General features: G+C 36.0%; 2 protein-coding genes, 1 long non-coding RNA gene, 1 other non-coding gene and 1 pseudogene across 14 annotated transcripts in view; 4 read left to right on the top strand and 1 right to left on the bottom strand.

The window, feature by feature from the left end:
• Positions 1 to 11,449: 11,449 nt before the first annotated feature.
• LOC125122151 (uncharacterized) lies at positions 11,450 to 21,817 on the bottom strand. The gene is made up of 3 exons (XR_007133708.1): positions 21,442 to 21,817; positions 19,597 to 19,661; positions 11,450 to 11,478 (listed from the first exon to the last, which is right to left on the bottom strand). It is a non-coding gene; the product is annotated as an uncharacterized LOC125122151 (long non-coding RNA).
• Positions 21,818 to 42,833: 21,016 nt separating this feature from the next.
• On the top strand, positions 42,834 to 44,343 carry LOC125121924 (nischarin-like; annotated as a pseudogene).
• A 47,129-nt stretch (positions 44,344 to 91,472) lies between these two features.
• Positions 91,473 to 216,705, top strand: KYNU (kynureninase). Of its 5 annotated transcripts, none has more exons than XM_047772010.1 (15): positions 91,473 to 91,612; positions 96,821 to 96,997; positions 122,846 to 122,966; positions 129,326 to 129,408; positions 140,665 to 140,691; positions 141,932 to 141,993; positions 144,109 to 144,180; positions 145,343 to 145,417; positions 147,572 to 147,718; positions 176,678 to 176,776; positions 177,803 to 177,876; positions 206,483 to 206,535; positions 208,996 to 209,081; positions 214,230 to 214,460; positions 215,719 to 216,705. In XM_047772010.1, the coding sequence occupies exons 2-15, from the start codon at positions 96,829 to 96,831 to the stop codon at positions 215,842 to 215,844; spliced, it is 1,425 nt and encodes a 474-aa protein (XP_047627966.1). In that variant the 5' UTR covers positions 91,473 to 91,612; positions 96,821 to 96,828; the 3' UTR covers positions 215,845 to 216,705. The 5 variants fall into 5 exon arrangements, with proteins under 5 accessions (XP_047627966.1, XP_047627965.1, XP_047627968.1 ...); XM_047772009.1 differs by having other exon boundaries at positions 96,818 to 96,997; XM_047772013.1 differs by lacking the exon at positions 91,473 to 91,612 and adding an exon at positions 105,426 to 105,469 and having other exon boundaries at positions 96,908 to 96,997.
• Positions 216,706 to 225,145: 8,440 nt separating this feature from the next.
• LOC125123846 (U6 spliceosomal RNA) lies at positions 225,146 to 225,252 on the top strand. Its single transcript, XR_007134215.1, has one exon. It is a non-coding gene; the product is annotated as a U6 spliceosomal RNA (small nuclear RNA).
• A 33,139-nt stretch (positions 225,253 to 258,391) lies between these two features.
• Positions 258,392 to 288,358, top strand: part of ARHGAP15 (Rho GTPase activating protein 15) — a 619,215-nt gene continuing 589,248 nt past the window's right edge. For 5 of the 7 annotated variants that reach the window (XM_047772000.1, XM_047772001.1, XM_047771999.1 and 2 more), the window contains exons 1-2: positions 258,393 to 258,526; positions 286,147 to 286,325. In XM_047772000.1, coding sequence (XP_047627956.1) covers positions 286,161 to 286,325 — 165 coding nt within the window. In that variant the 5' untranslated portion in view covers positions 258,393 to 258,526; positions 286,147 to 286,160. Of the gene's footprint in view, positions 258,527 to 286,146; positions 286,326 to 288,358 lie in introns of all 7 variants that reach the window. The other 2 variants (XM_047772005.1, XM_047772004.1) reach the window with 1 other exon arrangement.

Below are 288,358 nucleotides of genomic sequence, written 5' to 3'. Positions count from 1 at the left end.
CACAAAGCTATAGATGGCAACTGACTGCAAATATTTTTACTAAGGTCAATTAATTCAGGTATTTTCTTAATGAAATAATTATATAATTATATGAAATAATTATATAATAATTATATTATATGTGTATATATAATAATATGCATATGTATACCTTTTTACAAAGGTATCTATGCTGATGACAAAACAAAAAGTTAGATATAACTTTAATATATAAGTAAAGAAGGGGATCTAGTGTTGTCCTTGCAAAGGCACAGGTTCAATCCCCAGTACAGTGGTTAACGATCCATCATTGTTACAGCTGTGGTATATAGGTCACAGCTGCCTGTCAAATTCAGTCCCTGGCCTGGGAACTTCCATATGCCACAAGTGCAGCAGAAAAAGAAAAAAAAAAAAAGAATGATTACATAAAAAAAGGAAATAGCAATATTTAAAGAATTTGTATGTTTTTCATATAATTAGTGATCCCTCTAATTTTTATATTTTCTAGTTTTATAATGTATTACAGTATTTATATAAATTATGATTATATTCTTTAAAATTTAAAAATATATAAAAATATATACCTTGTTAAACCACCTTTTATGCTTAAAACATATCTCACATCTCATTTGACTTTCACAATAATGATTTTAAAATGTCATAATTATTCTAGTTTGCTGACAGAAGACTGAGGCCTAAATTGAAGTTACTTGCCAATATCTCACAGATAATGTAAAATTTAGTTCTAATAATCATGTTTTCTTTTTCAGAATATTCTTTGTATTACAACATGCTGACAGGATATGAACAATTACATCTCATAGGTAATAAATATATTTTACCATATATATGAACTTTAAAATTTATATTTATAAAGCAGTAGTTTTAAATATGCAGGCCTAAAATGATAATAGCTATTTTTAAAATTCCATATTGACAAATTTAACTTGTGGCAAATACATTTCTTATCAAAAGAAAGATTTTCAAATTGCTAAACATTGAATGGGACACCACCATTGAGATTTCCAATAACTGGTTGCCGTGAGGGACACTGAATTTCCTTGTAATACAAGCACAGCCTACGGGTGCTATATTTAAAACTACATTGGCAGTTCTATTAAAATCTAATCTTTTCAAGGGTTTATGCCAAAGCCATAAAAATTCTACCTGACAGAAGGGCAGAATTGCAAGTCTTTGTGGAGATTGTTTTCTTCCCTTTCATATAAAACCACTCTACCTGTTTGTTTTCTTCATGGCTTCTAAACACTTTAGCAGAACACAAACCTTGGATAACTATTAGGCAGTTAAAGTTTATCAGCACTCCACGAATTTGAGGGACTGTTAGCTGACCATTCTGTCTGAAGACTTGCCTAGTCCAAATTCGGTTCTTATAAACCTAAAAGAAGCTTTTGGTTAATACTAATGGATTAAAAAACAAGAACATTTTGAGTCACTGTGCCAACAGTATATACTGAACATAAAGAAATGAAATGTTGGGTTTTCCATGTTGTTCAGAAAGCTGGAAAGATTACACAAGCCTGTCAGCTATCACTCAAAGATGTATGAATTTTAAAACTTCTTTGTAATTATTTCTCTATTATTCAATTAAATATACTTTTTTTGAAACCTAGAATTTTTTGCTTGTAATCATTTTATTACTGCAGGAGATAAAGAGAATTACTAGAGACAGTTCTGTCCTCAAAGGGCTAACAATTTCATTGCAGAGATAAAATAAACTTATGAAAAAGTGTGATTCAAATACATAATTGTAATCATTGTGAAACATTTGCTAAGAATATAAATGAAAAATCTTGGGCCATTGAATACAATTTAACTATTGCCTCACTTCTTAAGGACTTTATGACTGAAAACAACATGATGCAATTGTGTTCATAAGGTACATTAGGAAACTCGTAGTTATTGATCAAACTGAGTCTCAGTTTTTTTAACCGTAAGGCAAGAATTGGATATAATCAGTGTTTTTCATGCTTAAAAGGGATTATTCCCCCCCCCCATTAGTGGGCATTAAATCAATTAAATGGGTCACAACCAGCATTCTTTTATAAAATAGTATAGAATAGATAATTTATAAAATTTCAAAGTGCATCACATAGTGCAAGTGTTGATTCATTAAACTTTTTTTTAAGGTGCATGTGTATATTTGCATATGTTATCCATCATAACATATATTTCCTTTTGTGGATCAAAATATGTAAAACTTAGATTGACTAGTTTCATTCCATCTCTTAAGGTCTGTAGTCTTGTAAAACGTCTCAGATTTCATCATGCTGTTTCAACACTGTTTCACATTAAACATTAATCTACACTGGCTTTCAACATTCATGAGTTTAAACAAAAAAATTCTCTGCTATAATCCCTGTTCTTCCAACATTTTTGTAGAGAATATGAAGGTTGGTAGTATCTCACATGTGTCATGACCTTTCTAGTATAATTTTTCTAATTTGCAGTTATTTTCTAGGCATTGAGGCATATCTGTCCTCAGACACATTGCCAGTCCTTGAAATATTTGCTAATGCTGTATTTCAGGCAGAGTACTGTGCTGACCTTGAATAACAGGGATCATTCCTAGGATCTTATAGCTCAACTCATAAACTGAATTCTCTGAACTTTGTGTTTTGTTTTGTTTTTTAACCTTGTTCAAATGGCTGAGAGGGCAAAAGATGTTATCATTTTCATATTTTGCCACTTCTCTTGCCTTAAGAATCCCTTCCTCTTCCTCCAGCCAAAAGATAAAAGTCTTTTGTATAGTTCATTTGTCTATTTTCTTCTGGCATTCCAAACGCTACACTTTCTGGCTCTGCTGTATAGTTTAGGAGTTTTGGAGTCAACACATATATCCCAGGTCTCTTTTGATAGCTGGCTTTTTGATGAGTACTTATCATTTGTAGGTCAAACAGGCAGTCAAAAAGAAGGAGGAAGAAAGAAGCTTCTAGCTTCTGGTTCCTACAGTTTGGTAGCTGTTGAAAATTGCTAGAGATGCAGAGAAGGGATATGAGGTTGGACTTAAGCAATCTGGCATAGGAGGTCAACTTTTCAGATTCAATCTTGGTTGAACTAACATTTTTTGTTGGATAAAACAGCAACTACATACAGATGGCCGAGAAACACATGAAAAGATGTTTAGCGTCACTTATTATTAGAGAAATGCAAATCAAAACCATGATGAGATACCACCTTACACCAGCCAGAATGGCCATCATCCAAAAGTCTACAAACAATAAGTGCTAGAGAGGGTGTGGAGAAAAAGGAACCCTAGTACACTGTTGGTGGGATTGTAAATTGGTGCAGCCACTGTGGAAAGCAGTATGGAGATGCCTCAGAAAACTAAACATAGAACTACCATTTGATCTAGCGATCCCACTCTTGGGCATCTACCCAGAGAAAACCATGACTTGCAAAGACACATGTACTCCAATGTTCATTGCAGCACTCTTTTCAATAGCCAAGACATGGAAATAACCTAAATGTCCATCGACAGAGGAGTGGGTCCAGAAGATGTGTTACATATACACAATGGAATATTACTCAGCCATCAAAAAGAATGAAATACCAGCATTTTTAGCAACATGGATGGACCTAGAAACTATTACGCTAAGTGAAGTCAGCCATACAATGAGACACCAACATCCAATGCTTTCACTGACATGCGGAATCTGAAAAAAGGACAGATTGAACTTCTTTGCAGAACAGATACTGACTCACAGACATTGAAAAACTTATGGTCTCCAGAGGAGACAGTTTGGGGGGTGGGGGGATGTGCTTGGGCTATGGGATGGAAATCCTATGAAATCAGATTGTTATGATCATTATACAACTACAGATGTGATAAATTCATTTGAGTAATAAAAAAAAAGAAAAAAAAAAACAAAAAACAGCAACTAAAACAGTTTCCAACAACTAAGCATCAGCATAAGCTCATGGACTCCTCCAGCACAAGGACTTTTACAGCTTTTGATATTTATATATCACATCTTTTTCTTTTTTACTTCTCTATACAACACTACCTTTTTCCCTTCTACTCTTTATATCCCTTCGCCACTTCCATAACCTATCTCCAGAATAAATTTCCTTTCTATTACTAAAGTTGATTTGTATTCCTAGTAAAACGCTAACTAAAAACCCCATATATGTTAAAATCCTTCATTGCAACTGGGGATAGGAGACACATGTCATCGAAAAACACTTCTCAGAAGAATCTCAGTTCCAGCTCTGGTTTAGTCTATGACTAATCAAGGGGGTCATTTTGCCTTGGGTTTTTTTAGTCATTTTAGTAACTTTTTTCTAAACCAAAAGTACTTGAAGTAGATTCCATGTTCCTGGATCAGATTGGAATATTTTTCAACAAAAATTTATTTACCTGTGACCTCCTCATAGGGAGTATATTTCTTCACTCCATAAAAGTTTGGTATGGCCATATCATTTCTTTTGACCCATGGGATGTGACATGAGTAACAGCATTAAAGAAATAGGTCTATGCCTATGGAACATCCACATATTGCCGCCAGCCCCTTGCAGAACTCCTGACGGATACTAGAAGAAAATCATCCCCCACTTGGCTTCTGCCCCTCTAGCCTAGCAACTCAGCACACACATTTATGGAGCAGAACCTTGCCAACACGCATGTGGACCGGCAGCATGAAATGGAGTCATCTTTGCCAAACTACAGTCCCATGAGCATGAGATTAAAAGCTATCTGTTGCCACTGAGATTTTGCAACTGGTTGATATGTGTACAAAGCTACTAATGCCATAGATTTCTACCGTGTTTTTTCTAACTTATTGAGGTAATTGTGACATAGATAATCCCTGCAGTTAATACCTGTGAAACTCTGGCCTGATCATTCTGATCTGTTGTTACCTGCTGCGTAACATCTGGTGCACTCTCTTAGAACCCTGAGAAAATTGAAAATGCGACTAACATTTCAGGAATTGTGTAACACTGAAACCAACTAACTACAGGCTTAGCCAACATTTTTAAGAAGTAATATTTCTCAAAAAAAAAAAAGAAGGTACTGTGTATCCTACTTAAACTAAAAGTGTATTATCCTTTATCCATCCATTCATTCATTCATCACTGTTTCAGTTATAGGGAATATAGTAACAAACCAAACTAAGTTCCCTGTTCTCATTCAAAATATAAACACACAAATCTATATACTGCCCCTGGCTGTTTTAGGCAGGGTAATCAGCAAAGACTTTTGGTCTTCTGCCAGAGTTGAGGTAAATATGAGCAGAGCTTATGTCTCTGTTATTATACATATGTGATATATGATTCTGTTTATAAGGTCAGTCCAAAAATATATAAATTCTTTAGTTTCATTCAGCCATAACTTTGTTAAATGAGTTTCTATGCCTTGCAGTTCCTAATTTTGTTAAATGATTTTTAAAAAGTAGGCATATATTATAAAGTTACAAAGGGCATCTTTTAGAACCCAACAATAAAAACTGCAACCAGACAAGCAAGTATTTGGAACAAGAAATTAGAAAACTATCCAAAAAGCTGATTTATTCATTTCTCTTTCTTCTGAAGCTATACTGTCTTTTTGTGTTTTTGTTCTTTGCTTGATGAATATACGATTTATTCCTTTCTGTACAAAATAACTTTTCCAATTTCACATGATTCAACCTGGCCACTTCAGCCCCAAATTCATAGATTTTACACAAAGATAACTGGTAACATTAGCCAATTCCAAATTTTTAGTAATGAGAATCTTATTATCCTTGCCCAAGCTCAGTATTTATCAACATCAGTGATTGCCAGTGGGGTTCCTGGACTGGTAACAGCAGCATCGCCTGAGAATCTATTAAAGATGAAAATTATCAGACCTAGCCCCAGATTTACCAAATTAGAAGAACCTCTGAGGTGACAATTAGAAATCTGTGTCTTTACAAATAAGCTTTTCAGGTTATTTTAATGCATACTAAATACTGATCACCACTCTTCCATGCTGCATCTATAGCACTGGTGAAATTATCTCTAGGTAGATTGTTTAGTTCACAAAATAAAACTTTGTCATTTTTATGACCCACCAGGTGAAGTGGGGAATGAGTAGTAAAGACAAATTTCTTTAAAAGAGAAAATATGGAGTACAGAAGAAATGATTAATTCCCTTCATACATTTCCTAGAATCCTTCTCACATATTGTTCCCTTCTGGACATTGATTATTCATAGGTTTCTCTCCACCTTAGAATTATGCTGGATTTTTCTGGACACACTTATGGCATGTAGAAGTTCCTGGGCCAGAGATCAAATCTGTGCTGCATAATAGCTGTGGCAATGCTAGATCCTTAACCCACTGCACCACAATGGAACTTCCATGCTATTTTTATTAATAGAAATCCCTTCCATTAAATATAACAGTTTTTTTCTGGGTATTTAAGTAAGTTGAAATACAAGAAATGTGTGCTCTTATCTTTTTTTCATATGGATAAGTTCCAAAGACATTGAAAATAATTTTATTTATATGGCTCCTCACAAAAAGAGGAGTATTTGAATTTGTACTGTATTGAGTTTGGGATTTTAAACTAGCATAAAGGTTGTTTTTAGGGCAGTCTGATGGCTGAATAATTCCATGGGAATCCCAACACAATAGAGTTCATAAATATTGGATAAAGCTATTCGACATTCATAAAGTCTTTTCTCTGACATCCTTACATGCTACGTTAGTATTAAATTCATAAAGGTAGCAATGAGATTTAAAAGTATTACCTTTCAGAATTCAGAATATTTTCCAGTAAAAGTAAGAATAGATGTCTTGGTATTTGAGTATACCACAGTAGAAGGAGAGGAGAAAATTCTGGCGACTTAATAACAACCATTTACTTTGATGAAGTAGAAATTAAGGAAAATCCTCACCACCATAATGCTGTCACAGGCACTGAACAAAGAAAACTACAAGGCATACCTTTTGTCTTTCAAGAGATTACTACCTGAGAACACTTATTTTGCTTTAAAGAAACTAACTTGAGTGACCCGAGGGAGAGCAAAAGTCATAAATACAGTTCCTAGGCAGTTAATATGCAGATAAAACAGAAATGGGAGAGACAGGACTAATTTTATATTGATGGAAAAGTAAACCTTCCAAGGGTAGGAAGAATCAATCTTTTGTGTTAAATACTCATAAGGCACAAAATAACTTATTTGATTTGAGTTCAAAATCTGTTCACTGTAGTTCAGTACCTTTGCTTCTGTTTTCTAACTATCAAATGCTAAAAGAAACAACAGGAAGTAAGACAAAAGTATATTTGTTGTTAGAATAATAGAGTAAATAAAACAGTATCAAGACTAGTTTCCTGGAAAAGCCAACACAGAAAGAATGTTCTCATGGCAGAGACAGGGAGAAAAATCAAACAGGATGTGAACATTATTTTACATCAAGGTGCATAAAGAAAACAGTGAAAATTAAAAGGTGGTTGAAAAACTGAAAACTGAAATGGAAAAAAAAGTGAAGACAGTGAGGTTTTTTTCCTTAAATACTGTGTAATATTTAAAACATACAAAAAGTCACTTGCATTTAAAAATAATACCTGAATTCATCAATAGTATAACTAGAACATTTCATACCTGTGCGCTCTTATTTGATATTATCACTACCTTGATTTTTTTGCCACCATTTTTTTCATTAAAAAATGGATTTTACCATATATGAATATGTCAAAAGAAAAGATTGATAAATGATAGCAAATGTATGTTTTGATTTTAAAAGTAGGAAAAACACTCTTAAAGGATATACTGTTTAGGTATGTAACTTATTACCTATATGCATAATTCGTAAAACATGACAATAAACGTAAAATGAAAGTCACAACGAATATGAATAAGCAGTATATAAAAGAGGAAGGTCGGAGTTCCTGTCATGGCTCAGTGGTAAACGAATCCGACTAGGAACCATGAGGTTGAGGGTTCAATCCCTGGACTCGCTCAGTGCATTAAGGATCTGGCGTTGCCGTGAGCTGTGGCATAGGCCTGCAGCTACAGCTCCAATTAGAACCCTAGCCTGGGAGCCTCCATATGCTGTGAGCGTGGCCCTAGAAAAATACAAAAAGACAAAAAAAAAAAGGAAACTCAAATGACCTATTATATACATATACGAAAATTGACTAATGAGCAGTAATCATAGGAATTTAAATTTATAGAAATCATGTTACTTTATCATTCATTAAATCAGAAAAAAATGAAAAAAGCAATAATATTATGGCAGCAACATATTGACAAATTGTGAGGAAATGAAATTTCTTTCATTCTTGATAAGTTTATAAAGTAGTAGAGGAAATTTGATGAGGAATTTGGCAATATACATTAACCCTTAAAATGTACATATACTGTGATTCAGCAATTTTAATATTAAATATCTAAGAAAAAGCAAATTCACATAAGCATAATGGAGACATTTTAAGGTGTTCAATAAAGACTTGCTTGCCAAAATTAAAAACTGAAAAACCACAGTTGAAAAATTTTTTAAAAAAGTTAAAGCTAACTTTTTTAAACCTTTTATTATTATTTTTCCTACTGTACAGCAATGGTGACCCAGTTACACATACACGTATATATTCTTTTTTCTCACATTACATGTTCCATCATAAGTGACTAGACAAGAGTTTCCAGTGCTACACAGCAGGATCTCATTGCTAATCCATCCCAAAGGCAAGAGTCTGCATCTATTATCCCCAAGTCCCCAGTCCATCCCACTCCCTCCCCCACCCCTTGGCAACCACAAGTCTATTCTCCAAGTCCATGATTTTCTTTTCTGTGGAAAGGCTCATTTGTGCTGTCTATCAGATTCTAGATATAAGTGATATCATATGGTATTTGTCTTTCTGACTTACTTCACTCAGTGTGAGAGTCTCTAGTTCGATCCATGTTGCTGCAAAAGGCATTATTTTGTTCCTTTTTATGGATAAATAGTATTCCACTGTGTATATATACCACATCTTCCTAATCCAGTCATCTGTCAGTGGACATTTGGGTTGATTCCATGTCTTGGCTATTTGCAATGAACATGCGGGTGCATGCGTCTTTTTTAAGGAAAGTTTTGTCTGGATATATGCCCAAGAGTGGGATTGCTGGGTCATATGGTAGTTCTATGTATGGTTTTCTAAGGTACCTCCATACTGTTCTCCACAGTGGTTGTAGCAGCTTACATACCCACCAAATAGTTTGATGGAATAATATATAGCATCTATAAAGGATCAACTTCAGCTATGTGAGTTAGCATAGACAGACTGAACATATATTTAACAGATAAAAATAAAAACAAAAGCCTACACTAAAATGTTTATATATTTCCCATCCATGTATTTGGATATATAAATAATATTTTTACTTTCTACTAAAAGGATACAAGAAGCCAAATTCTTGCAAGGATGAGGAGAAAAGAGCATGGTGATCCACATGGACTTAGCTTAAAATATAGCATTCTTATTATGTTTTTAAAACCACTGCAATAATACATTATTTGTGTAATTAATTTTTTAAAATAAAGATAATATTAAATAAGATCAAGGAGGAACTTTCAGGGACATGGAAGCTTGACTCACACACTCGGATTCTAAATGTAAACTATTTTATATCCTCATGAAAATAGATGCACCAGACAAGTATAAGATGGAACAGGCAAATAATTGCTCTTCCTTTGAGTATGTGTTCACCTAGCATCTTATATTTGATATTTATCTAAGGAAAGGATATGCTAAGCTTTAAAAAAATAAATTCATTTGTTCAGCAACTACTGTATGTTTATCATGCAATAGTCACTATTCAACCTAATGGGACCATAATAGTGAAGAAAACCAGCTATATTTATTGTCCTGTGGAGCTTACAACAGTAACATATAAAGATATTACATGAGAATAAACGATGTGGAAAAAGTTAAATAAAATGGGGACACAAAATTTGAAGAAGTAATTGGGAATGAGAGTTGGGCACAAGCGTCATCAGGTTGTTGTAGGCTATCCTCAAGATTTTGAATCTTACTCTGAGTTAGAAAAGAAGTATTTGGTGGGTTTTAAGCAAATGAAATTTTATTAGGATTATTGGAGGGATTCTGGTGGGAATACACTAAAAAAGAGCAAGGTGGAAATAATGAGACTTTTTAATAAGTTACTACAATAATCTACACAAGAGAAGGTGGTGGTTTGGACAAATGTGATAATAAGAGGATGACACGAAATATTCAAATGTGTTTTTAGTGTAGAGTCCACATGATTTTCTGTAGGATGACTGTGAGGATTTAGAGAAACAAGGAAGTCAAAGATGAGACCAAGACTTTTATTTTACATTATAAAGATCCAGTGACAATTAACTGAAATGGATAAGACCGAAGTAGGAGAAGATTTGTGTAGAAGATTGGATTTGAACATTTTAAAATTGAGTCAGATATTTCTTAATATATAACTGGTCTAATTCACACTGTAAACTAATAACAGCAATTCTGGTTAAGATATCATTGCTTTTAGGTGTTATTTAAAAAAGAACATAGTACCACACTCAATACACAGGAGTGATCATGAATTTAAACTACAAAGAAAAAGAAATGACAGTTTTTTGGTGAGGTTTTTGTGTTTGGGGTTTTACCCATTGGCAGTCAGCTAGTCAGTCTGCCATGTGACATTTTATAGGGACATCTAAACTTCAACATATACCTGCTTTCAAATTTCAGACTATGGTGGAAATAATATGTAACTGAAATCTGATGAACCTAATCTACCATTAACTGAGAAGAGGAAGGGGGCCAAGGGCATGGGCTGCCTTTCCCAACGGTATTTATTCACTAAGATGTACTGAGCAAAAAAGGAACAATTGGCAAAAGAAGAACTATGGATTTGGCTATGGTTGACTGCTTTTCACATACATCTTCTGGAGGATTGAAACATAATGAAGCAGTCTTACCAAATTCAGTTGACTTCAGCTGAATTTCCATATATCCTAGAACACTTCATCTTCTTTACTGCTTCAAAAGCTCTAGCAAAGAAAATGCTATGGCTATAAAGGTAGGTTCTCAGACATCTGAATCCACTGAACCTCTGATCACATCAATTTCTTTTCACTTCTGCATCAGCCTGGTTATTCCAGATGCCATCATGATCAGAAAGCCCAGATAGGAAAAGCAATGAAATTCCTCTTCAAGCCTTGCTAATGAGTGGTCCCACAATGAGCCAGCTGTCCATTTCTCTCTCCACTGCCTAAGAAGCCACTCAAGATGTGAGCAGTCATCTGGGATTTCCAGCCGTCCAGAGTGAATGCATCCTCCTTGTGAACTCAGCAAATCCAGTCATGTACACACACGAGTGTTTCCCAAGAACCTCGAGACTTTGGGTATTACTCTCACACCTTCCATTGTTCCTTCTGAATTCCTGGGGTCCAATATAGGCTCAAGAATGTTCATTTGGAGTCCGTGGTGGCTCCTGGGTTAAAGATCTGGTGTTGTCGCTGCTGTGGTGCCAAGGGTTCTTCCCCCTGCCCCTGGAATTTCCACATGCTGTGAGCATGACCAAAAATAAATAAATAAATAAAAAGAAAAAAAAAAGAAAAAGAAAATGCTAAACAAAGCTTCTTTTGCCAAGGAAGTTCATCCCAGACTGAAAATCAGTTAGCTATAATAGTTGCTACTGAAGATTTTGTTTTCTAAAACTTTCACAGATTGAAAAAAAAAAAGAAGAAGAAGATAGGGAAGAAGTAAATAAGCACAGTAAATTTTTCTCTAGAAAATGCAAATTTCACTAGTAATTTTATACCTTGGACAAATTTTATACCAGGGACAAATTAGTAATTTATTTTATTTTAGAAAAAGAGCTTCACGAAAGATCTTTGTTAATTTAACTTGTGGAACTACAAAAACAATATACTTACTATATGATTGTTTCAAAAATCACAAGACACTGATTTTATTTTTGCATTTTAACTTTGCATTTAATCTTTGCGATGGATGTATACTGAAATCAATAATGTTACCAAACAGCAGTCAGCCAGTTAGTGACTATGTCACAAGTGTCACTGCCTGTACATAAGCAACCATCAAAATACCACATCAAAACACAGGAAGGATGCCAATGGTTTGTAGGAAGGCCCAGGAATAATTTTGGAGCATTCTTTTAAACTCTTAGAGATCATCAGTAAAGACACTGAGTCATAGAATGTTTAGCAAAACTCCTGACATGGTATTTAAAAGTAAGCTAGATCTTCATAATTACAAAGTTATCTTAAGGGCACATTACTAAAAGATTTTAATTCTCTTATGTAAGGTTTGAAGAAATGCTGTGTCATCTTCAAGTTATTAATGACTGGATTTAAAAATTTCTAGAAAACTTATAGCCTGTATAAAGTTTTCAGGAACAACTCAAGCAATTTACTTCAATTACACTCTGTTTAAATGCATGTATGAGATTTATAAAAGATAAAAACCTATAGTTAATTAAGCCTAGGAAAGGTCTTTCAATATAAAAGTATACAATCTGAATCTAGGTGACAATAAACACTGAATTACAGTTTAATTGGCAGCATCTTTTTTACAGGTAACAGCATATCTTAGCACCAACAGTAACTTAGAGGCAATGAAATATATATATAGCATGCGGTTTAAAGTAATGGCTTTTTATCAGACGATCAAGTTATCTTTAGAAATTGTTATATCTGTAAAACTATCACTTTGCAGATGACAGGATACTATACCGAGAAAATCCTAAAGATGCTACCAGAAAACCGTTAGAGCTCATCAATGAATTTGGCAAGGTGGCAGGATACAAAATTAATACACAAAATAAACTGCATTTCTATATACTAACAAAGAAAGATGGGAAAGAGAACTTAGGGAAACATTCCCATTTACCATTGCATTAAAAAGAGTAAAATACCTAAGAATAAACCTACCTAAAGGGACCAAAGGCCTATATTCAAAACTATAAGACACTTATGATAGACATCAAAGATGAAACAGATGGAAAGATATATCATGCTTTCGGACTGGAAGAGGTAATATTGTCAAAATGACTATATTACCCAAGGCAATCTACTGATTTAATGCAATCCCTGTCAAATTAACAATGACATTCTTCAAAGATTGTTGGAGACCATAGAACAGATGAACTCTGCAGAAAGCAAATATCTATGGATTATGGACACAGAGTTCTAAAGTACAGAGTCTCCTTCAAATACAAGATAAAGGACTTATGCATTAACCATGTTATTCTATAAACAGCTGCAATATATCCTAAGGATACCCCCTTTGATATCACTAAGAAGATAACCTCATTATTATCTATGCCTGTTCCTGCAAACTAATCTTGTCACCTTCCTTAATCCAACTAATAATAATCTCATCACCTTCCTTAATAAAAGTCATGTGGGCTAAAGCCTGGGGGTGCCTTTGTTCTAAGGAACAGAGTGCCTCCTGGTCCCCCACTTTCTAAATGTAAGAGTCTTCTGTGTTTTGTTATACCATAACATCCCTCTTCCAGGATTCCCTGTTTCCCTGCAACATTGGATGTGGCAAAAGACCAAGAATAAAATATTTCAAAATTTGTATGGAAACACAAAAGACCCCGATTAGCCAGGGAAATATTGAAAAAGAAAAACAAAACTGGAAGAATTAGGCTTCTTGACTTCAGACTATACCACAAAGCTACAGTAATCAAAATAGTATTGTACTGGCACACATACACACAATAACAGAAATATAGATCAGTGTAACAGGATAGAAAACCCAGAAATAAAACCAAGCACCTATGGCCAACTAATACACAACAAAGGAGGCATGAACCTACAGTGGAGGAAAGACAGACAGCCTCTTCAATAAGTGGCACTGGGAAACTGGACAGCTACATGTAAAAGAATGAAATTAGAACATTCTCTAACACCATACATGAAAACAAACTCAAAATGCATTAAAGACCTAAACATAAGGCCAGATACTATAAAACTCCTAGAGGAAAAAATAGGCAGAACGTTCTTTGACATAAATTAGAGCAATATGTTATCTGAACACCTCCTAGAATAATCACAATAAAAACAAAAATAAAACAATGGGGAGTTTCCGTTGTGGCTAAGTAGTAACAAACCTGACTAGTATCCATGAAGATGAGGGTTTGATGGCTGGCCTTGCTCAGTAAGTTAAGGCTCTGGCATTGCCATGGGCTGTGGTAAATGTCATAGATATGGCAGCTACACCTCCAATTCAATGCTTAGCCTGAGAACTTCCATATGCCACAGGTACAGTCCTAAAAAGACAAAAGTAAATAAGTAAATAAATAGTAGTTTCAAATGATGCAACTGACAAGGGCTTAATCTCTAAAATATACAAACTACTTGTATAAGCCAGCAGCAAAAACCAAACAACACAATGAAAAATGGGTAGAAGACCTAAACAGACATTTCTCTAAAGAAGATATACATGTTGCCATCAGGGACATGAAAAAATGATCAACATCACTAATTATTCGAGAAATGCAAATCAAAACTACAATGAGGTACCACCTTACACCATTCATAATAGCCATCATTAACAAGTCAACAAACAAGTGGTGGAGAGGGTGTGGAGAAAAGGGTACCCTCCTTCACTATTGGTGGGAATGTAAATTGGTACAACTATTTGGAAACTGTATGGAGGTACCTCAGAAAACCAAATATAGAACTACCATCTGACCTAGCAACCCCACTCCTGGGCATGTATCCTGACAATACTTTCACTGAAAAAGATACATGTGCCCCTATATTCACTGCAGCACTATTCACAATAGCTTAGACATGGAAACAACCTAAATGTCCATCAGCAGATTAATGGATTAAGAAAATGTGGTATATATACACAATGGACTATTACTCAGCCATAAAACAGAACAAAATAATGCCATTTGCAGCAACATGGATGGAACTAGAGACTCTCATACTAAGTGAAGTAAGTCAGAAAGAAAAAGACAAATACCATATGATATCACTTATATCTGGAATCTAATAAACAGTACAAATGAACCTTTTTACAGAAAAGAAACAAACTCATGGACTTAGAGAACAGACTTGTGATTGCAAGGGAGAGGGGGAGGGAGTGGGATGGATTGGGAGTTTGGGGTTAATAGATGCAAACTATTGCATTTGAAGTGGATAAGCAATGAGATCTGCTGTATAGCACAGGAAACTATACCTAGTCACTTGTGATGGAACATGGTGGAAGATAATGCATGAAAAAGAATGTGTATATGTATGTGTGACTGGGTCACTTTGCTCTACAGCAGAAACTGACAGAACACTGTAAATCAATTATAATTTAAAAAAATAAAAAATCTTACCAAAAAAATGAATAAATAAACCAATGTGGAAACCATAAAAAAAGGCAACCCAAAGAATGGGAAAAATCTTGGCAAAGGATGCAACCAACAGGGGCTTAATCTCTAAAATATACAAACAATTTATACAACTCTACAGTAACAAAAAAAAATGAACAACCCAACCAAAAAATGGGCAGAACACCTAAACAGATATTTCTACAAAGACATATATATATGCAATAAGCACATGAAAAGCTGCTCAACATCACTAATTATAGAAATGCAAATCAAAACTACAACAAGGTATTACCTCACATCAGTCAGAATGTCCAACATGAATAAGTCTATAAATAACAAATGCTGGAGGGGATACAGAGAAAAGGGAACTCTCCTACACTGTTGGTGGGACTGTAATTTGGTATACCACTATGGAAAACAGTATGGAATTTCCTCAGAAAACTAAAACTAGAACTACCATATGATGCAGCAATCCTACTCCTGGGAAAATATCCAGACAAAACTATAATTTAAAAGGATACATGCACTCCTATGTTTTTTGCAACCCCATTCACAATGTCCAAGACATGGAAACAACCTATATGTCCCTTAACAGATGAATGGGTTAAGATATGGTACATGTATACAATGGAATACTACTCGGCCATAAAAAAGAAGGGATTAATGCCATTTGTAGGAACATGGATGCAAGTAGAGATTCTCACACTAGGTAAGTCAGAAAGAGAAAGACAAACACCATATGATATCAGTTATATCCGGAACCTAAAATATGGCACAAAATGGAAACAGACTCATAGACATAGAGAACAGACTTGTGGATGCGAAGGGGTCAAGGGAGGGAGTAGAATAGACTGGGAGTTTGGGGTGAGCAGAATCAAACTCTTACATTTAGAAAGGATAGGCAAGGAGGTCTTGCTGTCTAGCCCAGGGAACTATATGCAATACCTTGGGACAGAACATGATGGAAGATAATATAAGAAAAAAACACAGATATATGTATGCCTGGGTCACTTTTCTGTACAGCAGAAATTGGCACAAAACTGTAAATCAACTATACTTCAATTTTAAGACATCATTTGGCAATGAAAATTTTAAAAAATTAAAAAGTATAATATTGCTGGAAATAACTAGAGAAGATTAAAATAAAACAAACAAAAACAAAAAAACAATCCATTCCTGGACTGGAATATGTAATATCACTAATGATCAATGCTACATGAGCTGACCAATTGGCTAACAGTAATCTCTTTCAAAAATGAAATTTAAATATACATACTTCACAAGTATGGAATGGATAAGTGACAATATACTGTATAGCACAGGAAAATCTATTCAATATTCTGCAGTGACATATGGAGATATATACATACACACACACACACACACACATTTAACTGATTCACTTTGCTGTACAACTGAAAGAAACACAACCTTGAAAGTCAACTATACTGCAATAAAATTTTAAAAAGAAATTGTTATAACCCAGGAAAAACATTGCATAGTAATCAAGAGGTCTAATTTTGACATTAACTTGGTGGGAGACATTAGGTAACAATGAAGTTTTGCTTTATTTTACTGGATATTAATGCAAAAATGGAAATGAATGTTAGGAAATAAATTATCTGGCAGAAGTAATTGTGCAAATTCCCTCAGTGTTCCAAACATTTTCATGGCTCCTTATATACAAAATGATAATCCACATGGCACATGTTATAGCAGGGCTTTTACCAAAGATATGGCAGTGCATTTGAAAACAGCAACTTTAGAATTAAGTATTACATAAATGCTCAAATATAGCATCAACTCTTAAGTCAGTGGGTGAAGCCATCTCTTCAGGGACCAGAGATAATATGATCCTTCTGGAAAAATCTACAAAGACAAATATATTTGATAGAAAAACAAAACACTATTTGAGTAAAAACTCTGAGTCCTGCCAATTCCTTGTCTATCACATAAGAAGTGCATCCTAGACATTCTCTGTCACCTGCTTCTGCCTTATTGTGATCACAGCACATATTACATTAATGTTTTATATTATTTCTTTATTATGGTACTTTTCACTCTCAAGAGAAAAATGAGAGCAAAAGACTGGTTAGGTTTCTTTACTGCTATAATCTTTTCTTATATGGAGTGTCTGATATATAGGACATTTTCAATTAAAAAAAGTTGTGTGTAGTGATTTAATAAATTAGGTGTTTGGAAATATCTTTAAGCAAAAAATACCAAGCACTATATCAATACAATATATTGTTGGCAAAGAGACAAAGAACAGCATGAACCGTAACCTGTATTTTCAAAGGCACATATTTAAAGAGCATATTTACTTACTTGGGGACAAGTCCACTTGCCTGAGATGTACAGGAGATATGTTTTCAATCAAAAAGATAAGGCAAGAGTTAAAAAAAAAAAATCAAACTTGATCTTTTTTCTATTTTCTGCCTTTTCTTGTTTTCCATCGCTTTCTGACATGGCTTAAGAGAAATTTTAGTGTCATATATTATTCTATGACATGGAACAATTTAGTGATGGCTTTAAGAAGAATCTTGAGAGTAATTTTTATATCATACTTACTGAAATTTAAATTACTCTGTTTTCTTTTAAATTGCTATGGTTATATATTTCTCTTATAAACTCTCAAAAAGAGCTTTTTTTTTTTACTCTCTGTAGTTCTGCTTCTTGCTTAAATTTTGAATACAATTTAGTTATCAGTGAAATTACTAATCTATTTTCTAAACAATTTAATTTGAACAGGCTATTTAACTTTTTTCTTTATATTTAAATGTATGTATATACATATAAATAGTTATCAATAATGTTATATGTCCTTGTGTTTACAGTACATGTTTGATCCTAAACAATTTTGCAAAAAATAGTTAATGAATAAACAATGCTCAAATCTGGACATTTATAGAAAATTAATCTTTGCAGTTTTTTTGTTTGTTTATTTTTGTTTTGTTTGCAATAAATACCAAGTAATGATGTTTCACTTCTAGATATATATCTAATCACAGTTACAGAATTGGTTAAAGTTTTAAAATGTCAGACAACCATTTTTCTTGTTTTCTCTCCTGATTATACAAGCTAATGCATAGGGAACATTAGGCAGGTCTGTCAGTTAATCTTTAAAATTTTCAAAATTTAACTTCAAGGTCTCAGATTACTTCCACTGAGGTAAACATTAATACACTAAGCATATTCCATAATGATTTAACAAAAATTGAATGCTTTCTCTTCTCTCATCAAAAGTCTAAAACTATTCAGTCCATAAAAATAGTACTGCAGCAACTAACATTTTTATATCCTAAGTACTTGCCACTAAGCACTAACACAACTATGCATAACTAAAGCACTCAGTACTCTACATATATTACTTCATTTAATCTGAAAGCAACCCTATGAAGTAGGCAATACAATCTAGGTAAAGCAATATGGAGAGGTATACTGAAAAAACCCCTACTGCATGCTTCTCCTTTACTTTACTTTCTTTTTATTGAGATGTAATTGACATATAAGCCTTTAACACAGAATATTTTATTACTAACACTTCTTGTCACCAAATGTATGTGTGCTGGGGGGAGGTGGGATTTCCCACACCAGAGCAATTCATGGTTTCAGCTGGGGGTCCTAAAATTTAATTCAGTTCCGACACTTTCTACCTGGAAATGGCATCGGATACTGCAAGAGCTCATTCCCATCACACCTTAGATACTAACTGAAAGCAAGAGGTCACAAGTTTACCCACAACTTTCATCCAACTTGGCTACAAATTGGAGTTTTTGATGGTCTTCTCCTTGGGTTATATTAATTTGCTAGAACAGCTCACACTGGTCAGAGAAACATTTATTTACATTTACCAGTTTAGTAAATGACAGATGATACAAATGAACAGTCAGATTAAATAACACATAATCTGGGAGGGTCCCAAACCCAGGAGTTTTTGGCCTTGTGAAGTTGGCCTATATCACCCTGTATATAGATGTATTCATCAACCTGGAAGCTCCCAGAATCCCCTCCTCTTGGAATTTTATAGAGTCTTCTTCATTTAGGTGTAATCAACTATTAACTATATTTCTAGCCCCATTCCCTTCTTTGGAGGTTGGGGACAGTGCTAAAAATCCCAAGTTTCCAATCATGGTTTGTCTTTCTGGTGACTAGCTCCCATCCAAGAGCCATCCAGGAGCCCACCAAGAGTCACCTCAATAGAACAAAATGTGTTCCTAGTGCTATTACTTAAGAAATTACAAAGGTTTTAAGATCTCTGTTTAAACAAATGGGAGCACAAACCCATATTCTATTAACTCACAAGAGGTAAAGAGTCTTACCTCAGATTAAAGGGCTTTAAACACAGGTCTTTCCAACTCTAGATTCCAAATCTTGACCATAGCGGCTATAAAGAAATACCATGAAATAATTAATTCTTATAAAGCACAAATTTGCCAATTACATAAAAAATTTTATTACAATGAAATGTGGCTGGTTAAAACTATTGCAATAGTTATTCCTATTAGTCCTATGTCTCAAACCACTTTCCTTGAGAGGACTTAATTTGATGTTATATTTGAGAAAATACCAAGGTATATTAGCTACTAAAATATGCAGATCTTTAAGTTGAATAAGGAGATCTCCAACATCTTCACTTGTTATTCTAAAAAACCTCACATTTTATCTTTAAACATCAGAATTTGGCTCGAAAATTTTAACATAAATGATTCCTTTGGCCCATATTTTTAAAAATTATTATTTATTTACCTTATAATTTGTCACACTATCAAAACATATTTCAACATATGTTCATTCAAAGTAAACTGCAGAACATATTCTGTCCTGTGGATCATAACATTTTTCCATGTAATAAACATTTACTGGATATTTTTAATTTAAAAAGTAGTAATAACATAAATATAAAAAAATAATTATTCAGAAAAACTGGAGATAAGGTATAAATGCCTATGAAATACCTATGTTAGCTCTGCAATTATCTTGAAATGAATTTGACATGTATAGTAAACTGAATAACCCTCCTCAAAGATGTCCTTGTCTTAATCTCTGGATATATGTACCTTATATGATAAAAGGAACTTTGCAGATGTGATTAAGTTTAAGATCTTCAGATGGAGAGATTACACTGAATTATCTGAGTATGCCTGCCTAAAGGAGGGAGGCAGGAGGATCAAAGTCAGGAAAAGGAGATGTGAAAATGGTTAACAGGGGCTGGAGTAAAGCACTCTGAAGACAAAGAAAGGAGCCATGAGCAGAAATGCAGGGAGCTTCTACTAGAGGAGATTGAAGGGAAACATTCTCTAAAGTCTGCTGAACAAACAGTCCTGCCAACACCTCGATTTTAGACCTCTAGAAATATAAGAGAAGGAATTCATGTTCTTTTACACTACTAATTAATAATAATTTCTTAAAGCAGCATTTGGGAACTAATAAATTGTGGTTGTTAAACAGAACTTCTTACACTTCTACCCTGGCCAAGATTTACCAAACTGACATTAAAAAAAAAAAAAAAAAAAAAAAAAAAAAAAACTACAAAACCCAGAAAAACATCCTCTTGAAAAATAGTTTTCAAAACAACAGATATCAAGGAATGAAGGTTAGCTTAGCTGAAGGATGAAGGTGAGTCATTCCTGACAGACAAGAAACAATTTAAACCAGTCCTAAAATTTTTCTAATTTAACGCTTTGAGAGAATTTTCAGGCCACAACACAGTGAGGCAGAAAGGAGGCATCAAGTGGAGAACTCACTGAGGTGAGGTGACAATACAGAATTTGTAGAGAACACGGCAGCGATATTCCTGAAAAGGAAAAAGCAGGGGCACAGACCTAGAGTTCTAGAGACCTGCTAGTGAGAAAACTACCTGAGGCTGAAGAAATGCCAACCTAAGAATTAAGAGTGAACAGGAGTTGGAACACATTCATGGCTGGAATGGTGTCTGACTCCGCCTGCGTAAACTCTTAATTCCCCTGACAGACTACTCAGAAAATGTTTATCTCAGTAGTGGAGTGTAATTTTCCATAAACGGAGCACTCTCTGAGGCACACCCAACAAATTAAAAAAAAAGGAAAATAAAAACATAAAACACCTGAAAGGATGAAACTTTTCCCCAGGTAACTTATCTGAATCCCCAAAGCTTAATATTTACATAAATGCAAAAATATACACACGAGGGGGCATGTGGCAGGGTAGGTGGCTGGCCGCAAGATGATGAAGTTTCCGTTCCACATTCCATAGGGGCCAAGCCAGAGCGGCTGCGAAGCTCAAGGAGGTTCTCTTCACGTTCCACAAGATGGAGGCGCTCGACTCCCGTGACCTGCCCAGTGCGCGGTTCTCAGACCCTAGCTTTGAATCATGGCCATCTGAATCATTTTCGAGCCAGACAAATCTATGGCGCGTCTGGTGTGGAGTTCACGTGTTGGCACTCAGACACGGCCGCTATCACCCGCCACTATCACCCAGACGCACTTTCCGTTCAGTTAGTACTGCCCCCTGGCCCGGGTAGGGCCCAAGGCAGCCTCCATCTCTGGGGAAGTCGCTCACCAAAATGGCTGCACCCCCAGGGGAAGCCGTCCAACCAGAAGGAAGCCCTCAGCCGCGCGCCGCCTCGCCACGCCCCACAGAGCCCGCTTCAGCTTTGTTGAAAGCAGCAGTGGCCCGCCCTGTTTCTCCCACACCACAGTGATCCTTCCCAGTGGCTGCTGGTGATGTACCGAAAAGCAGCCTCCATACACACCCATTAAGTCTCAGAGACAGAGTCTGTGATGAAGCAGAAAGAACAGCTTTATTGCTTTGTCAGGCAGAGGAGGCCACAGCAGCTAATGCCTCAAAACTCTGTCCTCCTTGAGAGGGGGCAGTTAGGGGTTTTATAAGTTTAGCTCTGAAGACAGGGTTATTGATTAAGGTGTCTATATTATTCTCCCTCCATAGATCATTCCAGTCATCAAGTCCAGAGTCAGTCAGTCTGATGACAGTTTCTGATTATTTTCAGGGTTATCATTCCTTCATCTTTCTCTGGAAATAAGATTGCTTACAGGGAAGGGGTGTTAGAAAGTGTTTCAATTACAAAAGAAAACACAAGGTGCAATATAACTCTAAAAAGTAAATACTGGTAAAATAAAGCAATTAAGCAAGGAAGAAATCATTTGTGAAAAGCCAGTTAGAGTAACTTTGTGGGCCAAGGCAGGGCATATCACCATGGAGACTGTTTTAACTAGTTTTTAGCTATATCAGTATTTTCTAATCATTAAGTCCTGAGTCAGCCTTTTGAGACTGAGGGGAGGCCTGGGAGGCTAAAGGCCTTTTACTTCAAACCACAAAGACTTAGGGGATCGTAGATGGTTTCACAGACATGGCAGCCCTGGGCACGAGGAGGAAACATCTTCCTGAATGTCCTCTCGAGGGGCGGATCCTGTGCCCAGAAAAAGTTCTGTGAAGGTGAGAGGCTGTCCGGATTCGTGGCACCTCTCTGCCTACCATGCTTCTGCCTGTTCACCCTCCCCCACACCCCCACTCTTGCTCCCTCTGGGAGAAAAAAGATAGATATATGTGTGTGAGTATATATATTTTTCATGTATGTATGTGTATATATTATAAATATAGGTATGTGTATATATATCCATCTCTCTCCCTCTCTCTCTCAATCTATTCTGATTAAAAATATATTTCACAGAGTTCTCATCACGGCACAGCAGAAACAAATCCGACTAGGAACCATGAGGTTGCGGGTTCGATCCCTGGCCTCGCTCAGTGGGTTAAGGATCCAGCATTGCCCTGAGCTGTGGTGTAGGTTGCAGACGCGGCTCGGATCCTGTGTTGCTGTGGCTCTGGCGTAGGCCGGTGGCTACAGCTCCAATTAGACCCCTAGCCTGGGAACCTCTATATGCCGTGGCCCTAAAAAGACAAAAGACAAATATATTTCATGAAAAAAGGTGAAATAAAGGTATTTTGAGACATTTAAATCTAACAGATCTGTACTAGGAGTAACAGTTAAAAAAAAAAATCCTTAAGCAGAAGACAAATACTGCCAGTGGAACACCAAATCTACACAAAGATGGGGGAGAGAACCATATGCCATGGGTGCAGCCCTTAAAAAAAAAAAGACAAAAAAAATTACATCAAGAATAAATATATATATAAATATATACTTTATATATATGTATATATAAATGTGTATGTGTATATATTTTAAAATCTCAAACTCAATAATAAAAAAATAAGGATAATATAAATGTGCAAACCTGACAGTTCCCCTAAGAACATACAACTGTCCAATAAACAGATTAAAGGTATTTGGCATTATTACTTAACATGTAAATGCAAGTAAAAACCACAACACTAGAATCACTATAATTTTTCAAAAACGACAATACAGAGTGTTAACAAGCATGTGGAGCCATTGCAACTTCCATATACCGCTGGTAAAAGAGCAACTGGTACCACCACCTGGAAAACTACTTGGTAGTTCAGTATAAGGTTAAAATATACTTATCTCACAATCCAGAAAATTCACTCCAAAATACTTTTCCCAAGAGAAATAAAAAATTGTGCTCTGAAAAATACTTGTACAAGCATGTTTATCACACTTTTATTTACTAAAAATTAGAAACAAAATGTGAATGAGTAAAAAAATCTGTTTATAAAACAGAATAAAGCATAAACAAAAGTACAACTGGAATTGCCTGGTGGCCTAGCTGTTAAGAATCCAACATTGTCACTGCTGTGGCTTAGGTCACTTCTGTGGCATAGGTTCAATCGCTGGCCCAGAAACTTCAACATGCCACAGGCACAGCAAAAGAATAAACAAAAATAAAAATACAATCAAGGCACTTGGTAGCATGGATTAATTCCCCAGAAATCATTTCAGGTAAATGAAGCCAGGCACATACAGCTATAGAACAGGAAAAACTGGTAATAGAAACTAAATCAATGATTGCTTTGCAAGGGGAGAAACTGAATGTAAGAAACTGAATGTAAAGGTGCATGAGGTGATAGAAATGTTTTTCACTGTAGTGTGGTCACATAGAAACATATATTTGTCAAAACTCATTATAATGAAAACTTCTATGCATTTTATTCAAATTATACCCTGCGATAATTAAGTTTATGTGTCAGCTTGGAAGGTGTTTATGGATGAGATTAACATTTAAATTGGTGGTTTGAGTAAAGCAGGTTGCCTTCTATAATATGGGTAGACCTTATTCAATCAGGTGAAGGCCTGAATAGAATAAAAGACTGACCTCCCTGAGCAATAGCAATTTCTCTAGCCCACTGTTGTCAGACTTTCCCAGCACCATTGGCTCTCCTGGGTCTCCAGGTTGCCAGCCTATGCAAAATTTTGGACTTGCCAGCCTCCATAATTGCATAAGCCAATTCCTTATAATAAGTCTCTCTTTCTCTCCCTTTATTACATATGTAAACATATAAGAAAACATACATTTTCGTTTTTCGCTAGAAAACACTGATTAATACATACCTCAAATACAGAAAATAATAGAGTAAATTCTCATTCCAAGCCAAGACTGAGTGCACACTTAGGAGCTAGCCAAAAATACTGTTTATGTATTTATTTTTTATGAATCTTGCATAATCCCACTACTGGGAAAATCAAATTTGAACTTTCATTCCATAAACTTCCTTCTTCCTTCTTCCTGAGTCATTATCCTCTGGGTAATCTATTATTCAGCATTTATTCCATCCAAGGCAGGTCTTTATGGCTACGCTCCTACAACAGTATTTTTTGCTACCCTCTCATCTCTGCTTGAAACAATCTTCTCTCTTTTATTAGCTTATTTCTTCTGATCCCCATGATTGACTTCAATGCAACCTTCTGAAAGAGGCCTTCTTTGACCACATTATATAATTTCATACTCCCTTATTATTCACTATTTCTGTAAACTCTTTTTCACTTCTCTCTTTCCATGTGTATCACAATGTAATAAATTACAGAGCAAAATCATACTAAAAGAAATGGAGAAATTTAAGGAGAAATAAGTAGGATTTAGATAAGCAGAAAAAAGAATATAATGACAACATCTGCAAAGTCACTTGCATGCAGAGACTAGTGATAATATTTAAGTATGAGGAAGGGAAATGACAAAAAGGAAGTGAGTATGTATTTTTTATGAAATTCAAATCACTTTTTGCATATTATTGCAAGTTTTGATTGACTTCTGAAATGAAAAACTAACAAACATGAAATTATTTTATTTTTATCAATATTCAGATTAATTTGCTTTGTGTGTCCTCATCTCTTTGTATTCAAATAAAGAAAATTAACATCAGCGGTGTTTTTGGTTCTCAGCTCTCTCATACAACTAATGGGGATTTTGTTCTCTACTATAAACCATCTTCGAACTATTTTACGTATTCATTTTTCAGGAAGATTAGTAAGTATTTATTACATATGTTGTAATGTTATTGACTTTTAAATTTTTTGCCATATGAAAGTTTTAATTTTTGCAGTTAAATCTACATCTTTTCCTTTATGATTCTTCTTAATGTCTACACTTAGAAAGTACTTCCTACCCTAAGATGCATTTAATTTTTAAGTCATCACAAAATTTTATTGTTAACATGCATTAAATCCATTAGAATTTATTTTGATTTACATGGTAAATAGAGAATCTAAGTTATCATTTCCTAAATGTCAGACAATCATCATTATATATTATACAATATTTTCCCCATGATTTTAAGAAGTCAACAATAAAATACTTACTTCATATATATATATGAATATATGAATATGTATGAATTCAGTACATACACAGGCACCTCTAGATCTAGGCATTTTGCTCTGCTTAATTTATACATCCATTAACTTTTTTTTTTTAAATGGCCCTACCTGTGGCATATGGAAGTTCCTGGGGCTAGGGGTTAAACTGGAGCTACAGGCCCACACTATAGCCACAGCAACACCAGACAGGAGCCACATTTGTGACCTACCCCACAGCTTGTGTCATTGTTGGATCCTTAACCCACTGAACGAGGCCAGGGATCAAACCCACATCCTCATGGACACTATGTTGGGTTCTTAACCTACTGAGCCACAACAGGAATTTCTGCATTAATTTTTATAATATTCTTATGATTATTTGTTAAATAAATATAATTAAATTACATATTACATTAGCCATTAAATTTTTAATATTTATTTAGGAACCAAATTAAATCATTAAATATCTCAACTTTACATATATATTTAGTATATTCTAAGACAAAGCACCATTCTTTACCCTTGTCTTCAAAAGTTCTTGAATATTTTACTTCATTTATTCTTAAAAATAGTACAATATTAAATGATTCTCTCAAACCACATTAGAAAAATGTCACATTGAATAGAAAAAAAAACCCAAAAACCAGTCATATGGAGACTGGTATAAATATATTGAGAGAAACTTTTTCTACAAAACTGGGATAAAACTAGATTTCAAAGATTTGCTCAACCTTATTATGATTCATCCAGTACCTTACTGAGTACACAGAAACATTTCAGTAAATATTTATTGATTGATTTAAAAACATATTTGAAGTCATTTCAACTGTGAGCTATTTGTCCAAGCTGTACAAATAAAATTACACAGGTAAAAAAATTCCCCTTTATAATTTTATGAGACATGAGTTTCAGCCAGCTTGAATTAACAAGTAATACAGGTTTATTGGCTACTTGTGGAAGTCTCAATTGTTATCATGTTATATACAAAGGGGTAAAAGATGAAATGAGTCTCTTGTTGGAAAGAGTTTGCAATAAAATGGAAACACATGTAATGTGCATTTAACCATTAGAAGAAAATTAAAAATTCTTAAGGGAAGGAAGGAAAGGAAGTTTGTAAGGTCTGGAATCTCATAGTTTACCCTACAGAAGGCTAAAGAAGGATGGATGGCCTTTCCTCTTAGATGCAAAACAATAGGCAAGGGAAAAAAAACATCAGCATAGCAAAGATTCTCCCTTTTAGTACTCAGAAATCCTGATTTGAGAGCTTTGATGAACTATTCCTATGAAACAAGTAGACTTTGGATTTCCTGCTGTGATGCAACACAGTCAGCTGTGCTTCTACAGTGCCAGGACACAGGTTCAATCCCTGGACCAGCACAGTGGTTTAAAGGATCTGATGTTACTTCACGAATCCTATGCCAATTATTTTAGATGGAATTCTTGAAAGTATATTTGACTAGAAAAAAGTAAAACATGATTATCTCTTACTATTTACACATAGTATGCATTTATTTTCCTTTCTTTTTTATTTTTATTTACTTTCTTTTAAAAAAATCCTTTTTCCAGCTAAGAGACTAGAGTTCTTGTCAGAGAATACCAATATAAGTATTCAGTTCTTGAATCTAGTGGCCTAGCCATTAAGGATCTGGCATTGCCACTGCTGTGAGTATGAGTGTGGTTCAGTCCTTGGCCCAGGGGATCCCACGTGCCCATTGGCATGGCCAAAAACAACAACAAAAATGTATTCAGTTCTGTATTCTCCGGTTTTCAGTACTACCCAGACTTTTAGGTTATTTATTTTCTACATATTTATTTTCCTTAACTACATATTAATATAAGCACAGCACATACTAAAAAAAAAAAAAGGAAATAAGGGAAACAAGGATTAAATATATTTAAACCCACTGTGCATTGTGCCTGTAAACATGATATTAGAAATCGTCATGAAAATACAAAGATCATGCAGTCATTATGGAAAACAGTATGGAGGTTCATCAAAAAACTAAAAATAGAGTTACTATGTGATCCAGCAATCCCACTTCTGAGCATACACCAAGACAATACTATAATTCAAAAAGATACAAGCACCCTTATGTCCACAGAAGCACTATTTATAATAACTAAGACATGGAAACAACCCAAATGCTCATGGACAGAGGAATGGATAAAGAAGAGGTGATATATATGTATTCAGTGGAATACTACTCAGTCATAAAAAAAATGAAATAATGCCACTTGCAGCAATATGGATACAGCTAGACATTATCATACTAAATGAAGTCAAAAAGAGAAAGAAAAATTCCATGTGATACCACTTATATGTGAAATCTAAGATATGACACAAATCAACATGCCTACAAAACAAAAACAATCTCACAGATATAAAGAACAGACTTATGGTTGTCAAGAAGAGGAGGGGTGGGAGAGAGAAGGGTTGGGAGTTTGGGATTAGCAAAGGCAAACTATTATATATAGCATGGAAAAACAACAAGGTCCTTCAGTACAGCACAGGGAAATATATTCAATATTTTGTGATGAACCATAGTGGAAAATAATATGAAAAAATATGTATGTATAACTGAATCACTTTGCTGTAAACAGAAATTAATACAACATAAATCGACTGCACTTAAATATATTTTTTTTAATATACAAAGATCAGGCCCTTAACAGGTTTGACTTTTGGTGCTCTGGGCCAAGACACATATGAGAAAAAAGCAGAGCGGTTAACAAGCTAACAAAATTTTTTTACTGAGGCTACAACCTAAATAATCACAAAATACTTGCTGATATTTTTCTTAGTGTGTGTATATCATATGTCCTTAAAAATGTCTTTAATATTTTATGTTTATTTGGAGAACTAAATCCCAAACAAAAAGCTTTACAACAGATATGTCAACTTAAGCATGACATTTCATATTTTATCCTGTAATGTTTATGAAGTCTCTGCTCCATTAAATCTTCACCCCAATAACCTCAGAAGGCCTCTGTATTTTTAGTGCCTGTAGATTGATATTTATATTGTTCAGCAATAAATACTTTTATTTGAAGCAACTTATGAAGGGGTTAAACTAGTTCATAATATGTGGAAAATAAGCACATATTTCCCTCTGATAAAATGCCAAGAATATTAAAATAAATAGGTGGATTTATGGATGTATGCCAAAATATCACTAAAGCTTAGTTGATTCTGCTTACAAAGCCACCTTAATAATTGGTGGAGATCACTGCCAGATCCATTCAGCAACAGCGACTGCTGTCAATAGGAAAGATAATCAGAATAAACCCCAATTATATTGTGTCCTAGCTCAGTTGTTTAGGCTAGATAGCCATGGTTCTGGTACTGAACTTGCTGTCACAGACTCCTTCATTAATTCTCTTTTTCTACAAACATTTTATAGAAAATAGGTTTATATAGCCCAGTTTTGACACCAGAGTTTTAATATAAATAAAATGGTCTCTCCTTCCCTTTCTCCTAGATCCAGGTCAAGATGAAGGTCATAGGGAAGCTCAAGTGCCCTCAGTAATGTCATCCCAGTTGTGACTTATAGTAATGGATAAAAATGGAGTATCCAAGGCATCTAGCCCCCAACTCTCTCTTCTTATCAGGGTGAATTGGTCAGCAAGTTTCATGCTCTCCAGGAAGGCCCTGTGAACTAATAGGCATTTATGTTCCTGCAAATCCTTTCACAAGTTATAGTCTTAAGCTAACAGTTGTTTTCTAAGCAGTTCACAAAGAATCTCCCAGGAGAATGGGAGATGCAGTGTCCAATAAGTAAGGCAAAGTCCTTTGGACCTCCCAACCCTTTGGAAAACTCATGTTCTAACTCTGGTAGATAGTTCACAACTCTTAGATTTTAGAAGATTTTTTTCCCCATGGTTTTCTGTTCTAGTCTAACCTTGCCTATAAGCTATTTCAAAGGAATCCTCAATAAAAAGGACTACTATAACAAGTGTGGTGATCTTCACTGGTTAATGAGAATCAACTTAGATGTCTATCAGTTACTGTCAACATTGTAATGACTCTGAACCACAGAGTGGCAGCCCCTTGTTTAATGTTTTTTCCTTCTCCATTCAATGTTGGTCATGCTAAGAATAGTACTACTGGAGTTTCCATTGTGGCTCAGCAGTATCGAAACCAACTAGCATCCATGAGGACCTGGGTTCAATCCCTGTCCTAGCTCAGTGGGTTAGGAATCCAGCAGTGCTGTACCTGTGGTGTAGACCACAGCCATGTAGGTGTGGTGTAGGATTCAATCCCTAACATGGGAACTTTCATATAACTTCCATATGCTGCAGGTATGGCCCTAAAATGAAAAAAAAAAAAAAAAAGAGCAGTATTACTCCACAGTATAAGATACTAATAAATAGATATCTCAGGTAAATAAAGATACAGGGCCAGAAAGGGGAACTCTCATGCCCTATGATGGTAGGAGAGGCCAAGAGGTAGAAAAACTCCTCTTCTTTCCTGGCAAGGACTCAGTCAATAAAAGCCATAGACTCTTTCTTTATTATAGCCTTCACAACTTGCTTTTTCCTCTTTATAAAAGTGTTCTCCTTTCCTTGTGGGTTGGGAACTTGCATGTGGCCCATCACTTTTATAGACTCCAAATTGCAATCATCTGCTGATTCCAAATTAACCTATCTCTTCTGGAGAAATATCAGGCAGTCTATTTATTTCAAATTGATGATAGTACTGGGAGAATTAAGTGAATTGATACACTGTAGCATCTAGAAAAAAATGAGCATTCAATAAACAAATATTTTTATATTTTTGCTTCTTGCTATGGTGGTTGTCCCTGTAATTATCAGTACTGAACGTCAGCCTGCATGGCTGCCTCACCCTCCCACTCCCTCTCCAGCCCTAGATCCTTTGGACCATTGCAGCTATGAGCTATGAGCCTGAAGGCAGAGTAAGGGTATGGTGATGGAGAAGGCAGAGCCCTCCACTTTAACATTTTGACAGGAGAGGTTACAATAAGTCCTCCCCTAAACCTCCCTGGCAGGATTGTGAGTAAATTTCAACTTTTAAAAAGGTTTAACTGAAAGTTTACCGCTTAACAAAAAGATATACAATCAGCTGTTATTTACAACCAGCAATCCATGTAGTTCATTTCAGAGTCCACTGGCCCAGGATGTTCCTCATGGATTTCCTCATAGTCTAGCACTCCTTAGAAGACAACTTGCTTATAAGCAGCAAGGTCAGATTAGCTCTTATTATCAAAAATTCAGTGGAGCATCTGATTCTACATTTAATAATCATCAGGCCCAGAGAGAAAAATTCTCCTATCATCCCAAACAAAGGCTTGTCTCTCAATTTCTCATTTCTTGTCCCAGAGTCTGACTTTTCCTCTCAATCAGTTTCAACAGAGACTCTCAACTCTATAAAATAACAATGCAGTTTAATGTCATTTAATCCATTCTAAACCTCCTAAAGAAAAGGAGGATTTCTACCATCTGTTTCCTCCTACCTTATCATCCAGGCAAATAGAGCAGCAAAATGAACAGGGACAGAAACTCTCCCTTGAACAAATATACACAATTTTATATTGCAAAACTGAATATTTAGCTTTTTCTAAATCACTTGCATTTGGGTAAATGGGCACTTCAATTCTTCTTATAGAACTAAGCAGTTGGGTACATTATGTAACATCATGAACATATACAGATGCAGCCATCAATTTACTTCAAAAGTCACTTTAACTCCTTGTGATATGTTTGGCATTGGTAAATAAAAACAATTAAAAAATTTAAATGTGAGCCTGTGTTCTGAAACTAGAAATCTAGTGTTAAGAGAAATAATAAGCTAAAAACCAAAATATTATTATAGCTTTCTATAAGTTTTATGAAAGGATCAGGGAGCTGTGCAAAACAACAGCAGATGGCATTAGCAATGATTTGGCATCCTTTCAGTCACTGGGTGGTTTGTTCAGCAACAGTATGTTTTCTGGGTATGATCTTGTTTTTGAGATCATCATTGTCCATAGCAAGCCTAAAAAGTACAGAAGCTGGGTTAAACATTGAAATTACTAGTTAAAAAAAAAAAAAGGTTTTCACCATAGTGAAACTAAAAGTGGCAGCTATAAAAATAATTATGTAAAGAAAATGGAAAATTTGGCATGTGTGGAGGATGAATCTTTTGAAAACAGTATCACTTTTGAGGAACAATTAACAAAGCATACTTCATGTGAACAATACTGTACTTACAGGTAAGTCAATAACCAGAAGCGTGGTCCATGGTTTTCCCTCATCCTCAACTACTATTTTTCCAGAGTTTTAACCAATATCCAGAACTTTTATATATGTTTCTAATTTACCCAGTTTATTGCTCATTTATTCCCATAAACTGTTAAGTTCCACAATATCAGGGTATTCTCCTCTAATGAATCTCAATCACCATGAATAGTACCTTATGCATAGCAGGGCTCAATAAATATTTGTTAAATCAAGAACTATGTAAGTAAATGAGTGCACAAATGAACTATAAAAAAAATCTAATAACTTCAAAATGAATAATATTGGATGAATTCTAAAAATAACTTGCTTTTTTTTGGGGGGGTGCACACCTGTGGCATGTGGAAGTTCCTGGGCCAGGGGTTGAATTAGGACTGCAGCTTCCAGCCTTTCCCACAGCCATGGCAATGCCAGATCTGAGCTGTATCTTCAGGCAACACCAAATCCTTAACCCAGTGAGAGGTCAGGGATCGAATCAGCATCCTCAAAGAGACACCGTGGGGTCCTTAACTCACTGAGCCACAAGGAGAACTCTGTGTTTTTGTTTTTTTTAAAGCATTCTGACTTAGTCCCATTTAATTGTTCTTATTTTCCTTTCGCTGATAGAAGCCTGGTACATTTTCTACATATAAGTAATTTTCATTACTTATATACTGTATTACAATATAAGAAAATAATGTGAAAAAACACTGGGGAAATTATATAAGCAAGTATAACAATTTTTAAAATATTCTAATATGATGGTTAACATATTCATTCATCAGTTCAACAGATGTATACTGAGTATTAACTATGAATTGGGAGTATACCTTGGAAAAAGGAAGACAATATTACTGGCATCATGGAAAAACATGTAAACAAGTAAATAAACTGAGTTATTTCAGAGAGTGCTAAAAGCAATCAAAACTTAAAATGGGGAAGAGATGAGGATCTTGCTTTTGGTCAAGGTTCAGGGAGAATCTCCATCAGAGGTGACTTTAGAATTGAGACCAGAATGGAGAGGCTGCACTTGGTATGGGAAGATTGGAGAGCAGAGTTTCAAGGCAGAGAGAATAAGTAGGAGAGACTAGGGATGGGCAATGTGAGCACAGCTGCAGAAAGTAATGAAGGACCTTATGACTGGTGGCCACTTAGAAAAGAAGAACATGATGTGCACTGAAGTCAGAAAACTCTCAGGGACTAAATCATGTTGGGGCTAGTTGATCATGGAGAGTGTTTGGCCTTTGTTTCTTGTTCAGTTGTACTTTGCTGGAAGGTTTCATCCTGCAAGTAACACGATTTTATTTATTTTATACTTTAAAAAATATCCCTAGCTATGTGTAGAAAAAGGCCAGCACTGGTGGGGAAAAATATCTTTTTCATGTGTAATTTTCACTTTCCTATGAACTTTCTCAGTGAGAAAAGATAGTATGTTGAATTACTATCATAGCTCTATACATCTTGCTTTTCATGCTTTAAAAGGCACAGTTTTACAATTTTATTCATGTGCACCAGAAATATAAAAATTTTTAATTGAACATTAATTTTTGTCTGTAAGGCATCCAATACTTTAGAACTAACCTAAGTTCCTCAGAATGTGGGGGAAAAATAATGAAGATTACTCCAGTCCAAGGATATTAGTTTTAAGAGAAGTATTCCTAAATCTTGGTTTACTTCAGTCTTTTTCAGTGAAATTGCACATCAACTTTGGCGAATTACAATGGGTAAAATCATCAATATTTTACTTCTTACTCCTCCTAAAAAACTAAAACATGATGGGGTAAAATAAATTTAAAATCTAAACTGCAATGTTGTATTAAATTCAGTTTTGTCAGTTAGTAGATATTTTTTATCCTACAACAACAGATGCGACTAAAAAAATTGATCTTGTTGACATTGCTACCCTTGTATGGAAAGAAATCTATATTAACAATATAATTTACCGTAGCACATTCTGGCAAGGAAATTGTTACCATTCATAAAGTCAGGCTGAATTTGTTCTCCATTGTAGTGTCACAGCGTACTTCTGATGGAAAACATTTTTATCTGCAACTGGCTAAGTCATTTATCTTAGTGAGACATCATAGGCAGTAGATGGCATCAGCAAGTAGATATAGGAAAACTGCCATCATTAATTATACTGAGGGCTGGAATTGGGGTCACTGAGCTTTCAGTGACAGACTCACAAAGAAGGTAATACAACGTGTGATTCAAACACAATTAAGTGTAATATATTGTTAATGTATTTTTAGTCACCTCTTTAAGTGCAGGATTAACTCTAAGTCTTCATGCTGGTGACTAGCGTCCAACCAAATTAGGGGAGTTTGATTTGGATTTAATATTGTCCCTGCATTTGAGCTTCAGGACAAGTTTCATGACAATTAGCCATGTGTTATGGGTAACTTTAGCCAGGATCTATATACAAAAAAATAAAGTGGAAGGCTGAAACAATACTAATAGCTTTTCTCCCATGTTTTGATTGTCTGGATGATTAAAATTTCAAGAGAAATTTTCAGAGAAACAAGTTTTGATTTTTTGAAAAATTTTCTGTAACGTTTATTTGTAATGAACCTGACTAGTATTCATGAGGAGCAGGTTCAATCCCTGACCTTGCTCAGTAGGTTAAGGATCCAGCGTTGCCGTGAGCTGTAGTGTATGTAGGTCGCAGATGTGGTTTGGATTCTGCATTGCTATAGCTGTGGTGTAGGCTGGCAGCTGCAGCTCCAATTCAACCCATGGCCTGGGAACTTCCATAAGCTCTGGGTGCAGCCCTAAAAAGACACACACACTCAAAAATACAGTTATGTAATAGCATCGTCATTTTGACAAATGGGACATACTTCCAGAACAGAAAATGGAATAAATAAGATTGTAGGAAAAATTTGCAGGGTGTTTTGTCCTTGGCATAAGATATTCAAATCTATCTGACTGTAATAACTACTAATCAATATTAATTTAGTTATTTTTGTATTTATCTATTGTCCTTTATATTTTCTGTTGTAAAATTTGCAGTTTTTAAATACATTTCTACATATGTTCTTCCATATTTATTGTAGTTTGCTTCTCTCTAGCCTCTGGTTAGAAATAGCCTTCTTTCTATTTGATGACTTCTATAGTATTTTGCTTTTCTATCTTTTCCACTTATACTCATTCATCTCTAAGATTTTGAGTGTATTAGCACTGAAGTTTAATTTTGGCCTAATTATCTATTTTTTTCTTCTCTAAAATTACTTCAGGAGTTCCTGCTCTGGCACAGTGGATAAATGATCTGGCACTGTCTAAGTGGCAGTGCAAGTTCAAACCCCAGCCCTGCACAGTGGTTTAAGGATTCAGCTGTGGTGTAGGTCGCAGGTGTGGCTTGGATTTAATCCCTGGCCCAGGAAACTACCATACACTGTGGGTATGGCTTAAAAAAAAAAAAATTACTCCGGTGTATCTACTAAAGTTTGTCAGAACTTTTACACACTGATTTGTCTCTTTTCACCTTTCTTAAGTTAAAAAAAATCCTTATACAGTAATAGTTATCACTCATTCAGAGAATTCCTTGATTATACATATCGATGATCAAAAATGCACATACCTGTTACAAATTATGTTTTTTAACTGGATTAAATTTAAAATATTTTACAATACTTAAGTTTGCTTTTGATAGAAATTCTAAGTTAACATTCAAAAAGATAAAAGTGATAAATCACTCAGAGATGTGTATGGTTCTTAGAAACACTATTTACCTGTCACCTATCAATATTCACATTTATGTTATTATAAGTGTGTGTTTGCTTGTATGATTTTGTGTATTTTAAGTCATGAGTGGATTTGGGGGAATTTGTTGGTTTGGGAAAGCCACAATTCACCAAAGACTGAGAAAAATAGTGAAAAGCGTATGTATTTTTTTCCTACTCTTTCCCTCATTTTGCTATTGGCTTATAAATATAGCCTAGTATTGGGGTGGTGGCATCCCAGCGCCCTGTCTCAAAGTGGTCTTCACACTGTTAAAAACGAAACAGCACACTTCCTTTGGCTCAAAGAAAACTACAGGTAAAAATTACTCACATTTTGAAGGCAAGCTCTTTGCAGATACAACCCTTTCCATCCAGCCTGAAGTTCCTCATCTTCTATATCCATTAAAAGATGGATGAAATATGAAGAAAGAAATACTCCCTGATCATGTTATTATGTGTATACTACTTCAAGGACATGATCATCTAGTGATCCTTCCATGGGAATATTCTTAATGAATATTATCTCATGTAATCCTCACAGTAGTCCTATGAGGAAGGGAGACATGATACATTATTACAGATGAGGAAGCTGATACTCACAGAGGTTGACTTTTGCCAAAGGCTACAAACTAGAAAGGGGCAGTTTCTCACTAAGAATTCTGTGTGTTCTGACTTTAAATTCCACATTCTCTCTTCCACATGATGCAGCTCCTAAAGCTAGTAGCACAACTAGCAACACCCAAAAGAACAATGAACTACTGGCTTCTGTTGTTCTGCTCTGTAAAATTTTTTGGCCAGATTATACAGCATCAGTTGTTGCTTTAAAAAAAGAAAAAAAGTTACATTGTGAATCAGTCTTGTACCCATTAGAGTAAGGGGTTTTATATATATATGTATACACACACACACATATATAACAACTTACATATATATACACACACACACACATATATATGTAAATTTCTAAAGTTTCCATACCTTATTCAGTGGCCTACCCCAAAAGCTTCAAATTCCACAAATCTTAATGCATTAATTCATTTTAGGCATTTCCGTCTCATATTTCAAGTTGCAAATATCTCTGGAACAAGTGGGGCACTGAAATTGGTGTCACCTAAGTTTCCTACATAATTGGAAAGGCAAGCAGTATAGAAGTACTGGGGAAATGGAAGTGGGAGAAAGAGGGGAATGAAGGAAGATACCTATAAAGAGCCTTTTCCATTTCACTATTTCTTTATATTTTACTTTGCCCATAAATCAAGAGATTATTGTATTGGTTAGAAACATAAATAGCACCATAACTGTGTTTAAAAAGGCACTGATAATGGTTCCATAAAGATTTTAAAGGAAAATAGTGGTGTTCTGGGAGCTGTTTTTAACATTTCAGGCTAGCATCATGTTCAACCACTTCTCCCCATAGTGATTTTTTAGTGCCTATGAAGTAGCAGGATTCTGACAGGGGCAGTGCCCAACTGACTCAGAATAACAAATATCATATTTTTGGCTCATATGCATGGCCTCTGCTTTGATGATGCCATCTGCAGAGAAATAAATCATCATAAAGTTGACTGAGTGTGTCCTATGTACATCTGCTTGACTGTGTTTGATGTAATTGACTGACAACAATAAAAAGAAATTAGAGAAAAGAAGCATCAGTATTGTCAAGTGAGTGGCACCTTACCCTCAGCTTCCAAAGGATGGTTAGGATACAGACAGGCTGAGAGAAAAGAAGAAGCCATCCAAAAAGAGTAGGGACAGAAAGAATGCAGCCACACAGCATCTGTGTCTGTGGAATTTGGAGGAGGTTGCGTGTTGTAGAAGGAAAAAAGGACTTTTGCAAAGTTAAAAGATTAGTCCGACTGAAATAGTTCACATGTTGCTAACTAATAAGAGATCATTTTAAAACTGTAGAATTCAGTGAAGTTATTGAATACCATAATTCAGATTTATTTTTCGATTGCATCTGACATCTCAGCACAGTAGGACTTATTGCACATCAAGAAAGATTTAATTATGTTTAAGTGAGCATTCTTTATAGGCTGTGGCTTTCATGCTTGTTCCTTTTCTGAATATTATAATAGATATTTAGTATTGCATAACAGAAAGTCAGACCAGGACACTCTACAGCAAAATTTTGAGGTGTTTCTGGAAGGATTATATAAGAGAAAGGAAGAATATGTTGAAAATAGGTGAACACATATCTGTTATGAGTCAAGTACATGTTACTCTAATACTTACACGCAATGACCTATAACATCCACACGTTTTAACATTTAATTGCCCATGTTAAAAAAAAGAGTGGAAACAATGAGCCAGAGTTTGTCTGATGGTCTGTTTGGATTTATTGCCTGTGTATCTCTCTCCTGCTTAAAGACTCATTACTTACCAGATATGTTGAGTTCTTAACATTCTCTTGTTAATTCCTTCAATCACTTTTGAAACTTTCATTCTGCCTTTCTAACTTGAGTGCCCTGGATGTGTGGTCTTGTCCTTTGGATAGCATTGTTCTGAAAAGAGAGAGAGAGGAATTTTTAAAACTTCTCCTGTAGGATTTTGTGAATAGCATCAATCTAAAAAGAAAAAAGCCTATATGCCTCTTATACATGTTGAATTCCTACCTTTGAATCATTCCAATCTTAGAAACTTGTATACTTTAAACTCTGTCTTATAAATGTTCAGGGCATAGTACTTAGTCACTGAAGGGTGGCAGACTGTATCACCCCCAAATATGCCACTTTAGCATAAAAGTTATTTTGAGCTGAAATCAATTGAGAAGAATTAGATACAAAAAAGTTATCTGCCCTCCCACTATTTCTCTAAAAGTAGGACATAAAGTAACAAAGGTGTCTCTCCTCCCCTCTCTAATAGGAAGGACAAAATTTAATCACTAGCGGTAGTTGGTATCTCTTAATCCCATACCCCTAATTTGCCCCTCCCCCCCCTTAATAGAGAAGCAACAAGGATATGTTGTACAACATGGGGAAGTATAGACATTATCTTGCAATAACTTTTAATGGAGCATTATCTGTAAAAATACTAAATCACTACGTTCTACACCTCAAACTAACATAATATTGTAACTATATTCAATTAAAAAAAACTCTACTTCAATTAAAAAAAGTTAATAAAGAAAACTTTAGACTCTAACAGCCTGGAGACAGCATCAGAGGAATCTACACAATGTTTACTAATTAGACTTTTTCTACCTTTAGTTTTTCGTATGTTTACCCTTCCACAATTTCTATAATTTCCTGACCTTACACATTCAGGTGCTCTCCACTTATCTATAAATACATTATTTCTTTGTTAAAATGCTGTATAAGTACAAATTTTAACCAAATCTTTGAGTTACCTTCAGGTACTCCCATGTGTCGCATATACGATGTACCCGTTAAACTTCTTTTCCCATTGTTTCCTTGTTAACTTGTTTTTGGCCAGTCTAAATTACAGGGCCCCAGCTAGAGAACCTAAGATGGGAAGAAGAAGAGACTTTCACTTATTTCCAAAATTCCATGAGTTTCTGTGCAAATATTGGTGGCTATATAATTTTATTCTATGCCTAGACATAATACTCAGTATGAGAACCTTCAGTGCCAGCCATACAATGCTGGACAAATTCTCTGTGCACCCAGCCTTACCATATGGTGTGGCTCTAAAGATGGATAGGAGCAATGAACCTAGTGAGCTCCGGTGCAGTGAGTAGAATGGGAATGACAGATAGCATGACAAATAGAAGAAACAACCAATTAATCAGTCAGCATTGATATATGGTGTTCCTACTAGTCCATGCCTGGCATCAAAAGAGATAACACAGGCCTTGCCTTAGAAGATCCAACTTGGAGACCCAATATTTATTTCAACATTTCCACAAATTATTTATTCCAATATTCTAAAATTCTAATAGTTATTAAATAATGAAAATTATAAGAGCCAATGGTTAAATAAAATAATTAAATATTAATGTTATATGGAATCATTTGGACTGAAATATTTAGGGAATGGTTTTTTATTTTGGTAGGACTTTGTAGTAAGATTTAAGATGAGGGAATTTCGGAAACAAATATGTAAGGTACTGTAAGAAGTGGGAATCAATCAAGCAGAGAAAGTGAAGAAAGACTAAAAGTGGCATAGTCTGAAAATAGTGAGATTTCACTTAAGAAGATTTCATCAAGACAGAGCCAGAAGTAACAGACAACCAGCTCTTAAGCAGTTGGAAATGTTGTGATTCACTCAGCACAGGCAAAGGGATCAAAGAATAAAAGGTTTTGAAAAATTTTTGAAATATTAAAACAGCTTTAAAATCATGTTTCTTACTGATGGTCTGTTGACAGTATGAACATAAGAGATGTCCAAATAATACCAGAGAATTACTGTCTGGGCAGAATGAAATATGCTACTTTAAAAGTCAAACTGTGTTGTTTTGTTTTGTTTTTTCCCCCCTGAATATGTTCTGACATTGGAGATTTAAAATAATTAATTTCCCTCGCTGGTAGAGAACTATACACTGAATACTGAATTTAAGATCTATCATTTGTTGAGCTACATTATAATAGTTTAATTTTTAAAATAATAACACTGAAGTAGTTTTCAAACAGGAGCTAGAAAATAGACTGTAACACAGATTAGAAGAAAGTGCAGTACATTTCTTCAGGGAAGAAAGCAGGTGCCTTTGATGTTTATGTATTTTAAATGTAAATTTTTTTCTTTTAAGAGAAAGTATTATATTGAATACTGATGCAAAGGGATTATATGTTTCTGTTTTATTTTTCTGAGTTGTAAAACTCATTTTCTTCCTCTAATGAGAGTTGCATGAAATATTTCACAATGTTTGTAACAAATCTGGCCTTTAAGGAAGCAGAATTATACAAACTATAGCCGGGATTTTTCTATTTCCCTACACAATTTCTTTTTTTTTTGTAACCTTTTATGTAGGCTTAATATGATTTTATCTACAGAAGCATTTAGCTATGTTTTAAATAGTAAGGAAAACACCAAGAATTGAAATTGAACAAAGAATTCAAAGTGAGTTACCAGAATAAAGAGTCTGTAAATAATGAATTTTAGAAGTAAGATCAAATTCTCACTGTATAGAGTGCATATTGAAACAATTTCATGTAGTGACTTAGTAATCAAGACCTCTCAGTAACACTGTCTATGATTACCATTATTTAAGAGTAGTATGGATATTACATGTAAAAAACTCTGGAGAGGCCTCTTTTGAAATTGATGGCCAATATAACTATAACTCAGAGGCCTTTACACAAACTCTGAAATAAAGAATAAGCCCAATGGTATAAGAACAAGTTGCTTTCAATCACAGTTTGAAGTTAAAGCATTTTAGGGCCAGAGTAAATATCTATAATTACAAGAATGTGCTGAAGAATGGTATGTGGTTTTTTTCTGGAACTATTTCCGAAGTAGATAAACGAGGCATGATGTTGGTACATTTTCACTGGTTATATTTTCAATAGATCCTTTGTAATGAACACAGGGTGGCTTGGGAGAAGAAAAACTGATAGATCTGGAAATGTACATCTAGAACGACCTCTCTATGCAGTGATGAACAAAGGAAGTAGTTGAATTCATCAGTGTAATACATCCATGGAAAATGGACAAATCATGTATTGTTACTGTTAGAGAAAGAGCTGAAATTCCACAAACATCAAGTAAAAATGTAATAACACAAAAGAAATTCTGGGGAAATGATGCCTGAATGGATATTCTGGCCATCCAACCCTCAATTCCAATCATGTAACTCTTACATGAAGAACTACTAAATAGATTATCAAATTCTCAGGCTTTGTTGGGTACTTAGGAATGAGGAAATAACTAAGCATACCGGAAATAACTAAGCGTACCCCTAGCTAAACTTCAAGTTCAGGATAGCTCTATTACTGTTCAAAGCTGGTTTGAAGTGTAGAGGCAGTGGGCTCCTAACCCCTGCACTGTATCAAATATACCTCCCCACAATAAAAACATAGGCTTTTACATTTTTTGAACTAAACTTTGTTCTGATAAGCTGATTACATGAGTGAGCCACACAGAACGCAACTTTCTCACAGATGATCAGTCCTGAAATACAGAAAACTCAGAAGCAGCTGGGGCAAAACAGTAACTCAAGCTGAAGTTTCTCTATATGAAAGCTTAATGCCAGAGAAACAGACCTCCTTCCCTCAAACTCCATCCCAAACTGGGATCTGGAAAGAAAGAGAAGCTATACACAGAAAGTTTATCTTCTCTTGGCCAGAAAGATGCCTGGAGGCAGAGTGTAGATAGCCATGGGTTGAGAATTAAACTCAGGTTCTTGGAGAAAGCTTGATCTGCAGAAATCCATAGACTGCTGGGAAGAAGGGTGACATCTGGACAGGTGTGTAGTGCTTGGAGTATTCTAGCCTTGGAAGAAATGCTGGAGCATCATACCACTGGACATACTTTGTCTAGGTTTCAGAGAACAGCACATTTTTTAATGAAGGTAACTATCAAGTATGAAGTGTTATCGGTGGAGATTTGGCAGAGGGACACATTGCAGGTAGTGTATCACCACTGCTCAGCTGCAGCTATTGCAGCCCCTCCCACTTGTAATCCTCAAAACAGCTCAATAGCTTGATTTGACTCATGAAGGCACATGAACCCGAGTATATACATATACTTAAGGAAATTTAGCACATAGCACAGAATAGTCAGGAAAACAATTCAAACAGTAGTTTCTTCTAGTGAATTTGAATTTAAACCTAACTATGAAATTGAATCAAGGAGAAACTGGTGACACCTGTTAACAGAAATTAAAAGTTTTCTGAAACCATTCTGTTTCTGTTAACAACTGAAATTAGTGCAATTAGATCATAAGAAGGCTTTTAGGTATGAAAACATAATTTTTGAATTGAAAAAAATATTAGACGTACTGAAAAAGTAGATGGTGACTGCTAAAAATACCCTGCGCCCTGCGCAGGGCAGTGGCAGCAACCCAGCCCGGAACATGGCAGCACAGCTTCAGGCAGAACAGGAGGCCCATTCGGCCAAGGAGGTGCGCGTCATGGGCTTTAAGCTTGTGAAGATGTAAACGGTTTACATCACCAAGGTCACTGATGGCAGTCATAAGTGGTCAGTCAAGCACTGCTACAGTGATTTCCATGACCTACATGAAAAGCTTGTTGCAGAGAAGATTGATAAAAGTCTGCTTCTGCCCAAAAAGGTAATTGGGAAAAACTTGAGGATCTTGGTGGAAAAGAAGAAGGATCTGGAGGTCTACCTCCAGACACACCTTCCCTGACATGGCCCCCTGAGTGCTGGCCTACTTTTTGCATTTTCACTTCTATGAGATTAATGGCATCACTGCAGCACTGGCTGAGGAGCTCTTTGAAAAAGCAGAACTGCTCCTGGGGACCGGTGAGGTCTTTGCCATCCCCCTGCAGCTCTATGAGGACACTGAGAAGCTGCAGCAGGAAAAGCCCACGTGCACCAGTGAGGATGCCAAGACTGACCTGGGGAACATCCTGGACTTCACCTGTCACCTTAAATACCTTAAAGTTTCTGGCACAGAGGACCTTTTGGGACCACCAAAATTCAGGAGGAGCACCTGCCTTTTGATCTGTCAATATTCAAGTCTCTTCATCAATTGAAGATAAGTCACTGTGATGCCAAGCACATCCAGGGGCTAGTCTTATCAGAACTCACCTTAGCCACAATGAGCATCCATGTCTCGGCAACCTCCATCAAGGAAGTCCTTGTTCCTGAAGCCTCAGAATATGATGAGTGGGAGCCAGCAGAGGAAGTCCTAGAGGGCCCTGTGACTGCCATCATCCCCACATGGAAGATGCTGACCACTCTGGACTTGAGTCACAACAGCATCTCTGAGATCAATGAATTTTTGACACATATTCCAAAGATTGAGTTCCTGGATCTGAGTCACAATGGCGTGTTGGTCATGGATAATCTGCAGCACCTGTATAACTTTGTGCACCTGGACCTGTCCTACAACAAGCTCTGCGTGGCCTGCACAAGCTCTACACTCTGGTCAACTTGGATCTCAGCAACAACAGAATTAAACAGATGGAGGAGTTCAGGAGCATTGGCAGCCTCCTGTGTCTGGAGCACATGGCTCTGCTGAACAATCCTCTAAGCACCATCCCTGACACCACACCAAGGTGCTGGTTCAGTTTGGAGAGTGGCTTCTGAGGTCTCTCTGGACAATACAGTGACCACAGAGAAGGAGTTGGATACATTGGAAGTGCTAAAAGCGATTCAGAAAGCCAAGGAGTTCAAGTACAAACTAAGCAACACTGAAAAGAAGGTCAATGAGGATTCCAAGCTCTCTGCTGCCCCCTGCATCAGACCCAGTGGCTCTACTCCCCACCGTAGCTCCCACCTCTTCCTCCCTGCCCCAGCCCATTCTCTCCAATCAAAGCAGCTGCAGACACGAGTGATTGAGGCGGGTCCCATGAATATCACTGACTGTCCCCCATGGAAAAGGGGAGGGTGTGCTATCCTGAGTGGAGCCGAGGCTCGGACGCACAGGAAAGAACGCCACCCACCTGGGCTCCTGGAGACAGAGAACTTGGTGTGAGGTCTTGGGGAAACAGTTTGACCCTATGTTTCAAGAGCCAGAGAAACATTCCCTCCCCTGGACCTGATAACCCCGCTGGTGGAGATTTTATCTTAGCAGAAGATAAGGGGAAGTGGGAAGTGAAAAGTTCACTGCAGCACTACTTATGCTACCAAAACAAGGGATGTGACAAACATCAGAGCATGTGATTAAGAGGTGGTCTGAAGTACGCTACAGCCAACACATCCAAGAGAGGAAGGCTGGTTGAGAAGGGAGGAGCACGGGGTTAAGGCAGAGAGGCTGCCTCAGGGCAGCACCCCAAGGTTCTAACTGTGAGGCAGGAGTGAGACTTCCTGAGAACAGACGATGACATTAGTGCTGGAGTAGTCATCCGATTGCTTTCGTAACACTCTTGACCTAGAAATCTAGGTTTTATTTTTTTACGTTAAAGGGAAGGAGGTTGTGTCACTTTGAAGACACTTCCCTGACCCTATCTCCTGCTGCAGGATCAGAGCCCTCCAGGGGCCCAGCAGCCCCACACTGCAGACTTGGGGGCCTGCAAGGGAACCGCATGACACAGCTCTGGGGACAGCGAGGCACAGCTGGTCCCAGAGGCCAGGAACCCGCCGATTCTCAGTCAGCGTTTGTTTGTGGAGGGGTGAGTGAGTGTGTGCGTGGACCAGCCATCTGCAGGCGCCACACGAGGCATCTGCCCCCAAGGCTGCAGCTGCACAAGCCAGACCCAGGCCTCAGCCCCCCCTTCCTCACTGTCCCTGCTCCTGGGGACATGCCACAGAGTGGCTCACTATAGTCTTCCCCTTTCCTGCTCCTGGACATTTAGACATTGTCTCCAGATTTAATAAAGCTGCAGTGGACGTCAAAATAAATAAATAAATAAGTATCCTGAAATTTTGAAATGTAGAAATGCGAAGAGACTGACGAAGAACTTGTAAGACATATCCAGGAAATATAGGAATTAAAGAAAAAGGAAACAAGAGTGGTTGGGGAGAGAAATAACTCAAGAAATGATGAAGAAGAATTTCCCCATGCCATGTACACATGCACGCATGTGGACATGAACACACACACATAGAAATGTTTTGGCCAAATTGCTAAATTCTAAAAGTAGAAAAAAAAAAAATCTAACAAGGTTCCGTATAAAAGGAATAAGGTTTTCTTGGGGTTTGTTTGTTTGTTTGTTTGTTTTTTACAAAAGAAAATCAATTAGACAGCTCAGTATCATTCTCCTACCAGAAAAAGAAGCATATTTGTTGATATGCAATTATTCAAAACCATATTATTCTATACTCATAACAGGAGATACTTCAGACTATACATAAAACCAAAAAACAAATGGAAGAGAATCATTATCATTATGGAAGATGATGGGCAAGAGAGTTCCATCAAGCAAGAAAAATGAGTTTTGTTATTCTTGTCTTGCACTATATGTGCATGTTTTATACCAAGGGCATATTGCTCTCATTTCACTGGCATTTGTATTGTCATTATCATGGTTTTACTCAACTACTTCAGAGTAAGAATGGGTTTCTGGATTAATTTCTATTATTAGCCATAATTGCCAGAATAATGAGAAATGATACTTACAAAGTGCAAGAAGAATGCACATATCCTAAGGTTCCTGTTTTTAGAGGGAAACTTCAACTTGGGTGGATTTGTGATTATCTCTCTTTGGAAACAGGGTACCTGTGGTTTAGTTGCATGTGGAATTGGATCTATGGGCACAGGAATAGAATTATGTATTTAGAAGGAAAGATTGGGAATACTGGAAGTGAAATTGTAGAATATAGTAGGTGTATTATTTTGTCATCTTACATTAGGGAGCAATAAAGTCCTATTATATATTAATTCTCTACTTAATTGTGTTGAACCTGGAGTTACTGTATCTATGGATTTTTGTGTGTGTTTCTACCTTTTTACTACTAAGATTTTAACTGATACTTCTTTTATATTCATATCTTCTCGTTTCAATTTTCATGAGTTTTACTTATTAAATAATTGAAAAATACATATTCCTACTATAATTTTACACAGAGTACATTTATTACAAGTATTTAATCATTATGTCTTTCTTAGTGCTATACTAAATACAGTATACAGACTTAGTTTGAGAATTTCATGTGATTATTTATACTTTCTGTCTCCTCCACTTGAATTACCTTATCAAATCATGTCCGCCCGCTCACCCTTCTCTTTTTTTCTAAAGCAGCAGTCATAGTTTAGTAGCCCAACTTGTAATGGGCACTTTTGTTTTCTACAGGAGTCCAACTTGTAGCCTTTCTTGTTCTCATCTAGATCCAAAGCCCTGCAGGGATAACTTCAGCCCAACTCACTTCTTTTATTTTGTTGTTGTTGTTGTTTTTCTATTTATTGACAGAAATATTTGTATTTTTATTTACTTTTGATTCCAGTTTGGACTCTTTTATTTTTCTCTTTTATTATAGTATCTATTAGTGTGGATTTGGGGGTTTCTATTGCAGGGGTATTTCCTTTTTCTTTCTCTCTCACATACACAATTTTATTTCCTTTGGTGATTCCTAATCCAAGTTCATTACCCCTATAAACACCTATTCTTTTATTCATAATTGGCATCCTTTCCAAATCACCATCCATAACTTATTCACATCCAAGTAGATTTTCAATAATATATAGTTTGTGTCTATGTGTTGTATTCTCATAAACTGCATTATGCAATACAGCTCATTGTGTAATACAACTCAAGAAAATGTCATAATTTTGGTTTTTACTGAACATTTCACTTTTGATATCTATCTTTGTTGATATAGATAAATCTTGCACTTCTACTGTTACATAGGATTCCATCTTATGCATATCACACATTTTGTCTATAATTTCCGTTCCTTGACAGCATTTCTAAATCCTTGCTACACAAAGCATGCTAAGCTATCATACATTTTTTTTTTTGTAAATGTTTCTACAGAAGCTAGAGCTGATTTCCAGCTGAACAGGAAGAGCTGTACTTTTATCTCAGAATATGCCTGAATGTCTGATCTTTAACCTGCCAAGACAAGGCCTATTTCAATAAATTGCAAAAATAAGGTCTCTATAATGGCTTTATTAGACCTAAGTGCATAGGACATCCCTCTTTTCCTTATTCCCCCAACTCTAGGTATTATCTGAATTTTTAATTTCTGTCACTATGATTGATATACAAAAGTAGCTTAGCATTCCTTTAACATGCACTTCTCTGATTCCTAAAATATTTGTGCATCTCTTCAAAATGTATTAGCTATTCAGATATTCCCTTTGTGAATGTCATGTTTTAATCCTTTGCCTCTTTTTTCAATTTTTTTTTCATTTTTTTCTGAGAACTTCCTTAAATATTCTTGATATTAATTTTTTCCTAACTTGTCACTTCTCGGTTAGCAGGATTTATTACATCTTACTTCAGTTTCCTCCTCTGTAAAGTGAAATAGTATTTATCACTCTTTTTTTTCCCTCAAAATGATTAAACAAGATAATACAGATGAAACACTAGTACAATACTCGACACATAGTTAGGATTAAATACCTGCTAGTTATTTCTCAAGCCTTTTTCAAACTGAACTCATACTTTTTAGGGACCTATATACACATATAAAATTAAATTTAATTTCAATCTAAATTGAAATTGAATAATTTGTCCCATCCTATATTTAATTTCTCACCAAAGTTTCAAAGACACAAGAAGCTGAGAATGAAGACTATGTTAGATAGATGGAGGAGGATGTGGCTAGGAAATCAGGAGCCATTACTCTGTTCTTGAACTCACATTAGCATGGCACTCCTGCCTGTGTGGGAAGCAGACCTTGCCCCTATAGCTGACCTACTTTGTGCAGCAAGCAACTGACCTGCTGATGATGAAGGAACTCACATCTTTTCATTTGAGCACAAATGTATCCACTGAATCCATATATTTATATTTTCAAAACTGTATCATTTTCATCACTATTACTCTTACCCTAGTGCATGATCTGTCACCCAAGAGGTCAAACCATTTTGACGAAGGTATCATGAAATACAAAGTCAAAGCTGTATCTTATTTCTTTACTGAAGAACAAATCTGGAAAGGAAAGAAAAATATACACTGTAATGTCATGATAGAAAATTGAATCATTCATAAATTTATGAGGCAAAATATGTTTTCTAAAATCTATATTGTAGATATTGGCAAATAGAGTTAGATATGAGAAACAATGGGGCAAATGGAATGTTCTTAAAAAGAGCATGGAGTTTTCTCTTAGTAGAAAATTAGTTACTAAGTTTAGTCACTAAACAAATTCTATGAACTTTGAAAACATTTCAGAACTTCTCAGGAAACAATCATTAAAGTAAATTGTTAGTGTTTGATATATTCCTAGTCCAGTGCCCTTTTGTGGTTCCTTTGATCAATAATTCTGTTCTTGGCCAGGTTCTTTACTAGCAAGACGTCTGGGCAGCATTTTATATTCACTTATCTATATCAGTTTTGTCTAAGATGCTCAGCCTAGGTCGGTAAAAACATTCCACCCCTTTTAAAATTAGTTCCCGGAGTACCCTGCTAAGAAGATAAAAAACTGCATCTAGGCATGGAAGAAAGAAGTAGACTCAGGTGGGTGTAGACACTTGTCTAGAATATTCTGACTTTCCAAAGCAGAATCATCATTACCTCTTCCCAGTTTCATGCTCCTGGAGATTTAATAGATCAAATGTAAATATGAAATAACTACTATTCCTGGAAGATTTTAGACCACTATGGGCTTTAATTACATTAATCAATAAATTTGGATTACCAGGTAAAAACCATGTATTTTAAGGACCGTGTATAAATTAGGGCTATCTAAACTCAGCTAACTCTCCTATGTAATTCAATGAGCAAATATATGTGTGCTTTTATGCTGTTTGGATTATTAAGAGGGTATTACACACTATTCAGTAAACTATGGCAACAGGCCCAAGTTTCACAAACACAGTGTTCCTGCTATTGTGTAACTATACTGTAATTAAGATGTAGAGCACACAGAGTAATAATAATAAAAATTGTAGGCATAGATCATAAGTCATGAGAGGGAATCTTTTAATAAGCAAAGACTTTGGGTGAACTCCTAGGCTGTGTCAGAGTTGCAAAATATAAGCTATTCATAAAATTTCTTTAGCTGAAAGTGTAAACAATGGAAATGATTGATTCTAACTCTGGATATGTGAGTATATATTCCCCCAGCTATCCTTATGATTGATCATAATAAAGGCAATTTCATTTTTGAAAGAGTTGGTAGGGAGGTTATGATAATGAAGAAAGAAGATCTGATAAGGATTATTTTTCTTTGTAGTGCCTCTATAGTTAGTTTAATACCTGGTGGGTATTTTTATTAAAGTGATGGCTTCTCAAAGAATATGGAGAAGAGGCAATATGGAGGAAGAGTAAGAGGACTTGCTCACCCTCTCCCACAAACACATCAAAAAAACACATCTACATGTAAAATGATTTGCACAGAACATCAACTGAATGCTGGCAGAACTTAAACCTCCAAAAAGGGCAAGAAACTCTTGACAAAACTGCATAGACCAATAGAAGAAAAGAGAGAGAGAGAAGAGGAATCAGGAGGGGTCCAACACTCCTGTGAGAGAACTGTGAAGGAGAAAGGGAACCCACACCCTGGGAAGCTGCCTAACCAATGGAATGATCAGCCGAGTTGGAGGGAACTTCAAGAAGCTGAGAAAAGCTCAGCAGTAGGTCTGAGATCCAAAAAGCAGAGTGAGAGATTCAGAGACCATCTGAACCACTGGCACAGACACCACAAACAGATGCTTGGTGGGGGCTGGGTGCTGAGACTTAGGCTACAGAGGTCAGTCCCCAGGAGTGGGCTGGGGTTGGTGGTGTGGAGACAGCCTAAGGTACTAGGGAGCAGTGCACTGCTAGTGGGGGGGGAGGGGGTAATGGTACACTAAGGGCTGTGTAGTGGAAAGCCATGGTAGAGAGAACCCGGGAGAAGATCCGGACCCACAGGAGAAGCAAGGCACCATGTTGGGAAGGGGAGAGAATGAGGGGCAGGCCACCATAGAAAACACCTTGGGCCCCAGTGTGCATGCTTGCCAACTGGATCTCAGAGAGCTGAATGCTCCTCCCTGACTGCACCCCGCCCACGTGGATCCAGCCCCTCTGGCACCCTCGGGCGCTCCCAGTGCCCACGCCCCACCCTCATGGAACTGTCCCCACCAGATCACCCTGGACTATGCCAAACTACACTTTGGCTTCCCCAAATTCACAGAAAAAGAAAAACACAAGCACAATGAGAAGCTCAGAAACCTTTCCCAGTCAAAGCAATCAACAATGAAACAGACCTCTGCACTCTGATAGACTTTGAGTTAAAAAGGGAGATAGTGAATATACTGAAGGAATTAAGAGAGAATATGAACAGTAATTCAGATTCCCTCAGAAAGGAGCTAGAAAACATAAGGAGGAGCCAAGATAAACTGGAAAATTCATTTGCAGAGATACAAAGTGAGCTAAAGGGCAATAAAGACCTGAATGAATAATGCAGAAGAACTAATTAGTGACATGAAAGATAGAATAATGGAAATCACCCCAACAGGAGAGCAGACACAAAACCAAATGAAAAAACATGAAAGCAATAGGAGAGACCTATGGGATAATATGAAGTAGGGCAATCTACACATAATAGGAATCCCAGAAGGAGAAGAAAAAGAAAAGGGGATTGAAAATATATTTGAAGAAATTATGGCTGAAAACTTTCCAAATCTAAAGAACACTGATATCAAGATACAGGAAGCACAGAGGGCCCCAAACAAGCTGAACCCAAACAGGCCCACACCAAGACATATTATAATAAAAATGGTAAAAGTTAAAGATAAAGAGAGGATTCTAAAGGCAGCAAGAGAAAGGCAAAGTGTTAATTATAAGGGAACCCCCATAAGGCTATCAGCTGATTTCTCCACAGAAACACTACAGGCCAGAAGGGGGTGGCAAGATATATTTAAAGTGCTAAAAAAAATATATGCAACCTAGAATACTCTATCCAGAAAGAATATCGTTTAAAATAGAAGGGGAAATAAAAAATTTCTCCAACAAACAAAAGCTGAAAGAGTACAGCACTACAAAACCCATTCTAAAAGAAATATTGAAAAGGCTTCTTTAAATTAAAAAAAAAAAATGAGGAGCTAGGATGGAGGAAACCACAACTGGAAAGCAGTCACTCAAATAAGCCAGCATACAGATTGAAACATGAAGCTGTTAATTTAAAAAAAAAAAAAGGAAGACATCAAAATCATACAATGTGGGTAAGGGAAATAAGAAAAAATAGATTCCTTTTTTCATTTAATGATGTGTTTGAGCCTATATGATTATCAGGCTAAAGTAAGCAGATATAGGAAGGGGTTAACATACTTAAAAAAACAGGGCAACTACAAATCAAAACTGAACATTACATTCACAAAAAAAAAAGTACTCAAGTATTAAATAAAGGGAGACCATCCAACCAAAAAAAGAAAAGAAGAAGGGAGAAACATAGAGTCGACTGGAAAACAAGGCTTACAATGGCAATGAATAAATATCTATCAATATCACCTTAAATGTCAATGGACTGAACACTCCAATCAAAAGACACAGAGTGGCAGATTGGATAAAAAAGCAAAGACCTTGTATCTGTTGTCTACAAGAAACTCACCTTAGGGCAAAGGGTACATATATAGATTGAAAGTGAGGGCATGGGAAAAGATATTTCATGCCAATGGACAAGACAGGAAAGCAGGAGTTGCAATACTCGTATCAGACAAAATAGACTTTAAAACGGAGGCCATAAAGACAGACAAAGAAGGACACTATTCAATGGTTAAAGGATCCATTCAAGAAGAGAATATTATAATCATCATCTATGCCCCTAATATAGGAGCACCTAGATACCTCCAACAAATACTAACAGACATAAAAGGAGAAATTGATGGGAATACAATCATAGTAGGATACTTTAACACCACCTTTAAATCAATGGACAGATCCTCTACACAGAAAATCAATAAAGCAACAGAGATCCTAAAGGAAACAATACAAAAGTTAGACCTAATCGACATTTTCAGGACATTACATCCAAAAAAATCAGAATACACATTTTTCTCAAGTGCACATGGACCATTCTCAAGAATTGATCACATATTGGGGCACAAAGCTAACCTCAACAAATTTAAGAGTATTGAAATTTTTTCCAGTATCTTCTCTGACCGCAATGGCATGAAACTAGAAATCAGCCACAGGGAAAGAAATGAGAAAAAAACCTACTACATGTAGACTAAACAACACACTACTAAAAAAATCAATGGGTCAATGAGGAAATCAAGAAGGAAATTAAAAAATACCTGAAGACAAATGATAATGAAGACACAACCACTCCAAATCTATGGGACACCACAAAAGCAGTGCTCAGAGGGAAGTTCATAGCAATACAGGCCTTCCTCAGAAAGGAAGAAAAATCTCAAATCAACAACAACCCAACACCTAAATGAATTAGAAAAAGAAGGACAAACAAAACCTAAAGTCAGCAGAAGGAAATCATGAAGATCTAAGAGGAAATTAATAAAATAGAGATTGAAAAAACAATAGAAAAATCACTAAAACCAAGCGCTGGTTCTTTGAAAAGGTAAACAAAATTGACAAACCTCTGGCTAGACTCACCAACAAGAGGAAACGAAAAACCCAAAAAACAAAATTAGAAATGAGAAAGGAGAAATCACAATGGATACTACAGAAGTACAAAAAACCATATGAGAATACTATGAACAACTGTATGCCAACAAATTTGACAATCTGGAAGAAATGGATAACTTTCTAGAGACTTACACCCTGCCAAAACTGAATAAAAAAGAAATAGATCAGCTGAACACACCGATCACTAGAAATGAAATTGAAGAGGTCATAAAAACACTCCCTACTAATAAAAGTCCAGGACCAGATGGCTTCACAGGAGAATTCTACCAAACAGTCAAAGAGGAACTTATACCCATTCTCCTTAAACTTTTTCAAAAGATTGAAGAAGAAGGAACACTCCCAAAGACATTCTATGATGCCACCATCACCCTAATTCCAAAACCAGACAAAGATACCACCAAAAAAGAAAACTATAGGCCAAAAGCTTTGGTGAATACAGACACAAAAATTCTCAACAAAATTTACCTAACCGAATCCAACAACGTATCAAAAAGATCATACACCATAATCAGGTGGGATTCATCCCAGGTTCACAAGGATGGTTCAACATATGCAAATCAATCAACATCATATACCACATTCACAAAAGAAAAGTCAAAAACTACATGATCATCTCAATAGATGCAGAAAAAGCATTTGACAAAGTCCAACATTCATTCACGATCAAAACTCTTACCAAAGTGGGTATAGAGGGAACATTCCTTAACATAATTAAAGCCATTCATGACAAATCCACAGCAAATATAATACTCAATGGAGAAAAACTGAAACCCTTCCCACTAAAATCTGGAACAAGACAGGGATGCCCACTCTCACGGTGTTATTCAACAGAGTATTGGAAGTCCTAGCCATAGCAATCAGACAAACAATAAAAATAAAAGGCATCCAAATAGGAAGAGAAGAGGTAAAACTGTCACTCTATGCAGATGACATGATACTATATCTAGAAAACCCTAAGGACTCAACCCCCAAACGACTCAAACTGATCAACAAATTCAGCAAAGTAGCAGGATATAAGATTAACATTCAGAAACCAGTCGCATTTCTGTATACTAACAATGAAATAGTAGAAAAGGAATACAAAAATACAATACCTTTTAAAATTGCACCCCAAAAAATCAAATATCTGGGAATACACCTGACCAAGAAGGTAAAGGACTTATATATGTTGAGAACTGTAAAACATTCATCAAGGAAATTAAAGAAGATGTAAAGAAATGGAAAGATAGTCCATTCTCCTGGGTTGGAAAAATTAATATTGTAAAAATGGCCATACTACCCAAAGCAATCTACAGATTCAATGCAATCCCTATCCAATTACCCATGACATTTTCCACAGAACTAGAACAAACAATCCAAAATTTTATATGGAACCACAAAAGACCCAGAATTGCCAAAGCAATTCTGAGGAACAAAAACTGCTGAGACCAGCTCTGCAGGTGAGGGCTTAAGAATAGGTGCTGTGGAACTTAAGAAAAAAGTTAACATAAAACAAGACACAGAAACATTAATCTTAATTAAAGGTGGAAACTGGGGGACTCAAGGTCTCAGGGACCAAGAGCTGCACCTCAAGAAACCACACTGCTTTTATTGTGCTCTTTAGGATTATGTCAAGTGAGGAGGGGGTTGCAGGTGCAGGATATAGTTCTTTTTATTATTTAAAAAGTTATTTTATTATTTTAAAAGTCATATAGCTGGTAGATGGTTAAGCTTTTATTCTGACCTTTAGGCATTTAACAATCACTAGAGTTTGAGGAAGGTTGGCGTTAGCTCTCTATGCATAGCATCTAGAGAATCACCACTGTGCTTCTGCAAACCTAGTCTATCTGCAGCAACCCAGCAATCCAGTATGCCTAGGTTTGCACCTTGGTTCTCCTTGCTGATGTATATTCTGCTACTGATTGCTCATAAACCTCTTGGGGCCATGAGGTTCCTCATTCTCTTATTTTAACAGGACACACCATGCTGTGCAAATGGTGTGCCAATCTGCACAGGTCTGGCATGCCTAGACCAACACACTATGTCCACATTCAGCTGACCATATGAATAACTTATGCCTTTAGGTCTTTGTTCTTAAGCTTAAGTCATTTACCAGCACCGTGACTGTTTTTCAAGCAGGAATATGGGGTAAAGTAAAGCAGGACAAGATGGAAGTTTTCCACATAGAAAATAGAAGCAAAGAGGCTAAGAAAATATTGTAGAAACATGTCTTTTGACAAAAACCAAGCAGAAGGCAGAACTCTCCCAGACTTCAGGCAATATTACAAAGCCAGTCATCAAGACAGTGTGGTACTGGTACCAAAACAGACAGACAGGCTAACGGAACAGAATAGAGAACCCAGAAATAAACCCTGACACCTATGGTCAATTAATCTTTGACAAAGGAGGCAAGAACATAAAATGGGGAAAAGACAGTCTTTTCAGCAAGTATTGCTGGGAAACCTGGACAGATGCATGCAAATCAATGAAACAAGAACACACCCTCACACCATGCACAAAAATAAATTGTCATGAGACATGTCAATCTACAGATGACTGGATTAGGAAGATGTGGTATATATACACAATGCAATACTACTCAGCCTTAAAAAAGAATGAAATAATGCCATTTGCAGCAACATGGATGGAACCAGAGACTTTCATACTAAGTGAAGTAAGTCAGAAAGAGAAAGACAAATACCACATGATATCACTCATATCTGGAATCTAATATATGGCACCAATGAACCTTTCCACAGGAAAGAAAATCATGGACTTGGAGAATAGATTCGTGGTTGCCAGGGGGGAAAGGGGCGGGAGTGTGGTGGATTGGGAGCTTGGGGTTAATAGATGCAAACTATTGGATTTGGAATGGATAAGCAAGGAGATCCTGCTGTGTAGCACGGGGAACTATGTCTAGTCACTTATGATGGAACATGATAATGTGTGCAAATAGAATGTGTACATGTATGTGTCACTGGGTCACCATGCTTTACAGTAGCAAAAAAATTTGTATTGGGGAAATAATTAAAAAATATTAAATTTTATTAAAAAAAGAATATGTTTGTTTTATTGGTGGGTTTTTCCTTTATTTTAATTAAAATTTCACACCTCTACCATGTTTTACTTATAAATTTTTATGACAATAATATATAGACTAAAATCGTTTTTACAGAGAACACTGACCAAAAACATGGTATTATTTCACCTTTTCTATTTGAAGACCAAAAGTAGATACTTATAAAACCTTAAAATTAATATTTTAAAGATAAACATAGCTTTCACCTTTGTCAATTTGATTTGTACCTACTTATCTTTACACTTGTATTCATTTCTGATAATCCTGTGTCTACACGGTAAACTGATTCCCAGACTTACGGTTCAGATTTTGTTTTGTCTTTAGTTTCTTTTTCTAAAATTACTCAATGAATTTTATTACATTTATGGTTGTACAATAATCATCACAACCCAATTTTATAGCATTACCATCCTAAACGCCCAGCACATCTCCCCACCCCCCAACCTGTCTCATATGGAAAACCTAAGTTTTTCAGTCTATGAGTATCTGTCTGCAAAGAAGTTCATTGTGTCCTTTTTTTTAGGTTTCACATGGAAGTGACAGCATATCATGTTGGTGTCTCATTGTCTGACTGATTTTACTTAGCATGATAATTCCTAGGTCCATCCATGTTGCTGCAAATGCTGTTATTTCTTTTCTTTTAATGGCTGAGTAATATTCCATTGTGTATATTTACCACATCTTTTTTATCCACTCTTCTGTTGATGGACACTTAGGTTGTTTCCATGTCTTGGCTATTGTATAGAGTGCAGCAAAGAACATTGGAGTACATGTGTCTCTTCGAGTCATGGTTTTCTCTGGATAGATGCCCAGGAGTGGGTTTGCTGGATCAAATGATAATTATATTTTTAGTTTTCTGTGAACTCTCCACACTGTTTTCCACAGTGGTTGCACCAATTTACATTCCCACCAACAGTGTAATAGGGTTCCCTTTTCTCCACACCCTCTCCAGCATTTATTATTTGTAGCCTTTTTGATGATGGCAATTCTGGCCTATGTAATTTGGTACCTCATAGTGGTTTTAATGTTTTAAGTTCATATTCCATTTCCATAATGCTTTTTTTTGTGGATATAAACATTTATTAATAGTGAGTGAGCAAAGCGCTTTCTTGCTATCACACACACACAAAGATATCAAGGAGTCATGGATGATTCATGCTTTCAAAATACAAATTTTGGCTGCCACTAAAGATAGGCGTGAACACACAAAATAAAGCAGCCACTTGACCAATATTTACCTTCTTGGCCTATCGATTCATTTGGAAATTCTGCTTCATTGGGTGTTATTAAAGGATGGAGAAAATAGAAAAAACAAAACCCAAAAAACCTGCTCACAGCTCTTTCCAAACTCTCTGTTCCTGGGTTCTCCTCCGAGCACTTCCCTGACTTTGTAGCTCTTCTCCTTGATGGTGAATTATAGAAAGCAGGCAGCTATGGCAGCTCCAGGCTGACCCTTAAAAATCGTACATTTACTGTTTTCTTTTTTTTTTTTTTATTTTCCCACTGTACAGCAAGGGGGTCAGGTTATCCTTACATGCATACATTACAATTACATTTTTCCCCCAGCCTTTCTTCTGTTCCATAATGCTTTTTCCTTTTGCTCTTGATTATAATTAATGATATTTTAATATATTTAATTTTATCAATTTAACTGGTCAATAATAGATCACAGTGAATAAAAACAATGCAAAGCCAATCTAATTAATAAAATGATTTAATAATTTGAATTTAGGAAACATTTGATTACCCAATACGTAAAAAGAAGAAAGAAAACTTCGTGGTCAAGTAACATATACTCTAGAAAGGAAGGTGGTTGGGCATACAGATAAATTAAGAACTCAACCTATGTTAAGAGCTATTAACAGCAATACAGAAAGTGCTACAGGTACAAAAATGAAGGCATGCATTTTTATTAGTAACAGAGGGAAAAACTGTAAAAGACTGTAGAATGAGACTAGAAAAGAAGAGACAAAAGGAGAATGCAGAAAAAAGATTAAACTGAGATTTGCACTACAAAAGAACTGATAGGAACAAGGGTTTTCAATGTAGAGGCTGTCAGCAGAGAAGACAGTTTGGATTTGCCAATTAGGAAATCATTATAGCTTTTCCAGAGAAGTGATTCAGTAATACAGTAGAAGTGGAAGTAAGATTTAAGGGGAGCTCACAGTTAAGGAGGTAATTTAGAGGCATTTCTACTCTGTTCTCCTCTTTGAAGTCAGGAGAAAACTGAAAAACTTTTTAGAAAACAGAAGAAAAGCCTTTATTTAATAAAATGGATAATGGCTCTAATTCCACACCAAAAATTATGAAGAATAATTGCTGGATACAATGAAGCCTCAGAGCTTACATGTGTGGGTGCAGAGAGTGCACTCATCTCTCACTTGAGCCCTGTAGATCTCTCAAGGCAGGTGGCATGGTCCTTTGGGAAACCCTAAAGACTACCTTATTGAGAAGAGTAATTCTGAAAAATTGGACAGGCTGGAGGGCAGTCTCTAAACTCCATTCCACTCTGAATATTTAAAAGAGACATACACCACAGCTCATGACAATGCCGGATCTTTAACCCCCTGAGCAAGGCCAGGGATTGACCCGCATCCCCATGGATACTAGTTGTATTCCTTTCCACTGTGCCACAAGGGAACTTCCATATTATCTTTTTTGAATTTTTTTTTTTTGTTTTCTTTGAATAAATACTCAGAAATGGGATAGCTGGATCATACAGTAGTTTTATTCTTAAAATTTTTGAGGAACTTCCATACTGTTTTCCACAGTGACTGTACCAATTTACATGTCCATCAACTGTGCACAGGGTTCTCTTTTTTCCACATCCTCAAAATACCTGCTATTTCTCATCTTTTTTGATAATGGCCATTCTAATGTGCATGAGGTTACATATTCTTGTCTTAGTCTCTTAATCTCATTTAACCTGAAATGCTTATTCCATCTTTCCTTTGGGTTTTTTGTTTTTGTTTTTGTTTTTTGTCTTTTTGCCTTTTCTAGGGCCACTCCTGTGGCATATGGAGGTTCCCAGGCTAGGGGTCTAATCAGAGCTATAGCCGCCAGCCTACGCCGGAGCCACAGCAACACAGGATCCGAGCTGCATCTGTGACCTACACCACAGCTCACGGCAACACCAGATCCTTAACCCACTGAGCAAGGCCAGGGATCGAACCTGCAACCTCACGGTTCCTAGTCAGATTTGTTAACCACTGCGCCACGATGGGAACTCCGATCTTTCCTTGGTTTTGATGATTTTGAAAATTTGAGGAACACAGGGAATTTGTTGTAAAGAATGTCTTTCAAGGAGTTCCTGTTGTGGCTCAGGAAAATGAACCCGACTAGTATCCATGAGGACATGTGTTCTATTCCCCAGCCCAGGTCAATGGGTTAAGGATCTGGTGTTGCTGTGAGCTGCGGTATAGGTTGCAGACACAACTCAGATCCATCATTGCTGTAGCTGTGGTGCAGGCTGGCAGCTACAGCTCTGATTCAACCCCTAGCCTGGGAACTTTCATATCCCATGGGTATGACCCTAAAAGACAAGAAAAAAAAGTCTTTCAATTTGTTTCTAATGTTTCCTAGGGATTAGATTCGGGTTTTACATTTTAGAACCGATGACCTTGTCCCACACCATTTTGTCACCAACAACCCACAAGGTGTACACCTCCTAAGGGCAGGGACATTGTCTGATTTGTTCACCATTTTCAGTGCCTAGTAGAATACCTGACACATGCTAGGCAATCAGGCTGGCTCAAAGAAACAGATGTCTGTACTGATATAGTGGTTTCATGGGAGTTCAAGTTCAAGAACAGTTTCTGGCTGGGCTTCATGAAGGTGAAACTGCCACGAGAGGAAAGGAACTGAGGCAGCATCAGGGAGCAGTCCCTTTCCCCCTCAGCTAATCCATGCTTCTCTGTGCATTTGCTAATTACTTTTCTTTTTTTTTAAATTATTTTTCTATTAAAGTAAAATTGATTTACAAGGTTGTGCCACTTTCTGCTGTACAGCAAAGTGACCCAGTCATACATATTTATACATTCTCTTTCTTATATTATCTTCCATCATGGTCTATCCCAAAAGATTTGATATAGTTCCCTGTGCTATACAGTAGGACCTCATTGCTTATCCATTCTAAATGTAATAGTTTGCATCTACTAACCCCAAACTCCTTTCTCCTCATAGCTACCTCCTGCCATGTATTTGCACATGGCTCTAAATACTTCTCCAGGTTTGCCTCATAATTCCAGTTGGTTGTTTACCACAGCTTAATGCCCTGTCATCTCTGACTCTCAGTTCCTAAGAGTCTGCTTAGCTGAGCTCATCTGTTGGAATGAGGCCCTGCACGTCATAGGTAACCAGCCAGCCTGCAATGGGATGTTCTCTTGGGTGACCACACTTGATCTAGTCAGCTGTGGCTGGGGTGGGTGGAAAAGGGTGCTTGGTTTGTGGGGGTGGGGGCAGGGTTAGAAATAATTATTTCTCTTAGAGGGGTGTGAGCCAATGAGCAGACAGGTCATGACTGGTATGACTGTCAGGGCCTCAGCAATGAAAAATGGCACTGATTGAAGAGAATTTCATAAAGGGATTATTTCAAAGGCTGGGGCTGGGGCTGGGTATAGGGAAACCATAGCACAGTAACACAGTACCTGGAGCTGGAAAGCCCTGGAAGGAAGGTAGCAGCAGTTACCAAATCTCAGAGACGGAGAGTACTTCCCAGGCTGTTACTCTCTCTAGGTAGAGGAAGGGATCTACTTACAGTGACTCCTTCCCTCCTCTGCTCTCCTGCCAAGCTCCCCTTAGCCAAACCCCACTGGAAGCTGTAGAGCCAAAAAACCATTTGGTTCAGCCCATGAAATCAGCATGTCCAGGCAGGGAAAATGGCGGAGAGGTGGAATGCAGAATGATGGGCAAACAGCTTTCTGGAACAAAGAGGAACGGAAAAGGCAACAATGCTAAGGCAAAGGATTTTTACAACATTACTCAGAAGCTGGACTTAAACCAGAATTCAAGCATCTTACTTGACCTTTTGAAAAGTTTAAGAGGACTATTTTGTGGAAAATAGGTCTCTGAAATATGTCTCTGTTAATAACTTATCCTCAGTTGGATTGTTGGAGATCTAACTGGAGTGTCCTTAGATGTATACAGTCTAATATTAAGCAGATTTTCAAAAGCCATTCAAATGGAGTGTTCTACACATATGGAGTTGCTGCTGTTATGGTCATACTTTAGATTTAAGGCAAAAAAAAATTCTTTCATAAAAAAATGTGTGTGTGCAGAGTTCCCATGGATTAAGAACCAAACTGCAGTGGCTCAGATCCCTGCTGAGGTACAGGTTCAATCCCCAACCTGGTTCAGTAGGTTAAAGGATCTGGAGTTGCTGCAGCTCCAGCGTGGATGGCAGCTGTGGCTCGGATATACTCCCTGGCCTGGGAACTTCCATATGCTATGGGTGCAGCCATAAAAAAAAAGAAAAAAGTTGTGTGTGTGCATATGTACGTATGTGTGTGCTTGAATGCATATATGTGAAAAATATATACAAATTTGTATATATATATATATATGGATTTGTGTATATGTATACAGAGATATATGTGAATTAGCCATGGATATCTTAATAAGAATTAATTTAACATTCCTAGTAAATGAAAAGGTGCCAAGAAACCTGAACATAGACTAGGCAAGCAGGGCACTGGTGGACAGAGGTAATGGGATTTTTCTGAGGCATCACACATGGTGAAAGACCCAGTTGAGGAAGATAATGTCAGCTTGGTGCTCCTTTAGAATTCTGTGGCAACCCAGCATGCCTAGGTTTGCACCTTGGTTCTCCTTGCTGATGCATATTCTAACGACTGCTCATAAACCACTTGGGCCATGAGGTTCCTCTTTCTCTTATTCTTAAGAGGACATATCATGCTGTTCAAACCTAGACCAACACATTATGTCCTCATTCAGCTGACCATATTGAATAACTTATGCCTTTAGGTCTTTGTTCTTAAGCTTAAGTCATTTACCAGCACTGAGACTATTTTTCAAGCAGGAATATGGGGTAAAGTAAGGCAGGACAAGGTGGAGTTTTCAGCATAGAAAATAGAAGCAAAGAAGCTAGGAAAATATTGTAGAAACATGTCTCGTGACAGAGTTCTACTCAGAAAGGATAAATGCAATGGCATTTGGAAGTGAATTTGGACCTCTATGCCTCTCCTTTCTCAGAGGATGGCTGATGAAGGAAGCTGGAGGTATGGTACCAGAATGACTGCCTCTGAGATGCCCATCTCTGCCTTCCTTTAGTTCCCATGGCCACTGCTTTATTTCATTGGGACTGGACCATCCCAATGCTCCCAAATGGTCCCCCTCCCTCTGTCTCTCCTGGATATCCCACATCATGCTGCTGGAGTAATTTTTTTTTCACTTAAGGTTTTATTGAAGTAAAGTTGATTTACAATGTGATAATTTCTGCTGTACAAGTTAACTGTACAGCAGAATGATAAATTTAGTTACGCATGTACACACACCCATTCTCTTTTAGATTTTTTTCCCCCATGTAGATTAGCACAGAATACTGCATAGAGTTCTCCGTGCTATACAGCAAGTCCCCACTGGCCAATAATTCCATATACCACAGTGTGCATATGCCAATTCCAAACCATCCATCCCTCTTCTGCCCCCACCTGTCCCCTTTGGTAACCATAAGTTTGCTTCCTAAGTCTGAGTCTGTTTCTGTTCTGCAAATAAGTTCATTTGTATCCTTTTATTAGATTCCACATATAATGATATCATATGATGTTTTTCTCTCACTGTCTAACTTCATGTAGTATCATTTCTAGGTCCATCCATGTTGCTGCAAATGGCATTATTTCATTCTTTTTATGGCTGAGTAATACTCCATTGTATATATGTACCACATCTTCATTCCTTTATTGGTGGACATTTAGGTTGTTTCCATGTCTTAGCTATTGTAAATAGTTGCTGGTGTCATCCTGAAGACATCACTCCTTGGACTAAATTTCTTCAATTCTTCCTCTTTCACAGAAGAATGTATACCCTCCTCAGCACCACCTGGAAGGTCCTCAATATCTGGCCTCACCCAGCCTTTTCAGCATAGGTTCCCACTACACCTTCCGAAAACCAATCAGCTCGTGCAGAAAAGAGTCAATAGCATCCAGATTCCAGGTCTTCTCAACTTGACCTATGGATGCTGTGCAATCCCAATAAAAGTCCCAGTGAAGTTGTTTTGTGGATGTTAACAAACCAATCCTAAAGTTTATACAGAGAAGCCAAAGACCCCAAACAGCCCACACCACATTGAAGGAGAGGCACAGAGTTGAAGGACTGGTATTACATGACTTCAAGCTGTTCCAGAAACCCAATCAGACTGCTTTTGGCTCCCAAGGCTCATCCTGTGCTTTCTTGCTGCCCTTGACTTGGCTTGTGTCTAGTGAGCTGAATGGTGACCCCTCTACCTCAAAAAGAAAAAAAAAAAGATAAATCCACTTCCTAATCCCAGAATCTGTGAATTTCACCGATTTTAATGAAGGCTTTTCAGTTGCAACTAATTCATGATTTTGAGATAAGATCATCCTGTATTTCTAGTGGGCCTTGAACCCAATAATGAATGCCCTTATAAAAGTAAAGCCAAGGGATATTTGACAAATAGAAGGGGAGAAAACAGAGACTGAAGTTCAGGGATGCTGACAGCCCATGGAAGCTGGAGAAGACAAAAAGTAGGTTCTCCCTTCAAGCATCCAGAAGGAATATGGCTTGGCTGACTGATTTCAGACCTCTGGCCTCCACAAGAGTGAGAGAAAAATTTCTGTTGTTTTAAGCCACCCAGGTTTTGGTAATTTGTCACTGCAGTCACAAGAAACAAATACATTGAATCCCATTTATTGGCTGAAACCCTACTTACCCTCAACAGCCCAGCTCACACGCTCGCATGTGCCCTCCTCCAGGCAGCCTTGGCTGATCTTTTTTTTTTTTTTTTTGCTTTTTAGGGCTGCACATGCGGCATATGCAAGTCCCCAGTCCCCAGGCTAAGGTTGAATCAGAGCTGTAGCTGACAGCCTACAGCATAGCCGCAGCAATGTGGGATATGAGCCGTGTCTGTGACCTACACCACAGATCACAGCAATGCTGGATCCCTGAGCCAGGGATCGAACCCACATCCTCATGGATACTAGTTGGATACGTTTCTGCTGTACCACAATGGGAACTCCATTCACTTATCTCTTAAGCTAAGTGTTATCTCTTCTTTATTTTCCTGCTATAATCTGTGCCTCTCATAATGTTGAAACCATTGGTCTTGACATCAAGATGGCTGAGTTAAATATTTTACCTCTGCCTTTTGCCAACAAATGAATAGAAATAACTTAACCTCTCTGAGTCTGTTTCTGTGTCTATAAAATGGGTATGGTAGTAATATTTTTACACATATCAAAACTATAATATATATAATATACTTGGCATAGAGTGAACATTTAATACTGGTGATTATTATTATTAGTTATTATTTTCACCACAGTCCTTTGTAGATCCTTGTATGATTTATATTTATTTGATTAACCTGTCTCCTCTCCTATGGACCACACTCTTCTTGGTGGCAAGGATCAAGTCTTGCTCAACACTGTCCTCTCCCTCACTCCCAAATGACTGTCAGGAGGACTTGTAGGTGGTTAGTCTTCAATAAGTTATTGAATAAATTTTATGTTGCAAAAACTGTTGCATCTCTTGGGCTTGTTTTGTCAACTGTAAAACAGATCAAACTGTACTGAAGTCATCTTTCATTCCCAACAACATCAGCCCCTGAGCCCATGTTCCAACATCAAGTCTTCTCTGTTGGACATAGTACAGCATGACTGTGTGTGTGTGTGTGTGTGTGTGTGTGTGTGTGTGTGTGTGTGTTGGGGGTGGTACAAACTTGAGACCAGACAGCCCGGATAGGTTAGAATCTCCAAAAGTGGACTGTGGCTCTTGGTTGCTTCTGTTCTGCCCTTTCTGTTCTGACTTTGGAGATGGTATTCTATTTCAGGAAGCAACTCTTTTTTTTCCCTAAATTTCAAAATTTGTTCTTTCTCTGAACATCATTAAGGGCACATGCTCTAGATTTAAACTGCCTGAATTCAAATCCCACATCTTTCTTTTTCTCTGTGTGGCCCCGGGAAAATGTCTTAGCTGCTCTCTGCACCCATTTCCTCATCAGTGAAATGGGATGCCCAGAGTTGCTGGGTGGATAAGTTATTACAAGTACTAAAGTCTTGGCACAGGGTGAACATTCAATGAATGTTAGCTATCCCTGTCACCACCATTACTGCTGCCACCACCATCATTGCCATCATTATTGTCATCAACCCAAATTATCCATGATTACTAAGAACTGAGAAGGTTAACGCAGTTTTTGTTCATGACACTGCCATATCTTATTGTGAAGAGGTAGCTTCTCCTTGTTTCATCCTTAACTGACCATTTCTGAGCAACTCCCAGCCTATATTGTTAGGACTTTTCTCTGTAATTGGAGACAAAGCATTAATAGGGGTAGGAAGATAAGAGAGACTCTTCTTATTAAGAATTTGCTATTCATTAGATGTCCTAACAATATTAGAAGAGAACTTGATATGTTTTTCTGCATCTGGGATGAGCTGTAGAAAGAACTGAAAAGCCATTTGGCATCAGAAAGCTACACACAGAGCTACCATATGACCCAGAAATCCCACTCCTGGGCATATATCCCAACAAAATTCCCACTGAAAATGGTAGATTCACCCCTATGTTCATTGCAGGACTATTCACAATAGCTGAGACATGGAAACAACCTAAAGGTCCATCAACAGATGATTGGATTAAGATGTGGTGTATATACACATTGCAATACTACTCAGCCATAAAAAACAAGATAATGCCATTTGCAGCAACATGGATGGAACTAGAGACTCTCATACTAAGTAAAGTAAGTCAGAAAGAGAAAGACAAATACCATATGATATCACTTATATCTGGAATCTAATACAAGGCATGAATAAACCTTTCCACAGAAAAGAAACTCATGGACTTGGAGAACAGACTTGTGGTTGCCAAGGAAGGGAGGGAGTGGGATGGACTGGCAATTTGGGATTAATAGATGCAAACTATTGGATTTAGAAAGGGTAAGAAATGAGATCCTGCTGTATAACATTGGGAACTATATCTGGTCACTTGTGATGGAACATGATGAAGGATAATGTGAGAAAAAGAAAATATATATATATGTGTGACTGGGTCACTTTGCTGTATAGCAGATAATTTACAGAGCACTGTAAACCAACTATAATACAAAAAATAAAAATCATTTAAATTAAAAAAAGAAAAAAAGAGAGAAAAGAGACATAAGAGTGGAGGACAAAGCACACAGACCAGCCATCACCATAAGAAATTACAATCTGTATGGTAGTGGGAGGAAAGAGGAGAAGTAGTTCACTTTACACACAATGATAAGGGTTAGCTAAGTCATCTTACAACACAAAAAAACCTGTGTCACCTGTACCTAAACCCTAAGCAATGCTGATTTATTGTCTCAACAAAAAAAAAAGAATTGGACCGTACTGGATAGATTAATCCCTTCACACCTGGTGGTTACCTCAGTCATGCTTATGAGTTACAGAAAACTTTAACTCTCTCAGAACATAACCAATCAAGTAAAATATCACAAGAAGCATTATAAAAGAGACAATAAACTGTGATTGGAAAATAAAGAAAATTCTCAAGGTTAGATAAAAATTTAAGTTCATTTTTGGAAGACAATCAAGAAAGAAAAGAACATTTCCACCAGAAGGAAGTAACTACATATTGGAAAAGAGAAGTGGGTGGAGAGTTTGGGGCAGTCAAATTCTCATAAAGAGTACAGCATAGGAGTTCCTGTCATGGTGCAGTGGTTAATGAGTCTGACTAGGAACCATGAGGTTGCGGGTTTGATCCCTGGCCTTGCTCAGTGGGTTAAGGATCCAGCATTGCCACGAGCTGTGGTGTGGGTCGCAGACGCGGCTTGGATCCCGCATTGCTATGGCTTAGGCTAGCGGCAACAGCTCCAATTAGACCCCTAGCCTGGGAACCTCCATATACCATGGGAGTGGCCCTAGAAAAGGCAAAAAGAAAAAAAATAGAGTATAGCATAGCTGGATTGTAACATAAGAAGGGTCCAAAATGAGGCTCCAGAGGTAGGCACAGGCCAAAGCATAAAGTGCTTTGTGTGTCATGACAATAACTTCATCCTTTCTGGATGCAATTTTAACAGGCCTTTAAGTAGACATGATTTGAAAGATTAATCTGTAGGTGACATACAGTTTAGATTAGAGGGGAGATACAGAGACTGGGAAACAAGAGCTTTTTCAAAGGAAGTCAAAAGAGAGTTACAAAGTGATGACATGTTAGGCACTAGTGAAAGTGAGAGAAGATGGATTTGTATGGGAGCAATTATCACCTCATTTTTTAATTTATCCATTACCATTTAACCAGGGTGGGGAATTTACACTATAAATTAAAATGAAAAAGATCACATGTAGGTTGAAAAATAAATAAATATATTGATGCCACAGAAAGATTACAGTAAATACAAAAAGACAGAACTCCGTGATATGAACAAAAAGTTTCACAAGGATGCTAAGGGTAGTATAAAAGGTTAATTTTAACCTCCTTAGCAGCCAAAGCAAAGAGTAGCACAATTCTTCATGATTTTTCAAAAAAATATCTGAATGATATTTCTCCTATAATTTTGCAAAGCAAAATCATGCTTTGAGATAAAATATATATAAAGTGAAGTTCATGGTTCTTCGCCTTTTAATCCACTCAAGTCATAATGAAGCAGAAAAACAAAGTGGACTTCTATGAGATCCAAATTCCTTAAGAGCCAAAAGCAATGAGGTTCAAGTGTGCAGACTGATGTAAAGTCTAAAGATCCTGAAAAGTCATCCAGATGTCAATGATTTCACCATGTTCCTTTAAGTGCTAGTGACATCTGAGGATATTCATCCACAGAATGCCTTCCCTTGCTCCAAGGATAAGTGCTCCAAGGATATGTGTGGTGGGGGAAAATACAGTTTTCATCACCTCTTTCCTGCATTCCTACATGAACAACTTTATTTCATTTAAAGACAATCTCAGTCCACCAGAGATGGTATTTTACACCACCTAATTATAATGTGCTGAGCACCAAAACTATTCTTTTGTTTCCTCCAAATATATCATGGACACAAGAATTTTGGCTAGAAATTTAAGTAGAAAAAGGACAGTAACATGAACAATCACTAAGGTTCTTTGTCTCTCTCTTCTTTTATCTCTTTGTCCAACACAAACTTCCTGCTTGGGTCATCAATACTAAATTGTTTTCTATATGCCATAGAAAGATAACTTATAAAATTAAAAGCAATTAAATCTGTTGATAATGAATATTTGAAATAACTGAGAAAGAAAAAATTATGAAATAAAGCCAGTGAGATAAAATGAAAGAACAGAATACAGGAAAATAAGAAGTTGAATAAAAATAAATAATAATAAATAATAAAATAAATAATAAATGGCATAACAAGAAATAATGAAGTTATAACTGTGTAAAGAAACTAATTTAAGATAACAAATATTAAACTAAAAAAAAGCTGAAAATGTAAAAGTGAGTTATGAAATAACCAAGGAAAAATTTTTAAAAGTAAAAAGGAGTTAAATTAATAAAGAATAAATATTAGAGTAATAAATATTAAGAAGAAAACATAAGGGTCCGATTGGACCAAAGTGAAAAGTCAAGGTAAGAAATTTGATTGGAAAAATTAATATTAAAAACTAAGTTGAAAAGGAAGGAGTTTATGGGAATTCTCTGTATTTTCTGCCAATTTTTGATGTGCATCTAAAACTGCTCTGAAAAGTAAAGCCTATATAAGAAAATAAAAAAGAATAAATAAATGGAAAAAGAAGAAAAAAACAATTAAAAGCCATATAAGGAAGAACAAAATATGCTAAAATAATGCAGTAGAAAATACCTATGATTTATTTTAAACATAATTAATATATTATAAATAAATGATTCCAGTGAAAACAGTTAAGCAACATGATTCTTTATCACCGCTTTAAAAAAAAAATAAAGACAGCCTTTTGTAGCTTATACTCCTACCCTTATCAAGTTTGGAACTGAGATTATTAGGAACACTTCAGGAAATGAACAGGAAATCTCATTTTTCCCCCCATGGTCTGGAATTGTTTGAATAATGTGGCAGTCTCCTGTTCTTTTAAGCTGAGCTATAATTCAACAACAGTTGTACAAAACTCTTCAAACTTCATATTGCATTCTGTATATCAACATTTTTTTCTTTTCTTTTTTTTTTTTCTTTTTAGGGTCACACCTACAGCATATGGAGGTTCCCAGGCTAGGGGTCTAATCGGAGCTAGACAGCTCATGGCAATGCCGGATCCTTAATCCATTGAGCAAGGCCAGGGATAGAACCTGCAACCCCCATAGTTCCTAGTTGGATTCGTTTCCACTGACCCACAATATGAACTCCTGCATTCTGTATATCAACACTTTAAACACATTTCCCATCTCCTTTAAAGGAATTGTTCTTTTAAAGTATTCCTCTAATTCAGTCAATTTTAAAAATGTGAATTTTGTTAAAAATAATCTTTTTTTTCCAGATTATAAAAATATTTATATAGCACTGGATACTATTCTCATATATAAATGCAAGTTAAATTTCAGGTTTATAAATGTTCTTTTCCACTTCTTACTAGCCCTTAATCTTCTCTAATATAATATACATTCCATATCTAAAGAAGAGCCCTTTAGAAACATTTCCCATTGTCTCTTAGGAACTTAGTCTAATATTCTTTGGATCCTAGCTAATAAAATCTCTCCAATCTTCAGTGTGAGATTTCGGAAATTGTTATATTTTTATGGATGTGTACTCTAGGGTGTGGTAAGTAAATGAGCAAGAACTAGCAAAAATTGTGTCTAGATAATGGACACCTGCACAAAGAGGACTTTTACAGTGTTGACTAGGGATGCTAGACACCATTTGGCCAGAGCTTCATAGGAAGAAAAGTCAAATGCCAGAGAAAGATCTTGAAGAGTCACCTCCAAACATCCACACTTCGCTGTCTCTCTTGGTAATCATTTTTGATATTTAAAAAATTCTTTTAAGGAGAAGTGAATTACTAAGGTAAAAGGAGAGCATTTGTATTTTATTTGTACTGTGAAAAAAAATTCTAGTGTATAAAAGCTTTGCCTTTAAACAGAAATTTTTGCAGGAGTGTCAGTATGATGGCAGAAGACACTCTGTTTCTCCCCTTTTAGTCTGAAACCATTGGAACATCCATTAGCTCAACAAAGGTTTCTCTGCTCAACACACCAAGATGCTGGATAATTTCACACATATATACACATAAAGGTGGGTGGACTGGAATACATCAAGGAAGTGGAACTGGAACAACAGCAAAGATGGTGCCTGTGATCCCAGACCTTTAGTCATAGCACCTGAGCCTGTACTTCTAGAGCACTCAGCATCAGGGGAAGCTGCACACACAGCTCTGACCTCCTGGCTGCTATCATACCCACAGGGAACTGTGAAACAGCAGCAATAGGGGCAGTGACCCTGTATCTCCAGAGGTACACACAACTCTGGACTCCACCCTCCCACCTCAGCAGTGGAGCCTGTGAGCCTGACAACACCAACACAGTAAAAGCACTCACAAGCCCAGCTCCTTCCCACTCTTCCATTCTGCCTACAGAGGCAGAACGTCCAGCTCAGCACATCCTGGATATGGCAGAAAAACCCACCATCCCAATCAATGTCTCAGGTGGTGATGCCATCAACAATGGCAATAACAAGGTACCAGCAACCCCAGAGGCACAGGAAGAAACAATGAAAGCACTGGGCGACACTTCTGGCAGAGGTGGTAAAGAGTGGAAAGTGCCCATTCTCAAACATAACCAGAGGCAGCTAAGGTAAAAGAAACCAAAAATATGTGCCACAGGGCCATCGAGAGGAAAACAAAAGAAAAGCCTCTAATTTCAAATGTGTTGAATCCTTAGAATTTGAGGAAAAAAATAGCTTTACCTAAAGAAGAAATATGTTACTACTTCCAATGTGCATGAAGAGGAACAAGTAATCAAGAACCATGAAGAAACATAGTTAATGCTGTATCACAAAAAGAAAATGACAATTCTCCAGAAAACAAGCATAAAGTCACAAACTCTAACTGATAGAAAATTAAAAATAGTTGTCGTTAAGAAACTTAGAAAACCAGTTCAAAGCCAGTTCAGGAATAAAATTAATGGGCAGACAGAATACTTTACCAAAGAGACTGAGACTCTAAGAAGGAATCAAACAGAAATTCTGGAGCTGAAGAACTGAATAAATGAGATGGGGCATTGGAAATAGAGAAGACCATATGGAAAATAATTAGAAAGTGTAAAGACAGAAAGCTAGAAATGATTTTGGTAGAAGAGGAGTGAGAAATAAAATTTTTTAAAATGAATAAACTCTGTGAGAACTACCTGACTTCATTAGAAAAGGCAATATAAGGATAATGGGTATTCCAGAAGAAGATAGGGAGAGGGGAGTAAAAAGCTTATTTAAAGAAATAATAGAGAGTTCCTTTTGTAGCTTAGCAGTAACAAACCTGACTAGTATCCATGAGGACACTGGTTCAATCCCTGGCCTCATTCAGTGGGTTAAGGATCTGGTGTTGCCATGAGCTATGGCCTAGGTCACAGATGCCACTCAGATCCCATGTTGCTGTGGCTGAGATATAGGCTGGCAGCTACAGCTCTGTTTCAACCCCTGGCCTAGGAATTTCCATATACTGTGGCTGTGACCCTAAAAAGACAAAAAAAAAAAAAAAAGAAAAAAAAGAAAAAAAAAGGAAAAGAAATCAGAGCTAAGAAATTTCCAAATATAGGGAAGGAACTGGATATACAAGTCCATGAAGCTAAGAGAATACCTAACTACCTCAACGCAAAAAGAGCTTTTCTAAGACCCATTTTATATATATATACTTGTCTTTTTAGGGCCACACCTGCAGCATATGGAGGTTCCCAGGCTAGGAGTAAAATTGGAACTGCAGCTGCCAGCCTATACCACAACCACAGGAACGCCAGATCCAAGTCATGTCTTTGAACCATACCACAGCTCAGGGTAATGCCAGATCCTTTACCCACTGAGCAAGGCTAGGGCTCGGACCTGCATCCTCATGTATGCTAGTCATATTGGTTTCCGCTGTGCCACAACAGGAACTCCAAGACACATTATATTAAAACTAGCAAAAGTCAATGACAATGATTTTTGAAGGCAGCCAGGGGAAAAAAAGGATAGTAAAGTACAAAGGAAGCCCCTTTAAGCTATCAATAGATTTCTCATCAGAAACTCTCTAAGTCAGGAGAGAGTAGAATAACATACTCTATACTGAAAGGTTAATACTGTCAGTCAATAATACTCTATCTAGCAAAATTATCCTTCAGATATGAAGAAGAAATAAGACTTTCCCAGTCCAGCAAAAGATGAAGAAGTTCATCAACAGTAGATTGCCTTACAGGAAATATTGAAAGGAGCTCTTCTCAAAAAAAAAAAAAAAAAAGGCAAAATGTACAAAATTTTGAGCAAGGTACTAAATAGACAGAATCAGAAAACTGAAACTATATCAGAATAGGTTTTTAAATGGTTTATTACAGTATAAAGGTTAAAAAAAAAAGCCTTAAAAATTTAAGCCACTTCAATTTGGTGATACACTCACAAAATAAAAAGGGAAAATGTGGGGCAAATGAGAAAGATGTTAACAAAAAAAAGAACCATTTCATCTATGGGACACTTTATTCAAACCTCATGAGAACCACAAAACAAATCTAGAGCAGAGACACAAAACACAGAGAAAAATATCATAGAGAAATAAGAAACCCAAAATGGTTGACAGCAACATAAGAAAAAATGAACAATGGATAAATAGAACAAACAGAAATCAAGAAAAAAAATGACAATACCAAGTCCTCATTTATTAATAATCATCTAAATACAAATGAAGTAAATTCACCAATCAAAAGACCCAGAGTGGATAGATTGAAAAGAACAAGAACCAGGAGTTCCCTGGTGGCCTAGCATGTAAGACTTCAATGTTGTCACTGCTGCAGCTCAGGGTTGATCCCTGGCATGCCACAGGTAGCCAAAATAAATAAATAAATAAATAAATAAATAAATAAATAAATAAATAAATAAAAAGTTAATTTTAAAAAACAAGACCCAATTACATGCTGCCTCCAGGATACTCACCTCAGTCCTAAAGAGAAACAAAAGCTCAAAGTGAAGGGATGGACCAGAGTTCTGGTCATGGCTCAGTAGAAATGAATATGACTAGCATCCATGACACAGGTTCAATCCCTGGCCTTGCTCAATGGGTTAAGGATCCAGCATTGCCATGAGCTGTGGTGTGAGTCACAGCCATAGCTCAGATCTGGCATTGCTGTGGGTATGGTGTAGGCCAGCAGCTACAGTTTTGATTCGACCTCTAGCCTGAGAACCTCCATATGCTGTGGGTGTGGCCCTAAAAAGACAAAAAAAAAAGTGAAGGGATGGAGGATGATACTCCAAGTAAATGGCAGCCAAATAAAGTGGGCGCAGCCATATGTATACAGGACAAAGTAGACTTTAGGCCAAAAAAGCTAATGAGAGACAGAGATGAGGATTATATTGTAATAATAAAGGAGAAAATTCATCGAGACATAATAGTTATTAAAATGTTTTTCTTTTTTGGCCACATCCACAGCATGAGGAAATTCTCAGGCCAGGGATTGAACCTGAGCTGCAGCTATGACCTATGCCACAGCTGCAGCAACACTGGATCCTTAGCCTCCTGTGCCTGGCCAGGGATTAAACTGGTACTACTTAAGATACAAGCTGGATCATTAACCCACTGTGCCACAGCCAGAACTCTAATCATTATTAATATATATGTACCTAAAATAGGAGCTCCAATATATACATAAAACAATCATTAACAAAGCTAAAGGGAGAAATTAACAGTAATAGGAACTTCTCAAGTATAGACTGAATTTAGGATGAAAAACTAGGTTCAAGAATTTAAGAAGATTGAAATCATATCAACCATTTTTTCCTATCACAAATGACACTAGAAATTAACAAGAAGAAATCTGTAAAAATCACAAATTTGTGGAGACTGAACAACATGTTACTGAAAAACTACTGGGTCAATAAATAAGTCAAAAGAGCAATCAAAAGGTACCTAAGGATAAATGAAAATCAAAATATATCAAAATCTATGGAATGCAGCAAAAGTGGTTCTAAGAGGGAAGTGTATAGTAATGCAGTTCTAATTCAAGAGACAAGAAAATTCTTAAAATAAACAATTCTTAAATAAACAATCTAATGTTACACCTAAAGGAACTAGAAAAAGAAGAACAAAGCCAAAATCAGTAGAAGGTAGGAAATAATAAAGACTATATTGGATATAAATGAAATAAAAACTAAAAAGACAGTAGAAGAGATTAGTGAAACTAAGGGCCGGTTTTTTGAAAAAGATAGGTAAAATTGACAAACCTTGAGCTAAACTCAAGGAGAAAAGAAGAAAGATGATGATGATAAATAAAATCAGAAATGAAAGAAGAGAACAATAGATATCACAAAATACAAAAGACTGTTAATATTGCCAACAAACTGGACAACGTAGAAGAAATGGAAAAATTATTAGAATCATACAATCTTCCAAAACTGAATCACGAAAAAATAGAAAATATGAATAGACCAATCATTTGTAAGTGGATTAAAACAGTATTCAACCACCCCCTCCCCCCAAAAAAACCCAAAACTCCAAGGCCAGATGGCTTCACAGGTGAATTCTACAAATATTTCAAAAAATATTTAATACATATACTTTATAAATTCTTCCAAAAAGTTGATGAAAAGGGAATGCTTCCTAACTCATTTTCTGAGGCCATCATTATCCTTATATTAAAACCAGTCAAGGAGAACACAAAAAGAGAAAATTACAGCCCAATATCTCTGATGAACATAGATAGAAATACCTTCAACAAAATATTAGTAAACTTAACCATATATTCAAAGGATCATACACCATGATAATGTGGCATTTATTCTAGGATGTATAGATGGTTCAACATCCATAAATTTATCATCAAAATTCAAAACATTAACCAAATGGGAGTCCCTGCTTTGTGATAGGTGGTGTCTCTGTAGCACCAGGACACAAGCTGAAACCCCAGCTTGACACAGTTGGTTAAAGGATCTGGCACTGCTGCAGCTGCAGCATAGGCCACAACTGTGGCTTGAATCTGATCCCTGGCCCAGGATCTCCATATGTTGTGGGCAGGCAAAAAAAAGAAAAAAAACTATTAACAGAATGAAGGATAAAAAATATATGTTCATCTCAACAGATGTGGAAAAACTATCTGACAAGAAAAAACTCTCAATAAAATGGGTATAGAAGAAGTGTAACACATTATAATAGTAGCCATATATGACAAACTCACAGCTATCATACTCAATGGTAAAAAATACTGAAAGCTACTCCTCTAATATTAGGAACAAGACAATGATGCCCACTCTCATCACTCTTATTCAACATAATACCAGAAGTTCTAGACAGAGAAACTTGGCAAGGAAAAGAAATAAAATGCATTCAAATTGGAAAGGAAGAAATAAAACTATCACTATTTGTGGATGACATGATTACATAAATAGAAAACCTTAAAGATTCCACCTAAACCAACTACAAAAATAAAAAACCAATGCAGTAAAGTTGCAAAGCACAAATCAATATTGAAAAATCTGTTCTGTTTCTGCAAAATAACAATGAGCCACCACAAAGAGCAATTAAGAAAACAATCTCAGAGTTCCCGCTGTAGTGCAGTGGATTAAGAATCTGAATGCAGTGGCTCAGGTTGCTGTAGAGACACAGGTTCAACTCCTGGCCTGGCACAGGGTGCATGGCCTGGCCTGGCACAGTGCAGCATTGCTGCAGCTGTGGTATAGTTTTCAGCTATGGCTCAGATTCAATCCCTAGCCCAGGATCTTTCATATGCCATGGATGTGACCCTAAAAATAATAAAAATATAATTATAGCTTCACTTATGTAAGCTAACAGAGGCTCTATAAACATGTTATTATGTAATTCTAATGCTTCCTACAAATTAATGATATGCTAGGAATAGCTAAAAGTAATTTTAAATCATTTTATTGGGGTTTTAGTGACATATTAAAAGCTGTACATATTTAATATATACAACTTAATGAGTTTAGGGATAAGCATACACCCATAATTATACAAAAAATATCTCATTTACAATCACAACAAAAAGAATAATATACCCAGGAATAAATATAACCAAATAGGTAAAATATCTATTTACTGAAGACTACATGACATTGTTAAAAGAAATTGAACACATGAATAAATGGACATATATTTCATGCTCATGGTTTGGAAGAATTAACATTGTTAAAAAATGTCCATATTACATAAAGCAATCTATAGATTCAATACAATCCTTATCAAAATCTCAAGGATATTTTTTTTTCACAGAAATAGGACAAAAAGTCCTAAAATTAATATGAAACCACAAAAGACCCCAAAGAGACAAAGAAATCTGGAGAAAAAAGAACAAAGCTGGAGGTGTCACACCCCTGATTTGAAACAGTATTATAAAGCTATTGTAATCAAAACAGCATGATACCGGCACAAAAACAGTCACACAGATCAATGGACCAATAGAATTGAGAGCCCAAAAATAAATACACACATACAAAAAAGCAAAGAATATACAAATGCAGAAGGGATAGTCTCTTCAATAAATGATGTAAGGAAAATTGGACGGCCATGTTTGAAAGAATGAAACTAGACCTCTGTCTCACACCATACATAAAAGTCAAAATGGACTGAAACTTCAATGTAAGACTCAACACCATAGAACTCCTAAAAGAAAACATAGGAAGTATATAATCTTTGGTGGCACTCTCAGTAATATCTTTCTGGACCTGTCTCTTCAGGCAAGGGAAACAAAAGCAAAAATAAACAAGTGGGATTACATCAAACTAAAAAACTTCCACATCAATAGCAACCATGAACAAAATGAAAAGACAACCTACTGAATGGAACATTTATAAATCATTTATCTGATAAGGGCTAATATCCAAATAATATGAAACACTCATTCAACTCAACAACAACAAACAACAACCCAGTCAAAAACATGGAGAGGACCTGAAGAGACATTTTTCCAAAGAAGACATACAAATGACCAATAGACACATGAAAAGATGTTCAAAAGCACTAATTATTAGGAAAAAGCATATCAAAACCACAGCATCACCTTATGCCCATTAGAATGACTATTAACTAAAATGCAAGAAATAAGAAGTATTGGAGAGAATGTGCAGGAAAGGGAACCCTTGCGCCCTTCTGGTGGGAGTATAAATTGATGCAGCCACTATGGAAGACAATATGGATATTCCTAAAAAAAGAAGAACAGAACTATTATATAATTCAACTAATCCATGTCTAGGCATTTATCTGAAGAAAGAGAAAACATCAATTCAAAAAGATATATGCATGCCTATGTTCATCAGAGTATTATTTACGACAGCCAAGATATGGAAACAACCTAAGTACCCATTATACATGAATAGATAAATATGTGGCACATATGCACAAAGGAATACAACTCAGCCATAAAAAAAATTGCCATTTTCAACAACTTGGATGGACCTAGAAGGTGTTATACTAAGTGAAATAAGTGAGATGGAGAAAGACAAATAACATGATTTCACTCATATGTGGAATATGAGAAACAACAAACTAAAAATCAAAACGAAGAAAGTAAACCAAACATAAACAAACATATAGATAAAGAGAGCAGAAAAGTAGTTACCAGAGGGGAAGGAGTGTGAATGAAGGACAAAATGAGTAAAAGAGGGTCAACTGTGTGGTAACATATGGTAACTAAAGTTTTGGTGGCAAGCATACTGCAGTTTATACAGAGGCTGAAATATAATGTTGTACACATGAAACATGTTACAAACCAATGTTATCACAATAAAATTAGAAAAAAGAAAGGAGAAAAAGAAAAAGAAGAAAGAAAGAAAAAGAAAGAAAAGAAAGAAAGAAAGAAAGAAAGAAAGAAAGAAGAAGAAGGAAGGAAGGAAGAAGGAGGAAGGAGTAAGGAAGGAGGAAGGAAAGAAAGAGAAAGAAAGAAAGAAAGAAAGAAAGAGAAAGAAAGAAAGAAAGAAAGAAAGAAAGAAAGAAAGAAGAAGAAAAAAGAAAGGGGAAGGAAAGAAAGAAAAAGTAATTTTTGCATTGTCTGTTCCCATTGCATTTTTCACAATGGCAATGCTACTGTCCTGGAGTTAATGATGTCAATTTACTCATTACTCTGTTTTCTGTTTTACAGAAACCTCGAGGAGCCTCTCCTTATCAAGAGGATGATGATAGTGTTAGGCTTCAAGTCCCCTTCAAAGAGATTAAACTCAAAGCCTTTGGCCAAGACAAGAATTACCAAACCCTTATCATCATCCACTTGTCTCATTGAAATGCTCCTTTCTCTACCTTGAGAAACAGGGCCTAGCAGGCATAATATCAAGGAGGGAATCTCTGGGGAAATTTCCCTATAACCTTTCCCCCATGCCAATAAGGTATCCTGCAGGAAACCAATCAGAAGATCAAATATGCCAATTCAGAGACCAATCAGCATTCAGCTCTTATCAACACTCAGCAGTGGGCTGGGATGGGAAGAATCAGGTCCCCGCTTAGGTCCACAGCATGGGGATATAAGATAAAGTCAATTAATTGTTAAAGCAGGGGCCAGTCCTTGGCACCAGAATGTTAGGGCTTTGCATTATCCCTCAATCCCCACCTGCAGCACAACAAAGAATTGAGGCAGCAGGCTTCAGAGATGAAGGCAAGATCTCTAGGCAGAAGCGCTGTGTTGGGATCGAGATGGCAGCCAGTGGGAACTAAAGGGAACCCCATAAAGCAACAACGTCATAGGTAGAGATTTACAGCTTTTGTTGGGGTGCTTTAAGGGAGCATCACCCAATCTGTTTTCACACTGCTGCTGAGGGTAGGCTTGGAGCCAAATCAAATTCCTTGGAGTCAGATCAAATTCCCCAAAATGGAAGTGTGCAGCAGATTTATTTAAAGCAAAAGGTACGCTCTCAGGAAGAGGGGACCACCTGGGAGTAGGGACAGGCCTGCTTAAACAATTGACATTTTCCTATAGCCCCATGTTGTGGACCTGAATGGGGACCTGATTTTTCCGATCCTAGCCCACTGTTTCAGCATAAGGGCTGAATGTTGATTGGTCTCTGAATGAGGGCATATGGTCTCCTGCAGGGTACCTTACTTGCATGGGGGAAAGGTTATAGGGAAATTTCTGCAGAGAGTCCCTTGATGTTATTATGTCTGCTAGGTCAGGTTGCCCAAGGTGGGGGTAGGGGCATTACAATGAAACAGGTGGGGAGATGATAAGGGTCTGGTAATTCTTGTCTTGGCCAGAGGCTTTAGGTTTAATGAAGGGGACCTGAAGCCTAACATTAGCAGTAACAATCACTTTGAGAAAATCTTTGTTATTAAATAAACAGTAAAAGCAATACTACTACAAAATACTTTATTTGAAAGCAAATTCTTGCTCTACAGCGGGAGTTTTAAAATCTGTAATGGTCATTTACTAATTCATCATAGTTTCCTCTATTCAGGTGTGGTAACTCATTGAAATAGGGTCAGTAATATTAAAAGCATTTGCCTATTTCAAAATTATTTTAAAAACTCTTTGAAGCTCAGCTTAGATTCTTTTATCTACTTATTCTTTGAATACAGAGGAAAAAATATTTTTTTTAATTCTAGTTCTTCATGCAAACAATCAGACATTTGGGCAAATCAATACACAAACATATGTAATAGAAAATATTCAAGTTTTCCTAGAGTACAACATAGAAATTGTCTTATATGCCTCTGTGAATTTAACAGTGAGGGAGAAATTTTGTTATAGAAATAAATTGGGGGTTACAGGAACTTTAGTTTATAAATTAACTTCAGCAATTGGCAAAATATTATTTGCTTATAATAAGCCCTTGTTTCTTCGTTTTTCTCAAAAACACCTGAAAATACTACATGTAAAGGATGGGAAAGTCGCTGCCTATTACTGGGGAATTTTTCTAAGAACCAGAATATATACTTCATAGGAAAGAGCCAACAGATGATCTATTTAGCCTATAGATTTATTGTTATGTTAATTTGCTTTGCTTTCCCTGTTAGATGTGAGGGAGAGGGAGAAGAGTGAAGAAAGTGGAGGAGAAGGAAAGAAGGTAAGAGAAAGGGAGTGCACAGGGGGGAAGAATATGAAAGAAAAAAAGAAGAAAAGTAGATGCTGCAAGAGAGAGAAAAGGCAGGGGAGGATGATTAGGGAAAGAAGAGGGAGAGGAGAGGAGGGAATGGGGAAAAGGGGGAGGAGGGGAGAGAAGGGAAGACTAGGGTAGAAGACAGGGAGGGGGAGGAGAAGAGGGAGAAAAGAAAAGAGGCAGAGAAGAACAGAGGGGAGAATTGTGTATGTGTTCTCAGTTCTTTATATTTTTCTCTACCCATATAGAGATGATTCTGCATTTCTTGGCTTTCAATAGAAATTTCTTGACAAGAACCTCCTAACAGCTTTTGCAAAAGCTTATGTTGTATTAGTTAACCCCAAGGGGAAGGGGAAAGTGTGAAGGGTATGGGGCTGAGAAGGAAGAGGTAAAAGGGAAGAGAGCAAAGGAAGCTAGGAAGCTGGCTCCAGAGTATTCTTCTGGGAGTAAAACATCTGGGATATGTCCAATACTCCCTTGGAAGAAGAAGGAAGGAAAATCCCATTAATGACTCAGATTAAATTTCCCTCCACAGAAGTGAGTACCTAAAATGTTTTTATTTAATTAGAAAAAAGATTCATGTGACAGTTTCTATATAAGATAGGGGAGGGAAAATTACTTTCCCTCTACCTTATGAGTTCTTAGCTGGAATCCCTGTATGAAAGACAGATGAACAAGAGAAAACAAACAGAAGTTTATTAACATGAGTACCTCATGTATACATAGAAAATGCCCAGGGGAAAACAAATTAACTCCCATAGATGGCTTAGAATTTAGGCTAAATTTCACCTTAATAGGGAAAGGGAAGGGGGCATTGTATGCCATTCCTGGAAGGTAAAATACTTTTAGGTAAGATGAGTGGGCCCTTAGAAGTAAAGGTGAGAGATATGATACTTTGTGACAAGCTTTGTCTGTGTGCAGTACAGACTTCTAGTCTCTTCTGTGATAAGAATCTATCTTTGCTGGTTAGTGAAACTCCTGAGGAGGGGATTTATAACAACTGAGTTCCTTTTGGATCTGTCTTTTGGCAGGTAAGGGAAGTTCAGAGACAGACTCTCCCTGCATTTTCTGTTTTTCCAGTGCCAACAACTCAAAATAATAAACATAACCACAGTGACGTGTTTTGTGGTGACATATCCTAAACTCCTACAGTCATATTTCTGGGTGGCTTATTCTGCTACCTTTCACCACTCAAGTTGGAAACTGCTGTGTTTTTGTTTGTTTTGTTTTGTTTTTATCAGTTCTTCCACACTGACCCCCAAAGTTTCTCTTTTACTTCTACAGAACACTTTTAATAGTCAGAACTGAATTGGCCACCAACCAGTATTTTTGTCTTCAGTCTCATACTTGCTTTTACTTATTGAACATTCAGCATTAGAGCTTCATAGCTGGATCTGTATGCTTCGATTTTTACATAAACAATTTGCTACTCTAAATTTAGTTTGGTTAATAATACAGCAAGCACTTCCTGAATTCTACTTAATGCCAGGCACAGGCCCAGCCTGAAAAATAAAGTTCACAGTTTAAGAATTAGTTATTGAGAGAACAGAAGTTCCCTTCTATCCCCAGTCATCAATTGTGTTGAAGGGAATGGAGTCTCTCCTTTGGAAAAAAAAATCTGTTTCAACAGGTATTTTCTTAGCTTCATTCATGGGCAGAGCTCTGGAGAAGATAAAATCAAATTTTCTGCAACTGAGAGATATTCTAGGGGAGATGGCATACATGGAAATACAACAGACATCTCTGAATTGGTACAATTTACCTGGCAACATGTTTCTTCTTTCTGTTTCCAAAAAAGAAGAAATGGAAACTCACTCTGTATTTTCTTTTCCCTTCACAGCTGGCCCTGCAGTGGATCTTGCTTTCACCACTCCTCTCATACTTACTATCTCAAAATTCCTTTAAATTATTAGAGGCTTATATTAATGCTATAAAAATTTAATAATGGATAACTATTACATTCTCGGGTACAAGAAATATGCTTCTTTTTAACAAATGAATGAAAGCAACAAATTAAAATGAAAGATTTATTAAATATAAGAGATAAGATTATAGCTAAGACCTCCAATCAAGTGGCAATGTTACAGAACAGTTTTTAAGACAATATTTTCATGGAATGGTCTTTAACAATATCAACAGATTTTAGAAAAAAGCAGTGTGGAAGCAGTACTTTGATATGTCATCTATATCTTGACTGCTATATTTGTCTGTATCTGACTTGAAGAACTATAATTCTACTAAGAAAAATGACACAGAGTTCATCCTCAGTCTCACTTCTAAGATATTAGAAATTGGCAAACTGTTTAACAATTCTTATAGCACAAGGGATAAGAAAAACAGGAAAAAAACAAATTGAGACACTCTAATTGGATTCAAAGATGTACACTTCTAATTTACTAAAATTGGGGAGGAGGCAAGATGGCGGAAGAGTAGGGGGACACACTCAACCTCTCCCACAAACACACACAAAAAAAAACACATCTACAGGATAAACAACTCACACAGAACAGCAACCAATCGCTGGCAGAAGAACCTAAGCTCCAATAACAGCAAGAATTACATGACATTACTAGGTAAAACATGGGAAAAGAGGAGAGTGAGAGAAAGGGAATCCGAGCTGGACGGACACTCCTGAAAGGGAACTGTGGAGGAGAAAGAGATCGTGAACCCTGGAAAGTCACCTAGATCAAGGGAAAATCAACTGAACCGGAGGAATCTCCAGATGCAGAGAGGAGTGTAGCAGTAAGTTGGAGTTCTGAAAAGCAGAGCGAGAACCAAACAGATCATTTGAACTATGGGCACAGTCACCAAAAATTGAGACGCCTGGGGGCGGGGGGGCCTGGGCATTGAGACCTCGGCTCCGGAGGTTAGTCCCCGGGAAAGGGCTGGGGGGCACGGAGTGGAGTGGAGACTGCTTGGGAGGTCTAGAAACCATGTCTGTCAAGTTTGATGGGGCAGAGACTGCCTGGGAGACTAGAAAGCAGAGCATCGCAAGGGGGAGGGAGCAATTACACTAAGGGCAGAGAAGTGGAAAGCCACATCAGAGGGAACCTGGGAGAAGAGCCGGGTCTGTGCCCGTGCTGGGGAGGGGAGAGAAGAAGGGCTGGGCCCCCATAGAATACTCCCCATGCCACAGCGAGCTTACCGGCCCACTAGCTATCAGAAAGCTGTGCTTCCCAGTGCATTCCCCCCCTCCCCTGGCACCCCTTACGCACACACCAGACCTGGGGCTGCCTGCCTTCCAGGAGGGCTGGCCTCAACAATTGCCGGAAGCTACCCACCACAGGGGCTGTCCCCTGCCTGGGCCTGCTTGCCCTTCCCAGGGGCTACACCCCTGCAGAGCATCACCAAACACACCGCCAGTCCCTGGGAAAGGCCTGCAGCCCAGAAAGCTAGAACAAGCTTGGCCAGGCCGTTGAAAAGATCTGCCTAATTCTTGGACAGTCCTTCTGAGTCGGGCTGCTCTGGGAAGAGACTCTTGGGTTCACAGCGGCCCAGCTAGCCACTCCAGCCCTCGGGGGGTGCCGCACCCCCGGGGAACAGCTGCTGAGCACCCCCAGCCCCCCTGCAAGAGCCCCTGTAGCCCAGAAAAAAGCTAGAACAAGCTCGGCCAGGCCATGTAAAGATCTGCCTACATTCTCAGACAGTCCTTCTGAGTCAGGCTGCCCTGGGGAAGAGCCTCTTGGGTTTGCAGTGACCCAGGTAGCTGCTCCAGCCCTTAGGGGGTGTGCATTCCCGTGGAACTGCTGCCCCAGCACTGCCAGCCCCCTGAAAGAGCCCCACAGCCCAAAAACACCAGAGGAAGCTCTGCCTGGCTGAGTGAAATCTGCTCCCATCGTGGTGTGGATCTCCCAGTCCTGTCTGCCACTCAGGAAGTCCTCCTTTGCTTCAGAGAGACCCTGTTAGCCCTGCCAACACTCCAGAAAAGCCACACTGCCTCAAAAAAAAAAGACTGACCAACAATGCCAGCCCTCAGGAAACATTCCACGGCAGTGACAAGGCAAACACTGCCCAGCCACGGAGAGTACAACTCCACCAGGAAAAAGAAAACAACAAGCAAGATGAAGAAGCTGAGAAACCACCCCCAGTTAAACCAACAGGAGAACTCACCTAAAGCAGTCAACAATGAAACAGATCTCTGCAGTCTGACAGACCTGGAGGTCAAAAGAGAAATAGTGAAAATACTGACGGAATTAAGAGAAGATATAACAGTAATGCAGACACCCTCAGAAAGGAACTAGAAAATATAAGGAGGAGCCAGGAAAAACTAGAACATTCATTTGCAGAGATACCAACAGAACTAAGGGCAGTAAAACCAGCCAAGAAAAACTAGAAAATTCATCTGCAGAGATACAAACAGGACTAAGGGCAGTAAAAACCAGAATGATAATGCAGAAGAACAAATTGGTGATATGGAAGATAGATAAATGGAAATCACCCAATCAGGTCAGCAGACAGAAAAAAACAAATCAAAAAACATGAAAGCATATAAAGAGACCTATGGGATAATATAAAGCAGGGCCAACCTACGCATAATAGGAATTCCAGAAGGAAGTAGAAAAAAGATAAGGGGATGGAAAATATATTTGAAGAAATTATCGCTGGAAACTTCCCAATCTAAGGTATACTGAGTTCAGGAAATAGGAAGCACAGAAGGCCCCCAAACAAGTTGAACCCAAATACACCCACACCAAGACACATTATAATAAAAATGGAAAAAGTTAGTGATAAAGAGAGGATCCTAAAGGCAGCAAGAGAAAAGCAGAATGTTACCTACAAGGGAACCCCCATAAGATTATCAGCTGATTTCTCTACTGAAACTCTACAGGCCAGGAGGGAATGGCAAGAGATATTTAAAGTGCTAAAAGGAAAAAATATGCAACCTAGAATACTCTGTCCAGCAAGAATATCATTTAAAATAGAAGGAGAAATAAAAATGTTTTCCAACAAACAAACGCTAAAAGAATACAGCAATACAAAACCCAGGCTAAAAGAAATACTGAAAGGGCTTCTCTAAACCAAAAAGAAAGGAAGAAAAGAAAGGGAGGAAAGAGGAAAAAAAAAAAAAAAGAGGAGGAACTAGATTGAGGAAACCACAATCAGAGAGCAGTCACTCAAATAAGCCAGCATACAGATTTTAATCATGAACATGTCTCAAACAACATAAATTAAAAAGAAAAAAAAAAGAGTCATCAAAATCATAAAATGTGGGCAAGGGATGTTAGGAAATAAATAGACCCTTTTTGTTTGTTTGTTTGTTTCTCTTCTTAATTTTAATACAGTAATGAAGTGTTTGAACCTACAGGACCATCAGGCTAAAACACACAATTATAGGAAGGGGTTAGCATACTTAAAAAACAGGGCAACCACAAGCCAAAACCAAAATATTGCATTCACAAAAAAATGAAAATAAAAAACACAAACCACTCAAACAGATAATAACCGGAGACCATCCAACCAAAAAGAGAAAGGAAGAATGGAGAACCACAGAATCAACTGGAACACGAGGTTCAAAATGGCAATAATAGTCATCTATCAATTATCACTTTAAATGTCACTGGACTGAATGCTCCAATCAAAAGACACAGAGTGGCTGAGTGGATAAAAAGGCAAAAAACCTTCAATATGCTGCCTACAAGAAACTCACCTTAGGACAAAGGATACATATAGATTGAAAGCAAAGGGGTGGGAAAGAATATTTCATGCCAATAGACGTGACAGGAAAGCAGGAGTTGCAATACTCATATCAGACAAAATGGACTTTAAAACAAAAGACATAAAAAAAGACAAAGAAGGACACTACTTAATGATTAAGGGATCCATCCAAGGAGAGGCTCTTACTATCGTCAACACATATGCCCCAAATACGGGAGCACTCCGATACATACAACAAATATTAACAGACATAAAGGGAGAAATTGATGGGAATACAATCATAGTAGGAGACTTTAAATACCCACTCGCACCAATAGACAGATCCTCTAGACAGAAAACCAGTAAAACAATAGAGATCTTGAAGGAAACAATAGAAAAGTTAGACTTAATCGATATCTTCAGGACACTACATCCAAAAAAATCAGAATACACATTCTTCTCAAATGCACATCGAACATTCTCAAGAATCGACCACATATTGGAACACAAAGCTAACCTCAACAAATTTAGGAGCATAGAAATGATCTCAAGTATCTTCTCTGACCACAATGCATGAAAGTAGAAATCAACCATGGGAAATGAAATGAGAAAAAACCTACTACATGGAGATTAAACAACATGCTACTAAAAAACCAATGGGTCAATGAGGCAATCAAGAAGGAAATTAAAAACTACCTTGAAACAAATGATAATGAAGACACAACCGCTCAAAATCTATGGGATGCTGCAAAAGCAGTGCTCAGAGGGAAATTTATTGCAATACAGGCCTTTCTCAAAAAAGAAGAAAGATCCCAAATTGACAACTTAACCCTCCACCTAAATGAATTAGAAAAAAGAAGAACAAAAAAGACCTAAAGTCAGCAGAAGGAAGGAAATTATAAAGATCAAAGAAGAAATCAATAAAATAGAGATTCAAAAAACAATAGAGAAAATTAATAAAACTAAGAGCTGGTTCTTGAAAAGGTAAACCAAATTGACAAACCCCCTGGCCAGCCTCACTAAAAAGAGGAGAGAAAGAACTCAAATAACCAAAATTATAAATGAAAAAGGAGAAATCACAATGGATACTGCAGAAATACAAAAAAACCATAAGAGAATACTATGAACAACTGTATGCCAACAAATTTGACAATCTGGAAGAAATGGATAACTTTCTAGAGACTTACACCCTGCCAAAACTGAATCAAGAAGAAACAGACCAAACTGAACAGACTGATCACTAGAATGGAAATTGAAGAGGTCATAAAAACACTCCCTACTAATAAAAGTCCAGGACCAGATGGCTTCACAGGAAAATTCTACCAAACAGTCAAAGAGGAACTGGTGCCCATCCTCCTTAAACTCTTTCAAAAGATTGAAGAAGAAGGAACACTCCCAAAGACATTCTATGATGCCACCATCACCCTAATTCCAAAACCAGACAAAGATACCACCAAAAAAGAAAACTATCGGCCAATACCTTTGATGAATATGGATGCAAAAATTCTCAACAAAATCTTGCCAACCAAATCCAGCGACATATCAAAACATCATACACCATGACCAGGTAGGGTTCATCCCAGGTTCACAAGGATGGTTCAACATACGCAAATCAATCAGCATCATACACCACATTCACAAAAGAAAAGTCAAAAATCATATGATCATCTCAATAGTCACAGAAAAAACATTTGACAAAGTCCAACATCCATTCATGATCAAGACCCTCGCCAAAGTGGGTATAGAGGGAACATTCCTGAACATAATCAAAGCCATTTATGACAAACCCACAGCAAATATAATACTCACTGGGGAAAAACGGAAAGCCTTCTCACTCAAATCTGGAACAAGACAGGGATGCCCACTCTCACCACTGCTCTTCAACATGGTTTTGGAAGTCCTAGCCACAGCAATTAGACAATCAAAAGAAATAAAAGGCATCCATGTAGGAAGAGAGGAGATAAAACCGTCTCTGTATGCAGATGACCTGATACTAGACATAGAAAACACTAAGGACGCAACCCCAAAACTACTTGAACTGATTAATAAATTCAGCAAAGTAGCAGGATATGAGATTAACATTCAGAAGTCAGTTGCATTTCTGTATACCAGCAATGAAACAGTAGAAAAGGAATACAATAATACAATACCTTTTAAAATTGCACCTCACAAAATCAAATACCTCGGAATACACCTGACCAAGGAGGTAAAGGACTGATATGCTGAGAACTATAAAACTTTAATCAAAGAAATCAAGAAGATGTAAAGAAATGGAAAGATATTCCATGTTCATGGGTTGGAAAAATCAATACTGTAAAAATGGCCATACTACCCAAAGCAATCTACAGATTCAGTGCAGTCCCTATCAAACGACCCATGACATTTTTCACAGAACTAGAACAAACAATCCAAAAATTTATACGGAACCACAAAAGACCCAGAATCGCCAAAGCAATCCTGAGAAACAAAAACCAAGCAGGAGGCATAACTCTCCCAGACTTCAAAAAATATTACAAAGCCACAGTCATCAAAACAGTATGGTACTGGTATCAAAACAGACAGACAGACCGACCAATGGAACAGAATAGAGAACCCGGAAATAAACCCTGACACCTATGGTCAATTAATCTTTGACAAGGGAGGCAAGAACATCAAATGGGAAAAAGACAGTCTATTCAGCAAGCACTGCTGGGAAACCTGGACAGCTGCATGCAAATCAATGAAACAAGAACACACCCTCACACCATGCACAAAAATAAACTCAAAATGGCTGAAAGACTTAAATATAAGACAGGACACCATCAAACTCCTAGACGAGAACATAGGCAAAACACGCTCTGACATCCACATCATGAAATATTTCCTCAGGTCAGTCTCCCAAAGCATTAGAAATAAGAGCAAAAATAAACCCATGGGACCTAATCAAACTGAAAAGCTTTTGCACAGCAAAGGAAACCCAAAAGAAACCAAAAAGACAACTTTCAGAATCGGAGAAAATAGTTTCCAATGATGCAACTGACAAGGGCTTAATCTCTAGAATATATAAGCTACATATACAACTCAACAGCAAAAAAGCCAATCAATCAATGGAAAAATGGGCAAAAGACCTGAATAGACATTTCTCCAAGGAAGCTATACAGATGGCCAGCAAACACATGAAAAAATGCTCAACATCGCTGATCATAAGAGAAATGCAAATCAAAACAACCATGAGATACCACCTCACACCAGTCAGAATGGCCCTCATTAATAAGTCCACAAATAACAAGTGCTGGCGGGGGTGTGGAGAAAAGGGAACCCTCCTGCACTGTTGGTGGGAATGTAAACTGGTACAGCCACTATGGAGAACAGTTTGGAGATACCTTAGAAATCTATCCATAGACCTTCCATATGACCCCGCAATCCCACTCTTGGGCATCTATCCGGACAAAACTCTACTTAAAAGAGACACATGCACCTGCATGTTCATTGCAGCACTATTCACAATAGCCAGGACATGGAAACAACCCAAATGTCCATCGACAGATGATTGGATTAGGAAGGTGTGGTGTATATATACACAATGGAATACTACTCAGCCATAAAAAAGAATGACATGATGCCATTTGCAGCAACATGGATGGAACTAGAGACTCTCATACTGAGTGAAATGAGCCAGAAAGACAAAGACAGATACCATATGATATCACTTATAACTGGAATCTAATATCCAGCACAAATGAACATCTCCTCAGAAAAGAAAATCATGGACTTGGAAAATAGACTTGTGGCTGCCTGATGGGAGAGGGAGGGAGTGGGAGGGATTGGGAGCTTGGGTTTATCAGACACAACTTAGAATAGATTTACAAGGAGATCCTGCTGAGTAGCATTGAGAACTATGTCTAGATTCTCATATTGCAACAGAACAAAAGGTGGGGGAAAAATGTATACATGTAAGGATAACTTGATCCCCTTGCTGTACAGTGGGGAAAAAAATAGAAAAAAAATAAACTAATTTAATAAAATTATGACCATCTACTTATTATATAGTATTATCATAATGATAGGATTGATGAGATGAAATATATTTTCTTTTCACTGTTCATTTTATTTGTGTGAAAGTAATTTCATTTATTTTATCCCAAACTCTTGGACACTGTGTGGTAGTACCTTTGGTCTGGTTAATTTAAGAGAAAATAAAAGAAAAAAAAGATATGTTTCTTATTAACTTATGTGTCTTGGTGCACTGGCTTTCTACATGCTTTCTTTTATATCTCACTAACCATGAAGGAAATGTACTTTTATGTCTCCATTTGATGGAGGGAATACTGAGCCTCGGTACAGGTTAGGAAACTTGTCCAGAGTTACATGACAGAGAATGGGAAAGATGATTGAATCAAATTATGCTATACCTGGTGTATTGTGGAGGCTTAACAAGGTGAAGATGTACAAGTGATTCAATTATTCAGGCCCAGTCTCTATGTTTGACTTTACTTCTGAAACTCTTTGCTCTTAGTTTTTAATACCTAACAGGATATTCACCAAAAGACCTAAGCTCCTGAATAAGCATAAAGGGCTAAGGACGATCGAACAAGAGATATCCCACAGGCTTACAGGAACAGTTTCCATTCATGAAGTTTCCTAGATTAGTTTCCAGTTGATCTTCAAACTTTCTTTCTTGATTGATTTGATAACTGTCTAGATTTATGATCTAGGAGTTTTTAAAATGCACATATGGGGCAATAAAATATATTCTAGAATTGAGGGCCAACATTAAACTTTTGACTAAAATGTTAATTCACTAAACCTCAAACTCTGGCTTTTTATATTGAAACTCACAATATATTTGGCAGTGGGGTACTGCCTCAACATCCAAGTTTTCCTTGTCTCCCAGAGTTGGGGAATAACTTTTTCTAGTTCTTGATGTATTCCAGAACCCATAACAAGGAAGAGGTGCAAATTTTGGGGGTTTAGTTCCTGGATAAACTCATTGGTTCAGTTTACATTAAAATGAGGATAATCTACTTACTATAGAATTATTATAGGATATAGCTCAAATTCCCAGAGATCTTAGTTGGCGGACAAAGAAGTGTTTGCCTAAGTCTAAAGTGCAAAGCTCCTAGGGGACAATTCCCTAAACAGAGCCTCTAGTGTTTGAAATAGCAGGAGCAGCATTTTATTTAGCTGTCTATCAGTGACAGGAGACTTGTAAACCAAATACATAGAGTGAGAGGAACTAAAGTTAGGTCACAAATTCCCCAAAGGGTGGAGTCTGAGCAAAAGTGCTTTCAATTTCTCAGTCAGAAGTCTGACTATAAATTTATAAGGAACTTTGAGAAGTTTTATTTTCATTGAAGAAGAGACACGGGAGCTGTGGACCCCACTGGAATCCTAGCTGGTAAGTCCTTAGAGACTGATACACACTGTGTACACAAATATATATTCAGTGACTTTTCCAAAAAGGAGAGTCTCTCTACTAAAATCTTTGTTATAATGCTTTAGAGGTTCTTTTTGCCAGTTTCTTATACTTTTTTCTTCCTCCAAATTATTTTCATAAAAATGGTGCAATCCCCACTTTCCAAAGTGTGGTTTAAATTAGGAGACTTTTACCAATATAGTTAAAAAAAAAGAAAGAAAGAAAGAATTACTATCAATAGTACCCATCAATTCATCTATAAAAGATGGTTATAATTGAGTAAAGATAATCTTAGTACTTATTAAATGGTAAGATTTAAAATCAAAATTCAGACAATTAAATAAGCTTTAGGTCCTGTGTTTTCTGGTAACTCCAGTTGTCTTACGGTTCTATTAGTCATATGAAATATTTATTTAGAGAAGTGAAAAATGTCTGCTTCTTGAGCAAGATTTCTTCCCCTTTCACTTTGTGAAATGTTTGCCTAAGAATGGAGAGTTGATACACTTTTTTCAATATAACTAAGAGTTTCTTTTTTTCTTTCTTGCTTTTATTTTGAGGAGGAAGTGGTGTTTTTTAAGTAGTAATATTGGTGAAAATGCATTGTATTTTTCATGTAAAACTCAGCATGTAACATATAATCTTAGATATCAAATATGCAGTTGTGACAGTGATGTCACATTTATCAAAAAATGATATCCTTAAAGAGCATTGCTCTGTGCATATATGTTAAACAATATTTTATTTCTCAATGAAAAGCTACACATTTTCTTTCTAATTTGCTTTACCAGGTTCTAAACTTTGAACTCATGTGAATAAGTTGGTCATTTCAGGCATGAAACCTGAAGCTGTGTAAACATTAACCACTGGATACTCACAGTACTATTTAACTATTTAACCTTAGACCTGTGGGTGATTAGAAGTTCCTGAATTCCATGATCCCATAAAAAAGTTTTTACGATTATAAAAGTTTCTGCTTTAGTTTTAGCTGTGTAAATAAAACTGAAAATGCAATTTACAAAATTTCAAAAGCTATACTGAGGATAAAATGGCAAGTTTAATCACAAGGTATTACTATGAAAACATGAGATTATCTTTGATCTCTTTATAAAGGAATATACTTAATTTTATTTGATCCTAACCATAATCTTCTAAAGTAGAATTTAAATTAGTTTTATATAACATTGCAACACAGAAATGTTAGGCGACGTGACTAAGATCATATGTGTATATGCCCACTTTCTTAATAAAATTAACACTAAATAAGTGAAATATAAAATGTGCAGTTCTTTAAACTTGGGTTGAATTTCTTTATTTCTGTATAAGAGCATGTCCATTTACCTGCAAATGGTAAACCCAATCAGGCAAAAAATTATGATTTGAAGTACAAATTTTCTTAATGGTGGGGTAAGTGTAGAATTAAGTAGGAATTGTTATAAATCTTGCTTTATAAAAATTAATAAATTGCTTTCTTGGAGTGAGGGCACTGTGTTGGGCACTCAGGATTATCTATACTTCTGTTGAAAGCAGTGCATGATGGCAGGGTGAGACCAAGTACGTTCTTCTAGAAAGACTGTTTCGCCAGCAGGTATCTTGTCAGTGCAGGTGAGGTTTTGACACCTGGGCTATAACAGGCCCATCAGTAGGACCAGCTACCTTTTGCCTGTCTGAGACTTGGAAGGATTGATTTAAAAGAGTAGATGGATTTATAGCCTGTGGTGCTTTGCAGACAGTACAGGGCTTAAAAAAGAAATAAAGGGAGAGAAAGAGCCAAAGAAATATTGGAGAAAAAAAATCAGGGGAACAAGATGAAAGAAAATTCAAGTCTCAGGTCAGGAATGCACATTCTACCCAAATGCCCTGTCAGACAAGCACAGCTGACTTAGCTTCTCAGGCAAAGTGCATTCCCAAATTGAGTTCTATTATCTTTCCCTTTAACTTTTGTTTCTACTCTGATTACAGACTTTGCTCTTGAAACAGGAGAAATTGACTCTGAACTCTTAGAATTGTTGCAAGGATTAAATAAGAAACAAATATAAAGAGGCTTAATAGTTAGTATGAATATCTTTCTTTCTTTTTTTTTTTTTCTGCTTTTTGGGGCTGCATTTACGGCAATGTAAGTTCCCAGGCTAGTGGTAGAATCACAGCTGCAACTGCTGGCCTACACCACAGTTACTGCAATGCCAGATCTGAGCCGAGTCTGATACCTACACCACAGCTCACAGCAATGCCCAGATCCTTGACCCACTGAGCGAGGCCAGGGATCAAACCCAAGTCCTCGCAGATACTAGTCAGGTTTGTTTCCAATGTGCCATAATGAGAACTTCTGAATATCTTTTTTTTTTAATAAAGGAAATGGAATTTTACTGGGAATGTGACAGTAGCAAATTAATCTGTTTACTTAGGTAACCTATTTAGAATTTAGAGTCAACCCCAATGAAAATGCTGAAAATGCTGATTTTCCAAAGGAAGCCTCAAATGTAAGTCATGCTCTCTTGATTGAAGTCCACTGAAAATATACCTTTATTTCTCCTTTGGTTGGAATGAGGAGGGTATTCCTTTACTAACAGTCATTAATCTCGTCAAATAACTCACCAAGATATTTTGTGTATCTCATTCAAAATTGCCATTTTGAGGAAGCACTCTATCTAAAAGACACTGCCCAGGGATGAGGTGGCTACAAAGACAAATTAAACAAAATTCAAGACCTCAGGTAGAATACAGTTCAGTAGGATGGACCAGCAAGTCAATCAAGCTACTACACATAGTGGGTTTATAGCAAGAACACACTTGACAGGCAGAAAAACAGCTCATGAGCTTTTTGGAACAGCCTCCCTAGTGGCCTCCCAAGTCCTGCACATAGTTTGTTGCATGGAAGGATTCAGTGACTTTCCTGACTGGCTTGTCTAGCACTTTTTCAGAAGCCATAGCTAGTTCATCTCTTGCAATCCTGTAACTAAGTGATTCTTACTCGCTGTTGGAATCACTTCATGTTTTAACAGTCAGTGGTTCCATTTGACTCTGAAAAATGAATCACTCATGACAATACACCTTCTAGACCCTACCATTTTACTGCTTCTTTCTACAATTCTTTTAAATTTTTGCTTCTAACAAATGAATAGCTATATTTCACAGCTCAGATTCCTGAAAAAAATTGGATTATATGCTCAGCTAAACACCATAATGACTGTTGGGCTAGAGTTAGAGCTTGTATAGCAAGTCACTGACAGACCATTGACAAAACGGTGTGCTGTCTTTGGTGAATCAAGAGTCCAGCAAAGTGGCTGAAACCACACTGGAGTTTCTCAATAAATATCTGTTCAAAGAGTAAATAAATAGAGGACAGTATATATGGAGTCAAAAAAGCATTAAATATGTGAAGAAAGCTAGTCTGATAATATTTCCTAACACCCAGCAGTCTCTGTCCCCAGGGCATTTTCCAGCAGGCTTCTAGATGTGTGTGTTAAATTAGATGTCCAGGAGGTTCCCACTGTGGCACAGCAGAAACAAATTCAACTAGTATCCATGAGGGTGCAGGTTCAATTCCTGGCATGCACCCTGTAGGTCAGGGATCTGGCGTTGCCCTGAGCCGTGGTGTAGGTAGCAGATGCAGCTTAAATCCTGAGTTGCTGTGGTTGAGGTGTAGGCCGGCAGCTGTAGCTCTCTTTAGACCCCTAGTCTGGTAACTTCCATATGCTGCTGGTGTGGCCCTAAAAAGCCAAACATAATAAAATAAAATAAAATAAAATAAAATAAAATAAAATAAAATAAAATAAAATAAAATAAAATAATAAATAAAATAATAAAATAAAATAAATTAGATGTCTACTTCTCAGGCCAAAGTTTTAATATAAGCAGGTGAGTTTCCTTCACTTTAAGGCTAAGCATGATTGGTATGCCTATGAGCATCATTGGCTGTCCTGGGACAGGTGAATCTGAGCACACAAGCTCATTAAGAGTTATTACTGTCCTCTTACACTCATCCCTACTGGTCTTAGGAGTCCAGACCTACTGATTTTCAAAATTTGATGTTTCAGGCTCTTGTATCATAAATACCTTAAGAGTTGAGGTATCTGATGTGTAGTTTGGACCCTTTGGTCCTCTGGGAGAAGCTTCAGATTTTGATTGCCTCCTGATTGTGGGTTGCCACACAGGCAAGAGGTGGGTGTGAAGGTCCCAGCCTCTCCTCCTCACTTCAATGTGGTTTCCTTATTTTTCTAATGTGTAGTTAATGCTCAGTGAGCCTTTTGGTTTTTTCCTGAGGAAACTGTTCCACCTGTAGCTGTAGACTCAGTATGTCTGTGGTGTGGGTGAGTTTACAGTCTTCCTGCTCTTCCATCTTGAACAGGAAACCTTGCTCAATTTCAAAAAACTGAAACTTTGGGAAATTAATACAAATAAATGTAAATCTCCATTATTGTCCCCTTCAGAAATTTAAATTTTCTTTCCAAAAAGATGGGAAGTGTTAAATGATGATTAAGTGAAACAGAATGCAGTTTCAAGAAACACCACAGGGTCCTTCTTTGTTCAAAGATGTTATATATGATTGTGAAAGAGCAGTTTCTTATTATCAGCAATAGGATCTCTTTGGTCTTCATATGGCAAAAATAACTAACATTATTTAAGGTATTTAAGTACTTCTTCATCAATACTGTTTTTATTCACAGTAAAGAATTTGTTAAGATTCTATTGTATAAATGTCCATATTTTTAAAACTATTATACAAGAATCACTGGGGATGGGTAGTGGAGGTGGGCTAGGGAGAAGGATAAGGCAGGTGGGGCACTTTTATTCTACACTTTGACAAAACCATCTTTACTGTTACCCCCAGAAAGACACCTAAAGTAAAATGTGATGACATTACATATGTTTAAAAATCACTAATTTGGACCATTTCCCAAAAATAAAAATGGAAAAAGCCAACATTTATTGAGAGCTTATTTTGTTTTGAGCACCACCACCTAACTCAGTCTTTTCAACATCCCTAAGCTACTATTAATTTCATTATGATATACATGAGAAAAACTCAGGCATGGGGTTTAATGCTGATTGTTAATTATATTACTTGTGAGACTGGTAAGATGAACATCTTAGTTAGAACAAAGTGTTTAACCTAAAAGGCTAATTTTCTACAGGAAAAGAATGATGGTGGCTAGATTATTTTTAATTTTTTAAAATTTATTTTTAAAGGAGAACTAGTAATGGAATCTTCACCTCTTGAGTTACCAGCTGACACACTGCAACGCATTGCATCTGAACTTAGATGTCACCCAACAGATGAGAGGGTCGCCCTCCGCCTCGATGAGGAAGATAAGATGAAGCACTTCAGAGAGTGTTTTTATATTCCCAAAAAGCAGGATCTTCCTCCAAGTAAGAATAGTGGAAGGATTTTTACTTAATCAATTTATTAACTTTTATTTGCTACTGTGTATGTTTATCATAAATCTTTGAGAATCATTGTTCTGTTACATAATAGAGTCACTGCAATTGTATCTGAAAAACAGCAGGTTCCTGGTGGTGCTAAATCAACCTGTCACCCTACCTTAGTCTCAGATTCTTTGTTTCCTCCTCTCTCCTGAACAAAATACATAGAGAGTTCTTATACTGTCATCTAGTTCTCTGAACAATAGAGTGCCTGATTGAAAATTATAGGCGGATACATTTACTTGTTCTGTAAGCACTTAGAGCTCAAAACAATTCCTTTTCAATACAGTATTGGGATATCTATTATTTTATGGCACCTAGTTTATGATAGCATGTTTGTCTAAGAGGAAATATTATTTTGGAACTTGGGTATATTAGCAGGGGTGTCATATAAATAGCCATCTTTGTGTGCTGTGGCATATATAAGACTTTCCAGAAAATAAACTAAAATCAATGCCTAAGAAATGCATATCACTAGACTGACTCTGTTCTTGTTTTTGGGAGGGATATGAGGGATGGTCTGTTTAAGAAAAAGAACACAGGTAGCACAGGTATTAAACAAAATGTTTCGTATCTGGCTTTGCTCCATTTTACACTGATCAAAAGGCTACTCAGTTGAATGGAATTGCTCCATACAAATGAGTTTCACATACTTTATAACTCAGTCTAATTTCCTTTTTCCTTGAGGTTAAGTAAGGCAGGTACAATTTTAGATACTCATAGTCCAAGCTAATATGATTTTAAGACATGATTTATGAGACAGGGTGACATAACTGTCTTATTTGGCTCATTTTTATTATGTAACATACAATGGCACCCTGTAGAATTATAGAAGGATAAAATAAGAGGAAGCTCTATATCCAATTTAAAGTTGCTTAATATCAATTGAGGAAGACATTGATGAGACCAGATAAAATTCAGTTGTAAAGGAAGTGCTCTGAGATCACAGAAAAAAACTATGTCTTTCTAGAATCTAGAATTAAAGGACGATTTGGTTCAAAACTTAGTGCCAGGACAGAGATTTAATACCTGGCTGGAACAGTGGGTTACAGGATCTGGTGTTGCTGCAGGGCAACCCAAAACAAACAAACAAACAAACAAAAAACAACTCAGGTAGAGAGAGTAAAGTACATCTAATCACTTTATTATACTTAAGAGTTGACTCTAGCATTCTGATTATAGGTATCACATTTGTTAATTATATATCTAATAGGAAATAACTTAAAAATTATAATCTAGGTTAAATTGTTGCTAATTCTTAAAGAAATATAAAGGGAAAGAAGATGAATTGATTCAATAAAAGTTTTGAATGATAAAAACAATGTACTTCATTAACCCCAAGAGTTTTTCTAAATTAGTTATTGTCAAAGTGTGTGGTCTCTTAACCAGCACATGTAGATCACCAGGGAATTTACCAAAACTAGCAAGTTCTTGGTCACCACCCCAGAATTACTAAATCAGAGACTCTGATTCAAGATGGCACTTAGGGTGGTATCATATAGAACTGAATCTGTTAATTCTTATTCTCATTATTCTCAGTCTAGGAGTTCCTTACTCTCTAAAGGTTCATCCTTTCAACAGATAAATATTAAGCACTTACTCTGCTCGAGACACTGTTCTCAGAACAGTTTATCAGTGAACTAAAGAGCAACAAACCTGAACTGTCGTGCTAGTGTGAAGAGACAGATAATCAAAATTACAAACAATGTAATGTATACCTTGTGGGGTAGTGCTCTAAGTGTCCTGAGGTCTGGGAGGGTGGGAAGAGTGTTATTTTACTCAGGAAGGAAACACTGATAAGATAACATTTGTGATAAGAATAAAGTGAGCAAGTGAGCATCAAGGATATAGAGGTGAAGATAAGCCTGGTGGCTATTCAAGTTCACACTGCCAACCATTTTAGTAAAGCTAAATTTAAGCTATTCAGGAGTTCCCGTTGAGGCTCAGTGGTTAACAAACCCGACTAGTAGAGTTTTGTCCGGATATATGCCCAATATCCCTGGCTTTGCTCAGTGGGTTAAGGATCTGGCGTTGCCGCGTACTGTGGTGTAGGTCACAGACATAGCTCGGATCTCAAGTTGCTGTGGCTCTGGCATAGGCCGGCAGCTGTAGCTCTGATTCAGCTCCTAGCCTGGGAACCGCCATATGCCATGGGTGCAGCCTTAAAAAGACAAGTGACAGGAGTTCCCTTCGTGGCGCAGTGGTTAACGAATCCGACTAGGAATCATGAGGTTGCGGGTTTGGTCCCTGCCCTTGCTCAGTGGGTTAACGATCCGGCGTTGCCCTGAGCTGTGGTGTAGGTTGCAGACGCGGCTCGGATCCCGCGTTGCTGTGGCTCTGGCGTAGGCTGGTGGCTACAGCTCCGATTCAACCCCTAACCTGGGAACCTCCATATGCTGCGGGAGCGGCCCAAGAAATAGCAGCAGCAACAACAACAACAACAATAACAACAACAACAACAACAAAAAAGACAAAAAAAAGACAAATAAAAAAAAAAAATAATAATAAGGTATCCAAAAAAGTTCGACTATTATTCTGACTTTGTGATATTTAACATTGGTTTTTAAGATTGACATAGAAAATTGCCACTCTTGAGTTTGTATCCGGGATTCCTTATAACATAATGAAGACTTTTCAGTTCAACTATCGTTAGTCTCAGAAGACAGCGACAAATATGAGGTATCAAACAAAATATGGGAAAGTGTGCTTTTCAACATAAACTAGAATTCTTCATTCAACAATAGCTAGTGCTAGGTTAAATAAAGGCATAAACTAGAAAAGCTATATTTATGACTAGGTGATTTTTGACTCAAATATCTAACATCCACAAGAAAAACAAGGGAGCATTTCTTAACTAAAAGCTTAATTTTATAGACACTTTGAACTTCTCATGGCAGTTGCATTACACAATTTTTTAAAATTTATTTTTTTCCCACTGTACAGCAAGGGGATCAAGTTATCCTTACATGTATACATTTTTTCCCCCACCTTTTGTTCTGTTGCAATATGAGAATCTAGACATAGTTCTCAATGCTACTCAGCAGGATCTCCTTGTAAATCTATTCTAAGTTGTGTCTGATAAACCCAAGCTCCCAATCCCTCCCACTCCCTCCCTCTCCCATCAGGCAGCCACAAGTCTATTTTCCAAGTCCATGATTTTCTTTTCTGAGGAGATGTTCATTTGTGCTGGATATTAGATTCCAGTTATAAGTGATATCATATGGTATCTGTCTTTGTCTTTCTGGCTCATTTCACTCAGTATGAGAGTCTCTAGTTCCATCCATGTTGCTGCAAATGGCATCATGTCATTCTTTTTTATGGCTGAGTAGTATTCCATTGTGTATATATACACCACACCTTCCTAATCCAATCATCTGTCGATGGACATTTGGGTTGTTTCCATGTCCTGGCTATTGTGAATAGTGCTGCAATGAACATGCAGGTGCATGTGTCTCTTTTAAGTAGAGTTTTGTCCGGATAGATGCCCAAGAGTGGGATTGCGGGGTCATATGGAAGGTCTATGGATAGATTTCTAAGGTATCTCCAAACTGTTCTCCATAGTGGCTGTACCAGTTTACATTCCCACCAACAGTGCAGGAGGGTTCCCTTTTCTCCACACCCCCGCCAGCACTTGTTATTTGTGGACTTATTAATGAGGGCCATTCTGACTGGTGTGAGGTGGTATCTCATGGTTGTTTTGATTTGCATTTCTCTTATGATCAGCGATGTTGAGCATTTTTTCATGTGTTTGCTGGCCATCTGTATAGCTTCCTTGGAGAAATGTCTATTCAGGTCTTTTGCCCATTTTTCCATTGATTGATTGGCTTTTTTGCTGTTGAGTTGTATATGTAGCTTATATATTCTAGAGATTAAGCCCTTGTCGGTTGCATCATTGGAAACTATTTTCTCCGATTCTGAAAGTTGTCTTTTTGGTTTCTTTTGGGTTTCCTTTGCTGTGCAAAAGCTTTTCAGTTTGATTAGGTCCCGTTTATTTTTGCTCTTATTTCTAATGCTTTGGGAGACTGACCTGAGGAAATATTTCATGATGTGGATGTCAGAGCGTGTTTTGCCTATGTTCTCGTCTAGGAGTTTGATGGTGTCCTGTCTTATATTTAAGTCTTTCAGCCATTTTGAGTTTATTTTTGTGCATGGTGTGAGGGTGTGTTCTTGTTTCATTGATTTGCATGCAGCTGTCCAGGTTTCCCAGCAGTGCTTGCTGAATAGACTGTCTTTTTCCCATTTGATGTTCTTGCCTCCCTTGTCAAAGATTAATTGACCATAGGTGTCAGGGTTTATTTCCGGGTTCTCTATTCTGTTCCATTGGTCGGTCTGTCTGTCTGTTTTGATACCAGTACCATACTGTTTTGATGACTGTGGCTTTGTAATATTTTTTGAAGTCTGGGAGAGTTATGCCTCCTGCTTGGTTTTTGTTTCTCAGGATTGCTTTGGCGATTCTGGGTCTTTGTGGTTCCGTATAAATTTTTGGATTGTTGTTCTAGTTCTGTGAAAAATGTCATGGGTCGTTTGATAGGGACTGCACTGAATCTGTAGATTGCTTTGGGTAGTATGGCCATTTTTACAGTATTGATTTTTCCAACCCATGAACATGGAATATCTTTCCATTTCTTTACATCTTCTTTGATTTCTTTGATTAAAGTTTTATAGTTCTCAGCATATCAGTCCTTTACCTCCTTGGTCAGGTGTATTCCGAGGTATTTGATTTTGTGAGGTGCAATTTTAAAAGGTATTGTATTATTGTATTCCTTTTCTACTGTTTCATTGCTGGTATACAGAAATGCAACTGACTTCTGAATGTTAATCTCATATCCTGCTACTTTGCTGAATTTATTAATCAGTTCAAGTAGTTTTGGGGTTGCGTCCTTAGTGTTTTCTATGTCTAGTATCAGGTCATCTGCATACAGAGACGGTTTTATCTCCTCTCTTCCTACATGGATGCCTTTTATTTCTTTTGATTGTCTAATTGCTGTGGCTAGGACTTCCAAAACTATGTTGAAGAGCAGTGGTGAGAGTGGGCATCCCTGTCTTGTTCCAGATTTGAGTGAGAAGGCTTTCCGTTTTTCCCCAGTGAGTATTATATTTGCTGTGGGTTTGTCATAAATGGCTTTGATTATGTTCAGGAATGTTCCCTCTATACCCACTTTGGCGAGGGTCTTGATCATGAATGGATGTTGGACTTTGTCAAATGTTTTTTCTGTGACTATTGAGATGATCATATGATTTTTGACTTTTCTTTTGTGAATGTGGTGTATGATGCTGATTGATTTGCGTATGTTGAACCATCCTTGTGAACCTGGGATGAACCCTACCTGGTCATGGTGTATGATGTTTTTGATATGTTGCTGGATTTGGTTGGCAAGATTTTGTTGAGAATTTTTGCATCCATATTCATCAAAGGTATTGGCCGATAGTTTTCTTTTTTGGTGGTATCTTTGTCTGGTTTTGGAATTAGGGTGATGGTGGCATCATAGAATGTCTTTGGGAGTGTTCCTTCTTCTTCAATCTTTTGAAAGAGTTTAAGGAGGATGGGCACCAGTTCCTCTTTGACTGTTTGGTAGAATTTTCCTGTGAAGCCATCTGGTCCTGGACTTTTATTAGTAGGGAGTGTTTTTATGACCTCTTCAATTTCATTTCTAGTGATCAGTCTGTTCAGTTGGTCTGTTTCTTCTTGATTCAGTTTTGGCAGGGTGTAAGTCTCTAGAAAGTTATCCATTTCTTCCAGATTGTCAAATTTGTTGGCATACAGTTGTTCATAGTATTCTCTTATGGTTTTTTTGTATTTCTGCAGTATCCATTGTGATTTCTCCTTTTTCATTTATAATTTTGGTTATTTGAGTTCTTTCTCTCCTCTTTTTAGTGAGGCTGGCCAGGGGTTTGTCAATTTGGTTTACCTTTTCAAAGAACCAGCTCTTAGTTTTATTAATTTTCTCTATTGTTTTTTGAATCTCTATTTTATTGATTTCTTCTTTGATCTTTATAATTTCCTTCCTTCTGCTGACTTTAGGTCTTTTTTGTTCTTCTTTTTTCTAATTCATTTAGGTGGAGGGTTAAGTTGTCAATTTGGGATCTTTCTTCTTTTTTGAGAAAGGCCTGTATTGCAATAAATTTCCCTCTGAGCACTGCTTTTGCAGCATCCCATAGATTTTGAGCGGTTGTGTCTTCATTATCATTTGTTTCAAGGTAGTTTTTAATTTCCTTCTTGATTGCCTCATTGACCCATTGGTTTTTTAGTAGCATGTTGTTTAATCTCCATGTAGTAGGTTTTTTCTCATTTCATTTCCCATGGTTGATTTCTACTTTCATGGCATTGTGGTCAGAGAAGATACTTGAGATCATTTCTATGCTCCTAAATTTGTTGAGGTTAGCTTTGTGTTCCAATATGTGGTCGATTCTTGAGAATGTTCGATGTGCATTTGAGAAGAATGTGTATTCTGATTTTTTTGGATGTAGTGTCCTGAAGATATCGATTAAGTCTAACTTTTCTATTGTTTCCTTCAAGATCTCTATTGTTTTACTGGTTTTCTGTCTAGAGGATCTGTCTATTGGTGCGAGTGGGGTATTAAAGTCTCCTACTATGATTGTATTCCCATCAATTTCTCCCTTTATGTCTGTTAATATTTGTTGTATGTATCGGAGTGCTCCCGTATTTGGGGCATATGTGTTGACGATAGTAAGAGCCTCTCCTTGGATGGATCCCTTAATCATTAAGTAGTGTCCTTCTTTGTCTTTTTTTATGTCTTTTGTTTTAAAGTCCATTTTGTCTGATATGAGTATTGCAACTCCTGCTTTCCTGTCACGTCTATTGGCATGAAATATTCTTTCCCACCCCTTTGCTTTCAATCTATATGTATCCTTTGTCCTAAGGTGAGTTTCTTGTAGGCAGCATATTGAAGGTTTTTGCCTTTTTATCCACTCAGCCACTCTGTGTCTTTTGATTGGAGCATTCAGTCCATTGACATTTAAAGTGATAATTGATAGATGACTATTTATTGCCATTTTGAACCTCGTGTTCCAGTTGATTCTGTGGTTCTCCATTCTTCCTTTCTCTTTTTGGTTGGATGGTCTCCGGTTATTATCTGTTTGAGTGGTTTGTGTTTTTTATTTTCATTTTTTTTGTGAATGCAATATTTGGTTTTGGCTTGTGGTTGCCCTGTTTTTTAAGTATGCTAACCCCTTCCTATAATTGTGTGTTTTAGCCTGATGGTCCTGTAGGTTCAAACACTTCATTACTGTATTAAAATTAAGAAGAGAAACAAACAAACAAACAAAAAGGGTCTATTTATTTCCTAACATCCCTTGCCCACATTTTATGATTTTGATGACTCTTTTTTTTTTCTTTTTAAATTTATGTTGTTTGAGACATGTTCATGATTAAATCTGTATGCTGGCTTATTTGAGTGACTGCTCTCTGATTGTGGTTTCCTCAATCTTAGTTCCTCCTCTTTTTTTTTTTTTCCTCTTTCCTCCCTTTCTTTTCTTCCTTTCTTTTTGGTTTAGAGAAGCCCTTTCAGTATTTCTTTTAGCCTGGGTTTTGTATTGCTGTATTCTTTTAGCGTTTGTTTGTTGGAAAACATTTTTATTTCTCCTTCTATTTTAAATGATATTCTTGCTGGACAGAGTATTCTAGGTTGCATATTTTTTCCTTTTAGCACTTTAAATATCTCTTGCCATTCCCTCCTGGCCTGTAGAGTTTCAGTAGAGAAATCAGCTGATAATCTTATGGGGGTTCCCTTGTAGGTAACATTCTGCTTTTCTCTTGCTGCCTTTAGGATCCTCTCTTTATCACTAACTTTTTCCATTTTTATTATAATGTGTCTTGGTGTGGGTGTATTTGGGTTCAACTTGTTTGGGGCCTTCTGTGCTTCCTATTTCCTGAACTCAGTATACCTTAGATTTGGGAAGTTTCCAGCGATAATTTCTTCAAATATATTTTCCATCCCCTTATCTTTTTCTACTCCTTCTGGAATTCCTATTATGCGTAGGTTGGCCTGCTTTATATTATCCCATAGGTCTCTTATATTGCTTTCATGTTTTTTGATTTGTTTTTTTCTGTCTGCTGACCTGATTGGGTGATTTCCATTATTCTATCTTCCATATCACCAATTTGTTCTTCTGCATTATTCATTCTGGTTTTTACTGCCCTTAGTCCTGTTTGTATCTCTGCAGATGAATTTTCTAGTTTTTCTTGGCTGGTTTTTACTGCCCTTAGTTCTGTTGGTATCTCTGCAAATGAATGTTCTAGTTTTTCCTGGCTCCTCCTTATATTTTCTAGTTCCTTTCTGAGGGTGTCTGCATTACTGTTCATATCTTCTCTTAATTCCGTCAGTATTTTCACTATTTCTCTTTTGACCTCCAGGTCTGTCAGACTGCAGAGATCTGTTTCATTGTTGACTGCTTTAGGTGAGTTCTCCTGTTGGTTTAACTGGGGGTGGTTTCTCAGCTTCTTCATCTTGCTTGTTGTTTTCTTTTTCCTGGTGGAGTTGTACTCTCCGTGGCTGGGCAGTGTTTGCCTTGTCACTGCCGTGGAATGTTTCCTGAGGGCTGGCATTGTTGGTCAGTCTTTTTTTTTGAGGCAGTGTGGCTTTTCTGGAGTGTTGGCAGGGCTAACAGGGTCTCTCTGAAGCAAAGGAGGACTTCCTGAGGGCAGACAGGACTGGGAGATCCACACCACGATGGGAGCAGATTTCACTCAGCCAGGCAGAGCTTCCTCTGGTGTTTTTGGGCTGTGGGGCTCTTTCAGGGGGCTGGCAGTGCTGGGCAGCAGTTCCACGGGAGTGCACACCCCCTAAGGGCTGGAGCAGCTACCTGGGTCACTGCAAACCCAAGAGGCTCTTCCCCAGGGCAGCCTGACTCAGAAGGACTGTCTGAGAATGTAGGCAGATCTTTACATGGCCTGGCCGAGCTTGTTCTAGCTTTTTCTGGGCTACAGGGGCTCTTGCAGGGGGCTGGGGGTGCTCAGCAGCTGTTCCCCGGGGGTGCGGCACCCCCCGAGGGCTGGAGTGGCTAGCTGGGCCGCTGTGAACCCAAGAGTCTCTTCCCCAGAGCAGCCCGACTCAGAAGGACTGTCCAAGAATTAGGCAGATCTTTTCACGGCCTGGCCAAGCTTGTTCTAGCTTTTCTGGGCTGCAGGCCTTTTCCCAGGGACTGGCGGTGTTTGGTGCTGCTCTGCAGGGGTGTAGCCCCTGGGAAGGGCAAGCAGGCCCAGGCAGGGACAGCCCCTGTGGTGGTAGCTTCCGGCAATTGTTGAGGCCAGCCCTCCTGGAAGGCAGGCAGCCCCAGGTCTGGTGTGTGCGTAAGGGGTGCCAGGGGAGGGGGGGAATGCACTGGGAAGCACAGCTTTCTGATAGCTAGTGGGCCGGTAAGCTCGCTGTGGCATGGGGAGTATTCTATGGGGGCCCAGCCCTTCTTCTCTCCCCTCCCCAGCACGGGCGCAGACCCGGCTCTTCTCCCAGGTTCCCTCTGATGTGGCTTTCCACTTCTCTGCCCTTAGTGTATTGCTCCCTCCCCCTTGCGATGCTCTGCTTTCTAGTCTCCCAGGCAGTCTCTGCCCCATCAAACTTGACAGACTGGTTTCTAGACCTCCCAAGCAGTCTCCACTCCACTCCGTGCCCCCCAGCCCTTTCCCGGGGACTAACCTCCGGAGCCGAGGTCTCAATGCCCAGGCCCCCCCGCCCCCAGGCGTCTCAATTTTTGGTGACTGTGCCCATAGTTCAAATGATCTGTTTGGTTCTCGCTCTGCTTTTCAGAACTCCAACTTACTGCTACACTCCTCTCTGCATCTGGAGATTCCTCCGGTTCAGTTGATTTTCCCTTGATCTAGGTGACTTTCCAGGGTTCACGATCTCTTTCTCCTCCACAGTTCCCTTTCAGGAGTGTCCGTCCAGCTCGGATTCCCTTTCTCTCACTCTCCTCTTTTCCCATGTTTTACCTAGTAATGTCATGTAATTCTTGCTGTTATTGGAGCTTAGGTTCTTCTGCCAGCGATTGGTTGCTGTTCTGTGTGAGTTGTTTATCCTGTAGATGTGTTTTTTGTGTGTGTGTTTGTGGGAGAGGTTGAGTGTGTCCCCCTACTCCTCCGCCATCTTGCCTCCTTCTCCAAAATTTTTTTTTAATGGCCATGGTGCCAGGGTTCCCAGGCTCTGGGTGGAATCAGAGGCCTGTAGCTGCCAACCATAGCCACAGCCACCCCTGATTGAAGCCATATATGTGACCTATAGTGCAGGTTGTGGCAACATCTGGTCCTTAACATGCAGAGAGGGGTCAGAGATCAAATCTGCATCCTCTTGGACACTATGTTGGAGTCTTAATCCACTCAGCCACAATGGGAACTCTCTTTTGTAGACTTATTTGTAAACTTCTCTTTTCTTTTGTATTAGAATATCTGCTCCCTGAGATTAAAGACTGCATGATTTTTTTCTTATTTAGCCTGCGTGCTACTTAGAGAATACGCAAATGTTTGTTAAAAAACAAAGCTGGCTTGATTAGTGAAGGCAGGTTTAGTTTATTAGTCATTAAGCAAGTTAAAGCTTAATGGCTATGACTGGTGACAACCCTCTGTGTCACTTGGAAGCTGAATGCAAAGTTATCAATTCTATTAGTACAGAGGAGGAATAGTATGAAATTTAGGGCACAGCTAGCAATTGAGTTTAATTTGAAAATATAACGTTGAGAGTCATCAGCACAGTTGAAGCTCTTGGTGTGACTGATATTATGGAGGTATCATATTTAGCTTTAGTAGACATTAGTAAAAGTAAAATTTAAAGCACTGACAAAGGAAGAAGTCTAGGAAGAGAACTACTGAAGAACAAGGAAAATGTGGTGTTCTAAAGCACTTAAAATAACATTACTAAATCTCTTTAACTTTACTGATTGAAATGACAAGGAGAGCAGTTTTTTTTTTTTTTTTAAGGAAGGTAGAGGCTTGATTTTACTTTACATTAAGAAAAAGAAGTTATGATACAGACAGAAAGGGAGAGAGATGAATGTGATTTAAAGCCAGCTAGCAGCTATTTTGGATCCATTGTCTGCCCCCACCTTTTTCACCTCATGAAACCCAAGACTTTAAGGTAGTGTAAATTGCTAAAGGCATTCATGAAGAAATCTCAAATCATCATCCAACCATTCCATCCTCCTGACAATGTCTTATCACAATCCCATAACCTGAGGACAAAGATCCGAGAATAGAAAAGATTTCCAAAAAGAGAGTTTAGACTCTGAACTTTGCCTCTGGTGATGTATGATCTTACCTGGTTCTGGGAACTCTTTTCCTTAGGGAGTTTTACCCTCAAGTGTGTATAAAATTCCTCTTAAAATACACAAAAGACAGAGGGAGCTTCCACTTACCATTTCAGATGTGATAAAGGACTATAAGACCTACAATTAGACAAGGGTATATAAGGAGTATAGGCAAGTGGACCGTAGTGACCATAGGGTTTTTCTCAATCTTCTTCCTATAAATATATTCAAAGTCCAAGGAGCTTGTTGGGATCATAGCATTGAATCTCTATAAAGAAAAAGGACAGCAATATTCTCTTAGGACAATGCCAGGGACTTTAATCTTTTAAGGCACACAACAACACAAAGAAGCCTCCACTCATTACTTTCTGAATAATAGTGAATGGAAAAATATAGACCTCTTCTTTAATAAAATGAACAACTCAAATAAATCTGAATTGCATAATGTAAGCGTACCTAAATAACGAGATTTTAGACCAATAAACAGAACATTCCCAGCACCTAAGAAAACTGTCTTGTACTGGAAAGATGATACCTGATACCAGAATCTGGGTTCTGGTTCACGGTCAAAGAATGAACTCCATGAACACAGAGGTAGCAAGCAAGCAAACAAGCAAGTCTTTATTGAAGAAAAGCAAATAGCTCCCAGGGCTGCTGGGAAGGGTGAGACGAACCCCCTTTCTCTATTGTCCTATAGGGGTTTTTATTCCTTAAAAGATCGGGAGGTTTACCAATGTGGGTTGCAGAAAGATGTGGTTTTCTCCCATTGGCCTTGTTCAATTACCTATATCAGTCCTTGTCAAATAGTGTCTTAGGGGTGGGAATGTCCCGTAAGTCTCCTAAGTCTCATAGTTTCTTTGCCCTTGTCTTCCCATAAAGTAAGTCATAGGGTATTAGGGATTAATGTCCATCTGGGTATAGGTGAGCTCCCGTAGTAAACAAGGCCTATGGGGATGTTACGCCCTGGAGCCCTTAAACCACAAATTTTAATCAATGGCCATATCAAAGAATGCATCGAAGCCCATGTTCCTATACTGACTACCTGAGTTAATATTTTGCCTCAGTACCTTTTCACGTGCAATACCTTGAGATTAATCTCTATTTCTTCTTATTTATTTATTCATTTGTTTATTATGGCCACATTGTAGTTGGATTCTTAACCCACTGCACCAAAGCAGGAACTCAAATCACTATTTCTATAGTCAGTATTTGAATAGTGACTTTTCAAGTTTTGTCAGAAATCTACTCCAAACTCTTATTTTTCCAGGATTCAACATACAGATCTGGGATAATTTATATGATAGCCATAACTTAAACATACTTTCTACCCTTCTATATACATTTTTTTCTTTTTAACTAACGCCATAGTTTACTAATTTAAGCCAGACACAGATAAACTTCTTTAATTCTCCTATTCTTACTTAAGCTTCTCTTTAACAAAGTGCTGCTGGACCATTCCATCCTAAGATCTGCTTTCATCCATCTGCCTAAGAACCTGTCCCCTGCTCAAGAGGGAATGTGGAATATTTTTTTTTAATTATCACAACACAAAATAAATTACTTGTTCATCAGGAGAGTTTATTATTAATATTGCTATCATTTAAATGTATATTCAGTAAACTTTTTTTTTTTGACGTACAATCTGAGTGTTAACTCTCACATAGAATCATACAAGCATATCTCCTATCAGTATAGAGAATGCTTTCTTAACCCCTCAAAAAAACTCCTTCATTTTAGCCCTCCATAATCCTTTCTCTACACCACTAAACTCTGAAGACTGCTGATGTATTTTCCATCCATATAGTTTTGCCTTTTCTAGAATGTCATATAAAAGGAATCATACACTGTATGCAATCTTTCAAGAATAGTATTCCTCCCCGATGATGTCTCTGAATCCATCAAAGTTGTATCAAAATGTGTTCCCTTCTCTTGTTGTGTACTATTCTATTTTAGGGATGTGGCACCACTGTTTATTCACTCATCTATTAAAGAACATTTGAGTTGTTTCTAGTTTTGGTGATTATGAATAGCTGCTATACATCTTCATGCATAGGGTCTTGCATGAAAGTAAATTGTTTATCAAAATTATTGCCTGTGTGTGAAAGGAGAGATAATAAATATTTTCCTCTTGGCAGGCCACACACATTCATTTTCTCTTCTTTTTTTTTCCTTATTTAATTTTAAAATGTAAAAACTATTTACAGTTTGCAGGCCATAGGAAAACAGGCCATGGAGAGGAATTGGCACAGAAACAATAGTTTGTCAATTCCTGTTTTAGCATACTATAAGTTGAGTGTGGGGTCATACTTTGAGTGTATTTTTAACTTTTTATTGAAATGCCAAACTGTTTTCCAGAGAGGCTGTATCATTTTGAATTGTACATTCCTTCCAGCACTATATGGGAGTAACTTTTGTCACTCATTTTTACCAGCAGTTGGTATTGTCAGATTTTTGTTGTTTCATTTAGTTTTTAGCCATTCTAATGTATGCAGTAATATCTTGCTTGGGTATTCATATGACTAATAAACCTAAGATTTATCTTTTCATGTGTTCATAAATGCTCTTTAAAATACATCTGCTCAAATCTTTTGAATTTATTTATTTATTTACTTTTTGCTTTTTAGGCTGCACCTGCAGCATAAGAAAATTCCCAAGCTAGGGATTCAGTCTAGGCCACAGCTACTTGCCCATGCCACAGGCACAGCAATGTGGGATCCAAGCCGTGTCTGTGACCTACACCACAGCTCATGGCAACGCTAGATTCTTAACCCACTGAGCGAGGCCAGGGATCAAATCTGCATACTCAAGGATACTGGTCGGTTTCGTTTCCACCAAGCCAAAACAGGAACTCCTTGACCATTTTTTTAAACCGAGCTTTTCTTATTGCTGAATTTTAACAATTCTTTATATATTCAATAAGTCACTTGTTGGAAAAATGATATGAAAACATTTTTTCCATGTATGTAGCCTATATTTTAATTCTCCTTATAGTATCTTTCACAGAGCAAAGGTTTTTAATTCTGAGGATATTTAACATGCTAATTTTTTTTATTTTATGACTTAATGTTTTTAGTACAACATAAAAGAACTCCTTGCCTAAATGTAGATCCCAAAGGTTTGAAAGTCAGACTTCTTTGACCCATGTTTTATTTAGAAATGTGGTGTTAAATTTCCAAGTGTTTGGACATTAAAAATTTTTCTTTTTATTACCGATCTTTAGTTTAATGTTATTATGGCCACAGAACTTTCATTTTCTATTTTGCTGCACCCACAGTATGCAGAATTTCCTGGGCCAGGGATTGAACCCACACCATAGTAGTGACCTGAGCCACTGCAGTGACAACACTAGATCCTTAACCCACTGAGTCACAATAGAACTCCTGTTTAGGTTTGTTTTTGAGCTAGAATAATAGTCTGTCTTGGTGCATTCTCCATGTACATTTAAAAGAATGTTTATTCAACTATTGTTTCCTGGAGTATTATATAAATGTCAATTCAATTTATTTTTTGACAGTGTTTTCCAGTTCTATAGTTTCACTGCTGGAATCTCTATGCTTTCTATTACTGATTATAATACAATCAGGAACACTTTCATTTCACATTCACCAATCTACAAAAGCACTGTATATCTCTGAGGAGGGTCTTTGCTTTTATTTTCCTTTCCTTTCTTTTTTTTTTTCTTTTATTTTTCTTCTTCAATTTGAGAACAGAATTCCTTGTTATTTGAGGTTTTTTTTGGGTTTTTTTGGTTTTTTTTTTTGGTCTTTTTAGGGCTGCACCTGCCTCATATGGAGGTTCCCAGGTTAAGGGTCCAATCGGAGCTACAGCTGCTGGCCTACACCACAGCCATAGCAACACCAGATCTGAGGTGTGTCTGCGACCTACACCACAGCTCATGGCAATGCTGGATCCTTAACCCACTGAGTGAGGCCAGGGATTGAACCCACAACCTCATGGTCCTTAGATTCATTTCCAGTGCACCTCAAGGGGAATTCCTGTTTTTTCGTTGTTTGTTCTTAAAAACTTAGCTCAGATTTCTAAAATGAATAAGTGCAGTATGCTGAAACTTTAGCCTAGAATTCCTCATTTGTAGAGTGCTGTAATAATGCCCTTAAACCTACCTAAAATTGTCATGAAAGCCCAGCAGTCATACCAACCAATCTCAGGACACTGCTTTACCAAAGCAGCTCTTGAGCAATCATGCTTTCCCTTATCTTATAGACCAAGGCTTCAGTTCAGCCTTGCTTCTTTACATCAACTTGTACATTAGACTTCTGAAGTATAACAGGCAGGAAGTAGAACCCTCACTCAAGAAAAAAAAAATCAATTAAAATTAACTGTATTTAAAAACAATAAACATTTACTTTAAAAAACAGAGCAGAGCAATGTTATTAGCAAACATATTATATTCTAACAAATAAATATCTAGCTAATAGTGTACTGACAATAAACATTAAACATATGGACTAAATTTTTAAAAATTTGCAGTGATGAAATATTTAGACTTAACATCTGAGTTCCTTTTTATAACAATTTTATTTTAGAAAATATTCATTATGTAGGCAAGTCATTTAAAAAAAACTTTGGAACTTACCTTTATTTTTCAGTCAAATCACATGATTACTTCCAGGTTTCCTCTTTAATTTGTAATAAAAGGAAAAAAAAACAACCTAGAGTTATTTTATGATGCCTGTATTAATCTTGCTTTAGAATTATTTCACATGTGTTTTATTTCTGTCTTAAAATATTTTAAACAGACTAATTAAATCATATATTATAATAACTGCAGCTATATTAAGTTGAAAGTAATCTACCTTCTGTGACCATGAGTAATTCAATTAAATGTGAGGAATCTCAGCTTTTGTTTTGCTTTGTTTTGCTTTTAATAAGATAATTATTCCAGACTTTTTGAAATATGACTATATAAGGAATTAGTTGGATATATTTTAATATAATGTCTATATCTACATCTCACACTAAAACAATTAACTTTGAGTCTCTTAGTCAAGCTCTGGCATGGTATTTTTTTAAGATCTGATATGACAGGCTAGCACATAAATTCAAGTGAAATATATAAAGATCATAAGGATATATTATACATATAATTTTTAAAAATTAACATTTCATGAATAAATTATCATAACTACTTTAAAAAGTATTATACTACATATTTATGATTTTAGAATAAATGTTTATCTCTTTCTTTCAAAAACAGAATATCTTGCATTTAACAATATTATTTGTAATTAGGATCATGTTTGGCTGACCTTGATAATATTAATTAGATGCTACAAACACACTGAGTGCTTTTTTTGTGGGAGCATTATAGTAGAAAATTTATATATCAAAGACATAAAATTCTACTCAAAGACTTTAAAATAGTTGCAAGTTAAAATCTATAATATTTTCATTAGCATGCCAATAATTAATATATTAAATAGGTACATTTCCTTTTAGTTAAATGAACACAGTGAAATGTAGCAGAATTTAAATCACTTCCAAAGCACCTGACCTGAGAAGGCTGCTTATTGGGTTATTTCAACTTCAACAGAAGGAGTCTAGAAATATACTACAAGAGGTGGAGATGGGGAAAAGGTTTGAATCTGAAGTAATAGTGAAATTTTAATTCATATTTAAGAAGCAAAAATCAACTGGATCTTGGGTTATATTTGTAATATATAGATAAACTAAAAGAATAAGCCAATAAGGTCTAGAGTGATGCACATTAATGATGCACTGAAATTACTAAGAAGCAAACAGGTGAATTTCCAGATTCAGAAACCCCATGTCACAACCTTTGGTGAGAGAAGAGACTTTCAAACAAATGAGGTGAAGTCTGCAGAAAGCTGAAACTCTTCAGCACTTAGACCTTTAAGGAGGATGTTATGTTAATTGTGTCATCTAAAAATGTACTGTTGAAGTCTTAACCCCCAGTAACAAAGAATGTGACTTTATTTGGATGGCATATGCAGGTGTAATAAAGTTAAAATCAGCTCATTAAATGTCACAAAAATACAAAGTATCATAAGAGACACTATAAGCAACTAAATGCTAATAAAATGGACAATCTCAAAGAAATAGATAAATTCTTAGAAAGGTACAATCTTCCAAGACTAAACCAGAAAGAAATGGAAAAGATGAATGGACAAATCACAGGTACTGAAATTGAAACTGTGATTAAGAAACTTCTAACAAACAAAAGTCCAGGACCAGATGGCTTCAGAGTCTTATTCCATCAAAAATTTAGAGGAGTTAGCACCTATCCTTCTAAAACTATTCCAAAAAATTGCAAAGAAGTAACAATCCTAAACTCATTAACACCCTGATGTCAAAACCATACGAAGATACCACAATAAGAAATATATATATATATATATATAAAACAGGCCAATATCACTGATGAACATAGATGCAAAAATCCTCAACAAAATACTAGCAAACTGAATTCAACAATATATTAAAAGGATCATACACCATGATCAAGTGGGATTTACCTCAGGGATGCAAGGATTTTTCGATATCCACAAAGCAATCAGTGTGATACACCACATTAACAAACTGAAGAATAAAAACTATATGATCTTCTCAATAGACACAGAAGAAGCTTTTGACAAAATCCAACACCTACTTCTGATAAAAACCCTTCAGAAAGTGAGCACAGAGGGAACATATCTCAATCTAATAAAGTCCATATGTGACAAACCCACAGCTAACATCTCAATGGTAAAAAGCTGAAAAAATTCCCACTAAGATCAGGACAAGACAAGGATGTATGCTCTTGCCACTTCTAGCCAACATAATTTTGGAAGTCCTAGCCATGGAAATCAGAGAAGAAAGATAAATAAAAGAAATCCAAATGGAAAGGAAGAAGTAAAACTATCACTGTTTGCAGATGACGTGATACTATACATAGAAAATCGTAAAGACACTACCAGAAACCTGTTAGAGCTCATCAATAAATTTGGTAAAGTTGCAGGATATAAATTTAATACACAGAAATCGACTGCATTTCTATATATTAACAATGAAAATCAAAGAGAGAAATTAGGGCAACAATGCCATTTACCATCACATCAAAAAGAATAAAATATCTAAAAAGAATAAACCTACCTAAGGAGACAAAAGAGCTGTACTCTGAAAACTATTAGACACAGATGAAAGAAATCAAAGATGATACAAACATATATACCATGTTTCTGGATTGTAAAAATCAATACTGTCACAATAACTATACTACCCAAGGTGATCTACAGTTTCAACACAATCCCTAACAAATTACTAATGGCATTTTCCACAGAACTAGATAAAAACATTTTTAAATATGTTATGGAAACACAAAAGACCCTGAATAGCCAAAACCTTCCTGAGAAAGAAAAGTGGAGCTAGGAGAATCAGGTTTCCAGACTTAAGACTATGCTACAAAGCTATACTGATTCGAATGGTATGGTACTGGTACAGAAACAGAAATATAGATCAATGGAATGGAATAGAAAGCCCAGAAATAAACCCAGGCATCTATGGTCAATTAATCTATGAGAAATGAGGCAAGAATATACAATGGAGAAAAGAGAGTCTCTTCAATAAGTGGTGCTGGGAAAACTGGACAGCTACATGCAAAAGAATGAAATGAAAACATTTGCTAATACCATACACAAAAACAATCTCGAAATAGATTAGGGACCTAAATTATAAGACTCTTAGAGGAACACATAGGCTGACCACTCTCTGACATAAATTGCAGCAATATCGTCTAATTCCACCTCCTAGGGTGGAATGACAATAAAAACAAAAGTAAACACATGGGACCTAATTAAAGTTTTTGCACTTTAAGTTTAATTTTGAAAAGAAAACTATAAACAAAACAAAAAGACAATGCACATGATGGGAGAAAATATTTGGAAACTAAGCAACTGACAAGGGATTAATCTTCAAAAGATACGAACATCTCCTACAGTTCAATATCAAAAAAACCAAACAACTCAATCAAAAACTGGGCAGAAGATCTAAATAAACATTTCTCAAAGAATACACATGGATGGCAAGAAAACACATGAAAAGGTTCTCAACCTCACTAATTATCACAGAAATGCAAATCAAAACTACTATAAGGTACCACTTTACATCAGCAAGAATGGCCATCATCCAAAAGTCTACAAATAATAAATGTCTGGACAGGGTGTGGAGAAAAGGGAACCCTTTTACATTGTTGGTGGGAATTTACATTGGTGCAACCACTACAAAAACAGTATAGATGTTCCTCAAAAAACTAAAAATGATCCAGCAAGCTCACTCCCGGGCATCTATCCAGAGAAAACCATAATTCAAAAAGATGCATGCACCCCAATGTTCACCGCAGCACTATTTACAATATCCAAGACATGGAAGCAACCTAAATTTCTATCAACAGAGGAGTGGGTAAAGCAGATGTGGTAGATACATACAATGGGATATTACTCAGCCATAAAAAATAATGAAACAATGCCATTTGAAGAACATGGGTGGACCTAGAAACTTTCACACTAAAGAAAGTTAGACATGGAAGACAAAAATTATATATCACCTGCATTTGGAATCTTAAATTTAAAAAATATATATATATGAAATTATTTGCAGAAGAGAAACAGACTTTGAAAAACTTATAGTTACCAAAGGAGACAGGTGAAGGTGTGGGTGGGAGGGATGGACTAGGGGTCTGGGATTGGCATATGCACACTGAGGTACATGGAATGATTAACCAATGGGGACCTGCTGCATAGCACAGAGAACTCTACCCAGTATTCTATGATAATCTATGAGGGAAAAGAATCTTGAGAGAGAATGGATATATGTATATGTACGACTGGGTCACTTTGTTATACAGCAGAAATTGTCACAACCTTGCAAATTAATTATACTTCAATAAAACTTAAAAAAATGAGCTCATTAAGATGGGCCCCAGGCCAAAATGACTTCTAAAAGGGGGAAACCTGGAGATCAACAAGAAGACATGCAAGGGGACTATTGAGAAATTAAACTTTATGCCCAATTATTAGCTCCTACTTGAAAGAAAAGTAATATGAATATATTATTTCTAAAATACATATTTTAGCAGAATGCCAAATTTTTAGTATGCTAAAAAATTATAAGCTAAATTTTCAATATGCTAAAAAAATTATAAAACTAAAGAACAAGAATGGCTGATTTATGGTAATTCTGACTTGACTCTGGAAGAAAGAATAAATGTAATGAATGTTTTCAGAAAGGGAACTCTCTCCAGGCCACAAACATGGAGTAATTAAACAAGGTGGCCAATAGAACCCACAAGATATGGAGCTATGTAACAGCCAGGTAACTATACTGAAAGAATAGGAACTGAGTTGTTACCTAGAGCCCATAAATTCTCATGGATTTATTCCGGAAAACTAGACTTGGACTCAAGTTATATAAGGAAGCAGCAGATAATTATCGTCAATGGTCAATGCAACAATCAAGAACAACTGATATGACAATTTATAACTTAAGGATGGGAAACAACAAGTCATAATTGACTCTGAGGTCCAGAAAATAACAGACATCTTAACCAAGGGGCTTCTTGGCACAAATGAACAACAACTACAGACACTGAAGGAACATGTTAAGAATTCTGTAACTGAAGAATTTTCTTTTCACTTTCTCTATACAGAAATGCAACAGATTTCTGTATATTCATTTTGTGTGCTGCTACATTTCTGGATTCATTTATAAATTCTAATAGTTTTCAGGAGGACACTTTAGGATTTTCTACATAAAGTATCATATCATCTTCAAATACTGACAGTTTATCTTTTTCCTTCCAACTTGGTTGCCTTTTATTTTTCGTGTCAAACTGATGTGCCTAAGACTTCCAAAACTATGTTAAATAAAAGTGGTAAAAATGGACCTCCTTTCCTTGTTCCTGAATTAAGAGGAAAAGCTTTCAGCTTTCACCACTGGTTATGAGGTTGGCTGTGGGTTTGTCATAAATGATCTTTATTATGTTGAGATATGCTCCCTCTATACCCAATTAGATGGAAGTTTTTTTTTTTTTTTATCATGAATGGATGTTAAGTTGTGTCAAAGGATTTTGTTGCATCTGTTGAGATGATCATGTGATATTTATTTTTTCTATTGTTAATGTGGTGCATCACATTGATTTGTGAATGCTGAATCATATTTGTGACTTTGGAACTTGATCATGGTGTATGATCTTTTCAATACATTGCTGCATTCAGTTTGTTGATACTGTGTTCAGGATTTTTGCATCTATAATCATCAAAAATTTTGGCCTGTATTTTTTTCTTGTAGTGTACTTGTTTAATTGTGGGTAATTTGGCCTGATAAAAGTAATCTGGAGTGTTCCATCCTCTTCAATTTTTGAGATAGTTTGAGAAGGATAGGTATTAATTCTTCGTGTTTGGTAGGATTACTCTGTGAAGCCATCCAGTTTTGGATTTTTACTGCTGGGAGTTCTTGTTTTGTTTTGGTTTTGTTTTAATTATGTACTAAATTTTACTGCTAATGATCAGTCTATTCAAGTTATCTATTTCTTCTTGATTCAGTCATGGGAGGTTGTATGTTTGTAGAAATTAGTCCATTTCTTCTAAGTTGTTAAATTTGTTGGCATGTAACTGTTCATAGTCTTGTGATTTTTTTTTTTTTGTATCTCTGTGGTATTGGTTGTTATATCTCCTCTTTAATTTCTTATTTTGATTATTTGGGTTATCTCTCTTTTCTTCCTGGTGAGCCTGAATAAAGGTTAATTGATTTTGTTCATCTTTTCAAAGAACAAGCTCTTGATTTCACTAATCTTTTCTATTATTTTGTAATCTGTATTTTATTCTTTTCTTTTCTGACCTTTATTACTTCCTTTCCTTTGCTGACTTTTGGCTTTGTTTGTTCTTTTCATATATTTTAGGTGATAGTTTATTTGAGAATTTTCTTATTTCTTGAGGAAGGCCTGTATTGCCTGAACTTCCTTCTTAGAAGTGCTCTTTCTGCAGCCCATAGACGTTTTCATGTATAATTTTTTCAAATACATTTTTGATCCACCTTTACCTCTCTTCTTCTAGAATCCTTATAATATGAATATTGGAATGTTTAATGTTATCCAAGATATCTCTTAAATTGCTTTCATTTTAAAAAAATTTACTTTCCTTCCTGCTGATACAACATGGTGATTTTCATTATTCATTTTTCCTGATCATGTTATGCATTCTGTTGTATCATTAGGGGGGTTATTCATCCCTTCTAGTGTTTTTTTGTCTCTACGAATTAATGTGAAATAGCTACTTATTGTGGTCTTGAAGGAATGTTCTTATGTGGGAATGTCTCTGTGCAGACTGTGTTTGCCCAGTGCTTTTGGTGGGAGGGCTGGATGTGATATGGATACTAATCGCATCTTCCCTCAGGGTATACTGCCAGCTATCTAATGATATGAGGTCCTTATGACTTTATTAGACAAAGATCTGAAAGTTCTTCCTACACATGCCATTTCTCAATTTTTTTTAGCTTTAACACATTTAATATGTCAAAGTGCCATATTTTGGAGTAGCATTTCCTAACATCTATGACTAACAAAAGCATCAAATTATAGTAACAAATTTTCTTATCATTCCTCTGGCACAAAAGAAGCCTAGGTACCCATAGCTTAAAATCCTGCTTGTCTTTCATGGTGTAAAAATTAGTCAGGATTGACCTGGAAAGTAGTAGTTATTTCTTCATTCTCATGGGTAATTACCAAAAGCACTTTATTAATGTTCTATCCTACTTTTTACGTAGTGCCAACTGAATGCTCCCATGGTGTGATCTGATGTGCTTTGAGACTTTAAAAAACAACAACAAAACTCAACAAAATAAAAGGAAAATAGTTAAAAGAGATAGGGAACCTCACTTTGAGCTGGCATGAAATGAGATGATTTAGTTTACAATTCTATTTTTATCCAAAATTGAACGCACTTTAAAAATGACCTTCTATGGAGTTCCCGTCGTGGTGCAGTGGTTAACGAATCCGACTAGGAACCATGAGGTTGCGGGTTCGGTCCCTGCCCTTGCTCAGTGGGTTAACGATCCGGCGTTGCCCTGAGCTGTGGTGTAGGTTGCAGACGCGGCTCGGATCCCGCGTTGCTGTGGCTCTGGCATAGGCCGGTGGCTATGGCTCCGATTCGACCCCTAGCCTGGGAACCTCCATATGCCGCGGGAGCAGCCCAAGAAATAGCAAAAAGACAAAAAAAAAATTAAAAAATAAATAAATAAAATAAATAAATAAATAAATAAATAAATAAAATGACCTTCTAAATAAAAGTAATCCAATACTTATTTGTCTGTAAAAGCATCAATGATGAAGGAATAGGACAAGACAATGGGAACAAGAGATCTTGGGTCATTGATGGGGTTGATAAATACAGAACATGTTTAGTATTTAAACTACTTATTTGAATGCTTAGGTAAAATTTGAGCCATGATACACCAACTAAAACCTCTTAATTCTAAATAAAACCCTTAAATATTTGTTCTTTATATCAACAAAGAACTCTTAATTAATCCCATTTAAATGTTTGAACAATATTTATACCTCTTTTATTGGGTCAGGCTTAAGAGATGCCAATGGAAAAAATACACGGTATGTATAAAAGCGATCAGCTTGAGGTAGATGGTATGTGTGCCTTTAGAAAGTCTGTAAAGGTTTAATTAAGTATTCCAAATAAAGACAAGTATACTACCAAATGATTACAATAAAATTTCAACAAGAAGCCTAATCTGTTTTGCTATAGAATTAAGAAAAATTTTAGAATAACACAATTATAAACTTGTGCATTTCTAGAAAATACTTTAAGCTTATGGATTGGTTTATGCCAGAGTCCAGCTCCAGCAGCAAGGGAGTGCACACCCTGTCAGGGATGGACGGTGTTGGCAGATGCACACGGAGACAGCCTCTTTGTCCCTTCTCTCAGGGTGCTGGACTGCTCAAATTTTATTGGCATAGGTGATTATTTATACAGTTTAGTTGTAGATTACATCACAGTTTCCAGATTTTACGGTACAATAGATATACATTATGTTCTAAAATTTTTTTTAACAAACCAAAATTAATAGGCACAAAACATCATGTTGTAAATGGATACAAAACATTATGAGGAAAAAACATCATGTGAAAATAAGGAGATTCAGCACAAAGCATCTTGTGGCTACTACCTATTATTATGTTAAGTTAATCATTAATAGCCAGAAAGGTCTAGACATAAGAATCTGACATTAACAAAGTTCATTTTTAGATTAAAACCTAGGGTAAAAACTTCAAAGTATTATGGCCAGGGGACAGAATAAGAAATTATTTTTATTTCTAAATCAACCATTTTATTAAAACTTAAAAGCTTCCCAGGAAATTAAAAAGAAGATTTATTATTATTATGTTTTTTACCATGAATAATGTATACCTAAACTATTTTTGACCTATTGTGTACTCTAAAATACCTAACTCTAAGACCTATTGTTACTTATAACAAACTAATGAATATAATTTTTTATTTTAACTAAATTAGATTTGAATGGGGGGAATTCTACCAGGGTGAAACTCTTATTGTTCTATTATTGTTCCAATTTATTGAGTCACAAATCAATATAGGAAAATAAAAATACAAACAAATAACAGGAAAGACTGAATTATCCAAGAAATAGTTTCCATTCTTGCACTGCTAAGCAGCCCCTTCATTTTGTTTTTGTTAGGTCAGCAGGTGAGCCTTATTGTCTTCTAGGGCCTTTCCTTGGAATTGTGCTGTACAGGCAGGCATTTCCTTGTTCAGGAACCTGCCCTCGGAATTGCACTGTTCAGACAGGTCTTTATCCCGATCAGGAGCTAGCCCTCGGAATTGTACCATTCAGGCAAACTCCCTTCCTCAGCTCCTTGTATCTTTTCAGCTCCCTGCAGGTTTACTAACAAAATTGCATTTTTTGCAAACGGGAAAGAATTATAAAACAAATCATTAAAGTACTATTTGAATAAGAAGTAAATTTAGAGAATAATCTTTGCTTATATATGTATTTATAATATATGTGTGTATATAGAGAGAATAAAATGTATAAATTTAATATATCTACTTCAGATATGTAAATAATCATTTAGATCTTTTTTTTACTTGCCTTGTCTACTACACCAGTTAATGCAGGGATTAGTACTTGACTAAATTCTGGTGACCTTCTGCTGTGACTAGATAGGCTGATGTAATTCCTATAAAAATTCTGGTTTTAACTCATTCCTATTGCCTTTGGCTTATTCTGACTGGGAATAGTTGCTAATCTAGACTTCCCCTTAGAGAACAATAAACATGAGAGATCTAAACCAAAAAGCATCTATATGTTTAAATTATATTTCAAAATATAATGTAGAAGATCATTTTCCAGAGAACTTGATGTTATCTTTGGGATATCTGTATGATATTATCCTTCTTGGAGTTAACTACATTAATTGTTTGTAGTGGATTAACAATGTTGCATGCAAGAATGTTAATTAATTGAATAAGTATTTTTTTACATTTTCTTCTATTCCAGTTGATTTATCTTTAGTGGATAAGGATGAAGATGCCATCTATTTCTTGGGAAATTCTCTTGGCCTTCAACCAAAAATGGTTAAAACATATCTGGAAGAAGAACTAGATAAGTGGGCCAAAATGTAAGTATTATTTCAAAAGCTATCTTTTAACATCTCATTCAAGAATTTTAAGAGTTTCCATCAAAATGCAGCAGAAATGAATCTGACTAGTATCCATGAGGATGTGGGTTCGATCCCTGGCCTCGCTTAGTGGGTTAAGTATCTGGCATTGCTGTGAGCTTTGGTGTAGGTCACAGACGTGGCTTAGATCCTGCTGTTGCTATGGCTGTGGCATAGGCCAGCAGCTGTAGCTCTGATTAGACCCCTAGACTGGGAGCTTCCATATGCCACGGGTGAGGACATAAAAAGCCAAAAAAAATTTTTTTTAAAATAAATCTAGGTTGTTTACTATTTGGAGAGATATATAATAGAATTTAGAATTTCAGGTCAGAGAGGAACTCAAAGGATCATGTTATTCAATACTGTCCTTTTATTGATGAAATAACTGAGGATCAATAAATAAGGTCATATGGCAAGCTAGCGGCAGAATCATTGATCGTTTAAAATATTTAAAAATTTAAGTTCTTTCCCTGAATTGACACATCTATATCATATGCCACTGTTTTATTTTTTAAATTACTGACGAGGGAATTAATATTTAGGATTAAATTTAGTGTTTTCATGATTAGTTCTTGGCCAAACTCTACCATGATAATTTTTATAAATAAAAAAAATAAAAATTGTTGGGTGGATGAGTACAATAGAAGGTACTTCCATCCCCAAACTGAAGATAATTATTGAGAAAATTCTCCATTTGGGCTTAGCAAGCACGTTCACTACAATCATGCAGGAATCTTAAATCAGGATTCATTTTTTCCTCCATCTTTTCTATTCTGCTTTTACTCTTCTGCTTATTAAATCCTTCACATTTTCTGACTACCTGAATGCCTGACCTCTTTAATATTAACTTTCTCAACCACTGATTACCCTTCTCTGAATGTCCACTGCATTAATAATCACTGATCTACAACAGTCGGTTTAGAGGTTTTGGCTTTCAGTAGTTTTATATCTGTAGCTATACTATTATAAATCCTTTAAGGAAAACAACCTAATCTTATGTACTTCTTATTCTTCCCCAGTATTTACTGATAAAGCTGAAACTAGAAATATATTTATATATCCACACAAGTATATAGATATATAGATAGTTTTTGGCCATGCCTGTAGCATGTGGAAATTCCTGGGCCAGGGATTGAACTCATGGCGCAGCAGCAACCCGAGCCACTGCAGGGACAACACCAGATCCTCAACCCACTGTGCCTCAAGAGAATTCATGGAAATATTTTAAACTATTTAAAATTTTGTATCATTTATAAGATTTACAATATTAAAATATATAAATATTTAAAAATATTTTTGATTCCTAGACTCTGAAAAATAGATATTAGAGGTACACTAAACCTAAAGGTTATTAGATAACATTGTAAAGTTCTTAATTTTACTGGTGAAGAATATAAGTTCACACTTCACTGCAAGAATAAAGATTTATATAAATTATTAGATCTGTTATAACCATCTGCATAACATTTATGTATGAATTGAAAAATATCACCACATTTGGAAGCATTTTTCACTAGCAGGTTTTAATATTTAAAAAATGAGCATCAGAGTTACAAACCCAACTGGTATCCATCAGGATGCATGTTCGATCTCTGGCCTCACTCAGTGGGTTAAAAATCTGGTGGCATAGGTTGCAGGCATGGCTCAGATCTGGTGTTGCCATAGCGGTGGCATAGGTATGAGTTGCAGTTCTAGCCTGGGAACTTCCATATGCCACAGATACAGCTATAAAAGGCAACAACAACAACAAAATGAACATCAAAGTTAATAAAAGCAGTTACTATTCATTTTTGTCCTTAATGTAAAAGAAAGCAGAGAATTTGATTGAATTTGAATTCTGGAGAGTGTTCTTGCCTCTTGGATACTCATTCAGCAAAACTGTGCATCTCTACCCTTTAGGCATTTTAGAAAGGATGCTGCTCTGATATCCTATTCATATTCTTATGAATATCCCACTTTATTAAAGGACTGGTTAATTATTTTCAAGACTTGTATTCCAGTTATATTCCAGTAAAGTGCCTCTCTTTTAAAACACTCTTCTATTGTTGTTACCTTTCAATTTTATATTTTACCTTGTGACAACAGAACATTACATAACCTTAACCCCTTCTACCTATTTTTCATCAGACAGACAATTCATAAAGGAGATGTCTTTTTTTTTTCTTTAGGGCCACACCCATCCTAAAAAGGAGGTTGCCAGGCTGGGGGTTGAGTCAGAGCTGTAGCTGCGGGCCTACACCACAGCCTCAGCAACATGGGATCCAAGCCACATCTGTGACCTACACCACAGCTCATGGCAATGCCAGATGCTTAACCCACTGAGAGAGACCAGGGATCAAACCTGCGTCCTCATGGATGCTAGTCAGATTTGATTCCATTGAGCCATGATGGAAACTCCAAAGATGCATTTTAATGCTTCTAAAAACTTAGGCATTTTAGATATATTTATTTAAAGAGAAAAATAGCCCACTGAATTACACATCAGCAACAAACTGCCTAGTTTGCAGACAATAACTTAGCTTACACAGCAATATGTGTACAGAAAAGGCACTTGTGAAGCACATGGCTCCATGTGTGTTCCTGCAGGCCCCACAACCTAGTTCAATTTAAGTGTTTCTTTCTTTAAAAAAAAAAAAAAAGGTATTGTAGAAGAGGAAGGACTTTCCCTCTACTCTACTAGGTCCATTTTCTGGGTCTATGAAATAAACTAATAATAGGCAGATTAATAGGATAAAATGCATTAAAATTTGTTATTTTTTAAATATTATAAGCATGAAGGCATCACAGGGGGCGAAAAGTGAATATCCAAAAAAGTAATGAGATTTGAGAGCTTATATGTCATCTCGATAGGAGATAGGAGGGGCAATATGGGCCACTTTGGGGCAAGTAAATGATTTTTAGGAAAGATGAATGGGCCTTTAGAAGAACAGATGGGAGATGTGATGGTTACAAAGTGTGTCTGGATGTGGTACTGACTTCCAGTATCCTCTCCTGTGACCAGTCAATTTTCTTTGGTTGATGAAACTCCTAAAGAGGGAATTTGTGACAACTGAGTTCTTTTTGGAGGATCTGTCTTCAGGCAGATAAGGGGAGTTCAGAGATATCCTCCCCATGCATTTTCTATTTTGCAAGTGCCTTCAGTTTATAATAACCCTTATGCCAAAGAGGCCAATTTTATTATTGCTTATTCTACTACCCTTCAGTGTGAATAAGAAAGAACATGGTATGACATGTTATAGAAATTTTTCTGACATCTCTGTTGGCTAATCATCAATTGGGTCACAGAAAAAAAAGAAAGTTGTGATGTCTTTAAGGAAGACTGTGAAGTCTTATTTATTCACTTATTTAGGGGAGATTTTAAAAGCAGGGCCACTTTTCATTTTGTAGGATGGTTAAAGCAGAGTCCTATTTCAAAGAGGATCCACATTTCTATTAACTTTCTAATTGGATTTTATATCCTGAAATCTAATTTCATGAGTAAATACAGCTCTGCAGACATCTCAGAGGACAGCCCACTCATGGCAATCATTGATGCCATGGTAGTGAGTTAACTCTTTATTCTCTTTTCTTTTACAGCATTTGTAAAAGAAGAGTGCAACTACAGTGCAACTATTTTAAGCAGTTTTGAATGAGAACCTAATCTCTTTTTCTCTCTTGTCTTTTTAGGGCCACACTGGAGGCATATGGAAATTCCTAGGCCTAGGGGTTGAATTAGACCCGTAGTTACCAGCCTATGCCACAGCCACAGCAGTGCCAGATCCGAGCCATGTATATGACCTACACAGCAGCTCATGGCAACGCTGGATCCTTTAACCCACTGAGCGAGGCCAGGGATCAAACTCACGTTCTCATGGATACTAGTCAGGTTCTTTACTGCTGAGCCACAACAGGAACTGGAACATAATCTTTTTCTAAACTCAAATACGTATGTTTATAATTGCACTGTGATCCACATCAACTCTTTCTAATGACAGGCCCCTTTACTTTGAGTTTATTTGGGTAACACTTTCTAAACACAATTTACTACCCCAGGCTAGTAGACTGAAAAAATGAAGACGGCGACTCTGTGTATGATATTTTAAAGGGAGGGAGATGCCAAGAGCACTGCAGGAAGAAACATATCCTTAAAGATTATTATCATGGTGTCTACCAGAGTGAGAAGTAGGTGGCATAATATTCTGAGATATAAATGCTCAGAGGCAGAACATAGAATTTTACTACCTAAATGTACTAAGATGTATCGTGCTATCAGTAAGGCCATGGAGCTGTATGTGATTAAAATAAAAAAGGATCCAAGTATCTGCCTTTAACTATTATTTAATGATAATGATTTTTATCTTCAGCATTTATATTGGAAGTCAAGAAAGAGGCAAGCTGCAGGCTATCTAACAATAATATGAATAACATGAACTAACAATTCCCCTCCCTCCTTAGTCTGTTTTTTCTCAGTCTTTTTCCTACATCTCGGTTTATATGGCAATTGAAATATTAGTTTAAAAGTCATGTTTTACACTACATGTTGATGAAGTAAGTTTTAACATTAGATTTGCATTGGCAAAGAAGAATCAGAAAGTGAGTACAAATATTTTTTACATACTATTCATTTTTCGCAGTGATCCTTTAAGGTCCATATTGTAATCCATTTACTGTTATGAAAGTGGAAAATCAGACCCTATAAGCTTCTAATAAATGTAGCCTCATAACCAGTTGTGACCTAGAACGGGTTCATCCCAGGTGATCTAAGCCTGTTGCTAAATATTCAGGATTTTTGTTGATACCATGAAATTGGTCACAGGGGTAGTCACACCAAAAAAATGACAAAGGCTGAAAAACAGGGCTTCTCTCTTCCAGTTCCCTCACTGCTCTGTAGGGGAGAAAAAATAATTTTCCCTCTATCCTTCTGAGTTTTTAGCTGAGACCTCCATAATAAAAGATGGATTATTGCAGAAGTTTATTAACATGAATGCCTCATGTATACATAGGAAATATCCAGAGAAAAACAAGTAACTCCCAGAGGTGGCTGAGAATTCAAGCGTAAATCCCAATTTAATAGGGAAAGAGGAGGGGAATTGGAGGCCTCTTATGGGATAGTGAAAGATTTCTATGAAAGATGCTTGAGTCTTTGAGGAATAGATAGGAGATATAGTTTGTGACAAAGTTTGTCTGGGAGTGGGACTGACTTCTAGTCTCTTCTGTGCTCAGAGTCTTCTGTTTCATCCCTGGTTGATGAAATGCCTGAAGAGGGCGTTTATGACCATTGAGTTCCTTTTGAAAGATCAGTCTTTAGGTAGAGAGGGAAGTTCAGAGAAAGCCACTCCTGCATTTTCTGTTTTTCAAGTTCTTTCAGCTCAAGATGGTCAATATATCACAATGATATATTTTAAGGTTTCATGTTCTGCTACCCTTCACCTCTGAGAGAGGTTCTACCATCTCACCACTGCCAGCTCACTGAATTTCAGAGTGTGTGTTTAAATACAATTCACACTACACACAGAGCACTATACATAGAGCATGCTCTTTCCTTTCTTCCAAGTTTATACAATCTTTGGATTCCAAAAGAATTAAGAACAATCTGATTCAGCGCTTTCTAAGATATAAGTTTGTAACAGCACACAAAGTCACTTCTTTCTTGATCCTTTGTTTTAATGTCTTCTACATTTTTTCAAACGTATTTGCCTCTCTCATTGATACTTGGGGTTTGAAGTTTTCTTATGTATTTTGTGTTTTTCTATTATGCCTACTATGGTCCTTACTAGAATAAAAAAAAAATGAGTTAGAATATGATAGATGAAATTGCTATAAAATATGTCAATATATAGCATTGGCTTTGATTACTGCCAAGTTTCACTATCTACACAAATGTCACCATGAGTTTAGTCACATTTTATACACTTCTATTTAATTTACAGGTTGTAATTATATTTTATTTTATTTTTGCTTTTTAGGGCCACTACTGTGGTGGCAGTTCCCAGGCTAGGGGTCGATTGAGAGCTGCAGCCACCAGCCTATGCCACAGCCACAGCAATGTGGGATCTGAGCTGTGTCTGTGACCTCATCACAGCTCATGGCAACGCTGTATCCTTAACCCACTGAGTGAGGCCAGGGATCAAATCTGTATCCTCATGGATACTAGTCGGGTTTGTAACCTGCTAAGCCACAACAGGAACTCCTCTAATTACATTTCAAATTTAATTAATAATCATTTTACTCTCTACCCTCAAATAATAGTGATATATTTTACACACAAACACACACATAGATATACACCACCACATAGATACACGTAAACTGATATTGTTTACATCCCTTTTCAATTTCAGGGGGGCTTACGGTCATGAAGTAGGGAAACGTCCTTGGATTATAGGAGATGAAGTTATTTTAGGACTTATGACTGACATTGTAGGTAAGTACAAAATGATTTTTTTCCAAAAGAATCATAAAAATATAATCATTTAGTTATACACATAGGTTATAAGGTAAAATTTTTTGAACATCACCCTTATTTTCTATTTTAATCCACAATACCAAAGAATAAGCATACCTTTAATTTAGACTTGATTGCTAATGTTGTTATTTTCTCATACATTCTAAGATTACTATTTTCTTACCAATGAAAAATATATGCTTTTATAGTTAAAGAAATATCATAAAATTCAACTTAAATGAATTTTCTGATTTCATTATATGGTAAAATAAACATTAACCTACATATGCTAAAGGTCTAAAATACCAATCATATTTTGTTTCATTTCAATTTAATCCGTGATAGCATTTTAGAAGTAAGCTGAGTTTTGTTGAAAACAATATAGGTGATGCTTTTAATTGGTCTATAATGTATTCTTTAAGGTGAATTCTATCTACTCTTAGTAGTATTCAAGTTAGTTTTAGATGGTAAAGGTATTAATGTTTTGAAAAAATTTATTTATTTAATAAGATTGATTATTCAGCATTGCCTAAAACCTCATATGAAATATAGGGTATTAAACAATACACACACACACACACACACACACACACACACAGACACACACGTGTGTGTGTGTGTGCATATATATATATATATATATATATATATATATATATACATATATACATATAACCAGAGAAGAATATGCTGCTGAGTCCCATAGTATATTACCTACATAGAGACACTTCTTTAAGATCAGGAAATGTAACAATTTTTCCTCAAATGTTCAAATAAACACAGAGAATTAGGCAAAGTGAGGTAAAAGCAGTATATTTCAAATAGTGAACCTCATAAAACTGGGAAGAACTAAGTGAAGTGTTAATAAGTATAACATTATCTCAATAAAAATTCAAGATAATGATTATAAAGATGCTCAATGAATCCAGGAGAATTGATGAAAATAGTGAGAAGTTAAGCAAAGAGTTATAAACCTTAAAGAAGAACCAAAGCTGAAGGATACACTAATTGAAATAAAAATACACAAGAAGCAATCAGCAGTAGATTAGATGACACAGAGGAATGCATCAGTGAAGTGGCAGACAGAGTAGTAGAAACCACTCAAGCTAAACAGGAAAAAAAAATTAAAATTGAGGGCACTTTAAGAAACCTCTGTGATAACATCAAGGATACTAACATTCATATTATAAGGGTCCCAGAAAAGAGAGAAAGGGGCAGAGAAGTTATTTGAAATGATAATAGCTTAAAAATTTCCTAACCTGGGAAAGGAAGCAGACCTCCAAGTCCAGGAATCACAGAGAATTCCAAATAAGAACAACCCAAAAAGGTCCACACCAAGGCAAACTATAATTAAAATTGAGAATAAATAAAGAGAAAGAGAAAAAATCGTAAAAGCAGCAAGGGAAAAAAAGCAAGCAATTACATGCAAAGGAACTCCCATGAAACAATCAACTGACTTTTCAGCAAAAATGTTGTAGGTCAGAAGGGAGTGGCATCATAAATTTCAAGTGATGAAAAGAAAAAAAAAAAAACCTACAATCAAGAATACTCTATTTGACAAATCTATCATTCAGATTTGAAGGAGAAAGAGTTTTAGAAATAAGCAAAATCTAAAAGAGTTCAGCAGCAGTAAACCTGCTTTACAAAAAAGGTTTAGGGACTTCTCTAAGTGGGTGGGAAAGAAGAGGCCAATACTAGAAACATAAACATTATGAAAGGAAAAAAATATTTTATGCTCCTATACACAGTCATTTGTTCTGTAACAATTCAGATTTTTGTTGTTATATTTGATTTACAATGTCGTGCCAATTTCTGCTGTATAGCAAAGCAACTCAGTCACAATCCACATTTTAAATAGTGCTTCCTGACAACATACCAGCTGACTCTTCTTTAATATGGGCAATAAGTATAGCAATTCACATTAAAGGTGGTGATATTATCAGACCACACTAGAAGGGTAAGCAGAGATCAGCTGGGGGTAGGGCGGATGTTGTCTACAGTAGATAATTTATAAGAGAATGAAAAAGGAGAGACTGGGAGAAAGAACACCTTTGCATTTGCAGAAGTCATTACTCTTTCTAAGTAGTGATCCTGTTGACTTTGCTGGTAACCACATGTGGGTAGAGGGGGAAGAAAGCATTTCTTATGTTAGATGTTTACTTGGGGAGTTGCCTTCAAGGAGAAGGAATTTTACAGCAGACACAGTGACTAAATCACCCACACCAATCAGGTGAAGCTTCCTCATCTTCAGCTACAATTCACACCCTCTGTACTGGTTGTAAGAAGGAAAGGAAACCTAGAGCTTTTACACTGTGTTTAGCAAGAAGAGATTCAGATGTAAAATTGTCAAAATAATCTAGGTTAAGTTAGCTGGCAAATGTACTACAAATCTCCATGAATTAAGGATCCAGCATTACCATGAGCTGTGGTGTAGGTTTCAGATGCGGCTCAGATCCCAGGTTGTTGTGGCTGTGGCATAGGCTGGCAGTTGCAGCTCCAATTCGACCCCTGGCCTAGGAACTTCCATATGTCACACATGCAGCCCTAAAAGGCAATAAATAAATAAATAAATAAATAAAATACTCCCCCAAAAGTATATCCTCAGTACATAACTTTGCATTTTACTCCTGCCTAAAGTGGCTGGATTTCCAGAAAGCCTCAACATGATAGAGAACCAAGATTAGCTCTAGGTGGCCCAGTATAGGCCACTGGACCACTCATTAAATTTTAGGTATTCAGTCAAATTAACCTTTAGAATTCTCTGTTGGATCAAAGTATCACTGGTAAAGGCAGAGAGGACATAGTCCAGTCCATAATATATACCCTGGTGAAAACAAGAGTTAAATAAATGTTTATTCACTTCTTCTCTAACTTAGCTCCCAGTATCCATGCAGAAGACTAGAAAAGTCTTCCCTGCAATATCTGGATAACCTAAAGGTTCTGACATTGGTTTTCACAGTACAGTGGCCCAACAGGGTCACTTTAAAACAAATCCAACCACATGCATAGTAGAGAACACACTCACGTTTAATACAGCTTGAACTACCAGAGTTTTAAGGAAAATATGATTTTAGTTTGTGAACCACATGAATGTATAACCTATTCAAAAATTAAAAAACAAACAAACAAAACCTCCATAGAAGAGTTGCAAGCAAAAGCAAGCTCTGTTTGCTATTAGTTATTATTGGGTAATCATTACACTATGCATTTTTTAAACACTATACACATTTATATCTGTTTATGCAGTTATATTATAGGATCAAAACATTGGCTTCTAGTTTAAGATAACAGAATAAGTAAAAAATGATAATGCTCCTTTCTTTTGCAAACACAGAGAAATTATAGAAAATATTTAGGAGTTCCCATTGTGGCTCAGCAGAAACGAATCTGACTAGCATCCAGAGGATGCAGGTTTGATCCCCGGCCTCGCTCAGGGGGTTAAGGATCCAGCATTGCTGTGAGCTGTGGTGTAGGTCACAGACATGACTCAGATCCCATGTTGCTCTGGCTGTGGTGTAGGCTAGCTGCTACAGCTCCTATTTGACCTGGGAATCTCCATATGCTGCGGGTGCAGCCCTAAAAAGAAAAAAAAAATTTAGATTAACAAACATGTAGATAGCAGCACTAAAATAATTAAATAGAAGTCTTTACTGACCAGAAATATAGTCATGACTGAGGAAAGAAGAAGCTGGAAGCAAATAATTGGGGGCAGTGCATGAAGCTAGGATGAGTGTGTAGGGCCTAAGTCCGGGAATCTCACAGGAAGTCCCAGGGAGAATCTATACAGCTCTGGATGCCTAGGGTTCAGACCCAAGACCAGAATTTTGTCAGCAATGGCAAGTAAAGGTGAGAATATAGCATCTCCTGCCAAAACAGTCAGGATCTTGTAACCACACAGGACTTGATCAGATTGCCAGCCTTATCCAAAAGAATATATATTCTCACGGCGGGAATTCATTCAAACGTCTAACATGAATTCTTTTTTTTAAACTGAAAAAAAAATCCTGAATTAATTTGATCTGAGCATATATGTTTTCCTTAGATGTAGTGTTTTTTTTTTCTTGCTAGATTTGCTTTCAGAACATAAACTGCATTCCAATCCTGTTATTTTGTGGTTAATATTTATTATCCTCTAAAGAGGAGTTAGGAGGTTTATATACAAGCTAGGGAAGTGATAAGGCAATATCAGTTAGTGAGATTTATTTATGAAGCCCATAAAACCTAAAAAAGATTTCCTTTGACCATTTAAAAGTTTATAGCTCTACTGCAACTTATTAAATGTGCATGTGTTTTTCTGCCCAGAAAATACAGATATATCACAGTGATCACTGATATTTCAGACCAGCCTACCTCTCATTGTTGTTATTAAGGAAAATTTAAAAAAAACCTAAATATTCAGATTGAACTTATTAAAAATGTTTTAAAGAATATTTACCAGCTCTAGCTTTAGGGCTTTTTGTGTGTGTTTTTTGAAATAACATACAAAGTTATGGGACAAACTTTATTGTGTTCTGGTTTTTTTTGTCCCTGAATGTTACATTAATTGAATTACAATCATTCATTAAATACTATGGAATATAAAAAAATTATCCTTTGAAATAGGAAAAGTCACTTTTGTATACATGAAACTCAGTAACTACGTCTATCTGTATAGTCACAAACCTTACTATGAAAAATGCATTATCATATTTTATTTGGAATATTGTTAGCGAATCACTGAACTAAATGAATTATTTTAATTATTATTTTATTAAATTTCTATTTTGTTCTCTATAGTACATGTTATATCAGGAGAAATATTCGTAACCTTTTTTTTGTTTACCAAATGAATATGAATTGATAGTGTGCAAAACCGTATTAAGAGAAAAATTTTAAAAGCTCTTTATAAAATTTCACTCAAATTTTTTTACCTTTATACTTGTATATATTAGTCAAAGAAATTTCTTTTAATTTAGGTTGAAAAATGAATTAATTCATCCTATTCACTTCAGTAGGAACTGATTCTTTTAGGAGGTATTTGTACGTGTGTTCGTGTTTATCTTGTTTGCTTTGAATCCCATGCAGGTTCCCCTTTTGCCTGGGTTTGCTTAGGTTCTCAGAAAATCTGGTAGAGTTTAAATAAGTAAAAACATTGAATAGTTTCTGATTTGTTTCTTATCTGCATATATTGTTCTCTGTTGCAATTTTTAAAAATTATTCTTTCTCACTTTGTAATACAAGAAACCTCAAGTCCGCTTTGGAAGTGGGTATTGTATAAATCACAAAATAGATTTTAAAATTATGTGGTAACCTCAAAAAAGCAGCAGAAATATATGACAAACCCACAGCGAACATCATTCTCAATGGTGAAAAGCTGAAAAAATTCCCACTGAGATCAGGAACAAGACAAGGATATCCGCTCTCACCATTACTCTTCAACATAGTTCTGGAAGTCCTAACCACAGCAATCAGAGAAGCAAAAGAAATAAAAGGAATCCAAATTGGAAAAGAAGAAGTAAAACTATCCCTATTTGCCGATGACATGATACTACACCTAGAGAATCATAAAGACTCTACCAGAAAACTGTTAGAGCTCATCCACGAATTTGGCAAAGTTGCAGGATACAAATCAATACACAGAAATCCACAGCATTTCTATACACTAACAATGAAAGGGCAGAAAAGGAAATTAGGGAAGCAATCCCATTTACCATCGCATCCAAAAGCATAAAATACCTAGGAGTAAACCTACCTAAAGAGACAAAAGACCGGTACTCTGACAACTGCAAGCCGCTGATGAAAGAAATCAAAGAGGACACAAATAGATGGAAAGATACACCATGCTCATGGGTTGGAAGAGTTAATGTTATCAACATGACTATACTACCTAAGGCAATCTACAGATTCAATGCAATCCCTATCAAACTACCAAGACCATTTTTCACAGAACTCAAACAAAATAGTTTAAAGTTTGTTTGGAAGCACAAAAGACCCAGACTAGCCAAAGACATCCTGAAAAAGAAAAATGGAGCTGGAGGAATCAGGCTCCAGGACTTCAGACTACACTACAAACCAACAGTCATCAAAAGCATATGGTACTGGCACAAAGACAGACATATAGATCAGTGGAACAGGATAGAAAGCCCAGAATTCAACCCACACACCTACAGCCAACTCATCTATGACAAAGGAGGCAAGAATATACAATGGAGAAAGGACAGCTTGTTCAGTAAGTGGTGCTGGGAAAACTGGACAGCCACATGGAAAAGAATGAAATTAGAACACTCCCTAACACCATACACAAGAATCAACTCCAAATGGATCAAAGACCTAGGTATAAGACCAGACACTATCAAACTCTTAGAGGAAAACATAGGCCAAACACTCTCTGACATAAACGACAGCAACATCTTCTCAGATCCACCTATCAGAGTATTGGCAATAAAAAGAAAAATAAACAAATGGGACCTAATTAAACTTCAAAGTTTCTGCACAGCAAAGGAAACCCTGAACAACACAAAAAAGCAACCCACAGAATGGGAGAAAATCTTTGCAAGTGAATCGACGGACAAGGGATTCACCTCCAAAATTTATAAACACCTTCTGCAGCTCCATACCAAAAAAACAAACAACCCCATCCAAAAAATGGGCAGAAGATCTAAACAGACAATTCTGCAAAGAAGACATACAGATGGCCAAGGAACACATGAAAGGATGTCCAACATCACTCATTATTAGAGAGATGCAAATCGAAACCACTAGGAGGGACCACCTTACACCAGCCGGAATGGCTATCATCCAAAAGGCTATAAACAATAAGTGCTGGAGAGGGTATGGAGAAAAAGGAACCCTAGTACACTGTTGGTGGGATTGTAAATTGGTGCAGCCACTGTGGAAAGCAGTATGGAGATGCCTCAGAAAACTAAACATAGAACTTCCATTTGATCCAGCAATCCCACTCCTGGGCATCTACCCAGAGAAAACCATGACTCGCAAAGACACATGTACTCCAATGTTCATTGCAGCGCTCTTTTCAATAGCCAAGACATGGAAACAATCTAAATGTCCATTGACAGAGGAGTGGATCCAGACGATGTGGTACATATACACAATGGAATATTACTCAGCCATTAAAAAGAATGAAATACCAGCATTTGTAGCAACATGGATGGACCTAGAAACTATCATGCTAAGTGAAGTCAGCCATACAATGAGACACCAACATCCAATGCTTTCACTGACATGTGGAATCTGAAAAAAGGACAGATGGAACTCCTTTGCAGAACAGATGCTGACTCACAGACATTGAAAAACTTATGGTCTCCGGAGGAGACGGTTTGGGGGGTGGGGAGATATGCTTGGGTTATGGGATGGAAATCCTGTGAAACTGGATTGTTATGATCATTATACAACTACAGGTGTGATAAATTCATTCGAGCAATTAAAAAAAAGAAAACTGAAAAAGAATTTCAAAAAAGCAGCAGAAGTCAAACTGATTTTTGCTACTTATGGGCTATCTAAATATTATGAGCAAACAGACAAAGCGTATATTTGGCACTATGATTGAATCTTCTAGGTTCTTAAAACAACAGCTTTTATTTTTCCATAAAGTTTCTCAAAAAGCAGTTAATGAGAGAATAATAAAAATTATTATGTACACAAATTGATTAGTGGATAGCCTGAGGAAGAGACAATGAGCAGCCATATTCGTTCATAGACATATATAAGAATTTCCATTTCAGATTAGAAGAAAAACTATTTTTTTGTGCTTTTTAGGGCTGCACCTGTGGCATATGGAGTTTCCCAGGTTAGGGGTCAAAAGAGCCGCAGCTGCCAGTTTGCACCACAACCACAGCAATGCGGGACCTGAGCTACATCTGTGACCTACACCACAGCTCAAGGCAATGTCGGATCCTTAACCCACTGAGCGAGACAAGAGATTGAACCTGCATCCTCATGGATACCAGCAGGGTTCATTACTGCTGAGCCACGATAGGAACTCTTAGAAGAAAAACTACTAATAAAACATTTTATATAGAGTGAACTGTTCTGAAAAACATGGGATAACTTTCCTGTATAAGTAAAGTCATATTATCAAGATGCTATAAATAGAATTACTTATGAATATAATTAGTATTATTATTAAGCCTATTTTTCCCTTGGTATATAAACCTAACAAAGGGCTCCATAGATTCATTCCAGCTTATAAAAATGTTGTAATGTGAACATAAATTTGCTTTATGAAACTTGTGGCTGACCCTCACAGAAGCAATAATCCCTGAAAGCTCTCTCCAATAGACATGAATCCTCAACAGCCATGCTAGCCACCTCTGGAGGCCACAGGAATTTGCTAGCTAAAAAACAGAGTGGAAAGTTCTCAGACTTAGCCTAACTACAAACCTTACAACAAAATCCACAATAACATCTGCATCTGCTTAATAAAATATAAAGAACATGGTATGGCAGCTAGAGATCCATCTTGAATCTTATCAAACATTAAGCATCCTGTCACCCTTACTTTGCAAAATATTTGAAATTAAATTAGGATTGGAATGATGCAGAGGGATATTGTTAATGAATATGGGCCTCCTATATTTAACTTATTGGGAGTTGATAATGGAGACAAAACTTTCAAATGTAATCCTGAACAAAGATTTTAACTGTTTTTTTTCCCCCAAGGTGAGGGTAAGATTTTGTCCCTTACTTCCTATCGGTGAGACTTTAAGCAAGTTAGTTCATTGCTTTGCATGTCAGTTTCCTCGCTGATAAAATGCGGAAATTCAAAGTAGATATCTTATTGAGTTACTGTGAAGACTGAGATAATACAAGTCACATTAGAAGTGCTGGCACATAATAAGGGCTCAAGAAATGTTAGCATGCCAGGCACTGAGAATAAAAAGACAGTGCTTGCATGTAACTAAATTTCATCTTCTGATAAAGCAAAAAAAAAAAATGTGGTCAATAAATAAACAAGCTGGAAAGTACTCTTCAAATGAGAATTCTGGCTCTCACCCATCTTAGATGAAGTAATTGAAATTTTTACATTTACTGAAGTGATTTATATATGATCTTCTACAGTAAAGATTCTTTCAAATCCTGATAATTTTTAAGGAAGTTTTTAAAAAACTTTTGGCCCCCAATAAATTTGTCCTTAATACTTGTAGCTCTTTTTTAAATTAAAAAAAATTAAATTGAGGCATATAGTCAGAGGAATGGATAGAAGATGTGTTCGATACACACACACACACACACACACACAAATGGAATATTACTCAGCCATAAAAAGAATAAAATTCTGCCATTTGCAACAATGTGGATGGACCTAGAGAATATTATGCCTAGTAAAATAAACAAGACAGAGAAAGACAAATACTGTATGATATCTCTCATATGTAGAAGCTGAAAAATAATACAAGTGACAGTATATGCAAGACTCACAGATGTAGAAAACAACTAGCAGTGTCCAAAAGCGAGAGGAAAAGGGGTAGGACCAAATAAGAGGAGATACAAACTATTACGTACAAAAATAGATAGGCAGCAAGGATTTATTGTATAGCACAAAAATTACAGCTAATACTTATAGTTCTTGCTATTTCAACACTAATTCACAAAAAGCTCTTAAGAAAAAAAGGAACAAAAGAAAGCAACTTGATAGAATTTCAATTTGCTTTAAGAAAGATTTTCTTATGGAATTCTGATGATATTGAAATATCTTAGAACAAATTTGGTTTCAAAAATACAATTTAAACCAAAAGAGATAGGTCAACTAGGTAAATTTTGAAATAAGCTAAAAAAATCAGCCTGACTTGTGGCCCTTTGATGTTAGGAACACTTGATACTTCAGTGCCTGTAGGTCATATTTGGAATAAACATTTCTCTTTCTTTCTTTCTTTTTCTTTCTTTCTTTCCTTCCTTCCTTCCTTCCTTCCTTCCTTCCTTCCTTCCTTCCTTCCTTCCTTCCTTCCTTCCTTCCTTCTTTCTTTCTTTCTTTCTTTCTTTCTTTCTTTCTTTCTTTCTTTTTTTTCTTCTTATTAGAGCCACACTTGCAGCACATGGAAGTTCTCAGGCTAAGGGCAGAATCAGAGCCAGAGCCACAGCAATGCGGGATCCAAGCCACGTCTGTGACCTACACTGCAGATCACATTGGATCCCCCACCCACTAGGTGAGGCCAGGGATGGAATCTGCATCCTCAGGGATACTAGTTGGATTTGTTTCCTCTGCACCACAGCAGGAACTCCAAAATGAACATCTCTGCTAATGTTCTGTAGTTTAATATTTACACCATTCTCAGATATATATGGGTCTGCTGCTCACATGTTAAAACACTGACCCTTCCTTCCCTTGACAAAGTTCATTAGCAGGTGAGGAGGACATTTTGTGAAAAGCTTGGTTGAATGTGAAGTATGCCAGTGTGGGATAACTTTTGTGCTTGTGGGCAGACAAATTATTCATATCAGTGAGGGATTATTTACAAAGAATTGATCCAAGTGTTAGCATGCCTTTGAAAGCCAGGGGAGGAAATCACAGGGCCACATGTATGTCTAGATTAATTCAGCCTAACAATTCTGATTCATCACATTCCATGAAAGACCAATTTTAGGTGGTCCAAAATGAACACTGTATTCTTTGAAGAACTAACATTTTTGAGGAAATGATAATCATTTTAATTAGAAGGTTTAATTGTAATTGTTGAGAAAAAAATGTAATGTCTACCCTGGTATAGAAAGTCTCCCTCCCTTCCTACCTCTTCCATTTCTTTGTTTACATTTTGTGACAAATTTGAAAATTCTTTTCTTGTTTTCTTCTCATTACACTCTTTCAAATATTTCTCTTCCTACTATTTCTGTTCTTTCTTTATACAGTCGTCCCTCAGTATCCCCAGCAGACTGGCTCCAGGAGCCCCCACAGGTACCAAAATAGAAGGATGCTCAGGTCCCACATGTAACATGAGTCATGCCCTGAATATGATTTGCCCTCCATATCCACGGGTTTAACATCCACAGATAAGCAGGGCCAAATGCATTATTTTTTCTTCTTTTTATCCTTCTATCCCTGCCAGAATATTTTTTATTGTAATAAATAGTTTTCACAAAAGATGCTTATAAATAGCTAACAGAGAGTTAAGGATAGTATCAGATTGATATCTTGGATTTTTTTTAGAAATTAATGGTAAAAACTCATACCATAATTCAAAGAAACAAATAAAGCTGGCAGCATTTCTTTTACCATATTTAAAAATCATTTTCTTATTATAGGGCAAGACATATGTCACTATATACAAGGTAAGTTATCCACAATGTTTAAGTGCTAGGAATGCAGAATGAGCCTGCTCTTGTTGCCCTTTGACTTCAGACTCTCTTCACTGTACAAAGACCAGGGATACGTCTTTTAACACCCACAACTTGATTAACAACCTTACATGTCAAATGGGGAAATCCATCATTCAAATGCAACAAAAACTTTTTCTTGACTATAGGTAGGCACAGGCCTTTCCTTAAATGGCTATGTTGAAATGCAAATTCCTAAGAATGCACTTATTTCCAGTGGCCTCCCCTCAAATGAACTGAACTTAAAATCTATCTACAAGTTAGATATTCCACTTACTATGTATTCTTTCAAACTGGGAGTCTATCAGGAGTATCTCACTGTATACAGAATGCAGGACTTGCATGAGGCAGTCTTACAAACGTTAAAGCTCATAGCCCACTTTCCTCAGTTGATGGTAGAGGCATTGTTCCTAGTACACAGTTCTAATTGCTTTTAAGAGACATCATAAGAACTAAAAATAGGGAAAGTATTATCTTTGTTATTATGTTCTGAGTTCTTAAGTATTCAGTGTATGATTTGTCTCTGGGTCTGTTTCTAGTGCCAAAACCCTTTTTAATAGGAGTTAGATCAGATTACGATTGTGTAGTAGATAACCTAATTTTGCATGTTTTCTCCATCAAACAATACATATCTATGTCAGTTATATCAGTGTATATGGATAAATCCAAAAGCTATTTAGCTCTTTGCATTTCTCTCCTACCTCTTTTGTCTTATAAACTATTACATATCTCACTATAATAACAGTGAGTTATGTTTGGCAACACAGCCTTCTTTTATTAAAGGTGTGTTTTAATTTGACATTAGAAATAACCAGCTTTAAAAATGTGATCGGTCTTGATTTCTTTTAGATTCCTTTTGGAGATACTCTTATGACAAAAATGTGCTCTGTGAGAATTTGGCAAACTAGCTGATAATAGGATAAATCTTTGTTTACAGGAGAAAGAAAATGCATCATTATTATATTGTTATTATTTAGTATATCAAAAAGTAAATATAAATTTTAGCTGGTTATGTGCATGTGAGTCAAGATATTATTTGATAAAATGAGTCAGATGGAAAAATTTCCATGTCTTTGTTATGACACATCAAATACCCCCTTATCTCTAAAAACATTAAGGATAAATGATACTTTGTTTTTCCAACTATCCATAGAACTAAAAGAAAAATCTAAATTATGATATCTTTATTTTGCAGGAGCCAATAAAAAAGAAATAGCCCTAATGAATGGTCTGACTCTGAATTTACATCTTCTACTGGTAAGTTTTCTTTCCCACCAATGTTTAATATACACTCATTTACAGAATCTGACATTTTTCCATCTTTAATTCATGAGCATCTGGATGTTTGCTTATTTAAAAATAAGTTGTAAGGTTATTTTCATTTCTGCCAGGAAATGCTGGACGATGATAGAATGGCTTCTTTATAATCATGTGAGAATTGACTCTTACAAAAAGCTTTAGAATAATGAATAGCTCTTTATCTCAGAACATAAGGAATAAAAGCCACAATGGATGAAAAGCAAAGAATGCCACAAAACAATGAATCACACAAAACAGCGATGTACAAATGGTAGCAAACTGTGAGCTTTTCAGGAAAATAGTTTTCCAATGTACCGGACTCTAATAGGGTCGGACTATGGATTTGTGTTTTTATGATTAATTCTGGGAGAGTAGGTTAAAAAAGTATCAGAAAGTAAAACTAAATTGGAGAAAAAGGATATAGTACCTTATATGAGTCACTTGTTTAAAGTGTTTCTTATATCGTATTTAATTGTGTATATATATATATATATATACACACAAATATAAAATAAATATATTCTTGATTTGGAATATGGTGCCTATAGTAATTGCCTGATGCTATGAAAATCTTGTATTTCATTTTTAAGTGAGTTTTTGAAAACATGCCTACATGACAAAATGCAAAATTAAGACATCGATATTTTATTTTGATAAAATATAGACATAATTAGGAGTTCTTGTCGTGGCACAGTGGATAACGAATCCGACTAGGAACCATGAGTTTGCGGGTTCGGTCCCTGCCCTTGCTCAGTGGGTTGACGATCCGGCATTGCCGTGAGCTGTGGCGTAGGTTGCAGACGCGGCTCGGATCCTGTGTTGCTGTGGCTCTGGCGTAGGCCGGAGGCTACAGCTCTGATTAGACCCCTAGCCTTGGAACTCTATATGCCGTGAGAGCGGCCCAATAAATGGCAAAAGACAAAAAAAAATAGACATAATTACTAAATATGCTTGAAGGAACATGTTTGTGGAGTATGTTAAGTATGATGGTAAACAGCATAGTTTTTTTTTTTGTCTTTTTGCCTTTTCTTGGGCCGCTCCAGCGGCATATGGAGGTTCCCAGGCTAGGGGTCTAATCTGAGCCGTAGCCACTGGCCTACGCCAGAGCCACAGCAACGCAAGATCCGAGCCGCGTCTGCAACCTACACTACAGCTCAGGGCAACGCCGGATCGTTAACCCACTGAGCAAGGGCAGGGACCGAACCCGCAACCTCATGGTTCCTAGTCGGATTCGTTAACCACTGCGCCACGACGGGAACTCCAACAGCATAGTTTTTAGTGCACACAGCTCTGGATTTGGCTGCCAGCTAGGTTACTTAATGCATGTTTGACTTTGGACAAGGGCTTTGACACTTCTAAATCCTTTTCTCTTTTGTAAAAATGAGGATGATAATACCTACCTCACAGGTATGCACATGTATGAAATGTAGTAACATGCGAAAATTGCTTTGGCACTCCGGCCAGTGGTCAACATCTAATGAACAGTAGCAATCATCCTCATTGTTATCGTGTCAGTATTTCTTTTCCAGGAACTGTGTGGAGAAGTGAAAAAGCCCCACTGAACACATGAGCCTTCTCCCTGGTGCCTCTAGAAATGCCAAATGTTTCCTTAGGGCAAACATACTTTAGTTGAAACTAAAATTAAATTTCACAAAATCATAAAACAGTGGAAATATTATGTACTAGAAACCAAATCAGCAGGCAAGACAAATCAGTATAAGACATACAGAGAATATATTTCCAGTCTTATAATAGAGAAATTCATTAAACACATTAGGAAGTTAATTTTTCAATTAAACTTTAAATAAAGCTTGAGAATTTGTTTTTATCTGATTCACATTTTCTCCCCAATTTGCTTTTCTATTGATAAATGTAATGAGCAAACATTTCTTCCTTTTTAGAATTCATTAGAAGTGAGGCTAATTGGAAAAGGTACCCTTGACAAACATTTACATGTGTAATTAATTAATGCTTTAAAATGTTTAAGATTATAAAATTGAAAGCATGGTATAAAATGAACAAATGTTTAAATTGTGCATTAATGCTTTTCTCAATAAATTCATTTCATTGCAGTTATCATTTTTTAAGCCTACAACCAAACGGTATAAAATTCTCCTAGAAGCCAAAGCCTTCCCGTCAGATCATGTAAGACTTCTTCAAATTATATTTATATTCTTTCTACCCATCCTAAAGGAGCCTATTGTTTGCCTGACTTGAATGTTTATTCACTAGTCTTTTCCAAGTAACCTTACGATAAAGAGATCTGTCAAGTGCTTTTGATTTATGCATTTTTAATAGATTGTAGCTTTATTTCTTTTGTTCAAGTAAAACGTGTTAAGGGAGAAAAGAATTTAATAGAAACATTGATTTATTAGTATTTTTAAAGACTCTGAGCAAACCACTGGTCTAAATCAAGTGCAGTTATAAATGTTTTGTTAATTCTTATTGCTGTTTTACTTTATTAAATTAAATCCATACATACCCACGTACTTACTTAACCCTTTGGTTACACAGTAGGAATGTAAACATGTATTTGTCCATTTGTTTTCATAGCACACTAGCCTAATTATTGGTGCTTTATAATTAAAAAATATTTATTACAGAATAAAAGTATTTCTTGCAGTTCAAGAAAAAAAATGCTACTTTTCATAATCTCAGTTTGATGAGAAATATGATTATTCCAGACACAGACACAGATAAAAGTATATTGCAGTTTTAGCATTATATTTCAGTTTTGGTGTTGGAGAAACTTGACTTCTGTCTTTATGTTATCACTGTTAAGTATTTTAGCCCACATTTTATAATTTTGTGGCACTTAATCATTCCAAATTAATTAACATTATTTTACTAAAAAGGATCAAGATCCTAGTATCTTGAAAAAATTCAGGGTTCCTAAAATTTCTTATTCCCATTTATAGCTTGGACTCTCAAAGAAGGGAAATTTTGATGTCTTTTTCTCTCACTAGCTTACTTATTTCTAAAGTAAGCCATTTCTGTATCCTGTGTTGGAGCCTCACGATCTTCACTGCTCATTTCAGTTGTTTTGTAAACTGTTATGACATAGATTATATGATTTACTTTTCCATCCATTTCTAATATTTTGTGTTTCAAAGAATGTTCAGATTGCTGCACATAAACTATATTAAGTAATTCTTCTCTGATATATTCTGTTTAGTCACTTTTAACCTTGACTTTGAATTAAATAGAATAATATGCTTTTATTGTTATTTTATTACTTCTTTTCTGGGTTATTTCAATGTATTTCTGTGCACTGAACTTGATTTAATAAATCATTCTTCTTTTCCAGTATGCTATTGAGTCGCAGCTTCAACTTCATGGACTTCAGGTTGAGAAAAGTATGAGGATAATAGAACCAAGAGAGGTATATGAAAAAGAGATAAATAAATATTCATCATGTTTCTATTTAGTATTGACCTTTTTTCTTCATTTTCTTTAAAAGTTTATTATCTTCATTACTTTAATGGAACTTTCAAGAAAGTATAAAAGATCTATATTCTGTTACTGTTAGGTCATGTTGCTTAAAATAGAGAATTAACTCAAAAGTGTATTTATTTTAATTTTTCAAGAGTTAGTTATATTACAAGCAAACTATTTTCCTATTAAAACCACTGTAGTCTGACCTATTCTTCAGCGAGATAGAATGAGATGGCAAATTGCATATATCATTTTAAATTTTAAATACCATTGACTGTGGGTGACATTAAAATTTGTGATATTTGTTGTAATTGCATGATACCTATCATTCATGCCCCTCAATCTAAGTATCAAATGTTTTCCTCCGAGCTTTGTCTAGGGTATAGAAAGAGACGTGGTATAGCAGAAACAGTAGATTTATAACCGACTACTATTCCCCAGAGAAATCCCAGACCTACAACTGGGTATGTGGCTTTGGAATAGTTATTTTATCTCTGGATTCTTTTATATTTAAACAAATAACAAAGGAAACACTTAATCAGAATTAATCATAAGTTCAAAATCTAACAGTTCCCATAGTGGCTCAGTGGTTAACGAATCCGACTAGGAACCATGAGGTTGCAGTTCGATCCCTGGCCTTGCTCAGTGGGTTAAGGATCTGGCGTTGCCAGTGAGCTGTGGTGTAGGTCCCAGACATGGCTCGGATCCGAAGTTGCTGTGATTGTGGCTGTGGCCGGCTACAGCTTCAATTAGACCCCTAGCCTGGGAATCTCGATATGCCACAGGTGTGTCCCTAGAAAAGGCAAAAAGACAAAAAAAAATTAAAAAAATTCAGAGACTTCATTGTCAACCCTGTTTTTTTATAGATTATCACTTTGTAAGCAAGTCCAAGATTTCTAGCAATTAGAGTATGTATAATATTTGTGAGACATATTATACACACCTAGCATTGGACACAGTAATTGGCAAATAGTAAGAATCACAAAAAATAAAAATAACTGAAGGAAAATTTATGAATATTTTAATTACATATTAATGTAGTTGATGCTTTGACTTCAAAATCGTGTTGTATTTAGCACTGGAGGAAATTCATGAAGACTTCATAAATACATCGGAATTGTTAGGATGCAAATATATAATTTGTATCTAGCTGAGTCCTTTTAGCTCAAGTTTTTGGAAAACCAAATCTAATTTCATTCACTGTATTCACAAAGTAACTAATCATTAGTCTTAGGTGGAGAGCTGTGGGGGGAAAGTAACCTTGACAACAATGAGTTTGATTGCTATTTTCTTCATGCTTTGATCTTGATCTTTAGAATAATAATCCTACTATTAAATTAATAGAAAATATTGGTTAAATTACATTCATATAAATGATGTATATGTGTTCTTTTCCTGGAAAAAATGGCATGAGATTGGTAAAATACTAATTTCTAAAAAATTTTTGTGACATTTAATATTTTATGGACTTCTTGTGCTTGGATATTTTATTGTTTAAGAATAAGAAGGGGGAGTTCCCGTCGTGGCACAGTGGTTAACGAATCCGACTAGGAACCATGAGGTTGCGGGTTCGATCCCTGCCCTTGCTTAGTGGGTTATGGATCCGGCGTTGCCGTGAGCTGTGGTGTAGGTCGCAGGCGCGGCTCGGATCCCGTGTTGCTGTGGCCCTGGTGTAGGCCCGCGGCTACAGCTCCGATTCGACCTCTAGCCTGGGAACCTCCATATGCCGCGGTAGTGGCCCAAGAAATGGCAAAAAAAAAAAAAAAAAGAATAAGAAGGAAATGATTTGTAAGTATGTAAATAGTAACGGTTAATTGAAAAACTGAAGAATAAAGTCAAGCAATAGGGTTTTGCAAAGATTTACACTTTATAAGCCCCCTTTACTAGTTTATTATCATTTCTTAATAACAAAAAACATGTTTAAATTCTTCTCTCTTGCCAGATTTTTGAAGATTATTAATCTAAAAAAATTTACCTTTACTTTTTCTTTTTTCCTTTGATTTTTATTATAAGTTCTCACAGTGATTTTTACATTGGGAAATATAAAAGAACAAATTTGCTCTTGTGGATATGATGTAACTTGTGCCTAACTTGATGTTAGGGGGAAGAAACATTGAGAATGGAAGATATCATTGAAGTAATTGAGAATGAAGGTGACTCAATTGCCGTGATCCTGTTCAGTGGGGTGCATTTTTATACTGGACAGCTCTTTAATATACCTGCCATCACAAAAGCTGGACAAGCAAAGGTATGCACATATTCCCTCCATCCTCCCTTGTCTAGAACATCAATCTACTGAAGAACATTCAATTGCACTTCTAGTAAAATATCTTTGTGTAAAATTACTTTAAAGATGAGTTTTAAAAAAGATAATATATATTTATGTATACAGCTATTGCTTTAGGCATCTCTATTTAAACTTTGTCAAATTTGTGGTCTTACCTCTTTTATTAACATCAGATATTCCAATGTTTATTGCTAATTAGCAGAACCAGTGAGCTTCTTAAAGGTGGGTGTCATTAGTACAGAGCTGCTTGGTCAGCAGGAAGCAGACAATACTGGGGATGGTAAACTACATACACACAACTCTGGTATTTTGTCATACTATAGCTCATTCAAAATGTAACTCATGATCACTAACCACATGTACCTGAAGAAGGGTGATACAGAATAGAAGTTTAACGTAAATGGAGCTTTATCCAGTTTACTTCAAGAAAGGGTCCCCCCTCCAACCAAGAATCACTATACTGCCTGTAATGAGCAATTTTCCCTAAATAGTACTAAACAAAACTTACATAGTTTACTATTTTGAAAAAGTCACTTTATATATATATATACTTGTAAAAAGTGGTTTTAGTATTTGATTGACAGAAAAAAGGAAATCAGAGAAACAAAATTCAGTAGTTACAATGTGTATTTAAAATCTTTAAATAACAATTTTGATTCAGCAATCAAGTCATGTATTTCAAAAGGTTACAACTGAATTATATTCTTAATATTACTAAGTTACAGGATTAATATATGTGTGAGATCTAGTTAATATATTCAGTTATTGAAGCTAATGACTGGAACTAATGAAAAGAAATTTAGCACCATTATCAGCAGTCTCTAGGAATTTCCAACCACGACTTCCAACTGGTTTGATGGATAACTGTGAAAATGGTGCTTTATAAAAGATAGAAAGATAATGTCTTTTTAATTTAGATATTAAATGTTAAGCACCAAAGTAAAGGGGAGCCAATAGAATGTCATATTTTAAAATGCTACACAAGTAATCTGAAGTCCCTGATAGCCTTAATACATATAAGCATGTGTTATTAACCTTCATTGAAATAAGGAAGATAGAGAAGAAAGATCATGGGTTTTGGAATCAGCCAAAAGGTTTGAATCTTGGGTAGGTCATTTAATTTTTACAAGATCTTCAGCAAGTTACTTACTTGACTTTTCTGAGTCTCTTGTTTTCAAAAGTGTTATTGAGATAACAAGACCCACTTCAAAAATGCAGTGCTGAAAACGAAGAATATAAAATAACTACTGGATGATACACACTCTACTGTTAAATGGTGGTTCCTTCCCGCTTCTACTGTCCTCAACAAATATGAAGTTATGGAAAGTGGCCAAAATATAAATTTTCTTCCATTTCCCATTAAAAAGCAAAATAAATTTACTTACTTAGATATTATATTAATTCTAATTCTTAACTACTTTGGCTGCTGAAACCATTCTCTCAATATTTTGCAGGCTTCCTTTCACTTAAAAAATATAGTAAGCAGGAGTTCCCGTCGTGGCGCAGTGGTTGACGAATCTGACTAGGAACCATGAGGTTGCGGGTTTGATCCCTGCCCTTGCTCAGTGGGTTAACGATCCTGCGTTGCTGTGGCTCTGGTGTAGGCTGGCAGCTACAGCTCAGATTTGACCCCTAACCTGGGAACCTCCATATGCCGCAGGAGTGGCCCAAGAAATGGCAAAAAGACAACATATATATATATATATATGTGCATATCATGTTAAACTCTTACTGAGCTTTCAGTCAAAGAAGGAAGATAGGAATGAGCAGTTCCATATAAATGTAACTGCGCAGAAGTGATGGATACTATGAAAGTGAAATGGTGATCTAGTGAACTTCAGTTTATCTGTTATCAAAATTATTTAATAAACATTTACAGTCTTGCTATATAATCCTCCTGTTCTCAAGGAAGATTTAGAAAAATTCTTCAAAATTTTAGCTCTCTTGCATGGTCTATGAAGATAAAGCTGAAGAGTGAGGCAAAGAGAAAATTAAAGGTGTCAATCAAGAAAGAGTTGGGAAATTTGAAGTGGGGAAAAGCTCTAAAAGAGTCGCTGTTAGAAATGGTTAAGTTAGATTAAAAAAAAGGAAAATTTCCACAGGTATGGTTGGAACCAAAAATGATGGATTAAGAAAAGTCAACAAGATTGACTTTGAAGTAGAAACTTTTTTGAAAGTAGAAACTACTTTTGAAGATTTTGAATAGAAACTACAAACACATATAAAAGGGAAGGATAGGAAGTTTGAGAAATATATTAATTAAAGAAATACATGTATACCAGTAAGACCACAAGTCATAAGTGACTTGATGTGTTATATTGAACCCTTATAACCATCACCCACATCAAGAAACTTCTTGAGCATTTATAACACTCAAAGTCCTCCAGGGTACCTTCTCCCAAATACTGACTGTTACCTCCCCTCCAAAGTATCCCTCTCCTTACTTCTAACCATATATTTAATTTTATCTTAGTTCATCTTTGAACTTTATTTAAATGGATTAACATACGATCTTTTGTGTTTCACTTATTTGCTCATTATTATATTTGTGAAGTTCACCCATGTTGTATGTAGAAGTAGTTTTACCTGTTTTTCTTTTCATTTCAGTATATTATTACAGTGTATGAAATAAATTGATATTTAATCCAACCTAATCAGAATAGATATTTACGTTTCATTTCCATTTAAGAACTGATACAATACATTCTATTCTTTTTTGGGGGGTGGGGTGTTTTTTTTTTTGAGGGCTGCACCTGCAGCATATGCAGGTTCCCAGGTTAGGGGGTCACATCAGAGCGGTAGCTGCTGGCCTACACCACAGCCACAACAACATGGGATCTGAGCCGAGTCTGCAGCCGAAGTCACAGCTCACAGCAATGCCAGATCCTTAACCCACTGAGCAAAGCCAGGGATCAAACCTGCATACTCATGGATGCTAGTCAGATTCGTTTCTGCTGAGCCATGACAGGAACTCCCTACTCTGAGTATTCTTATAAATGTCTTTGGTTATGCGTTCATATCCATTTCTGTTAAGTGTACACTTAGAATTGGAATTCTTGAAACATAAAGTAAGTATATATTAAATCCTAATCAATAATGCCAACTTTCCAAAGGTTTGTATTGGAGTTCCCATCATGGCGCAGCAGAAACAAATCCGACTAGGAACCATGAGGTTGCGGGTTTGATCCCTGGCCTCGCTCAGTGGGTTAAGGATCTGGCATTGTCGTGAGCTGTGGTGTAGGTCGCAGATGTAGCTCGGATCGCTAGATGCTGTGGCTGTGGCATAGGCCAGCAGCAACAGCTCCGATTAGACCCCTAGCCTAGCAATCTCCATATGCCACGGGGTGTGGCCCTAAAAAAACAAAACAAAAAAAACCCCCAAAAAGCAAACTTTTGTATCAATCTCATATACACCCACTAGCATATATGAGAGTTTCTGCTGCTCTACATTCTCACCAATAGCAAATCTGATTAGTTTGTAACAATGATGCATTGTGGTTTTAATATGCACTTCCCCAACTATTGATGGGGCTGAGGATCTTTCAAATCTGTACTAGCTGTCTAAGTATCTTCTTTATGAAATGCTTGTTCAAGTGTCTTGCCCAATTTTGTATTTGGTTATCTGTCTTTTGATTTTAAGTGGTATAGAAATTAACTTTGATAGAAATAGGAGATACAAGATTTCCAGTGATCATCTAAAGGGAAAATATTTAATATAAGAAAAATTGGTAGTGTGGCTTTGATTTACATAATGAATTTAGAGAATGCTGAGGCTTCTCTTAATGAGAAAGCCTGGGATGGTGAAATGTGGAAGAGGCCAAGGAAAAGTAAGCATAAGGTCAGGTTAGAGAACCATATTATAAGGAAAGAGCAGCATGTGAAACCTTGTCAATTTGAAGACACATTTTCATATTTTGCCTTTGAAGTCATCTACATGACTTTATATTATTGGCCAACCCAATCTTGGAGCTCTGCCTTACTTCCATATTTATATGTTTTTCATATTCTGTTACTTATTTCCAACAATAATTTCTCCTTATCTACACTCACTCAATGTTCTCCATTGTCTTTGTAATTATTATCCCTAGAGATTTTAACCATTGCCACAATTCAACTCTCACTGCCAAGTGAAAACTTCAGGCTACTCCCATATTTGAAAATTGTTATTTATGACCATCTGCCTATTACATCTGGAAGTCCTATATGCACCTTGCTATAAGTAGGCTCCGGACCTCTATCCCTAAAAAATATCCCTAATGTTTCACTCCACCAGCCTTATAGACCTTCAGACTCAACTCTGACACTTTCCTGTTCTTTACTTATTCAACCAATCATTTCTTAATTCTGCCCTCTAAGATTAGTCTTTCTTTTAATATTCCTGAAGCAATTATGAAGGTTTTCAGCTGCAAGAAATCCCAGAGAAAAAGTCATTGAAAATTAGGAATTTATTTATTTATTTATTTATTTATTTATTTATTTACTGTCTTTTTTTTAGGGCTGCACCCACGGCATATGTAGGTTCCCAGGCTAAGGGTCTAATTGGAGCTAAATCTGCCATCCTATGCCAGAGCCACAGCAACACCAGATCTGAGATGCATCTGTGACCTACACCACAGCTCATGGCAATGCCAGATCCTTACTCACTGAGTGAGGCCAGGGATCAAACCCGCATACTCATGGGTGCTAGTCAAGTTTGTTAACCACTGAGCTATGACAGGAACTCCTCCTCTCCTCCTCTTTCATTCTTTTTTTTTCTTTTCCCCCCTTATCCCTTCCTTTCTTTATTTTTTCTTTCTTCTATTTTCTCTTTTACCTCATTTCACAAAACATTTAAAAACAATTCATGGAGAATTGGTCAGGCAACGTAATGAAATTTAAAGAGAGAGAAAAGAAGAGAAAATCTGAATCATCTGGTGAAATGGAATAGACTCCCCACAAATTATAATTCCTCAACTTGAATTATGATAAGAATAGGTAACAAACAAATTATTTTCAATGGAAATTCTTGGTGTAGAGGGTGGACTAAGTCTTGCTAACAATTAAATGGAGCCATAAATGCTTTCACTGTGATAAATGTTTATTTCTTGCTCATGCAGCAGCCAAGAATTAGCTTTATCCAATTCAGTGACTCAGGTTCCCAGTGGTTCAGGTTGAATCCTATGGCTGTCATATCCAAAAGCTTCTGTCACTGTTCCCCTAAGGAATGGGATAAAGGGATATAAAGGGGCATACTAACATCTTAAAAGCATTAGCTTAACAATGGAAAAATTCATTTCCACGTATATTCCGTTGACTAATACATGGTCATTTCTGGGAAATGAAGTGTATTTGTATGCTTGAGAAGCAGAGCTTTTAGTCTTGCCACACCTGGAATTCAGGTATTATTTGTTGCTGAGGGAGAAGGACATTTATTCTGAAATGTAGTGTACTTATGCACTGATAAAATGTTTAGATGGTGGAGACAGAGACAGATCAGGCCTTGAACCTATGTCTTTTCATTAGTTTCTAGCATACTTTAATGGCTTAATTCATTTACCAATGTGAATTTATTTCTCTGCTTAACAAATGGGGAAGGTAATACTGTTAATGCATGGGATTTTTTAAGGAGATACAAACAAGGTATATTTCTAAAATACTTAGTAGTTATTTAGTGCAGTGTAAGTAATCAGTACACATTATAGATATATATAAGAAAAATCACATTAGCATATCCGACCTACAAAAAAAAAGAAATAATGAATCCTTAGAAAGTGAAATATTCAGAACCTTAAACCAAAGACTCTTACTGGACACTTTTACACTAGATTATAAAAGAAAACAATAATCTTAGCACTGTGGTTAGGGCTCAACAGACTAGGCTGAAATTTTAAAAGTATGGGTAGTGAACTAATAAAAAAATGAATAACCTTATCCATAAAAAAACTCAGTGCCAACTGTATTCCACCCTCCTGCTCCTATGCCATGTACAGCAGCCTGCGGCACTCTGGAACTTGTGGTACATGGCACACAATGTTGCCAAATATAAACAGTTTTAGCATGAATGAATGGTTTATTCCATTATTTATCACATAGTTTACACTACTTTACTCTACCTTATATAGATGCTGGTATGTTACTTTTCTTATAGCCCACTGAAAACTGAAATGCAAATGACAGCTGAAAAGACTACATTTTGCAAACCTGTGCTTCGCTTTATCAGCTTCTATCTTGCCATGTGGCGCTCTCTACTGACTACATACACCAATTAAAAGCTACCTTAATGATTAATAAAAAATAATCATAACTATAGACTGCATTAAATAAAAAATGAATTCAGATCTAGAATAAGACAAAAGCAGAAATATGAATAAAGACATCATTATAACAAAGAAGGATATTTAAGTTTCAACATCATTTAATGAAAACCAAAGTATCTAAATAATACTCATATACAAATGGTCACTTCACTAATCTATTAATTTATCTTGAGAAGGTTTAAAGTATTGTTAAAAACAATTTTTTAAATTTCATTTTCTTTAAAGTATAGTTGCTTTACAGTGTTGTGTCCATTTCTGCTGTATAGCACAGAGACAGAGCCACACATAAATATACATTCTTCAAGACTCTTACAGGAAGCAAATGATTTATCAAGCCTCAAAATTCAACAGAAAACTTGGCTGAGATGTTTCTAGTACTGAAGACTGTGAGTCAACTTTCATGGACTACTATAATAGAATAATATCAATAATTCTTGGCGTGAGAGGTCAGGATTTAAGCGATGAATCAGCTAGGAAAAATTAGTACCAAACGCTTTGGTATATAACTATAATATAAGCTGGAATGTTGTATGAATTATTTATGCATAAAAATTAACCATCCCTGAAAAGTTTTAATATTGGAATGTTCACTATTAAGTAATCTTTACTAGAAATCATAGGGAAGATAGCCAGTCAGTGCCAGTTCACCCAACAGGATCTTATCATTAGTGCGTAAGAAGAATCTTATCTCTATATTCTCTGTAGTAGAGCGACATGCATTTGAATGTTTTATTCACCCTTTCTATCAGTAAATATTTGAGTAGTAAATTATAATAATAGAATTTTAAATAGGAGCACATAATTTAGTCTGGAATATCAGACTGACTTTCTTAGAGAAGATGAGATCTGAGCCAATTCTATAATTATGAGTAGGAGTTAACTAGGTAAAACCCTCTCTGGAGGGCAGGCAGTATGGCGGGGCCATTCTAGACAGCTTACAGAAATTGTAGAATTGCAAGGAAGTAAATATTTCAATATAATTTGAAGAAAAGAATGAATAATTTGATAGTTAGAAAAGGTACTACAAGAAATGAGTATATAAAACAGACAAAGGTTGGGTAAAAAAGGGGCCACTAAGCTATATTATACATCTTAAGCTTCTTTTTAAGGACATGGGGAGCCACTGAAAGCTTTTAGGCAGTCAAAGAACTGAGATTTGTTTTAGTTTTAAAAAGATAGTCCTTACCTACAGGAATGCATAGGAAAAAGATGAGTGAGCAAAAGTAAAGTCAATTGCAGTGTCTATGCAAGAATATTAATACTCTCTATCATGATACAGTTCAAAAGATACCAGAGAACACACGTCATACTATATGAAATTTTTTTTGATCTCTTAAGAGATTGTTCTTATTTAACCTCATTATCTTAATGATAATAAAGGCAGATTTTGTATGGACATCAAAAATAATGACTCTATACAGAAACCCTTGGTGTTTCACCCAGATTGGGTTCTAGCTGCTGAATCCAAAGATTTAAAATTTATATAGATGCAAATTTTAAAATCTCTCTCTCTATCTACCTATCTATATATAGAGAGAGATGAGATAGATTAGATATAGATAGATAAGATAGATAAACTGAGACAGAGACAGGCAGAGAAAGAAAAATGACCTAAACTTTAGATGGAATGTCCCATTAACTAAATGTCTTTTACTCTGGGAATAATGAAAGATTGCTCTTTTTAGAAATATAAACTATTTGCAGTTTATCCAAATAGAAGCCTATAGTCAGTAAGTCAAAATATGTTGTTGAGGATCAGTGCTCAAGAATCTAAAAATTTTGAGCTGTCTCTAAGTTTTTATCAGATGTTTTATTTAAATTTTTCTTTTTTTTTTTTTGTCTTTTTGCTATTTCTTGGGCCGCTCCCGCGGCATATGGAGATTCCCAGGCTAGGGGTCCAATCGGAGCTGTAGCCACTGGCCTATGCCAGAGCCACAGCAACATGGGATCCGAGCCGTGTCTGCAACCTACACCACAGCTCACGGCAATGCCAGATCCTCAACCCACTGAGCAAGGGCTGGGACTGAACCCGCAACCTCATGGTTCCTAGTTGGATTCGTTAACCACTGAGCCACCATGGGAACTCCAGATGTTTTATTTAATTTAAGCTTCTCATTAAATGGGCCATGTGAGAAAGATTTTTTTTAATTCTCCATAGAAGAGAAATTTGCACTCAAGATGTTTTAGGATTAGAGATTTGAGTAAAGCAAGTGTCCTGGTTGTCCATCAGGATTGTTGCTTTGGCAACCACTCTCTTCACAGCCATGGCGGATAATTATTTCTCCTGATCTATCCTCATCCAAACCCAGGGTCCCCTAAATGAAATATTACACTTAGGGTTTTTTAGATGAGATGCATTTTATAAAATACTTAGGTTGTCTGAGAACCATGCTGTTTTATCCAGTATTCTACTTTTCATGTCACTTCACCAGCCAAAGGAACAAAGGAAGGCTGATTAAAGTGTTTGTTAAACTGAAAAATGAAAGTATTCCTACATGAAATGTTCACACCATTTTTAATTTATTCACCAACCACCATAAGAATGGAAAGGGAAGTTTGTGTCTCGTGACAAAGTGTAATTTCAAAATATCTTTGAGCAGAAAAGAAAAAAAAAACAAATAAAATGCGAGAGCTTTCTCTCAGTGTTCTTCTTCAAGATCCGCTTCTTTAATTGGTTACATTATTTATGCAAACAAGATTGGGGATACCAAAGTTTAGTTGAGTTTAAGAGACAATGTTCATTTTCCTAGCAAATAATCTATCTTATTAAGTAAGGTGGTGAACAAAGAAGATAACTTTCACATTGTCTGTAAAAACTAGATTTAAGGGAAGAAATTTAAGAGTGATGTATTCAAAAATTATCCTATAAGTTTTTTTACAATGTTATTAAGTTCAGTATGGAAGTAAATTTAAAAATATAATCAAACCTGGTTGCAAGATTGACCATTTGGACTGAGGTAGTAATCAATAGAAAAATATCTTATAGAAAAGTATACTTTAATTTCCCATCTAAATGGGGTCCTCAAAGATAAAGGTATCATCACCATGTGATAAGATAAATTGAATAATTACTTTAAATACACTTTATAACAGGATAGATAGATTAAAATAGATAAGTAAAGATTAAAACTCACCACTTCTACAAAGGGTGACTGCCCACTTTGGGGAAGGTTGTGATTAGGCCCATCGATCTCCTATATGATCCCTTGCCTTATGTTTCTCCTACCTGATGACCATCACTCTTCTACCATTTGTGGAACAGAGTCCAAACCACTCTAATCCTTTAAGACCGTGCATATATGTAGTTCTTGTAGCTCAGCAGGTTAGGAGCTGAAGTAATCTTTGTGAGGTTGTGGGTTCCGTCCCTGTCCTTGCTCAGTGGGGTAGGATCCAGCATTGCCCTATGCTGTGGCATAGCTTGCAGATGCAGCCTTGGTACAGTGTTGCTGTGGCTGTGGCACAGGCCTGCAGCTGCAGCTCCAATTTGACCTCTAGCCCAGGGACTTCCATATGCTGCAATTATGGCCAGAAAAAAAAAAGTTAATGGCTGTATAAATTAGGTGGAGCAAACTGCCTAGGTCCAGGGGTGCAGGCATCTAAGTGCCGAATTCAACAACTTGATTGTGTATATACCTAAATAATCAATGTAGCGTCTTCCTCTGCTCTCCTTCACATACTTCTATTTGTTTAAAAAAATATATTTTCTCTTTATGGATGCATGAGGGGCATATGGAAGTTCCCGGGCTAGGGGTTGAATTGGAACTGCAGTCGTGGCCTACACCACAGCCACAGCAACACTGCATCAGAGTGGCGTCTGTGACCTAGGGTGCACCTTTGTTGCAACACTGAATCCTTAAATCAATAAGCAAGGCCAGGGATCGAACCCCCGTCCTCACAGAAACAACATCAGGTCCTCAATCTGCTGAACTACAAAGGGAACTCTAACACATACTTACATTTAAACTAAACATTTCAAATGTTTTCTGTCCAGATGTCATACTTTCTGTCTCCCTGCCTTTATTAGCTTTCCTATCTCCTAGAATTCCTACATGTGAAGATTCTGTTCCTCCACCCCAGCTCAACCAGTACTTGCTTCACAGGTTATAACCTATTCTAGAGATTTGTTTTGTTTGCTCCTCTTTGTATATGCAAACATGGTATATATAAAAATTTTCAATCACATGCCAATAATAACAGATCAATATATTTCATATAAAAAGTCTTAGTTTCAAATATCTTCTGAAAAATTATGTTTGGCAACACGAGGCTATCTTTCCTGCTGGATGACAAGTGCCAAGGCTGAGTCACAATGCTGCCCATTAGATGGGACTTGAGCTCTTCAACACAACACTCACTTTGACCTACCGACCTCGGCACTGAAGCAGAGAGACAGCGATGTATATATTTATACTTACATTGCAGCATTCTTACGAAAAAGAGTAGAGTATTTCTTATAGGCTCAACTCATATTTCTTGATTAACTCCTGCAGAAACATGAGGGTGCAATTCTTGACCTTTGTCATAAAAATTTCTTCCTCTTCTGTGTTAGGCTGAATCTATCTTCCATTGTATTTCCATAGCATGATGTAAAATGTATTATTAGCCCCTTTGTGCACCATTTTGTAATTATTTCTATGCCTATCTTAACCCTAAAATTTAGAAAGCTCATGTTGGTAGAGTATTAATGACTGATTAAGGGTGGAGCCTACAGACTTCACAGGCTCATGGTAGTGCTTTACAAAAACAGTCACTTAACTTTAAATGCATAGTTGCTTGGTCAGTGAATGGATAAGGATTCATAAGCAAGAATGGATTAGGCTGATTTTATGGATCATATATTATATAAAAACACAACTGTTCTCCCATTTAGAATCAGAAAAATCTGAAGAATTACTTATAATAGTTAATTACTCTAAAAATAAAAAAAAACTTGTAAAATTTGAGTTCCTTTTCAAATTTCAATTCTACTTTTTGACATACTTAGGGCACACAGACTACTCCATTAAGTTATTAAATATTAAATGAACTAAAATAAGCTTGAAAAATTACCTGGAGCCATTTTTCCCATTTTGAGTATCTGAAATAAATCAAACAAACTATATTTTGTGTAAGATACTTGCCAGCTGGAGACTCCAGAAGAGAACAGTATTAGTCAATTTGCTTTATTTCTCCTCTTTGGTTTTGCACTTACTTCTGACAATAGAGGAGACAGTCACTTTTTTTTTCTGGTAAAATAAATAGGTGAAATTTGGTCTTGAAAGCACAATCTATTAGATAGCTAGACATTTTTACCTGCAAATTACACAACGCTTTAGGGTGGCAAGATCTTTTTTCCCTTCCTTTCTCTCAAATGCTTTACTCTTTTGCTTCCTGTAGCTGTTAGCACTTATCTCTGTCTCAAACCTTCTTAACTGACACTCCCCACCCCCTTAAATTTCATTAGCAAAATGTTCTCAGTGCTCTTCACCTTCTATTTCTCATTTCTGGATGTGCCAGTCTCATCAATATCTACTTTTAAAAAAAACAGGATAAAAGAAGAATATAGTTTCTGCAAATAGTGCTTTGCACAAATGTGAATAATACTAGATGGTGCTGATGGCCTACTGTGCATCAGGATCCTGGCATGAGGAATTTCTAATCTTCCCAGCAACCCTAAAAACCTTGTTTCATAGATATACTGACCCTTACTTAAATGTCAAGCTCTGGGATTTAAGAGAGAGAAAGAGTTTGGGGTGGGGGGAGAGAGGGAGAGAGGGAGGGGGAAGCAAGGGAGGGGGTATCAGTTAAGAAAAAAAACCCTTGTATGAAGCATAAAGACATATAAATGGGATTTGCTTTAGACTATGATAGTGCCTGACAAAGGTAAAAAAAAATCCATGAAAATGTCTTAGAAAATCAATTCAGTCTAATATCACAAAAAGCAGAGTTATGCATGCTCTAATTCACTTTACCTTAAGACTCGGTCAAAACTACATACTGTCAATTGACTCAAGAGGAAGTCAGACAGTGTAGGAGATGCATTCTCACTCAAGTTCAGAAGCTATCATTTTCCTCTAGACATCTATTCATAGAACTAGGGGACACAGCTATTATTCCAGATTCTTGTTACCAGTGTTCCCCATGGCTACCTGGCCAGCCATGTAAAATCACAGAGCTAAAACAGTTCTGGAACTTAAACAAAGAGCACCTTGAGTTACATATTAATTTCCAAAAAATGTAAAGGATCACTTTACTGTGACATAAATAGAGCCCAGAAAGGCCTCAAAAATAAAACAGACTGGCCATTTTTCAGCACCTCAGTAGAGTTATACAACCTCCATTCAGGCCTCCAGAGTTTCCATCCAAGGACAAGCTCCTTAACTTGCCCATATCCACCCTCTTCTTCCCAACATTCTACCCCATCAATTTACTTTTCCAACAGGACACTTCTTTCACATATTCTTTTGGGTAACTATAACTATAAGCTATTACACTTTCTGAAAATATGAAAGTGTGGCTTAATATTACTGTGTAATATAATCCTAAAACTCTACTACTCTAACTTACACAGGTTGACAAATAAATGAATGTTTCAGAATGGATTCTGTTTTCATTTTTTCACTTACCTATGAATCCAAACTAGAGTTTTTAGGTCACCAAGTGTAAGCATTCATTCTGATTTCATTTTGATTTCAAGTTAAAAATACTTAATTAATTCCTCAATATCTATGTACAGGTTTTCTCATGCAAGATTCTTTCTTGATTCAAAACTCTTCTTTATTGGATATCTTTCTTTAAAATTAAGATCTCTGGAAACCCCCAATTAGTCATGGCTCCTGAAATCGCTAGCAACAGTCCATATGAGAAGCTAAGAAAAAAATGTTAACTTTTCAGGATGAACCATCTTCTTTGTATACACATTTTTGTGTAAATATCATTAACCAATGGCTCTGGGGGCAATGGAGTAACTTTCTTACTCAACTTATGTACAGTAAAAGTTATTGTGATATCATTCTTCTGTGTACACTTGCATTTTAAAATAAGTATTTTGGGAGCTCGTCTAGATGGAAGAGATTAAGATGGCAGAATATAAGGACTGGAGCTAAACTTCTCTCCTAAAAAGAACAAAATTCACAACTTGAGGCTGAGCAATCTCCACCCAAATGGACCAGAAACCTTAAAAAAGATATCCTACTCCAGAAGAAAAAGAGGAGGCCACATCAAGAGGTAGGAGGGGCGATTTCATAATATAAACAACCACTTGCCTCCCATGTGGGAAGCCCCACAGACTGGAAACTAACTGGTTCACAGAGATTCACCTACAGGAGTGAGAGCTCTGAGCCCCACATCAAACCCTCACGTGCAGGGACCTGGCACAGGGAGAAAGAGCCCCTGGAGCATCTGGCATCGAAGGCAAGTGGGGCTTGTGCACAGGAGCTCCGCAGGACCAGGGGAAACAGAGACCCCATTCTTAAAAGGTGCACTCAGAATTTAACGTGCACTGGATCCCAGGGCAGAGTGTGGTCTCCATAGGAATCTGGGTCAAACCTGACTGCACTTCTTGGAGGACATCCTGAAAAAACAGGGGTGAATGTGGCTTGTTGTGAGGGAAGGACATTGAAAGCAAAGCTCTTGGGAATACTCAGCAGTGTGCCTTTCTCTGGAGGTGGCCATTTTGGGAAAATCTGGCCACACCCATCAGTCAGCACTGAGAAGCCCCAGGGCAAACAATAAGCCAGGTGGGATCACAGCCCCACCTTCAGTAAACAGGCTACCTAAAGACCCTCAGGCACACAGCTGCCTCTGATCCCATCCAGAGACTAAGCCCCACCCATCAGAGGGATTAGAATGAGCTCCACCTACCAGTGGGCAGGCATCAGCCCCTCCCATCAGGAACCCTACAGCAAGCCCCCATACTGACTTCAGCCACATGGGGGGCAGACACCAGAAGTAAGAAAGGCTAAAACTATATTATCTGTAAAAAGGTCACCACACCAAAAACTTATAAAAATGAAAAGACAGAGAACTATAACTCAGACGAGAGAGAAAGGAAAAACCCCAGAAAGTCAGCTAAGCAATGAGGAGATTCTCAGCCTCCAGGAAAAAGACTTTGGACTGTTGATGCTGAAGATGATGCAAGACATTGGAAATAAACTGGAGGCAAAGATGGATAACTTACAAGAAACACTCAGCAAAGAGATACAAGATATAAAACTTAAACAAGAAGTGATGCAATATACAATAACTGAAATAAAAAATTCACTAGAGGCAGCTAACAGCAGAATACAGGAGGCGGAAGAAGGAATAAGCGAGGTGGAGGACAGATTAGTGGAAATTACAGATGCAGAACAGAAAAGAGAAAAAAGATTGAAAACAAATGAAGAGAGTCTCAGAGAACTCTGGGACAATGTTAAACGTACCAACATCTATATCATAGGGGTATCAGAAGGAGAAGAGAGAGAGATGGGAACAGAAAAAATATTCCAGGATATAATAGCCAAAAACTTCCCTAACATGGGGAAGGAATCACTCACTCAAATCCAGGAAGCACAATGAGTACCATATAAAACAAACCCAAGGAGGAACACCCCGAGACACATATTAATCAAACTGACCAAAATTAAAGAAAAAGAGAAAATCTTGAAAGCAGCTAGGGAAAAGAAACAAATAACATACAAGGGAACCCTGATAAGGTTATTGGCAGATTTTCCAACAGAAACTCTGCAGGCCAGAAGGGAGTGGCATGATATACTTAACATGATGAAAGGAAAAAACCTCCAACCAAGATTACTACCCAGCAAGACTCTCATTCAGATTTGAAGGAGAAATCAAAACCCTCACAGATAAGCAAAAGCTGAGAGAATTCAGCAACACTAAACCAGCCTTACAACAAATACTAAAGGAACTTCTATAGCCAGAAACGAACATGAGAAGAAGGAAAGGAAAAAGAGCAATAAAAACAAATCCAAAGCAATTAATAAAATGGCAATAAGAACATACTTATCAATAATTACCTTAAATATTAATGGACTAAATGCCCCAACCAAAAGACATAGACTGGCTGAATGGATACAAAAACAAGACCCATATATATGCTATCTTCAAGAGACCCACTTCACTTCTAGGGACACATACAAATTGAAAGTGAGAGGATGGAAGAAAATATTTCATGCAAATGGGGATCAAAAGAAAGCTGGAGTAGCAATACTCATATCAGACAAAATAGACTTTAAAATAAAGAATATTTTAAGGGACAAGAACGACATTACATAATGATAAAAGGATATATCCAAGAATAAGATAAAACAATTTTAAATATCTATGCACCGAACCTAGCTTCACCACAATATGTAAGGCTACCATCAACCTGGTACCAAAGCCAGACAAAGATTCCACAAAAAAAGAAAACTACAGGCCAATAACACTGATGAACATCGATGCAAAAATCCTCAACAAAATACTAGCAAACCACATCCAACAATGCATTAAAAGGATTGTACATCATGATCAAGTGGGATTTATCACAGGGATGCAAGTGTTCTTCAATATCCGCAAATCCATCAGTGTGATACACCACATTAACAAACTGAAGAATAAAAACCATATGATCCTCTCAATAGACGTGGAAAAAGCCTTTGACAAAATCCAACACCCATTTCTGATAAAAACACTTTAGAAAGTGGGCATAACAGGAACCTACCTCAACGTGATAAAGGCCATATATGACAAACCCACAGTGAACATCATTCTCAATGGTGAAAAGCTGAAAGAATTCCCACTGAGATCAGGAACAAGACAAGGATATCCGCTCTCGCCACTACTCTTCAACATAGTTCTGGAAGTCCTAACCACAGCAATCAGAGAAGCAAAAGAAATAAAAGGAATCCAAATTGGAAAGGAAGAAGTAAAACTATCCCTATTTGCCGATGACATGATACTACACCTAGAGAATCATAAAGACTCTACCAGAAAACTGTTAGAGCTCATCCACGAATTTGGCAAAGTTGCAGGATACAAATCAATACACAGAAATCCACGGCATTTCTATACACTAACAATGAAAGGGCAGAAAAGGAAATTAGGGAAGCAATCCCATTTACCATCGCATCCAAAAGCATAAAATACCTAGGAGTAAACCTACCTAAAGAGACAAAAGACCGGTACTCTGACAACTGCAAGCCGCTGATGAAAGAAATCAAAGAGGACACAAATAGATGGAAAGATACACCATGCTCATGGGTTGGAAGAGTTAATGTTATCAACATGACTATACTACCTAAGGCAATCTACAGATTCAATGCAATCCCTATCAAACTACCAAGACCATTTTTCACAGAACTCAAACAAAATAGTTTAAAGTTTGTTTGGAAGCACAAAAGACCCAGACTAGCCAAAGACATCCTGAAAAAGAAAAATGGAGCTGGAGGAATCAGGCTCCAGGACTTCAGACTACACTACAAACCAACAGTCATCAAAAGCATATGGTACTGGCACAAAGACAGACATATAGATCAGTGGAACAGGATAGAAAGCCCAGAATTCAACCCACACACCTACAGCCAACTCATCTATGACAAAGGAGGCAAGAATATACAATGGAGAAAGGACAGCTTGTTCAGTAAGTGGTGCTGGGAAAACTGGACAGCCACATGGAAAAGAATGAAATTAGAACACTCCCTAACACCATACACAAGAATCAACTCCAAATGGATCAAAGACCTAGGTATAAGACCAGACACTATCAAACTCTTAGAGGAAAACATAGGCCAAACACTCTCTGACATAAACGACAGCAACATCTTCTCAGATCCACCTATCAGAGTATTGGCAATAAAAAGAAAAATAAACAAATGGGACCTAATTAAACTTCAAAGTTTCTGCACAGCAAAGGAAACCCTGAACAACACAAAAAAGCAACCCACAGAATGGGAGAAAATCTTTGCAAGTGAATCGACGGACAAGGGATTCACCTCCAAAATTTATAAACACCTTCTGCAGCTCCATACCAAAAAAACAAACAACCCCATCCAAAAAATGGGCAGAAGATCTAAACAGACAATTCTGCAAAGAAGACATACAGATGGCCAAGGAACACATGAAAGGATGTCCAACATCACTCATTATTAGAGAGATGCAAATCGAAACCACTAGGAGGGACCACCTTACACCAGCCGGAATGGCCATCATCCAAAGGCTATAAACAATAAGTGCTGGAGAGGGTATGGAGAAAAAGGAACCCTAGTACACTGTTGGTGGGATTGTAAATTGGTGCAGCCACTGTGGAAAGCAGTATGGAGATGCCTCAGAAAACTAAACATAGAACTTCCATTTGATCCAGCAATCCCACTCCTGGGCATCTCCCAGAGAAAACCATGACTCGCAAAGACACATGTACTCCAATGTTCATTGCAGCGCTCTTTTCAATAGCCAAGACATGGAAACAATCTAAATGTCCATTGACAGAGGAGTGGATCCAGACGATGTGGTACATATACACAATGGAATATTACTCAGCCATTAAAAAGAATGAAATACCAGCATTTGTAGCAACATGGATGGACCTAGAAACTATCATGCTAAGTGAAGTCAGCCATACAATGAGACACCAACATCCAATGCTTTCACTGACATGTGGAATCTGAAAAAAGGACAGATGGAACTCCTTTGCAGAACAGATGCTGACTCACAGACATTGAAAAACTTATGGTCTCCGGAGGAGACGGTTTGGGGGGTGGGGAGATATGCTTGGGTTATGGGATGGAAATCCTGTGAAACTGGATTGTTATGATCATTATATAACTACAGGTGTGATAAATTCATTTGTGTAATAAAAAAAGAAAATATGGCAGATAAACAGACAAAAAAATTAAAAAAATTATTTTGTTAGAAAATACATTTGAAATTATTAGGCATTAATCTTAGAGTAATTCATCATAAGATCGAGGGTAAAATCTTAAACCCTCTCAATTTCTTATTTCTGTTCCTGTTTGCTGCTAACCTTCAATATGAGTGTTTAGAGTCATCATGTGGTTTTGTTCTTGGATGGAATATTGTGTGTATTTTTTCCTGGTCTATATATTACTTATAAGAGCTTCAGAATTAAAATAACTTTGTGTAACATTCAGGTTCTGCCCAACAGAAAATTTTAAGCTTTGATTTCAGTTGCTAAGCTACTTAATATCTAAAATACTACCTCCAGCTCCACTTGGAAGATTATGTTGTGTCCTTTTTAACCTGTATGTTTATTCTCATTTTGTATTGCTTTAATGTTTTAATAGTGAGGAACAGTTATTCTCATCAAACTATTGGGATAAATAAGTGAAGGCTTACTATATACCACTTCAAAATATAGTAGGTAGCTGTATTAAATAATTTGGGGATGGAAATTGTGATACAAATTATGTATTGACTTTAAGTACAGAATAAACACAAGAAATAATGTATAGTTCTTAATGACAACCCGAGTTGGATGAATAGCTAAGAAGTGAGACAGATATTTGAAGATCATAATAAATTTGGGCTGGATGAAAGGAAAGACTTTCAAAACAAAAATTCTCTCTGAAATGATATACTATATTTACATAAATGGTAGGGTCCCTCTTATAGAGTTCTTTACTGGGTATTTTCTTTTTAATTCAGCAACTGCATCATTTTTTAAAATAAATCTTATTGGAGTATAGTTGACTTACAAAGTTGTATTAGTTTTCAGGTGTATAGCAAAGTAAATCAGTTATACATATTACATATCCATTCCTTTTCAGATTATTTTCCCATATAGGTTATTACACAGTATTGAAAAGGATACCCTGTACTATACATTAGGTTGTTAGGTCGTTACTTATTGTATATATAATAGTGTGTATATGTCAATTCCAACCCCCTAATTAACCCCTCCCCCAGCACGCATTCTTTTGAATCAAAGCAATTAAATGAATTTTAGAAAGTTTAATGCTTCAAGACTATAGCAAAAACCCTACCACCTTTATCTACCTCTTCTTCATTCTCACCCCCAGTATAAATCAACACCTCTTTAATGAGCTTCTTCAGGAAATCTCAAGATCAAAGCTAACTAACCAATCTGCTAATTGTTAATCCACAATTTGTCCATACTGTCTACATAGAATTGAACAGCATATGTGCACATACATGCACGCACACACACACTCCAATGATATTTTTATTCACTCTCTTCAAATTTTCCCATCAGTTTTTCTTTCTAATAAGTTTATGAAAAAAAGAGTAATGTAGTTATTCAGTTGTTTCCTATGACTTCAAATCAAACCAGGAGTGATACTAGATTTGATTGGCATGGTGAGGAAGTTGTAGTTCCCATCAACAGCCAGGAGAGGTCATAGTCCTACTACTAATACCCATTAGTAGCCTTGAAGGGACTTGTAGGCACCAGTAATCTACCTGCCATGATGCTAATGCCACTGCCAAAGGAATCCAATAAAGTCTAGACCTGCATTGAGCTGGAAAAATGCAAATGCTGGTATGTATGAAAGGCCACAAGCTATGTGGCAAGTATCCTTTGCAAGTACTTCCCAAGCAACATGAGTGGTTTTCAAGTGTCTCAAAGACATTTTACCTATCTTAAGTATTTTATAATTTTAACAATTATATGAATATACAAACGCATATGAGCTGGCTTTCAGTTCTGTGTATAGCCACAACTATCTTATATAATTAACCCTTTCACAACAAATTTGCTATATATTGATAGTCTACATAATTTATAGATTTTAGGGTTTTTTTTTTTGGTAAAGAAATAACAAACTATACAATCAGTAAAAGCCAATGTGAAATAATTTATACTCTTAAATTTGTTGAGGTTAGCTTTGTGCCCCAGTATGTGATCAATTCTTGAGAATGGTCCATGTGCACTTGAGAAAAATGTGTATTCTGATTTTTTTGGATGTAATGTCCTGAAAATGTCGATTAGGTCTAACTTTTCTATTGTTTCCTTTAGGATCTTTGTTGCTTTACTGATTTTCTGTCTAGAGGATCTGTCCATTGATTTAAAGGTGGTGTTAAAGTATCCTACTATGATTGTATTCCCATCAATTTCTCCTTTTATGTCTGTTAGTATTTGTTGGAGGTATCTAGGTGCTCCTATATTAGAGGCATAGATGATGATCATAATATTCTCTTCTTGAATGGATCCTTTAACCATTGAATAGTGTCCTTCTTTGTCTGTCTTTATGGCCTCCGTTTTAAAGTCTATTTTGTCTGATACGAGTATTGCAACTCCTGCTTTCCTGTCTTGTCCATTGGCATGAAATATCTTTTCCCATGCCCTCACTTTCAATCTATATATGTACCCTTTGCCCTAAGGTGAGTTTCTTGTAGACAACAGATACAAGGTCTTTGCTTTTTTATCCAATCTGCCACTCTGTGTCTTTTGATTGGAGCGTTCAGTCCATTGACATTTAAGGTGATATTGATAGATATTTATTCATTGCCATTGTAAGCCTTGTTTTCCAGTTGACTCTATGTTTCTCCCTTCTTCTTTTCTTTTTTTGGTTGGATGGTCTCCCTTTATTTAATACTTGAGTACTTTTTTTTTTTTTGTGAATGTAATGTTCAGTTTTGATTTGTAGTTGCCCTGTTTTTTTAAGTATGTTAACCCCTTCCTATATCTGCTTACTTTAGCCTGATAATCATATAGGCTCAAACACACCATTAAATGAAAAAAGGAATCTATTTTTTCTTATTTCCCTTACCCACATTGTATGATTTTGATGTCTTCCTTTTTTTGTTTTGTTTTGTTTTGTTTTAAACAGCTTCATGTTTCAATCTGTATGCTGGCTTATTTGAGTGACTGCTTTCCAATTGTGGTTTCCTCCATCCTAGCTCCTCATTTTTTTTTAATTTAAAGAAGCCTTTTCAATATTTCTTTTAGAATGGGTTTTGTAGTGTTGTACTCTTTCAGCTTTTGTTTGTTGGGGAAATTTTTTATTTCCCCTTCTATTTTAAACGATATTCTTGCTGGATAGAGTATTCCAGGTTGCATATATATATATATATTTTTAGCACATTAAATATATCTTGCCACCCCCTTCTGGCCTGTAGTGTTTCTGTGGAGAAATCAGCTGATAGCCTTATGGGGGTTCCCTTATAATTAACACTTTGCCTTTCTCTTGCTGCCTTTAGAATCCTCTCTTTATCTTAACTTTTACCATTTTTGTTATAATTTGTCTTGGTGTGGGCCTGTTTGGGTTCAGCTTGTTTGGGGCCCTCTGTGCTTCCTGTTTCTTGATAACAGTATCCTTTAGATTTGGAAAGTTTTCAGCCATAATTTCTTCAAATATATTTTCAATCCCCTTTTCTTTTTCTTCTCCTTCTGGGATTCCTATTATGCGTAGTTTGGGACGCTTTATATTATCCCATAGGTCTCTTCTATTGCTTTCATGTTTTTTTCATTGGGTTTTCTGTCTGCTGTCCCGATTGGCTGATTTCCATTATTTTATCTTCCATGTCACTAATTCGTTCCTCTGCATTATTCATTCAGGTCTTTATTGCCCTTAGTTCAGTTTATATTTCTGCAAATGAATTTTCTAGTTTATTTTAGCTCTTCCTTATATTTTCTAGCTCCTTTCTGAGGGAATCTGCATTACTGTTCATATCCTCTCTTAATTCCTTCAGTATTTTTACCATCTCCCTTTTGAACTCAATGTCTGTCAGACTGCAGAAATCTGTTTCATTGTAGATTGCTTTAGGTGAATTCTCCTGTTGCTTTAACTAGGAATAGTTTCTGAGCTTTTTCATCACACTTGTGTTTTTCTTTTTCTGCGAATTTGGGGAAGCCAAAGTTTCTCAGGTCAGTCTCCTAAAGCAAGAGAAATAAAAGCAAAAATAAACCAATGGGAGCTAATCAAACTGACAAGCTTCTGCACAGCAAAGGAAACCCAAAAGAAAACAAAAAGACAACTTAAAGAATGGGAGAAAATAGTTTCAAATGATGCAATGGACAGGGCTTAATCTCTAGAATATACAAGCAACTTATACAACTCAACAGCAAAAAAGCCAATCAACCAATGGAAAAATGGGCAAAAGACTTGAATAGACATTTTTCCAAGGAAGATGTACAGATGGCCAACAAGCACAGGGAAAAATGCTCAACATCACTCATTATTAAAGAAATGCAAATCAAAACTACCACGAGATACCAACTCACTCCAGTCAGAATGGCCATCAACAACAAGTCCACAAATAACAAATGCTGGAAGGGATGTGGAGAAAAGGGAACCCTCCTACACTGTTAGTGGGAATATAAATTGTTACAAACACTATGGAGAACAGTATGGAGGTATCTTAGAATTCTATACACAGAACTACCACATGACCCAGCAATCCCACTCTTGGGCTTATATCCAGACAAAACTTTCCTTAAAAACCACACATGCACTCAGATATTCATTGGAGCACTACTCATAATAGCCAAGACATGGAAACAACCCAAATGTCTACTGACAGACGATTGGATTAGGAAGATGTGGTATATATACACAATGGAATACTACTCAGCCTTAAAAAAAGAATGAAATAATGCCATTTGCAGCAACATGGATGGAACTAGAGATTCTCACACTGAGTGAAGTAAGTCAGAAAGAGAAATACAAATGCCATATGATATAACTTATACCTTGAATCTACTATAAGGCACAAATGAACCTTTCCTCAGAAAAGAAAATCATGGACTTGGAGAATAGACTTGTAGTTGCCAAGGGCAAGGGGGAGGGAGTGGGGTATTGGGAGCTTGGAGTTAATGGATGTAGACTATTGCCTTTGGAATGGATTAGCAATGAGATCCTGCTGTGTAGCACTGGGAACTATGTCTAGTCACTTATGATGGAGCATGACAATGTGAGAAAAAAGAATGTATACATGTATGTGTTGCTGGGTCACCATGCTGTACCGTAGAAAAAAACTGTATTGGGGAAATAATTTTTAAAAAAGCCATTGTGTTATAATGTGAATATATAAAATTATCAGGACTTCAGTGCTACAAGGGAAAAAATTAAGCTGTAATATTCCATGTTTCATTTTAATTAACAAATGATGAACTAAATTTGAGAGATAGTGAGCTAGCGCTTCACCTGAAAAGCTCAGCACAGCCCTATGTATACTATTATTCCACTGGTTAGAAACATTTTCAGTATTGTGCTAGGGCATATGGCAAAGACAAAAACACAGGGCATTCCTTGTTTTATTGAAAGGGATTTTAAATATATTTTAAACTATTATTGACTGTTCAAGGAACTTCATTTCAAAAGATGCAAAGTCTGAATAAATTGTTTATGCAATAATGCAACAGAAATAAAGGATCTCAAATAATACTCTTTTACCATTTAACTTCAGTTTACAGAGTATTTATTGACAATTGCATGACTTCATTATTTGTTCATTCATTCATTTATTCAACATTGAGTTCATATTATGTAATAGTAGAGGACAGTAAACTGAAACATTGCTACAGGAAATTTATGCAACCAGGGCTATAAGGTGAGAAAGAAAACAGAGAGTTTGGAATCTTCCCAAGGAAGTAATCTTGTTTTCAAAATATGAGCCACCAGGCAAATGAGGTTTATGTAAATAGAGGAGTTGGGTGTAGGGCACCTGAGACAGGGAAGCCATAAAGAACTAGATCATAAAGGTGTGTAAAAGTCATGCCTAGGAAAATTAGTTACATTCTGAAGTTAATGGAAGGATCTTTGAAGGGGCACAGTTTATAATCAGATGTACGATTTAGAAAGTTCATTGGAAGAAGGTAGGCTAGAAGTAGTCAGAAAGGTTGGAAAACTGCTGCCATAGTTTGGGGATTGAGTATAAAAGGTGGGTGACAAGGTGTTATGCTTGTATGTAGTTTTATCAATAAAAGTGTTCAAAACTGTGGTTAATTTTAATAAAAATCTGTTCAAAAATATTTTACTTCTATTTTTTAAATTGCATAAAGTGTGCACTCAAGCATGCAGTTTATGTTTTCACATACTCATACTGTTTTACCTATTTTTATTGGTAAGATAATGAAAAAACTGATGGCTATACAGAGGTTTTGGAGAACTATTAGTTTTGGGGTTTTTTAAATGATTTTTGTTTTTTCCATTATAGTGAGTTTATAATGTCCTGTCAATTTCTACTGTACAGCAAAGTGACACAGATACACACACACAATTGTTTTGTTTTTAAGATGCTGCCATCTAGTGAAACTTTTATAAAATCACTTTGTGATCTCATTGAAGTTTGTATCTTAAGGTCATTTTCTCAAAACAGTTACATTTTAACAATTTATGTTCTCTGCCATCCATGCGGAAAAAATTGTACCTCCATTAAAACGTATTGTTTGAGCCTCAGGTGATTTTTTCATATGGTGCCACAGATGTGACCACAGGGCTTTTAATAACAGGATGAAGTAAGTGAAGTTTCATGGTTTCTTCATTGTGCCATTCTTTATAAATAACTGATGATAAAATAAAAGTGTGGCCTTTTTAGTCCTTGAGTTTTCTAAGAAAAGAAAAGTTAAGTTGTAAAAACCTGCTATAAAAAGTTAACTTGTAAATATCTCGTGGTTAAAAAAATCACTTTAAATAGAAGTGTTGGTGAGAAAAAACAGAATTTTAAGTTCAGAACCATTTTCCCCAAAACTTAGTTTCAGTATTAAAAGTGCATCTTAAAATTCAATTTGTGTGTGTATCTGTATATATCTACTGAACCTAAACATTAGTTTGCATACCTAGGTTTTAATAACCTCTAAATCTTGATAGAGATTAATTGTATTTTCCCTCCAGTTGCTCCAAAAACTTACATAGCATAAAGGATCTATCATAATTTTTACAAAATGTGTTGCTCATTTTTTGTGTTTGAGAAACAAAACACCTGTAAGCACCTTTTATTTTATCAAATTCTAATTGTGACCACATTAAAATGAGTAAGGTTTCTAATTAACTGAGTCTCCAATATATTGTTTCTGCTATGGTAATCAACGCTATAGATTAGAGATCATACAGTGTTTTTCATAATGGAAAAATTAGTAAATACTTTAGACTTTTTCATTTATGTGATCTCTGTTGCAATGATTCACTTGTGCTTGCAAAAGCAGCCACAGACACTATTTAAACAAATAAGACTGGATGAAACTGGTTGTGCTCAAATATAACTTCAATCATTAAAAACAGGTCATAGTTCACACCCCTCTATTCTCAGGAAAATACCTGTAATAGCTGTTGGGATTATTTATTCCTAAGAGGTGTTAGAGCAATATAAAATTGGTCCCTCTGAAATCATTTACCTCAAAAACCTCAATCGATAGAAGTATTTCTTCAAAGTTGCAGGATGTCTTCAGTTTTTAGAATGTGATTATGTATGCTCTTAATAAGCTAACAACAGAATTCAGAAGACATGTGCAAAGTGAACTATCATTTAATGATCATTTTTTAAAAAATTCATGTTCAAGTATAGTTATCTTAACGCATCTTATAGAGAAAGAATCCCTATCGTCTCTAGCTTAATGTTTTCACATTTTGATATGCAGAAAGATAAATGGGCTTGATGGTAAGCCATTAAATTAGAAAATTACCACGAGTAAAATTTGGATAATATTTTTCTCCTAACATTTACAATGTAAATAATGCTGGTAAAAGCAATCTAACTTAGCCAAAATGTAGCCTTTATTTTCCATACTGTATGTAAATAATGTAGACCTTTTTTATTTATTTATTTATCTTTTTGAGATACTGGAATTTAATTTCTAATGTTTCAAATAGAAACAGAAGGGAACAACTGGAATAAGAACTTAGGCCTTAGCTTCCATGGTGATTTTTTATTTTAATTTTCCTTTTTTGCTTTTTAGGGCCACACCACAGCATATGGAAGTTCCCAGGCTAGGGGTCAAATCAGAGCTACAGCTGCTGACCTATTCCACAGCCACAGCAACGCGGGATCCGAGCCACATCTGTGACCTACACCACAGCTCATGGCAATGATGGATCCTTAAACCATTGAGCATGGCCAGGGATCGAACCTGCATCCTCATGGATCCTAGTTGGGTTCCTTAACCGCTGAGCCACGAAGGGAACTCCTGTAATTTTTAGTTTTTTATACAGTAATAATTGTGAGGCTATTTGTCAACTGAAGATACATATAAAACATGAAGAACAAAACATAACAAAACACCTACTCCATATTGTTCTGGGAACTTAGTGGAAACAGAGGCTCAGTTTCTAAAATACTGAATTCTGCAGGAAGATGTAAAGAACATTTGAGACAATACAAGTAAGTAACTGAGATAAAGCAGATACAGAGAGTAAGACACTGTTAGTGTCTCAAGACAATGTTTAGGAAGAACCCAGTACAGAATTAAAAAAATATCATTTTTATGGATTACCTTTGTCAGCTGATCTAGGTGAGCCTTGGTGGTAGGGATCCTATTAAACTCAACTGAGGGCACTCATGCATCTTGACCATTAAGGGGAAGTGGGGAGAGTAGCTGACCCAGGCTGAGCCCAAGGGAGGATGACTCCCATTTGCAATTTTTTCATCTTCCATCTGGGTCAGCAGGTTGACCCAAGCAAGTCCTCCTCATAGAGGTGGCAGTGGGCAAGAGAGAGCAAGCTTAATCACTCAAGTGATTTGGAGACTGCATTACATGTACTAATGTTCCACTGCTCAAATCAAATCACCTGACTGATCCCAGTGGCAGAAAACTGCATTCTGTCCACAGTGAAGGAACTGAAATGTTATATCTCAAAAGACGTGAATACAGGAAAAGACAAAGAATCAGAATCTCTAAGTCAATTTACCACAGCATGTGGTACTGATTGAATTAAATGTAGACATGATGTGTGATTAAATAATAAACTTAAGATTTTATTAATTCCTTCAGGTTATTATACTCAAACAGTAGTTCTCAAACTCTTTAGTAATGCAAATTTTTCACTCTTAAAAATCATTGAGATCCTCAAAGAGGTTTTAATATTGTTTATAAATATCTCCATTTACTGTATTTGTAGTTAAAACAGAATTTTAAAATACATTTATTTATTTATTTTAGGAAAAAAGTAATAAGCCCATTACACGTTAACATAAATAATAGACTGTTAGGAAGCAAAACAATAGTTTCTAAAAAAACAAAAAAGGAATGTTTTCTAGGTTGGCAGATATATATATATATATATATATATATATATATATATATACAAATACACACACACAGATCTTTACTGTTTGGCTTAATAGAAGGCAGCTGGTTTTATATATTCTCTGCATTCAATCTTGTTTTTTCTTAACTTTTTTATTGAAATATAGTTGATTTATAATGTGTTAGTTTCAGGTGTACAGAAGAATGTTTTGATTTTATATAGATATGTGTGTGTGTGTGTATTATAAAATAGTGAGTATAGTTCCCTGTGTTATTTAATAGGTGCTTGTTGTTTATCTATTTTATATATAATAGTGTGTATATGTTAATCCCATACTTCAAATTTATCCCTCTCCGCACCCTTGATTTTTTTCTTTGTGAACTATATGAATAAAATCAGTCCCTGTGTAGATATGTAGTCAGAAAAAGCAGAAGTAGTTTAACAGCTTTTTCAGTTAATTGTGAATATTCTTTGATACCACACCAGAATTTGACAAGCGAGAACTTCTTGGGAGTTGTTACGTGAAATGTGAAACCAAATCACTGATCTGCCTATGCTTTGCTAACATTAATATCCATTTCGATTTTTCATTTTGAATAGATCTTTTAACTGCATAATATGTAAAAATAAGCAACGGTCATTTGGAAAATATTGGTTCACGAAGTTAAGCATATTATCCAAGTATTTATGTGTTTAATTATATATATTTTTAAATTATAGATTACTTATAAACTCATCAGAAATACCTTTAAATACTAGTAAATGGTCATATTCATAGATGTGGATACAAGTTTTACAAAATGCTAATTTCTCTTCTTTTTTCAATGGCAATAAGTCCTATGAGTTATTTTCCTTAAAGTGACAGACTCACTTCATTTCCCAAAATATGTCTGTCAAATGGTTTCAAATGAATTACTATTGTTTGTCTATAACTTGCTCTTTCATGAAAAAAATGGTTCTTTATGAAGTTAAAGTGGCTAATTCAGCTTGCAACTCAAAAAACTGCATAAATGCATTACTTTGGGACAACCATTCTACCTCAGGATGCAAATATTTTATGCATAATTCCCACATTAAACCTTAAAAATAGTAAAATTAAAGTGGTAAAATTTAATATAAACATACTATTTTTACACTTTTATCAAAGACATATGTAAGTGAAATTAACTTTTCACTGCTGTATGTGAATGGCTTTGACACACAATAACAGTATAATGTTCCACTACCTTGATTTGTGCTAAGGTGCCAGTAATTTCACCAATCACTTCTTTTGCATTACCAGTGCAAATTGCAAGGCAAAGGATGCCTTCTTCATAGTATGAAAATTGTTTTGACCTGAAAGGGTCTTGGGAATACCCAGCATTTTGTTGTTCACACTTAGTCACTGTACCAAAGGGTGAACCATTTATTGTACAGCAGTTTGTTAAATATTTTCTTAAATATATTTGTTCTTACTATTTTGAATCATTAAGAAAATTCAAAAAAAAAATTATTATGTTCTTCCCCAGGGTTGTTTTGTTGGCTTTGATCTAGCACATGCAGTTGGAAATGTTGAACTCTATTTACATGACTGGGGAGTTGATTTTGCCTGCTGGTGCTCCTACAAGGTATCAACACTTTAGTTAACATATTTATATCCTTTTATTCCACATTGATATTAACAAAAATGAAAACCTAGATCTGTGGCCAATTGTTTTTTATGGCCACAGTGCGACACATGGAAGTTCCCAGGCTAGGGGATGAACCAGCCTATGCCACAGCCACAGCAATGCCAGATGTGAGCCACCTCTGGACCTACACTGAAGCTCATGGCAACGCTGGATCCATAACCCACTGAACAAGGCCAGGGATTGAACCCACATCATCATGCATCCTAGTTGGATTTGTTACTGCTGAACCACAACAGGAACTACAGGATCTGTGGCCAATTTTAAGTACTTGAATTACTTTCCTCTATTTATTTTATTATTGTATTTTTGACTCAAGCTAATTATAGATAGAATGAATTATAGAATAGGATGATACATTATTAAATTCCGATATTTCCATCCATTATAGAATATTTATTCCTTTAATTCCCTGGCTACTATGAAAAAGGCAAGGGTTCTGGGAAAAAGCTCCACATTTAGAACTTAATTTAAATTGATTAGGTTCTTAGATTTCTGTTGATATGTTGTGAAATTTCTATATAGGTAAAGATAATTCTTATGGAATCAACTTGTTATTGACATCTGAAGACAATTTAATTGACAGGGAGCAAGGAAATAAAACTAATTTTATTTTATATGTTTTAAAAATATCATCTTTTATTGTCATTTAAATATTTTTGTGACAAAATAATTTGAAATGGATGAGCTCTGAAATCAGAAAAATGTCAGTGGCACTATTATCTACTAGTTGGGGTGAAATTTGGTCAAAAAGTCATAGCTATTTATTCCCAGTTAATAATGTTGTTTCATTTCTTTCTTTGAACTAGTTAACCCCAAATTGTTTTATTATAAAAGTTCAAATGATCACATATTTCATTCAACCTTGTCAAAAGTTCGTTTCATAGAGAGTCAAATGATTACATTGTTTACTTTTGGCATACATATTTAGGTAAATTCATAAAGTTTAATTTATTCTTAATCCAGTATTTAAATTCAGGAGCAGGAGGTCTTGCTGGTGCCTTTGTCCACGAAAAGCATGCCTATACAATTAAACCTACGTAAGTACTATTTTCAGATTCTTCTTTGGTGATGAGTATATTAATTTGCATGAGTTTAATTTACATGAGTTCTTTAAGATGCTATCCAAAAAGAATCTGGATTTATTATAGTTATTTTGCTACTTTATGAACAATGATATGCTTTATCAGAAATAAATAGTTTCCAAAGCGTTCACTCAGATGAGGAAGAAATTTAATCATAAATAGGGAAGCTTCAATGCTAAAAATGAGTCCTTGTAATCATGTAGAGCAGACAGTTTAATGTGAGGAGACTACTTAAATTTTTTTTTCAAAAATTAGACTTTAGAAAATTTCAGGTTTTTCATGGTGATGAATAAATCAAAGGCAACCAGAGCTGTGCCTAATCGACCCTTAAATATGGTATGTGATTATTAAAATTACATCTACCTTTAAAGATAGAAACATTATAAGATAGTCTTGTAAGGAATATCTTCTGTCCTAAAAGATTTTATAATCCATGAAAACTGAAGAATCTGAACACTGAACAACAGACTGACTACATAAAAAGCAATACTTTTCAATTTTATATAGATAGCACTCTTCATTTTTTAGAGCAAGTATAAATGCAAATATGATACACCAACAAATTTACACCTTTTTATTTGACTGGGGAACTTTTTATTTTTATCTGGTGTGAAGACAAAGAAATAATATTCTGGGAAAAAGATCCTTTCAAAGTTGTATCAGAGTGTGTGTGATGAGACTGTCTAGACTCCTAATAGGTAATATAATAATGTTTGATTAGTTTTTTGAATCTTTCCAGCCACTGGCTGAGTGGTATAAACTTTGTAAGAACTGAAACTGAATTAGTAATAAAGCTTAGAGCATCTCACATTTTTGAGGTTCTGTGCATATAAATCCTACAAATTTAAGATGATTTTCTACAGTTCATTTAATTATATCTAAAATTTCTTCAATATTTTAAAGTTTTAGAATTAAATACAGCATTTTCTTCAAACAGATAATTTGTTAGGCAGACATCTTTCTTGAATATATTGTCAGTAGATTAGATCTCTCCCCATGCTCCAAATTCTCTGAGAAGAATCTAAAGCATGTATCTTATTATGAGTACTATGCATGTTTCAGAAGATCTCTTTTTCTTTTTTAGCAAATCCCATTGATAACATTTTACCTAGAGTAAGTGTTTTCCATATAGAGAGTATGGAAGATATTACTTGCTCTTGTGTGAACACTCATTATCTGATTATTTCCAACTCTCCATTTAATTAAATTTCAATAGAGGAATTGGCAAAGGGCAAGCCAGTGCAGGCAGCAGGGATGTGGTAAGTAATCTACATACATTCTAGAGAATGCAAGTGTTATCAATTAAGCTCTGATTTTACAGCATCTCTCTTGCACTTTGGATTTCTTTCACCCTATTTGCCTTTCATGGATGAGGGACTATAGTGTGCTTACATGTGTCTTATTTTGTAGACCCAACATTCTCTAGAGCCAGTAAGTTAACTGTTCAGTCTACACTCCCAGAAGAAATATCATGCAAACAGATGAGATTTACATTTCAGCTTGATCACATGCTGGTCCACAAGCTGAAGAATGTTCCTTGACCTCTCAGTGTTCTAGCCTCTAAATGAAGATAACATCAGCATCTACCTCATAGGCAATTACGGTGAGATTAAAATGGGATGATGCATGTAAAGCACTTAGCACAGACACTGAAGCATGATAAGTGATCCATATGTAGGCTAAGTATTTTGTTGCCTTACTGTGAAGTTCCCTCTTAACTTGTAGAATTTTGCCTAGTAGAGATCATTTCTCTCACACAGGAAATACAGCCTTAAAGGTTATGGCTTGTGACCTTTGAAATATGAAACAGTTTTGTACCTACTGCCAAGCTCAGACTGACTCTATAAGTCTCTATTCCTTCAATTCTTTCTTGCACTCTCCTTACCATCTTACTGGCTCCCTTGCTAATTAACGAGTTGAATGAGATCTTTATTTGTGTTCATTATGTTTGTATGAGGGCTGTGCTTTTAGCCTTTTGAAAATTATATGTTATTACCTCTTATTGCATTTTAAATATCTGGCTTTGGAGACAAGATTCAAATCAGTCTGACTCAGGAAGCCCGCCTTACAGGAAACCATGGTTATTGTTATTTGTTTGTTATTAAAGTTTCTTTTTATGGTATACCAGAGTGACTACTTCCAATGGTCCTAACTTCTACCCAATAGTGGAACATAACTGCTATTGATGTTGCAAACTTTTTGAAGTAAACTTTGTCACTTAAAAAAGGGTGACATCTAGTGGCTAGACAAGTACATAGTACAAGAACTTTCTGGCCCATTCATTTTTTTTTTAATCAAGTGTTTTTTAAAATACATATTTAAATTATTTTTCTTTTAGATCATGTGACTGTGTATTTACAGTGCAATAGTTGTGTAGTCAAAGCCTTGGATAAAGAAGTAAGATAGGATAGGATAAAGGTGGAAGTTAAGGTGAGGGGTGTTCTAGGTATATGGTTAAACATAATGCATAAATATTTATCAAGGCTGAGAAGGGCATTAGGGGAGTGGTTATCATCTCCACCTAATACAGAGAATGAATCCTGGAATATATAACCCTATGCTCTAAAAATTTAATATTCAGCATATAATTTTAAAATACCTTTTCTATGATGTTGCCATTAACAACTGTTAAATTACATCCGTACCAAGAAATTCTACTTCCTTTTTTTCTTTAAACAGGCATTTTGGCCATTGTTCAATACTGATGACCTAAGACTTTTTTCCAAGAACCCTTTTCCAATAGAGAGAGTGAGCACAGGCCAGAGTCAATCCACTGAATTAAGCATTATAACTCAAGCTATTATCCTCAACTAGAACCTGACCTTTTCCTAGTTTATCATCCCTTTTTCTCATTCCAGTGTCATATTCTAAACCTTGTCTGTAGATAATAATTACACTAAATTAGGACTGGTTGTGAGTAAATGTCAACTTATGTGGTTTTGTTTTTTTTTTTTTCCTTCAGTGCTGATTTTAATTTAGCCTAAACAGTTAATACTTATTGCTCTGAAATACAAAGTGAAATACTTTTAATTATAAGAATTTACCAATCATAAATGAACCACTTTAAAAAAAAGAATCTTAATTTTTTTCTCTTTAAGTTAAATTCTATAAGCTGATATTTCTGACAGTCTTCAGATCAACACTTGATCTTTTGGTTTTATGAATTTCAAATATATCATAAGCCCATAAAAAAGATTCTTCTATAAGATCCCATGGACTACAATTCAAGACAACGACCCATACCTCTTGTTTTGTTTTTAGAGGGACTCTAGTATAAAAACAGGAGTGGATTATGTGAGCTATTAAGACTGCTTTTATGGGTTACTTTTGTACCCTGTACAGTGAAATTAGACATATTGGAAGACTGCTATTCCTCACTTTCCATACTGGTATAAAACCTCTAAATTCTCCCATGTATTACAGCTCTTGAAATGCTTGTTTTCCCCATGTATTTTTTTTTTTTTAGTTTTATGAGAATGGGGCCTACTGATAATTCTTTGAAAATGCTAGATTTTGAATCGTGCCAACACATTTCCATAAACAGCTAGAAGTATTTGATTGGAGGCTTTAAGTAGAGGTGACATTTTTAAGGCTTTATTAAGGGCTTGAGTCATCTCCTTTATTGTAATAAGTAATCTGAAGATTAAAAAGAATCATCAGAAGAGGCTGGCTGTCATCAGTGCATGGTTAAGGCAAATTTTATAGCTCAAAGATGTACGTTACTATTACTATTATTGGGGAACTTAAAAAAGAGGAAGACATATAAAACAATGTACAAGAAAGTCTAAGAAAATTAAAAAAAAAAAGCAGCAAGAAAATTTAGGAAAAAAACTTAGAATATTACAAGCATATGTTGTGCCTGACCCAACTGTACAAGTAATGTTATATGGGAGATCTTCTCTTTTTTTTTTTTTTTTGTCTTTTTAGGGCTTTATCTATGGCATATGAAAGTTCCCAAGCTAGGGGTCAAATCAGAGCTGCGGCCTCTGGCCTATGCCAAGACTATAGCAACACCGGATCCAAACCCAAACCACACCTTCGACCTACACCACGGCTCACAGCAACTCCAAACTCTTAACCCACTGAGAAGGGCCAGGGATTGAACCCACATCTTCATGGATACTAGTCAGGTTCGTTACCACTGAGCCATGATAGGAACTCTGAGGAGATCAGCTAATGCACATTTGTTCCAAGGAGTGCTGACTTGATATATTTGATTCTACACACCAGAGAATAACACAGCCCAAAACTTTTCTATGATTTAAACCTTGTTTTGTGTTCTCTGTGATATTTTCTGACTTACCTCTTATCACACCTTGCTTAGTACCTGCATAAAGTCTCATTAAGAGAGAACAAAGAAATGTAAGTGGCAGTACCAACATATGATATATGAATTCACAAAATTCTAGATGCTCTCAAATGGGATGGGCAAATATAAATAGATTTCTCAGTGAGAGTTTTCACAGAATCTCTAGTTGAACGATGACCTAGACCTCCCAGGGTATCTGTTTTACCATTTAGCCTGTTCCTAGAGTTAGTCGTTTATTATGACCTAATATGGGTAACTTCTCAGGCACAACTTCATGGCCTATCAACCAGCTATACTTGGTATACTGGGCCATACCCTTTGTCCTTAATGTTTACCTCACGTACCCCTTCTCCTCCAGTGTGCCATTTTCTCTTACTTCTGCTCCAGCGTATGTGATTACTCTTCTATATTTTGCAAAGTTTACTCTTTCTCTTTTTCATTGATTCTCTCAATGCCTCAATCCCTGGTCCTCTTGTACAGGGCTATCTTATCCACAGTCTTGATGTCAACAACTGACACTGTAGAAGACACCAATTTGCATTTCCAGCTTTAGCATTTGCTTATTTTTAGCCCTTACTGTCATCTGACTGCAAATTGCAAGAGTTCCTTATTGTCAAAAAATTATCCCAGTCCCCAAAGACACATGACAATGTAGAAAAGCAAAAACTGTCACTACAGAAAATTGTCACTGATGAACTACCCACTTTTAAAATTAGCCCTTCCTAAAATCCTTTCCCAATTAGTATTAGCATTGATTTATATGCATTATTATAAAAACGTTTGGTCTCTTGCTGATTGTGGAAGAAGTATAACACCATACAAACTTAATGAAAATGGAGTATAAAGTAAAATTTTCAAGAGATTCAGAATTTCATGATGCAAGTGATATAGATGAACAGCTGAATCACAAAATCATGGGCAATGAGAATATGTCAGAATCAGAACCATTAAAAAAGTAGAGGAAACTAGACATGATACTTCAAAATCAAATGATGCGAATATCAGGGATTAAAAGTAAATTATGAATACTTTAGAAATGTGGAAATTATCATTTTAATGTTCATGCTAAAAACTTAAATATGAAAAAGATTCTGATTTGCCATCATAACATTTGTCAAAATATGCCCCCAATCAATACTTAATTTATTATTTATTCTTTTAATAATTATAATTCTAATCTTCTTTATCAAACTGTAAATTAAATTTTTTATATAATTTTATTTTATTTTATTTATTTATTTAGTCTTTTTGCTATTTCTTGGGCCGCTCCCGCGGCATATGGAGATTCCCAGGCTAGGGGTCTAATCGGAGCGTAGCCACCAGCCTACACCAGAGCCACAGCAATGCGTGATCCAAGCCGCGTCTGCAACCTGCACCACAGCTCACGGCAACACCGGATCGTTAAGCCACTGAGCAAGGGCAGGGACCGAACCCGCAACCTCATGGTTCCTAGTCGGATTCGTTAACCACTGCGCCATGACGGGAACTCCTGTTATATAATTTTAAACTTTGTTTTTTGAAAGCATCTCAATCAAATCTTTGATTTTCTTTTTCCCCTCCATTATTTACTAGAAAAGGAGGACTGGCTTAAATTAGATTTATTTATTTATTTAGCTATACTCATGGCATGCAGAAGTTCTGTGGGTCAGGCACTGAACCCATGCCACAGCTGTGACCTGAGTCACAACAGAGATCAGGCTGGATCCTTAACCCACTGAGCCACCAGGGAGCTCCAAAAATAGTTTTGCTGTGTTTTGTTTTTTATCTTTTTTGGCCACACCTGCAGCATATGGAAGTTCCAAGGCTAGGAGTCAAACAGGAGCTACAGCTGCCGCTGGGCTACCCCACAACCACGGAAATGAGGGATCTGAGCCATGTCGGCGACCTACACCACAGCTCACAGCAATGGTGGATCCTTAACCCACTGAGCAAGGCCAGGAATCAAACCCACATCCTCATGGATATTAGACGGGCTCATTACTACTGAGCCACGATGGGAACTCCCTAAAATAGATTTATTTTAAATGGCCTTTCCCAGTATTATATTTGTAATCAAATAATGAGGATGTCCAATATATCCATACATCTTTTTAATCTTAAGAATTAAACATGGTGAAGCTTCCATTTTTTTCCTATTCCACCACAAGTATCCTTTCTAAGAGCCTCATTGCTTTATCAAGTAAAGAAACTAATCCTGAATCAATTGAGGAGCAATAAGGAAATATAACCAACCTATACTTTTGTACAAGAAACTTACACAAAAATAGAGGATATTGCCTTTAATTTTTAAATTGTACAAATTTATCTGTTTGAGAGATACCATTTCAATAGCTGAATGAACAATTTAAATGATGAGTAAGATAGGCCAGACTATGTGTCACAAGGCAACATCTTAATAGTTGCTCAGTGAATTGTCAGACATCACCATAGAAGCAGTGGAGGGATAGATGACTTTAACTCAGAGCCACTTTGGAAAAGCTTCAAAAGTTGGTGGGGAAACTTAGAGATAGAATTCCTCTGCAAATGGAATGCTATGTTAACTAAGTGAGTAAATTTACTCCGTTACTTTGAAAGATGAAATTGTTGCCTATGAGAGAGATTTCACTTGGTTAATTTTATAAATTTAAGGAAGTATCAAGAAGAAGGAAGGATTACTTAAATGACATTTCTTTAAGAGATATGTCAAGTGATCTTTTTCTCTTTTATACACTTTACTAGAATTTTTATGGAATATGAGTTATTGACTTAACATTTAAAGCCTGCTTATTATCATAAAATTGCTCTTTATTCCTATTATACAATATTTTAGAAATTATAAACAGTGGTAAAATCAAGTGTGCTTCATACTCTTACTTAGCCCCAGAGCCATGCCTACGAGTGGGTTATACCTATTATAAATCCTAGTCCTCAAATCCTCATTGTAAGGTATCCAAAAGAACATAATTTGATTGAAGAAAACTCACCCATGGACTCATGACATATAATCTACACCTATCTTCATTCAGAAACTATTTCAGATCAATAACTCTAAGAAGATCCCTTGTCTTCTTGGCTTGGCATTTTTTGCTATGTAAAATCATGTAGATAATTTTCACATGTTATGAGTTTAAGCTGTGATCATAAAAATAACATTTATATACTGAGGCATAATTATAGTTAAAAGGAAGAGCAATAAATAATCTGATTTTTCTCAACTCAAGAGATAAAGTAATCCTGGCTCTTAAAAGAAAACTGAAATAATAATTATCAGTATAAAAAGATACATTAAAGTCATTGTTGCTTGCAAATCACTACTTCCAGATAATGATGACATAATCATTAACTTGAGAAAATTGAAGTCCTTTGAAACATCAAAATTTATTTTCTCTTTGAAAATTGCAGTCTAGTGTCTCTGAAGATATATGAGGTCAGTGAACCTTTTAGACACAAAAAGTAAAACTTGTCAAAGAGCTTCAGCTCTTGTTTTAATTACTTCAAGTTTTGTCCCTAAAGTGACCTTTGGAATCTGTAAGGGTTTTAACTATAAACTGTGAAAAGCTATTGCTAAACTTTTATTTGTTCTTGTTGAGAAAACACGTGTACCCATCTGATCCTGCAAAACTGTGGTGCAATGATATATGCTGTGTAGGGCAGAGTGGGAAACTGCTCATCACACACAGACCCAGCAGGTCCTGGTGCTTCCAAGGCTGGTTGGGGTAACTTCACAGGCCACAAGAATATGTGTAATGCACTACTCAGAACAAAGGTCTGAATTCCTGTGATCCACTGCCTCTTTGGTCACTTGTTTGTAGTTCCATTCCAAAGGACAGGATTTGATTGAATGGGAATCACCTAATTTTCTCTAGAATTGAGGTCTGCCTCCATCATGAGAAGGTCCATGTAGATCTAGTCTGCCTTTTTTCTCTTATAAATATCTGCTCTAATCAGATTTTTCAGTCTCAGAAGATTTGGCACAGGCATGGAAAGCCAGGCAAAAACTGGCCATTTGACCAACCCCCTTTTTCTAAGGGAGCTGTGATTGTGAGAATTCATCTTAGTATGTCTGATGTGATTATTTTAACTGACTATAAATTAACTCTACATGTTAAAGTACAAGGACACTGTCTTTTTGATCTTCCTTTACTTTCATAATCCACAATGCCCAAGAAAACATTTTTTAATTTTGTTGTTGAATCTACAACTCTTTCTTTACTTTCAGTATAATAGACAAACCATTTTCTGGCATATGGAAACATTTCTACTTTGCAAGTTATTCTGAAGTGGGTATGATTTGCAAAATACTGTCAAATTAAATATGCATTTCCATATGCCTCTACAAAGACCAAATATATCCATGAAAACCAGCTATAGACAACTTAAAAATTTTTCATGGGTATTTTAATCAACACTGCAAACAGTTCTTTCTAAAGTCCTAAATTCAAAAATCTTCTTGCTGTTTTTTATGCTTTTAGCATCAATATTACCTCAGAAAATTATAAACCAACATTTCAAAATAATATATTTCAAGAAAGTATACGGAAAATTTTTTTGTTAATAAAACTTTCACACCAAAAATGTACTGACTTAGCTCTTCTAAGGACAACATACTGTTATCAATCTTCAGGAAACAGTTTTCATTAACCAAAACTTACATTCTTATAACTATGCTTATCATACTGTTAGCTCTCTGGACATATTTTAACAAGCCTCCTTTTGACTAAGATTTGAAGATGTAATTGAATATGTGACAGAACCTAGTGAAGCACTCTATTTTAACAATATTTAAAGATGATTGGGAAAATGATTGGAGGAAGAGGAATTGAATCCCCTGATACCTCCTAAAACTTCTTTCTAAAACAGCATTAAATTAGTTGATTTGGAACAGAGCAGAGCAATTGTATACATAGATACATACATTTTTAGAAAATAGGAACTGATGAAGACCTTCTTCCCTAATTGAGAGTAAGTTGGTAATACTTTACCTGTCTAATGTCATGGTCCTGTCAGACCTTATAATAGTCATGCCCAGGGACTAGTTGCTGACATCAAAGGATGAATGAACAATTCACAGGCTGAAACAAATTACTTTGTCAAGATTTTTTTTTTTTAGCACCAATGAATCTGCTTCCATAACTTAGCCATACATTTACTTTCCCTTCCAGTGTACTTGGTCACCAACTTCCTGGATTTAGATTCTCCTTGCTCCTTCTCTCATTTTCAGTTAAGCTTTTGTTTTTTGCCTTTTGTTATAGTTTTGTATTTTTTTTTTTGTCTTTTTAGGGCTGCACCCGCGGCATATGGAGGTTCCTAGGCTACTGGTCGAATTGGAGCTACTCTACAGCCACAGCAATGCAGGATCGGAGCCGCATCTGTGACCTACACCACAGCTCACAGCAACGCCTGATCCTTAACCCACTGAGTGCGGCCAGGGATTGAATCTGCATCCTCATGGATATGAGTCAGGTTTTTTAACCACTGTGCCACAACGGAAACTCCACCTTTTGCTACAGTTTAATTCTATTATTTTATCTGATCCTATTCCTATGCAGTAGTTTCACTTTTCATATATGTGCTTGAACTACTGTTATTTCTGAATTCCAGTATCAACTGGAACTGTAGCAATTGTGTTTCTGTTTCCCAAGCTTTTCTTCTCACTCCTCATGGTAATTTAGTACATCAATGCCCTGTTGTGAGGGATGGCCTAAAAACGTGACTGGGATACGTAAGTGCCCATGGAACTATGCCCATATCCCACTCAACAGATCTTACTTCCCTGAAGGCAGGGTTTTATTATGCTCAAAACCACTGTTTTTTTTTGCATTTGGTTATCCTACTGGACTGCCTGCTTAGAAAAGACTGTCAATGGAGTCAATGGAGGTTGGAAGAAACTCTTTGGATGATTATAGATGAACAAAAACAAAGCTTGGAATAACCAAAAAGAAGAAGGAAAAAAAAAGTGTATAATTGTTCCAGAAGTAATATTTTCACAGAACATTGTGGAAGAATTTTGACTTATAATTATTGAAGAAACAGCTGCATAATGTCCCTATACCACATTTACATTCATTAAAGGAATATTTATTTGAATGTCTATTATATTTCAGGCACTTAAAAAAATCTATTGTTTATAGATTAATAAAGCAAAGAACTCTGCCCATGTAGAGCTTACATTCCATTAAGGAAAGACAGACTATGCACATAATAAAAAGCAAATTGTATAACATGTCTGAAGTTGTTAAGTCCCATGGGAAATGAGAATAGCAGAAAAAGGAAAGAATACTCTGTGGGGACTTCCTGTTGTGGCTCAGTAAATTAAGGACACAACTTGTCTCTGTGTGAGGATATGGTTTTATTCCTGGCCTGGCTCAGTAGGTTAAGGATCCAATGTTGCCATAAGCTGCAGCATATGTTGCAGATGTAGCTCAGATCCAGTGTTGCCTGTGGCTCAGATCTGGTGTGGCTGTGGCGTAGGCCTCAGCTGCAGCTCTGAGTCAACCCTTAGCCTGGGAACTTCCATATGCCTCAGGAGCCATTAAAAAAAAAAAAAAAAAAAAAAAGGGAAAAGAAAGCAATATAAAGGATTGGGATCCAATGCCCATGTTGCCAGAAAATTGACCATGACATAGCAACTTTTAAAATGATCACTCTGTTGGAAGACCTGCTGGGGAACCATTACGGGAAACAGAAAAGAGGTGACAACAATTCAAAGCAAGAGAATAGCAGAGGAGGTGATGAGAATTTGAAGGCTTCTAGATCTATTATAAAAGATAAGTGGCAGTATTCTAAAGGAAGTCAAGAACTGAGACGTGAATGTCAGTCAAGAGACATTTATAATCATACACAAGTGATTCACTTTATTATCTAAAATGTAGTAATAGAAAATGGGATAAAGAAAGTAGGACAGTGTTAAAAGTTATTAGGAGGAGTTCCTGTTGTGGCGCAATGGTTAACGAATCCGACTAGGAACCATGAGGTTGTGGGTTCCATCCCTGGCCTTGCTCAGTAGGCCAAGGATCCGGCGTTATCGTGAGCTGTGGTATAGGTTGCAGACTCGGCTTGGATCCCGCGTCGCTGTGGCTCTGGCTTAGGCCGGTGGCTACAGCTCTGATTCGACCCCTAGCCTGGGAACCTCCATATGCCGCAGGAGCGGTCCTAGAAAAGGCAAAAAAAGACAAAAAAAAAGTTATTAGGAAACCAAATCAAGAAGACATAGAAAAAAGTTTGGACAGAAGGAAAATAATGAGGGGAGAATCAAAGATTAATTTGATGCCTCTTCAACCAATAGTCAAAACCCAAAAGTCATGCAATTATCTTATTTTTTAATTTAAAAAAACTCTTGAGCATTTACTAGAGGCAAAGCAGTATGCAAACACTGAGGATACAGACATGAGTAAGCTCTATTTTCCTGAAATTTATCATTCAGTGTGAGAGGGGAAAAAAATGAGACAGGTTAGATAAAAACCTTTGCAGAGAAGGTGATATTTGAGCTGACTGGAGAAATCCTAATTCTTATCACACAGAAGGGGGAAAGGCAGGGGTGGGGTGTTCCAGGCATAATCTTTGAGGTCCTTTGTGTTGCAAGCAAGGAGTTCTCATTTTATCACAAAGTATCTCATTTTATGGCTATTAACTACTCACAAGCAACAAGACTGAAAATTCAAGTCTTATCACCCCCCTAGGTCTTATTTTGATTATGGGAAAATAAACATTTCTGGGGGATTTCTAAAATTCCCTTCCAGTTTTTAAACTGATTTTCAAATAATAAACATGAAGCATCAGAATAAGGTAAATTGCTGGTAGAAATAACTCAGAAACTAAAACAATTTGATGGAAATCTGTGTATAATCGAGTCTATTAATGACTTTGATGACCTTTTTCCACTCCACTTTTTTTTGTAATAGGTGGTTAAAGCCCAGTAAGTTCAGACAAATTGGTAAAAAATTTTACTATAACTTTCTCTTCTTTTTCCTTTTCTCAAGTATAAAAGAGTACTATGTTCTCATTTCTTAAAGTTCAGTTGCCAAAAAATTTATTATGAAAACTAGACTACATAAAAGCTATTTGAATAAATAAATTTCTCATTATTTCCTGAAACAACTTTTGTAGAACTTTTTATTCTGTGAAACTTGATTACTTGTTAAGGATTTTAAGGAATATTCTTTTACCTGAGGTTAAGTTAGACAGGACATCAGGACATTAGGATGTGAGATGGTGGACATTCAAACTTATTTGCAATTGCTATTACATATTTTGTTTAAGAATAAACAATTATGGTGTATCCCAAATTTTGTACTTTTTATAATGCTGTAGCAGTTTTCTTCTTCTCCTTTTTTTTTGGGGGGGGGGCTGCACCCGTGGCACATGGAGATCCCAGGATAGGGGTCGAATCTGAGCTACAGCTGCCAGCCTACTCCATGGCCACAGCAATGCCAGAGAGCCACGTCGGCGACCTACACCAGAGCTTGTGGCAACGCTGGATCCTTAACCCACTGAGCGAGGCCACGGATCAAACCTGCATCATCATGGATGCTAGTCAGATTCATTTCCACTGAGCCACAACATGAACTACCACTTTTTTTTTTTTGATTCAGCACATTTTTGATGCCGTGATGCAGTAAGACAACTGTATTTAACTCTAGACCTTAAGAGAGAGATAAAGAGAAGAGGAGAGGAAGAAAGGAGGGAAAGAGGAAGGGAAGAGGAAGAGGGGGAAGAAGAGGAAAAGGGACAAAAAAGAAGCTTACTCCCAATTATAATTATATTCCCAAGCACAGACAACTTATTAAATGTGTGGTGATAAACTGCCAAATTAAAGGACATCACGAAAGCAGTCCTTAATGCAAATGCACTTTCCTGGAAAAGATTGTGATCTAATTTCTTTATGTTAGATTTTGCTCCAGTGATTAACTGCATTTTTAACGTGAGCTAAGAAAACCGGGATAAGTTGTTTAGTTTTGGTGAGGTATGAGGTGAAGAGAGGTAAGGGATTTGCAGAATAAGTTAAATTAATTCAGTGCATGAAATATTTAAGGATTCATACTGGAAATTCTGCTATTACAGGCTTGCTAAGGAGATCAAGGAGCGTTTGGATATTTCATTTCATAACTCTTAGCATCCAAAATCATATTCAGTGGATCCCTGGTGGCTTCTTCTTACTGAATCTAAATATTACGCCTCAAAGATGCCTTTATAATAAGTGATGGTTTCCATTTGATAATACTTATTTGAAACTCCTTTTAGGAAATTTATCATGTTCAAAGAACAAAAAGCATATTAAAATCTTTACTTTTCATTATTTATTGGATCTCTCCCAACACCTTCTCTCAAAATTCTGTTAATAGCTTTAAGTCAATTAACTCCCTGCTTGATTTTTAATTTTTGATGGCAAAAGTTTCAAATTTCTAGTTCAAGTATGATGAAATTTTATCTTAATTGTTATTGTTCATATTCAGTTCACAGAAATGATATATAAGCTTTTTGTGATAGCTACTTATAAACTAACTTAATGTTTTTTAATTTTACTTCATTAGCTTTAGAATATCTGTTTATTGCATTTCATGCTAAGATTTCATTTATATTATGTTTCTTTTTTTAATTTTGATTTTATTTTTCTTGCATTCCAAGTGGTGGGATCTTAAAAGGAATCTAACTTTCCCCTAGGTTCCTTGAAATGTATTTTGAGTTTGAATAAATATTTTTTGAAATAATCAATTATTTATTTGACATTAACCAGTTCCCTTTCCACTTATCAAAGCTTCAAGGTATAATATACCAATGATATGCTTACTTAGATTCACTAGATGCTTAGGTCTATGCATTCTAAAGAAGGGAAACTGGCTACAGAGATTACAAAAGAAGAGAAAGTCAAAAGAACAGTTTTTATTAGAAGGAGGAAAAAAAAAGCATTGTATATAAAAAGAATGTGGCTGTCATTTAGCCTGGTGTTTTGCTAGGTCAGAACCCTAAGTGTAGTATTAAAGAAATCTAGGGAATGTTACTTTTTTTAGAATCTCTGATGCATTAAAAAAAAAAAATCCACTCCAGGTGATTTTGCATATGTTTGTGAATATACGTGGTCATGATGGTGTGTATCTACATTTGAGATACAAGGACTAATAATTGTATTATCTTCTGCTATTTATCCAGTGTCTTGGAACCTCAATTTTCTCATGTGTATAATGAAGATGATAATAGTATCTATATCGCAGAATTCTTTTGATGACTAAATAATTGTTTAGAACAATTTCTGACTCATAAAGAAATCTCAAATAACTTTTGTTTCATTGCTCTCAAAATTAATAAGACAACTATAAGAACCTAAATAAGGAAGAACCCACACATCCTAATTCAAGCATTTTTTGACATTTTTTATAATACCTCTGCTAAATGTTTGAGGAGTTAATCACCTGATTTCACATTGTTCAGTTCCCATTAATTGAAAGATAACACGCAGATCAGACTTTATCTCTTGAACATATTATTTTAGTAAACAGAATTTTTTTTTTTCTTAGTTAAATTAACAATGATTTCCAAGATTCTAATCTAGTTATGGTGAAAGTTATATTAGTATGGGTTCTTATATTTAAAATATATCATTTATGCTGTTTTTCATGAAAATATCCAAAATAACCTGAAAACTGTGAGAAATCAAGAGATTTGAAGACTTTTTTCCTTCACAAGAAATTGTGGGTAAAAATCTTTAATGAGATTGAAAACGTCTGGAGTTTCCATCATGGCTCAGCGGTTAACAAACCTGACTAGGATCCATGAGGACATGGGTTCTTTCCCTGGCTGCACTCAGTAGGTTAAGGATTGGGTGCTGCCGTGAGCTGTGGTGTAGGTCACAGACACGTGGCTCCGATCCTGCATTGCTGGGCTGTGGTGTAGGCCGGCAGCTACAGCTCCAATTGAAGACCTAGCCTCAGAACCTCCATATGCCTTGGGTATGGCCCTAAAGAGACAAAAAAAAAAAAAAAGTAGGATAACAATGTCATTCTCTTGTTGTAATATCCCATTTAAACAATTATTTTTATCAAATTAAAGTATAGAGCAATTAATTTTATAAAGTTGTGATTATTTCCAGAAGGAATAACATTTAGAATTTCATTAAGATTGGAGATAGATACCACAAATGATTAAAAGACTATGGAAATTATTAATACTTTATGTCAGATTAAAGACACAAAGGAAGAAAAACATTGTATGAAAATTCAGTAACAGTTTGAAACAATCACCACTGGCCTCAGGATTTTGAAGCACGTACAACATGGAATATCTCCTCCATCCGCTCTTTTAAAAACTGTAAAGAGTGTTTTGTTGAGCTGTTTTAATGAATATTTTCTTCATGTAACTGCTTTGATAACAGAATTCAATGATGTCACTTTCATATGTACATGTTAGACTTTAGCGCCATATATGCTATCCTCTTGCTCTGGAATACTCTGACCCAATTTATTAAAACTCTTAGGGAATAAATAGTCACTCTAAAGAATGGTTTCCTTTGCTCTGTTTCTCTTCCTTCGTTTAATAAGTTCAATATCCATGTTGACAAAACTGAAACTTCTTACTTCTCCGAGTCTCTAATTTCATTTCATTCAGGGTTTCAATCCACTTAATGTCTCATTCCTAACAGAATCTGTCAGCAAATGTCTTTCTTAGCTCCTGTTTAATATCAAACATCCAGGTTGGAGTCCTTTTTCCCTCAATTCTTTCCACTTTGCTATGTCCCCTGATTCCACTCTTCTTGATGAAGTGTCATAAGTCCCACCCATAGTTAAGAGGGAAGGGGTTGCACAAACACATGAATACCAGGAGGCAGAGACAGGGTGTCACCCATCCACTCTGTTAAATTAACATTTGTTTAACTACTTTCTAACCCCTAGTCACACTCAATAAACACTTTGCAGGCAGGAAACATTTCTGTTTTAGCTTACTGTACTTGCTTCTAGCAGTGTCTCAACCTCTTTTGAAGAATTAATGATTGAAATATAGAAAAACTCTAAAATCCTGACCAAAGAAAGATAATTAGTAACATACAGGGTAGAAATAAAGTCAGCTGTAACAAGCATCAACTCTAACTTCCATTAAACTATTTTCCTTTACATGAATCCACTTTTAGTTTCTGTTTTTTCACTTAGTTTCAAGGAATTATCTCAGCTTCTACTTGCTTACTGGTTTTGTGAACTGAAGTTTGGCACTTGTCGTCAGCTTCTACATGGAGTAAAACATAAGCTACTGCAGCTGCTGACCCACAGTACCCCCTGAGCAAAACATAGGGTGGAGACCAGGAGTGAGGCACTCTGTGCTCTGGGAAAACTGGAAGAACAGGTGTTGAGATAGTTAGATATTTTTAGAAGATTTTATGAGCCCAGTTCTTATGTCTTCTCTTATCAGAAAAACACTAAAATCCCTCAATGATGACTTATGTCTCTGAGTACTAGTAACCTTCAAGGGACCAGCAGCAAACTTCTGTAAAATGGGCACATGGCTGCATGCACCTCCCCCCTTCACTTTTATGACTTATATCTTGATATTCCCCCTTTCAGATAGCTCTGAAATACTGTCTCCTGGGCTGTAGTTAGTGGACGAAACCGGGGATGTCATGGCCAACTTTCACAACAGCCACTCTCACGGGTGGGCCAGTGAACCCTGAGGGAAATCAGGAAAGAAGCATAAAAGACTGGTTCACAGCTGAGGTACATATCAAAGGAGTGATTCCTATAGGCCCAGACCTTTACATCTTCTTCTATAAATCTGATTATCTATATATCTTTTGTTCCTACCACCTTCCCTTTGTTCCAAAACTCATATATCCTGGCTCCCCACCTCACCTCCTTGGAGCAGTTTCTCAGGACTACCTGAGATGCTGCCTTCCGGACTTAAGTCCTAATTTCACCCCAAATAAAACTTAACTTTCAACTTTCAGGTTGTGTATTATTTTAGTCAACAGTTGTTAAAGATACTTGATTTGAACACCCTCTTTCAACTTCCTCCTGATAATGCCACAGCTTCTTGCTTTGGGTCAGTGTTCCTATTTACTTATTGAGCAGGATATGGGCCTAACTAGCTTTGTTCCTTTAGATGATCAAACTCTAAGCTTTTCTTTTCTCAAATATGAAATGATAGAAATAATACCCACCTCAGAGTGTTGCTGCAAAGATTAAGATGACATGAAACTATCTTGCCCATTTTCCAGCAAACATGTCCGTCTCTGCCCCTTTCTTCTTAGCAGTTCACTATACAAAAGCTTTGCTCGACCATGCCTTTTGAATAGGATTTCCTGTTGGCATAAGAACAATTAATTTTATTAGATGGACCACTCTTGAATGTTCTATTGGATTATGTAATTTTCGTCCAAGGGTGACATGGATGTAATGGCTGAGGGTTATGGATGGCAAACAATTAAAATCTCCAGTGGGGCTGTTTCTGGGGCTAGTCTCCCAATATCATTTGTAGTAACCCAGTGGATAGCCAAATATTTCCTTGGTGAATAAATTCAAAAAGAGGCATATCATCATTCAATACTAAGGCAATCTTAGAAACAATTAAAATATCATATTTGTATTTTTCCAGATAAAATTTTATAGTACTTTTATGGATTCATTAAGTAAAGCATGAAAATAATGCTGTGACCTCAGTTGTGGAATCAAGTTCAAGATTTTTTCTTTCTCTCCTCAGCAAAAGAACATATTTTCCCTTTGTGTAGTCACTTGTTTCTTTCCTATTTGGGTGATGAACATGCCATTAGTACTTTTAAGCATAAGCTATATTTCCTCCTGATACCATGCTCATACACCAGGTCTTCGATGTTTCTGTCAGATACATCCAGCAACCATCATAACTCATACTCTAGATGTTTTTAATATCACTCCATAAACAGAAATGACAAATTCCTAGTCTTTTAACAAATATGCAAAAAACAAAAGTTTCTAAATAAGAAAAAAGTATTGAATATCTCACATTTTCTTTGTCTTTTGTCTTTTTAGGGCCACGCCCAAGAAACATGGAGGTTCCCAGGCTAGGGGTCGAATTGGAGCTGCACCCACTGGCCTACACCATAGCCACAGCAATAACAGATCTGAGCTGTGTCTGTGACCCCCACCACAGCTCATGGCAATGTCGGATCCTTAGCCCATTGAGCAAGGCCAGGGATTGAAATTGCATCCTCATGGGTGCTAGTCACACTTATTTCTACTGAGCCATGATGGGACCCCAATCTGTATTTTGAATCCACTGAAAAAAAAATTGCAATTGTTTTCCATTACTGTCTCATAGCCACTGTATTTGCCTCATATTTTTTTTTCATTTTTTTATTACTCATAAGAATTTATCACATCTATAGTTGTATAATGATCATAACAATCTGATTTCACAGGATTTCCATCCCATAACCCAAGCATATCTCCCCACCCCCCAAACCGTCTCCTCCGGAGACCATAAGTTTTTCAATGTCTGTGAGTCAGCATCTGTTCTGCAAAGGAGTTCCATCTGTCCTTTTTTCAGATTCCACATGTCAGTGAAAGCATTGGATGTTGGTGTCTCATTGTATGGCTGACTTCACTTAGCATGATAGTTTCTAGGTCCATCCATGTTGCTACAAATGCTGGTATTTCATTCTTTTTAATGGCTGAGTAATATTCCATTGTGTATATGTACCACATCGTCTGGATCCACTCCTCTGTCAATGGACATTTAGATTGTTTCCATGTCTTGGCTATTGAAAAGAGCGCTGCAATGAACATTGGAGTACATGTGTCTTTGCGAGTCATGGTTTTCTCTGGGAGATGCCCAGGAGTGGGATTGCTGGATCAAATGGAAGTTCTATGTTTAGTTTTCTGAGGCATCTCCATACTGCTTTCCACAGTGGCTGCACCAATTTACAATCCCACCAACAGTGTACTAGGGTTCCTTTTTCTCCATACCCTCTCCAGCACTTATTGTTTATAGCCTTTTGGATGATGGCCATTCCGGCTGGTGTAAGGTGGTCCCTCCTAGTGGTTTCGATTTGCATCTCTCTAATAATGAGTGATGTTGGACATCCTTTCATGTGTTCCTTGGCCATCTGTATGTCTTCTTTGCAGAATTGTCTGTTTAGATCTTCTGCCCATTTTTTGGATGGGGTTGTTTGTTTTTTTGGTATGGAGCTGCAGAAGGTGTTTATAAATTTTGGAGGTGAATCCCTTGTCCGTCGATTCACTTGCAAAGATTTTCTCCCATTCTGTGGGTTGCTTTTTTGTGTTGTTCAGGGTTTCCTTTGCTGTGCAGAAACTTTGAAGTTTAATTAGGTCCCATTTGTTTATTTTTCTTTTTATTGCCAATACTCTGATAGGTGGATCTGAGAAGATGTTGCTGTCGTTTATGTCAGAGAGTGTTTGGCCTATGTTTTCCTCTAAGAGTTTGATAGTGTCTGGTCTTATACCTAGGTCTTTGATCCATTTGGAGTTGATTCTTGTGTATGGTGTTAGGGAGTGTTCTAATTTCATTCTTTTCCATGTGGCTGTCCAGTTTTCCCAGCACCACTTACTGAACAAGCTGTCCTTTCTCCATTGTATATTCTTGCCTCCTTTGTCATAGATGAGTTGGCTGTAGGTGTGTGGGTTGAATTCTGGGCTTTCTATCCTGTTCCACTGATCTATATGTCTGTCTTTGTGCCAGTACCATATGCTTTTGATGACTGTTGGTTTGTAGTGTAGTCTGAAGTCCTGGAGCCTGATTCCTCCAGCTCCATTTTTCTTTTTCAGGATGTCTTTGGCTAGTCTGGGTCTTTTGTGCTTCCAAACAAACTTTAAACTATTTTGTTTGAGTTCTGTGAAAAATGGTCTTGGTAGTTTGATAGGGATTGCATTGAATCTGTAGATTGCCTTAGGTAGTATAGTCATGTTGATAACATTAACTCTTCCAACCCATGAGCATGGTGTATCTTTCCATCTATTTGTGTCCTCTTTGATTTCTTTCATCAGCGGCTTGCAGTTGTCAGAGTACCGGTCTTTTGTCTCTTTAGGTAGGTTTACTCCTAGGTATTTTATGCTTTTGGATGCGATGGTAAATGGGATTGCTTCCCTAATTTCCTTTTCTGCCCTTTCATTGTTAGTGTATAGAAATGCCGTGGATTTCTGTGTATTGATTTGTATCCTGCAACTTTGCCAAATTCGTGGATGAGCTCTAACAGTTTTCTGGTAGAGTCTTTATGATTCTCTAGGTGTAGTATCATGTCATCGGCAAATAGGGATAGTTTTACTTCTTCCTTTCCAATTTGGATTCCTTTTATTTCTTTTACTTCTCTGATTGCTGTGGCTAGGACTTCCAGAACTATGTTGAAGAGTAGTGGCGAGAGCGGATATCCTTGTCTTGTTCCTGATCTCAGTGGGAATTTTTTCAGCTTTTCACCATTGAGAATGATGTTCACTGTGGGTTTGTCATATATGGCCTTTATCACGTTGAGGTAGGTTCCTGTTATGCCCACTTTCTAATGGGTTTTTATCAGAAATGGGTGTTGGATTTTGTCAAAGGCTTTTTCTGCATCTATTGAGAGGATCATATGGTTTTTATTCTTCAGTTTGTTAATGTGGTGTATCACACTGATGGATTTGCGGATATTGAAGAACACTTGCATCCCTGTGATAAATCCCACTTGATCATGATGTACAATCCTTTTAATGCATTGTTGGATGTGGTTTGCTAGTATTTTGTTGAGGATTTTTGCATCAATGTTCATCAGTGTTATTGGCCTGTAGTTTTCTTTTTTTTGTGGAATCTTTGTCTGGTTTTGGTATCAGGGTGACGGTGGCCTCATAGAATGAGTTTGGGAGTATCCCTTTCTCTGCAATTTTTTGAAATAGTTTCGGAATCAGAGGCGTTAGCTCTTCTCTAAATGTTTGATAGAATTCACCTGTGAAGCCATCTGGTCCTGGACTTTTGTTTGTTGGAAGTTTTTAAATCACAGTTTCAATTTCAGTACCTGTGATGGGCCCATTCATCTTTTCTATTTCATCTTGGTTTAGTCTTAGAAGATTGTACTTTTCTAAGAATTTGTCCATTTTTTCTAGGTTTTCCATTTTATTGGCATATAGTTGCATGTAGTAGTCTCTTATGATCCTTTGTATTTCTGTGGTGTCCGTTGTTACTTCTCCTTTTTCATTTCTAATTTTATTGATTTGAGTCCTCTCTCTTTTTTTCTTGATAGGACTGGCTAGGGGTTTATCAATTTTGTGGATCTTTTCAAAGAACCAGCTTTTCGTTTCATTGATCTTTTCTATGGTTTTCTTTGTTTCTATTGAATTGATTTCTGCTCTGATCTTTATGATTTCTTTCCTTATACTAACTTTAGGTCTTGTCTGTTCTTCTTTCTCAAGCTGCTTTAGATGTAAAGTTATCTCGTTTGTTTGGGCTTTTTCTTGTTTCCTGAGGTGGGCTTGTATTGGTATAAACTTTCCTCTTAGAACGGCTTTTTACTGCATCCCATAGGTTTTGGAGTGTCATATCTTTGTTGTCATTTGCTGCTCTGTATTTTTTAATTTCCTCTTTAGCCACTGTATTTGCCTCATATTTTTTAAAAAAGAAAATGCTAAAAGAAAAACTTTGAAGCTGTTTCCACAGAAAGCAAAATGTGCAAAAGGACTCAAAAATTATTTTTTGATATGTAACTACAGAAGAAAACATTCTCTTCAACAAACTGTAGTATTTTCCTTCTCTTTCAAAACATAAAAATAACATAAAACAAGAGTCAATGCCTCTGTACCAAATGATAGTGAATGAATAAGTCTAATTCATTCAGATTATAACTCCTTTCTTAATTCCTCTATTTTTATGCAAACATAATCGTAGCCTCACTAGAAGGGATGACACTGAGTTCCCCTCAGGACCCAGTACAGTTTCTGCTGAAAGAATGGGTTTTCAATAAATATACATCATGATAAACATAAGTACCTCAAATAAACAATTACCTTGTACAATGATTTTGTTTTCCCACTCAATTTAACTAATTGATATTATTCAGTTATGTGTTCAAATTAATTTAAGATAGGTTCTGATTCTGGATTTTTAATGCAAAAACATATGAGTACTTTGATAAATATATTTTTCATTTGATTATAGAATTCTAGTTGTCATAGGAAATTTGATATTTTTTTTAAAAAAATTATGTAAGTATAAATATCATCAGGCCATAAACTTAAAAGGACAAATAATTTTCTTTATTTTCATCCATCGACTCATTTGATGAAGGAAATTCAATCGTGTAACTCTGAGATATATTTAATGACTTTTGCTATTTTTTCTCAGTAAATTCAGAGTTTAAGTTGTCAGTTCAGAGTTCTTTTCTTATCCTTTTTTCCTTAGGATGGCATCTAAGGCTGCAAGGGTAGGTGATATACAGAGAATCCAGGCATAGATAAAGGAGAGGCATCTGGTTCACAGTCGTCTCCTGGAATCTATTAAAATATACCTGGCAACTCTGCTTCCATTACTGCTGTATCCTCCATGATGTCTGTGGTCTACCATAACCCAATGCCCTTTATTTCAACCCTCCAGCTCCAGTGGGGATAGTGAATCCCTCAGTCACTTAAACCCCTTCTCTGGGGACACAGGAATTTCAGGATATTCTCTTGGGTCTCTTGGTTTAGCACAATCCTATGTTATAAACTGAGGTGCTATCACAGGTCCATTCTGCCAGCATTTGGATATGAAGACCATGGTACCAAGCTGGCATAAAGGAATTCTTACAACCCTTTGGATTGCCTCCCAGGGCTGAGGGAACATGGCTCAGGCAACTTCTCTTCTTAGAGCCTCCCAAACATATCTAGAACTTCCATTGATCTCTCAACCATCCCAATTCCCATCCCCAACAACTCAACAAAAGGGGTATGGAATGCAACCAGCTCTGTATAAGGAATATGAATGCAATCTTCATCTTCCCTTTCTGAAGCTTCTCATTCCTCAGCACTCACAAATGTTACTGTATTCATGCATTAGGTTTATTGTTTTTTATTTTCTCTTTGCTGTTCACAGCAAAATTTTATATTTGGCTATTATATGAGACATGTGATGTCTAGCATTCCAAAATGTCTATCTACTGTAAGTCAAAATACTTGGATTCTATAGATGACTGACTCTGCTATAAGTTTCAAAAGCCCATTTTGGAAGTGAAAGCTAAAATGAGTTTTATCACTGCATACATCTTTTGGTGCTCTCCACTTAACAAATGACCCTGAAGCAATAAAATTCCTTAATTCACTGTGGAGAAGAAAGTTTTAGGAAACCATCTGTAAATGATGAGAACGTTTTGAATTAATACCTTCAAAGTTTGTTTGTTTTTAACCACCCCAAACATTTTGCCCAAACAATATTATGTCAGTAGTTATCCCTGAAGCCATAGATTTTTCAAGTCAAGGGAAATCAGCAATTAATATGTGATTAAAAATATCATAAGCGGCAGAAGCAGACCCAAACTTTACTAAAAAGTTTTAGTGCTTTTTTCTGGAAAAATCACCTGACAATAATTCTTAAGTTGAATATTAATTGTATACCTAGGAATTTAGTAAACTTAACAAATTGGGATTCATTTAATGTCAAACAGTATAACACAAAAAAGATAAATAAAAGTGGGGAAGAATGATGGCAGGAAATTGGCCCTCGGAGTCTTGTAGAGCCTCTAGGTTCCCATACATGTTGAGCCTTTGAACATTTTGCTTTGACTTTCTGGAAAACTCTTCCTCTTTTGCTGAAATATACTCATTCTTCTGCTTGTGAGAACCTCCCCTGACAATCACCACACTGGTCACTTGCCCTAACCCACAATTTCCCTATCTTTCACTAAAGATATATCATCCACATAACAAATGCTCTTCCAGAAACTTTAAGAGACAAGTCCCTGATCTCATGAGCTTACATTCTAGTTGGGGAAGAAAACCCAAAATAAGCAAGTTAATTACTCAGTTAATAAAAGATACTACATGGGAGTTCCCTCATGGCTTAGGGTTAACGAACCCAACTAGTATCCATGAGGATGTGGGTTCCATCCTTGGCCTCGCTCAGTGGTATAAAGGATCTGTCATTATTGTGAGCTGTGGTATAGGTCACAGATGTGGCTTGGATCTAGCATTGCCATTGTTGTGGTATAGTCCAGCAGCTGCAGTTCCAATTTGACCCTTAGCCTGGGAACTTTCATCTGCCGTAGGTATGGCCCTAAAAAGGAAAAAAAAAAAAAAAGATACTCTATGTTCTATCCTATGTCTTTATTTTTTGGTTTCTTTTCTCTTGTTCTCTTGTAATCATTCACTCTCAGGACAAGAACTCTCCTTCATTCACTTTTGATGTAACAACTATATGATATTTTATAATGTAAACTTATAATTTATAAAGTTAGTCTTTAATTGAAGGGGATTTAGGTTAATTTCAATCCTGGACTATTGTGAAAAGGTATGTAATGGCTATATTTATACATAATTCACTTCGTACAGGTACAAGTTCTGGAGAGTCAACTCTCAGAAATAAATTTGCCAGATCAAAGAGTACACATATTTGTAAACTTTATAGCTTTTATTTATTTGTTCTTTAGAAGGTGCATCAATAATACATAGTCCCACAATAATACACGAGAATTACTTATAAAACATGTAAATAAAAAGAGTGCTTAAAAGAACTTTTGATTTTTTGCCAATCTAAGAGGTGAGCAAAAATCTTAATGTAGTTTTATTTGTAGTTTTCTTATTAAGTAGAAAAGCTTTTTTTAAAATTTAAGAGCCATTTTCCTTTTCTATATAATCTAATCATATATGTTGGTCATTTTCTTGGGTTGTTATTTTTGCATTATTGATCTCTATATATTTTTATACTAGAAAGATTGACCTATTGTGATGTAAACTGCAAATGATTTTTTTAATACATTGTTACTTGATAGAACCTCCTCTTATGTTTCAACAGTCTATGGAGAGGATCCTGTAACTTTATCAGCTTTATTAATATGATGAATTATACACTAATTTGTTAACACAGTAACACGTTTTCATTTTGAAGTTTGATAATATAATTTTGTAAAAATATTCAACTTTGTTGCTGTTATTTTTTAGGGATATTTTAGTATCATTTGTTTGTTTTTCCACATGGCATTAGAATCAGCTTGCAAGTACCAAGTGAAGACAAATAAAATCTAATTGTATATTGTATTGAGATTATGTAAATTTATACATTGATTTGAAGAGAATTGACTTTTTTCTTTTTTTTTTTTTTGTCTTTTTTGAGCCGCACCCATGGCATATAGAAGTTCCCAAACTAGGGGTCAAATCGGAGCTACAGCTGCTGGGCTACACCACAGCCACAGAAATGTGGGATCACAGCTGTATCTGTGACCTACAGAACAGCTTATCGGCTGGATAAGCTGGATCATTAACCCACTGAGGGCGGCCAGGGATCAAACCTTCATCCTAATGGACACTACTCCGGTTTGTCACCACTGAGCCACAATGGGAACTCTATGTTCTTGATGTTGAATATTATTCAAGCTGCTTGTTAAGATTCTGGAGAATTTAAATATTTTTATCTCAGGTCTGGAACACTGTTGATACATCAGTTTGTTGCAATTTTAAATTTCAGATATTTCTCATCTTAAAATTTTGTACCAGACTGCCATGCTAAATTACCTTTTTGTTCATACCAGATAAAAAATCATACAATTTGAAAGTAGTAATAATTTACTACTTCTTTTCCAAGTTTTTGGCCACACTCAGAGGATGCGGAAATTCTGGGGCCAGGGATCGAACCTGTGCCACAGTGGCAACCTGAGACACAACAATGACAACACTGGACCCTTAACTTGTTGGGCCACCAGGGAACTCTTTTTCCAGTTTTTCTAACTGCAAAATCTTAGTATTAATGAAAGCTCCTTTGGTGTTTTTCTATTAAGTCCAAGTTTGACTTGTATATGAATAAAGCAGAAAATAAAATTTTTAACATTCTAGCCATAACTACATATAAATGAATAAGTCTTATTTTATCTGAAATTGGAAACATACTCTAAATATTGTTATCACCCTTTTTATTATTTTTGAATATATATTCTTTAAAATATAATTTTTATAGTGGCACATAATATTCCATTATATAAAGTTTGCATATTTATTATTTCTCTATTACAAAGTTGTTGTGACACTGTAAACAGCATTTGTATTCATTGTCCTGGCACATACATCTTAGTGCACTCCAAATAGTGTAATCCAAACAGTCCTTTGGATAAACTGGAACAAGTCCTTTGGATAAATCAGGACACAGAACTATACCTATTTTTAATTTATATTTTCAAACTGTACCCTATAAAGTTTTTATCACTATTTGACATAGAGCTTATTTTCTTTTTACTGAATCCTTGATGAAAAAGGAATCTAAATTTTAAATGACTTTGTCAATTTGATATGTGAAGTATGGTCTCATCTTTATGTTGTTTCATATTTTTAATTATTATTGAAATTGAGTTTCCTCCCCAGCTTCCCAAATTCATGGGGCATTTGCATTTCTCCTTTTATAAATGCCCCATCCCTGCTCTGTGGTTGTGTATCTTTGAGGGCACTGTCCTTTCTCTGATGAAAAAAACTCTTCTTGAAAACTCTTTTAAATGTGGTAAACAGTTTCCTTGTTCCAATCAAAAATAAAGATAAAATCTTTTATCTTTCATTTTTAATACAAAATTTTAAATGTGTATGAGTACTGTGCTCATTCATTTAATTTTGTAAATATTCACCTTTATACCCCTCTATGTCAAAATGTATTACTTATACTTGTATATTCTGTATAAGTTTAAAAACTTTCTGCCAAATTCCAAGAAAAAAAGTGCCTTGGAAATTTTTAGTTTTGGCAGTATTAAAACTAGCAATTGAAGATTTCTCCTTGCGGTTCAGCGGTTATGAACCTGACTAGCATCCATGATGATGCAGGTTTGATCCCTGGCCTTGTTCAGTGGGTTAAGGATCTGGCATTGCATGAACTGTGGTGTAGGTCACATGTGCAGCTCAGTTCCCATGTGGCTGTGGCTGTGGTGTAGGCTGGCAGTTGTAGCTCCAATTCAACTCCTGGGCTGGGAACGTCTGTATGTCACACTTGCAGCCCTAACAAAAACATAACAAAACAAAAAATACTAGAAATTTATTTTGGGAGAACTGATTCTCAAGAATATTGTATTTCGGGAGTTCCCATCATGGCGCAGGGGAAACAAATCTGACTAGGAACCATGAGACTGCGGGTTCAATCCCTGGCCTTGCTCAGTGGGATAAGGATCCGGCATTGCCACGAGCTGTGGTGTCGGTAGCAGATGCGGCTTGGATCCCGCATTGCTGTGGTTCTGGCAGAGGCCAGCAGCTACAGCTCCGATTAGACCCCTAGCCTGGGAACCCCCATGTGCCATGGGTTCCGCCCTAAAAGGACAAAAGACAAAAAAAAAAAAGAATATTGTATTTCTCTTCAAATCTATTTTTCTTTATACTATCCTTATTTTCTTCATCTAATAAGCACACATACACATGATTTTTCCCATATGTTTGATATTTTATTTCTGGTCAATTAACATTCTTTCTAAAGTCTGAAAGTAACCATTTTCTTTGGAAAATTGTTGGGAGTTCCCGTCACAGCTCAGTGGTTAACGAATCTGACTAGGAACCATGAGGTTGCAGGTTCGATCCCTGGCCTTGCTCAGTGGGTTAAAGATCTGGCGTTGCAGTGAGCTGTGGTATAGCGTGGGGTAGGTCACAGACTCAGCCTTGCTATGGCTCTGGCGTAGGACAGAGGCTACAGCTCCGATTAGACCCCTAGCCTGGGAACCTCCATATGCCTCGGGTGTGGCCCTAGAATAAGGCAAAAAGACCAACAACAAAAAAAAAAGAAAAACTGTTAAAATTTTCAACAATTATATAGGTTAATTTTATACTATTTCTCTTCAGGGATTCTATTGCCAATGAATACATTATTGTATTAATTATTTGTCTTTTTTGAGTTTTCACTTTGTTTTAAAATCTTTAAATAAGTAGACTTTTGTATGTTTTATTTTAAATAAGAACAAATTCATTAAATATAGCTTCTCAGATAATTTGACTTTTCAAAGATAATTAGTAATATGTTGATTTTATCTCATTCTTGAGACAGTTATAAATTTGCCTTGTGATATAGCATTATATGCTTAACTATTTAACAATTCACATCACGAATAATTTTAATATTCAAGCCCTAGAGTTCTGTATTAATTGTGATTATATTTTTAGACAAAAACAGCTAATATTATTATTAATGTTTTAGGTTAGTGGGATGGTTTGGCCACGAACTAAGCACCAGATTCAAAATGGATAACAGTAAGTATATTCAATTTTACATCACATCATTTTAATTTTCAATTTTATCTGTCTTTGTATGATACATAATAGAATGCCTCGTGGAAAGAGCACTCTGAAAAAGCCACTGAGAATTCTTTTTTTTTTTTTGTCTTTTTTGGCCATTTCTTGGGCTTCTCCCAAGTATATGGAGGTTCCCAGGCCAGGGGTCCAATTGGAGCTGTTGCCGCTGGCCTACGCCAGAGCCACAGCAACGCGGGATATGAACCGCATCTGTGACCTTCACCACAGCTCACGGCAACGCCAGATCTTTAACTCACTGAGAAAGGCCAGGGATCGAACCCGCAACTTCATGGTTCCTAGTCGGATTCATTAACGGCTGAGCCAGATGGGAACTCCGAGAATTCTTAATATAAGAAATGACATTTTGGAGTTTACATTGTGGTTCAGCAGTAACAAATCCAACTAGTATACATGAGGATGCAGGTTTGATCCCCGCTTCCCTCAATGGGTTCAGGATCTGGCACTGCTGTGAGCTGTGGTGTAGATCACAGATGTGGCTCAGATCCCATGGTGCTATGGCTATGGTGTAGGCCTGCAGCTGCAGTTCTGATTCAATCCCTAGCCTAACCCAGGAACTTCCATATGCTGCAGGTGCAGGCCCTGAAAAGCAAAAAAAAAAAAAAAAAAAAAAAAAAAAGAAAAAGAAAGAAATAAGAAATGACATTCCTCCCTTTCTATTTCTCTTCCTCTTTATTTCCCTACAAAGGAAAACACTCAAAATCATACTAAAATACTTAATCTTACATTGTTCAGATCTCATCAATATGAAGTCCCTAAAACATCAGGCAGGGAGGACAGGAAGAAACTGTTGGCTTGGAGTTGGACCCAGAGAGACTTAAATATCAATCTGCTCTTAACAGTTCTGTGATGTTGTGCAGGTTTTATCATCTTGGAATCTGAGTTTTTTTCCCCTCACATGTCTAATGTGAATAATGTCTATTTCAGGGTAAAGTAAGTTCAAAGCTGTAAACCAAGTAGCGTAATATTTAATAAACGTTCATTTTCATCCCTCTCTTTTCCCAAATTTTCCTCCTTTAATGGCTTTCACCACATACCAACCAGTAACCCCAGTGGGTAGTGAAAACATAGCATGCACAGGGCCTTCTCAAACTGCCCTATTTCTTTTTCTTAAATGCCTTTATTCTTTCATCACATAGGATACAGAATGCTTTCTAAATGTGAAAGTTTAACTTCAACTTGATCCTTCAGACTCCTTCCAACCCTGAGATATGATTTTAAATATAGTCCTCTGTGCAACATCTAAGATGCAAAGGGTCAAGACGGGTGCTTCCAGTCAAATCAGGACACCTGTATTTTATCTTGGTTGCTGAAATCATGAGCTCTGCTATTATGCTAGTTATTTATAATTGTCTGCTATGAGTTTTATTATCTCTAAATGAGGGAATTAAATTACACCAGAGGTGTGCTATGTTTTTCTGTGAAGGGTCAGACTGGAGATATATCAAGTTTTCGGGGGTATGTTGTTCTGTGGCAAAAATGCAACTTTGCCATTGTGGTGTTAATATGGCCATAGACACACATAAATGAGTGAATGTGGTTATGTTCCAATAAAGCTTTATTGACAAAAACAAATGGTGGGCCAGATTTGACCCACAGGACATAGCTTGACTAGCCCTTATTAGATGACTTTCTAAACACCCAGATAATTCTCTCATTCTTAGTCAGTTTTAGTTTTTAATTTGATCTATAATAGCAATTTTAACTCTACTGGATTTAAATTGCCACTATTCAGTCTAGTTAATTCTAACTAGGATAATATCTGTTATTAATTTACATTTTAAATATATCACACTTAGGCAGATCATTTTTAAAAGCTTTTATTTTTTCCCCTAAGAGAAGCCATTTGACCTAATAATCCTAGTGCTAAAGTCACCTTTGAAGGTCATTTCATCCATATTTCTGCCTTTGGGTGTCATCACAAGCCTTCAAATCTTGATGTTTTCCTCTCATTGACATGGCTTCATAATAGAAGAGCAAAATACGGAACAGGACAAGGAATGATGGATTGGGGATGAGAGGGAGAAGATGGGTCTAGGTGAGGTTATGTTTGTCTTCTGTTTAAGGGCTCTAATTTATGGTAGGCTGTTATGAAGGTAGGGGTAGAGGAGATAGAAATTGCAGGTAAAGGAGAAACATGCCAGTTTTTTAGGTCCATGGAGTGTCTCTCTCTCTCTCTCACTCGTTTAATTATGGCAGCAGCAAAGACATGTGAATGGAAGTTCCTGGGCCAGGGATCAAATTTGAGCCACAGCTGTGATCTATGCCTCTCAGATTTCTCAGAAATCTTAGGAATAAAAGTTTTTTAAGTACTATATGTTTCTCTCTACTGTCATAAAAAATGCTTAGGGCACTTTTTTAGGCACATTAAATAAAAATCATGTGATATCAATTTTTCAGAATTGCAGTTGATCCCTGGGGTCACTGGATTCCGAATTTCAAATCCTCCCATTCTGTTGGTCTGTCCTTTACACGCCAGTTTAGAGGTAAGTGATCTTTGCTTCAACCTTCCCTCATCTTTACCTTTCTCTTTACCTGATTGTGACACATGTTGTAGTACTTTCCTAATTGGCTAGATTATTATGCACAAAGTATAAACAAGGGACAAAGGGCAGGGTTCATTCTTTTATGATAGTGACTGATACTTTTATTTATATCTCCAGCCCCCAGCACAATTGTTGGCACATCGCTGGCAACATTGTTGGCAACATTGTTGGCAACTGGCACATTGCTGGTGCTTTATAGATGTTCTATGGAACTTACCTGGGGTGATATACTTTAAGTTCTACCTAACATCAGTGTGAACCTAAGTTATTTAATCTTCTATTAGTCTTTCTATATACAAAATAAGCATGCAATATTTAATTCCTGATTTATTCACTCATTCAAATACATACCTATTAAGAAATTAGTGTGTGTTGGACAACGTTGTGATTACTGAGGACTCTGTTTCTTTTAGTTCTGTGAGTCAATGAAGCAACAAAGTGCTATGTGACAAAATAATAATGATTTACTTTAGGGGGTGTGTGGAGAGTATGAAGAGTCAGAGTAAAACAAAGATTGAATAAGGTTGTCCCATGAGGTAGGGTGGATTATTTCCCCCCATTGGGGTTTCAATGACATTATATCCATATGTTATCTCTACTATTACTGGCTCAATATTTTTAAGTTCATTCCTATTTTTACTTAAAATAAGTCTCACACTAAATAATAATATCCAAGGAATCAGTGTAGTTTTTTGGACATGAATATGTCCATAATTTCTATGTATCTAAGTACTTACCAAATCCTATATCTATTCATTCATACACAGTATAAAGTGAACATTTTTATATATTTCCTAATTATTTGGATATTCATTAATTTCTGAGTGAGACTAAATTTATTTAAGTAGATAAGACTGCTAATAATTACATACTATATAATAATAGTATTAATACATATATTAAGTAAATATATTTTATATACACACATTTAGGTAAAATGTATTTTAAGTAAATATACATATTTTTCTAATAGAGACTTTAAGTTTATAGGTAGTCAAATAAAATTTTGATTTTTTTTCAGTTGAAAGACTTTTAAAATCACCTAATTTAGGAAATTCTGTGTGGTGTATTCCAGCATGAGTGACTGGATAGACTTCCAAAATTCTAGTTCTGTGAACACTCAAAGCAGTTTCTCATTTTGGCCACTGGACGGCAGCATCAAGTTCCTTTGTTTTTATATAGCTTCACCACTAGATTGTAGTAATCAACACACTTCATCTCATACCAATTTAAAGAGCACCTACTCAGTGTGACCACTAGATGGAGCTTGTGCTGTTTTCACTGAGCGGGCTTTTTTTTTGTTTTTTTGGGTTTTATTTTTAAGTTAAAATAGACCCACTAATAAGATTTCTCAGGTAGTGATACATATTTTACAGTTTTGACTTTTCTGGGGGGATGGTGGCAAAATATGCTTGGTGAATCAAATAATGATACTTGACCTGTTTTTAAAATATCCGACATGAGGAACACTTCTGTCAAACATTTTAAAAGAAAATACTTCATAAGTTTATATCCTTATCTTTGCATATGACTCCCCAGCCATATCTAGAAAATTCCTTTTAGACATTGTCACTGTGGTATGTTCCCTGCAGCACATTGATTCATTTTTGGTATTCACCTGTTCTGCCACAAGAAAAGTCAGATTCTTTTCCCTACAAATAGTTTCCTTCCAAACTGTATTATAATTACCTAGACATTGTTTTTATTCTCAGCTGGGATCTAAAAAGACTGATTTATCTTCTTCTTTATCATCTATAATTAAACCTAGCAAAGGAACCCTAGAGGCCACAGAAGAGGGCTACACACTTCTCTGGAGTTTATCACTTACATATTTCTCTGTAGCTTCTTGGAAATACCTTACTAAGCCATTCACTGTTGAAGCTATGTTCTAACCAAAATTATCTTTAAGTAATCAAATCTTATGTTGAAAAAAGTATTTTATAAATTCTTGCTCCCCATTATAAATTGCAAAATTCTGAAACAACAAAAAAATTTTAGTGCTTCCCATTCTCTACTTAACTATGTTAAAATGTAGTTTTTAGATGTTTCTTAGTTTTCCATGTGAGTAAACTTCAGTGAATTAACCAGTTCAGTACTTATTTATTTATGAGTTATGCATACAGGAGATAGGTATGAGTCAAACTACCTTTCTTTGTTGTCTGTACTTCTCTCTCAAAACATACATTACATAGTCCAATGCTAACCTAAGGAAAGTCTATACTCAAGAATCAATGTAAATATATATTATTTCAGATCTGCAATGCAAAGACTTTGTTAAAAATATTATAGCTTTGTTTACAATTAATAGGTATTTGATTGATACCATGAAAACAGCACCTTTTTAGTTTCAAATACTGTTTCTTTATATTGTTGCCTACTTAATCATTTATATAATAAACTTTAAAATACTGTGAGATCAAGAGAAAGAGCAATAATATAGGAAGTGGAAGACAAATACTTAATCCCTTATTGGAACACTAAGTGTAACTTAACACATGTGAAAACTACTCTTTAATTCATCTGCCTCAATTTTTGAATGAAGACGTTTGGATCAGATTACTTCAGTATTCCCCTCAATCTTCCAGTTACTAACTTGAAATTAAACAATTCCTATGTTCTATCTTGAAGTGTCATATTTGTATGTAGCAACTTTAGACCCTTTCAGTACATAAATATGTAATTAAATAAACAGCTTCAAAATAAAAATTTGGAGCATTCAACTAAAAGACAGGGCCAGTCAGAAGAAATGTACTCTGTATTTCCTCAGAAAGTTATTAAGGAGCCAATTTTAAGAATTTAAAAATTGAAAATATCATGCTATACTTATTTTTCCTGTTTAAACTTACTTAACTTTTCTAGCTTTACATTTATCTTATTTAGTAAGAAAAATAATCTCAGTAGTGGAAACTCTGCCAAAAATTGTTATAAGCTGAATATTTTCAAACTATAATTTTCATTTTTCCTAATTTAAAATATATTATTTCAGTTCTGAAAGCACAGAAATAATGAAAAAGGGATAAAAGAAGACATTTATCATATTTTCCTGTTAACTCTTATTAGCCTCTCTTAATATTTTCACGTGAGGCCTTAGAAGAGTCTTTTATACTCTATGAGAAGAACTTCAGAAGGACTCAGAAAGCAGCTCCTCTTGTGGTTAAAATGTGGAAAATACTTCTACATTTTAAAGTTATTCTATTATTAACAAAGAGTAATGAATGATATGTTAAATTTGAGATGTTTTTCATAAAAAATTGACTTCCTCTTATCAAATATGCAAGGGCAGAATGTTCCCTTGTGGTGCAGCAGGTTAAGGATCTGGTGCTACCACAGCTCAGAATTGTGGTGCAGGTTTGATCCCTGGCCTAGGAACTTACACATACCCTAGGAACAACGAAAAAAATTTTGCAAGGTCAAAACTTCCTTTTAAAAAAACTATGAACTTAAAGAATATTCCAAAGTCTTACTTCTTTGGATACAAATGACATATCATTAAAAGTTCTACTTTACACATTGTTCCCATCTTCATCTTATGGGGCTCAAAGCTTCTCAAAAATTATTTAAATAATTATATCCTCAAATTATTAATCTCCAAAGAGAAGCTTGGAAAGATTTCTGTCATTTTCTAAAATATCCAAACCTGGCTTACCTGTCCCTGCTCCTATGCTGTGTGAGAATGTTGATTCTTGAATTCAGTTCTAGACACAAAACTTGGAATTGTTCCCTTGAGTCCTCGTTGTGCCAGATCTACTGACAATTTTATTTTACACAAGGAAATGAAGAGATGCCTCCTACTAAACTCCGTGTAACCAGGTCACCTGAGTGCTAAAGCAGTATTATTTGCTCTAAAGACATCAGATCCCTTCTGATTCAAAGACATCTGCTTGAACTTGCAGCTGATATCTTCCCAGGCTGTAGCCATAAATCTGTCAGGTCTGGTTGGGGAGAGAGGCAGGTACCTTTCTGTGCTCTGATTCTCCTCTCTTCCTTTGACACTACTGCCTTCAGTACAACTTGCATCCTCTCCTTTGCCTCCATGGAATAGGTCAAGAAAATCCATGCTTGAATGGTTTGAGTCCTATTAGAATGCCTGCCCACACATGCCACGTGTATACAGAGAAGGGGCTATTTTCATAGACTTCATAAAGAATAGATATCACCAAATGACCCTATTTTTGCTCTGTGGCATAACAGGATATAGAAAAGGGACATTAAGAGGCATGCCAGTGCATCATTCTCTGTTTGCAGTTCATGAAGTTCTTATATGTAGGATATATTTTTAAACTCTACTTGACCTTAAGAGATAAGCTAGAAAAGCATATCTTTTCTGACCCCTAATGTTCCAACACCAGTTATTGTGTGCCCTTGTCACTCATCTTAATATAAGACACCTCAGGCAGCAACTGGCAGTATTTTCACACCAGTGTTAGAGTTTAGCAGGGGAAAAAATGATGAAAAAGAAAAAAAGAGAAAGAAAGACTAAATGCTTCTGTACTAATTAATGTATTATCTAACATTTGTGTCTCTGTCTGACAAAACAGCATTATTATTTAACTGCTTGTTTTCCTTATTGTTAAACCGGAGGAGACTTAGGAATTGGTAAAACAATTATAAATAATATTGAAAACACTGCCTTCCACATAAGCTTTTAGATTTTTTTTTTTTTTGTGGACTAACAAAACTTTATATCACAATAGAAAAAAAAACTTCTATGATTATAAAAAATGGTTTGGGGTATTTTTTTTGAAATTTATAATATTTAAATGCATTTATTAAGGAATATATATTATATTAATTATATGAAGCTCCTTTAATAAAACTCTAAAGGAACATTATGTTAACTTAATTATTTCTGCTTTTACATCTATTGTTTAAATGACATTTGTACAGGTTCCCTGTCATGGAAATTTTGCATTCAATTTTTAAAGGCAACGCACTGAAAGATAATTTTTTTTACAAAAAGATTATCTAAAATGGGATGCTTTATTGGAAAGGTCAAAAGTGAGATTTTTCTTTTTTATGTGTGATTTATGGTTAAATTTTTCTTTTTTATAAATCAACAAACACTGTTAATTGTCTCTCATTCTGCAGATCTTTAAACAAGCAACTATGAAAGCATTAAGAAGAAAATCTATTTTGCTAACTGGTTATCTGGAATACATGATCAAGCAATACTACAGCCAGGACAAAGCAGAAACCAAGAAAACAGTTGTGAACATAATTACTCCATCCAGTATAGAGGATCGTGGCTGCCAGCTAACCCTAACATTTTCTGTTCCAATGAAACAGGTTTTCCAAGAACTAGAAAAAAGAGGAGTGGTTGTAAGCATATCTCTTACTTTGCTACCAGGTTTTCTCTCTGAGTTTCATGTGAGGATAAAATTTGGATTCTCTGGCTTATCAATTGTTTCACAATATTTCACATCAATTAGTTGATGTCAATTAAGAATTCAGCATTGTCCTAACTGAAGGGGACAGAAATCTGTCATTTCTCATAAAAGGGAAGACACCACAAAATTTTGGTTATAGGGGACAGTTTTACATAACTTATCCATTTTTTTCATTACAGTATGGGCAAAAAAAATTAGTGAAAACTCCAATACATATTTATTGAATAAATAGAATTAAAGAGAGTATCAATATAGTAGAGGGAGAAAAAGGAAATCATTCTTATTTAGTCGTTTGATTGAACTAAGTTGTTTTCAACCTTGTCACTTAAGTCAAGAAAGACATGTAGACACATTTGAGGAATGTAACACTGTATGTAATTTTTTTTTTAATCATTGGGCCTAAGTAGCCCTTTTAGTCTCTTAAAGAGAACTAGTAAGTTTTTACTGAGTAATTTCAGGGAAAAAAATGGTGATGACATGTCTACTTCCAGTGATGATGTAATTTAGGAACTACTGCACTCATGCAGTCTTCCAAACCTTTAAGAGAGGCTACCCCAGATTCCAGAGACACAAATCAGAATATCAGTTTTCTAAATCAAGCATTACCATTTACCACCCATGAGCTCCTGGGCAAGTTCTGGGCACAAAAATACTTATTTCAAAAGTTGTTGTGGAATTAAATGTCCAGCACATATACACCATTTAGTATATTGTCTAACCTAAAACAGATGTTTCTTAATCATACTGATCTCAGATTAAACTCAATTACCTGAGCCAAATTTGTGAGATTAGGGGTATTTGAATTCAGTGGAAGTATAATTGACTAAAACTCTCCACATCTCAGTGCGTTTCCCATTCACTGGAATGTGTCCAAGGGTTTCAGTATCCCTAGGGTCTCCCCACAGATAAATTTTATACTCGATCTGCTGGATGCTTAAAAAAGATGATTGCTGACTGGGTTCAGGAAAGTATTTTGGATATTCATGTACCACCCCCTTAATATTTTTATTGTTAAGAGGAGAGTTTCAAATAATACAGAAATACCATATTTTACTTAAAGTGAAAAGATTGCTCACATATTAAGTTTCAGGAAAATCAGTATGAATGCTGTGTGTAAATTTATCTTTAATGTACACTTCTACTGTGTGAATAATGCTAACATTACTGTGTTTTACTTGTTTCCCCTACAGTGTGACAAACGTGAGCCAAATGGCATTCGAGTGGCTCCAGTTCCTCTCTACAATTCTTTCCATGACGTCTATAAATTTATCAATCTGCTCACTTCTGTACTTGACTCTGCAGAATCAAAAAAATAGCAATGCTTTCCACAGCAAAATAAGCAAATAATGGAAAGCTGCTGTTACTATTATTATTTGTTTTAATTATCTGAAGTATTTTCAAAATTGGTTACACATAACTGGCAATACAGAAAAATATGAAAAATTTTCTGAGTCTGTGGCCTTGAGAAATCTATATTGCTGTCCAATTTCTTGCTGCTTGGCAGATCAGACTGTTTACTGGTGTAAGTATTATGTACACAGTCTTTAGCTATTACATTTCATGATCAGTGAAATGTTTTATGTTGGCTTAATTTATAATTTGACTAAAAACTTCGAATTACATAAATGGGGAAATTTTGGTGTCAGTTTTAGAAATATTACTTCAGTTTTAATTTACCAAAGAGTTTTTTATTGGCATTGTAGTTGAATATAGTGTGACATATGTATGAAATTTGCAATGTTCCATCTAACTTCAACTCTAAGGAACAGAAAACACATTTTCCAGGGCAATGACTTTCAAATATTTTGGATACAACCCACACTAAGAAATACATTTAATATCAAAGTATTTATTTGTGTGTAAGCCTTATTTCATTGATTCTACAATGCAATTTTTATAGTATTTTAACATTTGATAAAGAGGAAATGTCTTTCAACTTTCATTCAACAGCTTCCTACAACTGCCATTGGCCATTCTTTCATGTCACCATCCCTGACATTACCATCATTTCATAGTGAGTAGATATCATCCTAGATCTGATTCTGAAAATTGCAGATCTAGAAAAAACAAAAGTTTCATAAAAATTTGCTTGTGCTCTCATATTTATTATTCTGTTTTATTTCATTACAGCAAATGCTGGTTAAAGCTCATTAAATTGATTTCTTTACTCACTCTTAGCTCTGAATCCATTTTTCAAGGATGTCCCTATATTTAATGTTATCATAATCTCTAGAGTTTGCTTAAAGGGAACTTCTTGATAAAAGACTTCAGATGTTACTATGACTTTACAATAGTGAGATAAATTACTCCAAGATATTTGTGATTGAGGATTAGAATTAGGAAATGAGTACTTCATCTCTCAACCTCTATCCTAAGTGTAAGGACCTTTCTCATCCACTGTGAAAAAACTACAGTTACACTCAGCCTTTTAAAGATTCCCCTAGTTTTCAGCTTTTGATGCTATAACCGCTATTCATTAATTGGCAAAATATTTTACATTTGTATACTTGAGCAGAAACAAAGAGTGACTACAAGGTAATTATTGCCCCTAATGAAGCTAATTGGAATGAAATTAACTTAGCCAACCCCTTTGAATGGTAGAGTTAAAAAGTTGTGGAATTCTGACATCAATGCCAGCTGGCAACTACAGATATTTATTGAGTACTTCCTACATACCATGTACTGTGCTATTCTATTTATACGTTATCTCACTAATTTGACTGGTTGTATAATTTTTAGAAAATCTTACCACCCCTACTTTTGACAAAACTCATCTTTGTAGATGGAAAGAGTCTCAAAACCTTAAAATGTGACCATAAATGACTTCATGTAAAAGAAACTGTTTTTGAACCTCACAGTGATAAAAAAAAAGACATGGTTTCAGCTCTCAGGGAACAGGTAGCTCAGTGGGGAAACAGATGGTAAACCTATAAACACTCAAGTAAATACATAATTATAACTTCTATGAAAGATAAAAGATGATACTATGAGAGAAAATCTCAGGGGTATTAATTAGATAGTTGAGTAACGGAAGGTGTACAAAGCTGCCTACAAGTTTAAGTTCTAAAATATTTCATGCTAATCACATTAAAATCACATCAAATTATGTATACAAACCATTCAAAGCATAATCAGCACTCTGTCTTCATCATCCAGATAAAGAAACAACATTAGAAATTCACTTTCTGCACTTGCATTCCCCCTCCTCCCCCAATTCCAGAAATAATCATCAAATTATATTTTGTGTTAATCATTCCCTTACTTTCTTTAAAATTTTATAACTATGTATGAACCCATAAAAATATATTAGCTAAATCTGCCTGTGTGAGAACTTTATGTAACTGTAATCCTACTGTGTGTGTATGTGTATATATATACATATGTATATGTGTATATATATGTATATATATATATTCTTCTGCTTCTTTTGCTCAATATTCTATTTTTTTGAGATTCACCCATTTGTCACACATACCTTTTCATCCATTTTCACTGCTTCTCAGTATTTTATTATATAATTGGCATTATTAATTCATTCTACTACTGATGAAGAGTTGTTCCGAATATCTGTAATACCGCAATAATGCTGCTATTAACATTCTTAGTGCAGACATTCAAAAGTTTGTGCTGGACGTACAAATGTGAAAGCACTGGGTTGGAGGCTACACACATGTTCAATTTGCTATGTACTATCAGACTTTTCCTAAGGAGTTATACTAGTTTCCATGCCAACCAGTAGGATGTGAGAGTTCCCTTGTTCCTCATCCTTGCTAGTAATCACTACTGATTGCCTTTGTCCTGAATCCATGTTAACAGAGAATAAATACATAAATTCCACACGGGCAAACTGAGAAAAATAACGAAGACATTCACACACACATAAACACACCAGAAGCCTACTTCAGACACTACACTTAATTCATGGATCAAGCCAAAACTGGAATTTTACCTGAATTTAACATTTACTTCGTCGCCTTTCTATTTTCTCCTTCACAAGTTTTTGGTCATAATTCCTTCAGTAAAACATATTTATCCAAATGCCTGTCTCAAGTTCAATTCCTAGGGAACCCAATCTAAGACAGTATTTCCTTTATCAAGTCTTAATCATAAGTATTTTATATTCTACATCTAATATATCATAGATTGTATCTTTTTCTTTTGGTTTTCAAATATAATGCTCATTTCCTTGTAAATTTATTGTAACTGTTGACTTTAAAGTGCTCATTTACCTTGACTCTTTTGGAATTCTTTGAGAATTGGGTTAAAGTGTTATCTGAAAGATATTCATGTTTGCTTCTGCCTGTTGTCTAGAGTCACTTCTGACACAAGAACACTTTACTTATTTACTTATTGTCTTTTGTCATTTTAGGGCCGCACCCGTGGCATATGGAGGTTCCCAGGCTAGGGGTCTAATCGGAGCTGTAGCTCCTGGCCTACACCACAGCCACAAGCTGCATCTGTGACCTATACCACAGCTCACGGTAACACCGTATCCTTAACCCATTGAGCAAGGCCAGGGGTCGAACCAGCAAACTCAGGGTTCCTAGTCGGATACGTTTCCACTGCCCATGACAGAAACTCCCAAGAACACTTTGAATTGCTTTCAGGTTTTTCAAATCACATGCACAGCATGAAACTTGATATATTAATCCATGTGAGGACCAATTAACAATTATAAATTCTCAGAAGATACTTCTTCCTGCTGATTTTTTATGTATTCTTGGCTTGTCAATAGTATTATACTGGCTCTCCTATCAGCTTATTTACCTCAGCCAATTCTAGGCTTGTCCCATGTCCTATGTAGTTATCAACCCCAAAGCTCAATGACTCTAGGATCTGGCAGAAGCTAGATTACTTTGATCTTTGTTTACTTCCCAGGTTCCTGCTTTTATTTTATTTTGGGGTTCTGAGAATTTCTCACTTTCATGCCATTTCATTTTTTTAATTATAGTTGATTTACAATACTATGCCAATTTCTGTTGTATCATGCCATTTAATTTTAAAGTTTTTTGTTGTTGCTTTTCTTTTTTTTTTTCCTGATATCCACTCCCCACAACATGCTAAACTGTCATTTAATAGTTTATGACTGAAAACAAGTACATTATATACTTCCTGTTTTCTTGAGTAAAATATGTGAAAAATGAATTATGCTTTCTTAATAACTCATGCACATTTATATAAATATCAATTATTTCATAGTGATGCCCTTGGGTGCTATACATAGATCTGTCTGTGCAATAATAAATTATAATTATACAAAACTTACCAGAAAAAATGCTGCATGTGGGGTCAGTAACTTATTTTCAAATTTCAAAAACTTTTTCTACAGCTATTCTCTGCTCAATAACTTTCTAATTACTTTTAAGTTCAAAATTATTTAGGTTTACATTTAAATTTTGTCATGTCTTTGTCTCATAAATTGAGTTGCTAGAGCACTAATTTTAAGTAAATGGATTTTTGCATAATCTTAAGAAAGAAATCTGCAAGCACACTGAAAGCACATCATAAAACACAACATGGTAATCACTGAATTAGAGCACTGTTACTAAGATGATGGATTTGATGTTTGTGTGAGCCATTAGCATCTCCATTATGAGTTTGAAAAAGATACAGGATATACTCCAAGCCTCCTAGTAATATTATTTTTGAAATCATCAAGACATATTACCAAAGAATAAAATAATAAAGACGATCATTATAAAATGGATTTTAACATTTCTGTTGTGGTTCTGGCTTATTGCAATTCTTATTTTAATATTAATGTTCTAGTTTTCCAATTTTTGACTCTTTAAAGTAGTTCCTGAGTCCTTTCAACATTACCTCAACTATTTTTTTGAGAGCTTCATTGCTTTTGATCCAAGAAGGTATAGGCTTGCCTAGTATATACTTCCTACTTCGAATCTGGCATCATTCATTTCTTTAAGACTATTTAGTTCCTTTTGGGGAAAAATGGTATTTAGAAACTGTAATCTTAATAGCCAGAGTGCTCATTATAATTGAGTTGATCATTATTTCCAGGATATTCAGTTAAAAGAGTTAGGAAATACATAATTTTAAGAGAACTCATAACTTTATTTCATATTCATATTTTCAATTTAATTTAGGATAACGGAATTTTTTACCTAACTTAACCTATTTTATATTTTTATCTCTTATGCTGAAAATGTTGGTTCTAATAATATTAATTACTGGTTTTATAATATATACTATCATATAGAATTACTAGTACCAAGGCGATTATAAATAATATGATTAAAACAGTTTAAGATCTCTTGGAAACTTTTCTTTTTGTCCTTAGAATATATCTCATTTAGAATATATCTTAGAATACAGGAAGAGTATAATTCAGATTACTGTGTTTCAAAGGCATTTGTAATAACTCTTCTCTCTATGGTTACATCACCAATTGTATACACAGGTTCAGTGCTTTTGATTTACTGCTTTTGATTTAGATTTCAATCTTTATAAATTTCCTTTTAAATTTAAAAATTATTTCATAATTGTGTAAAATACTTGGATAATTTCAACTTCAAATCTATAAGCATGATATACTCAGAAAAGCCTAGATTCTGTCCCTATTCCCTTAGCCCTATTTCCTCCCACTATCTACACATATTTTTAATTTTTTCATGTGTTGATTTATCCTATCTACCTCATATATATAAAATGCCTAATACCTATGTAAAAAGTAATGCCTATATATAAAATATGGGTAAGTATTTGTATATATTTTCTCTTTTCTTATATATAATACAGCATCATGTTACAAATACTTTCTTCCACTTTGGAAAAATATTACTTTATAGAAAATTATAGTTAACACTTAAGGAATAATATAATTAGAAAACAATTCATTTTCAATTCTTACTAGAATAATTGCTTTAGGCAAAGAGCAAAAATTAATGGAAAAGTTGAGGAGAAAGTACACAGTTGGGGGATCAGACTATGATCACTTAAATTCACTGATTCCATTTTAGTACCACTAAAAATGGAATAACCTGTAACTATGTGCCTTGTGATAAAATATGAAGTAGAAAGCACCACCTAGGCTATATATTAAGGAATAATAAACCTGAATCTAATTAAACTTTTAGGGCTATTTTCCAGTTTATAACAACATGAGGAATGGAAGAACACACTAAAACACCCCACAGAGAGGCAAATACGGGACATTCTATACATCAGCTGATTGGGTTTCTTCAACAAATGAACAGTATGAATAAAACAGGGAAGAGGTGAGGGAGAAGGAACTATTCTGGATTATGAGACTGAAGAGACAAAGCAAGCAAATGAAACATGTGGACTTAGTTTGGCTCTTTATTAAAAAAAACTATAAAAACATATTGCCGGTATATAACAATATATAACAACTATAAAAACATACAAAACAGAAAACATTTGAATGAGAAAACAATTTTTTATTGTTAGTTGTGATAAGTACTGTGATTGTAAGAAAATGTTAATACATCTAGTATATATACAAAGTACATAGGAATAAAATGATACAAAGTCTGGAATTTGCTTTAAAATTCCTCTGTCCCTCTGAAAAAACAGAATGATGGCAAACAAGTTGTTATAAACTTAATGACTTTAAACAACAAACTCTTATCATCTTACAATTTTGCAGATTAGAAATTCAGAATGGGTCTCATTAGACCAAACTCAAGGTTTTGGCCAAGTTACATTCAGTTCTGAAGGCTCTGTGGGAAAAATACCTTTCCTTGACTTTCCCAGCTTCTAGAGGCTGCCCCATTCCTTGATTCTAGTCCCCTTCCTCTGTCTTCAAAGTCACCAATGTTGCATCTCTCTGATGGCTCTTTTATAATCACACCTCCTAATTCTTCTGACTTGCTCTTCCACTTTTATGGGCCTCTGTGACTGCAATGGGCTCAATGGATAAGCCAGATTATTTCCCTATTTTTAGGCCAACAGATTAGCAACCTTAATTCCATCTACAATAATAATTCTACTCTCCCATATAATGTAAAATATACACATTCTGGCAATTAAGACATGAATATCTTTGTGGGTCATTATTCCTCTATTGTAAGAAGTAATGATGGATGGATGAAAGGAAGAAAGAAGGAAGAAAAGGAAAGAAGAAAAAAAGAAAAAAAGAGTGTGATAAAATCTTGACACATTGAAAACTGGATGACAACATTTGGAATTCTCCCTAATTTTGTTAATGTTTGAAAATTAAGGACAAAACAATCAATGGAAATGACTTAGATGAGAATCCAGGGCACCAGCCTCAAAATTCATGATTTTAATAAGATCATGTATATAGTCTTTCCCATCACATATATGATGAAAACAATCCCTTCTGTCTCCACATATCAAATCATTTCCATAGTTTCTTTATGATGGATTTTGAAAGGAACATTGTATCTGACATGATATTTGTGTTTACGTATTTTCTCACTAGTGTAATGTCCTAAACAAAATAAGAATAATGATTTAAAGCACAACTTGCCATTTAAAAAAAAAAAAAAAAGATCCTAACAAACACTGGATTCCTGGGCCTCAGTTGAAATTTCAATCACATATACTCATAATATTATTTTAGGTGAAATGAACTGCATTTGAATGCCAATATTTACTAAACAGAGGTCTTAATTTACTCTTTCCCAGTGTGTGGGAGCTTCATTTCATGCAGTTCTCCTTGCACTCTATTGTGCTAAAACAGCAAGCTTGTCAAGAATGGAGACACTGCAGTGATATATGCAGAGTCTATGGGAGACATTTTCTCTATGGGTTAAAGTAAGTAGTTGGATCAAAGTCAGGACATAGATGCTACAGCTGGTATAGGAAAAAAATTGCAATTAAGAGGAGAAAAAAGAACAGAAAGAGAAAATCACAGACAGTCTTTTTTTAGGTGGCAACAACAGAACCAGACTGTTTGAAACTGGTAACTGACTCCACATGTCGCATTTTTCACTGAATTCTAAGTAATATTGCTATTTTATAACTGTTATTTGGTCGTATTGATGGCCATATTAATTTATTTTATAACAAACTTATATATTTTATAAACTTTGTTATCTTTCTTTTCTTATGTGTTTCTTTCAAGATAATACTTAGCAGGATTCAAGAAAAGCATATTAAAAATTAGAAAACACTTCCTCTGAATGGCTTTCAATGCAACCAAAGCTAGTACATTTGTTGTGATTATCTCATGCACTTCTGTGCAGTTCAATATCTAGTACCTGTGTGATTACCTATCTATCATAAAAATTCATCTTCTTCCAAGATTTCAATGTATATTGTGCCAAAAAAAGTAAAAATAAAATAAGACAAAAAGAAAACTAAATGTTTTAAATTAATTTCTCTGGGAAAGTTGGGTAACATTATCATTTTATGGGAGCAAAATTACTGTATACTAATCTATATTTCCAGGTAATATTAGTCATCTATCTTACAAAAAATTATAGTAAATGAATAACTGTGGCATAAACACAGAAATACCCCCAAAATGATAAGGGGTAAGATTCATGGAAGATGTCAAAACACTTTTTCAAAACTGGAAAGTAAACTAACTTATTAGGATGAAGAAAACTGAAGTACAACTGACAATGTGAAAAAGGAGGCTATCAAAGAGTACTACTCTAATTCAGGTCAAAGAACCACTGAAACATTTAGGAACTGGAGACAGCCATTATCACTAAAGACCAGGAGGCAGAGTGGGATGAGAAATAAATGACCGAAAGTCTATATAAGTCACAGCTGGGCCATGATCCCTTCCACAGCCTGTGCAACCGGAATACTATACCTTTCCCACACCCACAAAGACAAGAGTTCACTTTCTAGAGAGGATGAATTGGTGTAGTACTAGACTTAGGGGCATGAGGACAGCTGAGGAGATGTCATTTGACTACACGTTGAATACTTAGCAAAATTTTGCATTTTAAATGGTGAAAGCACTTATTCCCTTCCCCACCAGGCTCTCAAGAAATTATGTATTGCAGCCAGGGTCATGTTCACTTCTTCTCCAGCCTACCCTAGGAATATGATTATAGAGCTCTCTCTGGGAAAACTGTCTAGTCCAATTGACATGAACTACAAAACTTTACAAGATTCTTGTTGTGGTACAGTGCCACCCACCAGTCAAAATCTTCTGCCCCTGCATAAAATGTTTGTACCTGGTGTTTAGAGTTCCAGGTGTAAATGAATGGACATGAAATATCACCAGACATTCAAAAATAATATTTAAAATTCTGGACAGAATCCGAAAGAATAGAAAACAAGTAATAAACTGGAAAAAGAAGAGGACAAAAAGCTATAATTAAAAGCTTCAAAGAGAAAAAAACCTTCAACAAGAAAATTATACAAGTTTGTAAGAAGAAAAGCTCTTGAAAATTAAAAAAAAATCAGAAGAAATTCAAAGGAATTTTGGAATATAAAATTGAGGAACCGTCTCAAAAGTAGAACAAATAGGTTAGATAATTAAAAGATTAATACTAGAGGTCAACAACCTAACAGTGTGTAAAATAAGAGAGCAGAGAAAATAGAAAGGATAAAAGTTATCAAAAAAGAAAACTCTCAAGAACTTTTCCCAAAATAAAGATGTGCTTTCAGAAAGAAGAAACTCAATAAATACCAAATATAATATTTTTGTGTGTGCTCGCTTCGGCAGCACATATACTAAAATTGGAACGAAACAGAGAAGATTAACATGGCCCTTGTGCAAGGATGACATGCAAATTCGTGAAGCATTCCATATTTTTATGGAACTCCTGTGAAATAAGATTGCTATGATCATTATACAACTACAGATGTGATAAATTCATTTGAGTAATTTAAAATAAATAATTAATTTAAAAATAATAAATAAATAAAATATTTTTGTTTTTTTAAATGTAAATCACATTATGGGAAAAATGTAAGACACTGGGAATATAAAGAAGTTTCTAAAAACTATTACAGAAAAAAACTGTTACATTAAAAATATCAGCAATCATGACACAGAAATTCTTTCTACCAAATCTAAAAGATAGGGAACAATGGAGAATACTTCTGATATTTGGATGGAAAATTATTTCCAATTAAGAAATTGATTGCAAACCAAACCAGTGAGTAAATATGAAGATAGAATAAAGATGTTTTCAGGTGAACAAGGTCCTAAAATGTTTTCTTTCCATGTACTGCTTCTCAGAGTCTACTGGAAAAGACTGAGACACACACACACAAACACACACACACACACACACACACACACACACACACACACACGGAATGGGATTCCTAAAAGGAGCATGAAAAGAGTTCTCATGACAACATGTTCCTAGAGCAGAACCACTCTAGACCAGAATAAAAGTTCAGAGGGCTTGCTCGGGATCTGGGGGTGAGGGTGGGGGAGCAGGCAGGGGGTATGCCTCACATATTTCACTATTCTGAGAAGAGTTTATTTAAGTTCTGTTAGAACTAATTTGAAAATCCAAATTAGTGCAAAGACAATATTGAGCAAATATAAAAGAAGGCAATTATTAACTCTAAAAAATAAGATTCTACAATATAAGAAACATTATCAGAGTAAACCATGTGGTGTAGAAGATATGCCCTCTTTTTCTCAGTTTAATATTACAAAAATGCCATGTTCTCAATATATTTTAACATATGTCTGGATTATTTCATATGCACACAACACCAGCTGTAAATAATATTTGTGTAGTCACAAACATGCAAACAATGAATACTGATATAATCTAAATCATGATTTCACTATATTCAGAGGATGAGGGAAGAGAAAGTATATTTGTGTATATAAGTCTGTGGGCCATGGGTAAGAGAAAATCTATAATAATTAAATCTTCAATTTCCACAGTTGGAAAAAGATAATGTTGCAAATTTGAAGATAAAGGAATAGTTATAAATTCATATTATTTAAAAATATGGAACTAAATATAAGTAAAAACATTTATGGAGTTCCTATTGTGGCTCAGTGGGTTAAGAATACGATTAGTGGAGGTCCCCTCGTGGCTCAGTGGTTAATGAACCTGATAAGTATCTATGAGCACCTGGGTTTGATCCCTGGCCTTGCTCAGGAGGTTAGGGATCCGGCATTGCTGTGAGTTATATAGGTTGCAAACCCAGCTGGGCTCCTGCACTGCTGTGGGTGTGGTGTAGGCCGGCAGCTGCAGCTCCAATTTCACCCCTAGCCCTGAAACTTCCACATGCTGTGGGTACAGCTGTAAAAAATACTAATAATTTTTTTAAAAGTAATAAATAAAATCAAAAATATGTAAAACAGTTTAGAGCTGTCACCTTTTGGTTGGCAGGAATTAAAAGTGGGTGTGGATGGGTCAGAGGATTATAGTTTTAGGATAAAAGTTGAAGCATGCAAAGAAATACATTGTTAAGAACTAATGTCATTGGGAGTTCCCATTGTGGCTCGGTGGATTAAGAACCTGACTAGTATCCACGAGGATGTGGGTTCCATCTCTGGCCTCGTTCAGTGGGTTAAGGACCTGACATTGCCATGAGCTGTGATATAGGTAACAGATGTGGCTTGGATCTAGCGTTGCTGCAGCTGTGGTGTAGGAGGGCAGCTGCAACTCCAATTCAAACCCCTAGCCTGGGAACTTCCATATGCCATGGGTGTGACCCTAAAAATTTTTAAAAACAAAAGAATTTCATAGACTCTGAATCCAAGAGAGAGGGTTCATATATTGGGCCTACCACATACTAGTTATGTAATCTTGTGGCATAAATGCTCAATGCCTTCATTTCCCTTTTATAAAATTAGATAACAACAGTACTACCTCATAGGGTTATCTTATAGATTAAGTACTTTAGTACAAGAAGCATTTAAATAGTATGGGGCAAACATTACTAGTGCTGGAAGTTCTACATAACTATTAAGTATCTACATGAGTTACTTTGATAAAATAATTAAAAGCAAAACATAACACATTGTGTAATACATAGAAATAAGTCAATAAGAATCATGAGATTTAAAAACTAAAAATTGATGAATTGCCATTGATGAAACAAAGCTATTTTAAACTACTAAAGCATGTTTCTTATTATTTTACATCTAAACAAGAGCATTTCACTAGTTATGCTTAACCATGAAAAATTAATTTCTGTCTACTGTAACCATCAGCATATGGACACGTTGCCTAAGATATGAATTAAAATTGGCTTCTAGAAAATCAGAATCTCATTCACTGAAAGAGATGAAGACAAGTGAAAGTGACTTAAAACTAGCAATGTTTGTCAGAAGGCTAATTAATACTTATGCTAATGTATTTTTAAATTTAATTTTATTGACATATAGCTGATTTCCATTGTTGTGTTAGTTTCAGGTGTACAGCAAAGTGTATGTCATACATATACACAGGTCCACTGTCTTTTCCCATACAGGTTATTACAGACTATTGAGTAGATTTTCTGTGCTGTGTACTAGGTTCTCATTAATCATCTATTTTATACAGTAGTGTGTATGTGTTATTCCCACCCTCCCAATTCTTCCCTCCCCCAGTGTTTCCTTCTTTTCTGCTGAACACCAGTACTATGTTTGCTTTGCTATGATTACACAATTGCAGGTATGCCTGTATGCTTCAATTTAATATTAAGAAAATCCTAAATTCTCAGTACATTTTAAGATATGCCACTATTCTTTCATGTACATATAGGAGTCCAAAATTTCAATGAAATTTATACTAAATGTCTTTTTTCCTCCTCATTAGAAGGACACACTCTTCTTTTTCAAAAATTAACAGTTTAAAGAGATGCTATTAATTGGGTAAAAAACAGGTAATGTTTGATTGCTGTGGCTTTATTAATTATAACATGCAATAAACCGTGTTTTTGTTTTTATTTATATTTTCAACATAAAATGTAAATAAGAACACCTCCAGATATTCTTTTGGCAAGCACAAAAGCTGTTTATTCCATAGATGATATAGACAATAATGTATGGCTCATAATTAGGAAGAAAGCTGTAACTTAAGAAGTGATGGCATTCAAACAGTTTGTGTGTAACTAAACTAAGGCTGTTACTGAATGGCAGCTTTAAAACATTTTAAACATGTGGACAAAAAAAATTGAATTTTTATTATTGTAAACGAAAAAGGAGTATTTCTGGAGAAGCTAGACAACATACTGTAATCCAGGCTTGAGCATGCTGAGGAGGAATGGTGTCATATAAATAGAAACCTGCTCTTCCCCCTCTGTGTTTAACATACATAATCTGAACAAGAGGAGAGATATGGAATGATAATGTACAACATCATACAGCTAGCACAGAAATAGAAGTGTTTTTATTCTGAATATCAGAAACTCAAGGAAGAATCACAGTGAGACATATTTATCTCTTCAAACTAGGTACATCCTTAAAACTTTGAATAATATACATTTTATGAAAAAGATTAAATCAAGTTAGTGTATATATATTGTGTGTGTGCTAAGAGAAAGACAGAAGTTATCTAAGGACAATACTTACTCCAGTCATTGTTATCAAATATAAAGTAATATTTAAAGACATTTCTAGTAAGGAAACTTGGAGTTACAGTAAAACTATATCATAAAAAATAATCTTCATACTCCTCTGTTCACTCAACTCATATTGCATTTAGTTATTTATAGCTTAGTGAATATTTTAAAATTATATGAATAGTTTCATTACATAGAAAAAATGAATAAAGACAGAAAAGAATAACATAGGAAAAAAAAGAAAGGAGGAATGGATTAAAGGACTGATAAAGCATATTGCTTCTTTTCTTTTTCTCTCTGAAATCTCACTTAATTCCCAGACTTCTAGATCAGAAAATTCCATGGAATATTGAACATTATTTCTTCACTGACTTTTTGCTCTAAATGTCATTTTGCTCCAAAAATCTTTCCTTGATTTTACGTTTCCCAACTTTATTCAGTTGATGAAAACTGGTTAGCATGATGTTGTTGGAGGACTCTCCAGTACAAGAAAGTACATAATTGCCTTTGTGTTGGAATGAGTTGAAAGTCTTTTTGAATTTGGGTTTGGCAGATAGATATGATGAGTTTTGCTGACTAATACCCATGAGGATGTGGGTTCGATCCCTGGTCTTGCTCAGTGGGTTAAGGATCCAGCATTGCTGTGGCTATGCTTCTTTTCTTTTGAAACATTTGTTATAAAGTTCAATTCACTTCATTTACAATTTTTAGAAATTTAGTAGTGAATCATCTCTTAATACAGAACTCTGCAAATATAGGTATTTGTATAAAATACACTATGTATTGAACGCCTAAGCTGTGTAACCTATGTTAATGCAAAAACATGTACAGAATAGCTAAAGTAAAAAATAGAGATAATATCAAATGCTGGTGAAGATGCTGAAAAACAACTATACATTGCTGGTTAGAATGTAAAATGGTACATCTATTATGAAAAATAGTTTAACAGTTTCTTCCAAAACCAAAAACGTTCTTATAATACAACCCAGTAATGGGGCTTTGGGGAATTTATACCAGAAAAATTAAGATTTATGTTAATGCAAAGATATGGGCAAATATATATATAACAACTTTATTCATAATATATAAAAAGTGAAAACAACTCAAATGTCTTTAATGGATGAAAGTTAAACAAATTTTGGTACATTCATATCATGGAATACTACTCTTTCACCTTTATCTCTTTAGTTAATTTCAATTAACTTTCTCCAACCAATAAACTTTATTTTGCCTAGAAGATTCTCCTTCTAGTCCAAATTGAGTATTTTCCACTTGAGAAGTTTTTCACTTGGGAATATCTTTAACATCAGGCTTAACACATTAAATAAATGAATGAATAAATCCTTGTACAACAAATGATCAATCTCTGAGATATGGAAAATATTTGAAAAAATGAGAATTCCATTAGTGAAAATAAACTATGGTCCAATTACTTTTTTCTTTCTTATTCATTTAAGTTGAGTTCTTAGAAGTTAAAAACCTCAAGTGTTTTATAACAGGTTTCACTGTTTTATGTAATAGGAATCTAATGGATAACATGATAAATAATAGCTCAATGAAGGCCAAAGTTAACTGCTTAATATGTGCCAGGCATTGTCCAAAACCTCTTTATTTAAGCCCTATTACAACCAATGAGATAAATACTATTATTTTGTTCATATTAAAGATAAAGCAGGAGAGGTTAAGTAATGTGTCTAAGATCCAACAACCAGAAAATGGTAGAGTTGGGATACAAATCTGGCAGTCTGTCTCTAGAGCTCACTTATTTTATCAACATGCAATATTCTCTCTCTTGAAGCACACTGTTAATTTGGTTTATTTTAATTGCTCACTGCCCTCACTTTTCATGGACATAAAATATAATGCACAGTAAACTTATAAAATACCAACTTGCATGTCATTTCTTCAGATATAAAATCAGATAAAATAACTACTCCATTCACCTGTCAGAAAAATACACAAGGAAGCATTTTTAAATTCTGAGGTTCTATCACAAGGCCTTTGCCACAGGCAATAATATCCATGATTTATTTTCTGTCTCAAAGTCATCTTGCCACTCCCCTACCTTATACCTTTTCAACTGTCATCTTTTTATTTCTTACTGTAGTCTTAATTACATTAAGTTTTCCAGACTCCATCAACCTAAAAGAAGATGCACTTCAACCAAAGACAATGATTTCATCTGATTCACATACTCATCCTTCAGAAATACAGGCATACCTTATTTTATTGCACTTCACTTCATTGTGCTTAGCAAATACTGCAATTTTCCCCCCCCCACAAAATGAAATTTGGTGGCAACCCTGCATTGAACAAATCTATTGGTACTGTTTTTCCAATAGTTTTTGCTCATTTTGTGTCTGATTACATTTTGGCAATCTCATAATACTTCGAAACATTTCATTGTTATTGTATTTGTTATGGTGATCTTTGACCGGTGAGTCTTCCTTCTTTATTTTATTTTATTTTTATTTTATTTTTTTTGCTTTTTAGTGCCTCATTCATGGTATATGGGAATTCCCAGGCTAGGCTAGGGGTTGAAGAATTGGAGATCCCGCTGCTGGCCGCAGCAATAGCAATGTGGGATCCAAGCTGCATCTGTGACCTACACCACAGCTCACAATGCTGGATCCCTAACCCACTGAGTAAGGCCAGGGGTCAAACCTGCATCCTCATGGATATGACCAGTGATTCATGATGTTACTACTATGACTCACTGACGGGTCAGGTGATGGTTAGCAATTTTTAGCAATAAACACTTTTAAATTAAAATATGTATTTTGGGGGGCATAACGATACTGCAGACTTACTAGGCTACACTATAACTTTTATATGCACTGGGAAACCAATAAATTTATATAACTTGCTTTATTGTAACATTAACCTTATTGCTGTGATCTAGAATGGAACCAAAGTTTGCCTATACTAACTGAGCCCTGGCTACAGACACTTCCCCATGCCAGGCTCAAAGATGAGCAAAAAAGGCACAGCCATGCCAGCTGCAGAAAGATCAGAGTCTCGGGGAGAAAGCTATAATATAAACACCTTGCAAATATTAAAGGAGTTGAGTTTTTGTAAGAGTTGTAGAGAAAAAAGGGCAACATGCACCTTGGAAGACTGACCTGGAGAAATTTTCACCAGGTCAGGGAAGGCCTCCATCGAGGAAGTGATTAACCAAGACGTGGACGATGAGACACAGGGAACACAGCACAGGGATAGAGCTTTCTGAACGTGATTCAAAAGGGCTTCATGTGGAAATAAGTTTAAATATTCTGAGAAACACTTATAAGGCAAGATTTCCTATTTAAAAGTTCAAAAACTTTTTTTGAAGTTTTCTAAGTTTCTTTTTTCCAGTTTGTTATATAGTTTGACGAAACAATAATGAAAAAAATTAATTTATGAATGTAGTTTTAAAAGTTAGTTTGAATGTTCCTATGGCTAATCCAGTGATTATATAACAGCCCATAGGGCAACATCAATCTAGGTGAGTAGTTATCTTTATGAACTGAAACATGTATTTTATCTTTGAGTGTTCCTTTTATTTAATGCTTTTAAGGGAGAAGAGTGTTTCTCTAAATTGTCATACACTGATCATTCAACTACAGCTCATTATAACAGGGTCAGCAAACTATGGCCTATGGGCCAGCCAAATGTAGTCCAACATCTCTTCTCGTTCAGCCTGTAAGCTAGCAAAGTTTTTTACATTTTCAAATGGCTAAAATTTTTCATTACAGAATAATATTTCATGACATATGATAATTATATAAAATTCAAATTTCATTACCAACTTTTTTTAGGGGGGTGGAGCTCATTCATATTCATTTGTTCATGTGCTCTCTGTGGCTTCTTTCACTCTCCAAGGTCAGAGTTGTGTATTTGTGACAGAGATGTTACCATCCACGAAGCCTAAAATATTTACTCTCTGGTCCTTTATAGAAAATGTTTACCAACCTTTACTTTAAAACATTGGTTTGTTGAGGTGTTATCATTAGCATATTCATGCCGCCCATTTTCAATTCAGTTGTGTATCCATGACTTTTATTTTAAGCTTTAAATGTGAATGATTGCTTTTTCTGCCTTTACTTTTTAGCACGCCAATCAAATAATTTTATTGAGGAAAACTAATGATTTTTAATATTAATTTTTGATAGCTTTCTAAATTCTATTTTAAGATACTGAAAAACTTTTCTGAAATTATAATACATAGAGTTAACATTAGGTGTCAGTATTTTACATATTATTTAGAGTGTGTCAATGAAAAAGTATTATATTATTACAGACAGCATTTTCACTGGAAAATTTCAACTTTGTTAAAATGCTTACAGTTTTTTGTTTCTATATTTTAATAATGTTCTTTATGATATCTACCAAGGAAGAATTTTAAAACTCATTAAAATCTGGCTCCTCTACACCAGTTCATTTGCCAAGGAATAGAACGGTGTCCTCAGTTGATGTCACAAAAAATAGAAGCTCTTTCAAATTTTGGACCAAACATTCATGAGGTGTATTAATTTTAGCCTCTAAATTTTGGGGTAATTTGTTAGGCACAAAAAGATAATTAGAACAGACAATTCGCAATGTTGTACACTGCTGGTGGAAAAATAAAAGAGTAAGAATTTAAACATTAAGAAAAAAATGTAACATTCTTACCCCCTCTACTCCCAATAAGAATGTTGCTTAAAAGCTCTGCTTAAAAGTAGGGTTGGGAGGGGACTCAAACTTCCTAATTAAGAATATTAACTCACTTGATGCCAAAACTTGATCTGGTATGAACTCATTTGATGTGAATTTATATAAGCCTATATATTGCTTTTATTTACTAAACTTAGTGTAAATATACATATATTTGGCTGCAGTTATATTAAAGCACTTCAATGATACTGTCCTAGGCTCTGCTGAAAGTATTACGCATTATATGATGTATGTATTATATTACTTTGTAAACTCAGAAAAATTCTCAATTCTAAATTGCAAGTAGACCCAAAAGTTTCAAATGAAGTATTGACAGCCTATATTATGTAGCAGTTAAACATGTTATTTTAGAGTCAGACCATTGGGCTCCATTTTCAACTGTCAGTTACGAGTATATGATCATGGGCAAGTTACTTATTTTTTCTGCACCTTAATTTACCCATTTGCCAAATGGGGATAACAACTGATTTCAGATGTATTAAAAAACATTATCTTCAGGTAAGCTTATCTGAGTATTACTTACAAAGATAGAAAACTGGAATAAAAAATGTATAACTATAAGAGACTAGTTTAATAATGCCATCATTAGAAATTGCTTTAGATTTTTTTTTTTTTGTGGCCATGCCCACATGTTTGGAATTTCCAGGGGCCAGGGATTGAACCCATAAGAGAGCAGCAACTCTAGCCACTGCAGTGACAACCCAGATCCTTGACCCTCTGAGTCACCAGAGTTTTTAAATATATTTTATATTTTACTGAACGAGCTTAGGACCCAGAAAGAATGTGACAAGGTTTACCCCAATTACTCCTCACTTTCCAGATGCCTCTCAGGACACAAGCATGTCCCCAGATCAGTGCTTAAAGATGAGGACTATTTTTAAATAAATATTTCCAGGAGTTTCCTTCATGGTGTAGAGGAAACAAATCTGACTAGGATCCATGAGGACGCAGGTTCAGTCCCCAGCCTCGTTCAGTGGGTTAAGGATCCAGCGTGCTGTGAGAATTGTAGGTTGAAAATGTGGCTCAGATCTTGCATTGCTGCAGCTGTGGTGCAGGCCAGTGGCTATGGTTCCAACTCGACCCCTAGCCTGGAAACCTCCATATACTGCAGATGCAGCCCTAAAAAGCAAATAAATAAATAAATAAATATTTCCAAATATTTATTTTTACAAAATATAAGCCATGAACTTTATCTAGAAGTCAACAATAGCATCCCATAATGGAGGGAGGAAAACATATTCACATTGAACTTAATTAAGGAATATAGGTCTTCAATGTCACCTTCTTTGTGGATCTGTGGTTTGTTTAGGGGTCACTTGGGCCCTTACATCCATCCTAATCCGCACATTTTACAGATGCAGAAACTCAGGACTAGCACGGTCAATTACCAGAACTCTAAAGTTCTCATTCTTTGAATGTTACCTTTCCTATTTCTATACTCTTTCTGTGAAGATTCTGCAATTATCAACTGAAACACAACCCTCTCAGTGGAGATAACAAATAGGCCTTGCTGATGTTTCTGTTTTCAGGTCAAGTGTCCTCATAAACCTGCTTCTCTACTTTTAGAAAACTGAATAGCACCTCAGAGGATTATCTGGCTTCAACCGCTACACACATTTCAAATACAGGAGATTTAGCATGGAGAGCAAGATCTATTCATTGACTTGTAAGAAGGGCGTGAGCAACCCTTTCCATGCACTTGATTCCATCCCAGCCAAGAAGAGGTGGTATCACCTGTGTGAATGCTTGGTTCATTCTCTTTCATACCCGTTTCAAGCTCTCACAGTGGCTTTGAACATAATCCTAGCATTTTGCCACTCAAAATACTTGATACTAACCTAATCCTACCTCTTGAAACCTATGGAGAAAGGGAGATATTTTCTGAATACAACAACCACCCTGATCCTTAGTTCTCTAGGTCAAAAGTCTCTCAGCCTTTAGAAATATACCAGTTTTTTCCTTCTAGCCCAAATTTTGAAATGAACACACAGGTAGGAAATTAGTGGAAAGAGAGTAATTGCACTCTCTGCACAAATTTTTATCTAACCTATAATAGATTATTATTCTAATATTAGAAATTCAAGAAACAATGCCTTCTCATAACTTTTTCCCAACATTCTCACAGGTGTAACTTGTCTACTTTAATTGGGGTATTACTTCCTTCTTAGCAGCTATATACTTTTCAGAAAAGTACTTTTTCTAAAATTTCAAAGTAAATGTAAACAATGTTTTAAATGGTCATCTGTATGGTATAAGATAGTGGTCCTGCTGTATTTTTTAGAATATGGTGGTCCAATTTTCCCATCACCATTTATTGAAGAGATGCTCTTTTCTCATTGAATATCCTTTGGCACCACTGATGTAAACTAACTGATATATGTATGCATGGGTTTATTTCTGGGCTTTCTGTTCTGGTCCACTAATTTATGTGTTTTTATGTTAATATCATTCTAACTACCATAGCTTTGTAACATAGTTTGAAATAAGAGTGCTTGATGCCTCCAGCTTTGTTCTTCTTTCTCAAGATTGCTTTCTTATTTGAGGTCTTTTGTTGTCCCATAGAAATTTTACGATCGTTCATTCTCTTTCTATGAAAAACATCATTGCAATTTTGATAAGGATTGTGTTGAATCCATACATTGTTTTGCATATTATGAACACTTTAGCAACATGAATTCTTCTAATTCATGAACTTTATTTGTGTCTTCTTCCATTTCTTTCATAAATTTATTATATTTTATAGTTTCCAATATACAGGTCTTTCACAACCTTGGACTACGCCACAGCCACAGCAACTGAGGATCTAAGCCACAATTGCCACCAGGTGTAAAAAAAATGTTGCATGTACTGAAATGATTATGTCACCCAATACAGTTTTGGGGGTTACCTTCCATGAGCTTTTTAGAATTGCCTTTCACTTTTATGGCTCTTAGAGATCAGAATACATTGACCAAAAACCAATGGGTCCTTATCTGGGATTCTGATGGACTTCCCATTGTATATAAAGAGGATCCAACAGTCTTTCTAACTTAAAATGAGTGGACATTTAGACCATGTTCTTAGACTTGAGTTATATCACTACCAAATTTTGTAATGAAACAAGATCTGTAATCCTTACTAAGGAATTAAATTTGGTTTTTCATTTCTCTCTATTTTAACATGACTTCATTTAAGATCTAAAGACCCAAGATCTTGAAGGATTTTCAAACTTCTAGTGGGTAACACTTGTTTAGGTATGTTTTGACAAGTTAAATGATTAGCAGGGTATTTTTGGCAGGGGGAGGGGACTGGCTTTTGTTTTGTTTTTATCATACACCAAACTTTCATTTGATCTTGGTGACATATTTTATTTACATGCCCCGAAACTTCCACAAATGACCCAGTTTTAGATCAGTAATCCATGTTTTTTTATTCTTCAATTTTATTACCTCAACTTACTATTCTAAGTATCATTTTATGTTTTAAATTAAATATAAGTGAAAACTGACTGGACTATTTCCCAATGGAGTTTTATCTTTATTTCATCATAATTGCTTCATATTTGAATAATGACAGATGAACTGCCTCATTCAATTGCATTTTTAAGGCTTTGAAGTCACAATAACAGCATAGGATTTAAGTCCTCAAGCCATTACCATGGCAGAAAAGACACTGGGGAAAATGAAAACTTATGGTCTTATAATTTGCTGGGGAAAAAAAAAAGAATACAATAATTAAAAAATATTATTTCCTGGACAATTTCTAACCTAAGACATTATGACACAAGAGTAAACTGGCCAGTTAGATGATGGTCCCACCTTCCTAAATTACTTCTAGAACAATACTGCATAACTATTGAGCCAAAAATAACATAGCAAGTAAATGGCACTACAATTATTTTGCTTCAGGATGAAACATTATCTCCATGGCATTTATAATTCTATTCAGCAACAATTCAGTATTCCACCAAGAGGGTTCATCAGATCTTTTGCTTTTTTTCTTTGGCATTTATATCAAGAACTGAGTACTTGTTAAGACTGTAAGGTATGCATTTCAAAGTTCTCTTTGTCTTTGTATTTAATTTTAAGTAATGAATCAGATAATATGCAAAGGTAAAAAATGATTCTGCATTTAAAATTTTATTAAATATGGCTAATACACTTTGCAGTAGTTGATTTACACATACAACACTTTCATTTCCTGACTAAGACACTATATTCCTACCAATGTGGCATCAAAAGTTTTTTAGGACCTCAATATACAGTGGCATGAAATGCAAATAGAATAAATAAAAACCATGAAACCCATACTTAACATAACTCGGGGTACATGAAATTACATACAGAGAGGAAATATTTGGAAATGATTACAGTGCATAATGTGAACATGAAAATGGCTCCCATTTGAAATTCCAGAAAGACCCCATTTTAAGGGGGATTTTTTGGAGCCATTTATCAAAGCAAGTTGATACTCCTAATAAGTCAACACCTTTCTTTAAGAATGAAATTACACAATAAAATTGTGTGTCATAAAAATTGTATATTATACTAACACTAATTGTATAAAGTTATAAAATCCAGTAAATATCAGTTTCTCGTCTAATAAGAAGAACATCATTAGATTTTTTTAATAAAAGATCATAGAACACTATGAAGCATCTCAGAGTCAGGCAAAACACCTGCTCTTTCTCTAATTGCATAGATGTGTTAGTGGAATATGTTCAAATTCTAAAACCTTGCTTGTTGCATTTAATGCTGGTTAACTCTCAGGGTGTTCTGTGTCATTTGAGCTCTAGGGGGAAAGTGAGATTGAGAATTCTATTTACGCAGCCAGTCAACTTTTCTTTATGTTGAAGACTTTTAAAGAAACCACCAAAGACTTCTCTGTCTTGAGGATGAGTTTACAATTTAAGAAAAAGATATTTTATAGCATACCATGGAAAAACCTATACACAGAAAAACGTTACTGACTACTGGTTATTTTCAGGAAATACTTTCATGTTTCATTTCATACACTGCCCTCCCAATCCGTTTTCAATAGTTTTAGATTCCTGACTGCATTAAAACGAGCTTAGTTTGGTACATTTTATCTTTGAATTGAATTTGATCGAGTGGCTTCAAAATGATTAATTCTAATCACCTGTTTAAATTTACCATGATTCAAATCTCCATTTTCCAACTTACCTCAGTCAAGCTTCTTTCTTTGAAAAAGCTCAAGGCACTTATGAGTAAATGTTGGCAGCAATTGGCAGATTCTAGAGATGACAAGAGGGAAAATGAAGAAGAATTGTATGGAAATGTATGAAAGTTCATTTGCCTCTCTGTGCCTAAACCCAGAAAAGGATATCTGATTTCATAGATCTAGCAAAGTATTATAATGGAAACTGTTTCCATGGCACATTTACAACTTAATTTCTGAACCCAACTCTTAAATTCTGGACACATTCTCTCATGTCTTTCAACTCTAGTGCACAAGCCTTTATATTTCTAAAACCCTCCACTGAAAAACCACCTTGACCACATAGTGCTCCAGCACTAAAATAACACTGGTTTTCTCTACTCCCTCCTAATATTTACAGAGCTCAGGGCAGGATGACAAATAGCAACCAAATATTTCAAAGTTGTAAAATATATTGTAAATAAGTTAGTAAATAAAACTTAGTTTTATCTTTCTACCTTGAAATATATTCATTTATAATGACCTGGAAAACCAGATTCTAAGTTAGAATTCTTGTTCTTGGAGTCCACCCAGAAATAGGGTGCAGGGAATCCAACACCTTGACCTTGGTCTTCAGTTTGAGCCCTACCCTCTCTTCCCACCCCAGACTCTGGCCCACAGCTGAAGAAACTTCATTTGTATGTATGTCTGGCCACTTCTAAACCCTTCCTTAAAACAGTTTTTCCTCAGCCAAGGCTTAGGGTTAGTGATGCATAAAGCTGGCAGTTTGGCCTACCCTTAGAAAAATGGAAACAGAGAAGAAGCTTTCACAAGGTCTGGAGACAGGCTCAGAGCTCTTTGGGCAGAAAGTTCCCAAAGTTTTGGTACCTATATATAGGGGATCAGAGAGACTGATTCAAGATGGGCAAAAGCCCCCAGTCCTCGTATTCTTCACATGTGGGGAGGAGCACTGCTAGAAGAGAACCGGGGCAGGAACCTTCCGCCAAGTCCTCTGAAATGTGGACTTCATCTCAAGGCATGGCTCCTGCAGTCTCAATCACACGTTAGGGAAGGGCAAACTAAGGTCATTCATATTATTACATGCATGGTCAATGTTCATATTATTATGTGCATGGTTAAGGATACCAATCTTTCAATGCAGGTGAAACGGACTCTTACTTCTGAAATAAATGAGGTCATCAACTTTGAATTTTAAAGATCCACCTATAATGTGGTTGTTTAAAACTTGGAATACTATTGTCATATGGGTCTGCCAAGGCCTACTTAGTTTGCAGTATAGTAGACACACTATTGAAAAACGGGAGAGAGAGAGATGACACTAGTCTCACAACATTGGTTAGTAAAATTATATATAAAAACATAAAACAAAGAAAAATAAATCAAGAAGTCTTTTAATTAATTGTAATCTGTTATACAATTTGAAGTCTCTTGGTTACAACTTTTTATCATGTAGTTGTCAGTATTCTGGGACTATGCAGATCAGAGTCTCCTTAACTCACGTAACACTGTAATTCAAGAAAAGAACTTAAAGAGCAAGGTGTTGGTCTTATATATTGTTTTGTCAGTATGAACTCGGAGCACTGTCTTTGGGTATGGCTGGCATCCAGCCAGCATGGATCCAAGGCTATATCTGATATTTATGGGCAATAGTCATCTAGTCAATATCTATGCCTTACTACTATTTGAACATTGTCTATACCATCCCTGCTTTTCGGATCTGTTCACTGTCTTTGGGGCAAATCAAATAAATTACCTGAAATGTAATCTCAAACAAGCTGTATGCCAGAAACTAAGAAATGTATTTTAAATACAGTAAGAGCTTGTAATAAATCAGAATCAGAGATAAAAAGAGTGCTATTGGTCCTCCAATATTCAACCTTTCATAAGAAAGTGGGTTTTTAAAAATCTTTTCAGGAGGGTAGGCAGAAAGGAGACTAAGGAGACAGAATACCTTCTACCTTTCCAGTAATTTTCTGCCCAAATCTCACCTGATTTGTCTGACAGAACTAAGGTAGCCTTCAACTAACTACAGAACCATGTAACTGAGATTTCTGAATTTACAGTCTCCATGCAAAAACTCTCAGGCAGCCAGGAAACTAAGAATGGTTCTCACATATATTTAAAATAAACAAGTTCCACAAGGTGGCACCAAACCATGGATGAAACAGACATGAACTGCACTCTGAAGGTAAATGGATTTCCAGCTGGCTCGATGACAGGACAGTCCCTGTCTTTTCATTAACCTCATAACAATACAATCCTCGGTTTTGCATGATTTATTATTGTTTGGATTATTTATTATTATTTGATTCTATTCATCTTGACTTAAAGGATTTTAGTCCACAGGTAAATAAAACAAGGAGAGGAGCTGAAGACATCAGTCAGTAAAGGCAACTTAGGAAAGTTTTGCACATAGTAAGAGTTGAGAGAGACATAAGAACTTTGAGTTTGGACAGCAGAATGTCTACTATCTCTGAAAAATGACTACATGCAATTCTAAAAACTGGAGAAGAACCCAGTTACGATTTCCCACATGGGCAGCATTTTCTTACTGTATGACAATGCCCTGTATTGGCCAATATCTCAAGAAATAGTTCCCGGATCTAAATGGAATAATAAAAGTAGCTACAACATATCTACAGACTGTATAACAAACATTTGATGGCTCCCCTTTAAGAATATAAGGTGAACATCTAAGATAACATATTCTCAAACTGGATCCTGGCCTTCTTTTGATTTCTTAACATGTGCATGTATGCATGTCTCTCTCTCTCTCTCTAGACACAGACACACAGACACACACACTAGAGAAAGAGAACTTTTTTTCATTAATTATGTACTAAAAACTTAATTGCTAAAGATAGGGTATCTTGCTAGATTCTGAATCTTGTTAAATCGTGCGACCTGTACAGAAAAAAACTAAAAGCAATCATATTCATCATCTCAAATGCTCTTTAGCTTAACTCTGATTTTAAAGACCAAAAACAAGTTTATCCAATGACCATCTTCCCTTTCTTCCTAAGAAAGAGAACAATAATTTTCTTTTTGGTTGTCTATGTGTGCTCAGCTAAAAGATTACAGTTATAAATTTATTTTTCTGGCCAGTAGTGGCCAACAACGTATAAGCATAATTGTTACATGGAACACTTGGAAGAGCGCATTTTTGGTCATCTGTCTTGTGCTTCATGGAACTCAGACATGAAGGCAGAAGCTAAGACAACCATCTTAAGACTATAATGGCAAAGCTAAAAGTGTCACAGGTATCTAGACCTTGACCATCTTGAGCTACTGAATCAGAGCCAGCAACCCCTTACTTCTAGATTAAATTAACCCTTATGTGTCCAACCACTGCCACTACATCTTTTTAAAAAATATGTAACTGAATTAATCCTGACTTATATAGAAGGAAAACAGCCAGCATTTTTAACCTGTCATGAGCATACAGGTGTTCTGAAACTCAACATGAAGTACTCAATAAGTATTTATTGAAATGGATCAAACTAATATTCTACAGTTTTTTTTTACTATTTATAAACTGAGTTAACATATATTATCTTATTTGAATACTGCAAAACTTCAAGTAATTCAATCATTATTTATTAGCCATTAACTATGTACCAGGCACTGAAGCAAGTGCTTGAAGTACATAGTAAGCTACATAAAATCTTGTTTGAAGAAACGGAGCTCATATTCTTGAAGAAGGTAAAATGAATAAATAGAATTTTTAAAAATCCAGTACAATAAAAAAGAAATAGGAGGCCAAGATTTAGAAATGTGGAACAGGATAAGGTCAACAGAGATATGGCATTTCAAGCTGAGGTCTGGAGAAACTAGCTATGGGAACAACAGAAGGTAGGCATGAGGATGGGGTGCAGGGCCTCTGAAGCAGAGCAGACAGCTAGAACAATGCCATTAGAAAGAGAAAATTTAGCACTTTCAAGGAACTGGAAGATTAATGGGGATGAAGTAATACACAAAACAGAATGTTCCTAACATGTCATAAATGCTCAAGAAATATTTATTAAAAATCTACAATGAAGTAATTCTACCCACATAATTAATCTATTATAATTAGGACTGAACTGAAAAAAAATATGTTAAAATAGCTTAATATTTAAACTTGAGTCTATAACTTATGGTTTACCAATAATACTCTCCTTATTACAAACTAAAATATAATAACTAGGTAACAGTAGAGGAGCTCACTGATAACACTGACAGATTCTGGTAATATTTTCTCACACTTTACTTCACCTTTTGAGTACTGTTTGTATTAATTCATTTATTTTATTTTATTTATTTATTTATTTATTGTCTTTTTGCCTTTTCTAGGGCCGCTTCTTGTGGTATATGGAGTTTCCCAGGCTAGGGGTCTAATCAGAGCTGTAGATGCCAGCCTATGCCACAGCCACAGCAACACTGGATCCAAGCCGCGTCTGTCACCTACGCCACAGCTCATGGCAATGCCAGATCCTTAACCCACTGAGCGAGGCCAGGTATTGAACCTGCAACCTCATGGTTCCTAGTCGGATTCATTAACCACTGAGCCATGACGGGAACTCCTAATTCATTTATTAAAGTGTGCACAAAACTCATCAGAATCTATAAATGAGTTTGAAAGGCATGAGAGTAACAAAAGTAATCAAGTTAATTTTCAATTTTTTCTTCACTTTGCTCTGGGCATGGTCATGCCCCAACAGATGCTAAAAAGGTTTTATGAAGTTTGTTGGGGTAGGGGAACTTTCTTGAGAAATCAAGGTGTAGTATCCACTTCTTTTTGATCAGCGCATACACTCCATAAAATTTCTAAATATTTGATTTGATATTTGAGGTTAAAAATGATAGAATCTTTCACCTAAAACAAAGTTACTCCAAATATGTCATTTTGGTGACTATTTTAACTCATATATTTTAGATCGTCCTAGTATTTTTAATTTATCCATGATACATGAACTTGAGGAGACAAAATATTTACAACTACATTTTTATTTTGCCCAATTTTCACAAGTGAATGTTTATAACCAAATATTAGTGAGGTTATTAATTCTTCATATTCTGATTATTGAGGTAAGTTTATTTCATAATGTCTGAAATTATTTTTGAATGTATAAGAAAGTTAACCTAATACAGCTCAAGCATTATAATGAGTATTACTCTGTCTCTATTTTTTTTTGACCCCAGGCTAGGGTTAAATCAGAGCTAAAGCTGCTGGCCTATGCCACAGCCACAGAAACCCTGGATCTGATTCATGTCTCTTGACCCACACCACAGCTCGTGGCAATGTTGGATCCCCAACACACTGAACAAGGCCAGGGATCAAACCTGCACACTCAGGGATGCTAGCCGGGTTCGTTAACTGCTGATCTGCGACAAGGCGACAAGAACTCCCTACTCTGTCTCTATTGAATGGATCTGAATATGCTGTGATCAAACCGCATGTCCTAGGATTTTTTTTAATTAGATTTTCAGTGCCCCGTGTCCAGAAGCTGATTCAGTTAAGTCACTGAATAAACATTAAAATGTTTATTTAAAAAATCATCATCATCATGGTGCAGAAGTTTTGACCATATTTAGGAGAAAATAAGCAAACAAAGCATTATCCTCAATCTTCTAGTTAGCCAGTAAAGGTTTTCCAAAGAGTTAACCTCACGGAAGAAGACAGTATTGTTTCTTAAGAGTAACAGTATAGGTTTTGTCCACTGTGTGGAAGGATAAATATATATATATTTAGTTTTAATAACTGAGTATATCTTGAGAGTGAAAATGTAACCTAACTGAAGAGTCATTTTAGGATTTTTGTAAAAAAAACTGGAAACTCCTCCCCCCAATGTCTGTGGAAATAGATTATTTCTTACTAATTTCCTGATTTAGTTATAGTCATAGTGTACATAAAAACAGATTTGATTTTCTTGGAATCAAATATAAAATGAAAGCCAAGGCCTTATCACTGAAACAAGACAGCAGTTTTGCAGAGCTGTGTACATCCTTTGAACTCAGATGACATTGTCTCAGAGGAAAAGATGTTTGATGAGTTTTTTACACTTTAAAGCTCTTGCTAAGGAAAATGAGCTGGGGATCTCTTTTGGTAGAATTGAAGGGGGGTGGATCATTTCGTCTTCAAAAGACGAGGGAAAAAGTGTCATTTTCTATTTCCCTTAAGTATCATTCTTTCAAATACTTGTGTGACAAGAGGTTCAACAGGCTTAGATTTGGGGTTTTAGTTTTCCAGAAATGCATGTAGGACTTAAATGGCCCTGTACATCAAAAGGAAGAGAGAGAAAGAGAAAAAAAATCCCCTAGAAAGAAGAAAATAGTGCAGCAAACACTTGAAAAATATAGTTCATAGAATTCCTATGATCAATTCAACATCCTACAATTTAAAGGGAAATTAACAACTGAAACTCAAAATTGAATTAACATTATGCACATCTAATTCAAGTTGTCAATGATAAGCCAAGTGAGAAATGCTCTTCAGAAATAGAAACTTATAAATGTACTGGTTCATTTAACAGATGTATATCATGAGCCAAGTTCTGTACTAGGTGATATTTTCACATATAGAGGACGAGATTAGTTTGAATAAACAAGGAATAATGAGAAATAAGGTGATGTAGAATATAAGGAAGAAGAAAGGGATGAGATGAACAGAGACCGAAATGATGAACTGTGCAAGAAAAAAAAAAGGCAAAATTGGAAAGACTGATATGTTAAGAACTGCAAAGGGTCTGAGATTTTGTACTACTTAACAAGCTAACAAATCAGCATGCTGCAGTTTCATAGATGGCAAAAGACAGGAGATTCCTGGGTCAGAGACAAAGAACGTTTACTCACTGCACAGCAAGCAGAGTGTGCTTCATGGCCACATCAGTTTCCCTTGCTCTGCAGATTTCCTGGAGGCAACATGAGGATGGGCTCGAATGGATAAAGTACATACAATGGGGTTTGCATCACAGCTGAGGAGCCTTAAAGTTAGAAAATATGAATTGTATAAAGGCAAACCTACTCAACCAACCTTTGCCCCAAAGAGAGATATAATCTTCATTATTCTGAGCAATGAACGAAACTCCCCTCTACTCCAGAGGAACAGAGTATACCTTCTAAAAGTAGGCTTACAGATGGCAGAAATACAAGAGATCCCTGGAAATCTATCTCCCAAGAGGATGCAGAATGTACAGCAATTTCAACTAGCATTTTACAACATTGTACCATTTTACATCTTAATAGACTTCTTCATTAGACCAAAATGTTATTGGCATAAATTTTCTTCCATATGATCTTTAACAACTTTGCTCAGCTGAGTTCTTCCTGAACAGAGCAAGCAGAAATGTCTTGCTTATTTATAACACACACAGGTGTATATGGTCCACAACAAGTGTATAAAAACAATTTTTACGTTTTCTCATCATCCATGTTTTAAAAGTCATTTTAAAGGATTCTAATTAATTGTTTTTATTTATTCTTATTGTTGTCACTTTTTTAGAGGAAAATATATCATTGTGGTGTTTGCCAAGTCTAGCAGATTTAAGCTGCTTTTTATAATTTTATCCATGTCCTGATCATTCTCATTTCTGGCAGGGAACAAAAACAAGGCACTTCAGTCTCATTAGTGTGTTCTTTCGCAGAGGCGGTAACAGTACATTTGAACCTAACAAGACAGGAATGCTTTTTATTGTGTTTCAGCATGGATCACAGTAGTGATTTATTGTAATCTAAAATCTTGAAATAATAACCTAAACTCTGCTTATGATAATTTACATAACCTGGAGGGAGATGGCCAAGATGGGAGAGTGGGAAGAAACTGAAATTACCTCCTCCTGTGTACACACCAAAGTTACAATTACTTACAGAGAAACTATCTATGAGAATGACTTGAAGACCAACAGAAAAAAATTTCCAAAACTAAAAGACATAAAGAAAGAAGTGCAGCAGGATGGGTCAAAGGGGAAAAGATGCAGGATAGTCAGGACCCACACCCCTGGGTTGGTAATCCACAAACAAAAGAATTATCACAATCATACAGATTTTCTGTTATAAGCAAGGTGGTCTGAGTCCCCCACCATATTGTGTTCCCCAGCCCAAGGGTCCTGAACTGGGGATGAGCCTCCAGAACATCTGCCTTTGGAAACCAGCAGGGCTTATTTTCAGGAGAGCTGGAGGGCTATCAGAAACACAGACTACATTCTTTTTTTTTTTTTTTTTTTTTTCCTTTTTCAGGGTTGTAGCCACAACATATGGAAGTTCCCAAGCTACGGGTTGAATCAGAGCTGCAGCTACCAGCCTATGTCAAAACCACAGCAGTGCCAAATCTGAGCTGCATCTGCAGTCTACACTGCAGCTCAAGGCAATGCCAGATCCTTAATCCACTGAGTGAGGCCAGGGATTAAACCTGTGTCCTCAAGGATACCAGCAGGGTTCCTTACATCTGAGTCACAACAGGAACTCCTAGCCTACATTCTTTTTTGTTTGTTTTTTTTTTGTTTTGGGCTGGGCCCAGGCATGTGGATGTTCCCAGGCCAGGGATCAAACCCTTTCCACAATAGCAATGTGAGCCACGGTAGTGACAACATGGACCCTTAACCCACTGAACCACAAAGAAATTCTCAGAGACTACACTCTTGAAGGGTATATGAAAGTCTCACAAGATCTGAGTATCAGTGCATGGAGAGTAGACAAAGAGGGGTTTTCTGATCTTAGAGAGTCTCTTGGAGAGGTGTGTGGCAACTGGGACTCCCTGGAAGAACAGAGACACTGGTAGCAGTCCTTTTTAGGATGTCATTCTACTATGATAACACCAGCACTGTCAAGTGCTAACTTGGACGCCTCCTTCTAGCTTACTGGTACCTGGTTACAGCCCTGCCATCCAGCAGGGTGGCACTAGGCCCAAGGGCCTCCTGGCTACAGAGACAGCCCTTCAGGAATACCTACCCTCCAGTGGGACAGCACCAGCCCTGTACCACCCTTGGGCTACTCACACAGCTACCTGTTACCACCCACAAGCTGCCTCTGGCTAGGCAGGCAACTGCATGGGAAACCTATCCCACCTCCCAGTAGCCCAGGGCCACAACACAAGGCACAGTCTCACAGTGAACTGGGCTGGGGGCCAGCCCACCCACCAGTATGCCCATGGTAGTCAACCTTGCCACAACAGAAGCACACACAGCCCACATAGGGCATACCCCTAGAACATAAAGCTCTGGTGACAGAGAGGAGTATAGGTGATCTGGAAGACAAAGTAGTGGAATCAACTAACCTAAACAGAAAAAAGAAAAAAAAAAGGAATTTTTAAAAATTAGGACAGTTTAAAAGAGGACTGGGCAACCTCAATCTTACTAACATTTGCATTATAGGGGTCCCAAAAGGAAAAAAGAGAAACAAAGAGGCAGAGAACTTATTTGAACAAATAATACCTGAAAACTTTCTTAAACTGAAGAAGGAAATAGACATATAAATCCAGGAAGCACATAATCCTAAACAAGATGAACCCAATGAAATCTACACAGAAACACTTTATAACCAAAATGTCAAAAATTAAAGAGAGAATCTTAAAAGCAGAAAGAAAAAAGCAAATAGTTATATACAAGGGAACTTCCATAAGACTGTTAGCTGTCTTTCAGCAGAAACCTTCTAGGCCAGAAGGGAGTGGCACTATATATTTTAAATGATTAAAGGAATTTAAAAAACAAACAGAAAATGAAACAAAACAAAACAAAATACCTACAGCCAATAATATTCTACCCAGCAAGGCCATTATTCAGACATGAAAGAGAGGAGGTCATGTTATGGTGCAGCGGAAACGAATCCAACTAGTAACCATGAGGTTGTGGGTTCAATCCCTGGCCTCCCTAACTGAGTTAAGGATTTGGCATTGCTGTAAGCTGTGGTGTAGGCTGCAGACATGGCTTGGATCCTGCATTGCTGTGGCTGTGGTATAGGCAGGCAGCTGTAGCTCCCATTCAACCCCTAGCCTGGGAACCTCCATTTGCCACAGGTGCAGCCCTAAAAAGCAAAAAATAGAAAAGAAAAAAGAAAAAAAAAAGAATATCCTTGCTGGTCAAACCTACTCTATAAAAGTTACATCCAGAAAATAACTACATAAATGATTCGACCTTTGATTTATAATGATATGCTTATGTATTTAATCAAGGAAAACCAAACACTAGTGGAATATTTCAGTTAGAAGGCATAATAATACAGTACTTCCATTCTAATTTATGATGCAGTAGAGATATACTTACAATGGTACGATTAAGAGAGGGTCATCTTTCTACTCTAAAAAAATCCTCTGGTAAGCAAGAACATATTATAAGTCCTTAGTATGTATTTTAAACATTTATTTGGTTCTTATGAAAACATGTCAGTCATTTTTTCAGTTTTTAAGTTTTCTGGTGGAATTTATTTCATTTCTAATCTTCGCATTCAACTGAAATATACTCATTTTGTAGATTTTTTTTAAGATTTCCTATAATCTCAAATTCTGAGTTATGCTGACTTTTGCAAATGGTTGATGATCTGTTGATATGCAGTGTCATTTTCATTGGAAAAGCACCTTATGTGGATGGAGTTGGATTTCCATGCACTCTGACAGTAGTTTTGCATTTAATTCTTTCACAGGCTACTTGATTTCATTGGTCTAAAAGCAATTTTACATGAATGTGTAGATTTGGAGTTTCCAGTATTGGAGAAGACCTTATGTATTTGGGTCTTCAACATGACTCAGTTTTTAATTTTTTACAAAAGATTTTTTTTTTAAACCAAGGATTCTAGTACTAACAAGCTCTCTCGTTTTTATCTACTTTAGTTAATATTTTGTGGTAGTTGTAGCTGTTCTAGGGTCCTATCTTTAAGTAGGAATCTAACTGTTGTCTTTGGGCAAGCCCAGTGCCATCTCTTCATTTTCTTGACCATAAAAATCTGACCCCAGGCCCTGCCTGCCTTCTCAATCTGCCATAGCAGCACCTGCAAGTTTATTTCTTTACTTCGGATTTCCTGTTTAATCCTGTCTTTCAGTGAGTTTTATTGGCTTTTCTGGGATACTTAGCTATGTGTTCAATATTTTGTTAATTCATAGCTTTTTCTGCATGTGTAAGTGTTTCCCATGATATGGAAGAACCCTAACAGCTCAGCAGACAATGCTGCTAGAACAGTAAGTCTTTCCATCTTTCACATACTCCTACAGCATTAACTGCACACTTTGTAACTAGCTTGTTTCCTTTCCTCTTTCCTTAATTAGAGTAATATACTCTGGTGCCTTCAAATAGAGCCAGAGGCCAGGCGGTATAGCCTGTGTTCCTGGGACCTGACTATATATAGGTACCCAGAATCTTAAGTCTCCGAGGTACATTTCTGAGCCAGGAGCCTTGAGACTTCTCCTTCTGGCCACTTAAGTCAATAAAAAGAGGCTAGTCCTTATCGCGCTTACAGTAACCAAATGTGTAAAATGAAAATAAGCCAATAAGTGATGACAGTGCCTTGACAGAAGTGAAGGGGACAGAAGGGAGGTGAAGACATTTGTCTTTAAATTCTCATTTCCAAGCATAGTAACTTACAAAATGTGCATTAAAAACTATTGTTCTTACTTGGCATTCACTGCCCTACAAAATCTTGCCCTCATCGCCTGCTTTCTAGGCACACATGTATTTTTTTTTAATTTATTTTTTCCCCACTGTACAGCAAGGGGATCAAGTTATCCTTACATGTATACATATTTCCCCCACCCTTTGTTCTGTTGCAATATGAGTATCTAGACATAGTTCTCAATGCTACTCAGCAGGATCTCCTTATAAATCTATTCTAAGTTGTGTCTGATAGGCCCAAGCTCCTGATCCCTCCTACTCCCTCCCTCTCTCATCAGGCAGCCACAAGTATTTTTGATAGTCTTCAAATTGCCAAACTTGCCCTAACTTTACATTTACTCTTTCTCCTGCCTGGACCACTGTTCTCCATATACATCAGGCTCCTCCTTGACTTTTTTCATGTCTTGTGTCACCTTGTCAGAAAACCCTGTACCTTTCCACATTTATCCAGATGCTCTCCTTTTTCTCCTGTTTCTATGAATTATCTATGACTTAGTGCCAAGGCCAATTCTTTCCCTTTCACCTACTCAGGGTCATTGTTTCAGGGACCACTGCTTTCATGTGTTAAATCAACAAATTTTCCTTCTGCTGCATCATTCCAACCAAAATGTAGTATCAAGCTATTTATTACTATTCTCTGATCTGAAAAACATTTTGTCACCTCCTTCCCCTCAAGATATTGCATATCTAACATATATCTAAGATGATTTATGATTATGATTTCTTTAAAGAGTTGCATGTATTTACCATTTGCTGATATTGCTTCACTTTCTCCATAGTTCTTACTGTCCTTGGACATCAATTAATGTGGTTTTATTCTTATTTGTTCATTTTCTCTATCACCTCATCCAATGAATTAAAATAAGTTCAAGAAATTGTATCTTTGGAGCTTTGTGTTGTGCCGAGAGTAAAGTAAATACATATAGGTATTGAATGAATACCTGTTGAATGAATAAGTAACTGAATGGACATGTTTTTTCTATTAACAGTATAACACTTGGTTGTAAGAAATTTCACATTTCTTTTATTTCCCTTCGTATAACTAATCTAGGGTCAAGTCTTATTCTTACCTACTTGCTTTGGTGAAAAAATTAAATTTCCATCATGCTTCGCCCACCAGTTCTACATCCAACTTCCAGCTCCTGAAACTATACAGAATTTCCTGATGCTTCCAGTCCTCAGGGAAGCTCCTCAGGCCATTCCGAATATCACTTAAATACTTTGTGTCCAAGTTCAGGGGCAAAATTTGAAAATTGAATCTGATCCTCCCGGCAAAATGTAGGATATGGAGGTGCATCCATACTTCACCCCAGAAGCCTCACAATGTTGGACTATTTCAAATTTTATTCTATCTCTTAAAACCTCTGACTCTTCACCTCATTTTTGCTCATGCCCGTCTTCCTACTTTACTGACTATATTGTTGCAGAAGAGACCTACCACCACCCTCAAATCCTGCACCTACCTGCATATTTTCACCCTGCCTGTATGCTCTGGTTTCACTTGTTACAATGAAAAGAATTCTCCATGCTTTTAGTCAAGGCTTAAGCCATAAAGTTACCTTTGCTGAGATCACATTCCTGCTCTTCTGCTTGAGGACAGCATCCCACACTTTCCTTTCTATCTGGCACCATCAATTTTTATTTCCTTTCCCAAGGGCATACACACATGCTGCTAATCTCCCATTAAAAAAAAAAAAACATACCAAGAACAAAAATAAAACTCTGACTCTATCTCTCCCTCAAAAAGCCACACTACTTCTTCCACTTCTACTCTTTCCAAGAGACTAAAACTCTTAAAAGATATCTGTACCTGCTATCTTCACTCTATTGATAAACAATTTTCTTATTCCTATAGCACTAAAATTGCTTTTATCAAGGTCACAATTACCTTCATGCTGCTATATCTAAAGGCAATTTTGCCACTTTTATTTTACCTAAATTGTCAGGGGCATTTGACAATTTATAAATCTCTCAGCCTTAAAAAAAAATGTTAAAATGTTTTCACTTGGCTTCCAGGACATCTTTCTCTCTTTCTTTCTTTTTTTCTTTCTGGCTGCTCAGCAGCATATGAAGTTTCCAGGCCAGGAATCAGATCCAAGCCACAGTTGCAACCTCAGGCTGGGGATCAAACATGCATCCTAGAACTCTAGAGACTACGCCAATCCCATTGCACCACAGTAGGAACTCCTTTCTTTTCTAATCTCTCTCTCTCTTTTTTTTTTTTTGTCTTTTTCTAGGGCCGCACCCTTGGCTAGAGGTCCAATCGGAGCTGTAGCTGCCCAGCAACACCAGAGCCACAGCAATGCAGGATCTGAGCCACGTCTGCAACCTACACCACAGCTCACAGCAACACCGGATCCTTAACCCACTGAGCAAGGCCAGGAATCGAACCCACAACCTCATGGTTCCTAGTCGGATTCACTAACCACTGACCTATGATGGGAACTTCTTCTTCTAATCTTAAATTAAGTATAGACACTTCCCTTGAAACTTTTCTCTTTTCTACATATACTCACTATATAGGCTATACCATCCAGTCTCATGGCAATAAATGTCATTTTTTGGCCACACCCATGGCATGTGGAAGATGCTGGGCCATGGATAAAACCCACATCACAGCAGCAACCAAGCTGCTGCAGTAACAATGTGGATCCTTAATCCTCTCTTAAATGCCATTTATATGTTGATGAGTTCCAAATTTATATTTAACCTAGATTCATTCCTTGACCTCCAGATTTTCATGTCTAACTGCAAAAGAGTCAACTCCATTGAGATAACAAATAAGCATCTCAGTTACCGTGTACTCAAACCATCATTCCTCACTCAACATACCATATATTCTTAATTTTTTTTCAGTTAATAGTAACTCCATTCTTCAGTCATTTAGGCTTTTCAAAGGGAAAATGACTATTGGATCCATTTTTAGAACAAATCCGGAATTTGACCCTTTCTCCATTATACTTGCTACCTTGGTCCAAATCTCAATCATCTCCACCATGGATTATTGCAAAAGCTTGCTGACTGGTTTCCCAGGTTCTATTCCTACCTCCCTCACTCCATTTTTCCTACAACAGACAGAAAGACCTTGTAAAACTTGAGTCAAATTATTTTCATGTTTCTCCTTCTCACACATATTGTTCAAGAAAAGCAGGGGAGTCTACATAGTCTAGGCCTCTATTACTTCTCTGGCACTGTCCCCTATACTCCCCTCTCTCTCTCTCACTACTCCACAGCCATATTGACCTTCATGCAGCTTTCCAACCATCCTAGACATGGTCCTCATCCAGTGCTCCTGCATTTGCTATTCCCTCTGCCTGGAATACCCGCTTCCCACCTCTAAATCCACATAGCTATATTTGTCACTTTCTTTAAATCTTTACTTTTTTTGGTGAAACCTTATTTCTCATCTGACCTAAAATCTTTTACCTTCTGAACATTTTTAAGAATTTTTAAATTTTTATAAATACTTTATTGAAGTATAGTTAATTTACAATATCATGTTAAAAATACTTTATTGAAGTATAGTTAATTTACAATATAATGTTAATTTTCTGCTGTACAACAAATTGATTCGGTTTTTATATATATACACATATATGTGTATATACATATAGTGTGTGTACATATATACACACACACGTACACTTTGTCATACTTTTTTTCATTATAGGTTTATCACAGGATATTGAATATAGTTTTCTGTGCTATACAGTAGGACCTTGTTGTTTATCCATTCTATATGTACTAATTTGCCTCTGCTAATCCCAAACTCCCAATCCTTCCCTACCCACTTCTTGGCAACTACAAATCTTTTCTCTGTATCTCTGAGTCTGTTTCCGTTTTGTAGATAAGTTTATTTGTGTCATATTTTAGATTCCACATGTAAGTGATATCATATGGTATTTGTCTTTCTCTGGCTCACTTTGCTTACGATGATAATCTCTAGGTCCATCCATATTGCTGAAAGTAGTATTATTTCATTCTTTTTTATGGCTGAGTAATATACTACTCTGCATATGTACATCCTCTTTATCTTTTCATTCGTCTTCTGAACATTTTTTGTGCCACTTCACTGCTTTTATTTTCTCTCTTTATCAATGATTACTACCAAATATATTACATATTTCAATTATCTTTTTTTTCTAATATACAGTATACCTAAAGCCTACTATATTGCTTAGCACACAATAAGTGTTTAATAGATGAATAGCTACTGCTTCCAGATAAAAGTGTTTGCCAGTGCTCAGCAGCTTCTGGCGAGTGGAGCAAGCTCTCCTCCAATGAGGAAAACCCATCTGTCTCATTATTTCTAATGCTTTCTCAGTCAAAGTCAAACTTTTGTTCTCTGTTCTATCCTCTGTTAGTGTCCAACTCATAACATCTCTTCAGAGTCCTTAGAAACTTCTGCTTTTTCCCCCCAATCATACACAAACACACAAATACAATACAAGTAAATATTACCTGAACTACATGTATCAAGACTGTAATCAGTCAACTTGTTCTGATGAAGGAGGAGAAACAAATCTTTGTGAAGGTTTATCTGAACCTATATTTATACCAGAATTGGGTTGCTAGAACATAGTGCATGAATATATTTTATTTTGCTATTTTTTTTTGCCAGATTGCTTGTCAGAATGGCTTCAATTTACAGTTTCACTATCAATATATGAGAGTTCCTCTCTATAAATTCTCACCCATATTTTTGCCATTTCAATAGAAGCTAATTGAACTTGTTTTTCCTGTGACTACTGGGGGGTTGTACATCTCTTACATACTGATGGATATTAGTTCACTTCTTTTCATGAATTGTTTATTCATATTACTTTCTTATTTCCCTCTTGGGTTTCCTATTGATTTGAACAAGTCTTTTTTGAATCTATATATTTTCTACCAGTCTGTTATTTTTTTGAAACTTTGTCTACAGTGTATTATAATTAACAGAATTCTTAATTATTGGATAGTCAAGTCCTTACATTTTTGCTCTTTTAATTTAGGGATATTCTTTAATAAAGTTGCACTTTGCAACAATATATTTTTTACTGTATCAGCATCATGGATTTACCTTTCAAATGTAGATTTTGCTCCATCTAGGATACATCTTTACATGGGGTCTAATATAGGGTCCCAGTTCTCTTTTATTTGAATTAGTGTCTCTTGCCAACATCATCTACTAATCAATCTGTGCCTTTTTGTTTACATTATGATGTCACCTTTGACATACATCAAGTTCTGAGTAAATATGGTCTGCTCTTGTTTTGTTTTGTTTTTTGTCTTTTTAGGGCTGCACCTGTGGCATATGGAAGTTCCCAGGCTAGGGGTCAAATCGGAGTTGTAGTCCCGGGCCTATACCACAGCCACAGCAATGCAGAATATGAGCCGCATCTGCAACCTACAGAAGCTCACAGCAATGCCAGATCCTTAACCCACAGAGTGCGGCCAGGAATCAAACCTGCATTATTTACTTTGAGTTGTGCTGTATAAAACATGGTTAGGAGACAGCATAGTAATTTAGAAGAATGACTCTGGGAACAGGGCCCTTGATTTGACTCCTGGTTCTACTACTTACTAAACTGGGCAATTATATAACCTCAGTTTCCTCCTAAGGAAGAAAGAAAAAAAAGGGTATAATAACATTGGTTAGCGCATAAAGTTGCTGTGAAGATTAAATGAAAGAATAAATGTAGAGCTTGGTACAATTCTTGGCTTATAACACGTATTCAGAAAGTTTTAGATACTAGGAAGAATGAGCATATTGAGCCACAAATGTCAAAGCACCAAGCTGAAGCCTTGAACATAATCACAGTAAACCTATTTACTTCTGGTTACCCACCAGGTATATCACTGCCTAAGTTGCTCATTTCCCATCTTATACAAAGATGTGCTTTATCTCTATTTAATGTCTACTTGTTCAGATCAAAAATAAACATTGAAAATGTGTATCTTCAAGTAGGTGTTTGTGTTTATTTCCCATAAGGATAAATTGGTGTTTTGTATATTTCCTATTCCAGTACCTGATATTAGTGCCTATGTAAAAGGAAAGGTCTGTTTTTCTTGTTCTAGATATCTGAACCTTACTTAGCCTTACACAAGCTTAAATTAAGTAGGATGTACTGAATTTTCTAATGTTTCTTGGGAGGCATAAGCATTTTCCAGCTCATGACAATGTACACATCTGCAATTCTTCATTATTTACAGAACATTTAAATCTATTTACTTAGTTTTTTGAAGGAGGTTGTTGAGAGAATGTGACCTCCAGTTGAGCCATAAATTGGACCCAAGCTGCTAGAGGCTCCTTACCTCCTCCCCTGACTTTGGAATGCTCTGGCCATGGTTCCCATAGTAGAAGCCATTTTCAAGGACACAGCCTTGAAAAAGCAATGTATTGTTGAGGCTTTCTGGACCGTATGCATGTCTGAACCCAGTTAAGTCCTCTATATAATCTTTTTAAAATTCTGGTGAGTAGGTGTGAAGATCTACTTGCCTTGCAGACACCCAAAGCAATCCTTCTATGTAAGTTCTCTGGCTTAGTAAATTGCCACCTGCCAATCTGGAGTGGTCTGTCTCTTTCTTTGATCTCTTCTTGCCCTCCTTGTATGGGCCCAGTTTCAGATTTTATTCAGGAAGCTGCCAAGTGTACCAACCAACAATTTTATTATGGGAGACAGATTTTTTAAAATCTTTATGTCCTATCATATAGGTAAATAACGTGAATTTCAGAGAACTAAGTTAAATAAATAGCAATTCCAGAACTGAAGCCTGAAATCTGATTTCCTCACTTTCATTATCATGGTATTTCTATTTTTATCCTTTGTGTTAAAAAGGAACATTGAGTGCAAATCTTCAGGGCTCTGAAAACTTAAAAAGGTGCATCCTGGAATGACAACTGGGTCAACCTGAAACATAATTTTAAAAAGGAGAGTCCTAGGGAAATCAGATTAATTTGAAGGGACATGCCATGCATATCTTGGGCCATATATACAAAATATACTTTTTAAGGATTGTCTTTATGTGTGCTAGACATTCCATACCACTGAGAACTATTACAAAGATTTCTACTCTAATTGGTTTGTATGACAAGAGACTATGATTTAACTTTCTCATATATTTGGAAAGAAAGCTTTTCCTTTTGTGAACATCCTGCAAATCTCACAAAACCAGCCAAGCCTGGACATCCAATAGCTTATTTGTTGAACCCCATGGTTCAATAAAGATGCACACCGTTATAGTTATTTTGAGCCCCACCTCCCACATGTATGTTGGGCTAGTTAAGTTTGACATAGCTGGTCACATGCCAAAAATTATACCCCTTGGATTCTTTTTTATTTTTACTCTTGAGTCAGGCCACACAAAAAAATCGTTCAGAAGATTTCAAATACTCAGGAAACTGCCAGAGTGGACACAACTGTGTGAGAGGTGCAACAGAGCAAAAGTCACAGCATGTGCTAGATGAGCACCTTCCATTCCCCCAGGTGGCAGCAGGGCCCTGGGGTGTGTTCTCTGAAGCTCTAATGCAACTGGTCCAAAACCTCATGAACTTACTAATAGAGCAGCTGTTTGTGGGTCCTTCTGTGAGTTAGATGGAAGCACCTGCTCTGTGAATGGAGGTGGCCTCTTGGTTTCCCACGTGAATAAGCAGAGCCTCCTTAAGGCCTGTGGACATGCTCCAACCCATGGAGTAGAGTAGGGACTTAGGCTTTAAGCCCTTGCTAGAAGGCAGAAAAAGAGGAAGTGTCTTCAGTGCTTAGCAGCCTGCTCCTCCCCCTGCTAAATTTTTAACCACATATTTTGCCCTATTAAATCAAAATTATGAAAACTTTACAAGCGTACAGTATCTGAAAATTTTCAATCACACTGAAAAATAACAGTATTGTTGACTATACAAGGCAATTTCTTCAAATCGAGCAATGATGTGATGTGTGTGGTTAACGGTATCTATGCAGGAAGTGGTTTTATTTTAAAGTTTTTATGCTCACTCCACCCCCCCCACCTCTTTTTTTTTTTTCTCCAGTACTGAAATTAAGCAGCATCCAACCTAGGCCTACTCTTACGACATGTGACTTGCTTTACTGTTTTCCGTTTTTGTTGAAAGAGTCATTAACAGAAGTTGATGGCAGTTTCAATAACAGGTCAGCACTGAGAAAAGGTAAGAGAGTTTAACTTTATAAAGAGCCTGCGATTTAAACTTGAAAATGTTTGCAGAGTATCCTATGCTTTGGTGTGAACCTATAAACTTTTCCTACAAAATTGTGATGTTTTCACCTGTGCCTGAAACATCAGTTTGTTTCCTTTGGTAAAAGAAGAATATTGTTTTTACATTTGCAACTGTTAAATTCTAAAATCTGTTACAGATATTACACTGAGATTTTAGATGAAAATATTAAAACTGTAGTTTTAGTTTTAAAGTGCTTTTAATAATAACTACTAGAGAAAATTTGGGATTTGCATCTTTAACTAACTTATAAAAATATGTACTCTTTAAGATTCAGAAAATAGAGGAAAAGGCATTTTGTAATAATAAGAAATAACATCTGAATTTCATCCAGCATGAAAGATGCTCACTGTAAAGTGTTGTATTAAAATTAGCATGAGGAAACCCTTGAAACAGTGTAGTATATCAAATGTTTTGCTTATTAAATAGTTATTTAAAAGCAGTGAAATTTTTAAATGCAAAAGAAAGCTACCATGACATTTTATTTTTTTTCCTAAATTTTATTTAAGATATAGAGTAAAATGAAGGCAAGTTTCTATTTCATAAGCAAAACTCTGTGTTTAAAAGAGAAGTCATAGCTGACTTCACTGAAGGTTACTTCTGGGAAAAGAGGCAAATTAGAAATATACTTCTGTTATTTGCATAATTACATAAGTTTCCTTCTATGAGATTTCCAAAACAATAACCTTAGACATTTAAAAAATTTGTTAACCATAAATTGACAAGAACTTTTATACTGACTTCTTGCTTTTACAGAATGTCTTTGTGTGCTATAACACATGCATGAAAAATAAAAAAAGTACTGTTAATCTCAGAGACAAATACCTAAAATAAATCTGACTGTAGATTTTTGAAGGAATTTTAATAAAAGCTCCAGATATGATCCATTCATCCATAATATTATTTTTATTGTGCTGTTGGATGGGGGAAATGATAGCCCCCACAACACCTATTTTTTGTGTTATTAAAAAATGGTTACAGGGTTGATAAGTGGCAACAATTTTCTTTTCTTTTATTGTCTTCTATTGTAAGACTCATAAATGTTTTTTGATGTGGTCAATTTGGTAGGAAATTATTGGTTATACTAGAACACTCCATCTTAAGACCTCTTCAATTGTCAATACTAAAGCTAGCTACTTGTTGACTATTAAAATGATCATGACAAAATAGAGATTAAGACTTGCTGTTCAATATACTTTTTATTGTTAGGAGTATAAGAGAATCCTGGTAATATGTATTTGCTTTGATATTCTGATTAGCTTTTCAATTTGCTGCATTTCCTCACAATGGAAAGCATTATTTAAGTCTGTCTTCAATATTGTGGTTCTGAACCTCTGTATTTACAGAAGCTTTATAATTCAGATAGTTTTGGTTGATATATTACTACTTTATTTCATTTTATCATAAAAGAACATCATATGAATAAACATATGTACTAACTTACACTTAGCAAGAATGAATATCCAAATAAGCATTTGGTACTGAAAAAGTTCACTACAGTTTTTAAAATGATTTAATATTTTAAAAAATCTAATTATTTGTAAAATGATTATTTTTTGCAGAAGCTGTTAAATTAAAATGCAAATATTTTATGCAGTATGTGTAAAATTAAGAATTAAACATACATAATATGGATTTATAAATAGCAACAAGCAGAGATGACAGAATTGTATACTAAGATACTCTCAGAATTGTTTGTGAAAACTACTAGAGCATTATCTCTTGAATGTGCAGACAAAATCTTAAGAGGGTAAATTACAAATGAGTTATTATAAGTGACTATACTTTTATATATTTTAAGTGAATAAAAACAAATTTTGGTGAAATAAAAAGTGTACAGAAGATTTCATTTGGAAAGTCATTTTAAAAAATGTCCTTTCTGGGAGTTCCCGTCATGGCACAGCAGAAACGAATCCGACTAGGAACCATGAGGTTGTGGGTTCGATCCCTGGCCTTGCTCAGTGGGTTAAGGATTCGGCATTGCTGTGAGCTGTGGTGTAGGTCACAGACGCGGCTCGGATCCCGCGTTGCTGTGGCTCTGGCGTAGGCCTGTGGCTGTAGCTCCGATTCTACCCCTAGCCTGGGAACCTCTGTATGCCATGAAAGCAGCCCAAGAAATGGCAAAAAGACAAAAAAAAAAAAAATGTGCTTTCTACTTGGGGCCAGGATTTAGCAATATTCAGAAAGGAGGTATTTCCAGCCTCCGCCCCCTTGATATTCCATCTCTTGTTCTTTTTAAACGTTCTATCCTAGAGCAGTCTACTCTGTCTCTTACTTAAGGTCCCCCAGTCTTGGTACCTAGAGAAATAGACCCCACTTTTCTTCCATTCCACTCCCATTGTTCTTAAAATGTACTTTTACCAAAAGTTAGGGCATCTGATAATGCCCACAGGAGAAAGTTCTAGAGCTTCATTTCTTGTAACTTATAATGCAGGCCTCGCCTTCTTCTCCTAGTACAATCTTAATAACGTCTCTCAGTAGACAGGAAGCAGGGGAATAGCTAAATATTGAGGATCTCTGTCTCAAATGAGGAGACTGATGTCATGGCAAATTGGTTGAGGGAAATAATTTGAGGGAGAAAGAGTATTTTGTTAACTACTGGTGCTATCTGTAGCATTTATACAGAGAATTTCTGAGAATGTGTTCCATGAAGGGTCCGTCACAGAGATGTGCCCTTTTCTCTAAAACATTCCTGAAGAAATATACACAGTTGTTGTAGTAGATGAAAATCAATTGCACTACACCTTCACACTATTTTGTTATTCCCATACACTCAATATTTAAAATAGTCAACTGTTTAATATGTATTTTAAAAATAATATCCTGAATGTAACACTTTGGGTAATACTTTTTTGCACCACAGGATAAATGTTATATACCTAATCTTTAAAATGTAATTCTATGAATTCTAAATTTGAGCTTATATATAGACAAAACTCCTTTGTTTGCAAATGAGAGAAAATAAGCTAAAATTAGCCTAGGCAATAGCGATAAACCCTGATTTGTAGAACCTAAAATCCAAGGAAAGTAAAGTTGGGCTAGATTCCGCATCTCACTCAGGATTTATCAAGATCATTTTCCTCATTCCTTAGTTCTTTTTCTTTCTTTTTTTTTTTTTTTTTTTTTTTTACTTCACTCTGTTACAAGCCATCTCTGGCAGAAGCTCACACAAAGCTGATCAGAAAGCTTTGGGTTTACATCTGATCCTTTTTATAGAAAAATGCCTTTCCCCCAATTAGCACAGTAAAAGGTACCTCAGGTAGAGATCTGATTGGACTGCAGCGGGTCACGTGAGGTGACCATACTGAGCAGATCACTGCCTCTGAGACATATAAATGTGGGGGCCTGGGTCACTGGCCCACTCATGCTCCTGTAACATGTGGACTCTTAGCTGAAAAGCAGAGTCTCCACACTTCGGAACTAAAATGTTTCCCCCAGATGAAAAGTGATGTCTTGTCTTATACCTAAAAGCCAGAGAAAACTACAGCACAGCCACAGGAGGCCACATTTTAAAGCAGTACTTAAATTTTTCTGAATCCTAAAATCAGTCAAATACCGTGTTAGTTTAAGGGCAGGTCTGAAATAAGCAAGGGTTTCAATTAAACTGAATTAAAAAAATATTTACCAAGAGCTACTCCATGTACAACCCCCTGCCCTGCAAGACCTGTCTTCTAAAAGCTTATAATCTAGTATAATTATATTAATAATTAAAATGCCAACAAAATGTGTCAAGTACCACCAAAAGATATAAAAACCTTTCCAACAGGATTCAGAATTTTACTAAACCTTTTGTTCTCCCAGTTGTGTAGGGGGCAGTAACATACAGAACTTCGCAGGTGTTATATCATTTGATTATATCCAGTCAGAGAAATCAGGACAACTTTGGAAAAAAATATTTGTATAGTAGTTGCCCCTTCACAGTTTTGCTTTCCAAGGTTTCAGCTATCCGCAGTCGACTACGGTTTGAAATTTAGAAGGAAAATTCCAGAAATAATTCATAAGTTTCAAATTGCTCACCTTTCTGAGGTAGTGTGAAGAAATTCCCGCTGTCCTTTTTAGGCGGGGAATCATCTTGTGGCCCCCTCTCCCCGCTAGAGTCACTCAGCACCCCCGTTGCTCTCGGATCCATGCCGGTGCCTTCTCAGGTTCACAGTGTGGATTCTCCGTGCGTGTACTCACGTCACGTCACGTCACGTCACCCTTATTTCACTTAATACTGGCCCCAAAGGGCCAGAGGAGTGCTCCTGGCCTTTCAGCTATGCCGAGAGCCGTAAAGTGCTTCCTCTAATTGAAAAGGTGAAAGAAAAAAATTCTCATGCTGAGGTTGCTGAGATCTAAGGTAAAAACAAACCTGAATCTTCTATTGGCTAAATTGTGAAGCAGGGAAAAGAAATCCGTGTTTGTTTTGCGTCGCACCTGGAACTGCTAAAGTTATGCTGCAGTGCGTGGTAAGTCCTTAACAAAGATGAAAAAGGCATTAACTTTGTACAATACCTTAATTGTGTGTGAGAAAGACTACATTCGCATAACTTTTAGTACAATATATTTCTGTAATTGTTCTATTTTATTTTTTGGTGGTTGTTAATCTCTCATTTGCCTCATTTATGAATTAAACTTTATCCTGGGTACGTATGTATAGGGAAAACGATATATAGGATTTCGTACTGCCTGTGATTTCGCACATCCAATGCGGGTCTTGGAATGCATCCCTGTGAATAAAAGCTGGGACCCAGGCAAGGTGGGGGAGGATGTACTCTGGTAGTTTCCAGAGAAGACTAGGACTGAGGAGATAAGAAAGGTTCCAAGAGATAGGGAGGGAGTATGTCAAGGCACAAAACATGGAGTATCAGAGGATTTCCAAGGAAGAGTGACTTGTCTAATGTTGTTGGTTATAATTATACTTAGTAGGAGTTTGGGGCAGATAGTTTGAGGTTCCTATAGAGTGGACCTGGTGTACAGATCATGACTAAGAATTACAGGGTTGTTGAGCAAGGGAAATCCATAGTTGGTTGTCCGCATCTTGCATCTGGTCGGGCTGTCTAGCATCAGGATTTATTTGCTTCTTCCATGTACCTCACTATTAGTAACATGTTCTTTAGGGTGATTTGCAGTAATTGTTGTAGTCTGGGAAGGGAGCTTTTCCTGTAAAGCAAGTCACGAGCTCACCACCCCAGGTGCCTTGATGTTCTTATACAGGCTGTGGTTCCAATTTTTTTTTTCTTCATATTGTGAAGGTTTGTTTGTTTTTCATTAGAGAATAAATGATACAGTGAAATGATTTAAGAACAAATAAAACTTAATATGTAAACATTTTAATGAAAATCTTTCTTAGGTTCCTATTTCTATATACCTCTACTTATTCCCACTTTAACCCAATAGGTAACCACTATTCATAACTTTTAAAAATACTTCATAGTTGCTTTACGTTAAAAGCATCTATGTGTATATGTACATATATGTGTATATCTTTATTATATTAAAGGTAGTAAAGCATATGTACCTCTCCACTTTTTTCTTTTAGTAATATTTTGATGATGTTTTAATCATAAAAATAAGAAACTGTCAAGTAATCTATTTATAGCTATACAGTATTACATTATGTGTATATATCACACTTAATTTAATCAGTCTTTTATTAAAAGAGTCATGGGTGGTTTTAATTTTTTGCTAATACAAGGAATGTTTTAATATAACTGTGTACATTTGAAAATATACCTATGGAATGAATTCCCAGATATATTGCTTATTTTTAATCTAAGAGATAAAATGATTTTGATAGTTATTCCCAAGATCTCCTCCATGTTAGTTGTAACTTTTTGAATTTCCACCATCACTTAATGATATTGCTGATGGAAGCTCCATAACTTTTCCAACAGATTGTATGACCAAACATTTCCGGTTTTGCCAGTCTGTAGAAAAATGTATCTCAATATAGTTTTATGTGATATTTCTCTTATCAGGAATGAGGTTAAGCTTGTTTTTAAAAGTTTAAAGATCTACGTGCTTTTCTCAATAAGAGAATGTATCCTTTTTTAACTGTATAATTAAGATCCAAAAGCATTAGTCAGGTTCAAGTCTAGAATGAGACATTAAAGGAGGTAAAGAATTGGAACTAGCATATGTAAAATACCCCTTTTATAAAAGCTTGAAAAAGGCAGTAGCTAAAAAGGATGAAACGTGAAAGTTGACATGAAGGAAAGGAGAAAAGGAATAACAATAAAGAAATTTATACCCAGAAATCCAACAAGGTCTCAGAGGATACTAAGACAGATGGGTGTATTCACTAGGTCAAGCAGATAAATTAACCTGAAACAGACAGAAGAACACATTAATGGGTGTGTATGTAGATGAACTGGATATAGATAAGAAGTAAGGAGAGGAATACCTGCTTCATGTATTCTCTCTTCTTTGAAATGGTAGGAAAGCACATTTGTTGAGAGGTGGATATTTTTAGAGGATGCCAAATAGGCAGACTATCTTATTTTAAAAATTGGCCTTATCGGGAGGTCTCCTTGTGGCGCAGTGAAAATGAATCTGACTAATATCCATGAGAATGCGGCTTCAATGCCTGGCCTTGCTCAGTGGGTCAGTGGGTCAGGGATCCAGCATTGCCATGAGCTGTGGTATAAGTGCAGATGCGGCTGGGATCCCATGTTGCTGGGGCTGTGGTGCAGGCTGGCAGCTGTAGTTCTGATTTAACCCCTAGCCTGGGAAATTCCATATGCCATGGGTGCTGTCCTTACAAAAAAAAAAAAAAAAAAAAAGTGGACTTATCAAAAAACATACAATACAATGGTGAATTTTATTTTTTATTTTTTAATAAATTATTTTTATTTTTTCTATTATAGCTTGTCTACAGTATTGTTCTGTCAATTTTCTACTGTTCGCAAAGGGACACAGTCAGAAATATGTATCAACTGTGAATTTTAAAACTGGTTTTTCTCCTTTGGTGGGCATCAGGCCAATTTAAACTCAATTCTATAAATAATTTTGAGCTCCAGGTACATTGTGCTGTGCTAGGAATTATTGGGGATACAAAGAATCAGTGTTCTATCTATTTATCCAGTAAAAACTTCTTAGGTAGCTTAGTGCACAAACACAAGAATTTAAATATAAATTTGTAAGTATAAATGCAATGCCCTAGGAACAGGCTATTGTCAGAGTCCCAATGGTTTTACCTTACTAAACCCAATGGTTATTTATGTGTCTTCATATCACCCATTTTCTGAGTTGCATTTAATACAACTGAACCCTTCTTCCCTGTTGAAACTCTTTCTTCATTTGACTTCTAGGATCTTTCATTCTCCCAGTTTTTCTCCAAAACTAACTGGATGCTCCTTCTCTCTCTCCTCTGCTAACTCTACCTCACTATCCAGCCCTCTAACTGTTAAAATGTCCTGCACTCAATCTTCAGATTCCAACCTTTCTGTTCTCAGTTCTTGTCCTCTTAGTTTATTGCTAGGTGATATTATTTAGTGCCATATTTTAATTAGATCTCAAGACCAAACTTTTTTTTTCAGCACTAAAACTATAAATGCAATTGCCTAGCTATCATATCCTCTTGAATGTTTCATAAAGATGCCAAAATGAGAATATTCAAAACTAAACTCTTAATTACTCCCCACCTGCCCCCAACCCAAACTGCTTTTTCCCTGTTTTCATTTATCTCATTTAATGGCCATTCAAATTCATCTCTCTGTTCAGGGCAAAAAAATTAAGTGTTATCCTCAGTTTCTCTCACACTCCCCACCCTAATCCACATCCAGTTAATCAGCAATAAGCAAAGCTTACAAAATAATCCTGTTTACTTACCTCCCATGATCCTGTTTGTTTTTCTCAATAATGGCTCTTGAAAAGTTATGCCTTTTTTTTTTTTCACACAAATGGCTCTTTTTATTTGTTTATAATTTTCTGATTGTTAGTATAATGAATTTTCCCAAAAAAACCCTGTTAAATGAACATACTACAATATGTAACATTTAGATGACATCACAATTATAAATAAAACACACTTACTAATTCACTTTCTAGTTTCAAGTTAGAGAAAAATCAATACAAAATATATGGAGCAAGGTTGATTTGAAGATTTTGAATGAACTCAAGAAGGCTGAAAAGTTAACTCATAGAACCTTCCAGTCAGGTTTTTTGATACTAAAATTGTTTTTCCTTGCTGTGATTTATCATTATGTACACTCCGAGGGCAAGAAGACTAAGTTTCATAAATATTTAAAATATTGGTAAAGAAAAAAATACAGAAAAATGAAATTTAATGAATATACTTTTATATTTCATGTACAATTTTTAAAAATTGTTCCTACTTATATAAACCCATATTTTAAATATATTCATGCATTTTTATATTTATAAATGTTGATTAGGTATCTTGGGTTTTTATTTAACTGATTTTCTCCTAGCAGGGATGAATTAGGCATTAAACAAGGAGCAAATGCAAATCAAAATATCCCAAATTTAATCGCTTCTCACCACCTCTATCACTTGTTACTTCTGAATTCTCCAGACTCATCTCCCAATTCTACTTTTTTTAAATAACAGTCATTCTCCAAGGAGTAGCCAGAAACTTAAATCATACAACTCAACAAAAACATTCCAAATAACATTCTATTATATTAAATTAATTTAGTCCTTTTAAATGACTTGCCAGGCTTTCTAATCACTCTACCTTTGTTTGCTTAACTAGCATTTTAGATATGAGGAATTATTAATACATATGAAATTGTTTAGTGGCTATCATTACCATGGACTGAATGGTCCTTGAGAGTATTAATCTTGTCTGTTTTTTCACTACTGAATATGTAGAACCTAGAACAAAGATGGGCTATAATGAACACTCGATGAATATCTGACTAGTGAAAAAATAAGTGGTGTAAATGCTGACCATGGACTGTAGAGTCAGGTAGAAAGCTTCCTGGAGATTTGTGACTTCTACTGGGTCTAAAAATAAGGTAAATTTAGGGTAAGAGCAGCTAGAAATGTGTTTCAAACAAGTGACACTTCAAGGGTTCGTTTTGAGTAACCTGGTGATGAAAGGTTGGATTGGAATTCTGCATCTAATTGATATTATGGCACTTTTATGAAATTCAGAACAGATAATCCTCCATCTAAAAACATACTTCTGTAAACTGAGGGAAAAGCCCAACTACCTCAAAGCATTTAAATATTAAGCTATTTTTCTAAAACCATGGTTTTAAAATTCAATAATTTTGTTTACTTCAGATTCATTTCCTAAACACTTAAAAAATGTTTTGTTTGGTCTCTGCTGATGTAATGCCAAGCTTAGAGTCAAAACTAAATTTCTTTTTAAAAGAGCTGTGAAAGGTGGAATGCTCAGGATGTTGGGTGCTGAGTCAAAGGAAAATTTTTTTTCTTATCTTTCTGCTTTAGTTAATTTCATATTAGAATATTAAGTTAATTTCATATTAGAAACTGAGCAGTGAAGTCCATATTCTTCTTATGTATTGTTTTGCCGTAAGCAGTGGGAGATCAAGTAATCCGAACCTGTGTATAATACCACTGAGGCTCTGTCTATATACCTTGATGGTTCTCCTAAAGGCAGTAGAAGGAAGGAAGGAAAGTATTACATACCACAATGGTGTCTCCAACACTATGATAGATACTATGGTCTTACCAAGAACAAGCAATATCCCCTTATTCTCTAGAGACTTTCAGTAGCATGAGACATTCATCAATATAAGTTATTAGAGTAGAATTGTTAATAATCGTCATACTATGATTTATTCAATGTGTATTATGTATCAGGTGCTTTTTCATACCTAATAGCATTTGCTATCCACAAAAATCATGTGAGTATTCCCATTTTAAAGATAAGGGTGCTTAGGTTAAGTGGTTAAGTGCCAAAATTCATAATGCTCTTTGGCAGCCTGGGCCAATATTTGTGGGCAGATCTGATAATGCAAAATCTGTGTTATTTTCTCTATGACCCACTATAATTTCTAAGCCTGTTAGGTGTCAGCAGTTAAGCAATACTGGATTTCATTTATGATCATTGGGCCCTAAAATGATCCTACTTTGATATCTAAAACTATTCCATTTGTGGAAAATCTGTTGCTCATTCACTCTTTATATTGCCTTACATAGAGATGTTATAAAATATGTGAGGAAGAAATTATTTTTTTGCCTTAGTTTTTGTTATACTCTTTCTATTCCTCTTTTTCTTTGAACCCTATGTCTTCTTTCAGCTCTGAGTTCCCCGAATTCTTTATGTCCAATCTATCCATTATGGTATAAACTAGCCACAGATAGCTACTTAGCATTTAACTTGAAATATCGCTCTTCTAAGTTGAGTGTAGAAAAACACCAGATTTTGAAGACAGTACAAATAAAAAGGATGTAAAACATCTCATTATTATTTTTACATGGATTATATTCTAAAATTTAATTTTGACATAGTGGGTTAAATAAAATTTATTATCAAGATATATTATTTGTTTCATTTTACCCAGAAAATTTTAAATTACTTGTGTGACACATTATTTCTGGTGGATGGCACAGCTTTAAACCGTCTTTTTTCCTCACAAGACTATTTTTCTATTCATATCCATGCTTATGATTTAGACTTAATTCTTCAATATATTTCTTAAATTCTGTCTTGGCCTTGGCTTCTCTCCCAATATTGTTCCTGGTTCCAATTGTCACTTGATGCTTCTTCCATATAGCCCATCAGCAGTTCAAAGTGTATATGTCCCAAATTAAACACATAATCTTTCCTCCAGAATCCTCATTCTCTTTCCAGCTTCAGTTAAGATGCCCCTATTTTTCAAATCACCTAAATAAGTAAGCTTGGAATCTCCATGGAGTCCTGTCCATACATCTAATCAATTGCCATTGTTAGGGACATCCATTTAACTTCTCTTCATGTTCACTTATTGTCGTGGTTACTAATTTGATCATGCATTAAGTCTTTCTAAACTGTGGCAAAGGAGTCTTGGTCTTACTATCATGGTCCTATTTCTCTTGCCTCTTTATTTTGCCTATTTAAGATTTATTTTACATCTTCAGGGTGAAGGCTGGGTTCAGGTTAATTTTAAAAAGGAAGAATGTCTATTATTTATATATACTCTATTTAGAGTTCTAAAAGTGATTTTGCATAATTATTTTTACATAATTATTCTAGCAAGTTAGTGGGAAAAACAGAAGATTTAGTAGAAAACAAGGAAGCTTAGAGAAATAGAATTGGTTGAGGACATGCTGAGAACATATTTCTCTCAAATTCTGGTCCCAAACTTTTTTTCTTATGGAGGTAGTAAAGATATTAAGAGCACTCCCTAGGAAGTCAGAAAAAACAAATTTTGGTCCCTAGCTCCACCCTCGCTGGATATGTTATTTTGTGCAAGTTACTTAATCTGTCTGCCTGAATTTCCTCTATAAAACAAGGAGTTTCCTCACAAGATAAAAAAATAATAATGTATATAAAGACCTTTGTCTAGTTTGTGACACACAGTATTGCTTTAGAAAGGTTAAATGTAGTGTGACTAGTAGTCATAGCAGTAATTGTTTTATCAGGTTGTCTTGAATCAAATGATGACCATTTTTACCCTTCATTGTGATATAAAAATCATTCCAGGATAATTTTGGTTTATTTCAGTTCTAAGTATTATAAGATTATGAAACTCATCAAAAGCAATTTCTTGCTATTAGTTTCATTTCCTCAATGCAGCTGTGTGGAGGAGTATAGTATAGCTGAGTGGGGAGAGGGAAGAAGGCTCACTCTTTTTTTGTTTACCAATTTTTGGCTGATATGGAAATTTTCCTTCGAACAGCTCAAGATGTGGGCTAACTAAAAATACCCTTTAATTTTTAAGAATTAATATTTATCACACCGATCAATTCAAAAAATGGAAAGCAACCACTGACTCTTGGACCCAAGATTAAAATAAAGCAAGGAAGAACCATAGAGACTAGGAGAGAGGAAAAAACAGTAGAATTTTCCTCATTCAGTTTTATATTATATCTAATTTTTGCCTAGGATTGTAAAGTATTAACATAGATTATTCATGACACAGGGTGGTCCTCACAAAATCATTGTGAGGAAAACAATAAAAAAAGATGTTGTCAAGTCCAGGGTCTAAGGTGCTGATACAGTTATCAAAGTCTTTTTCTGTTTTTATTCTCTTTTGTTTTTCCCCTGGGGAAACCTGCTCAGGAATCCATGTATGGATGTTGAATGAGTTCACCAATCTCAGTCCTAATTCTGAAAGTACTTGGTTTTAGGATATCTATAGAATAACAGCAAAGTGTGGCAATGGGAAGTGGCTGTGATGCTGTCTCTGGAGAAATAGCTGCATCCTATAGCCCGGGGGCTTTAGGATAGAAGTAAGGGGATTAAAAAATGGGTTGCAGTTTTAGAGTGGGACAATAGCTTGAAAGGAAAACCAGAGATAGTCAGCATGGCAGATGGGTGGAGAGTATGACTTGAGTCAGGGATGGGGGCAAGGTGAGATGCAGTGATTGCTCTGACTTCCCCTGGCCATTTGGCAGCTTTTAATGTGGAGAAGTAGGAAAGAAGCATGAGAATCCAGTGACACTTAGGTATTGGATTCACAACCATTCTAATATAGTGGCAAACCTGAACTTGTTGGAAATGCTCATAGTACTGAGGGAATTAGAGGTAGGGAATTTCAGACAGGCTCCAAGTGCTGCTAATATTCTCGATACAATGCAAAGCAACAACACTGAAAAAAGATAGTGTCTGATTTTAAAGGGCCCACAGTCAATTTGTCAGAAGGGACACACAATTCAAAGAGAGAACACAGAACAAATCTATCTGCCAACATATTATAGGAACAGTAAAGGCGGTCAGAGCAGGGGTGAGGAGCAGGGAGGGGCAGATGGGAACTTGTTTAACCATAGTAAAGAGAACAAATATCCTACTCTTGGTGATTTGAGATCAGGTGGAAAAACCTGTATAAATAAATGAAATAATGTTAATCTTCAAGAACCTCTTTCTAAAGCAGAGGTACAATTCAGTCTCTTGGTTTTGTTCCTCATTTTCAGTCCTACCAGCTTGGATTTTAAAATGATAGCATATTGAAAATTATATTAATTTGATATGTAGCAGAAATTCTGCTCAACCCACACATTAAGAGAAGCAATGCACCTAGAGGTTATTGACACCTGGAGTCATAGTCACAGATATTCCCAGATAAGTCAGGTTATTTCTGCAAATTAAAGCAGAAAAGAAAGAATGTTTGCATCAGGGAGAACTTACCCTGTTTACAAGATGCTGAAGCTGCCCACCTCCAATTGACAGTTATCACGCATACCTTGACAAGTTTTTCACATCTTACCATTTTTTGAGAGAAGACACACAGATATACACTTTTTTTTTCAAGTAAAAATCCTCATATTTCAATTGGAAACTGATTCAAAACACTCCAAAACATTGTTCAGGCCCAACAACATATGTCTGTGGGTTGAATTTGGTTGGCAGTCTGCCGGTGTTCCACCTCTTCTTGAATTTATAGCTGCTCCTAAGAAAGCAGGAGCAGGATGTAATGATTAGAGAGAAATGAAGTCCTCCAAATAACTTCTGCAAACGCAAAAAATCCTAATAAATGTTTAGAGACTGACTAGCACATTCACTTACTCTTTGAAAAATCTCCATTATGTATAACTTTTTAATTTAGGTCTTTGTTTTGTTTGTCTGACTTTCACAACTAGGTTCATTTTCCTTATTTGGAAGAACAAACTATTCTGCTGCCAAACCCTCTCAATGTATTTTTTTAACCATTAAACTATGTTTCCAAAAGGTTGACTTGTCTAAATAATTGCAAATATAGTAACCCTTAGGTTCCCTGATGATATGGAATATGGACCAGAACATCAATACTTGTATCGATGCCTAATTGTATGGGAGATAAAAGAGAGTTTTTTATATCTTGAGTGGTGATAATAATGGTAACAACAATTTAAACATATGTGCATACATGCATGCACACACATACACATGTGAAATTCACAGTGCATAGAATGAGGAAATGTAACCCAAGAGTGAATGTAGAACCTATCTTATCACATCTGTTATCTATTAATAGATCATTATCTCTAAATTCCAGAAGTCATCATGACAGTGGATACAAGTAATACAGGAGACAGAAATAGAATTACTGTTCTATAATTTTTTAGTTAAATAGATAATCCTGATAGACATTTTTTTCTATTTTTAAATTATTATTATTATTATTATTATTATTATTATTTGTGTGTGTGTGTGTGTGTGTGTGTGTGTGTTTGCTATTTCTTTGGGCCGCTCCCACGGCATATGGAGGTTCCCAGGCTAGGGGTCCAATCGGAGCTGTAGCCACTGGCCTACGCCAGAGCCACAGCAAAGCGGGATCCGAGCCGCGTCTGCAACCTACACCACAGCTCATGGCAACGCCGGATCGTTAACCCACTGAGCAAGGGTACTAGGATCGAACCCGCAACCTCATGGTTCCTAGTCAGATTCGTTAACCACTGCGCCACGACGGGAACTCCTGTTTTTAAATTATTTTTATTTTTTGTATTATAGTTGGTTTACAATCCTGATAGACATTTTAAAATTCTATGTACTTATGGATTCCTTTTTGACTTCAATGTGCCCAAGCCAAAAACCTATATTTAGCTTTATAGGGAGCCTAAATTAAGATGGAAATTTGGCTACACTTTTTCAAATTACAGGAACATCAGTTATCTGGAACCTAGTTGAATAATGCATCTAACCATCTTCTCTACCTCCTACCTGCTGAGAAGAGGTCTCTGAACTCTACTTTGAGAAAGAGAAGCAAAACAGGGCTTATTTAAATGGGAAATATCCACTAAAAAATTCTGGATTGAGGTTCTAAGTAATGCAGTTAAAGCTCTTCAAGAGACAATAGCATTAAAAGAGCCAACCTAGAAAGAACGCAATTTAAGATACACAATATATGGAGCATATTGAAGGATTTTCAAAGACAAGGATTGGAAAATAATGAAAAACTTTTACTTTAAAATTTTACTTTAAATAATGAACTTCTAAATATCTTTTGCTATTTTGCTATTCTTGGCTTCATCATAGAAAGCCTCACTGCCCCCAAAATTCAGATTTAATTTGAATGAAAACAATATTTTGTGACATTTGTTTTGTTCTCACACTAAACATCCTTTGATGTTTAACAAGCAAGGGAACTGTTGTCCAAGTGTTCACATTGGTGGTATTTTCCTCACTTAGTTCATGATATAAACCTATTAAAAAAAAAAAAACCTCAGAGTTTTACCATAGACTTAGATTGCTTTTGGTATGATTCTTTAGAGTTTTTCAGTTATGTACAATATTTCATTTTGTAGCAATAGTTAGGACTGGATGTATGTTCTAGATAGCTAAACATCATATTTTAATTAATCCAAAATAGAGTATTCACAGTATTACTGTCACACACGTTAAGTGTCTGTGTATCAATCTATATACTACCTACTCATCTTCCTATTCACTTCTCACAATTCTCAACTATGATCTTTACTACTTCTCCCAACCACCAGCATATCCCAAAGTGAAATTTACTCCCAGCATCTTAATTTGACCAAGATTATTAACAAATATGAACCTAGTACCAATGGGCTTTAAAAATAAAATACTGTGGTAACTAGTGACAATTTTAGGACAATGCAGATATGAAATAAAAAAATAACTTTATATAATTCTGTAGATTTCTTTCTCATCAAAGTTCATCATGCAGCTGAATCACCAAGGGTGATGGCCAAATATGTATTTTCTCAGCCTACTCTTCAACTGCATATCTTGGGAAGGTATGAAGAAATCTGCATGTTTATTAAGCTCCTCACACTGACCCTTGAGAATCACTGCTCTACAGCTTTCTTCTTCCTTACTACTAGAGATAGTTTTTTTCATTTTCAACTAAAGTTGAGCTATTTCTAACCCTAACTCCCAAAAGAAATCTTAGCTTAGTGCTGGTTATCTTTAACTAATTCCAGTGAAATGGAGTTCCCTGAGTTCAATAATAAATTATAACAAGTGATTATGGCTTTTAGTCTGCACTTGTGATACGCAAATCAAGTGTGTAGTTCTCTTATTTACAAGTTCCAGTGCCTCAGCAAGTCACACCTTCCTCATTAGCATTTGTTTTGTCCCTGACCACAGTTTCCTCTGTTGGAAACCTGGTCATTTATTGCCTAATTCTCTTGATAGGATTAAGGCCCTACTTCTACTGACAGTCTCCTTTGTGGGTAATTGATCTAGCTCTGCACAAATAACCAGTGTTCAGAACTCTGACAGTAAAAAACCTCCTAAGTGTTAGCCATCTGCAAATCTGAACTTCTGGGTGTTGCTCCTCTCAGAATGGTTGCTTCTTCCCACCTGTTGGGTAAATTTTTCTATTCACATTGGATCCCCAGTTGCCAATATTTACCTAGACAGTGACCAGGTATTTACGCAATTATTAGACACAACTGCATCTACTGTTAATGTTTGTGAATAGGAGAGCTATCCAGCATCTGTTCCCTTCAGATGGAGAGTCATATCCTTGTCCTTTCTCACCTAGATAAATCACGAGAGATGACAGGTCCTTGGGAATGTACATACACACATGTATGTATACACGTATATATATATGTGTGTGATGCACATGTATATACACATGTATATACTTATATATATGTAAATGGGTTATTCATATAGCAATTTGTCCTTATCTCATACCAAATACAGAAATTATTTCCAGAAGAATCAAGTTCTAAAAACAAATGTTTCAACAACAAATGTTTTTAGAAGAAGATATAGCCTTATAGCCTTGGATTAGGCAAGGATTTAAGAGAACAAAAAAATGCACTGATCATAAAAGGAGATAAATGATAAATTGGATACATTAAAACTAAGAACTGCTAATGAAAGGATTAAGAGTAAAAAGCAATCTACAAGTGGAATAAAAAAAGGTCATCATTGCAACATATATCTTAACAACTACAGATCAGAATATAAAAACAACTACAAATCAGTTACAGAAGGACAAACATCCTAATAGAGGAATTAACAAAAGTTTTGCACAAGTTCCCCACATAGCAATTAGCTACACAAATGAAGGTTTGAGTGAAATAATCCCAGAAAGAAAAAGTATATATTATAGGTTTCCATTTATGTAAAGTTCAAAAATTGGCAAGACTAAGAAGACAGAATGATGACTATCAGTGGTGGAGTGTGGTGGATAGTTGCTGGAAGGGAGCTTTGGCGAGGGGCAACTTCTGAAATGCTAATGATGTTGAGTTTCTTGGTTTGGGTGTGGTAACACAAATGTGTATGGTTTGTGACAATTCTTTGAACTTTTTGTACACAAACACTGGTACTTACATAAACACAAACTATTTAAAATGTATTTTATGCATATATAATTGAGCAAGAGAGAAACCAATTTTAAAATACATTTCAAAAGATATTCTGAAATATTTTATCTTAATGATGCTGTTATTGTCACAGCAGTGGACTGTATTACTGTCCCATTCTCAGACATGTCCTTTTGGCACTGAAATTCAATTCAATCAATTCAGAGTTTGAAGACATGAGCATTAGGGAAAGACTAATCGGATACAATAACAAATTTGCTAAATAAAACAAATGTCAGCCACATTTTACTACTGTCACTTACTGACTCTCGTTAATTGCTGTTGAACACTAATTATGGAATATGCAGCTTCCCCATATTTTAACTCAGGCAGGCCAAGATGGAGATAGAGGGAGCCTGGTGTACTGCAATCAATGTGTGATTAGATTTAATCTGCTTGATAAAAGGGCTTTGCAACTGAATCAGATCCTTTAAGAAATAAATACTATAGAATATGAAATTGTAGGAAATAAGCCATCACAGGTTGAAATGTACTTTTTGCACTTGGTACTCCTCCAACAAAGATCAGAGAATCAGTCCTGTCCCAGAGAGTGTCTGAGACTGCTTGTTTTGTCAATGTTTTTTTAATTCTGTGACTGCTGAACAAGTTGTTCTACAGCTGATGTTTTCTCCTTAAGTGACATTTCATCATCCAGTGCCCTAAGATAGTCACCCTGTTTTCCCTTAATTGATACTTGTACGCAAGAGGCGGAAAATGGCTCAGCATTTCTTGCTAGATTAGGTCAAAACTGACAGAGGAAACAGAGAGAAGATTGCATTGCTTATGCCCCTTATGGTTCTCCTGTGTATCTAAGGAGATTGCCATTTCATAAAATTTCTTATGCTGCCTGAACATAATTACAATAGCTCAGGCGTTTTGTTCCTATTTGCTTTTCTATTTTTTGCTGCTTACCTGATCACCAGAGGGAAATTGAAAAGCAGTTCCACTAATCTTAACTTTATTTTTCTATGTCCTTAATAAGGTGTAATTGTACCCTTGGACCTCTCTTCTTTAAATGCTTCATTTTGTCATTCCTTCGAAGTTTTTACCTTTATCTTCATTTGATTGATAACCTGTAAGTTCAAAGTGAGGTTCCTAAAAACTTGCCCCAGATCATGGGTGCTCTTATCATAAGATTAGTGTTTATAAATAGATGTTATCATATTTATTCTGATTTAAAGCAAATTAAGAAGCATCCCATAAGAATGCTACTGTTCATTGGGCAGTCTCAGGAGCTGGGGATCCATTCTTCTGGTTCTTTTGTCAACAAGTCTTTTGGAAAGGGATTATGCCTTAAACAAAGTCATCAGTGTTTTCCAGAGCCATAAATTCCTCCTAATCCACCCCTAATCAACCATTTCCCCCTAGCTTTCCCAGCTAGCCACCCCACTCTGTCATTTGTTATGGATATTCACTTTGCCTTTCCTTAAATCTTGTGACCTCACCCTGTGCTGCTCTTGACACCCCTTTTCTGGCTTTTGGATCCTATTTATCATACAACATCAAGTTCAGTGTCACCTTTACCTGGAAATTGCTCTCAGTCCCATCCTCCATTGCACTCTTAAGAGACTCCATGGTAAGCAAGCATGCTTATCTCTAATTATACCCCAGAATTCTTAATAATTTTCACAGAAAACTATGGGATCTAGAAAGTCTATTTCTCAGAATAGAGGCTCAATAATTATTTGAAATATAAAATCAGTTGCTTTTCTTCCAGTAGGATGGGGACTAACAGACTAAAATGCCCAAGGGCATGAGATCTAGCAGCAGGATACCAAGGTTGCCTACCACACAGTTTTGTTTAGTACTTATTCTACTTAAAACATATTTTATATTTACTTGTCATTTTCACCATTTAGGATAGACATGTGCAGTGACAATAACTGTATTACAATTTATCCATGCATCCGACCTGCCAGACTTTTTCACTAAATGCAGTCACCCAGAATCCTTGATAGAAGTTAACTAAATGCAAAGCCTTATTATCACATTTCCTGTATATAACACCTGCCCAGTCAAAGACAATGTTACCCAATGGGGTGGCTATGGTCAAATTCCTTTACTGTGATCTTCCTTTCTCATTATATTTGACATTTTTGAAACTGAGTTTTATTGTACTCTTTCCACTTATGAAAGTGGTCTGGGGAAATTAGACTTAATAGAGATGTAGAAGCCACAGGGGAAAAAAAAGAAAAAGAAAGTGAACTGGAAGGAAACTGAAATTAAAATGTTATTTTGGTAAATGGCTGCTCTGGTAGAGACGACAAACAATCCCAATGCAAGTTAATTACTGACCTGTCAGGAAAGTGTAGCATGGAGGTTGTGCCATACATTATGCCATACATTACTGGAGCTACCATGGTCACAAGTCATTTCCACAGGGGAGCAAACAGACCGTGCTGTACCACAGGTCAACACAAGATCTTTCTAGGGGACAGAAATGAATTTCTCAGAGAAATAATATTCATCTGTGGAGTTTCCCCATGCTCTTAGACAACCTGGAGAAACAGCCCTTCCTACACGTTCCGGAAGAGGAATGGGGTGATAGCACCACGAGGGGTTCCTGTGTGTTAAGGCAGAGAGGACTGTAGCTTGTGGTGGTTCTAGTGACCAGACAGCTCAGTGCCACTCAATGAAAACCCAGGCTAACACCCATGAAATGGGAATATTCTGGGGCACACTCAATGTTAACCTCTGAGACAGTTCTCCTCACAAAATCTGCAGGGGTGACCCATGTCAGACAAAAGAATCTTTCTATGTGGAGAAAAAGTATCAAGCCCCTGAAGAAATTTGAAACGCAAGGGAAACTTTCTCTACTGTCCAAACACAGAAACCTGCTAAATTTCAACCTGGTCTTAAATGTGGTCATTTTTTACAAATAAGAAATAAACAAAAAGGGTTATATGAAATGGAAATATGGTATTGTTCATATTATTAGAAATTTGAATGTTTCTACATACAAATTTGATTCGACCCCTAGCCTGGGACCCTCCATATGCTGTGGGAGCAGCCCAAGAAATGGCAAAAAATAAAATAAAATAAAATAAAACCATAAGGTGTTGGTATTAACAGGGGTGACTAACAAATATACAGAAGACATGAAAAGCATTGCTTCTTTGCAGCCTCTAACATTGTGAAATAACCATCATTCACTGGCCTTAGAACCATTGGCCAAAGTAAGTGATACATATTCTTTTTATTTTTATTTTATTACTGTTATCTTTATGGCCACACCCAAAGTAAGCTGAGACCTGTGTTGAAGCTGCAATAACGTCAGATCCTTTAACCCACTGCAGGACCAGAGACAGAACCCTCACCTCCACAGCGACCCAAGCCACTGCAGTCAGATTCTTAACCCACTTTGCCACAGCAGGAACCCCATGCATATTCTTTTTAAAATAAGAAAGACACTTGGTCAAAGACAGTTTCCTATTGGTAATGCTTTCCTAGACTATGTACTCTGGCATTAACTAGTTTCCACATTTGTTTTCTATTTCTATATTCTGCAAACATTTAATTAAGTCTCTTATTTTTTCAGGAATTACAGGAACATTTATAAATGATTAATAGAAAGATTAACTAGTATACATGATCTGTACTTATGGATGTACTATGATCAATTCACCCAATTTTATTTCTCTTATCTCTGTCAGCCTTCCTTGGTGATTCTTGTTACCTTATTTTCCCACATAGTTTCCACTTGGAGGTGGGGGTCTGTGACTATAGCAAGGATGTTTGGAGATGTAAGATATGAAATTTGTTCTGGACCACTTGAACAAGCTGTGGCATCTTGGGGAAGACTCTGAGTTTCGGTGAACAGAAGACATGAAAAGTATTGCAGCATGAAAAGCATTGCAGCATGGATATAATGTCATGGTGCCTATTCAGTTTCTTCTAGCTCAAATAACTCCTAATATACTTTTATTTTAATGTTCTGATGGGAAGAGATGTCAAAAATACACTTTCTAACTGAAAAGGGCAAGCTGCTAAGCCTTAGTGTAATTAACAGAGTGCAACAAATGACGGAGCTGCTATGAAATTTATGATTAGATGAAATATCACATTCATTTCTACGTGGGTATTTGCAGTGTAAGTGGGAGAATCAGGCCCAGAATACCACTGGGCCAAGTCTGCGAGCAGAACCCAAGTTTGTGTGTCTCTTACGAAGTGCATTCTCATCACTGTTTCCTGTTTTTAAACCAGTATTGAAAGTGGAACTAGTGCAACATCACAAGCTATTCTTGCTTTTCTCTTGGTACATATAAAAATCAGGAAGTCTAGAGAAATTGTGAAGCCAGTCTCAAGGGATTTTACATTTCAGTTTCTAACTCGGGAATGTTTATTTTGAGAGTTTTGTAAAATCAATGGATATTTTAGACAGATGCAAAATAAACTAATTTTTCAATATTTTCATTAGTCATTCACCGTGCCTCTGTGTGCCTCCTGTAAGAATATAAATGCATAAGCTATCAATGTTTTCTCTAACAGAATTTTCTAACAATAAGAATGACGAGTAGATGATATGTTATAGGAAGAACAAGGAAAATACTGGAAAGGTACATAGAGCACATGAAACTTATGGTTAAAATGCCACAGTTAAAAAAATCCTTGATGTTACTAGGTTGTATAGAAATAAGCATAGACAAATATTATTGATTTTCCAATCTGCTCTACCAAATCTAGAAATTTGAGGGACAATGAGAGATGAAAACACTGATGTAACAACAGAAAATGATTTCAAAACCTTGTGTATATTCTTGGTTTAACACAGAAGCCTCACAAATTAGAGCTTTCCATTGCCTTTCTGAGTACATCTTGAAATTGATACTTAGGTTCCTGGAATTACATTTACTCCCTAATGCTGTGAGCAAGTCATGATGGACCCTGGGGTTTGAGGGTTTCTTTTGACTTGAGGTTGGGAAGGCTTTATAATGGAGTTTGTTCCCCTGGAAACTTCTTTCATAACGACTCAGAAATTAGACCACATGGCAGGGTCATCACATCACATAACTCCAGGAGGCAGCATTTACTCGAATGTAATGCTAATTCTAGTCACAAACGCTACCTGCCTCTAAACTTATTTAACATCATACACTAAGTAGGGTATCAAAGCACTTATACTGCAAGGTATTTTCCCACATAGCCAGAGGAGTTTCCAGTCCGAGATTCAGGTAAATGATTCCCTGAGAGTTAATGGGAAGTCTAACTAATCATTTATGACATTAGTTTAATCATTTCTTTCCCATGTACATCTAAATGATTCACTGAGTGGATGGGTGCAAGTAAGGAAAAATAGATGATGGAGTTGCAGAAATGCTGACTCTGTAGATAAGATGGGACCCAAGGTATTACAGTGGGGGACTTTGGTAGCCAAAATATGAAAAGGATCATAGTGTGCACTGCAGAGGGACAACAAAAGAGTATTAGGATGTAGGTGAGGGGGAAATGGGAAAGTTGAAGGAGGGTAAAGAGAAAGAACCGTAAGTGGGAGGGATCCAAATACAACTTGTAAAATTTGGCCTAATTCAGCCCTATACATTTAGTATGGGAGGTGTCTAACAGGATGAATAAGAATAAATCATCTCTAAACCCACAAGTACAGCAGTTATAAGTTTCACAGCCACATTGCAACTGTTATTTCAGTCCATTAGGTTTCCTTCCTCCTGTGTTCTCCCTCCTTCTTCAGTTCCTGCTGGGGGTTCGGTGTCCTCCTGGGGGGAGAGTGTCCTGCTTCCCTCTGTCTTGCACTCCATTCATTCATACAAGACATCTGTGTGTTATGCTAGTGAAAGCCCTCTTCCCAAATTCTCTCCCTCAGAGTGTCTAGAATACCAGCCTCAGGTTGAGTTAGAGGGATGGGGCTCTCAGTTAATCCTTCAGCCCTATGAGAGACTAGTAAGATGATTGGACTCATCCACACTGAGGCCAAATGGATTTTCAGGAAATCCAACAGTTATCTTTTTCTTGAACGTCCATGGTACTACAGTTTTCCCTGTACTGTAGTTTTTCTTCATGACTTATTTCAATATCGACCTTACAATTTCACAGTTATTTGCATACCTCTGCGCTGCACTTTGCCTGGGATGCCCATCCTGCCCTGACTTAGCTACAGTAGCAAGTGATCCTTTGCAGACTTTCTCTCTCCATGCCCCCCAGTTCCCCCGGGGTTTGTTGCCATTGCTTCTCTCTCCTCCTGGGCACAACTCTATTCTCAGTGAATCATTGATTTCTTTATTACATTTCCCAACCCACTGGAAAGCACTTGGTTGAAACAAACGAGTAAAAACCTAAAACACACAAAAAGAGTATCTTTAGCCCTCCGATTTTGTGCCCGCCACTCAGGACAGTCTCAATAAACATCGACTAGATAATCTATTTTCTGTGGGTATGAATCTTTAAGAAAAGGTTTTTGTCATTTCCTCCATTCTCAGAGCAATGTGGTGCTCTGCAAAATTAGAAACCACCAAATATTTGCAAATACGAGAACAACAATGAATAGTATCAAGTGAATGCCTTTGTAGAATAAAATACAAAAGAAGCTGAATAAAGTGAAAAAACAGAGTGTGGTGGGTTATCAACAAAATGTGAAGATGGGGGTTAGATTGGAAAGGAAGTGATAGCTAGAGGAGAGAGTGAGAAAAGAGAAATAATGTTAACACTGGGAGGGGGGAAAGTTCATCTTAAAAGAAAGATCTGAAGAAGGAAAATTTTGAAATTCTTTTCTGTAGCCTGTCTCCAAAAAAGAGTTGGGGGGAGCCAGATAAGAGAATTTTTAAAGATACCCTTTGACAGTAACACATCGCTAGGCAAATTATGGGTTAATTGTGTAATCAATGCAAGAAGGCAAGTGTTGATTTGACCCTGAATTTTATGCATACTCTGAGGAAGCAACATGTTCTATAAATGGCACATGGTGGGGCTATGAAAATACAGTGGCTTCATGCTCTTGGTCAGAAGATAGTGGCTTTTGGAGTTCCTGCAGTGGTGTGGCAGTAACAAAACCGACTAGTATCCATGAGGACTCAAGTTCAATCCATGGCCTTGCTCATTGTGTTAAAGATCTATGAGTTGTGGTGTAGCTCGCAGATGTGGCTCAGATCCTGTTTTGCTGTGGCTGTGGTGTAGCTGGCAGCTGCAGCTCCTATTGGACCCCTAGCGTGGGAACTTCCAAATGCTACAGGTGTGGCCCTAAAAAAAAAAAAAAAAAAAAAAGACAGTGGCTTTAACCTGAGTATTTCCCTCACCAGTATTGCAAACACACCACCTTTAGAGTTTGAATCTAATGAATAATATGGAAGATCAAGCCTTGAATGCACTCTAAGGAGAACCTAGATTTTTTAGAAAAGATTTATATGTTTAAACATAGATTCCCCTCAACCCTCATCCAGATCCCTTGGGCATCAGATCATACCAAAGCGTTTACATTGTTCCTTTCTGCCTAAAACTACTGAGCTCTGTAAATCTGCAGTAATATTTCTTGAGCTCCCAGACTTTCTGCACAGCAGTAACAAATGAAAAGCACCCTACAGATCCCAGCAATCCTCCTGGTTGCCCATGCCCCCTCACTATCATTTTTCTCCAATGATGAAACAAAGGTCCATGGACTTGTATAAGGTCACAAAGGTGGCCATTAGAGATAGTGCTGCCACTAGAAGTCGTCATGGGTTCTTTTTAGGCAACCTGTCTAATTATAATGAAGCTAAGGCCTCCATTACAATCACATACCTAGGTTCTCATTTTATTCATTCATACTTACTTCATTCACTGAAATATACTCTGGAAAAAAAAACATGTTTTTAGTAGTAGCATCTTTATAAATGTAAAAGATATATAGATTTGCTTCATTATTTTGAAATAATGTCACTTTGCTAAGAAAAAATGAAGGCCTCAATAACAAATTCTACACAGGAAAAAACCAAGTGTGTTATCCTGTACTGGGATAGGTGGAGAAATAGCTATTTGTATCATCTACATGTGATTGCATTTACTTTTAAAACTCTCTGTATCTTATTCTAGTTATATAGGTGAGATTCCCTCATATACACATTAGTGGTCATATTTGATGCATTTTAAGATCCTTATTAATGTAGTTGTCATTATATTTCTATGAAATAGTGGGGATAAGATTTTTTCTTTTATAATTTTGAATTCTATTGAAAGAGCTATTTTATTCTCAGATAACTATTTAAAATATATCTCATATAGGATTATGAAAATGAATATATGAGCAAAATAAATTGGTTAAGGAATTCTTAATACAACTTTCCTATAAACAATTTTGTTAGCTATAACTGAAGTATATTAAAGTGCATGTTTAAAGTGTACAATTTCATCATTTTTAAGATATGTATATTGCTGTTAAACCACCATTGCAATCAAGATAACAAACATATCCATCACCTCCTAAATTTCCTTGTATCCAGGGTCCACCCTCTTCTTAGGCAATCACCAATCTGTTTACTCTCACTGTACATTAATTTGCATTTTCAAAAATATTGTATAAGTTAAATCATAAGTACTCAATAAGAAGATTTATTTCTTTATTTATTTTGCTTGGCTTCTTTCCCTCTGCACAATGAATTTGCTGTTCATCCATGTATCTGATCGTATGCATAGTAGTCCATTCAGTTTTTGTTGTTGAGCATTTATCTGTTGTGCAGACAAACTAGAACTTCTCTATCCATTCATCTGTTGATGGACAACTGGGCCTTTTTGGGTAGAATAAAATACATACTCCTCCACTTCTTTATACTCAGTGTCCTTAAGAAAATTGTTAGTCACTCTGATCCTCACTTTTCCCCCTCTATAAAAATACAAGTTTAATATCTATCTCATAGGAGTTTTGTAAGAATTAAATCAGCTAGTTGCTTGATACATAGTAAATATTCAATAAATACTGACCTTCTTTATGGCTTATTGCTCAATTTCCAAGCTGGTATCAATTATGAGGAAACACTTTTCCTCCCAATCATTTTAGTATCTACTCAACTTGAACATTACCATCATTCTAGACCCACTGTCCAACAAACATAGGAGTCCTGATGCAGTTGGCTCTTTAAATGTATCCTTTTTGTAGATTATACTGGCTTCTGTAACTCATTGGTGACAATTTTCTCTAATGTACCCATGGGCTCAGTCTAGCTATGGGGTGTCTATATAAGGAGACAGGGAGGCAACACTCAGGCTAGAAGAGGGTGTGTTTCTAGAGGCTTTAGAGTCTATATCTGCATTGCAAATATTCTATTTTAAATGCGTAGATCTGTTCACTTGAGGAACTTGTGAGGAGGGGCAGTTGAAAAGGATTATAGATTTGGGAAACAACTATAAGCCCTCCTGGTCCACCCAGCCAATTTATTTCCTTTGTTTTCTTTTTCTGAATTATTGTTTTCTCACAGCCACTCTTTAAAAATTTGCCCACACTGGATTTTTCTGCCTGGATCAGACTCCTTCTATTAAAATAAACATAATTAAATAAACAGTATGGATTCATTTTCTTTTTGTTCATAGTCTTCCTAAATATTATATCCAGGTAAGCTACTAAATCTAGTTCAGTTGGCAGATGGCAGTGGACAAAGGAATTTTAATTTTTCCCTGCGGATATTGCAAGTGGGGGTGGGCACTAGGACTCTGCACCCTGCTAAGAGGCCAAGCCTACATATTTGATAGTCAATAGGACAAGCTTCGTTTGCTCTACAACCAGTTTTGCTCACTTAAATTTGACCTTATTCACACAGGTTTTTGTTCAACAAAAAGTTTGCTGGTGGTAGTGTCTGAAGCTGGGGTAGGATGGGGTTGGGTAATAGATCAATGATGTGAGCGAAAAGAGCATTTACCCTAAAGATACTTCATTGGCAACATCATTTCTGCATAAGGAAAACCATATCATCCTGCCATTAGAAGTTCCTTAATCGAATTAAGGAACCACACAAAACTTAATTGTGCTGACCATTAATTGAAATCCTCTGGCAGGTATACAGTAGTGTCCAAATACAGAGGTCCCAGTTGATAAAAGCACTGCATAGTAACTACCTTCTTCTTCACTAAAGAGGCAGAGAATTTATTTCATTTTTTAACCTTAATGATAAATAGAGACATGCACTCCACTAGGAGTTTTTCATGGAAAAGTATATAATTTAGAATAATATAATGCTTTTATATTTCATCAGGATAACAGTGTAATATGCAGAAATCAACAAATTCTGATACCTCTGTGGAAACACTGAATCCCACTCGACAAGCCACCGGAGCTGTGCAAATGAGAATCAAAAATGCCAACAGCCACCACGACAGGCTGAGCCAAAGTAAATCCATGATCCTCACCGATGTTGGGAAGGTCACTGAACCTGTAAGTCCAATACCCCAAGTTTCCTAATACAGAATTTTGTAACAAAGAAGAAAAAAATCTAATTAGCCTTGTTTTGTTTGTTTTCCTAATGTGCATGAGAAAACTGTTTCTGTAATGCATTTTATCTTGCCTACTTATAGTCATAATAATATCCCCAGTTGTGAGAGAAGAGCTGGGCTTAATCCAGAGTGATAAAGTGGATTTGGAGCTAGACTGAAGAGCACCTTTGACTCATTTTAAGGGCCTCCACTATCATGCTTCAGTGTCATAAAAATAATGAGGTTATGCTAGCATGTGGTGTTTGTACTTCCAAATACAGTACATCACTTTCAGAAGCCAGAGGCTAAAATTAGCTAAGAATAAACTGAGGGGGAAAAAAATCTTTAAAAAAAAGTGAAAATCTCTTCCTTAAAATCTTTCAACAATATATGATATGGGACATTACAATTTGATTTGGAATGAGCTTAAACAATTGATATGGTGTGGTGATTTAAGGTTTGGAGAGGAAGCAGTTTTGTCTCCATAATGTGTCATTAGGAAGATTTGAAATAAAATAGTTAGAGATGAACTCTACTGCCAATTGTGTCCCTGCCCCTGCACGCATCCTGAGCCACTAAACACACTGATTGCAATGAGTCTCCTCTGGTTAATTTTCTTCCATAATGGTGGTAACTTGCAGCTGAGGCCATAGGATGTTTCAAAATTATTTATGCAATGTTAGCCACTCTTTTGGACCCTGGATCTATTTTGTTTTTCACAGTGAGAGCAAGAGCAAGAAATAGGTTAGCTGGGGACAGGCTCCGAGTCCCAGTCACCCTGCAGAAACAAGTGAGCTATTAATTGAGTGTTCTGTTAATATCATAGGGGCCTATGAAATATTCAGCTCCCTAACTGAGTTATTAAATGAGATCAACTTGCTGAGTAGCATGTTACTGATTATATTTATTCTCTGTTTTTCACTCGAATTTCAAGTGCAAAATTAACCCACAATGATCTCAGGAGCCTGAGAAATATATTATTTTAATCACTCTTTCTTCAAGCATTATAGATGAGTTTAGCATGAGGAAGCCAGTGATTATATTTTGGAAGTGAGAAATACATCCCTTGATATGGTACTAAGAGATGCATTTTTCTTTCTTTACTTTCTCATTTCAAAGTATTGTCTGTTGGGAGGCACAACATGGCCAGCTTAACTTGGCTTTGGAATCTGCTAAAAACATTTCCTTAACCATGAACTTGAGACAGTGGTTAGAGTAAATTATTGGAATCTCTATAATGTATTATCAGTAAGAACTGTACCTTTGAAAAAGTTTAAAAGTTAAGTATATTTAATGATGCCTAACATATTTTATTGGCTGTGTTTAACAAAAGGCACTATGCCGCAGTTGTTTTTGACAAGCATGAAAACATCACAGCATGAGACTGCAAAAGGAATTATGGAGAGAAATTACAAGTGATCCATCTCTCAATGAATTATCCACCTCAATAGCCCGCAGAACTCAGCTACCAATTAACACCTACTTTATTACATGTTGGGATGTACTTAATAACTTTCATGTGTTTATGCACTATTACCTTGACTGATGCCTCTTGTACAATTAGGCATAATTGGCATATCAATATGCAAAAGTTAAAAGGATTAACCCTCTTAAAACTAATGAGCATTTCTGTATCCAGCTGCTAAATGAGACAAAATTAGCATTTTTCACTTTTGGGCAGGATTTTATCATGCAGTTTCTCATTGTTGATATTACCTTGTTACATAACTTTAGTTTGGAGGGTTATATGTGGGACGGCTAGAGAATCAAGAGTTTTCCAAAGTTAAATTAGCTATAATTATCCCAGGTTTTGTTTCCGCATACTTAGCCTGGGCAATATGTATTCCTCGATAAGGAACAAAAATAAAAGTTACTTTTGGTTATGGGTGCTCAGTGCATAATTATATAAAAGGGGTATTTTAGTGAGGATATGTCATTTCACCGAGAAAACTTGGCTCAGAGATACTGTATTGAAAGCTTGCCATGGCACTAATT

The sequence above is a fragment of the Phacochoerus africanus genome, chromosome 3 (assembly GCF_016906955.1).
Source record: "Phacochoerus africanus isolate WHEZ1 chromosome 3, ROS_Pafr_v1, whole genome shotgun sequence".
Lineage (NCBI taxonomy): Eukaryota > Metazoa > Chordata > Mammalia > Artiodactyla > Suidae > Phacochoerus > Phacochoerus africanus.
Note: the sequence above shows the minus strand (reverse complement) of the source record. Positions and strands in the feature narration are given on the sequence as shown.

Excerpts from the sequence above, each read along its gene's own strand:
- KYNU (XM_047772010.1), top strand. The coding sequence starts at position 96,829 with ATGGAATCTTCACCTCTTGAGTTACCAGCTGACACACTGCAACGCATT. Across the intron at positions 140,692-141,931 it reads CATATGTCACTATATACAAG|GAGCCAATAAAAAAGAAATA; the intron begins GTAAGTTATCCA and ends TTTATTTTGCAG. Across the intron at positions 147,719-176,677 it reads CAAAAGCTGGACAAGCAAAG|GGTTGTTTTGTTGGCTTTGA; the intron begins GTATGCACATAT and ends GTTCTTCCCCAG.